The sequence below is a fragment of the Dermacentor albipictus genome, chromosome 1 (assembly GCF_038994185.2).
Source record: "Dermacentor albipictus isolate Rhodes 1998 colony chromosome 1, USDA_Dalb.pri_finalv2, whole genome shotgun sequence".
Lineage (NCBI taxonomy): Eukaryota > Metazoa > Arthropoda > Arachnida > Ixodida > Ixodidae > Dermacentor > Dermacentor albipictus.
In genome coordinates, this window is record NC_091821.1 from 216,231,382 (window position 1) to 216,519,739 (window position 288,358).

General features: G+C 46.5%; 1 protein-coding gene and 2 long non-coding RNA genes across 3 annotated transcripts; 1 reads left to right on the plus strand and 2 right to left on the minus strand.

The window, feature by feature from the left end:
* Positions 1–70,650: 70,650 nt before the first annotated feature.
* On the plus strand, positions 70,651–105,423 carry LOC139056379 (transcriptional repressor scratch 2-like). The gene is made up of 2 exons (XM_070534572.1): positions 70,651–70,864; positions 103,658–105,423. Exons 1-2 carry the CDS (start codon positions 70,660–70,662, stop codon positions 104,569–104,571), a joined length of 1,119 nt encoding a protein of 372 aa, XP_070390673.1. The 5' UTR covers positions 70,651–70,659; the 3' UTR covers positions 104,572–105,423.
* Positions 104,530–223,334, minus strand: LOC139056380 (uncharacterized). Its single transcript, XR_011512323.1, has 3 exons — positions 223,241–223,334; positions 177,461–177,492; positions 104,530–104,657 (listed from the first exon to the last, which is right to left on the minus strand). It is a non-coding gene; the product is annotated as an uncharacterized lncRNA (long non-coding RNA).
* LOC139056377 (uncharacterized) lies at positions 205,758–211,829 on the minus strand. The gene is made up of 5 exons (XR_011512322.1): positions 210,622–211,829; positions 209,412–209,530; positions 208,224–208,307; positions 208,062–208,154; positions 205,758–205,912 (listed from the first exon to the last, which is right to left on the minus strand). It is a non-coding gene; the product is annotated as an uncharacterized lncRNA (long non-coding RNA).
* Positions 223,335–288,358: the final 65,024 nt, after the last annotated feature.

A 288,358-nucleotide genomic window follows, 5' to 3' on the forward strand; every position in this document is an offset into this window, starting at 1 on the left:
CGTATCGTGCACCTTCTTTCTTTTGCTTCTCAATTTACGTGTCAAATAGTATTACGTGGGAACTGTAAACGAACCTCAGCCGCATACTGACAAAGGAGGAAAATAATGAAACAAAACAATTGTAATGACGCCTTTGAGAAAGATATGTTCGAGGACAATTTCCACAGTTATTCGTTAGTATAGTATATAGCTGACTAGGACGGTGTACTTTCAGCCGCTGATGTGTAGAGGCAGCCCAAACAACGTCCGCACTAATCACACCCTGCTCATGATCAATGGCATGGAATAAGATAGTCTTGACGGGCAACTTATGTGAACCTGAGGTGTACGGGTAAGTATGACGGCATCGAAAGTATGGCTTGTCGGTACGTCTTCACGTAATTCGTCAGCTTGAAGGCGGTAACAAGATATAGCCTCGGCATGACTGATCATCTTTCCGAACACTGATTCAAATGAACTCGTGCTAATTCAACGTCCCGATTTACCAGTGCCCAAGGTAAGCTGCACGTAAGTGCTTGAGAAGGCGTTAGCATTTGACTCGTAATTACTAGCAATATTTGCTTCTTAATTGCTGTCCAAGTCAGCCGGAAATCCGTGCAGTTAGATTTTACGGTGGAGGAACGCATACGCGGGGACAGTGTTTCCATTAGCTGATGACTATTAGCGATGGCTAATAGACAATACAGTTTATAAGTCACTCCTGCAGTGTCTGCATTAAAAGGGCTTCCAAGCTTTTATTTAATTTATTCCCACTATTGTGCCGCGTTGCCACCAATGCGACAAGAAAACAAAAACAAAGCAAGACAGCCTTGTCACAGTCTTGTAATAACAGTACTACATTGAAAGATAACTTTTGTCACATATATATGCAGTCACTGGAACATCTTCAGAAATGACCATTCGAGCCACGTACACTGCAAAAATCTTTACACCTTTAAAGGCGTTTTCTTGTTGCATTGGTCAAACCCTCACCGTTAGGTCCTTACAAAAATTTATAGAGGCCAACAACGGAGCCCTAACTGGACGTGTGTTGACAAAAGACGTAGTTTAAAACTATCTAATCATTATTACAGCCTTGGGCGCACAGAAATATCCGACAGGATAACTTCATATCTGTGAAATTCTCTTATAGGATATTTCTGTGCGCCCAAGGCTGTCATAATGATTAGATAGTTTTCAACCACGTCTTTCGTAATCGCAAGTCTAGTTATGGCTCCGTTGTCGGCCTCTATAAATTTTTGTAAGGACCTAACGGTAAGGGTGTTACAAGTGCGACAAGCAAACACCCTTAAGGGTGTAAACATTTTTACAGTGCATGGTTTAATCCGTGGGATTGCAGCGACATGTTAAGCTGAAACCATAGTCTGTATTCCTGAAGATCAAAGACGCTATTGGATACTTACAGCACAAAATGTTCTTGCATGGCTACGCTTCGAAAGTCCGCCGCATCATCTCTTTATGAAAATAGCCGGTACAAAGCCGATTCAATGGCAGAGGTTTATCCAGTATGATGTAGGGTTCTGTGCCATAGGTGTTGCTTGGCATGTCCCGCTTAGCGAGTTTTTTTTTTTCGGAATCCCTGTTTGTTCGACGCAGCCTATTTAGCGACCATGACATTATGTGAATTAGGTAGGAATCAGCTCACGTATTTTGAAGAAAAAAAAAACACTACACTTTCATTAAGCCCATCCCTTTTCTACATGCTCAGTATAGGGAGTGTAATCAAAAAGTGGGACTCTTTAGGGGCTCCCTAGCAGCACGAAAACGTTTCCGCAAGCATAAACACCGCACGAAAAAGAGGCTGAAGCGATGCACACGCGACTCGCTTGCTACGCTGTACGCAGGCGCGCACGTGCCGCAGGCTCGGCTCGCTTGCATCCCGAACTTGACATTCACGTCCATTGTGTACACCTATGTAATTACGTGATCACGGAGCGCTGCCCAGCGGCAGGCGCGACGCACGTGCCCGCATATTGTGCTCGATGACGGAGCGGGCGAGGAGGAAGCCCCAGGGCGGGTGGCTAAGAACCCCGTGAGACAAGCCTTGATGCTGCGCAGCCCGGGCCGTAAGCACGGGCCATTTGAGCAGTTGGGCAGAGGCCATTCGATCAACGCCGCTTGCCCTCGCTTACCACTAAAAGAAGAGAAAAAGAAATGCTAGAAGGGCAAGCCGAAGAGGGAATTGGGGGAAAATAAAGGGGGGAGGGGGGGGATCGAACTCGAGCGCGTTTTGCTGACGCTCGTTATGGGTGGCGCGAGGTGGGGGAGGATGGCCAGCAGAGAAGGTATTTGCGTCACGTCGCCGTGGCGGACGTGTCGCGACAAAACTGGGCAAGTGCCCCATGTCGATAATCCGCTCGTTTCGATCCCGCGGCGGATTCGTTATGGCTCCGAGCACGCGCCCGTCCAACTCCGACGAGCAATGAAAGGCTCGACAAGGGAAAGCGTCAAAACAGAAGACAGAAAAGGAGGCGCCAAGCCGAAAGGCCCACCGGAACAGAAAGCAGAACAGAGGCAAAAAAGAAAGTGAGAACACGCTTCCCCTTCAAATTTGAAAAGTGCAGCGGGTGGGCGGGTGCTCGGAGGGGAAATTGTCCGTGGATAGCGAAGAAGGACGGGTGAAGAAAGCAAACAAATGTGATATTAAAGGGAAAAAGAAAGGAAAAGGCGAAGGGACCAGCAATACAACAAGTCAGAATCCTTCGCGTCTCCTGTCAATCAATGGGAAACTGGCACAGAAAGTTTGCCATTTCCCGTTCTTCCAAATAGCGGTATGTCCTCTCCGCGGAGCACCATCGGGAGCAAAAGTTTGGAGACCGTGGCATCAGCAAAAAAATTTAAATTTTCTTCGGGCCTAGCCGCTGAACGCGGAATTGTGTCAATACATTGCGTTGCTGGAACATGTATACGTGTGCTGTACAACTAGATTTTCAAACTACACGCATAAGATACGAAACGTGAATTTTTGCTCTGCGTCCGTGTTCTCCAAATTGCTGCTTGCTACTGTAGATGGATAAAAATTGAACACGTAGAAATAAATATCAATAATAATAGTAAGCAGGAAAAAGATTAATTAGTCACGGCGATGCTTCTATATTTTGTAGCGAAATATTGGTGCTTAAGTCATTTTGCTTCTCTTTATGAAGTGACAAGTGGAACTTGAGGCACATACTACAGCACCACCAATTCTGAAAGATGTGCGTTTGAACTGACATTGTCTGAATGGATTCAAGAATGTATTCTACACCCTAGAGAAGAGTATAGATCAAATAGTTCTGGCTCATTTTCCCTCTTGAGAATTGCGGGATGTTCGAAAATAATTATCTAACTAGTAACACAAGCTTCCACAATTTTTAACAAGTTGAAGTTTCGTCCATAATGCGAAACAGTGACCCGATAGCTGGCGCAATATTAAACGCAGTAAGTCTTAATTTGAACCATTTTGTCTGATATCGGCTTGTGTAAAAATTCAGCTTTCAAAAAGAATAAAACTGTCTCCAGTATTATTTTACAGAGGTGGCGCTCAGCACCGGTCAGGTTAGGTTAGGTCAGGTTAAGTTTGGTCAAGTTAGGAGAATTGGAGAAATACGGCTTCTCCTGTCTCTGTTATATCGCGTCTTTCTGTTCTTGCCGTTGGCTTATTTCAGCTAGTTCAGCTAAACGTATACATTTAACCTAAGCCAACCGCACCTAACCTACCCTAACCTTGCCTAGCCTACCTCTAACTTTGCCCAACCCAACCTGAACTAATCGTTGTCGTTTTAGTTAAGGAAATGCTAAATAGCTTAATACCGCCACAGAGGATCCAGCTCATGCACCTGCCACAATGTGCAGTTAAATGAAAGAATCGCTCAACATTTGTGCTTGGCACTTTGTGCGACGTCTTGTAGGCTACGCTACCTCTGAGAGTGACGGCGTATTTGTGTACACCTCGAAGGCCACAGCAAGCAATATCGTTGCGGACGAAAACGAACACGTGCCCACTGAAAGAAAGTTGTTTCGAGGCTCCAGTGGTGTCCCATGCTGCTGTCGCAGTAAATGAGCCCAAAGCCACAGCAGTGGCGTCACGTTGCTGCTTTTCCCCTCCCCCCCCTTTTTTTTTAAACATCGTGCAGATGTTTTATGCGATCTTCAAAATTTCTGCTGTTGCCAATCTAAGTATAGTAGCCATTCGCGCAAACTATTTGACGTGCTACAACTGGAACCATTTCTTCCTTGAGCTTGTCTTTCGCGTCTGCCTGTTATTGCTGCAACTTGTAGATGGAAAGTAGTTCTACCAGTGCGTTAAAACACGTCAATCTACCAGCGACGTCCTCCTCGATGGTCAACTGTAAGGCATCCTGAATAGCGCAAAGATACCCACCGCGGTAGCTAAGCGGCTTTGGCGTTTTGTTGCTGAGCTCGTGGTCTTAGGTTAGAGCGCGTCCGTGGCGGCCGTATTTCAATGGAGGCGAAATGTAAAAACGCTGTTTCACATAGATATAGGTGCACGCTAAAGTTCAGGTGGCCAAAATAATCAAAATGTAACTCAAAATGTAACTCAACAATGAAAATTTTCACAATTTTATCAACTGAGCCTTATAATACAATGTCTACAGCGGAAAAAATTGTGGTGTTATGCACTGCTCTTAAATATACCACTGATCTGTAATAGAGCTTTTGCAAAACCCTCGTAAATAATGTAAAAGCTTTACATAAGCTGTGAATTCATCTATGATATATTTCCGCTTGAGAATCTCTAACAGATGCATTTTGCAGAACTGCGATATCTGTTTTTGGAGCGGCAATATGAATTTGTGAACTTCATGCTTGCATTTTTTAACTCACCTGTTTTCGGCAATTTTTCGGAATCATTGAGGTCTCAAATCTAAAATCTGATTCGTGGAGTTTTTTTTCCTCAAATGCAGCACATCTCATTAAAGTTGAATCCGACACGCGGTTATCTTACAAAGGCATTTGTGCGTTTGAGATGTGTTTGAATAGGGAAGTCGCTGTTAGCCCCGAGATAAAGCTTTCTCTTAAATCTATATTAATCACGCCTTATTGATCGGCGTCCAGTTTTTTGTTTTGACGCGAATTTACTGCCCGACGATTCGAGATGTCGGAAAACCATTCATTAAAGAAATGATGGAAGATTAACATTTTTGGAGCTTTTACACACTTTCTAGCACTGAATTGAAATCTGGGATTTTACGAGCCAAAACCACGATTTGATTCATAAGGCACGCCGTTGTGATATTAGTTTCGACCCCCAAGGGACATTTAACGTGACCCAAATGCATGGGACACAGGCGTTCTTGCAGTTCGCCCCCATCAAAATGCGGCCGCCGCGGCCGGGTTTTGACACCGCGACTCCGTGTTTAGCAGCGCGACACCATAGCCGCTAAGCAACCACGGCGGCTTTTTCTAAGGGTGAATCTATGCTACTGTTTCATGAGGATTTTTCAATTTGTTTTCATTCTAATTGTCCTTCCTTATGGACTCGCATGAAGGGGCACGCCAGTTATTACCATTGTGGTGAAGAGGAAGACGAAGAAGGCGCTCTTGTTGCGGCTGTGCGCGTGATCAGCGTTTGTCGACTGCCAGCGCTACCAGACTGTGCCCAGTGCCTCTTAATAAATCGCCTTATTACACCATGATTGTTCCCTCAGCGCTATACGGGTGATGAGAAATGTGTGGAATCGGAACAAAACAATCGTTCGAAAATACGACCCTAGAAATGTTTTCTAGAGCGTCATAACTATAAGGTATTTATTTTAACTGGATAATCGCAATATATTTGCATGTCGCAATATCCAAGTAACTAGAGTGGAACAAAGAGCAAAAACAAAGAGCAAAAACAAATAAATAAATAAATAAACATAATGAAAACGAACAAAGAAGGTGAATATAAGGCACAAAAAGAATGCGCGAAACTGTCTATTTTTTCACATTTGTTCTACTTTTGTTATACTGGTAACTGGACCTTGTAATCGAAGAATAAATAAAAAAAACTGATGTTTTTGTAAGAAAAATAACAAGTTCCACCTTCTTGTACTTGACTGTCTTTCGACTGCACTGTAACGATACACTTTATATCCTAAGCCTTGAAAATATTGGAACTCCTTTTCGGCCATTGGAGCCTGCCTGTCTGTCCGCCCCTCCGTCTGTCCTTTTATTCGTTCTTCGCCAACCAACTCTAGGAATCAACGAAACGTATGCCCGGCTGGCAGCACGCTTCTGTGAGATCTTGGTGTAAGCAGGCACAATGAAAAAAAAAAGAGAAAGAAAGAAATAAGCCGAGTTTTCACAGCACTTAGCATCGGCCGATAACAGGCAGGGCGGTTTCGTCATCTTCAATGGTCTGAAAACTTGCTACACCAGAACAACGACGGATTGTTGAACGCACTGATGTCGATGCCAGTGCAGTGTGGCAAGCTAGATCGCAAGAGACCATATTCACACCCTCGAGTCATCAGACCGTTACTACATTTGGCGTGGTGTCGATGTAATTTTATCCTAATGTGAACGTGTGAATTTCAATATACGTAAGCAACTCGTAATGCATTGAACGCGTTGACAAATGTTGACATCATTGTATACATGGCACCTAAGCGTTAGTTTGACTGCGAGCAGGTCGTTGAAAAAACGGAAGCGGATCGAAGAATGAATAGAATAGAGTGGGATGCCAAATACAATTAATTACACGTAAAAATTAAAAAAACACACAGAACGCAGAGGCATCTTGTGTCTGCAGCTTAGCTTTGTACCCAAAGCGAGTGCCGTTACAGTGCCGGCGTTAGAGAAATGGCCCATCACCTATCATCGTACTCCGAAGATTTTCCCAAGGCACGTGGACTTTTGCTTGTGCTTACCCCAAAATGTGTAGAGATAAATTCCTCCTTCTATATATATATATACTTTTATGGGCAGATTTCTTCACTTTTCTGCAGAGCGTTGGGTTTATTATTTATTGATTTGCTATTTTCGAAGAAGAGTCAGAAGGATATGGCATGGCGACGTGTCGTCATGAGCTGCCCTACTTTTGCTTTCATGCACCCCAATGACGCATGTGATTAGTCATTACCAAGCACTGCCCCAGGAGGGATGATAACTTCAAGTGAGAGAGCGTAGAGGAAGATAATTCTGTTGACTTTCGTTCGAGGACATTCGTTCCCGTTGTTGTGGCTCCAGGTGGCGTTTGGGCCAGGAATCCACCAAGCCCACTGACGAGTATGTCCGGCATTAGGAAGGGAGGAAAATGGGTTTATTTTAGACTTTACTGGTTTATTTTATGTACTGGCTCCAGAAACGGAAGCCCACTCCAGGCAGGAGCATATTAAGCGTCTGAGTTCACATCAAAACACGTCAGTACACCTCTCACTGCAGCAAAAAAGTCTCCGCTTTTAATCCCGTCATCCTTCCTAGGAGACTAGACTCAGGAATCTGATGAATGTATCCCGAAGGATAACAATCGTCGAATCGGTCGCAAAATCCCGCCCATGATATCGCACCGTTCCGCCGAACTCCGCCTCCTACGTTGCACCTTCCCCCCCGCCTATGGCGCAAGCGCGTAGCAGCAACACCTCCTAGACTAGAAGGCCGGAGTGCTCGGCGAGTGACGTCACGGGCAAGAGGCCATCGGCACGCTCGGGGATACGGGTTCAGTGAAGGGATCGCGCCTTGGTTCACCTAGCAGCCGTATGCTTTTATTGACCACTCCACACGTTTTCTTCGGTCGAAACTGCGGAATGAGCAGCAGGCACCTTACAAAGCATTTATTTAGAGGCACAGATACAAAACAGCTTTGTAAAGCTTGTGCATGTATTGATGCCAGAAGCTTTTATAGCATCGCGCTTTGTCGTCTTTGTAATGTACGTTTTTTGTGAATTATTATTATTATTTATTATACCCCATACTTCATACCTATTACTTCAAGTAAATTGAATCTATAAAAACCTCTTCTTCCGTATTTTGTAGTTGTGGTTTTTACGGCACGGCAATGACGAATGTAATGCACTCGATTGGCTTCACAATTGCGTATGAACAATCTTATTGGGGACCCATGTATTTATTACAATCTAGATTATGGTCAAACGAGTAATTTCGCTTTCGACGCACTAATACCGCAGTCCACTAATTTACAACAACTCAAATGAGTTTAGAAATGGGATATAAAACATTTGTGCAGCTATTTACACAAAAACAGCTGCCTTATTGCGCAGAGTTTCAGCTTTTCTCTTCCTTTCCTTAGCATTGGCATCCAATATTTTGTCATTCATCTTGCAGCAGCAGTTCTTCAATAAAAACTGCATCCGCATTATCCCCCTTATCGCTCCGTCGTCGCATTGCCAGCCTAGCTTTATTTCACAAATTCTTTCATAGCCATATGCGCATCCCACCTTATATCCTTCCTCCTACACGCATATCTCACCGCACCAGCCATCAGCTACAGGTTGCCCGTCCACGCTCACGCACTGTCACGTTTTCAAATTCTTTTTTTCTTCGCACAGCTGCAGACAGGAACGGCCTTCCTAACGACGTTGCTGTCATTATGTGCCCATCCAAGTTCACCGAAAATGTAAAAAACTTCCTGTTATTGTGACTATGTATTTTTATTCTTGCCACCCCTTATGTAACGCTCCATTTATTGGAGCCTTTAAGGTAATAAAATGAAATGAAATGAAATAAAATATTCGTGCTACACCACAAAAGGTGCCTTAACACAAATTCAGATTTATGTCTATCCTCGCAGGCGTCGAACTCTGAGCAATCATCACTTTCTGTAAATGCACTTGCTGTAATTGAGAAATTAACATTTCCGTATTTTTCAAAAGTAACTACTTAAAGAATTTCTGAACATCTTACCCTGGAGTGCGCTAATACAATGAAGTCTGCACGTGATTGCGCCCTAATCCAGGCACTCTGGGCTTCTTCATCTTGCGGAAACTTGAAGACATTATTTTTCTGCCTTGATTTGTACATGTAATTGCTCCGGCAATTGGGCACGCAGCACTTAATAGGCATATCTTGGCATGACACTCCACATTCCGGGGCAATGAAGACTCGCGGTACACGCAATCGCAAGCACAGCACAAGTGTTGAGACTACTTGCACTGGTCACGTCTAGAAAAAAATGTGCGTTCGGAAGCATGCAATAATAGCATGGCCGAACATGCCGGGACTTCTTTAACCCCGAAGCTATTCAAGGAATGGCAGGGCTCCTGGAACTAATTGAATTGTTGTCGCCACTTTCGTCCCCTCGGTCTTCTCCGAATAGCCGGGATTAACCATTGTATATCTTCCGCGCTTCATTTTCAAAACTGGTGCGCCGCTCGTAGCTTCGTAGCACGCTGCACGGAACTTCTATGTTGGCCTCTTGTGCGTGACGTCGCTCAAGGGGAGAGGGTCAGCCAGAAGGCCTCAAGTTCTCTAGAGGGTGTTGGTAGCAGTCTGGGAATCCGAGGTCGAAGCCGTTGCCACGGTAGCATTCGACGTTGGCCCTTTTCATCAATTAGTTCAGGTTGTCAGGTTCCGGTAGAGGCCTCTTTTGTTCACCCGTCAACGGTCGGCGTCAACGCAGCGTCGGCTTCCGGACAGGCGCTGATGAATGGGACAGGGGGGTAGGGGTGGCATCGTGGTAAACGTCTAAGGAATGCTCACCGCCGTATTGAGACGTAACATCGTCACCAGAGCGAACACCGGGTAGTTCTGAACGTGCATTGTAAAGCAAAGGCAGAGAGACAGCGTGAACTTTATACGTGTGTTCGGGACAGTTCTGTGAACACGCTTTTTGATCCTATAGAGCATAAACTATATGTGCGTAGGTGACGTTTCCATTGTTTTGATTATTTCGTGGAGTCGTAACGCGTGCCATTCGGACTGTTGCAGACACGCGTAGAAAGCGCGAGCCGTCACTCTTCTTCTTCGCGCGTGCGCGCGCTCACAAAAACCCTACGCTTACCTGTCACAATGGGTGTCGAGATGTCTTGAAATGTGCACTCTGGTGTGCCAGCCTGAGACGAAAGACTTTGCGAAAACCTGGGTTTTTAATGACGTTTCTCCGTATTATGCAGTCAGGTACATACAGGTGTGCTGAGGAGCTCTCAGACTGAGCTGGTTATTTAGAGCGTTACCTTTCTTAGCTGAAGGCGTGCTCGCTATTACCTGCTCATTCTTTATTTTATGCACTGTCGGATGCGTCATAAAGGCAGGAGTAGACAAAGGTCTTAGGCTAGCCGACTGCGTTGTTAAATGCTTCTTCGCAGCATGTGGGACAAAGCACAACCAAGACTTATGTGCTTGAAAAGTCCTTCATTCAACTTTATTAATGAATATTCCACAGAACATGGCACGTGAAGTTTGGTCGCTTGTTCGAGGGCGCTTCTTCTTAATGCGGGTTTATTGATGTGGGTTCTTTGATGCGGTTTATTGATGCGATATTTTATTTCTCGCGGACTTTTTTTTATCAGCCGGCAAAAAAAATCAACTGGCAAAATAACCTGGCTGATAACATGCCCGCTTTATGTTTATTCAAATTTCCTACAAGTTCTTCATTGACAGCGCGGCATTCAGAGTAGTAATTAAAAACAGCTAATCGCAATTAATTATTCAATTTAATGGCATCAACAAAAACAACAATAAAGAAACTACTAGCGGCTACTCCACGCGACTGAGAACAATATGTACTTGGTTATCCTCGCGTGGAATGGCCCGTGCTTAAAAAAAAAAAAACGCGATCCATGATAGCTGAGACACCCTGCATAAATATACAAACAAAAGTTGATATTTCGAGGCCTTTTGTTCACAATAGCAAAGAATATACGTGGTCCTTACTTATATACAGGAAAGATAACGCAATGAGTGTGCCGTAGGCATATGATAGATCGATCCGTGTCTTATTCGCATGTGGTTTCGAGTGGATGTAGAACCACTCGAACCAGAACTTTAGTGGTTTTTTATCACTAGTTTCCTCTTGCTGCAGTTTGTATACCCCTGGCCAGGGATTTTTCCGCGGAACTCCCGACTGCTGCCGTCAATCACTCATCCATACAACCTAAAGCGTCGTTAAAACGTTTCTTTTTAAAAATATTTTCTAAAGAATATTCCAATGGGGATTCTGAATATGGAGTGACTTGAAGCCATATGCGGCAAGCTGCTTCGAGAAAACACCTACGCGCAGGTGTTTTTCGGGATTACTGAGAAACACAAAGAACTCATACTTGTATGTGTTGGCAGTTGCAAAGGCTAGGCACGTACAGCACTAGCAGGAAGTCTGCGCGTCACTAAACAACCTGGCGAATAATCTGAAGAATATGGAACGTTCTGCTAAATAAATGAAACTCAGTAACGTTCAATGCGGATGAGTTCTGCCAGCTCATTACGCGGCCTGCTACAGCTTTGAACGAGTCCGCTTCAAGAGCTCAAAGCACAACCAAATGTTCCATCAGTCGGCGTCATCCCGAACTAGATGAGACATGTTCATTAGGTGAACTAGAAAAATGAAGCCTCATTATGTCGTCACAATACTGACGACGTGTGTTATGTTGCTATGAGAAACCTCGGGCCAGCTAGTACTATGATATTGTCGAAACTACTTCATTATCTGTGAATATCAGAATGCGTTCCCTTTTATAGAAAGAAAATAAGAGCTACTTCCGTGCTTAAGTATGGCAACACCGCGTTTTTTTTTACATTCATTTCGTCCTGTTAGCCTTGAGAGCTGCTACATCGCGATTCCAAACATTACATGACGCCAAGTGCCCTTCAACTTGACCCTACACAGAAAATTTCAGTCCTGACATGTATTTACATTAACTATACCGGTGAATAACGTTTAACAATGTTACATACAGTACCGAGAGAGGCTGGGATAATTGCTTAAAGAACAAGATGAAAACCTGCAGTTTATTATATAAAACAGCACCGAGATAGCGTGTGCTTAGTCATGCGGAAAGAACGCTGAATATTATTTAAGATTTTGAATCAATGCCATTCATGGTATGCCATTCATGGTCAGTATGCCCCGAGAGGGCACGGCAGCGTTCATCGGAACATGTCACATTTTGCTTGGCTCGTTGTGCAGGTGCTTCTTCTTTTCCGGCCGCTGCCATGTTCTGCGCACCCGGCTTCCACAGAGCAGGCGCCGCGGAACCTTCAATTAAGAAATGCTTGGGACACTGCGACTTCTTCTGACAGTCATCTGGACTACGACAAGCCAATCAGCGTCTCACTGCACTGGAACCACAGGGCAGTGACGTCACCGGATCCCCCTATAAAGGCTGCAATCAACCCCCATGGGCTCAGAGGGCACGGCAGCGTTCATCGGAACATGTCACATTTTGCTTGGCTCGTTGTGCAGGTGCTTCTTCTTTTCCGGCCGCTGCCATGTTCTGCGCACCCGGCTTCCACAGAGCAGGCGCCGCGGAACCTTCAATTAAGAAATGCTTGGGAAACTGCGACTTCTTCTGACAGTCATCTGGACTACGACAAGCCAATCAGCGTCTCACTGCACTGGAACCACAGGGCAGTGACGTCACCGGATCCCCCTATAAAGGCTGCAATCAACCCCCATGGGCTCAGAGGGCACGGCAGCGTTCATCGGAACATGTCACATTTTGCTTGGCTCGTTGTGCAGGTGCTTCTTCTTTTCCGGCCGCTGCCATGTTCTGCGCACCCGGCTTCCACAGAGCAGGCGCCGCGGAACCTTCAATTAAGAAATGCTTGGGAAACTGCGACTTCTTCTGACAGTTATCTGGACTACGACAAGCCAATCAGCGTCTCACTGCACTGGAACCACAGGGCAGTGACGTCACCGGATCCCCCTATAAAGGCTGCAATCAACCCCCATGGGCTCAGAGGGCACGGCAGCGTTCATCGGAACATGTCACATTTTGCTTGGCTCGTTGTGCAGGTCAGTTTTCACAATTGATACCGTTGCATACGTACCAGTTGTTACGGTCTTGTGATGCTGCCGTGCCCTCGGACTTGCATAAGCATTCTTGATGATTGTTGGTCTGTGTTCTTACTTCTGTTATGTGGTGATGTGGAAACGAATCCCGGTCCTCGCGGTGATAATGAACCAACACCTAGCACAATCTTGGCAGAATTAAAGAGTCTGAAACTTGCCGATTCAAAGCGCGACGCTACTCTTACTGAAATTAACGAAAAGCTGTCCAAACTAGACGAAGTTCTCGCGATATCCAAGGCAAACGAAGAAAAGATACTTAAGCTCGAGGAAACAGTACAGCACACACAGAATGTTGTGGCTGCACAGGGAAAACAACTGATAGATTTTGAGGACCGCAGCCGTAGGAATAACTTAGTAGTCTTCGGAATAAAGGAAGATGCTAGTGAAACCCGGTCCGATCTTGAAAGAAAGCTTCTTCAAGACATTTGCAGGGACAAGCTAGGAGTGAATATTGATTCTCTGGAACGTATACACAGAATTGGCAAAGAACGCTATAATCAACCAAGGCCTGTTATTCTTCGGCTCTACAATTACAACGAAAAAATAGCCGTACTTACAAATGGCCACAAACTGAAAGATTCCGGAGTGTCAATATCTGAAGACTACTCGCAGGCAACTGAAAAAATAAGGAAACTGCTTTGGCAATCCTATAAGAGCGAAAAACGCCCCGGTGATAAAATAAAGCTCGTCTACAACAAACTGCACGTAAATGGTAACATTTATGCGTGGGACGAGCAGAACAACTGCAGGGTATTGCTGCGCAAAGCAGCCCACACGTCCCAAGATTGACGAACAGATACCACCGCACGCGTTGTGGAAAAATCACTTCGACTAATATGTTTGAATGCGCAAAGTTTGTGCAACAAGCAAGACCGGCTCGAACAGTTATTACTCTCCTATGATCCACACGTGGCGATTATATCTGAAACTTGGCTTCATGCCGACATTCCTGATAGCTGCGCCGTACCGCCTTCATACACATGCTACAGAAAGGACCGCACCACGAGGGGCGGCGGAATTGCCATTCTCGTTAAGGCTGGATTGTCTTCTGTCCTTTCGCCCGATGTTTCCACCTTTCATGAAAGCGTTTCCTGTAGGCTGATGTTCTCAGGTAACCAAATAACTATTGTTGGTATCTATAGGCCTCCTGGGGCGGGACCAGTATATCTACTGGAATTATATGATTACCTAGAAAAGTACTCACATCAGAATATTATAATTGCAGGTGACTTTAATCTTCCCCACATTGATTGGGGCACCATGAAGTTTAGTCCCCCCGATGCGCATAGTTCAGAAGTATTACTTGATATATTGTTAGCGTATAATCTAGTCCAGACTGTACACTCTCCTACACGCGTAACTAGTTCAGCTTCCTCAATTCTAGACCTTATTTTATGTTCCGCAGGCATAAAAAATTGCATTACTGAAGTTTACGAGGGCATTTCTGGTCACAAACTGGTCTACTTTAACTGCATGCTCCCTCGCCAACTGGGAACGTCCTCGCCAAAATTACAAACTGTAAAGCATTTTGACGCAGCAGACAACCCACGCATTATGCATTTTCTGCAAGATGCCCTCTTATCGTTTTGTGAGGACGACGTAAATGCGTTGTGGGCGAGGTTTAAATACCTCTGCGATTACTGCATAAGAAACTTTGTACCGGAAAAAGTAAAGAAACTAGGGAGAATAAACCCTTGGTTAACCCGAGAACTAATACAATTAAAACGGAAGATCAAGCGTTGCAGGAAGAAAAAGAATAAAAATGCGTCACTAATTACAGAATTAAACGCCTCCCTCAAGCTCGGACTGCAAAAAGCAAGAGACAGGTATTTTTCGGAGACACTTGGTCGTTTTGCAACGGAAAATCCTCGAAAATTCTGGCAGTACCTCTCGAATAAGGACAATAAAAAGTTAGACCAAGTAACGGTCGATGGGGAAGTTGTCACGGACAAAAAGGAAATGGCAGACAGGTTCAACCTCCATTTCCAAAGCGTATTTTCCAGACCTGATGCAAGGATTGATAACACGTCAGTTAGTGATGGCGCAAGCACCATTACCATCTCTTTGGAAGGTGTTACCGAACTTCTATTGCGATTGGATCCAAAAAAATCAGCCGGTCCTGATAACATTCCCGCAGCATTCTTAAAAAGGTATGCAGAAATTCTGGCCAGATTTCTTGTCGTAATCTTTCAAAAATCTGTAGAGTCAGGCGCCGTACCCCATGACTGGCGTGTTGCTCGTGTTGTACCCGTATTAAAGAAAGGAAATCCATCGGAAATCAATAATTACCGCCCTATATCTCTCACCTCTATTCCTTGCAAACTAATAGAGCATATTATACTCAAATACCTTAACAGCTTTTTAGACGCGAATAAAATAATTAGCAACAGGCAACATGGCTTCCGGCAACGTTTTTCCACTACTACACAACTAATTGATACCGTACATAATCTAACAAAAACTCTCGACAGTGGTGGTCAGGTAGATATAATTTTTATGGATTTCTCCAAGGCGTTTGATAGGGTTCCTCACTCCAAATTAATAACCAAAATGAAAGAAATGGGTATCCCTTCCTGTATCATCGCTTGGGTTATGTCATATTTACAAAATAGAAAACAATATGTGGAAATTGATGGCAACTGCTCCCGCTTTTTAGATGTTCACTCTGGTGTTCCTCAGGTCTCAGTCTTGGGGCCTGTTTTATTTAATATATATATTAACGACCTGTTAGGTATTCTGGAACTAAGCACGTCGGCCAGGTTATTCGCCGATGACTGCATTATCTTCAAAAGCATTCATTCTGTATCCGATCAACTTGTCCTAAATTCGAACTTACAGCTCCTTGCAGACTGGTGTAACAAGTGGGATATGACAATTAATTACGATAAAACCGTTTATTTATCTGCTACGAATAAGATCAACAAAATGAAATTTACGTATGGCATTGGGGACAACATAATTAGTCAAGTGGAAGAATACAGATACCTGGGCGTGACTTTAACATCTGATCTTAAATGGTCATCCCATATCTCCAACATCTGCTCCGCTGCAAGGAAAAAGCTAGGTTTCTTAAAATATAAATTAGGCAATTCTTCAAGCGCACTTAGACTTCAAGCTTACAAATCAATTGTTAGACCTACTCTTGAATACGCCAGCATAGTATGGGACCCACACACCGCAATCAACATAGATAAACTAGAAAAAATCCAGAGATTAGCAGTAAGGTTTATATATAACCGCTATAAGCGAAGGGACTCTCCGTCCGCCATGTTACATCAGGCAGCCCTTGAGCCATTGGCTGAAAGAAGAAAGGCTGCCCGGCTGCGCTTTTTTCACTCTTTGTATTTTCAAAAACTAGGCATTCAGCCACAGGATTACTTCGAAAGGGACACAACCAGACCCTCACGACACAAACATAGCCATAACATCAAGCCAATATTTGCCCGCACGAATTTCTTCAAACATTCACTTTTCCCTAAAACAATATCCGACTGGAATTCCCTGCCTCTTGACTCACCTCTCCTTTCTTCAACTTCTTGAGAGCCTGTATATAAGTATCTATGTGTATGGCTAGAAATGATGATTACTTATTAACTGTGCGTAGTGTGCTTTTTTGTCTATGTACCTGTGTTTGGGGCACGCACTCTCACAAATTGTATTTGCTTTGTAACCCTGTTTAGTTTTGTTATTATATTTTTTGTGTAAATCCCCATTGTTGCTGATCCTAAGGCATAGTGCTTACTAACAAATGTATGTACCCTCTCCTGCTTGGACCGATCCGGTCTGCAGTATTTTGTAAATAAAATAAATAAAATAAAAATAAATAAATAAATATGACCCTTAGGCATTATACGCACCTTATCCACAAAACGTGCCATAATACTTGTGAAAAGAAGGAAACACAAAAAATGAGATTTTTATTTAGAACAGAACATTTTTCAATAGTCTTCAGTGGTGTTTCAGATCAGGCACGTACCCAGGGGGGGGGCCGGGGGGGCCCGGGCCCCCCCCCCCGAAATCAAATGGCATGCCCCCCCCCCCCCCCCCCACCCACGCCACCACTCCTTGCACATTCCTAAAGCGCTGCCAGATCGATGTTGAGACTTGGCAGCTATTCACCGGTCAGCATTATGCTGCCTTTTTCACTCCTTTTGGATGGAGGTAGTTATCAGCATTTCTTGGGATGTGAACGCCAGTTTTCTCATAGATTCGGCGCCCGCGAGATTAACTCGAGATGCGTTTATTTGTCACCATCCATTCAACTGTCACGCGCATAGCTCTTGCTTTTGTTAGTTCAACCTTCTTTGTTTAGGCTCATCCTGGGACCAGGAAAGGGATGCCGCTGTTAGTCAGCTGGTCTGTACTCTCGTGGAACGAGTTGCGGGCGGAGAAAACTCCAATTGCGTTTAACTTTTCCTTTTGCTTCATTATTTCCTTGAATGACAGCTCGTCGCGACGCTGGCAGATTCCCGGAATCATATACACGTGATATGGGTTAGATAAGGTGGGAAATAAAATAATGTGAAACAGCATCCATCACGAAAACCTGCAATAACCCTCAAACCGATAATCAAGATGACTGTCGCCCGTTACCTCGTCTGGTTTTTCCCTAATTGTATAGCAATTTTCGTGCAAAATTGGCAACTGGAAACAGAAATCGCAAGGAGTTGAGAAATCAAGCGATCTACTAAGGGAGAGAGCCAAGGCAATAACCAAACTGCAAGGAAAAGCGAATTTAACAACAAATCTAACAAATATAACCGTTGCTTCATAAAATATTTATGAATCAACATCTTTTTATTTAAATAGGAATTAGAGAAAACGCCGTCGGAAGCGGAGAACAATTACGTGTTTTGAATGACGCTTCTACAGTTATCGGTCGAACCGCCTCACGTAGCCACTTCTCTATTGTGCTTATGTGGGTGTTTTTCTAACCTTTCGCGGTGGGCGCAGTAAGTCTACAATCGCAGTATCCTGCGCTCTACGCGGTTGTATGGGACTGGCGGCCACACAGCGGTACGCAACTTCCCAAATAACAACACGAGTCGTTTTCGCACTTGGAGCAGTAAACGAGGAATCCAAAAGAACTGTGATTGTTCCGCAAATATATATTTCGCTGTAATTCTTCCAGAGCTAATACAAAAAAATGGTACTATAGTCGGAGACAACTTAAGTCTACAGTGAAGCCTCACCCACGCCCTCATTACAACCAGCCACTGTTCCTCCACGAGGCTGCAAATAATCCGTACTTCAAACTTTTCCTGTTACCCAAATAAGGCGGTAACCACAAAAAAGTAAAATTATTAGCGCTTAATTTTACACGTTTTCCCTCGCCTATTACAGTGGAATGACGAAAGCCTAATTCTTTATTGAACTGAAATGCTTGCTTCGCTGCAACTATTTATTGTCAAGCTTCACTTCAGTTGGCAGTGAAGTTTCATGAGTAAACCGGCTCAGCAGTGAAAAGAACTGTACCGCAGACTTTTGAAGAGTGAAATATACTCAGACTCCGTACACTTTGTCCATGTCTGTTGCATACCTCATTGGTTCCGCCGATGGAAAAACTCTTCAAGAACAGCGGACGATCTGGAGCTGTCAAGCACGACGCCATATTGATAAGGCCCATGACGATGATTTTGTTTGCTTCTGTGATTAACTGGTGGAGTAATATTGCTACATGCGTGTAATATTTGTTTGAACGAGGCGCGTGGGTGCCATCACTCCAGAAAAGAGGAGGAAGAACGAACTGTGCTCGCGCTGTGAATCTAACCGGTCAGCGCTGCAAGCGTTGTTGTAAATATAACCTACAAATAGTTTCTCGTCTTACTGACTCGTCGTTCGCGTAAGAATATCTACAGAGGTTCTACAGCTACCTTAATTCTATACAAGAAAAGCAGGGAGATACCTATAGAGAATGGGGTGAGACAGGGAGACACAATTTCTCCAAAGTTATTCACTGCTTGCTTAGAAGAATTCAAGCTATTAAGCTGGGAAGGCTTAGGAGTAAAGATCGGCGGCGAATATCTCAGCAACCTTCGGTTTGCCGATGACATTGTTCTATTCAGCAACAATGCAGTCGAGTTACAGCAAATCATTGGAGACCTTAACAGAGAGAGTGTAAGAGTCGGGTTGAATATTAATATGCAGAAGATAAAGATAATGATAAATAGCCGGGCAAAGGAACAAGAGATCAGGATCACCAGTGGGCCTCTAGAGACTGTGAAGGAGCACGCTTACCTAGGTGAATTAATCACAGGGAACCCTGATTATGAGAAGGAAATTCACAGAAGAATAAAAATGGGTTCGATCGCATACGGCAGACATTGCCAGCTCCTGACTGGAAGCTTGCCATTATCATTGAAAAGTAAGATGTGCAATCAGTGCATTTTGCCAATGCTGACATATGGGGCAGAGATTCGGAGACTGACAAAGACGTTTGAGAGCAAGGACCACGCAAAGAGCGATGGAACGAAGATTGCTAGGCATAACATTAAGATACAGAAAGACAGTTGTTTGGATCAGAGAGAAAACGGGTATAGACGATATTCTAATTGACATCAAGAGGAAAAAATGGAGCTGGGCAGGTCATGTAATGCGCTGATTAGATAACGATTGGACAATTAGGGTTGCAGAATGGGTACCAAGAGAAGGAAAACGCAATCGAGGATGACAAAAGACTAGGTGGAGCGATGAAATTAGGAAATTCGCGGGCGCTAGTTAGAATCGGTTGGCGCAGGACAGGGGTAATTGGAGATCGCAGGGAGAGGCCTTCGTTCTGCAGTGGACTAAAAACAGGCTGATGATGATGATGATGACGACGACGCCGACGACAATGATGATGATGACGATGAAGGTGGTGGCCCCCCCCCCCCCCCCCGAAAAAAAATCCTGGGTACGTGCCTGTTTCAGATATTTATGCCAACTTCCCTGTCGTTGCTGAATAAAGGAAGTAAGTATGGAAACGTCCGTGCACTCTTTTTACACACGTTCATCTAGACGATCCTTTTCTGTATGTTTGCTGGTTCGATATGCTTGGCTCTTGACATACTTCCATTCCACATTCATGTTAAGGCCTTTATAGGTTAACTCTGCATAAGGAAACCGTTCGGACTGACTTCTCTCAAACAATTCAACACGCCACATATTGATGTCGCACATGCTGGGGAACAATGCGTCATAAGACACGATCGATCATCCGAATTTGGCGCTTCTCTAGTGCAGAAATGGGCATGAAACGGGACAATTCGGTGCTAGTCGCGTCACATAGCTGGTTTTATTCTGCGATCAGCGAGCAAAGACATGTTTTGCTTTATTTCCTTTCTCCACTACTCAGTATAATTTCTCATGAAGAATGAAAATAGTCATTTTCGGATGCGTTTATTGCTTCAATTTTCTACTTGCCGACTCATTGCCGTATCACAACCTTTCGTCTTGCCTTCAGGACGGCTCACTCCGTAGCATATGGCTTCTATTACTCCGCTTAGAAGGTTTGAACTTAATCAAAAGCTAAACGAAATGTCATCATCATATACGTTTGTTGATAACCAGAAGACTCCTGATTATCACACAGCGACGTACGCTTGCCTCCAGACATTAACGAATTGTTGCCCGTAACTTCGTGCACTTATACGCGACATTTGCATTAGCGCCTCCCGCTGGAGGCCCGACCAACTGCATTGTCACAACTTCATTGTCACTTCGGGTTTTTTAGTGACGCGACGGGCTGAATGTGTGAAGCCGCTATCGCATTTAAAATTGCATTTAGCCTTTTTCCTCCTTGCACCGGTTTGGGAAACGCTCTATTTCGATGGGGGATTTAGATCTTTGAACACCGGGGATTCATATGCTAGCTCAGAGGTTCAGTCCGCTGCGAGATGCATCACTGAATGCGCAGTAGACATCGGTTATTTCAAGGCAAAATCGAATTCTGTGCTTACGCCACGTTTTATGCATCGAAACGTGCTCACTACAAAGTGAACGTTTAGTATCGAATGTTTGTATAACAAAGTTTTCAGCAAGCGACATCGCAGAGGCTTCGGCGCAACATAGCAATGCGTCTGGCGTTTCCTCAGCCACGCATTGCACATGGGCGCACAAATGGCCAGCAGCCGCGCGAACAACACGGAGATTCCCGTGAAATGCGGAGCTGCCTGCACAAATGCACAAAACTGCCTTTCTAAATGACCTGCGCAGCGAGGAAAGAAGAGAGCAAAAAAAAAGAACAAAGAATTCAAGGACTGCGTGAGCAGGGGTCGGGAGAAAAACGGAGGTGGGCGCTCGGCGCGGCTGGGAGAAGGAAGGAGAGGAGAGGAACACACACACGCACACGCACACACACGCACACACACACACACGCACACACACACGCACACACACACACACAAACACACATCCCGTCTGCGTTCGTGCGTGCTTGCTTGCACGCACGCACGCACGCATGCAGACGGGATGTAGTGAGAGCAGCTCAACTCCTCGCAGCATTTACTTATCCTTTACATCGGCTATTCTCTGTACCATTTAAAAAAAAATTTCGCGATATCATGGTTGCTTGAAGGCGCTTTACAAGAACTGGTATATAACAAACATTTCCGACGGAGCCTGATGTAGAGCCCTTTTAGTCTATTACTGCTCCCAGGTGATCTGATTCGGGCTCAGCCTTGGTTAAAATCCCTGCCTTTCATTTATCAATTGCTATTTCTCTCTCTCTCTTCCACGTGATCTGAAAGATGCCTCCGATAACCCTGGAAAACTTTGGGAGAACTCCAATGCCACCTGAGGAACTGCTGCAAATTCATGGACAACGCTGAAGAAGCATGTATACAGCAGATAACGCGCGCTTCCACTGCAATTTGCAAGCAGGAGGTGCAGGACATTCCTGGTTTGCGCACCGTTCACAATGTGACCTTTAACTAGTTTTGCTTTGCTTCTGGCGCTTATACTGCAAAGCATTATTTGCCTCTTACCACGTATATTGCGGTAGGTTCTGCCTTGTCTACACTCGTTGAACCCGGGCCACTTAAAATTATTTGTGTGCACTGGTGAGATTTGAACCAGGGTCCCCCGGCTCAGTACTCCGATGCCCTAGCCATTAGGTCCCAGACGCGCTGCTAGGCCTGAGGGCATAACAAGCTTGCCACGTTCCTTCCCTCGGGCAAAATGGTTCTTGCCCGAAAGGGGTTGCGCGCGCGCCACGTTGCATAGCAACTACGTGTTTGTAAATTCGCGAGCACGGGCAGTGTCATGCATTTTTTCCTGGGAGCTAGGGCTTTGAGACGCGGCGTACCATTCCAACGCTTTTGGGATCAAGTCATTATAGCCATTGCATTGGCTGAAGTGGGTTAGGTTTTGATTTATGTTACATGTGACTATGTGACTGTTTGTCGCTGCCCCGTTTCAAAGGGGATGCCAATAAATCATCATCATCATCATCATCTTTACTACCTTTGGAATCGGCCCAGGTCGTTACCGAAGAGGTTGTAATGTTTCTCAGGCGGAATACAACAAATCTACTCATGCCATCATATTGTCGCTGTCGTAAGCATCCATCGTCGTGATGCGGTCGCCTTGCTGTGGTCGCACACATGCTCGCGTGACACACACAGTTGAGTGACTAACGCGGACATTTTTCGCAATCTGGTAACACTTTGCCTAAGCAAGACGATGTTAGATAGCCAGCTGCTTGCAAGATGCTTCGCATAACATTGATTCGCACAGTGCGTGGCATGTGGTTTTTTTACCACTTTCTTTACCTGCCCGATGGTATAACACAGCCCGCGCAAAGCAAAAAAAAATTGGAGGACGCTTAAGCTTCGCCTTCAAGAGTGGAACGCGATAGCGTTCCCGTCGACCCGCCAATGGGTGTAAGACAATGGGCTACAGGGCAGCCATCACTTACGAGGCGCCCCGCATCAGACGCGGTGAGCGTCGAGCCATATGGTCGAGCAACGCGGCGTTCGGCGCAGCAACGAAACGTGCGCCTGAGCAAGCGGAGCGAACCAAAGAACTCGGTATCCCGGAGGGGGAAATGATGCACGCCAGCCAAACGCCGTGATCGGCACGGGCAGAGAGATAGAGAGATAGTGATCTAAAGAATAATAATAATATTTGGGGTTTTACGTGCCAAAACCGCTTTCTGATTATGAGGCACGCCGTAGTGGAGGACTCCGGAAATTTCGACCACCTGGGGTTCTTTAACGTGCACCTGATCTAAAGAAAGGAAGGACGCTTGATTCTACAGAGGGAGCAAGGCGAAGCGTTGTCAGGGGAGAGAGTCCGAGCCGCGACAGCTCCAATGCGCGCGTGGCGCGCCATCTGTCGGGGCAGCGCCGTACATGGAGAGGAGGGGGTCTTCTGTGTTTGCCGCAAGATGGCTCTCCGTGTGCGGAAAGCGCAGAAGAAATGCAGCGAAACGCACTTCGCTACTCGTGTAATTGCGACTTCTGTAAGTTACATGTTCATAATTACCGATATACACCACAGTATAACTTTCCACGGCTCGTTTCGAAGGCAACACCGCATTCACTAGAGGCGCGTTTGTACCTTTTGGAAGCATCGAAATCGTGGCTGAGTGGTAGCGTCTCCGTCTCACACTCCGGAGACCCTGGTTCGATTCCCACCCAGCCCATCTTGGAAGTTGCTTTTTATTTATGGAGTGCCTGCCGTGATTTATCGCTCACGGTCAACGCCGCAAAACGGCGACGCCGACACCGACGCCGACGACACCGGCTTTTCTGCGACACGAGCTCCTTAACGCTATCGCGTTAATACGAACGTCAGTGGAACGAAGGAAGAGCGTGACGGCAGTGCACGTGCAACAACGCTGCTTACAGGCATCGCGTCTCGTATAACACGCTGGTAGGGTGCACATTTGGGGAACCGGCGCTGACCAGGAGGCGCTATTGCACTTTTAGTGTACGACTAAAATATGCTGACACAGTGCGGCAGAGAGGTCGCGAACATGGCGTATATCAACGTTTGCTTCAGCCCGACGCGTCCCACCGAGCTCTGTCCATGGCAATGTACGTAGTGAGGCGCGCATGCGTTCCTACGCTCTAGCAGGCTGGTGCCCAGTCGGCTCAAAAGATGGACATATGTGCCTCAAGATATGCGGGGAATTTGCTGACTCGAAACAGCAGCATATACTTCTGAAAACTGTTTTCTCGGCTCGTTATAGACTGTCTGTTGCGGCGCTGCTGTTGGCAGGCGGTTTCAGCGCTGGTTGTCCATTGGATTGGATTGGATAAACTTTATTAAAGGTCGTGCAGGACGCGCGTCAGCGCGCCGGCAGGATGCCGTCTCGTACTGTGCTTGAGAAACATTACAGCCTCATGGAAAGCCATCGGCGTTTTTCCAGCGCGAATATTATCAATTAGGAGTGGCAAACTGGGCTACTTGTATTATGTTACAAGGGTGTATCAAGCAGATCACTTTGGAGTTTTTCTCACACTTCGTACGCAAACCGAATCCATGTTTACACGGGCGGTTCGGTCTCGGAAAGTTCGATCGGCGTCACTGTTATACCATTTTGATCGGTCGTCATCAAGTTTAAGGCCTCACACGTCACGAGATCTAAGCGTTTCGAACTGACCGCTCTTCACGCTGCTGTGGAATACATTGAAGAACCACCTTGCAAATGGGCAATATTTTGTGACTGGAAAGCAGCCCTTCAATGTCTACGAAGTTTACGAGGTTGCGACGTGGAAATTATGACCAACTGATGTCCCAAATCAGCGGAATTTGTCATGGTGTTTATGAATGAGGAGATGTATAATATTTCAGTGGCTGCCGGGATGTTGTGGCATCGTTGGTAATCACTTCCCCGGTGACACTGCCCAACGTGGCCAGGCTGCAGCATCGACACTCCTTATACGTTTATCGAGGGTAGACGCTGCAAGATAGCTTCGGAATCTCGCGCGTACCATCTCGTTGAGTCACTGGAATACATGTACTACATCGCAGAACTCTGACTGTCTATTACACAGTCTCGACCCATGAATAAAACTGCAATTACCAACAAACCTTTCTCGACGTGACACAACACTACTGTGTTAGCTGTAGGTAGGAGCAGCCATCACGAACTCTTGCAACTATCGCATTGGAATGGTGGGCTCGCCCATGTCCGCTAAGTGCAAGTGTGAAGAGACCATCAATCATCCTCTGTGCCACGGTTCTCACTTCGATAAACAACACTATACTCTCCGGTGTGCCTTGAATAGACAGGACGACAGGTCATTTACAGAAACGAAAGTCTTGGTAGTCTGGCCTCACAGCTCTTCAGACCACACATGCCGGTTGTTTCACGTAACTTGAACCAAGGATTTAAAAAAAGCGGTTAGCCGCAGCTGAATGAAACCACGATATATGGTTTGCCGTGATGCGGCGCTCCATATAGTATATTTTTTATATTCTGCTTAATTAGTTACTTAACTAAGATGAATTATGCAAAATAACTAATATTCACTTTAGGGCCAAGTGCTTTTCGTTACGTTGTAGAGGGGATTCGGAAAGAACCGATCCAATTTTTTGTGGCAACGTACATGCTGCGTGGTTACTTTTTTTCGACGTTTAAAGAAAGCCAGTGAAATATGAAATAAAAGCACTTGACTGGGCTCATACGCTATTGGCCTCGAGCTCCACCACTGGAAAAGCTGGCGCCACCGTCGGCGTGACGTGCTAGGAGGGATCACGTGGACATAGCGGCCGCGTCGGCTGCTTCGGGCGCGAGCGAGCTGAAAACGAGCTTAAATTCCCTTGTACGCTGCGGTTTTCATTTAGAGGCGAAATTTTCCCGCTTCGAGTGTCTCCTTTACAACGCTTGAAAGCACTACAATAGGTAATGGCTGCCTTTGAAGGCGCGCGACATGGTAGGTTACTGCTCGGTGCCGCAGGGCCGGACGCACGTAACGGAGGCCGGTGTCAGCTTTATTCGCACGTAGCCGCAGGACACGAAGCTGTGTGAAGCTTGGCTCGCAAAACATAAAACCGGCAAACAGTCATCGGCTACAACTCGGGTATGCAGCAAGCAAAGACGCGAGGAAGATTTCTGCTACGGCGCCCGGTCTGCGATGTTTTGAAAACGCGCACTGAGACGCTCGCCCGAGTCCGCTGCCCGACTAATGTCATGACGGTTTAGTCTATGAACTTGTCGATACTACAGATACTGGCAAGTTCAGTGGAGTGGAAAGGCAGCGGTACGAAGCACATTTAAAGAAAGCATGGCATATGGTCATGTTTGTGTTATGAATTAATGCACTGGATTACAAAAAAGGAGCAGCGGGAAATTGCGCGCTGAGAACGCCGATAAACATACAGTGCGACGCAACTCGAGAAATCGTATTGAAAGGTCAAAGAATTTAGAAAAAAAAGATTGAATCGTCACGACGGCACATCACAGTCCCGTAGGCGTCGAAGTCTGTACAATGAAATTATTTTTGAACAGCTCTGATAGCGCCCACGCAACAATGGTTGCTTGTATACTGTCAAGTGCTCATATTCTGCGGCCTTAGGCTCATGGCACGGTGCGAAAATGGGCGCGCGGAGTAAGCGAAACAGTGCGCGGACAAGCATGCAGACGCGCAGTCGGTCGCTGTGAATCTGCGCGATCACGGCATTGAGGCTTCATTCTATTACGCTCGATTTAGTTATACAAACACTATAAGAACATATTTCACATATTTCCCGCAAGAAGCCGGTTCGGGAGACTCCATCGCGGCGACCGCGCGCAGTGGCGTTCACTGTACGTATTCGGTAAAGAGATAGCGTCTGTAAACGATTGTGTGCTTTCAGTTTGCCCAAGATTATTATTTAGACAGTAAAAAACTTCTCTCGTTTCAAAAGTACTTACAGAAATGTCCGGGAGAGCTCGCGCGCGGTGTTTTCAGTGAGCGCTGACAGCAAAACCTATGAGGAGCGCGCCACGTGATCCCTCATACTACGCCAGCGAGGCGCTTCCGATAGAGGGCGACTCCGTAACTCCTCGCCGCCAATAGTATGGCAGCGCTCTCAACCACGCACGTGCGAAAGAACCGTTCGCGCGGACCGCGGCTCTAGGCATCGGCTTCACGGCGCGTCAGCATCTTTGGCGGTGGCGCAGGGAAAGGAAGCGCCGTCGTCCCTGATAAGCGATAGCCTCGACGCACGGTTGAGCGCGCTGCAATGCGATAGCGCAGTCACGTGGCTTTATTTCATATTTCGCGGGCTTTCTTGAAACGCGGAAAAAAAAATCACCACGTAACATGTACGTGGCCACGAAGAATCGCATTTGTATTTTATGAACCCCCTCTACAACACAGCGAAACGAACTTGGCCCGAAAGTGAACATTAAAAATTCTGCATAATTCATCCTAATTAATTAATTTAGCGGAATGTAAAAAAATACTCTAAGGAGTGCCACATGAAGGCAAACCATATGCCATTAGTTTCATTCAGTTGTGGCTAACCAGTTTTTTTTTTAATTCCTTGGTTAAAGTCACGTGAAACACCCGGCATCTTCACACATGTGCCACGAGATGATTGCGCTGCGGCGGCCTCAGATGGCGCGACGTGTCACGAGGCAAACGCGAAAGCATCCCTGTTGCGCACACGCCTCATATATGACGTGTTTCGGCGATTGCAATGCGGTGCATCGATACATTGCTTCAATGTTAATCGCAGTAACGTCGACAATCATTTTGAAATAGGTCCTACCGAATTTTGTACTTCGCTCCAGCAACTGACCTAAAATGTGGATTCAGACATATTTTTGATACTCAACTGATGTCCACTGTTTGATTTATATAAAACTAATGGCAATGTTCCGCACATTATCGCAGGTTAACGTGACGTAATTCGAATACTCCGTCACGTCTAAACCAGAGTTTATGGCTAAGAAACAAAAATTCAGCGACGATCGCGATACTCCCTATTGCAAAATTTGAGCGCAGCTCTATACGCGCTTTCATTTCGCGATATATTCGCTGGCGCGGACAATCTGCCTCGTGCGGCACGTTGCGAACGGCATGAAGTGTCGCGCGACTGCCTCGCTAATTGGCGGATTGCGAGAGGCAGCGCATGAGTGGCGCGTGGGCGCGATTAACAGCAGCCGCATGCCGCGCTTTGTTTCCACATATGGCATCGGTGGCGTCATCAGTGAAAAGACGACGCGCTGTACTCTGGCGCCATCTCGTAGCCATCGTCGCCGCAGAGCCCGGCTTGCGCAGCGCTACGCTTTTCTTCTCACGCTTTCGCCGTATCCTCCTCCTCGTCTTTCCGCCTCATGGTTACGCTGCACCCTCCTCATCCGTTTTCCTCCTCGCGTTCTTTTCGCTATCGCCGTTTTCATAGGCGGAAAGTTTTCATTTGTCTGGGGGGGGGGGGCGGGGGGGGGCGGAGGGCGAGCAGCTTTCCAAACCCCAGATATATATCTATTTATTTCACTTGACCTTGAAGAATTGCTCGCCGCAGTGACGGCGCTATATGAGTGCATGCAAGACCTCACAGCAGGAGACAGTTCAATTTCACAGCCTGAGGCCTCTCCCACCACCAAGAATATGGCGTGTCTCGGTGGTGTAATCTTCCTTCGTGCAATTGTCGCATACTTGGCTATCACTAATACTGCTTCGCCTTTCCGGCGAAAGTGCAGCCTCACTCTGTCTTTTTTTTTTTCTTTTTCTGTGAGTCCGAGCATAAGCGCTCAAATAAGCTGATAAAGCAGCGCCCTCAAGTTAGCTGACTGAGAGCAACTGCATTGCCTGTCGCGAACCCGAAGAGACAGCGCGCCACCTTGATAATGGTACGGTAGGAGCACCAACAGCAGGTTTCGCGGCTTTGCAGTTATTCCTTCTACTATACGTCACACTTATTACCCGTCCCTCAAGGCCCACTGATCACATTCATAACAAAAGCCCCTTGATAACGCGGTCGAAGCGCCGCTCTGACCGCGCACGAAACGCGAAAAGCAATGTAATTAGCATAGCATGTTTCTAAATCCTGGCTTTGCCCGCACCGCATCGACAGAGTGCGCGCGCAGCTATATTTCGCACTAGAACTTTGTTTTCGACCAAAGCCAAATTAAAGTGACGATTTTAGTTTTCATGAGAGTGTATACGTGCTGCGAAAACAGGTTCATGTCAAAAAAGAAAAGCGAAATAAACAGATCGGGAAGCGACCCACGTGTTAAGAAAAGGCAAAAACGATGCGTCCAAGTAAATAACCGCTTCTAAATGATCCTAATTGGCGCTTGGGACGCCTGCAGAAAAAAAAAAGCATCACATTCCAGTACGCTTTTGTTATCTATGAATTCGTAAGCGCCGTTGAACACCAGCTGCTGCCTAGAGGACGTCTACGCCGTCCCGATGCTGCAGCCCGGGCACAAGAACAGGCTCGTGCAGCCGAGCGCAAGCAGCAACTGCTTACCAGGGATCCGGCAGCCTACTAAGCCGTCGTTTAATGAACCGTCGGGGTTAACCCAGTGATAAACACCGGGGCCGCACGTTTCAGCTTCGCTGGTTAACCATCTGTACGGAGTTCTTGGGCGGTGATTTTTTTTTTCTCGTTATTTTCTTCATTTCGTACTGGATAACTCAGAAGGAGCCTGTTCGAGGGCGCTGCTTTATGATGTGGGTTGGAGCCCCGTGCAGTAACTCTAATGCGGGTGGGAGCGCAGTCACGTGGTATTCGTCATATTTCACAGGGTTTTATCTATCAGTCGGAAAAAAATTATTACGCAATTACCACGTCACTGAAGATACTGCAGTTAGATGTCCCTTGGTTGTGCCTACAAATGCTCATTGACACTTCGATAATTATGATAGTACGTCTCGAGTTAGATAATTAATTACAATTATCTAATGAAATCTCAGTAACCACAAAATTGCTGACAGGTACTCCACTGTGCTGGAAACAATATTCATTAAATTTTCTTCGAGTAAGCGTTCCTTTTCTTGTTTAAAATCTTGGTCCATGATAGTCAATTGGGACACCCTGTATATATTTATGACCTCTGCATGCGAGTGACGATGTTTCCATCCCTAATAAGTATTGTAAAGTATTAGGAGTGTTTTTTTTAATGAGTCGTTAGCTTTGCTTACTTGAAAGAGAAGTGCTACTGAGACACATACCATTCAGGTGCATTTTACACGCCGTTGATGGAAGACTGCCGAAGGAGTCACTAAAGACTACAGGCTTTTTCTCAGGGTCAAAAAAGCTCGCAAAGCGTTTTGAAGCGAGGTTAACATAACGCAACATATTCATTCTCTAGGCGTAGTCTATTACTACCTTTAAAATAATTATGAATTGCCTACCTCCTTCTCTTTATATATAGTAAACTTTGTCCTGTCTATATATTTAAATATATTGTATATGTGCATGGTGTTTACAGTGGAAATTTAAAACAATGTTGAAGTGAAAAAATACGGATGAGGCAACCGCCACTGGTACTTCTCCTGTGCTTGCTCTCCTATTGCCCGGATTTGTAGAAATGAAGTAAAGTATGAATTAGAATCAGTGCACGTCCGCGCGAACAAAGATGCAGTAAGCTAGCCACAATAATATTTTGAGTGAAAAGGTCGAGGGAAGTCAGAAGACAGACCTTAAATGATGTGGGTAACAAAAACTCTGGCAATGACACGTTAGGGGGGGGGGGGGTTAGGCTTCGGCATCGCCCCCCCCCCCGCCCCGGAAAACTACGGAGGGGCCTGGGGCCCCGGAGCCCTCCCCGTAGTTAGGCGCCCATGGCCGTCTTTCATCGCCCGCTGTGCTCCGCGTTCGCTCTATCATCATTTTCCGTGCTCGTTCACTCGGTAACGAGGGACACCGACGCCGACGCTCGCCGCTGGAACGGGCGCATACGAGCTGCGCTCTCAAAAATTGGGAGATCTGTGCAACTTTGCGCAGTTTCATGCATCGTAGAAATAGCTAACTGCTGCCAGTATTGCTTATATAACTTCTTTCGCCCCGTTGCTGAGACAACTGCCCCGTGCAACGCGGCACGCGTCTCGGCGAGTGGCGAGGGATGCGCTGCATTTTCTTCGCCTTCAGCAAAGAGGGCGCAGAGTCTCTAATCACGGGCACAAATAAAGTAGCCAGGATCGGTGCCAAGTTCGGCAGAGATTTCTCTTCATTGTAAAATATAAAAGTGCGCGCGGCTAAAGTCATGCAACAGGGAACCTGAAAAGCGCCACTGCATTGGGGTGTACCGGACGAAAGGCTTTGCAGACAGAGTTTCGCTTAGATATTTAGAAAGCGGGAGCAAAAAGTAACTGAGAGGACTCGAAAGGGGATCAAGTCGCGCGCTCGGCTGCATGACAGCGCACCCTTTGCCCGCGCAAAGCGCAAGAAGGAATGATTGGTGCGAAAGCCGAGAGAGCTCGTGCGCGCGGCGGAGGCGCCGAGGCGCAGACACCGGAGCGCGCGGCGGCCCTTTCGACCATGGATTTCCGATGCGCCCGAAGCCAGCGTTGCCAAATCGATGCGAGCACCCCCCCCCCCCCCCCTCTTCCCCCCTCTCCCTACAACCGAACCCTTCCAGCTGGCTCTCCAGCACCGCTCCCCCCGCTCCGTTATCGCACTTCCTGTTGCTTCGAAAAATTGTTGCGCGTGCCTGCGAAATAATTCGGCCGCGCTGGCGGAGTCAATGAAACGCCGAGGTCCGCGGCTGCGCTGGGGCCCCTCGTGGGCGCCTCGTCCGCGCTGTTGGTAATTGCGCCCGGACGCCCGTGGTCCGAGGAAGGCTAGTCGATGCGGCCCGCCAAGGACTGGCCCGGGCTTCCACTTTGCCGCCCGAGGCTCGGCGTGTACACGGTGGCGGGAAACCGGGCGCCGGCTCTCTCTTAATCAGCGTCGGTGGCTCCCGGCCACCCGCACTCGGTTTTTGGCCTGGGCCACTCACGTGCCCAAGCTCCCAGGGAGCGCCTGGAGGACGGCGCACATTAGGGGGGCCCGAAGGGAAGCACGAAAAAGGAATCCGTTTGTTCCAGAATTCACACGTGCGAGTAATGCATTAATGCAACGTCTAATTCTTCGGTTCGTCGGCGTGGGCTGCGTTTACGAAAACATAAATGAGTATTCGTGCGAAAAATGTGTCGACATGCACGTGAAGAGCATCACTGACGACCAGCTAATAACGATATTAGCAAAGTAATTTGGTTTGCAGCCTCATAAATATAGTACTGACCACGTTGGTCCACGTTGGAAAGAAATCAAGGTAAACTTAACATTATTCGGAACGCGTTCCTGTTATATACCCTTTATTTGGGAAATTCTACAACCGCAATAGAAGTTGAAGGAGAGAAAAAAGAAAGCAGAGAGAAAACAATGTGTTCATGCTCGCGAAGACACTGGCAATGGAAGTCTATAAGCCACTCATCCAGCGCCTTTAGAAAGCACAGCAACATCATCGAAGCAAAATCGGCAGATATATGCTTGCACGCAGCGATACTGTACTTAAGCATTCCCTCCAAGTGGCTAAAGCGCTGTAGCTAAAGTATAAATTTTAGTCCACGGCAATATTTTCTGACCCGCCCTGGTTGCTTAGTGTCTATGGTGCTGGGCTGCTAAGCACGAGGTCGCGGTATCGAATTCTGGCCTTGGCGGCAGAATTTAGCTGGCGGCGAAATGCGAAAACACCGGGTGTACTCAGATTCAGGTGCATGTTAAAGAACCCCAGGTGGTCAAAATTTCCGGAGTCGGCGTGCCTCATAATCAGAAATTTGTTTTGGCACATAAAAAACCCCACAATTCTTTTGGGGAATATTTTCTGGAAATCCTTTTTGTTTCTTCTCATTCTTCTTTCATTATCGTCCATTGCTTCGAGCAGCCGATCCGATCAATAACGGAGGCGCGGTGATGACCGAGCCAGTGGCCAAAAGCCAGAAGGGGCAGCATGCGATAACTCTCGTTTGCCGTGCTTTGGGCACACCTGAAAGAACGCCGGGTGGTCAGAATTAATCCAGAGCCCTCCATTACGCGGTGCCTCATGGCCCGCTGTGCAGTTTTGGTACGTTGAATAGATAAGGAGAGAAAAGAAAAATAATAGTGTAGGGTAGCCAACCGGGCACGTCCTTGGATAACCTCCCTACCTTTCCATCTTTGTTTCTCTCTCTTTCTCTCTCTCTCTCTCTCTCTCTCTCAGTACGTTGAACTCCATCATTAAATTTTTTTTTTCAGAAAGAAAGCACAGATGAGATTGGGTCATAGGAAAATATGGCCCCTGTTTATGGCTTTCTTTGTTGGTATCAATAGGGAGTGATTGCACGAGAGATCAACACGGGTCAAAAAAATCATGTTTTAAATTCCTTTGAATATTTAATATTTCATGCGTATAATCCCTCGGTAGCTCGAAAGCAAATGTGTCTTCTTAGCCAAATGAGTATTTCAGTAGCGAAAAAATAACGAAATTCTTCAATGTGGAGGCGCCTATTTCATGCACAAGGCATTCTCGCAAATTCGCAACTATGTGAAATACAATCTATTACAGCTACAAAGAATATATTTTTGTCTGTAAAACGTAGACGTAAGGAAGGGTCAGCTAGCACTGTTTGAGGCTTCCGTACACAACGGCAGTGCTTTAGAAGAACTGTTTAATTTGCTACAATTTTCAAAAGTTGCTATATTTACGATTCTTTGTCAACTAAACCAATCTATGTAGTCTATTGAAATTTGGTGGAATGTGAGACCTTAACCTATTCAACAATTGTGCTGAATATTGTTGCTGTATCACAAATTACCATTTTTTCAATTCGCCTCAAATGTGAAGTTTTGACGAAAATGAACGTTACTTAAAAATCAAAATAAAAAGAACCATCGTAAATATTTCGCAAAATCTCGTAAACAGCTGTTCACAGGCATCTGAAAAAGAAAATTAAAAAACATGTTGGGTTATTTTGTTTGTAATGACAATATAGGTGGTAGAAATGAGTGCTTCGCCAGAATGCAGCAAGGTGCTAAGAAAAAGGGACATCGGGGTAAAAAGAACGTGCGTAAAGCTCTGACCTGCCTAAACATGACCATGATTGCGATAGAAAGGCAGTTTTGCTAGTTTTAGGCAGCTGGCCGCTGGAACTACATGCCAGCTAGCCCTCAGCTAACCAACACCAACGCCACTCCCACCATCATACCTTGGGTTATATAATGACGTTTAGAATGACCAGTACGACATTTTTAGAGGCATTTACCTGCCGTACATTCTGTTACCTGTGTGCATTCACAAAGAGTTAACCATTAATTCTGTAGCACACAAAAATACGAACCTTTATTAACAGAAGAAACAAATTACCTACGCTGCAAGCTGCGCACACATGCTGTTAAATAAAATGAGCCGTGTAAAGGTTATGTAAAGGGTATTTCCTGCTTGGGCCAAGCAATGGCCCGCAGTATTCTGAAATAAATAAATAAATAAATGTTGACGCTTCTGTGTTGGCATTAAAGCGAGTGAGTATTGTAATAAACGCACTTTCATGCATACGCATAAATCATAAGGCTAAAACTGCCTTTCTGTCGCAATCTTGTTCCTTTTTAGACAAGCCAGAGCCGTATGCACGTTCTTTTTGCCCCAATGTCCCTTTTTCTTAGCACCTTGCTGCATTCTGGCGAAGCTCTCATTTATACCACCCTTATTGTCACCACAAACAAAATAACACAACATGTTTTTTAATATTCTTTTTCAGGTGCCTGCGAAGAGCTGTTTACGAGATTTTGAGAAATATTTACGATGGTTCTTTTTATTTTGATTTTTAAATAACGTTCATTTACGTCAAAACTTCACATTTGAGGCGAATTGCAAAAATGGTAACTTGTGATACAGCAAAAATATACAGCACAGTTGTGGAATAGATTACGGTCTCACAGTGCAGGAAATTTCAAAAGGCCACATGGATTGCTTTGGTTGATAAATATATCGTAAATATAGCAACTTTTGAAAATTGTACCAAATTAAGCAGTTATTCTAAAACACTTCCATTTTGCACGGAAGCCTCAAACAGTGCTAACTGACCTTCTTTACGTCTACGTTTTTCCGACAAAAATATATTCTTTGTAGCTGTAATATATTGTATTTCACATTGTTGTGAATTTTCGAGAATAGCTTGTGTATGAAATAGGCGCCTCCCCACTGAAGAATTTCGCAATTTTTTTTCATCGTAAAACATTCATTTGGCAAAGAAGCTACATTCACTTTCGTGCTACCGAGTGATTTATGCGCACGAAACATAAAATATTCAATGGAATCTGTATTAGCGGCGAAGCATGTGTAAGCCTTCCCTCTATTTCTCTCCTTCCGAAGGAGATTGCCTTCCTATCGTATTAATTGCAATTTTCGCCCCTGCGCATGCTGAATTCTGTTGATTCTGGGCTTTGATATAGCGGCGGAGTATGTATATATATGCTGACTGAAAGAATAAAGACTTTTGGTTGTTAGTAAGCGCTGTTGCCTGTGTCCCTCTCCTCGTCCTTTTGTTTATCACTGTTTACTGCTCGTAATCATGAGCCAACCAGCCCAAATGCGTACACTTCTAAAATCTGAATTTTCTTATCCGTGCTGATCTCTGGTGGAATCAACGTCGGCTGAACGAAGTTGCTATAAGTAGTGCCAGCTCACAAATAAATTGCACATAGATGGGCGTCTCTTAGCCAGTCGCCCTTGTAGAAAGAAAATGAAAATCTTAATTTGCCAACTACTAAACGCTGTTGAATCTATATAAGTTGTCTACGCAAAACATGAGAAATTGTGAGCTTGAATTCCTCCCCGTTTTTCATCATTCTGGCATGGTAGATAGATTTAAGTAGCTTGAGCGGGCACAACCACGCAATCGCCAACTTCCCTTCCTAATTAAGTGCGCATTCACTTACAGCTGAAGGTTGCATACTTTATTTTTCTCGCATACTTGATGATATCTGAAAATTTATGAAAGAGCACACGTTATTAGGCACTTTATCTAGGTCAGCGCATACGCGAAGTGATAAAATATATATTTTACATCCCCCCACCCCCCCAAGAAAAGAGAGCACAGAAGCAACAAAAAATAAGCAAACTCAACCCTTTAAACCTCCCACAGAGGGACAGCCCCTATTTACACCAGAATTCATAAAAATAAAACACTCTACACCAATAAAGCTGTCAATAATATCAGTGCTCGCAGTGTCACTGCTGCGCTCGAACTGTATTAATGAAACTAGCGTGTACATCTCTGATATTATCCCCACGGCTTCCCGATAGATCAGAATAATACGGGGGAAGAATTAAACCCGGAGAATCAACCGCGAAGGTTGGCCATGCAAGGCGTCTCGTAGCCCCTCTCGCCGCGCAGGGCCGTGATTAGAGAAATTCAATATTTCGTACGCGACCGCGCTGCATGACGCACGCCGCGCGCGAGACAACTGCCCGACCGCCGGCTCGCGTGCCCGGTGGAGCGCGCACCCCAGCTGGCGACTTATCGCGGATTTGGATAATGCGGCCGTCGCGGCGCCGCCCGCCGCTACGCGTCGCGCGCAAACAGCGTCATCTGCCTGCGCGGCCCCGAGAGAAGCCCGCGTAGCACGTCGCGCGCCTGCCGCGCGGCTCTTCGCTCCTAGTTAGGTCTAATGAAATCTTTCACAGCGAGCCGACTATTTCCGCGCCCGCGTGCAACAAATGGCTGTCGGGCGGAAACAGCCGCCGTTCCCCGGCTGCACGGGACGGGAACGGATCTGACCCGCCATTGCCCAAGCGGGCTACTATCTCTCCCGCTGGCTCACCCTCCTCGCTAATCGCCGTCGGCTGCCTAATGAGTCCGATAGCCGGAAGGACGTTGCTGCCGCGGACGCCTTATGGCTCTCGCTTTGGTTTTTCTTTTCTCTGTTCTTTTTACCTCCTCCGCTCCCGCCTCCTCCCACTCGAGTATAGCGAGTTGCATTACGCGCTTCCCTCCACCGGCGCGAGGGGCCTGCGAGGAACGCGCGCTATACTATACGCGGCCAAGTCGGCGCAGCTTCTTGATTGCGGCCCATTGTAGCGTTGCCGTCCGTCCGCAAGCGCCGCCACCGGCGGTCAATGGAACGGAACACGAAGCGACCGCGAGCCGCCTCGTTTTCTTGACAGCGCGAATGACGAGTGGTTTCCGACGTCCGTCCTGACTGGCGGCGGCCCAACTCGGACGCGAAACATCGTCGCGTCGCCTTCAAGCCGCCGGGCGGGGCCGATAGATTAGAGGGACGGGGAGATGTGTTGCGCCGGCTGCGCGGACACGCATCGCCGGCGAGCCGGGTCTCGACAGCGTGCCCGACGGACGTGGCTGCGGTGGGCCGCCGGAGAAGGCTTTCCCCCGCCGGAGTCTTGCGCTGTCTGGCTGGTGCGGCTGTGAGTGATGCGCCGGACGCTTGATGCGCGCGCAGATACGCCTCCGAGAGTTGGACAGAAAGCGGAGATTTGCCCGGCGAAAGCCAAGTTCTACACAGTGTGTAATATAAACGGCCACTTAAAGCAGTGTCTCTTCTTTCGGAGGACTATTGCGCCAGTGCCGACTAAACGAATCGACATAACGAGGAAGCACGTCAGAAAATTTTTTTCTTTGCTTTTCCTACAAAGTACCGAAAGGCCTATCATCAAAGGTGTTCTTTAAAAGGGTATGCTGCAGGCGACATCGATGAACTTGTGATACAAAGCAACATGCACTCTTTGTGTACGCTTTCACAGCAGCTTAGACTAGCTAATAATCGAGGTGAGTAGGTGCAAGCAGAATGGCTCGAATCAAACGCGGCTGACACGCGCATTCGCGAGACGACTGCTGCGGTAACGGCACGGTCGGCATTGCGCGCAGGGCTCTCGCCGATTGAGACGGCCAAATGAAGCGTCGTCCATCGCGTCGAGGCGCAAGGCGCTCTCCGCGCTGCTCTTTGTCCGCGCGGCGGCGGGCTTCCCACCATCCTTCGGAGCCTCCCTCCGCACGTTCTTGTTCTTATCGGCGTAATGAGCCGATTCTTTTTCGGCCGGTCCGCTCTTTCGCGAAGAGCCCACGGCTCCGCGGACGGCCATTTAAGTCGCACCTAATGGACGGGAGCCAGGAATGCTTCCATTACGCCCCGTGACCGTAAATGTTATCATAATTCTTAAAAGCGGCTCCGAGGAGTCAGCGTGGCACCTCGGAGCCGAAAGCGTGTTGCGCGCTCCGCCGGCTCGCCTCTTTTCCTCCTCCGCTTCCGCGCGGCTTTCGCTGTCGATGGTCGCGGAGCGGTGGCGGGGCTGCTGAATACCTGACAAAATTAATCAGGCACCGAGAATTAATTAATACGGATAATTAATGTGGATTCCCCAGCCCGGAAAATGTACTCCGACCACACGAGTCGCGATGGGCGCCGCTCAGCGCGATGCGGCTTCAGCGAGCAACCGTGGATGCGCGTGCCCGACGGCTAGCTCCAAGGCGCGCAGGGGGGAAGGAGGAGGGTCTCGTTGCCGTTTAACTCGCTTCAGTGTAATTAAAACGGGCGGCCTTCGGCACTCCTTTCATCTTCAACACTTTGTCGAGCTAACCGCTCGGCCCCAGGGCGCGAAGAAACGGTGCTGCCAAAGAGAAGGATCGGCGGCCGCAATGTACGGCTTTTGGGGAATTGAAGCGGCGGACTAGGAGGAGCAAAATCTAATCAGCGAGTTTCATTTTAAACCAGAACGGTGGCGATGAAGAGCTCTGTGCCGTGCTTGAAGAACGGGATACGCGTGCTTAAATAATAATCATCGGCTCATTTTGCGAGACGTTTTGAACAAATTAAAAAAGAAAGTAACGGTTTCCTGCTTCTTCTGCTTCATAATAGCGGGCACCTGTATGAATGCACCTGAAGAGCTGTTGTCGGTCCAAGCCTCAGTGAAGAGAGTTCTGAGGTGGAGGAAAGAGTGTTCGTACTTGGGCTTTACTGTGCGAACACACGATGGTAATTATATAATGGCTAGACCTTTGATATTTCAGTAGGCCATGGACAGAAATTCTGGATATTGCCATCCGCGGCCTCTTGTAGACGTGAGCACGAAGCGGGTGTTGAAACGTTGGGAAATCGATTCTGCTTGCCCGATAGTGTTTAACACATGCAACAGTACAGGAAAGGGTGAACCTTCATACTGCCTAAACCACAGAAACCATAAAACGACAGAAAGCTGAGGATTCATTATGCAAAAAGGTGAGGCGTGCAGACAGGGCCCAAGAGAAGAGAAGTGGGCAACACGAACGCCGACTATCAACTGAAGGGAGCACTGAGGCCAAAAGAAGAAAGAAGACACAAAACTCATCTGCGCAGGCTCTGGAGTGATATCACCACGTGTCAGTAGAGTACATGTGCTGGTCTACGTGAGGGATAGCTGTTAAGGCACTTAATCTCTTCCTTATGTAAAGTAATCGAAGGCTGATACACGCACGCCCTTCCACCATTATAGATATGCCATGCCTCTACCATAAGACGCCTATCTTCATTCTTGTGCCTGTACAATATCGCGCATTCATCTAACTCTGGCGTGCAGTTGCAATCTTGGTAATGTAGGGAAAGATTAGAAGGCGATCCACCGGCTAACGGCCTTTTATGTTCCATTAGCCTCTGATTGATACACCGCCCCGTTTGCCCTATACGTAGAACTGGCCACAGCTAAAGGGAACTTTATAAACCACACCCATACGACAGTCAGTAAAACTGTTGTTCTTATTGTGCTTCACAGGACAAATATCTGTTCGTTTTTTGCTCTTTACCTGCTCCTTTTTCCTCTGCACAGCAGCCATATCTTACCTAGCTTATTGGGAGCAGTGAAAGCAACATTAACATCATATCTACTTGCAGCTTTTTTAAGCATGTGCGATACTGCATAAATGTACGGAATAGCCACTACTCCTTTTTGCTATATACTGCTTTCTATAATCACGTCCATCCCCCTCGAAACCGACTTCTTTAGGTATTCAGCCACAGTGGCCACTGCTACGCTAGGATAACCGGCTTCTAATAGGCGCCTGACCTGTGCATTAAAACTGGCGCTCATTATGTGCATGCAGGAACTGGTGAGAGAAGACTTAAGGCACCATTAGGCAATTCCGTTTTTTACTACTTTGGAATGCTTGGATTGAAAATTTAACAACGGCTTCGAAGATCTTGAGGAGTACTGCCAACAAAGGTGATTTTGTTCAAAGACCAAGGAAATGTCTAGAAACTGAATTACGCATCGCTGAGGAAATTCCTTGGTAAATTTTAATCCTCCTCCATAAAGTTTAAATTGCTCACTTACTGAAGTAGCAGCGCAATCGAATTCTTCCCTAGAGTAGAAAATCAGGTAATCGCCTACGTAACGAAATATCTTGATAACGCAATCACCTAAGGCTTTCTCTAAGTAGTTGTCAACCTTACTCAGGTAAATATCACTCAGAATAAGGCAACTTTTGAGCCAACACAAATGCCTGATTTCTGCAAAAACACGCCATCTCTCCACCCAATCAGCGTCGACTTTAAGTACATTGAAACAATTTCTAGAAAAGCTCTCATGGAAACACCGCATCTGTCAATAACAGCCGACTCTTGTACTTGTTCTTTAATGCACTCATTTACGGAATTTAGCAACTCGTCATGCGACAAGGAGTAATACAGGTCTTCGATATCCATACTAAAAGCTGTACAATCACCAGGATTTTCCTCTCTCAAATACTGAACTAGCGCCTGAGAATTACGCAAGCGAAAGGGGTCTCAAAAACCAGTGAAGCTAAGCAGTTCTGTAGGTAACTAGCGACACAGACCTGCCACGTCTCTTTCTCTGACACTATACCACGAAAAGGAATTTCTAGCTTAAGTTATGGGTCTTCGCCGAGAAAAGTAGTTCTAAGGTGAGCGATTTTGCTTTCTTGGCAATAGAGACAACCTTATCAAGATTATGTCTTGACAAGAGGTCAACCGCACGTTGCTTAGCTCTGAGGGCTAGAGCTTTACTGGCTGTAAATTCTTTTCTATGGCTGAAATCACTTTCTCTGAAAACATGGCATCTGGCATAATTACGAAATAACCTTCCTTGTCAGATATTACTGGTCTAAGTTTATGCTTCACAAAGTAATTAACTAACGGTCGGACAGGGCCAGACGTCTTAAAATGGGAATTTGATTGATTAATGCTTGCAATGCAATCTGAAATACAGCGCGAGCGTTCTTCTTCCGGGACGAACCTGGTTATGGAGCGCGGTACGCTTAAAACGTCAACGGGTTTTATGTTAGGCTTAAAACAGTGCTTGGGACCTAAAGTAAGGGTTTTTCTATGGGTACCACTAACGATGGCGTTTCCAAGAACCAGTACGTTATTTGACGGTGAATTATTAGAAAGGTGTTTCCTCTTACTTTGTTGAAGCTCAGGAAGTTCCATCCTCCACAGGAAGTCCGCGTGTTGCTCGGCTAACCTGTTCCAATCGGCGTAAAGGCGGTTCCAGTGACGACCGTCTCCCAGTCTCGCAACGGACCTTTAAACATTCCTGGTAGAACCTAACTTGGCGCTATGATTCAGCGGAAAGAATAGCTCCAATCCTCCTGGCATGTCCAGTTGATGGCTGAAGGAAGCCGCACATCATTTGAACTTCCAATGGGACTTTCCAATGGCACTTTCAAGACAGAAGTGATTTCATTTCATTTCACTTATTATATCCTCAAGACCTTATGGCGTTGCAAAGCGGGACCGGCAAGCTACACAATACAAATTGCTACATACACGGTTGGAAGTTTTGAAGTAAGAAACAAGAGTACAACGAAGTTCAAGAAAAGTGCAACATTCGAAAACCAAAGCTAATCATAAGTTCGTAACCAGAAATAATTAAAAATTAGGAATAACATTAAACAAGCAAGGTTACCACTGATTGAAAAAGTAAACAAAATAATAAACATGCTGCAACAAAAGTGTTCAGTCATGAGAATATATATATATATATATATATATATATATATATATATATATATATATATATATATATATATATATATATATATATATAACATTTATTTGTAATGAGATGGGTGACTTCCTCGTAGGGTGGAGCCCTTAGTTCAGGGCCCCATTGGCTCGCGCCACTCCGCGTGCTCGCAGGATTGGCCGTCGCTGCTATTGCTGGTCTGAGCTCGTCAGCGCAGTCTCCCAGGAGGAAGGTGAATGAATAGCGGAGTAGTCGGAAAGTGTGGGTATTCACAGATTCAGTGATGCATTGTGGGCTTTGCTGCACAGTAAGGACAGTATCAGGGATATTGTGGGAGGTGGAAGAGGTGAAGATAAAAGAGGCAGGGAAATGAATTAGTTTGAAGCTGCCGCCACGCGACAACATCTTCTCGGTTAAGAGAATTAGGTGGTGAGGGGAAGTGTCTCCTGCTATCTCTGCAATATTGTAGAGTTTCAGTGTAGTTCAGTGACTCTGTCGGTGCGTCGTCTGGATTGGACAGCTCTTGCAATGGCGCCCGGTTAGTGAGCTCTCAGGCTACCGCATTAGCGCGTTCATTACCATGGAGAGAGGTGCGTCCAGGTGCTGTGCTAAACTTGGGGCCTATATTCGTCGTTGCGTTGGCACAGATATTCACAAGCGTCTGTAAATGTCTTTTGCTGTCCGCTAGTAGCACTATGCCGTCCTCATACATCAGTCCAGGAAGCTTCTGTTGCACCAATTGTCCATTACGGGTGTAGGATAGATCAAACCCTAATTCCCTGTTTTCCAGTCGTCTTTCCATGCCCTTAAAGGGACACTAAAGGTTAATATTAGACCACGTGAACTGTTGAAATACCATCCCAGAAACCTCGAAACGCTTGTTTCATGCAAAGTAGAGACTTATTTTGAGAGAAAATGCGTTCGGAAGCGTCCGCGTACCTTTAGCGCAGTTCAAATCGCCCGCCCTCCGATCGAGGAGTGGTGACGTCATGGTCTCATAGTGACGTTGCGCCATCGGTGAGTAAAATGGCGCCCGCAGACGGCGCTATGGTTTTTCTGCGCAAAATGCAAACGCGCGGCCAGAAACAGAGCGAAGAGTGAGCCGATAGTAGCGCGAAAGCGGAACTATGGTGGCTAGCGGAAGGGAAAGCGCGCGACGATAAGCTGGTTCTTTATTTTATGACGCCAACTTCAACGCTCGTTGCAATGGACGACCCTGACAACGACACATTGGCTCGCGATGCTCGGCTTGATTTCAGCGATTTAAGCACTGATGAACGTGACCTGCTGCTGAGGGCTCGCGCTGCCGGCGTCGTTGCGTACTACTACGACGGCAACTGTATGTCATGGCTGTACATATTCGCACATTTGTAGCTTTTCCTTCCTAAAAACCAAATGCCGCACTCACCGCCCAGTCTTCGACCTGCAGTTGTTATTGCGCTTCGGAGAATGCAGGCAAGGCCGACGGAACAGCGCTACTGGCAAGCATTGCTTTGAAAGGCACTCCACGCGACTTCAGTGAGTCGGCGTTGAACTCGTAATCCTCTGGACGAAAGTGCAGCGAGCGCACTATGTGATTTTTCGGCTCTTCGCCAACGCGCTGTGGCAGAGGTACGGCACTTAACCACTTCGAACGGAGAGGTTCACTCGTTGGCACACAGTGATAAGTCTCTTCGGATTCGCCGCTGCAACTGCCCTTGGCCAAGTTCCGCGGACCGTTCGCGCATCCCACGACATCACATGGACGCGGCATTCTCGCCGCTTGTTCCAAATGCAAATTTCGCGAGCCAGCAGAACCAGAGTAGCACGACGCGATAACGAAACAACTGAAACTCCAAAGCGCGCGTGGCGCAGAGTCGAGCGAAAACGAAACCTTTCGATCACCCATACTACCGATGGGTAACGTAAAAATGTTATTTTTTCTTAGAATCGAAGAGAAGTAGACAAGCAGCATTTTCTTCCGTCTTATAACCTAATGAAATGATCTTTTTAATTCCAGTAGTTGAGTACTAGTGACATAAATTATGATGAGGAGTGCCTTCGCCATATAGTACCGGAATGTCGCTGGGGGGTCTGAAATCGTGTCATGCATTTACCTCAATTTCTCGGTCACTAAAGCTCTGTTCGCGATTATATTGACGCCTTAGACGTTCTAGAACATTGCTTTATCACTTTAACTTGACTTCATAGTAATTTTTAGGGCCTCTTTAACATAAAGACGGCACCACGGTGCCGGCCGTGATGCCGGCCGAAGTGCGTCTAGCGGCCGATGGCGTGTGGATGGGTGAGCCGTCCACCCCGGCTGGCCCAGCAGTTCCTATGCAGGAGTGGATGCAGTGTGTTTGCACAATAGCGCTGTCGTTTTGCGAAAGTGTTTTGAGCTTGTTACGACTGCGTCATGAGCCCTGGTCACCGATTATATTTATTTTACGTCAGCTTGATGGTCCTCGAAGAAGCATTTGCGTGCTTTTGAGAAATGTATCGCGAGGCCCGTTCTGTTCCGTCGTGCGACCACTACCTTTATATTATGTACATGTACCGCTTGAAATAACGTTTGCCCCCTGAAGATTTAGTCGAGGCCTAACATGGTTTGGGGACTAGCACGCAGATTCACAGGCGCGTGCGAAGACGTATCTCGAAGGTAGCACAGAGGCAGGACCGGAAGACACGACGAGCGCTCGCACACATCTGGCGATTTTGTACAAAATGCACCAAGGACAACAAAACGAAAACATGCAAAGCAGATACAGATCGAACATAAAAGAGCAATAAAAATTAATTTTTACAAATCTCTCACTTCCGCGTCGCACCACCTTTGCACACGCTGGCGACGCTTTCCAAGATAACTGGAATATCTAGCGATTATCTTGTTGAACTGTAAATACAGAAACAGGGGTGGGGAGTGGGTTCTTTTACAAAAGAAACATGATAGCAGGGGGAACTAGGAAAAGGAAATTAGAGAGCGACGGAGCCATATAAGGCAGGGTGATCGGTGGGGGAAGCCAGGTAGCCATGTTAAATATCACCGCCCAAGCGCTCCATACGGATGGGTAACCAGCGAAGCTGAAACGTGCGGCCCCGGTGTTTATCACAGGGTAATCACGACAGTTGATTAAACGACGGCTTCATAGTCTACCGGATCCTTGGTATGCAGTTGCTGCTCGCGCTCGGCTGTACGAGCCTGTTCTTGTGCCTGGGCTGCAGCACCGGCACAGCGTAGACGAGCTCGTTCCCGGTTCAACTCGCGGCGTTGGTGATCGAAAGCTGCCTGCTGTTCAGGAGTATATATGACGCGTGACCTACCCATTTCGAAGCCGGAGAGAAACTGCTGTGCGCGCGCTCGGCTGCAACGGAGAGCAACGACAACACTACTGGCGCAGCCGATCGCGCGTCTCTTTCTTATTTTATTTTTTTTTCCGCGCATGCGCATTTGGTTGCGCCGGAGGAGTTCTCGGCGTACAGGCGGCAGACGGACGGACGGACGAATCGGCTAGCCATATACTGCTTGGCTGTAAAAAGTAATAAAAGGAAACTCAAGCGGATTGGAAGACCAAGCACACTTGAAAATGTTTATTTCTGAAAGGCAAAACTCTAGTAATGCAGAACGATAAGTGACCTTTGAGATGGGACACCATCACAAATGCCGCGGGAGCGAGTTGGTGCTGCCGGTTATAGTTATTTGTGCTGTTTTTTACCTGTTTACTGACGTAATAGTTCACACATCTCAAGTCACATGTGCTTATTTTTTCATGCGAATTGTCGGCGCCTGTTTTGATGAAAAGACAGCGCTAAGCACCGAAGAAATTTATGCGGGCAGGCGCAAGACGTCCAACACCTTTGGCGAGGTCGGACGCTGCCAGAGAACTTCGCCAACTTGTGCACAAGGAGTCCCAAGATCTCTGGATTTCAAGTGGCTTCAATTGCAGATTACGTAAACTGGACCCCACGCTACGGCTACAACTGCTATCTAGCCTTTCCCGCGGCGAAGCAACCTTGTTGTGTCGCTTGTGGCTGGGAGTGGCGTTCACGAACGCATACTCCTATCGTATGGGAATGGCCGAGAGCCCGATGTGTGACTCCTGTGGGTGCGAGGAGACCATCGAGCACCTATTGTGTACCTGCCCTCGCTACGATGTCCAACGCCTCTCTCTGCGGGCAACTTTACGCAGACTAGACTCGAGGCCTTTCACCGAGTCAATACTCGGACCGTGGCCACACCCGTCACTGGCTCGAAAAGCGATTCGTGCACTAGTGCGGTACTTGAAGTGCACGGGCTTAACAGACCGTTTATAGTGTCCTTGTGTATGGTGTCCCTCCTACACGTACTCAGTGGTTACTCTCTCCCTTTCGTCCTCTTTCTATTCCCCTTTACCCCCATTCCCAGTGTAGGGTAGCAAACCGGATGCTGTTCTGGCTGACCTCCCTGCCTTTCCTACCCTTGTTTTCTCTCTCTCTCTCTCTCTCTCTCAGGCGCGCCAAGCCTGGAGGGCCTCACCCGGTAACAGTGTGCCTCACCCGGAATCGCAGGGTGCATATGGTGCGCAAACAAGCACCAGATATATTGAAGACTGAGGCGGCGTAAATGCATAAATAAATGCATAAAATGCATAAATCAGTACCGGATATAGCGCAGAGGCGGCGGGGCGGCGGGTGATGCAGGTGAGCGCAGATGTGAGCGCCAACACAGATATGCCTTTGTCGTCACACTGTCGTCGTGATTACTCCGTCGTGATTTCATCGTCATTACATTGTCGGCGTTCCTGTCTTGCCAGGCCGTCATCAATCCTTCGTCTTCACTATGGCATTTTCATTCGGTCGTGGTCATTTCATCATCGCCAGCTGTTCGTCAGTATGCATTCGTCGTCATTGCGTCATCATCGTCATTTCACCGTCGTCGATGTTCCGTTGTCGTAACGCTGTTGCCATCAGGCAGTTGTCGTCTTTCTGTCGTGATTCTATAGCAGTCATGCCTTTGTCACCATGTCGTCGACATCATTGCGTCCTCGTCAATCCATCGTCGTTATTCCATCGCCGTCATAGCTTCGTTATTATGTTATCGTCATTATCCGGTCCTCGATGGGTCATCGTCGTCATTCCTTCGTGCCATGCCGTGCGTTCCTTCCACCGTTGTCACTCTGACAAGGTCTTTCCGCTGTCGTAATTTCATCGTCGCAAGGCCTTCATCATTATGTAGTCGCGTTCATGTCAATGTCGTCATTCTGTCGTCGTCATTTGATCATCGTCATGCCTTCGTCGTGATGCAGCAATCGCCAATCAATCGTGGTCTTGTCTTCATCACTGTGTCGTCATGCTCTTGCCGTCATTCCATGTCGCCACGCCATGGCATCGTTTCGTCGTCGTCACTTTGGCGTTGTACTTTCGTTGTCGTCAATTCGTCATCGTCATGCCTCCGTTATTCCGCCGTTGTCACACGGTCGTCAGCAGGCAATCGTTGTCATTCCGTCGTTACCTTGCCGCTGTCGTCACGCCGTCGTAATCATGCAGTCGGGTCATTGTATCTTCGTCATGTCATTGTCGTCATTGCATTGTCATCACGCCATCATTGTCATTCCGTCGTCATTCTTCGGTCGTCATTACATTGTCCTCATCCCTTTGTCGACATGCGCGGGGCTTTATATTGAGGGAGGCATTTCCCTGTGAAGATGTGGTCAACTTGATCGTGCGTTTTACGTTCGCAAAGGTTCACTAAAATAGAGCAGCCTTTCTCGCAAACTCCAATAAAAGCTTCGTATAAACCGATTTCCACAGCGCGTGGGATCGACATAAAAGCTTCGGCATAAAATCGGCATCGCATCAAAGCTTTGAATGCGCGCCTTCCTACGGTAGTTTTTACGATGGTGATGATCACGCCTGTCTGCGTCAACTGCGTCGCCATGGGGAAGACGCGCTCCAACGAAGCACACGAAGAGAAGCGTTGACGAGAGAGAAGCCCGTACTACACTGTGTGCTTAGTTAAAGAGAACCTTCTGGCAGACGAGCGGTCACGAGAGGTTTAGAAAACCCTCATTTCGGAATGAAACAATTTTTCTATAAAGACAAAATTTTAGACAGACTTATTCTTGCCAGACGGTCAATTTGGCGTCAGAAGAATTAGGAGACTTAGCGCTAGCTGAACAAAAAGTGATAATGTATAACACGCTGGAACAAAAGCAACTATAGTAATGTGGAATTGATGTCAATATTTTGAAAGCGGTCGATCTGATTAACCATTGTTTGCTTACACACAAGATTCACGACTATGTTCTAGATTTGATGCAATTATAGAGATCGTAGACACTATGCAGCGGCGAACTTATTCCGAACTATTAGACACATCTCTAACATCTGAACTTTAACAAACACGTGCTGTAAGAAACAGACATCGAAAGCTTTGCATGGAACACAAGGCAGTGGAAGGAAGACATGCCCAGAAATCGCAAGCTCGCTCCGCAGAAGAAGCAAAATGACGCTTAAATCGTGTTTAGGTTAAATGTAACGGCGGGTATACATGACTACATAACTCAAAAAACCAGCTTCTTTAGACAGTGTAAATAATATTATTTTATCAGACAAGATTTCTTTCGTAACTTTCCTGTAGTCGAAGAAGGAATTTTGCTAGAGCATTCAGTTCTCACTGACTGCATGAACCCCAAGGCTGATGGCAGCTGGGGGCTGCTTGTAATAGAAATAAAAGAAAGAGTGCTTATTAGCAGACTGATATTATTACCTACAAGGCAGGCTTCACACTTTCAGCGACAGACACCCATCTGAAAAAAGAAAAAAAAAAAACGCAGGGTACATTTAATAGTTCCTTCAAACGCTTAAAGTAGGCTCCTAGTTGCATTTATACTTGTTGTCAGAAAAAAATGAAAAATAACGATCTTGAAATTGTTTTTCCAGATGCCAAGAGAACCACATTTAGTTCTAAAGAAGGCATCAGAACATTCGTACTGAACTGTCGAAGCCAATGAAAAGGAGGGGGCAATGTCTAAACAAAATAAACTGTGCAAGTCAGTGTGAGTAAAAGTCGTCCGGAGACTTCGCTTTCTGAAATAGCTACCGGAATGGGTGATTTAGGTTGGAAGTTGGTTGCTCGAGTGCCCTGCCCTGGAAACACTGTATCGCTAAGCGGCGAGTGCGGGCACATTCCTTGACTTCAGCGCACAGCGAGCGTTCGCCACAGCATGCTCGCTGCTAACGCTTTTAGCGAACGTCGCCACGAATGGAGGCCGTCGGTGACGGCCGTGGGCGCGACTCGGGTGGCACTCTCGTGCGGCTCTTTCTGGGAGCCCGTCGGCGGGCCGGCAGCTGTTGCTGCGGCGGCGGCGGCCGACAGCAAACAAAAGGCGATCGCTAAACAAACTCGAGGCCTCGCTCCAATCGATCCACTCGTCGGCTTTGCCGCTGCCAAGTTACGCTCCTAACCGACTAAAACAATACCATTAAGACGGTCACCTCATCCCCTTTTCTGCTGGGTCCGCCGGCGTTGCCTGCGGGACCGGTCGGCTGGAAGGAGCCAGATAGAGCGAAGAGCCTGTCCAATTTCCGTTTTACCTAGAGAGACTTCCGCTGGCCACTCGCATTGTTCGCGCCGAGATAACTGCCGATACGGGCTCGGGAGCCCGGCGACGTCTCTCCCCTTTTTCTGCGTCCTGCCTCGCTCGGTGGGTGGGAAATAAGAGCCCGGCTGCGCCAACAACGAGGCTCGGCGCAACAGCGCGATCGAGAGGCGCCGCTTGGGCCTCACTCCCTGCATGACGTCTCCAGCCTGGGGCACGTGCCATCGCACCAAGTGCACAGAGGGCAACAATTCGTTTCCGCTTGAGAAGCCCGGAACTCGCTAAGTTTACGAATCAGTCCACAGTAACGGTCATATAAAAAAAAATTCGAAGGATTTATCTCTCGTGAATATCTCCAGGCATGTGATAACGCTCAGCGTTAACGTGAATGATGACGCTGCTCATAAATTTCACCTGTTTGCTGTCATCAGCTGCATTTTGGGCAATTATAATTCATGCGCAAGACAGCTATGGTAAGGACGGTGTACGCTAAAATAGTGAGCATATATTTTCGATTTAAAATTTTGTGTGCCATCTGTCAATACGTTATCAAGCAAACATCCGGTCTTTGCGCCTAGGTAATAAATCTGAGTTGACCAGACCCAATTAAGCCCAAGGAATCCTTTATAAAATCTGTGGAGCCAGTTCTTTGCAGGGCGGTATATGTAAATGTCAAAACCCCCGTCCATTGTCTTGGGCATGAATTTGTCTCTTGTGTTGTCGAAGTACGTAAGCGCTGCGGTCGAGAAGCTGGGACTGGTCAACGACCTCGAGTGCAATGGAACGCTGTACTCGACTGGTAAGTCTCATCGCGGTTTAGTAGTCGTTGACCAACATGATCTTTCGCACCTTCAAAGCACATGCAGCACGTGTTGCCACTGCCTTTCGCAATCTCGGCCAAATTCACGTTCTCTGCCCGGTCCACCCGTAAAATGGGCTTAAAATGGACCACTTTGCGTTGTCTTGTTTTCCCTTTGCACATTTCAACACATCTCCTTGTATTTGTGGAAGTGATTCGTTCTTTTCAGAATTTTTACAGGCGGAGGGGTGCTGCTTGCTGCAGATGGACCTGGTCTTGAGAAAGTTGCCTGCAAACGCTCCACCTGAGCTCCACCTATCAAACATGATACGATCTGAAATCCTTCGCAATCCAGGTAACAGCACCAGGTATCAAAAACAAGCTAACACGGATCTAAATACATTACACGTCTTCTAAACCACGATGACCCACATGGCTTACCACTCACTTTCCATCTCTGAATCATGGAGGAACTCGAGGAGAAGGCCAAGTACCACTCTCCTGAATATCCAATGTCCTCGCGCAACAAAATATAACTTGAGTTTTAGTGTGGCGCCGTCCTGCGCTTCAGTTCATCTATAACATCTCACGTTCTTCTTCAACTTCAGGACACTTTAGTAAGTAATTTTCAATGTCACCAAGAGCTTGACAATGCATACACGACGATGATGGGCCATGTATGTCTTGCACCGCCAAGCTGGAGTTCGCGCTGACCTTGTACGGGGGCGATATAGGAGAGTAGCATCAGTTCTGTTAAGTCCAAATATTACACAAGATTGATGAGGTGGCACAGCTGCAAGAGCAGATGTTGATGTGCAAGGAAACGTTGAGATGATGACTGTGGGGGGGAGGACGCGTGTCAAACTTTGTGGCTAGCAGAGATCTTTGGCACCCTGCCCGAGAGTTGTCCTGAGATCTTTCCGATGCAGCGACTCCAATCGATCGTATTGGGACTTTGATGATGATATTAACAGCAACTGGAAAAGCACGCGATTCAAGTGTAACTTCGGTATTATAGAAGGATGACTGCCCCAGTACACGCGGGCCATCCTTCGCACCGCGTTCAATCGAGGTTCGAGTGACTAAACGGGGGTGTTTGAGCACGTCTCCAGTACATCTTAGAATCAAGTACTATGCCAAGAAATCTTAAGTGATGAGCTTGATGAATTTTTGTGCTTCCAAGGGTAACCTTCACTCGCATTATTCTTCACCTAGCCCAGGCATTAGCATACAACGGGACTTGACTTCTCAGATGGTTAATACTACCGATTCAAGGTAGGCTTGTGTAGACACTACAGTCTGGTGAGTCGTCATTGCCATGTGCTTATGCTGGTGGTATCCGGATAGCCAAACACAGGTATCATCTGCATATATTAACCAGCAAGGGACGTCATTTAAGGTTATTCTCGCTGGTGATGTTAATATTCCCTGTATTGTTTGGCACAACCTTGCTTCTGTCTTCGACGTGGACAATAACCCTTCGGTCTATACTACGATTATCTTCATTTGAATCTAATCCGTGCTTTATCGTGGACCCTGATTTTAGTGCAGTTATGTGACTGGACCTTGTGTTTACATTGGTGCACCTATGTGACTGGACTTGGCGTTGCTGTGCTTCTGAGTTCACTCCTTGTTGTAGTGCGGCATTAGTGTCCGTATGTCGATCCCTGGAGTTTGCGTTACTGTGATTTGGAGTTTGCTCTCAATTTTAATGCGTTTAGGTTAATTCTCTCTTTTTCATATCTCCATGTTAAAAGGAGTAGCCGGCGCCAATTAAAGGCGACATCTCCTAAGTATATTTAAAAGAAAATGTCCTCTTAAGCATACGTATTCCTTTAGCAACTGTCCTTTGATTAAGGTCGGTGAATACAAATATTTAGGTATTACAAATACAAAGCGCCTAACATTGTCGAGCCATATTATTAAAACCTGCTCATCTGCGTCTCAAAATCTCGGCTTCTTGCAGCAAAAACTAAAAACAGTACAATTAAATAACACACCATCGGACTATAATGATTTTATAAAGCCAAAATTTGAATATGCAAGTGCCATCTGGGACCTACATCGAAGAAAAGAAAAAGAGATTACTAAACTTGAGATAGGGCAACTAAAAGTGGTTTCATTTTTCTTCAATGCTTTCCAGATGAGTTACCCACCGCCAACACTCGTGACCACTAACAACATCCCTATTTTCTAATGCCGAAGAGCAATTACTAGGCTGAAGTTTCTGCACTCGGTTTATTTCTGTTGTGATGAAGCAGACGCACCTCGCGTTTTCCGTAGCAGCTCGAAGACGACGACAAACCGTGCATTGATTGCAAGAGAGCTCATGCTGTTCACTGTTGTTGGCCGCTACTAAGCTAATTATCACTTTTATTTAAATATTATTGCACCTTAAATATAACAATAGTCCTACGACTCATTTAAGGCTTCGGATTTCTAGATAATTTAGACAGACACATGCTCCCACCCTTGAACCTTACTTCGCACGCACTAACCTTCTCATGCAGTCCTGTTTTCCTCGCGCCATCGATGAATGGAACACGTCATACACCTGAAGCATTCTGTCAAATGGATATTCCTGACTTCGAAAATTATGTATTTTTCTGTTAATGATCATATGAGACAAACTACGATTTATTTGCCAATACGAAATTGCACGTAAATGTGCTTGATTAGCTGTGCTTCATTCATTGCACTGACTTTTAACTAAATACAGGGTGTTTATCAGCGAACACTTTCAAAAATCTTTGAAGGTTGCCTGTGGCAGATTAATAATTCTAGTCCATAAGCTGGCCTACTCGAAGCGGCGAACACTACTTGCGCAAAAAATTGAAATGCAAAGACGACTGATTAATAAGCATTACCTAATTAACTTTTTGACTAATTACCTTATGGGCCATATTGAAATTTACAAATTCTAGCCGTGGAGTTCACAAGGAGGATCCACTTGGAACGAATTCTCAGGACGACAGCAGTTTGGAGATATTAATTCCCAAACTTTGCGGTGAAATGCATTGGAGTTCCAGTTAATTTGTTAACAAAACGTCCTTTTATGCATTGAAGCACACAAGGCGCCGCTACCGGGATTTGACCCCGCGACCTCGTGCTTAGCAGTGCAACTACATAGCCGCTAAGCCACCGCGGCGGGTAAAAAGGCAAGCTTGCACATCTTTTGTTTACTTTTGCGTCGTATAACGCAGTTCACTTACAACTTGTGTAGCAAGTCATGTTTATCAATATAATTATACGTTATAGTTTATTGGAATGCACGTCGCAAACGTTCCTAATGACCCGCGCGATAAAGAGTTGTAATGCATATTTTCCGTAACATGTAACACTTTTATGCTGTGTGGTAGGCTATGTTAAATGAAATGTATGCTTTAATTTTATTTTTTACGAGGCGCAAAGCCATGGAAGAAACGGGGCTACTTGGTACATGTGTATACGACTTTCTTTCACTTTCTGTTACACGGAAAACAAGACGAACGTACGGTGCACTTTTGTTTTTCTTGCGTTCCGCAGCACAATACAACTACGAAGGTCGCGTGTACTTTACGCTCCCATTTGTTTATTGTCATCGTATTGTAGAAACTGAACACAGTTGCAGGTTCTGCATGTGAAATCTCAGGAGTAGGGCCCAGTGAGAAAGATAGTCAATGTAGTTTGTATTACTACGTGGCTGATGACAGAAATTTACTAATATAATAAATAAAATAAAATAATGAATAACGAAAACGAAGCATGCTGATTTATTTGGGGTTAATCTCAGACAGACTACCTGCGCGTCGCACGATTATAAATGGGGGATTCCATTGAGTAGTACTGTTAGCATGCGCGCTTGCTGGGACTGGGTGCAACGCCACCTTGAAGCTTAATTGAACGCAAATCCAAGGACACACTGAAGCTTTCTAGTTCCTTTTTCTAGGCGCACAATCTATTTCGGTACTGTTAAAATTAAAATTTAAGGTTTTATTTTTCCTGCCTACTTCAACATTCATTAAGGCGACTTCTTCAAAGAGAAAATCTAGTGTAAGCACTGCTTATAACTATCCTCCTCTTATTTGTACGTAAATCACCGTTGGGTGCGTTGCCTTCCTCTCTCTGGAAGGTTCATTAGTAAGAAGCTTGCCTCAGAATAGTTCAGAAGACTTCACCATATTCCAAGCCGCGCACTTTTAACCCTATGCCCAAACAGAAATATGGGGAAAAAGAGCGCGTTCTTACACGAGTCCACGAGCAAAATTGTCGCCATTTTGAAGGCCAAGCCGCATATATAGATATGCCGATATCAAGATGAACATTCGCTTTTTTTTTTGCGAATATCCCTACAAGTTGACTGCAGTGTTTTTTGTAAATAACTGGTCAATAATGTTGTACGTTTTCACCAGTGAATTACTAACTTTATCCCATTAAAATTACGATGAATTGCTGGACACTAAGGTTATGCTCAAACAACTATGCGCAGATTCCGTGCGTATTTCTACCGTTCCTTTATGTTACATACTGCGGGTAATATTCCAAGGATATTTGCTCTCAGCTGCGCAAACTCGTTCGTTTGTTTTTCGTTCCTTTTTATTTCGTCGGAACGGTTGTGTGCAGCCACATTAGGGGGTGGCCACAGAAATAACGGAAAAAATAGCTAACCAAAATGTTTCTGCTCAACACTCCCATTTCAACACCAAATAAGCCCGTCCTCATCGTCTAATGGGCAAGGGCTTGGACGTTAAAACAAAGCGAGCACGCAACACTAACAGCATGACTCGCGAGACGCCGAACAGGCATGAAAAGAAACGTCATTCGAACTCAATGGCACATGATTCCGCTCTCTCTCTTTTCACTGGAGCACGCGTCGGCCGCGAAGTAAACAAAACGCTGTTTCAACCGACGGCCCAACTAAGTCGTAGCTTGGGCGCATCATTAGATGCCGCTCGTTCTCTTTGTTCCCGGGGACAGCTCGAGCAGCGACAAGACACATGCTTAGAATCCCTGCCGAGAACGCAGAGTCCTCGGGAGATCAGGAGAGACACAAACAAGCCACTAAGAAGGAACTGCCGAAAAATAATGAGAAAACAAACAAACAAGCATAAACCCATGGAGCTAGCATACGCTTGGGACAAGGACGCCGCTGAAAGCATCCTGCAGGCGCCTTCTCCTCATTGGCTAAGCTCGCATGCCCGTGCTTCTCGGCCGCAAATGAGCCTGTTTGCATACAACGCTGGCAGCAGCCTTCACCGATGGCACAGGGGGGAGTCACAACGGAAGGCGCAAGTGTCGGTGTGTACACAAGGAGCGTGCGATATGTTCTCCCAAAGAGAAATGAATTAATGGCCGTGCTTCCTCTGAGCTCGCGTGAGACATGTTCACCTAAAGAGAGGAGCTTAGAGCGCTTGGGGGAAAAAAAAGAAATGGGGAAAAATTGAGTAAGGTAGACACGTGGTAAACATCCCTTCCAAGGGAAGAAAGGATTAGTGTCTTGACAAGAGTCATTCTCTTTTCTTATCCGAGACTGTGAGGAATTTGTAAGCGCAGACAGACAGACAGACAGACAGACAGACAGACAGACAGACAGACAGACAGACAGACAGACAGACAGACAGACAGACAGACAGACAGACAGACAGACAGACAGACAGACAGACAGACAGACAGACAGACGGATGGACGGACAGACAGACAGACAGACAGACAGACAGACAGACAGACAGACAGACAGACAGACAGACAGACAGACAGACAGACAGACAGACAGACAGACAGACAGACAGACAGACAGACAGACAGACAGACAGACAGACGGATGGACGGACGGACAGACAGACAGACAGACTGATGAACGGACAGACAGACAGACAGACGGATGGACAGACAGACAGACAGACAGACAGACAGACAGACAGACAGACAGACAGACAGACAGACAGACAGACAGACAGACAGACAGACAGACAGACAGACAGACAGACAGACAGACATACCGATGGACGGACAGACAGACAGACAGACAGACAGACAGACAGACAGACAGACAGACAGACAGACAGACAGACAGATGGACGGACAGACAGACAGACAGACGGATGGACGGACAGACAGACAGACAGACAGACAGACAGACAGACAGACAGACAGACAGACAGACAGACAGACAGACAGACAGACAGACAGACAGACAGACAGACGGATGGACGGACGGACAGACAGACAGACAGACCGATGAACGGACAGACAGACAGACAGACGGATGGACGGACAGACAGACAGACAGACAGACAGACAGACAGACAGACAGACAGACAGACAGACAGACAGACAGACAGACAGACAGACAGACGGATGGACGGACGGACATACAGACAGACAGACGGATGGACGGACGGACAGACAGACAGACAGACAGGCAGACAGACCGATGGACGGACACACAGACAGACAGACGGATGGACGGACAGACAGACAGACAGACAGACGGATGGACGGACGGACAGACAGACAGACAGACAGACAGACAGACAGACAGACAGACAGACAGACAGACAGACAGACAGACAGACAGACAGACAGACAGACCGATGGACGGAAAGACAGACAGACAGACAGACAGACAGACCGATGGACGGACAGACAGACAGACGGATGGACGGACGGACAGACAGACAGACCGATGGACGGACAGACAGACAGACAGACAGACGGATGGACGGACAGACAGACAGACAGACAGACAGACAGACAGACAGACAGACAGACAGACAGACAGACAGACAGACAGACAGACAGACAGACAGACAGACAGACAGACAGACAGACAGACAGACAGACAGACAGACAGACAGACAGACAGACGGACGGATGGATGGACAGACAGACAGACAGACAGACCGACAGACAGACACAGACAGACAGACCGACAGACAGACACAGACAGACAGACCGACAGACAGACACAGACAGACGGACGGACGGACAGACAGACAGACAGACAGACAGACAGACAGATAGACCGATGGACAGACAGACAGACAGACAGACAGACAGACAGACAGACAGACAGACAGACAGACAGATAGATAGATAGATAGATAGATAGATAGATAGATAGATAGATAGATAGATAGATAGATAGATAACGATAAGTGAATAAATACGTAACTAACTAAATAAATAAATAACGAACAAACCAATGAGGAAAGCACATCAAAAATTGGTTGAAATGATTTTACTTAAACGTTAAACATTTTTCTCTCTTCCTTCACTGGTTATTTTTATTCCAGAAAGAACAGAAGGGCTTAATGACGACGCAGAGAAAGTAACACGCTGCTCAAATTTGTATCTGCACAGGCGCAACGCTAAAAGCAAAAAGGACGCATTACGAGAAAATAATGAATTAAAGCCCTACTTCTAGAGGACTACGTAGAAGCACAGAGCTTTTCGGTTCCTCCTCATCAGATTAAATGACACTTTACCCTAAAAAAGAAGAGAAAAAGAAAGCTGCACCAATGTGCACGATATTTGCCGGTAAAAAGGACGAACAAACCTTTCAGCACGCAGAATTTTATTTGTTCATTCTTTTTTGCCACCAACGCCTTCTCAACAGTAAAAGTAAAAAAAAAGCGAAAGAGGTTTAAGCAATGAGCGGAGGCAAAAATTACGCATCAAAGCAAGTGCATAAAAGCGGCAGTGAAGACGAACGGACACGTTCTTCCGTGAAAGATTAAAAGCGAAACGGCAGCGCGACAAGAACAGAACATCAAGGATGGGGCTAGGAAAAATAGTGACGTAGCTGCGAGGACAGGGAAAACAAAACAAAACAAAACGCAGCGAGCTGAAGTTTCAAGCTGTGCAGAATCAAGCCACCGAACAGAGTGATGACTCCGGGGCAGGCAAGGGCGCCGTGTGTGTCGTCTGCGGTGAAGGAAAGCACCCCCCCCCCCACCACCACCCCCGAGTGAGTTCCCCCTCCCCTGCCCTCCTCGCCGTCGTTCCCGTTCGCAACGTCCTCACCGTGTGTTCTTCTTGGACCAAGAATTGCCCAAACAAACAGGGGCGCCACGCTGCTTCCGCTGGCGCCATCGCCAGCCTGCCAAGACAATGTTGGTATAAGAAGCTCGGTAATTTGTAAAATAATAGCAGCCCGGCTTTTTGTTCCCGCAAAGTACCACCCACTGCCCTTCGCCTTCTCTGGCAGACACTGCGTGGAAGACTCCTCCCTGTTCAAACTTGTTTCAATTGCTTGCTCAGGCCTTGGCTTTCTTTAAGCCGAGCTTATAGGTGCTGCACGAGAATGGGGTCGGAAGAAAGAAAAAATAATGCGAGGAAGTAATTGACGCTGACAAGTGCATAATAGAGCGCTAATGACCCGGGAAGAAAATGTAACATTAAAAAAGTTAGAATGTAAAAATAACACTGGCAACTTAAGAACTTATGATTCAGCTAAGAATTTTAAAAAAGAGCAATAAACGACGACGCTGAAGCTACCGCTGCATGCGGCACACCAACGCGGCTCCGGTGTGCGTTCAGACGCGTCTACGGTGTGGATGACGAAGCTATTTCTTAGCTTGCGCGAAAAAAAATGGCTGTACTGAAAGAATAGCTTTGTCTGCGATCACATAATGCTCGAAAGATTAATGGGTAACCGGGTGTTGTGTTACGGGAACTTTCGTTGATGTCATCCTTGGCTTAGAGGTCTTCTGATCGCAACCACAGCTGCACTAAAATGAACACACAAACACGCACGTACATAAACGTAAGAAACGCTGAAAAAAAAATCAAAGAGCTGTGAGCATTCGCGCAAAATTTTTGCAACTTGTTTCTCGCCGTCCCGACGAAAGCACGCACGCACGCATACACGCACGCGCGCATGCACAAACAAACAAACAAACAAACAGACAAATGCAAATGCAATGGGTCAAATGCAAAAACGCCCGTGTCCCGTGCGTTGGTGTCACGTCGAACAACCCCCGGTGGTCAAAATTAATCCGGAGTCCCCCAATACAGCGTGCCTGATAATCAAGTCATGGTTCGGCTACGTAAAACCCCTGAATTCATTCAATCATCTAATTAACAAAAAATCCCTCGTTAACTTTTAATTATTTACTTTACGGCACATATTGCCATTTACGAATTGTAGCCGGTGAGTTTGCAAGACCTTTCCAGTTGAAATCACTTTCGAGGTATTATTTCCCAAAGTGGGGGACGAGATACATGGGCGTTCCAGTTACTTTTGTGCTTCAATGTATAAAAGAGTGGTTTGTTGAAGAAGTAAGTGGAACAGCAGTGAATTTTAACGGCGAGTTTGATGGAGCATATCTCCAAACTCGTATCAATCCGGAAATTCATTATAATTGGGTACGCCTTGCAAGCCTAACGGCTGAAATTCGTAAATTGCATTACGTGCCCTAAAGTAAATAATAAAAAGTTAATTTGTAAGTGTTCGTTGATTAGTTGAGAATGTGTGTGCATTTCTCGTGCAAGTAATGTCCGCCTCTCTGACTAAGTCAGCTCAAGGACTAGAATTATGCTATCTGCAACATGTGATTTTAAAAATTTTCGTTAAACTTGAAAATGGTCACCCTGTGTAGTAGTGAGCCGTTTAAGTTAGCGTGGTTTCTCACATGTGCCAGAATTAAGAAATAACACAATGCGAATCCTTATCGAGCACATGGGTGTGTGTTGATGGACCTCTATCCTCTCGCAGTGTAACGTGGACATCTTTGGCGGGGTAAACAGCGCGTAAGACGAGGACGAGGGAAAGAACGGCAACACACTGAAGGAGACTGGGTGATCAGAAAATTTCACGGGGCGCTAATCCCAACAAGCCAAAACCGAGGGTCAATAAACTTTCGAGCGCAATAGTTGATCTGTAAGTGCACGTGCCATTCAACGAGAACTGCGCCGAATTTTCGTTCAAAAAAAATAAGAAAGAAAAAGAAAATGCTTCGCGCCGTACGATGAGATGGTAAAAGGATTGCAAAGAGTGATATTTTATAGAGCTTCTGCATAGCGGCAAAGCGTCAGTCACAAGCGTTAGTAGGTAACGTATTTTGCGTGCACTCAATGTGTTTCTGAAGGTACCAGTTTCAAAAAATGCCTTAAGTCTTCAAGTCGCATACTGCTTATCTTAGGGCAAATCCGAGATACAAAGCTGTTATTCTCCTTGAAGCTAAGTGGCAGCAGTTCAAGGCGGTTGTATTGGTAGAATATTGCAGCCTGATCATCCTTTTCTTGCCCGAGAAATATAGCGAGCTTTTTCAGAAAGCTCCAGTGACGTCTCCCAGTTCCGCTGTTTTTAAACATCCAGATGATGAGTAGGAACGTCTCGAATCATCTGACACAAAACCTTGCGAGTGTAAAGCGACAGCTGCAGTACTATTTCAGGTCAAAATTACAACGTGGAAAAGATGAAATAGGACTAGATGTAAAGGAACGAATAAAACATTGGCCTGTACATCCAGATGAAGCACAAAAATAAAAGGCATGGATCTAATGGAAAGAGAGAGAGAGAAGAGAAAAAGCAAGGACAGGAAAGGCAGGGAGGTCAACCAGAAGGTCTAATGGGAATGTACATACCTAACCAAATAAGCAGTGCCATTGCATACGTACTTTTTTTTCTTTTTCTCGTTAGTTGCATGTATACATACATACATTCTTTTTTTTTATTTCACTTCGGACACGCAGGTGCAGGTCACTCGCACACATGTTTCGAACTTGCAGACAAGTGCACTGCAAATTGTAGCATTGCACACCGACCTGTTCTTAGATCGACTTAGCTGTTGGGAGCGTACGACATAGAGGACGGGATGTAGTGAGCGATAGTAACGGTGCATCAGCGATGTCTACTCGTTCACGTCCGATCGGGTGACCGAATTCTTGTAGCCTGAGCCTAGCACTGAAAGAAAATTTCTTGCTTTGCAAAAGATGTGTGTTAGAATGCCGAAATGGAGGAAAGAAATAAGGGGGAGAATGAAGGACAGTGATCTCAACTAGAATGGCAGCCATTTTGCTATCCCATGGAGGGGTAGGAAAACGTGGCGTCATGCAGAGGAACAGAAGGCATAATGAAAAAAAAAGTCTGAAATATAGAAATTGAAACAGACCTTTTTGTGATGGTGGGTATGATAAAGGCATTGAGTCACAATATCTTAAAACAAGGAACAGTCAGGATAACTTGAATAACTATGTAAATAACTTGAAATCTTTGTAATTCTTTACTATCTGTTCACCCTCATTGTCTAATGTGCACACTTAATAGCAATAAGGCGTCTGTGAAGTGTTTGTCTTACTAAGAGCCGTTACCGCTTCAAAATTCATCCCCGGTTTGTGAACTATAGTCAAGATATCCTAAACAAACAAACAAAAAACCTTTTTTCCACAGCTGTTCGACAATAAAAATGAAATTTCATTTAATTTGATTTGAGCATCAAGGGAAATTGGAGAAAGTCAGTGCAAGTGCAATGTAGCTGAATTACTGTCGAAAATGTGTGAAAGAGGAGAGGTCGTGCAAAGAGCCACACAGCAGTTTGTGAGTGGGGTTCAGTCAGACGGCCTCGATGCAAAGCACCTATAACACGCCCCTATTTCGATGCAGGTACCTATAACACGCCTTATTTCCAATGTGAACTGATGAAGAAATCAAGTCATTAGTAATTACCGAGCAACATAGGATGGAGTGGCCCATGAGCTATATCAAACAAATTTCTTTCCTATTTTCCTTCTTTCTTTTTTATTATTTTTAAAAGTATTTGGTGTAAGCGTTTTAATACCTTAGGGAGTCGTGGCTCAGCTACTTGGCTCGTTTCTCTCAAAAATCCATAAATACTGACAGCAGCGAGCAAGCAAGTTACGTATCTAAATGCGGTTTTCGAGCTTCCAAGCTTACACCCCTCTTCTTTCACAACTCAATAAACAAAGTGTTCAATCAGGTATGCCAATAAATGAAGCAAGCACCAAGGCAGACGAACCTTCATGATCAAGTTCGCGATAGACCCATGACGATCCCGAGCAGACTTCAATCACATACTTCCGAGGCCCCCTGTACCTCTCTTCCCTGCGTACTACGCAGTGCATCAGCAAACACCCTCCTTCGACTTGTGTACACAACATCAACCGAACTCTCACTCGACACACCCTTCGGAAAAGTCTCAACGACCTTGAAACGGGATATATGACACGACTCAGTAAAGCACGCGCTGAAACCTTTGCTTCATTTGTCAGCCTTCACATATCAGTTAAGCTACCCCTTCGGTGGACCGTTTCCGATACGCTCTGATCTGTTCAGCCGCACTAGCACGGCGACCTTTCCCCCATCGGTCAGCCGAAGTGAAACATCCGTTTCGGTTTTATCGAGCGCCACTAAATTGTGCGCCTTGCGCAGAGGGATCACCTTTGCACTATTGCCGCCTAGACAGCAGCGCACCAGTTGGAGTAGTTGGATACGAGTTGTACGATTCAGCATGGGCTCGGCGTCGTCGCGTGCGGACACGTGCACGCTAGCGGTCCCAATAGCCTGGCTTCATCGCTGCCATGCTTTGAGTGACATAAGCACCACCGCGTAAAATCGGCGTAAAATCGGCCCTATATTTTACGTGGCAGCTTCTTTGAGCTGCACCATATACTTGTACCTTGAAGCAGCGCTAATAGTGCTTTGCGGGCAACGTCGTCCTTCGGGATACTAGCCTCCATCTGGCAATCAGTTACTTGTTATTGGTGGTGGTGATGATGTTGCAGCAGGCGGGGTTAGCCTGGCATGCATAGCCGGCAACTGTTCCTCCTGGCCCTCCTATGAGTTGACATCAAGCGTGTGTCACTAGGTGTCGATGAGCCCCGTGTCTCACAGAAAGGTAATCACTAGTCGTTGCACTCGCTCCCTGCTTGCAGTGGTCCCTTCGGGGAAAACGACATCTTCAAAGGTCCTGTACGTAAGACCACTCTCTTGCAGGCTGTCGGCGATCACTTTTTCCTGTGTTTTCTTTGTCGAACTGCGGGCATAGCCAAATAAAATGTTCAATGTCACCGATATCACTACAGAAGGCACAGAGTGGGGAAGCGCAACGTTCAGTCTTGAATAACCGAGCCAGGGTGTACGCGGAGTCGGTTCTGATGCGGTACAACAGCGTCGCTTCCTCGCGAGGAAGTCCGTGGATCACACAGGCTAGATATGAAGCCTTGTGGATCCCCTTAAAGTGATTGCGGATTGCATACTAAGCGTTCTGAAATATGTTTGGCGCTCTCACTGTTGGGACGTATGTCAGCGCTAGTCACGCAAGAGCGTCAGCTTTGAAGTTTCCTTCAATTGCTACGTGAAATACAATCCATTGCAATGTGACGTTAAATCCCTTGCTCAATAGATTTTTAATCAGTGCCAGAGACTGCATTGTAAACTTCTCTCTAGGTAGGCCACGATGTAATCGTTGTAACGCTGACTTTTAATATGTCAGCGCCACCACATCTCGTGCACAATAGGTCCATTTTCGCAAAGCAGCGGCAATTAGGGCGCTTTCTAGCATTGTAGACGAAATTACGCGATCCAGGTAGCCATACCATGTCACACCAACGTAAGATATGCAGAATACCGCTGTGCAGCTATCTGTTTGTGCTCACAGCGACCCGTCTGTGTACACTTGTAGGTGGCTTCCATACACTGTGCTCCTGTGGTCTAGTACGAGATACTTTATTCGACAGTTGGAATGGCACATATCGGCCGGTAGCTGGTATGCACTTTAACGGTAACGGGGTACACGTTAAGGTAACGTCAGAAAAAGACCACGGCGGGTCGAGACGATTCCGTTTAGACGGTTCCAATCTTATATATCGGAAGTTGTTCAGCGCTGCATGGAAATGGGAGCGACTTCTTGCTCTTAGCCGCCAGAGAAGCGCCGTGCCTGTGAGGGACTCGCTCACCCTTAATAACCGCGTCAACAAGGCCTGAGATGCCAATAAGGCGAAGTGGAAGAGACTGTGCTTCATTAGTAACCTTCTTGTTTGAAGCCACCTGAGGAACTCCCATCGCCAATCGAAGTGCCTTTCTGTGTACTGCCTCCAAGCGTTGGAATTGGCTCGGCGATGGTGATATCAGCCGCAGTTGACAGAGAATGCGGCTTGTTAACAGTGCAGCGTTCAGTTTAAGCATGTACATAGGATTGTTTCCCCAATGTACACCTGCCATGCAAGGAAGGGCAATTTTATGTACCTCCCTTGTCATCTTCAGTATAGCCTGCTAGGCGTTTGCGCAGGCAAACATATTCGGCATCGATTAAACTTGTAAACTTAGAAAGTTGAGCTTAGAAACGCAATGTCACGATATATGACACGACTCAGCAAAACATGCGTTGGAATTTCTGCTTCATTTTTAAGCCAGCATATATCAGTTCTGCTACAACTTCGATGGATTCCTGGCATTTGCTCAACCCATACTTTCTGCTAGGTTCTTCCCTGTTCAAACATATGGTATGATGAAACTTTCTCGTATGGACAAGAAATTTATTTATTGCTTCGTGGCTGCACTCACTCTAGTGAGGGGAAAACAAAAAAGCAAGCGTATAAACGCCCTGCCATATAACATTCTATGCAAAGTGTCTGTCGGAGTAATCCTAAAAAGAAATAAGTTAGTGTTTTCACAGGGAATATTACTGCATAAGTGGTATGAAGCGATAAAACTGTTGACTGAAAGGACGCAATTATCCGATTATGATTATTTAATTATACCAAAATCAACGTGATATAAGTAAGAAGATAAAATCAAAGCTTTCTGTTTTTTTTTTATTTTTGTCGTCTCTACGCTAGTCCTTTAATACTTATGCTGGCAAGATTGAAAAACATTTCAGTTGGACGCTCTCCTATCAAACGTGATATAAGTAAGGAGATAAAATCAAAGCTTTCTGTTTTTTTATTTTTGTCGTCTCTACGCTAGTCCTTTAATACTTATGTTGGCAAGATTGAAAATCATTTCAGTTGGACGCTCTCCTGTCACTCAGTGGCTTTAGCGTTGTGTTATTGAGGACGAGGTTGCGGGTACGATTCCTATCCGCCGCGGCTGCATTTCATTGTAGGTGAAATTCCAAAGCACTCGTATACCATGCACTTAAGTACACGTTAAATAACTCCAGGTGGTTAAAATTAATCCGGAACCCTTGACTACGGTGTCCCTCATAATACTTTTTGCAGTTTCAGGACGTCAGACCCCACAAAATAATTTCGTTACAGCTGCGCCGTCGTTATAACTGGCCTCAACACCCTCGTGGTGCCTCGGGATTTCGGATTTCCCATCACGGCGAACTTGAATCAATATGAGTGGCGTTTCACAGATAGTGTCTTCCTTTCTTTTTATTTGGGTGTGACCCAGGAGTCACCTGTCTCCAGATTGCCCATATCAAACCTATTAAATTCTGTACGTCACTTACCCCCTTCACTCCCTTGCCGAGAATTTGAAGATTAATAAACGCCCTTGGACATCCGGTATCACAATGTGGTCCCTTCAAACGCCTTGCTACAGTTCTTGGTGTATCTGAACGCGAAACTGCAAACAAGTACTGCGCAACCCTAGTAAATTTCGCAAATCCTGTATCAATTCAATATCAGTCTATCTTTTCGTTGCAGCAACAGATTGAAAATGCTTGCAATTTACCTCATACCCAGTTGCATACTCTGTTCTCTCTAAAGGAAATGCAGCACGCTCTCTCGAAGACACGCCAAAGAACAGCGACTGGTCCTGACAACATTTCTTATTGTACCTTGAAAAACCTTGGCCTAACAGGCACGTCCACTCTCCTACACGTCTTCAACAAGATGTGGGAGGAAGCACATGTTCCTAGGAGTTGGAGGATCGCTAACGTAGTCCCATTGCTAAAACCTGGCAAAACACCACTGTCTCTTGGCTCCTTCCGTCCTGTTAGTTTAAAGAGCTTTGTTTCAAAGGTGATGGAAAAGATGGTCGATATTAGACTGCAATGGTGGATAGAATCCAGCAGTTGCCTACCAGATCAAATGGGTGGCTTCAGACAACGCAGATGTACAATGGACTGAATCTTTGACTTGGTAACGTTTGTTGACCACGAGATTAGCTGTGGGAACATTGCTGTTGCTGTGTTTATTGATATTAAGAAGGCCTATGACTCGGTTAGTCACCTTCACGTTCTGCTTGGACTCGCAACTCTCGGAGTGCATGACCGAGTACTCAAATGGATCGCTAACTTCCTGAGAGACAGCAAGATATATATAAATACAAATGACGGCCAAAGTGACGAATACACCATAAATAAAGGAGTTCCGCAAAGAACTGTATTAAGTCCACTTCTCTTCAATGCAGCAATAGCAGGTTTACCAGCAGTACTTCCAGCAGACATAAACATATCTATGTATGCTGATGACATTTGCAAATGGACATTGAACAAGTCTCTAGAAGTTGTCAAGCATCGGTTGCAGGAAGCTTTGAACGCAATAGGTGATCATTTAAAAGAACGGGGCATGAAGATATCTTATGCCAAATCAGCGGTTCTGCCTTTCACAAGAAAAAAAGGTTAGAAATTTTCGCCTTTCAACAGATGGCCATGTGATCGAGCTGGTTCGGAAACAGCGTTTTCTCGGCGTGATTTTAGACCACCAGCTTCGATGGACTCATCATTTGACCGCCCTGGAGGACCAAATTAGTTGTGTTATAAATGTTCTCCGCAGAATCGCAGGCACGAAGTGTGGTGGAACAACTGCACCCCTGCTTCACGTCCACTCAGTACTTGTGCGTCAGAGAATTGCTTACTCCGCCCCTATATTGCACAAATTATCTGCGACGTCCCTCCATCGGCTGCAGCTCTTGCAGGCTCGGAGTTTACGAGTGTGCCTAGCAGTCCCGCAGGCTATGTCCAGTAACCTCACTATTGCAGAAGCGCGGGAACCGCATTTCACGGTGATTCGGAGTCTGGAAACATGCCGACATCTCTTCAGAATTTCTACTGAGAATTCTGCAAACCCCCCTCTCTCTCTGATAGAGAACCTTCTGGATGCGCAGATACACGCTTTGTTTCAAGAGCACAAATCACGACTCCCACGATCACTTTTTTTTCACTCCGACCTCTGCTACCCACCATGACTTTTGCAAGCGCCGAAAATAGAAACGTCAATCGAAAGCCTTAAAAATAAAAGCGACGTTTCCACATTAGCAGCAAAACAATTAGCGCTACATCACCTATTTGACAAGTACCAGGAATCTATTCACGTCTACACGGACGGTTCTGTAGTCAAAGAAAGTGCGTCTGCAGCTCGTGTTATACCATCCTTAGGGGTAGAGTACGCTTGTCGACTAGGACACACGTCGTCACCAACGATAGCGGAATTAGTGGCAGTTCTCCATGCCACTCATTTTATCAAAAGATATAAGACACCAACAAAGTGGGTAATTTGCACGGACTCTTTATCGGCTTTAGCATGTCTTGACAATATTGATGACAGCCAGCCACACGCACTAATAACATATGCAGTACTGAAGAGTTTAACTCAGGCTAATGAAAGGAAACATGAAGCGATATTACAGTGGGTCCCGGGCCATGCTGGTATAGCAGGCAATGAACTAGCGGATTCATTGGCAAAATCAGCCCATAAAGATGCAGAAATCGAACTCATCCCTTTATCACCAATGGACACAAAACGGATATTGAGAGTACTAAAGAAAGACTTGTGTATGCCAACATGGTTTAATGAAAACACTAAGGAATCAATCCTTTACGAAGTATACCCTCACCTCAAATACAAGCTGGATGTACAACTTTCTAAAAATACCGAGGCAGTAATTCACCGACTGCGCCTAGGGACAGCATACACCAAACATTTCCTGCATCGCATCAAACGGGCTCATCCCCCGGCTTGCTCCTGTGGCCACGACGATGAGGATGTTCGCCATCTACTCCTCGAATGCCCCATATACGAGATACGAGATACAAAGACAGCAGCTAGAACAAGAGCTACACTCCATCGATTCTCACCGGCCTTTCTCACTCGCAAAATTGCTGGGCCCGTGGCCATCGAAAATAGCACAGCGAAAAGCATTGAACGCAATTGAACATTTTTATGAAGACACAGGCATCCTCAACAAATACTATGTATTGCATTGAATAATCACACGATGTCACTAAAACATTCTTCTATTACATGTAATTATTAGTGCTTGTACATTACGTGTTATACATTTTTTTGTTGTTGCGCATGAATTATTTTAACACTGTAATTCCTCATTTGTTTATATGCTCATCGAACTCTACATCATGGCCGTTTGTGTGTTTTTGTGACTGTTTATCAACTCATTGTGGTGCAACTTGCATTTGACTTTTACACTGCGATGTTCATAGGCGTATATGACTGTGCTGTGGCTTTCTCACCTTATGAAGTGATTTTTCTTTTTTTTTCATTTTGCAACATATATTTTTTATATCGTTGTTTCTGCTATGAGAAAAGGAGTAGCCGTCACCATTATAAGGTGACTACGTCTCTTTCTTTTATTTTCATTTCACTAAAGAAAAGGAACTCGCACTAAAGCTGTGAGCTTGATAATGGCGATAGCAATGATCAAATCCGCATTACTGTTTCCATATATATATATAATACAAAGAGATTTCCGCCGAGTGGTAAGGCAGACCACGTGACGTAACAGCGGGCCCTATGGGAGATGGGAGCACCTGTTATGATGCTACTTATCTGATTTTAAAGAAGAATGTCACCTTCACTTCATCTTGTCCTCTGCTCCCCAGGCTACACATTTTCACTTGCTGAAATCACCACAGTGGGTGATTATCTTTTATGTGTGGGTATTCACCGGATAATATGTTACAATTAGCTGTTAGCAAGTTATTAAATAAAGCATAATGGCAAAATTTTCGCTGACTACACGTTGTCACTTACAGTCAGCCATCGTATAAGCGACACATGTAAAAAAAAAAGTAAGCGCAGTAGAAAATTTTGTGTCATTGATTTTTAAATGAAAGAACAGTGCAAGAACGGCACATAAAACAGATAGATACACCCTGTGCTCTCTCGTCCTCCCGCTGCTTATATCATGATAGAGAATCGTGATCTAACAATGTGCAACTTTGCACAGTGTTGAAAATTTTCATGCTGCCGCTTTTTAGTTATAGAAGACAGTTAGAAGAAACACCCACAGGAGGAAGATGGGAGAAACGGAGCCAGTTCTATAGGATCCGTGCTTTTAGGGGCCCGCGTGCTTGCGCTAGCTTTCTATAATTCACCCATCCAAACAGTGTTCATTACTCTGAATACGTATGCCACACGGTGCGATTTAACAATGCAAACAACTCTGCGATGAACGATGCGGCAGCACCGTCGCAAGACGTTTTGATCCGCGTGGCCCGCAACCGAGCAACTGACAACTCTACGAGCGCCAAACTTCTCCCCACGAAACGCATCTCCAGCTGACACGTGACCAATCTATACACATGCAGCTACACCATTGTTATTTGGCAAACGCTACAACATGATGTCTTTTTCGGCTCATTTGCGACGTTTCGCCTCAAGCATACTTGAAAACTGCACCATTATTCCGATAACTACAAATGCAAGTGCGAAAAGTCGCATTGTGTCAAGCTTCTTCTAACCTATCGAAATCTGTACCATTATACCGATAACTAGAAAGGCAAATGTAAAAGTCGCATTGTGTCAAGCTTGTGCTAACCTATGAGCTAATATTAACTCCCATTCTGCTCTACAGAGAACATATAGCACAATAAGTGGGCCTCAGGTAGGCGTTAACGGCCCTGTGTTCTCTTGACGTATGACAGGGGCTTTTTCGTATTGTCTGATAACTTTCGTTTTTTTACGGCCTGCTTGCTCGTCATGAAGAGCCCTATTCCACGACCATTCTAGCTTTCTTCCCCGGTAACTGCCTACATCACTCGGCCACATGTAGGCTTCTTCTCGCTGGGCTAAGATGAATCGGTGGAGTACAGAGGCCGATGTTTTGGTTCAAGCAAAAAGAAACACGGCGGCACTGGCGCGGTTGCCGGCAGCGCAACTGTGCCGCGGCGAGCGCGGCAGTGGCACCCTCTCGCCACCGCGAAGACAGCCGCGCGGACACTGCGCGCGGGAAGGGTGGCCGTGCGCTTCCATCTTCTCCCGAGAAGGCCTCCTCCCCCATAGGGATGTTGTCGGGAGAGGGCGGCGCCTCGCGCGGGAAGGAAAGGCCTGGGGAAGGCCGAAGGGTGCTCTGCGCATGCGCCCGCGCGACGTTGGTGGAGAGGAGGTTGGCCGGCGGAGGAGGTGGCGGCGAGGGCCCGCTATAAAACAAAGCCCGAGGTGTAAACTCAGGTTTTCCAGTTTGACAAAACCGAGCGCACCGTTTGTTTGGTCGTTTTTTTCCCCGTTTTCCACACACTCCGACGGAGGCCCACGGCAACCCCCCCAGACGCGAGCGGAGCGGCAGCGCTGGCGGACGCTGCTCGGCCCGCGGCATGCACAGGACCCGCAGCTGAGCCAGGCCGCGCGCCGCCCCGGGGCCGGCACCATGCCGCGCTGCTACCTCGTCAAGAAGGCGGCCACCAAGCACCCCGCGGGGCCGGCCTCGTCGGGACGCTGGCCGTACCGCGAGCCCCTCAGCCCCAGCGAGGCCGAGACGGCGCCCTGCGCTCCCCTCTTCGGCGACCAGGCCGCCGACGAGCGGCCCGCAATCGTCACCTCGGCCGCTTTCGGGCGCACCAGCCCCACTGCCGGTGAGTGGACCGCGTGTCACGCCGGCCACGCGCCATACGCACGCACGCCGCCACGCGCCGCCCCCGTGGGACGCTTCCGCCTCAAGGGTGCTGACGGCCGTCACCCTTGACGCTGAAGGGGCCCGATGCCAACGCGTGCCGACGACGTTGTGTGAGATTTCGCGGGGAGCCCACCACGGCAGATGTCAGAACGCGTGGTCGGCCAGCGTCGGGAGCAGCACGATGCGCGCGAGAGTGCCGCCGGCCGGCTCGGTGTCACCGACTCCTCCCGAAAAAACTGCCAGCCTTGTGGCTGCTCTCTAAACGCGGGTATACGAACGCCAGAGTGACGTGTGCCATGCTAGAATTGCAGCGGATGCGTGCGTGTGCGATAGGTGAGACTGTCAATCGCGTTCTCATAGCAAAACTGTCAAAAGAGCCGCGAGTAGTTAAGCGACCACGCAATAATGTCAAAATAACGTTTAACTGCATGTTAAATGCAACGGAGATGCCTACACGTTGAAGACGAGTACTGACAATCACAGCATGCCACGAGGGAGCCTTTTACGGTTACCAACTGCAGCCTGAACTTGTCGTAGCCTCTTTGTTTCTCTTGCACATGCGTAATAATTTGTCGAGCTGCAACTGACATACTCGAGAATTCACTTCCGTCAGCTTTAGTATAGGGGCTGTAACTGGGACAGTCCATTGTTCTGTGAATACAGCGGTCTTTATTTCTGGCTAGAACTTTCGCATATTCCGAGCACTCGTGGAGGCATGCGAGCAATATATGCCTAATTGTGAAACTATTTCACATGTCACACCACTTTGTTTCTTTGCAATAAAATGAAATTATTCCTTGTGTTGAACCCTTAAAAATATTGTGTATCCATTTCCAGAATGTGTCTTCCATTGCGAATCAAGGCAAAAGTAACTTCGGGTCGGGAATAAAACGGCATCAAAAAGGATTTGCATTGTTGCGTAATTTGCTAGTAAACGCGCTGTAGCCACAAGACCCAACAAGCGTTGATAAATCACTCCAAGTTCACACGCTTAGGTGATCAGGGAAATGCAAATACCAACTTTAATTTGCACCAATTCGCATTAATTACTAAAGTGTCCACTCGTTGACTTTAAGATATTATCCGATCATCACAGGTGAAGTTTTTTTATACGATCTAGTTAAGCCATATTGTAGTACTGACTGTTGAAAAGTTGCAACAATGACGTCACCTCGTTCTGCCCCTTTCACCCTTTGTAAGTGTTTCGTTTGAGCTGTTTAGCCATCATGAGAGACGAAGTACTTTTCTTTGCGAGCTAGACAGAAATAATCAGCTGCTACTGCGAACCACTTGCGATAAGCTATAAAGTAAAGTCTAGGATTGCAAACCTAAGAGGTTGTTGTGATTGTGAGCAAGACTGCTAAAAAACTTTTGTTCCAAAAAGGCGGGGCACCTCAGTAATGTGTATTATACGTTATAAAGAGTGGGCCATTTGAGGCTATGTAGAAAAAATTAGAATGAGTTACGCAACACGCTACGCCTGGGTTAGGTTAAGGCAAAACAATTTGTTTTTAGCGTAACTTTCTGTTTAGGTGGCAAGCCAGCTAGCTCAGGAAGATCCGTTTGGACAATTTTGAACGCTTACAGCTTCTAATCAGCAGCGGGTAAGCTTTTGTCACGAGAATTCTCTTTTATGTAGTGACCGCTGAGATGGAACAATAAAAGAAATGCAGCGGCATGTCTCGGTAGCTTTCTTGAATCACAAATAATAAGTATCGTAGCTTTGTAGCTTACGATATCATACGAACAGTCTAATTGGCTTATAGTGAACGAAATGTTCAGGGCCCCAACGAAAGGAAAGCAGGAAGAATGACACACAACGACGGGACCAGCAGCGGTCCTGTCCTTCTTTGTAATTCTTCGTGTCGTTGAACCCCTCGTTTATTAAGACACCTCTTGTAGTAAAGAAAACCTTTAACAAAGGATGCTCAACTATCATTTCTCGTACTACTACTTGATGGCGGGCTAGCTTGCGCATAGTTCCTTTTAGTGCAAAAAGGCACGAAATCATTCGAAAAAAATAATAATGAACAGACAGTACGGGAGTGCGAAATGTAAGGGCAGAATATAACAGGTGATCTTTCCTGCTTGTTTTTATTTTCTTCCTATAATTTCGCACCCTTTTGCATCCTTTCCCGCGCGTGGTTGTTTGTCCTCACAGAAAAAGTAGGCTTTGCCGTTAGAAGGGTACATTAGTGGCAAAGCACGCTTTACAAATATAACATTGCATAGATCTTATTTGTTCTTGAAGAATATTATTAGAACACTAATAACGCACGTAGTTACTGAATACTTCTCAAGTGAGTCCACTGATGCCTTAGAAGTTTGTACTTGTCGGCTGTCGTGAAGTACTAACCGTAATCTCAAAAGGCAGGACGCCTTAGTGAGTGAATATTGTATTTTCACGTAGTCTGTAATATTATGGCAACATGTTATTAACGTGCCACAAGCTGTCAGTAAGAAAACAAGGTCGTACAAAAAGAGTTGAACACTCCAGAAAATCTCGCGGGTGCATTCATTTGGGAGCACAAATTCTGAGGATCACCTTTGCAGTACAAACTGCTCTGGAGGCATCCATGAGTCGCCAAACGTAATTTACAAGCTCAAAGAGAGAGTGAAACAAACTGTGTTCAGAAGGCTATACAAAAGCCTTTTTTGTTGTTGATGCTTGTTGGAAATTTGACGTAACGTGGTTACAAATTTCACGTTGCGATAGCAAATGGTATAAATATGTGGACGCTCACATTACACAAACAAGTGTAAACTCAATTTGAGATTCTTTCGTTTGACAAATATGTGAATGACGGATAAAATACAAACATTCGTGTTATACACGGCAAAAAAGTGATATTATAGTAGTAAGAATCAATATGACGTTTACCGAAGAGTAAATGTCAAGTTGACGAATGCCACGTCACATTACAGCTGTTGGAGTCACAAAACATCTGAGTGCGAATTTGTTATCCACAAAGCTACTATCTTTAAGGCACCCTACTGTGTGGCGTTGCACGCTGCAAAGTCAGGAAGTGAAACTCACCCGTCTGTTCGGTAGCAGGCTACTTCGCGTTACACTTAACCTGATGTGGAACTTGCAGTTCAAATTGTCCCAACTTTGTTAGCTGTTTGCTCGGACGTTACAGGTTTGAGCTCATTTAATGCCACACTGCAGTACAGAGTAAAAATAGGATCGGTCTGCACTCCAGCACTTCCTTGTGTTGCACTGAGTGTAACGGAGAGGGTGATATGGAACCCTGCCTGCGCTTCCTCTGCGTGAAAAGAAGACGGTTTCCTCGCGGATCCGCGCAACAGTTCGTTTTCCCGGAAGGACCGCGGGTTGTGCGCAAGGAGGTATCTGGCATGCCTCCGTCGATGGGAGACCGAATTGATGGATTCACGGTGACACATCTTTGTGATACGGAAAAAGACGCTCAGGAGGAGCAGTCACCGGACCAGCTTCTCAGACACGCCCGTCCTGTGGCAACACCGTCGACGGAAGGGCCACCATTATCGTTACCACCGCATAATGTTATTCAGTAGTCGCGATAACGTGTCAGCTAGGCGAGCGACATAATGTCATGTATCCAAGGTATAACTGAAAGAAAGAGAATGCAAGACCGAGGCGAGTTGACTGGAACGATAGTTGAAGCAATGATAGTGTACACGTTTGAGATGGCGTGGTACGGGCAAAGAGACGCTTGAAACTACACAAAAATGAGCGGCCTGTGTGGACAGTAGCCAGTCGTACTTCATGGAAATTATGTTCGAGCTATTGAGGTTGGTTTCACGAGAAATATCAGACACTGAAGGGACACTTAAAAGAAACACTACATTAACTTATTATTCTTCCAAAAATGCTATTTTCGTTCTTTTTGCGGCAATACCAGAAGAGAAAATGAAAGTAAAAGTTCTATATTTAAAATTTTCGCGCCGAAATTTTAGCGGGTCTGTGCGTCAATGTGAAGTAACGGACTGCAAATTATTTATCGTGTTTGGGGCGTTATGACTGCTACAACTTTTTGAAACTTGCAAAGTTCTGTCTATTGCTGTTTTAATACACACTGTCATACATCAATACCAATAAAATATAGCTAGGCCCTAGTAGACATTATCAAAACCTATGACGTAACGGTGAGGAGGTGCGGGAGCTTCAGAACTTCAGGGCGACTTTGCCCCATGTTTTCTTTTTATTGCGTCTTTTCTGATGTACAAGCCTCCTCTCAGAGTAAGAGCGCCGCTTTCTTGAGGTGTCGTAAAAGGGCAATGTACTAATATAGCTATACTTCTTTCTTTTTTAATCTCCCTTTAAATCATTCAAGCCTTACTCAGGCAGGGCTACGTATCCGCTCCAAGCAATGTGCCTGAAAAGGCTGCAGCCATTCCAAACATTATGTTGCACAAGATGGATGCACACCTTCTAAGCGTCATTTTTTTCCCTATGTCCGTTACACGAGCGTTCTTGCTTCCTTCCTTAACTCCAATTGTCTTAATCTAGGTCACGTGAAAAACCTTCTTCAGCGTACTCTGACGTACAAAGTGAATACACTTTGGGCCAGCTTTTGACGATAAGAATCTAAGTAATGGTCGCGGTAGCAGAAAGTCAGAAGCCGCTTTTCAGTTTCATTTAGAGGTATCATACCTTTCGGCAGTCTACTATAATCAGGAAGTAATTTGCAGGATCGAGGCTCTGCTCATGTGCAGTAAGTCCTGAAAGACAAAATTATACTCATAATTCAAACAAATCTAAGCCATAGCATTCGCTGCAGTGATATAGTGAACTCATGGCGAGTAGTTATCCGAGAAGTTTCATAGCCGTAATCACTTAGTCGCTCAGCGTAGTAAAGAAAGCACCTTTCTTTATATAGCATAAAAATGAACATAAAAGTATGCATGAAAGAACAAAGCATACGGAGCAATACGAATAAGAGGAATAGGAACACAACATCGTCATGCATGAGGCCTAATAATGCAGATAACACTTGAGTAAAAAGTAGCTTAGTGGCCCAACGGGCAGGCGTTCACTCAGGAAAGAACTGAGCGAAAGAAGGTGCACTAAAAGTCGAGAATGCAGCCGCGGGCTTCCGAGTGTAAGTAGAGAAAGCAGCCTCTACGCGAGGCCTTCCTGTTTTCTTTCTCCGTTTGTGCCTTGTTTTCCTGAGTTCTGCTTTGAATCGCGTACAGAACTAGAGACAATGTTAAGTGGAAAATTGAAATGAGCTGTATTGTGTGTTTCTTTATTTTCGTGTTCACACAAGAAAAAGGAATTAACCTTCTTGTTCTTATAAGGAGCCGTAAAAAGTTGCACAAGTCCAGCATTTTTGATGGACCTTGACTTGTGTTTCTTATTGTTGCGCAATAGACAAGGAAAATGCCATTTTCGTAAGTGGTTATTTAAGATCGGTTTCTTCGTTATATATACTTTTATTACTATACAGGTACGCTGTAATACTGAGCCTTGGCTACTTACCGATCATGTCTGGCGTGTTCGGGTTAAATTTCAGGTCAGCTGTAGCATAATTGTAACGCCGAAAGCGAATTTCAAGTTGCCGCAGACCGTAGAAATATACATTTATTTGTGATGGCTAATAACGTCAGAAAATACCTGGTGTTTGCATCAAAAGTGAAAGGTATCAAATATCCACTTATCCGCAGCTGGCCTGGAAGCAATTTCCGCATAAAAGGTTGCTAACCGCTCTGAACTGCTGCTGGCGTTTTTCATTGAACATGTGACTGTCAAAGGTTATGGTGCACGGCACAAGAAAAGAGCGAAAAAGAATATATTTCGTGCCCTGCGCACGCTGCCACCAATTGGCACGTGCCTGGTTTTGGTTCACACAGAGGTGTAAGCCACACCTATCCGTTCCAGAATTCATGCGTCGACAATAGCTAAAAAAAAATTTCAAAAGTGATATCGTGCGTTGTTTGCGATACAGTACACAATAACTGCGGAAGAAACTCAGAGAGCCAGGAAATTAAAATTACGGCACCTGGACATTTGGTACCTATACGCACTAAGAGGATCTAACATATCGCGACGTAGCGCGTGCTGGGGATGCCGCGTGCTCAACTATGACTATGGCTGTAGCGCGCAGTAGGGGTTTAGTCTCATGACAAATGAGTTTACGTGAGAGGGCGTCCATGAAACACGCGAAAACGCGAATGGATGTTCTCAGTTGCGAGTCGTGACAATGAACTGCATTTTTTGCTGTTGTTGCCTGCCATAGGGGCCGTTTCACAGTCTTTTTAGACCGATAGCAAACTCAATTGTTGGAAGCAAAATGCTTGTTGCACATGGTCTCTAGTGAAACGCGGCCTCGATTGCCAGGATTGAGGATGCGTTTTTGAGTATATCGACCGAACACATCTGTGCCTGTGCTCCCGTGGGCGGAAGTTTGCACAGACAAACTACGGCGTGCCCCTGCCAATAGTGAGATATACTGCTCCCAGAAGGAATACAGGTAGGTGTACGTAGTTTGAAGACAGTGACATTGTCTGAGATGGTGAGGGAAAATGACGCGAAATGTGACGTTAACATGGAGTCTAACTCAAATTTTATTACGTGGCATGTGAATAAGCCTAACAAGAGGCAACGGCGCATAGTAAAATCATAGAGGAAATGCTGATTCAGCAATTACTACCTGGGACCGATGCGGGAACTATATCGCCACCCTCTCTGAAGCCGCAGCGGCCGCATGGCTGCAGCCATTACGCGCTTCATATAACAATACACTTTTACACTCAGCATCAAAACTGCAAAGGACATCTTTTATATGTATAAGGTCTGTGCAGCGTCTGCAGGATATACCGTATAGACTCGTGTCATGGCGGCACTTCTTTTGACAATTTTGGTGAGGTGTGGCCCCTACATAGGACCGAACCTCTTGGGCAAAATGGTGCCGGCGCAACCTTGACTAGTGCGCACCCAGGATCCCCGGATGTACCATTGCATCAGAGGTCAACAAACAGCTCTTGCCATCTAGTAGTGGCATGCGAAAGTACGCAGAGAGCGAAAATTCGCCGATGCGCGCGTGCTGCATAGGGGTACTGTGCGTGATTGCTTCTCCGTTGAAATCTTTCTTTTTTCAAATTTTGGGCTGTCAAAATAGGGGTGTGGCCCTTATACGGGTGCAGCCCTTACACGGGTGCGGCCCTTACACGAGTCTATATCGTATTGGGGAAGCAGTTCATTCACCTCCGGAGTAAACTTTATGCTTTTGCTTCTGCCAGTATGTTAACCTGATATATCTCAACCGGACCATAATAAATACAGTATTTGCGAGGAAATCTTCATAGCCGTATTTCAGGCAGCACCGATCACTGATGCGTCACAACATCTACATATTTCGCTTTAGTGCCTGTGCTGGTCCTTGACAGATAACATTATTATGATGTGTTTTTGGTACAGCCTGTAACGACAAACCAGCTTTGGAATTAAGATACCTGGATTCTGTTATACGCGTAAACCTATTCATAATCATGCACAGGAACACAAGCGTTTGTATGGTATGTACGACGATGTCACCACCGTTCCATAAATATGTCTTATTGTTTACGCCAATCGCTTAGTATTGAAGAAATACTTAGATTTAGAACAAAGCTCCGCTATACAAGCAGTGAAGACCTGCATTCTCTTCAGAGAGCACAAGAATGAATGAGAACATTAGGATCTCAAACTCTTCTACACTTGTTTTAAGTAATAAGAAATGTCAGGAATGCAGAATGCAAATGAATTGTGCATGATGGTACTTTGTACGCGTTCTCAGGTAGCTCGATCGAAACATCATTTCAAACACGTAGGCTGAGAGATAAATAATTCTCAAATTTCTGATTTGTGATAACCACAAATGTTCTCTTTCAAATCGAATGAGATAATAATTATTGCCCTGTGCTTCATTTCATCGAAAGGTGAATGTCTATGTAATTTTGCGAATGTTGGTTCATCTTATCGCAGGAAAAATTTGAAACTTTCTTTAGATAAAGCGAGGCGCAATTCTAAAACAAAATCATCTAACTTAACCTTGCAAAGGAAGACAAACTGAAAAATGTATAATTCCCTACAGCACTTATTATCATCTACAGCTAGAGGAACGGCAGCGAGTTGCTCAGAGCAGACGCACAGACACGTAGACAGAAACGACCACACACACACACACACGCGCGCGCATGTGCGCATGTGCACACACACACACAAACACACACACACACACACACACACGCACACACACACACCCGCGCGCACACGCACACGCACACGCGCGCACACACACACACACACACAGACACACACACGCACGCACGCACGCATAAAAGAAACCCAGTAGTGAGGACGGTATCGTTGGTGCGCGACAGGCGTGTGTGCCAGATTTTTACGTTGATAATTCAAGAGCTCCAACAAGGTAGCGTTCTCCGCTATAGCGCTCGTAAGCCGATTACCTACAGCCGACCGCAGAGCAGAAAAGGGGCCCTAGCCGTGGACCCAAAGCGTTCTCCGCTGCCGCAAGGAATCAGAGCCCGTTCCCGGTGCACTTGCCGCGTCATTGCCCTCAAATTGCAGCACGCCAATAAAACACACATAGACACGCGGGGAAGGCGAAAAAAAAAGTTCGACTTATTTCTGGGCCATTCAGGGGCGACCTCTCAGCTCTTGAAGCGGTCTGCCTACCTCTCGTTCACGACGCGTGCGCCTAATAGGACGGCTTTGTGGCTTTCTCTCCTGCTTTAATGATGAAGGTGGCTCGCTGAAGGGAGGAAGGGCAATTCACCGGCTGAACCCGGGTAACGAGAGCCGCCCGCAGGAGCCGGTGTTAAAAGCGCCGATAGGCCTCCTTTTCAGGGTCTCCCGGGAGACCTCCGTGATAAACGCTATAGTCTATGGAGACAAAACGCTGCGATGCTTGCCTTCACAAAGGGTCTCGAGGCGACGCTGAGACACTGTGAGCTCTGGCAAGGCGCTTCGTACTTGGAGGAAAGTGTTTTCTACCCACTTTTAATATTAAAGGCGCCGAATCTCAAATACAGGAAGAAGTGTTGTTGGGAATAACTTGCTCGATCTTGTCGCAAATGTTTGGACGTATACAAGTGCACGCGTGTGCCTCGATTTAGTAAAACGAATGGCCTTAATGTTAGAACAAAGCAAGCTTTGCCAGAGAACGGTACTGCAAGGTAATAGGATGTTCAAGACGGATGATGCGTTAAGCTTTCACGCTTCAGCATTCTGACATATGCGTCAGAGAACGTGGGAGTTACTGTAAACATGCACACGCAATGCAGGAGACCAATATTCGTCGCTCAACAACGCTTGCCCAACACGAGCCGATTGTCCTAGCTGTTGTATCCATTCTTCGCCTAACTATAATTGCGAATATAATTACATAGCTGACTGCATTTTTATCTTATTGTATGGCTGTAAATAAGCGCTAATTAGACAGAAATACAGGTTTTACAAGTGTTCAGCGGGAAGATACTGATTCCCAGCACAAGCTCCTCATCTTAAAAGCAGCGTGTATACTCACGAATTAAAATGAAGTGTGCCCCACGCGATGAGATTACACGAGATAATGCCTCAATACACAAGGAGAGGAGGTGTTAAACAATCTGACTTTGGTAGATGTTCAGGTTTCACCAGTCTCGCCCTCGCCATGCACACAACATTACAGATTCTTGGTAGATCAAATACACAAAATTTATGCGGAATACAAAAGCAGCTTGCTTGAACGTACTTAAGTTATGTCGCTAATAGCTTTTGTTTAAACGGGCAGGTAAGATGCGTTTAGTTAGTCTCCCCGAAGGACGCACGACAAGCTCGGACTAGGCGAATAGGTCCGGTTCCTTCACTCATAATCTCCCAGAACAAGTGCGTTTGCACATCTTCCGTGCTTGGCTTACCGGGATTGCTGTGTAATAGATCTCCCGCGAGGCATTGCTGAGAAGTAGAACGTATTCAAACGCACGACCCTGCTAAGACAGAGTGCGTGATTACACACCTTACAGAAATAACGAAGGCGTTCCTGTCGTTTTCAGAGGATCAAACGTATTGTTGGATGCCTGCTTCAGTTTTATTTTTCATGAGCGATGATAAAATGAAACTTGCTTATCAATGTATGCATGAATTTAACACTATTAAGCAACAATTGGGCTAGGCAAAACTGTTGACGGCCTTGGTTTCTCCCAGCTTGCACTGAAAACACAGTGCACTTCGGATCCTTCCTCCACGATCTCGCGAGAACAAGTACGCGTCGGAGTTTTTCTTTTGAATTATACCTACACGTGCCTGAAGCCGATCCCACAGACGTAATATCACCGCAGTGCGTCACAGCTGCTGCGCCCAAACGGCAGAGCGCAAATGGGTCCAAATTGCAAATGACGCGAGTATTGGTAATGCTTGCTCTTGCGAATGAGACTTCCGACTAAGCGATGGTGTTCGTTAGCCGCAATACCTCGTAAACGGTGACTGGGAATGAACGACGATAATTTCTGCCCACGCGTTGATACACGCCTGCGCAGAGTATGCGTCCTACACACCTTATTGCGCTGATTTTGCGCCTACACTATCTGCACGTTACCCTGGGGCTGCGTCATGACACCTTTGCCGCGCCTAACCCATTAGCGGCACAATACGGCGTTCCACTCGGTCATGCAGTTTTAACATTAAAGACGGCGTGAACCATCGCAAAATGAGGAGGTATGTGATAAGCGTCCCACGCGCCATTTGCGCCATGCACTTCCGTCAAAACGCTGGATGAGTAGAATATTGCTCCTTTTTTTTTTCACCGCTACTTTTTTCACTTTCACAACCGTCACGTTTTTTTTTCTTTTTTCACATGGCGTAATATATTGCAGAGCGCGCGATAAGGCTACACGATTTTGCACAAGCAGTCCGCATGTGCAAAATAACAATTAAACTGCGGGAAGTTATCGCGAATGGTAGAGTCCAGGTGGCCGATTTAAGCGACGTTTCTCTTTGATGATGCAAACTAGCGAGCAAAGGCCCATCTTTATCTAAAGAAGGGTGCGTTCCGCCAGCGTAAGTTCGTGCAGATATCATGCGCACTGTTAATATTTCTTTAATTACCATTTCGCTTATTAGGTTACCCCCGCCAAACGTTACGCCGTGTGGTGTCACCAACAGTCGTGCCAGCAGTAGCTGCACATAATCTTAGCGTGGTGGTCAAACGCGGCGGAGGAGTACGAAATGGCGGCGTAGATAACGCATGATGCACATGAAACTAGAGTGACGGGACCATGCTGGCAGATTGCTTCATCCGTCTATGAAATTTTATTGATTGCTTGATGGGGCTGAATGTTCAAAAAGGAACACTTGTGCTGGAAGAAAGAGAGAGAGAGGCATTCTTTAATGAAAGCTGTAGAGGTTTGTCTGGTGGCACGCCTGGCGGTTCTTGTTGGTTTTCCTGAGGGCACGACTAGCAAGCTACTGTAGAAGAATGCAATTATAATTAAAATGTCATCCAGTCTAATTAAGGCCCACTGGAGAGCCATTTACGGAAGAGAAGATCTTGGGAGCCTGGCCTCACAGTTCATTAGCCCAGAAAGCAGTTCGAGCGCTTTTTCACTACCTGAGGGCAACAGACTTGAGTGCCCGACTATAGATATCCTACACCTAAGTTCTCTCTCTCTCTCTCTTTCACTCCCCATTCCCGTCCACACGTGTAGGGTAACAAACTGGACTCAGTTTGGTTAACCTCCTTCCCTTCTCTCTCTTTCTCTCTATAATTAAAATGACACACACCTAACTTACTACACTTAACACATGTAACACATAACACAACATGCGTCATTAAAGTATCGCTGCAGCAGTGAGGGCACTCGATTTATTCGGGCTACCTGAAGCCCTTCAATGTGCATTTAAATTTAAGTAGGCCTACATGGGCGCTTTTACACTACGGATTCCTGCAGCCTGTACATAGGAATGCGGCAACCGCGAATAGGAATCGAACTCCCCACCTCGCTATCACCAGTGGAGTGCACAGATATTGAGCCAACTTGGCTTATAGGTTCATCGTGCGAGGTTTAACATTGCTTAAGCGTGGCACCAGCTAGAATCTCTGCTCCGGCAATCTACTGCATCTTGAAATAAATACGGACTGCATCCTCACAGAGTCATTAGGCGTGGGTGTGGCCACGCTGACGAAAAGCGACGGGTGTGTTCTGATGCGTTCCCCGTCAGTTGCAGCTCCCCTCCAGTCCCGCGCTTGCTGTAACCACGATGTCCAATGGCTTTCACCTCGATGTTGGGGGTTGTGTTGGTTCGTAAACTTTTCTTGCAATTTTTCATGCGTTTCATGCAAGAGTGGAGAGGGGTGCAGGCTACTTCCTGATAAGAACTTTCTGAATTTTCTGAGTTTTTCGCAATGAATAAATGTACAGTTTTAGCCTATTTAAATATGTCTTCCTAATGACATCAGGAACGCTCTGCATAATTTGGCGGGAAACGTTGATTCGTGCCTCAACACGAGACTTTTTTATCTTGTACTATTTTCTAAATTATGAAAATATTGTTATCACTCAAAGGGGCATAGTCTAGCACTTTGCTGTAATGAAACATCTGACTGTTCGTTCAAGAATGCCCCTGAGGCATGACAAATTCAAAATTTCATTAAGACCGTATCCAAGTGTTGAGGCGATAATGCGGCGGATATAACCGTGCTCTACTGTTAATATTAGAACTGATTTAGTCTTGTAGTAAAGCTTAGTTGTTGCCGTACTCGGCCTTTGCAGTTTTACCGGAGTTCTCTGAAACTAGTGGTTGGAGAGGACACAGAATTACCTAATGGGTGTCCTGCCGTGCGCCCCACCAGCGACAGTATGTGCATGGCTATTTCAAGCGCACGCTGTCGGCATTGGCCCTAAAATCTAGAAAATGAGGCCCAAGGTTCTGAAACCTCCTTTACCTCCGTAAGGGAGCCTTCCTTAGGTGGCCTTGCGTCAATTCTTAACGCTTCGTTGCTGAGGCACTGTGAGTGGAAGCTTGCCAGGTGCTGCCTGACTGTAAGCCATCCCTGAAGATTCCTTCATCCGCCTCTTTCCTGCTGTCCGACAGCCCTGCACGCACCATCTTGCTCACGTGACGCACGGGTGCGCGTGCGGGCTGTCGCAAGTGGCTGGAAGGCACCGAGTCGTGAGTGCGATCTGACGGGAGAAAGGTTCAGCAAAATTTTGAACTACGCGAGCGAGACAGGACGTGAACCGAAACACAGACGCACATACAAAGCGCTTTGTGTGTGCCTCTATGCTTCGGTTCACGTCCCGTCTTCCTCGCGCAGTTTAAAAAAGAACTTTTGCTGAATCTCTGGCCTGACCAGCCCAACAACATGCCTTACTACGGAAGAAGGGGCGTTTGACAAAAAACAAAAAAGAAACTATTCCAACGCTGGCGTGCCTGTGTTGTCAGAACAAGTCATAATTTGCCGTCGTCTGTGGTGATTATTTCACGTAAACAAAACAGAGAGAAAGTGTCCCCGTGCCTCTACATTATAAGTTGAAATTAAAATTAAATTATGGGTTTCAAGTGCCAAAACCACGATCTGATTATGAAGCACGCCGTAGTGGGGGACTCCGGAAATTTGGACCACCTGGGTTCTTTAACGTGCACTTAAATCTAAGTACACGAGTGTTTTCGCATTTCGCCCCCATCGAAATGCGGCCCGCCGTGGCCTACATTAAAAGTTCAATATAAGGAAAATATAACTGTTTTAAAAATTTTATTTTGCTCGTTAAAGGAGTTCGCGTGAGACTTATGAGGGGTGCCCTCGAAGTCAGATGCGTGATAACCGTTCCTTACCGTACGAAAGCGCTCCTTTTATGTGGCCGAGTGAAGATGGCTTTCTGCGTACGGTTGCTTCCCTTATCAATTAGGTTAGAAAATGGCGCAAGGAGAAAAAAAAATAGGTTTAGAAAATATGCATGTTCCTGGGTCGAGCAGTGGTGGCCAGATTCCTTACTTTATTACGCAGTGACCGCGGGACGCCATTTTTAATGAGGCTTGGCTGTAACTACAAGGCTGCCAGAACGCCGAGATGCTGCAAGCCTCTTTATATTACGGGATAAGCTATTTTAGGGGATAATACGTTGATGCATAAAATATATAATATACTGATAGCGCGTATGATTAATTAATGCATTCAAATGTTGCCTGACTTCCGAAGGCAAAGTACATTTTACGAGATTCATGTAACTGTTTAGGAGTCGGGCGGATAAATCTTCATTTCGGCTATATTAATTAAGGAAAAATGAGACATCCACCCAATAGTAGCAATTTCTACAAAGGAAACCCATGCGGGTTCCTCGAAAGAAAAGACTCGCAGTTGAAGAAAAATTCGTCCTGGTCCGGGACATGAACCTGGGACCACCGCCTTTCCCGGGCAGCCGCTCTACCATCTGAGCTAAGCAGGCGGCTAGCAGATGGCAGGGTGAAGTCGAATTTGTCAAAAATTCGAAGCGAATACAAGAGGTTGACGTAATAGTTCTGCAGAAACCCGCAAAAAAAGAACTTCATCAAAACTATAGCATTCCAATCGCAAATTCATGTAAATACCGCAGCGGTGGTATCACAAAGTTTTGTTAGACCATCTTGCTTCATGACACGCGAATGATCTTCGCGCATTCTATACCGCTATCATACCACTATTAAGAACGGACGCAGCGAGGGAACATTAATTGCTCGGGACTTGACGCTTGCTTTTTGGAAGACCCCAGAGTATTTCAACCGTCGTTTCTGCATGCTTTATCTGGAACTGCAACTGCGATTGCCATCGAACCTCTCCCAGTGTGACACTACACTACTGTGCCGGTTACACTTGGCTGTAGCTCTCGTAAACTCATACTCCTTCCTCAATGGAATGGCTGACTCTCCCATACGCAACCACTGTAACAGTGAGGACACCCTCGAACTCTGCCGCTCCACCCACTTTGACGCCCAAAGTCAGCCTCATCGGAGAGCACTCAGCCAACTGGACGGTCGACCCTTTGCGGAGACAAAGATTCTGGGTGCTTGGCCGCGTCCATCATCAACCCAGAAAGCTAAGCATGCTGTCATTACGTTTCTAAAATCAACGGACCTGAACACTCGCTTGCAGACACCCATCGCCTACTATGATTCGAGTAAACTCTCTTTCTCTCTCTCTATCTCTCTCTCTTTCTCTCTCTCTTCGCTTTCTCCTGCCTTTGAATCTGTCATTTCCCCCTCTCACGTGGAGGGCAGCAAACCGGACGTCCGTCTGGTCTACCTTCCGGACTTTCCTTATTTCTCTGTCTCTCTCTCTCTCGCACATGATACTAGGATACTCGCGCGACAGCCTTTTGGCAGCGAAACGTTTAGGAACAACGACGAAAACAAGAATACCTTACAGACTTGCCCAACTTGGCAAAGCGGTAGCCAAACGCTTTTTGTTCCAGTAATGAAAAAATAGTTTGTTTTATCTACAACTGACCATTCTCCATGACAGAAGCAGCGCAAAAATTCCGAAAAATACTAGGGGCTACAGCACAGAGTGCTACTCCTTTCTTCTTACTTCCGATGTTTCGCACTACTTCCCGCATGCCTGTTCACCAACCAGCCTAGCAAAGAATTCGGCAAGAACACTCGCAAATAGCTGCAGGATACATTGCTGATTACACGTATTCTGGAATTATGACTGAAGTCATTACGCATCGCGCGATTAGAAAGCATTGTAAGATGAGATCGGACAGCTGCGCTAGGAGGAAATATCTAAAAAGAGAAGTAACAACATGAAAAAAAAAATCAAAGCAGTTGAACAGCTTGCAGCTTGCATTTCGTGCTTTACACGCTAACGTGGCCGGAATCTGGCTTACTGCGGGGCCACGGTGCTAAATCTTTGTCCCGTAGCAAGCAAAACGCATGCACACCGCAGCGAGCGGGCCAAATTAATTGGCCTACTCGGACATCAAAAAGAAAAAGAAAAAAAAAGGGAACGTAGAAGGGAACAATTTTGGTAATCGTGTGTTGCGGCCCGAGTTGGCACCCTTGTAATTGAACGCGCGGAAAAAAGGGCAGCGCTCAATTTTATTACAGTCCTAAAACTCATTGAATATTCATTAATGGCTGCTAAAGCATCGCACGCGCGCCGTCCGAGCATCGGGCTTTGCAGCGGAGCGATCAAAAGCGAATAGCTGTAAGGGGAGTGGGCAGAGGGGTGGGGGGTGGGGGGGTGGACTCGCGCAGAGATGCGCAACACTGGCCACGTCGCCGTCCACTCTGTTGTATTCGCCACCGATGCCCGGATACGTGATCCCAATTTATATTCAAACTCTAAAAACTTGAACGCGCTTGAGTGGCTCTGTACGCAGCGGGACACCGGCCAGACAAGAGGGACCAGCAAGAGGAAAAGCCTTTTTGCTCTAATGAGTCGTCGCCCCCCCCCTCCCGCTACATTTAGCCGTGTGGCATTTGGCCGCCCTCCGCAGTAACGACGGCCTGCATATAGCAGCGGCCGTGGTCAAAAATGATAACGACTGAGCATTCATCCATAAAGTGCGCGCGTACGCCCGACGCGTAGCGAGGTCAGAGAGAAGTGGGCGGAATCGTCAAGGACCGCGCCTCTGGTGATCAACGTAATCGATCTCCGAACGCTACCACCGCCGCGGCCTCAAACGCATTTTCCCTTAAAAGCGCCGCTTCACGAAGCGAACATTCCGAGCATGTGCGGCGCCGCAGCCTACACGCTCGCGGAACCCGGCCACGGTTTGCAACGCCAAGCGGATTATGTTCAGGTAACAGGTGATGAATAATTCACGATTAAAATCTCGACACAGATAAAATTATAACGACAAGCGTTCAGCCAGCCTGCCTCTCGTGTACTAGCCCCCCTCCTCTCCCCCCGCTCCTTTTTTCGCGTCCTTTTTGCTTTGTTTTACTGCTATCGCTTTTATTTCTTCCGAAGCAGGAGCAAGAGAGCTTATGGCGCAGTTGTATTACTTCTACATCGGTAATTTCACGTACGCCCAGGGATGAAAAAAAAAATTTTTTTTCGCGCTGATGGAAAAAAAGCGAAAACGAAAGAGTCATCAGAAAACGCTCGCCGCTTTCATCTCGACGTCGTGCGCTGCTTCTGCTGGTGCGTCTTGAGAAAGATAAATTTCGTTTCAGTGCTGCTCAATGGAGCCTTCCCATTCCGCGGACTGAAAACTTAATGTACTCCGGGCAGCTCTGATTGTCGCGTAATTAGATCGCCGGCTTCTCCGAAAACGCTGCGAGGTTAGCCTCCGCTTCCCACCCGATCGTCAGTTTGGCGAGCGCGCATAAGTTAGGCCTGTGTTTGCGTTGAACGTCCAGCAGCCCTCGTCGACGTACAGAGTAACGTTTTGGCCCTCCTTCACAAAATGTTCGAAGGCTAGCTTCAACGAGCGTGAAAGAAAGCACAAAAGGGACCACGCGTAAGAACGGCTACAACGAGAGAAAGAGAGAGAGAGAGAAAAGGGAAAAAACGTTTATCTGTATTAGCGTAAGCATTGTCTTAAATACACAACTGCACATAACACATCTTGCCTTTGTTGCCCGGTTCAAACAATATATCCAAAGTGATAGAAGCCCTGCGCGCTTGGAGTCGAGATGTTACATGCCATGGTTGACAGCTTATACGTTTGAATGGCTGACGCGGGTCGATGCTCATTGCGATCATAATCCTTGGTGCTTTTCATTGTGGTCTTTGCCTTTGCTCCTAACATCGCTGCTCAAACTTCACTGATGGGTTATTTTGTAGATGCTGGTTATAACTTCGCCGACACTCTGTCTTATGTATTATATTGTTACGGCCACCCTCTGGTCACACCGGATTGAAACATTACAGCGCCTGTTGGTGAGAAAATACTTTGTACATGCAAGTGAAATCCACCGTGTTATCCCATTTTAAAAAGTCTCGTTGGTGTCTCCTTCTTCCCAACGCTTGGCGACTTTGGCTAGACAGACGAAGAAGGCTATTAAAATTATTTGTTTATACATGGCTCATACAGTTTAAGACATATTAATACTCTCAATGGCAGCAAAATGCATAGCATATGATCTTTTAAAGTCAATCAAAGAGGTGCATTAAAGTAGTTGTATACCTGAAGGCACATATTACAGCATGGACCCTCCTCTATAAGCTTAACTACAGTACATTTCATTTTTTTTTTCACCGCATTCATCTTTTTTTTTCTTTTTAAACACGACTAGCCGTGTTTTAGGTGCGTTTCTAATACAGGTGTTTGCGTTCATTATTGCATTTACATACTTGTAACAACCATATATTTTTTTGAAGCGAAGCATTATTTGGCTAGGCGAAACGAAAATCCGTCTCTCCGCGCCTGTGCGCAGAAAACTATCATCATCAGCAATGGCTCGATCGTCGGCGTTTTCTGCCACAGCTGGCTCCGTTGCCGCTCATCATTCCAGCGTATAGGATCTCACTTCTCTTCTGTCATCGTAATGGAGAGGCCGCGTTTGGGGGGGGTATGAGCCATTGGTTAATGGGGTATGAGCCATTCATAGTCGAAGAATCGCAAGCGGCAATGGCGAGCGGATGCTGCTAACCGCGTCACCGAGCAAACTCGAGACATCGAACGCAAGCGACAACGGCGGACTGCGGGCATGCCGCCACTGGCGTCGTTCTCTCCGTCGCAGCCGAACGTGTGTGTAACATCATTAATAAACACAAAGCCATAACCAATAATTGAGAAACACTTTGATGTACCATTGAGACGGATACAGTAATAAAGATAAACACCGGGGCCGCACGTTTGAGCTTCGCTGGTTAACCATCTGTACGGAGTTCTTGGGGAGTGATTTTTTTTCTATTTCGCCTTTAACTCACGGTCCCTACCAGCATCGCCAAACTAATAACGGAAATTACGTTAGCGCTAATTGTTTACTTTCAGAACAGCAGGAAAACGTACGACGCCATTGATACAACGTCACTTGTTTCTGCCTCAGCGAAAAATACTGTGGCCTGCGAAGGTGACAGCTATCGTCCTCAAAGTTTGCCGCTTGTCCCTTCTTTTGGCAGACTTGCACTTCTCCATCCACATGCTGGAACAGTCACAGGAATTAGTTCCGCGCATGCCGGGTGGAAAGCATCTGTACTTTTTACTTCGTTCTTTGTAAAAAGATGAAAGCTTGAAAGGAAGCGCACTTTTCGCGAATACTTCCGTAGTTATTCCATCTTCCACATAAGCTGCCCCGCACTCCTTGCATGATCGTGCTTTGAGACCGCAGGCGTTCAAGTGCCCTCTTTCGGCCGCTGCTCTGAGCAAAAGCCCGACACTTCTCAACTTTCGCAAAGACAGGCAACTTACGCGCCCTGCGCGAGCTTTCTTGCATACTTACAGCTTCCCTATTAGCGCGCCGACGAGCACAGAACGGTGTAACGAGAAGGCAAATAAGCCGAACGAGAAGAAGAGGAAAACCGCGCGAGTGAGACCGCGCGCCGCCTCGCAGCTCCGAGGAGACCACCTATTAGGGCTGAGTGCTCATAACGGCGAGCCAAAGTAAATATGTCACGCCGAGAACGAGCGGCTCCTTGCGCCTGTTGCTGCGGAAGAAGAAGCCCAGGTGTGTTTTCGTGGCCCAGAATGCCGACGCTGCGGCGCCGGTCGCGTGCGTACAAGGAGATTAGCTACGCGCGGGGCCAGGTTAGCTGCGTGCTGCACACACCTCCCCCTCCACTGCTCCCCCGCTCCCTTTCCACTGCGCCAAGCATTGGCCTGAGGTCCGGGAGAGCAACGTTCTGCGCTATCCGGCGGTCTGCACCGTTACCCGGGGGAGATGCGGCGTTGCTCTCGACCAACTCCCCCCGCCCCGCTAACTCTACTCAGCGAGGGGAGGGTTCCCCCCCGCTCCTGGCTGCGAAAGTGAGACGGCGAAAGTCGCCGGAATCTGGTTATACACGATTTCTGCGGAGCCAGCCGCCCCGCGCATCCTTCCTCCTGACGAGACGCATTTGCCTGCAGACGATCCGGGCGAATCGCCGGCAGACTAAATTTGATTTTCACAAGCGCTGAAATGTCAACTCGTCTGCCTTCTTCTTCCGGCCACCCTCAACCAACCCTCTTTCCCGTCAGCTTTACTTAGTTTCTCTTTTGCTATATCGTAAGTGGCTGCAGTAGTTGTTTTTTGGATCATCGGGGGCTGCCGGCAACCGCCCAGCGCTGCTGAGGGATGCCTGCCACCCGGGCGACATGCCTGACACCGTCACCGCCACCAGCAGCGCGCAAGCGCGGGTGCGCGCCCAGTCAGTCACAGCCTCAGCATTCAACGCGTGCTGAAAATTCTGCCGCCCTCCTTTCTGCTCCCCTCTCACAATGGTGCTCTTGCTTTCTTCTTTTCTTTTCTCCTTTCCTATTTATTTACGGCCTTTATAACGCTTGCAATATAATTTATGAAAATGCACATAAATCATGGTGCGATATGGTCTCGTTCTATATTTTGCAAAGGCGTTTTCTTCTTCCTACCTCCAGATATACGCTCGGCGAAAATCGATTTTTAACGACGCGCGTGATCGTTGCTTTTTTTGATTGCACGCTGCTTTTCGTTCGCCCGCAGCAGTGCGCCCCACAGAAGCGCGTAGCGTTGCATGGCGCCACTCCGAAATGACGGCTGAGCCTGAGGGTGGGTGACTGCGCTTTGGGTCCGCGCCACGTAGTTAAAAAAAGAAAAGAAAAGAAAAAAAAAGTCACTAGAATTTTGCCCAATGTCACAACTTAAATTGATGATGCTCACTCCGAAAGTAATAGAATGTCGAACCGCTTTTTTCAAGGCCCCGTTTCACTTTGATATACTTTTGAGTCACAGAAAAATGAAGCAGGAGACCCTCAGGCAAATGACCGCGACAGCTACGCGACGAACTTCAGAATTTGTGGTTCAAATGCAATTTCCCATTCCTCCTTGGTGAAAGTAAGCAAAGCTTGTACCACGAACCGGACACACGCGGTTAACATTAGCAGCGCACATTTCGAACTGTCTTGCGTAGCTCCACTGACTGGTGGATTTATTTCGCTCACCAACTATCTCACCCTGCACGAAGCATAACGTAGACCGATTTGCATTGCAGCGTGCCTCAGTAGTTCTGCCCCTGTTCCCGCTTGAGAATTAGCCACGCATATGACGTTTGTTGGACGGGCTACATTAATGTGATTTTGTTCGTGAGGTTCTACTCCTATGCTAACACGCAACACGCTCTGTAGAAATTGCACTGAGTTAGGACGATGTATCTGGTCCCGAAATTCTGAAAATAAAAGTTGCACCTCGAATAAAAGACTTGACTGAAACAGCGCATAAAGCGATTAGCACGATTAGCACGAAAGCGATTAGCAATTAGCACTATTGAACTGCAAATGTTGGGAGGTGTTTACAGGCAATCGTAGTCTCTAGACCCATGCAGCTCCGACGTCCGGCAGGTCTTTACTTCAAACTGCCTGCTGGATATAACAAAAATGAGTTGCATCGAATAATTTGGCAGTCAAGATTATATTGAGGGCACATATTTATGCAGCACGTGAATACTCTTATTCAATTAGGCAAATCGGCCAAACTTGGAGCGCCAGTATTGTGGCGACGAATAAATATACGTCGCGCAGACGCATTCGTACAGAAAAAAAAGAAAAAAAGAAAGAAAAGAAATGAAAGCAAGGACGGTAAGGCTACCATGCAACCATGCACACATACTCGGTACGTTCCTCGAAAGAATATACAATATCTTAAATAGTTTAGATTTCCTCTACGTTACGTCAAACTCTCCAGGGTCATAACGGCGGGCCAACCTAATGCCGATCGAGTCACTGAAACACCAGGAGGGCGTAGCGAAAAAAAAAAAAGGTAGGCGTTTACGTCACGTGGGTTGCAGATATCGGCCAGCCGAGACCTTCAAATTGGCAAAAGCTGGACAAGCAGCCCATGAGCGACCTTGTTCGGCGCCACGGCGATACGCATACGCAGAATGCGATCATCTAAACAAGCAAGTCAGTGCGGCGGCCGGGCTCGCCGGGTTCCTTATAGGCGGGCGATATGACCGGCCGCATACAGATCAAACGTAAAGTCTCGGGTCTACGGAGCGCGAGCAGAACAGGCGAAGGGGGCGCGGTGAAGCGGCCGGGAAATAAACAGCGGCGTTATCAAGTCGGAGCGGCGCGGGGCGGAAACGGGAAGCGGCCCGGCGGTCCCGCGCGCGCGCGAGAAAGAAACATTCTTCGAGACGAAGGGCGCGTAGCGCCGAGGGAAAGCTCCCGAAAAGCGGGCCCAGTTTATACGACACCGTATTTTCATCCGTCCTTTTCGACCTACCGTAGGGAAGCGCTACACCAGCGGCTTCAAAATCTTCGGGGAGGCGCTCGCGCACGCGCAGACTCTGGGGGGGGGGGGGGGGGGCGCCCCAAAGAATACCGCAACGCGCGGTGCGGGCGCGCGCCAAGGAGCCTTCCTTAGATATTCGGCGCGCGTCTACGTGTTGCAAGCAAAAAAAAAAAAAAGTTGAGGCGGGGGGAGGACGGGGGCGAACAAAGCGCGATTTCAGCTAAACAGATCACGTTTCGGGAATAAATCTTTCAGAAACCCAGCCGTCGGATGCGGGAGCCGCGCCGCTTTCCTTTGCAGCGGCGGCGGAGGCGCTTCTTGCCGGCGGCCGGCGCGTGGCAGATCGACGCACGATCCTCGCGAGGTGCGCGTAGCCGCGCGCGCGCTCGAATTAGTCACCGTATTCCGTTCCACGACATTTGTATTGGCATACCGAATGTCGCCACCTTCCTGTCGAAACGAGGAGCGGTAATTCTCGTTCGCTTTGATGTTTCCGGAAGGACGTGTACGTAGCGCCGCGCCGCGCTTCCTCAACGAGCTGCCGATGACAATGACCGGCCAGTGGTGGAGGCTGCTGATCGCGATGAACCTAGCTGCCGTTCAAAGGAAACGCATGCGCCTGGCCAGAACGGGCGAATACGGAGTCTACGTACCCATGTTGAGTTGTGTGCGGTCGCAGTATAAATGTTTTTGAATGTTTCAAGTGTACGCGTGTGTAAATAACGCTTGAAGAAGCCCCGAAACTGGTTGTACACGCCTCAGAATAGAAACCACGGACCACGCTGGGGACGTCCGCGGTTTTTGCTACCTGAAAGAAACGAGAAGAGTTATACAGATCGAACGCACATGTTGGTATCTACGCGAAGGGAAGATATAGTGAATCGGCTAATTAAGTGCTAAAAAATAACTGCTCATCATTTTTACCACGCTTTGTAGCATAGCGTTTGCAAGCCTTTCTGGCAAATCAGCGAGACGTGGACAGGCCCACCGCGAGGCTCACGATATCCAAGCGGCCTCGGAATATACTGTCTCCGTGATCGGCCACTTCACTCGCCAAGAAGGCGAACGAGTAGATGTCCCAAACTCCGGGAAAAAAGGCATAAGAGCTTCCCTTTAATAAAGAAATTATGCGCTTGACGGCGTATGCTTGTTGCACTAAGAATACTTAGGTACCATTTCTAGTTTAAATGCACAATTTTCCAGAGAACATAACCGGCCACCGGCATATCTGTCTAGGAATATATAGCATAGATGGGGCTACATGTAAGCCGATTTATTATAGGTGTGTATTTCTTTTTCTCCAATCATATGTTTTTAAGTCCTAGAAAATGTGCTGTAATCATATTACTATAGATTAATTAACTGCCCAGGCGGACATTTAGCCAGTGCCCGTGCCTGAGCGATCGGCGGCAGCCATCTTTTATACATTTCGGAGCGGGGTAGCCTGCGGCTATTCGGAAAAGTAAAATCAGTTTTTTTCGGCATATTAATGCATTTTTATCGCGCACACATCACTTTGACGCGGTGAGTTTTGCGGTTTCGTGACGTCGCGTGGCAGGGAGGTGAAGTGGGCGCAGCCAGAAAACTTTTGACCAATAGCCAAGGGCTAATGATAAAAATGCGTCGAATCAGAAATAACTATTTTTCTTTCATTCGGTCAAATCATGCATAATAAGTGTGTACACGTCATATAGGATGGGCAACTATCGCGGTTTTTGTGAGGTTGCGGACAGACAGGTGAAGTGGGGGTGGTCTAAAAAAGCTTTTGGCCAATCGCGGAGGGCTGATTGCAGAATTGGAATAGGAAAAGTTTGGAATAGTTTTATGTTATAGCGCCCCTGGTTTTGGTTTCGTTCCGCTGAAAAACGTTCTGTTCCGGTTCTGCTCCGGAACGAAAAAAAAAAAAAGAAACGATCCGTAACGGTTCATAATGGTTTTGGTTCGCGTGCAAGAATGCAAAGGGAAGATAAAAACGTAGTAGTTATTTTTCTCAATAAGGGAATGATAAATCCTGAGATCATGCTCAGGGCCTTGAATCAAGGCGCCGAGCATGATCTCAGAAATAGCACGTCATCGAGTGTACGCGCCGAAATGTGAGACCGCTGTCCGGTAAAACGAGCGATAAAACTTTGGTAACAACGAGTCGTACTCGTAGAATAGAAAACGATAAGCTATTCAGCGCGCAAGCCTTGGGTTTTGCTACGATGCCGATCTGCTAGTGCACCGAGCGGCAGACTTATATTAGTGGAGCGTTCGACCGGCAATTGCACGCGCTATCCATGCCTGATATATACGCGCAAATTCTTACCTTGCCTGAAGTAGGTCGTCTCAGATTGCCGACTTTCCCCTTGACCCTAAAGCTATTCAAAAATATTTCGGTTTCGCTTCGAAACAAAATAATAAATAACATTTCGGTTGCGTTTTCGTTCTGGGCAAAAATACCGTTTTTTTTTTCGTTCTTCGTTTTGGTTTTCGTTCCGTTCCGACACCATGTGTGCAAGTGGTCGCTTTGTAACGGTCACTGCTGGAAATAAAGAACGCTGCACCCTTTGGTAAGGACGCTTTGCCTACACCAAATGATACTCGCTGCAGCTCGCTCGGGAAGGAAAATGGGAAATGAACGCAAGCCGACTCTGAGATCTTATCCCCGCCGATTGCCGACCGAGCTGCGAGAGGCGGCCAGGATGCACTGACGATGGCTGCCGCCGAGTCTGGAGTTTCCCGCCTCTTCTTCGCCGCGGCGGCGTGTGCAGAACTGCGACGTGTCATCTCGGCGGCCAGCGCGGAACAATAACTACTGCTTCGGGACAAAGAGCGCCGCCTTGTTTCGCAGGGAGCGCGCGGCGCAGAAGCAGGTTTCCCTGGCGGGCAGCAGCAAATCTCGTCATGAGGGGCCTAGCGCGGCCCGACACCGCGCCTGGGGCGAAAGCCTTTCCTTATCCCCAAATTGGCACCCAGGATATTCGGCGAGCAGCTAACGCCCCGAGCGGCCGGGACCGAGAGGCGCCCAGACCTGGAGAAAAAGCTCTTAGGGCCCCTCGCCCTCCCCCAGCCGTGCCGCTGGAAAACCAAGAATGCCACGCGCACCTACACCGCTCCTCCCCATAACCCTCGGTCCTCGCTCCGCAAGGAGGAGTGAGCAAATAACAATCTCGCTTTTAGTTTGCTTGGCTCCTTGCTCGGCTGTTGTTGGCAGATTTCGCTTATTAGCTGCGGGTCACCTTGTTAGCGGCGAACAGAGCGCTGCCGCCGGGACGAACGTGTCGATTCGTTGCGCGCCGCTGGCTCTCCGCAGCAGACTTAGCGGGTCGCGCTGAGTGGGTTCCCGATGTCGTCCCGATGTGCTCTCGACTCGCAGCTCTTCCCGAGAAGACGCCAGGCGAGGCTCTCCTTTCCAACACCGTTTCGAGAGCTGGATGCGTGGCACTTGCGCCTCGGATGCATCGCGGCGTATCGCGTGTCGCTCGCAGTGCAAGCCGCAGCAGCCTTCAGCAGTTCGCCGGGCGCTGTTATTTTCGACTCTGGGATGCGGCAAAAGCTTTCCCGTCTGCATAGCGGCGGATTTCATGGAGGCGCGTCGGCACGGACGTGCGACGAACACCTCATTGCATGTACTTACGACCCTTCGTTTCAGCGCACGAGGAAAACGAATGTCTGCACGTCTCATTCCCGGTGTCACCGCGTCGGAATGCAATTACTGCCGCACCGGAGGCGACTAGAGGATTACCGAAAGACACCAATGCTTGCCTTTTCTGCGTCATGTTAGTTTGCAGTAATGCTTGGTTTATTTTGCCTTCGTTTTGTTTTTGTTTTTTTCGTCTTGCGTGTTTAGTAAAAATGTCAAAACGTTAAGAAGGCAATAACCCTTCTTTAATGGAACGCGTCTGGTCACTTTTCGACATCGTGTTGCCATTTAAGCATGCATAAACACCAATACGTATCCACAAAGAATGCGATACTTTAAAAGAAGAGTATGAAACTTTGCTTAGCGGTTGACAGCATTCATCACCTAGCCCAAGACTCTTGCATTTGTCGGTGGGTTGAATAAAGCGCCATAAAAGAATTTTCTGCATGGTCAGGTTCACTAGCGCCACGCGTAAAACCACATTGCCACTGCCTTTCGATTGTGCCAAAATCATACGCACACTCACGCACGCACGCACGCGCTTCGCACACACACACACACACACACACGCACACACACACACACACGCACACACACGCACACACACACACACACACACACACACACACACACACACACACACACACACACACACACACACGCACACGCACACGCACCCGCACACGCACCCGCACACGCACACACACACACAGGCAGACAGGCAGACAGATGAACGATTGCCACGCATTGGAAACCAAGGAGTGGGGAGTGTGTATGATAGAGGTTTGAATTCCAGGGGCGCCGGAAAGTGTTCCTTAGTTCTTGTTTTCTGAAATGCAGGCCAACAGACATCGTTCACATTCTCTCTAACCAACTACATAAAGGCTATACAGTATGAAAACTTCCCTCATCCACCCCAAGCATTACACACTTTATTCTTTCACTTTTAGATCACGTTAGCATGGGATGACAAGAGTCACTCTACGCAATTCATGCTATGGCACAACATGAGAAGGCCGCCATTCTCTAGATGAGTGTTTCTCCTTTAACCAGTGCCATGCTAGGACGAAAAATTGCTAAGTACAAAATGTACTTTTTCTGAAACAAACAAAAAATGGATAGATTCACTCATGCGCCACGCATCTCAGCTTCTGCAGGCGAAAATGTACCGTCCTTTGCAGCTGATCAATTAAGGAAAATACAAAGGTGCTCACACAGGAGAGACCGAAATAATAAGCTCATATCGAGCGACGTTCATAGAATTTCATGCCCACTTTCATTGAAGTGCAAGCAATCGCACTATGAATTCGTGGACTGATAGTTTTCCCAGTGTTTTCTTTTAAACACAATATCCCTACTTAGTGAGTTGATGCATTGTTATTTTTATTACATGAGGCAATCTGTTGCGTTCTGCTTGACTAGGCCACTCGTTCAACCAACCGGCCGTGGTATCCGCATTCTGGTGGAAACGCAACACAAAAAACAGTTGCACCGTTATATTTACGTGCTCATCGAAAAAAAACAAAACAAGAAGAGATAGGAGAGTTCTAGGTGGTCAAAATGATCCGCAGAGACCAACTACGGTGTCCCTCACAGCCGGCTGCGCAGCCTTTGGGATGTAAAGCCGCGTAAATTATCATGATCATTTACGCGGCTGTACTTAAGAGAACATCTACACTTCAGTTTCGAACCAGTTTTTTTAAGTGTGTAATTAAATAATTACCGTGGTGCAATAATTAGTTTTTTTGAAGACGAGAAAAGAACGTAAGGAAGCTACTGTTATTGCTTGGAGGAACCGTGCTTCGCCTGAAAGACCCAAGAATATAGTTCTCCTTTAGTTAATTTCACTTGTTACAAAGTTAACTCTTATTGTTGTGGCTTATCACTTTTATGCACGCCCATAGGAGTATGTAGATTTGAATGCATTCGTGGGGTCGGCGATCCTTTGGAAAAACGCCATAAACGTACATTTTAACGCTCCAACGTCTGCCAGAAGGCGTTTAGAAACTCTGAACATTGACCTCGGTACGTGTCGCAGCAGGTTACGTAACCGTAGCGCAGTCTTTAGACGCGTGTTCAGGTCGTTTGCTGCCTCGAATTTCATTCCTTATAGAGAGCGCTTCCAAGTTTCAAGTCCCAGGTTTGAGCCACGCATTCTTCAGGTAGAAATACCGTGCCGTATTTTTTCTCGTTCAGGTATAGTAGGTAACCGGATTCTTTAACAACGCTTTTTGCCCGTCGCTCTGGCGAGGGCCAACTTTCGAAAAGCGTGCGGTTGCAAGCGCTGCCGAACGGTATATAGTGGAAAGACGCTGAGCGATAGCGGCGCCGCGCCGTGAAGGGTCTGCCGCCGCAAGCGAGCCATTTAGGATGCCTGCCTTGGCGACCTCACAAGCGGCGGCGCGTTGCTCCAATCCAATTTCGCGACCTGAAAGCCTCAACTTCGCCGGAGCTTCGGGAACACGCCAAGGACAAAAGAGCGCGCGCCTGCAACGGGCCAGTAGCGCCGATGGGGCCGCGCCATTGCCCGGCGTTTTTGAGCGGGCGTTTCGGTGGGGGGGGGGGGGGGGGGGGGCTCTTTATCTCGGGCCCAGGGCGCCCCGCAGCATCGCGTTGCAACAAGCACAAGAGCGCGCACAACACGCTCATCCCCGCCGCTCGCAACCTAGCTCCGCTGCTGTGGCAGAAATCGATACCGTCAAAGAGGGGCATTCTCCTCCAGTTGATAACAAGTAGAATCGAACCGCGCCTGTGGAGCCCGTTTAATCCGGCATCAAAGGCATCCGTCTGCCGCACTAGTCAGCGTTTCAGCTCAACGCGGAAGCGGAGGTGCGCCTCCATCGCCCGGATGTAGCGCGCGACGATGCCCTCAAAGCGAAGAATTTTTTTCTTCCTGTTGTCGCCTCTAGCTTTGTAGTCGTACAGGTGGAAACTCTACAGGTACGCTGGAACATCGCAAGCGACCGTTGTGAGTTGAGACCGCTAGCAGCGAACTAAAGCCGCCATCGTGGCACAACTTTTGCGCAACATATACTGACATCTGCACTTCAATACCATGGTGAGCCCCGAGAAATGCGGTAGTAAGGAACTGGCATATTTTAAGCCGCGGGAATCCTAAAATATGCCGGAAAAGGCAAGCAGGAGAATAATAAGAGCTTGTACCCGTCTAAGAGTGTATTTGTCAGGGCTATAAATGCAGAGTCAGTCGAGAGCCTTTGGAGCACGCCAGCGATAAGCCGTAGCTTGAGCAGATTGCACTGCTATATCTGGGAGCTGTAGTCTCAGTGGTCTTTGTCATTATAATTTCGCCAAAGGCTATGAGGGCTTTCGACTTTTGCCAAAGAAATGCTCACGCATGGTGTGTTTCATGTCTCTTCCACATTTCAAAGAGGCTGCACTTTACTCGAATCGCTTTGCCGTTAAGTTGCCGGGCTAGTAGCATAAAAATCGACAGTCACTACTATCACAACTCTTACAAAATGAAATTTTTAAGTCCCCTGAGTCATTAGATTGCCCCTTTTGAAAAAGCAAATGGAAGGCTTTAGCCCGAAGAGTGCTTTGGTATTCAAGAAAACAACGTAAATATGAAAAAAATATGGTATGTCACCCCCTGTTTCGGAATCCGTTCACTGAGACGTCACGGTTTCTCTCAATGGCTGGTCAAGGCTAGATATTCCCGATTATTTTAAAAGAACACATATATCATAAACGAAAATGTAGCCGTGAACATTTTGCCCCATTTTACTACAGAGAAGGCTGAAATCTGGAGAAAGACTACGAATTCACTGACACCACGCAACGATGCAATCTGTGCCATGTGGCGCGACACTCGGAATGAAAAGCTCGGCCTTCGGCATCGATTTCTTTCCGCTAAGTCCCCCTTTTCTTCATCTACATAGCGAAACAAAGACTGATAATTAGAGAGAGCAATATAAAAATATAACTTGAATAACGGTGTGATTTCACCTGCCTTTATAAAAGGCCAGTCATGTACAATATTTATTTGTTCAATGTAATGTGTCGGAAGTTTGAAATAATAAAGGAACAGCAAAAAAAAGATGCCGGGAGAAGCTCACGAATTTTTATAAAGCACGGGATATATGATATACATATAGCACCCTGTCTGTCTGAAAAACATTTCTTTACGTAAGTTTTGTACAGGGAGGGTGCGGGAGCTGTCCTTAAGGGGCTGCCCTTTACAAACACTGGGGAGCCCTTACGGGAGCCCAACACTTACGGGAGCCCATTGGCCTCGACCACCGCCCAGGCCCGCTCGACCAAGGCCCGTTGGGCCGTCAGGTCAGAGCAGCCGAGCAGGGCTGCCGCCCAGTCCTCCCGGGACGGGTTGAGTAGGGGAGCTAGATTTCGGTTTTTTTGACATGCCCACACCATGTGGAAAATCTCTAAGGACTTTTCCCCACAGTGCGTGCACTTCCCCGAGCAAGCGGGGTCAAAGCATTTTAATACTGCCGGGCACAGTAGGGTTTTGGTGTAAAGGCGAAGGAGAATGCGCTCCTCCTCCTTTGCGAGGCCCTTACAGGGCTTAGGATAGATGGAATGGCCAGATTGGTATATACCACAGAATGCAGATGAAATTTTAAAGACCATCAGAAATACAAAAAGCAAACATTTCTTTTATTGCAGATTTTTTTATATGTAATATATTTGTCCTAGCAAAATAAAGATGCTTCTACTCAATATCGTTGCATTCGCTAGCTAAAGGAAATTTAACTGCACCAAGTTCAACTGACAACGAAACTTCAAACAAGTAAATGGGACGCATTGCATTCGAAACGTACCGCTTAAAGATATACTCTCGCAACGTTGCGGATAACGGATTAGTGCGCGGCAAGGAAACTAAGTAGCCTCCATTTGTAGCCGTGAATGACCATTCGGAAATAAGAATAGAAGAGAAAGCAGGGGCCCTATAACGTAAAACTATTCCAATATGTTTCTATTCCAATTTCCTGACGTCAAATTTGCGTAACCACCGACGCAAGCACCGGGCGGTCACCCATAGGGTTGTCTGAACAGACCAATCAAACGCTCTCCTCGTTCATAGGAGGTCCCTTTTGTTTGCTTGAAAAACGAATAACATTGCCTACACTGAGCGGCTTGTTGTATCTAATTGGCTGACAAGAGGCGAGGAGAACGCTCAAGTGGAGAGGGATTCACTAGGGCAGAGCCAGTGCACTGAAAACCTATAACCGGATGAAGAGGGTGGTGCCGGCATCTGCGATTGGTCGGCTTTCCCTTACTTAGCTTGTGGTGGCTGGTCGAAAATCGCGGCGGCATGCAACGGAAGCTTAAGAATGACGCTAAAATTGACCCTCAGCAAAGAAGAGTTGGCAGAATGAGGTAGTAAACGTGTCGAAAGTGCTTGAAAACGTTACACGGTCACGCAAGAAGTTTTATTATACGCAAATACACCCATGCTCTCCGGCAGGTGCGAGTAGCCAGCGTCTCAGCGATCGGCGGCAGCTATCTTTTGTTCCTTTCGGAACGGGGCAGCCTGCGGCTATTCCGAAAAAAATTCAGTTTTGTTCGGCATATTGATGCATCTTTATCGCGTACACGTCACTTTGACGCGGTGAGTTCGTGCGGTTTTGTGACGTCGCGTGACAGGCAGGTGAAGTGGGTGCAGCCCGAAAACTTTTTACCAATAGCCGAGGGCTAGTGGCGAAAAGGGGTCGAATCAGAAATAACTGTTTTTCTTTTTTCTGTCAAATCAAGCATAATCAGTGTGCACACATCATATCAGATGGGGAGGTATTGCGGTTTTTGTAACGTCGCGTGACAGACAGGTGAAGTGGGGGGTGGTCGAAAAAAGTTTTTGACCAATCGCGGAGGGCTGATAGCAGAATTGGAATAGAAAAGTTTGGAATAGTTTTACGTTATAGCGCCCCAGAACTAACGGCGCTTTAACGTAACACTATGCCAATATGTTTTTATTCCGATCTCGTGACGTCAAATTTACGTAACCACCAAGGCAAGCATCGGGCGGTAACCCGCAGTGTTGTTTGAAAAGCTAAATCAAATGCGCTTCTCGTTTATAGCATGCCACTTTCTTTTGCTTTCAAAGAGAATAGCATTGCCTGCATTGAGCTGTTTTTTTTATCTAATTGGCTGAGAAGAGGCGAGGAACTCCAAGGAAGAGAGTTTCGATGGGGCCGAGCCAGCACAGTGAAAGTAGATAACCGGATGAGGAGGGTGGTGCCGGCGTCTGCGATTGGTCCGCTTCCCCTTGCTTATCTTGCGGTGGCTGGTGGAAAATCGCGGCGGCTTGCAACGGAAGTTTAAAAATGCCGCTAAAACGAAGCCTCAGCAAAAACAGTTGGCAGAGCGATGTCGTATACGTGCCGAAAGGTCTCGATAAAGTTATGCTGCCAAGCAAAACCTTTTATTACGCGCAAATAAATCCATGCTCCTCGGCAGCTCCGGGAAGCCAGTGCCACAGTGATAGGCGGGCAGCCATCATCCACTCATGTAGGAACGGATCAATCTCCGGATATTCAGATATTTCAGTTTTGTTCGGCATATTAATGCGCCTTTAACGCGAACACGCCACTTTGACGAAGTGAATTTTCGCGGTTTTGCAACGTCGCGTAAGAGACAGGCGAAGTGGGCGCAGCCCCAGAACATTTGACCAATAGCCATCGGTGAAACGACGCCTTTTTCGCTAATGGCGAAAAAGGCGTCGTACATGTCGTACATGTCTCAGCTGCCGAGGCAAGTTGCTCGTTACATAATGCTAACCACGCAAATACCGCGATGCGAGGGACTTGAGCACCTTGTGGTAGCAATGATGAGGTCAAAGGTTGCATTCTGCGCAGGTTTCATCCATGACTACTCAACGGGCCAGCTGGCCCTGGGTGCGGAAAGCTTGGTGGCGCCCGAGCGGGCCGCCGCGTACAGCCCACTGCGCGATGAGCCGCGGGTGCTGGACCTGAGCGGGCCCGAGTTCTACTCGCGACCTCCGCTGGGCTCGGCACCTCTGCCGCTGGCCCCGGTGCAGGCGGCCGAACCATCAAGCGAAGGAGGGGCTCGCAGCAGCAGCCCGGCCTCCTCCTCGTGCTCGTCCACCTCGTTCGGCGCCGCCCGCAGTGGGGCCGTGACCGTGAGCTACACGTACGACGCCTTCTTCATCAGCGACGGCCGGTCTCGGCGCCGCACGACCGTCTCGGGCCTGCCAGGCGCCACGCGGCGCCCTGTCACCGAGGACCGGCCCCGCTACACGTGCGGCGAGTGCGGCAAGCACTACGCGACCTCGTCGAACCTGTCGCGCCACAAGCAGACGCACCGCAGCCCGGACTCGCAGCTGGCCAAGAAGTGCCCGACGTGCGCCAAGGTGTACGTGTCCATGCCGGCGCTGGCCATGCACGTGCTGACGCACAACCTGAGCCACAAGTGCCCCGTGTGCGGCAAGGCGTTCTCGCGGCCCTGGCTCCTGCAGGGCCACATGCGCTCGCACACCGGCGAGAAGCCGTTCGGCTGCGCCCACTGCGGCAAGGCGTTCGCCGACCGCTCCAACCTGCGCGCCCACATGCAGACCCACTCGGGCCTCAAGCACTTCCGCTGCGCGCGCTGCCACAAGTCGTTCGCGCTCAAGTCCTACCTCAACAAGCACCTCGAGTCGGCCTGCTTCAAAGACGGCGCGACGCCTTCGCCTCCTTCTCCGGCGCTGCCGCCCGCCGAACACCACCAGCTGGGTCCCGCCATGGCCGCCGTTTTGGGCCTCACCACCTAAGACCTCTGGGCTCACTTCCTCCCGCGTTGCCGCCACCTCCTCCGTGAAGCGCTTGTCATTTTTTTGTTTCTCCGCCCACTGCAAAGCTAATCGAGGTAGGAAACACACACCGAAAGCAGTTGCACTCACGCCTCGTTAATAATGGCGTCCGTTCCGACAAGTGCGAAGTACGCGCGCGCGCGCGAGAAAAGAAACCGGTGCCCTTGTTCCTTTTTACGAGTTTTAAGAAGAAATAATCGCTTTCGCTGAGGCAACACTCAGGTGAGATCAGTCACTCCTAAAACGTATGCAAAGTGCACTGCGAAACCCTGTAAACTTACTAAGTTAACCTTGTGCAATTCTTTCACGATCAACGTCTCTGACGGTGGCCGTGTGTACATCTCTTGACCAAAATAATGCTGCATGCTCGCGAATTAGACGTGTTTTTGTGACTTACCACTACATGTCCGCAAAACAACGATAAATACCTGGCGTTTCTCCAGTAATGTGGTTAGACGTGCTCAGGCATTTCATTCACTTTTGCTGCTATGCAAACGTGTACACAGTGATTCCCTCGTTTGCTACGTAGAGAAATTGTTGTTGGCGTAAGGAAATTTTATCTTGCGCGGACTGCGGTAGACTTCATAGTGTACAGGACTTCCCGGCTATATACAGCCTTCATTTTATAGCGCGGTCTAAAGACTACATGCATTAGGATAGGAACAAAACGTAAAAAGTTATATTTTAATTACTCGCTGGCAGGAAAATGTGAAACTCGTAGGGGTATTGCGCAATAAAACTAAAACTGCGCTAGGCAACTGCGTAATGCGATCATACAGCTTCAACGTGTTTCTAACATCCAGATGTTCTTCATGCTTTCTGGGGCATTCGCCATTCTTGAGCTAAAGAGCTAATGAACGAGAAATTTTTGAAAAAAAAAAAATTCGCGACACCACTTTTATCTTATTCTTTACTCCGCTTGAATTTCTTGACGGCGCCTCTTCTGGCGTCTGTTGCCAATCATCCACTGGTGAGAAGGAAAATTCGCGGCCTAGAGACCACCTCACCCGTTCATCGTTCCTGCACACGGCTATAGACAGCGCATTGCGCGAAATTCGTTTTCGTTTCATGGGAGGGGGAAAAAAGACGGTGTGCGCAAGTCAATACACAAGTTTCCGCGCAGGTGTTCAGCGACAATCGATGAAGGCAGCATGGCGTAGCTTTTTGAACGCACTATCCGTCCGTACAACACGAGCCCGCTATGCTGTAGAGCGGACAACTTGATTTCTTTGCGTTAGTTGGGTGTCGTTCTCCCTCTACCCATAGTAGTATCTTCCCGTCTTCCCTCTTCAATAGGCTCCTCATGATGTTCTTCCACAGAAGTTAGAATTCATCCCTCCCCACAGCGAAAAAAATAAAGATATTACGTAGTAAGAGTCTTCCCCTTTTCAAATCTGACATTAAACTTCTTATTGTATTCTTTCATGCTGTCAGCAAAAAAATTGCAGAATAGTTCCGCGCTCTTTACGAGTTTCACCGTTCCAACATTTTCTCGCATCGCGTAGCGTGTACCATATTGCGACGATGTTTTATTTCGCTTGCGAAAATTTACCTTCCGAAACATCGCACTTAGAAGTGGCAACACTTTTTTCTTCTGTTTTTCCCCAACTTCATGACACTGGCCTGTGTGTAGTCGCTCCCGCTTTGATACGCTACATAAGTTCGAGGTGCGATCATTATCCTCGACTCTATTTTGAATACGCAACTCGAACGGAAGTTGGAAGCCACGTGGGCTTCGTTCGCTTTTCCGCTCCGACTTTCATGCCGTGTGTCGACATCACGGGGAAAAAAATGTAGCTTGTATATAATGCGAGGTCGTAGATACAGCCGCGTCTAACGCCATATGCGGACCACTTTTGAGGGTTATTCAGTGAAACACGTTTCTTAAGTACGTTGGAACCGACAGCGCTTGACTCAAGCAGGTCGCTTTTGAACGGGACTTCCAATTCAATATAACGGCATCACATCAGGTAGTGTGGGAGTTATGGAACCGACGACACAGGGTTGAGTCACTGCAGAAAAATCGGTTTAGAGGGAAATTACAAGTATCGTTGGAGAAAGGAACAAAAGCAAGGACCATTTTTCAAGCGTGTGATTGTCTCCTAGCAAATTGAGAAAAATTCCGATGTCTTTAACTTTATAGGGATGCTAAATTTCGTGCCCCATTTTTTTGGTGTGTATTCCTATTAGCAGGTATTCCGACTAAGGTATCGTCTCTGGCAAAGAAATAAGCAGCCGTCGTAGTAATTATTTTTTCTTCACAAATAACGCAGTTGAGGTGTTAATCTTCAATGCGTTCTAATATAGACAAGAGTACCTCTTCTTTCCTTGTCCTGAACAAGACAGAAGATAACTCTCAATTTTCGACCCGTATACTCGAGCCCGAAGGAATTAAACTGAAACAAAGTGCATACTTAGGGAGCACAGCCTAACGGCGCCCACTAGGCAAGTGGCGACTGAGCCACGTTGCGACTACTGGTAGGGATTGAATTAAAAAAAAAATTGACAGCTTCTTATGAGCTATCAAAAGTCAGAGACACAACTGTTGCCACTGTGTCAGGTGTCGAAGTCGTTTGTACATTTGTATATAGAAATGTAGCTAGACTTACCCGTAGAAGTAGTAAACCAGTGAGATCTATCATGAGTAACATTCAAAGAGGTGCAGGCGTACGTACAAGAAGCACTTTGCTTCGCTTACTTTTTTTCCCGCTGAAACATATTTCCCATTCATATAGAATTAGAGCAAACGCTAAGCTTATGTTACTCCATTTAAGCGAGAAAAATGGCAAGTTGGCATCGAGCAATGTTCCATTAGAGCCACCCGATAAGGCTCGTATGATGGCTGGTGCTGATGCATGCAAGAAAATAGCGCGATAAGCAGGACTTACGATCCTATGATATGAAGTGCCACTCAATTATATTCCGCAAATGTGTTCGACCACACCGCTTGCTCTTCGTGGTGTTAACTGCGCAAAACGTAGAAGGGACACGAGACGAGAAGACAGCACCACAGCGCTTGTGGTGTCGTCTTCTCGTATCGTGTCCCTTCTACGTTTCGCGCTGTTAACACCATGATGGAAAAAACCAACAAGCCCAAGCTGCTATTTTATGCTTGCTCTTCGGCAGCCGTTATTCACCCCGAAGCACATGAGCGCAGAAGTGCATTCGGTGAAGCTGTCTTCCACAACAGGCGGCAGCTATACGTATCTGAGCAAAAAAAAAAAAAAAATTGCACGTCTGGAGCACAGTGCTGCAGGAGGCAGTTGAAGGCTCGGAGTGGTACCTAAAGCTAGTACTTAGCTCTAAGAGCGACGATTAAGCATATTACTCTAAATTTTCGCTGTCAATCCAATTTATGATGTTATTTCAGTGAGCCTGAATGCTTATGAAGAGAAGTCTACTGCAGACGTCAACTACGATTGTCTCAGTAGTAGTTGTGACACCAGACTCAATGGTCAACTGCTTTGTGCTCCCACGTACCGTCCGCATTGTAGATGTACACTCGTTTTGTTCGACTGCTTCCTAAGGTGAAAAAGATAATTATGATATTTTGACTTCATTTGACGTTTTGCGTGTATACCAGCCTGCTATGTCTGTTTATGTACTTATTTTCTGCATAACGGTGCCTTTTGTATTTCAGCTGTTACTTTAGCTTAGTTTTCTATCTGCTTAAAACCGGTTTTTCAGCAATAAATATGTAGACAGTTTTATGCGATTCCATAATAAACGAAATCGTAAAATTGGCTGTTGGGCAGTATAATTATTAGTTGCAATCCTTCCCCATGAACAATGTAAAATCAATAATAATAATGCGCAAATACTCTTTTTTTTCTTAGGTAAGAGCGCGTTCGATATGTCTTAGCTAATGTATTGAGGCCACGGCTTTGTACAGATTGAAAAGGATCCTGCGTCGTTACAAGGGTTAATATTTTGTAATTCAGAAAAAAAAAAACGCCAATATTGCGCTCAATAAATCCCGGTCATTGACCGAGCCTCCACGTTTCAAACGAACTACATTGCGTCAGCTATCGACGTCTTGGTATGTGGCGGAACGCAGTATTTGTGGTGTAAAGTAGAGTATCGTTGTTGTGGTTAATAAAGGTGTGCGAATGGCTTCAGTTTCCGGACTGATCGGACAATAACATAGATGTAGCTTGATAAGACGAGCAATATTCAGCAAGCGAGGTGTATATTTACACTGTGGCTGTACGCGTAAAAGGTGCACTATGTGCGCGTGGCGCGTATTATATTAGCCGCGTCGAGCTGTTTTATACGAATCAGATCAAATTGCAAGCCAATGATAATTTTCTCTGGCTCATCACAACAATACAGCATCTGCCGGCAGTTGAGGACGCGTGGTCGATGCTTCTATAACTTCGCTTTTTTTCTTCTTCTTTTATTTGCATCGAACCAGTTGAGATCAACATAATCAGTTTTCATTCGCAACATAATACAGCATAACATTGCGCGATATCTAAAGAATACTCCCGCAGAAGCAGAAACAATAATTTATTGGGACCGAATAACGGGGCACGAAAATCAGTTCACGCAGTAAAGACAACCAGCCTAACGATACAGGAAGGAACACGACCAGCACGAACAAAAAAAAAAAAAGAACACCATACACTCGAAACATTAGGTGTCCAGCAATTCATGTGTCCAGTCTTGACAGTCGCGTTCGTCGCTGGGTCGTGAGAGTCTATTCCACCAACTCGCTCAAAGCTACACCCTGCTCATAAGATAACCAAAGGGTCATGTAGCCTAATGCTAACGCATTTGCGTTATTTTGGGAAAAATATTCTTGGATGTTGAACAAAACAGATACAAGTGAACTGCATGAATGCAAATAGAAACCCCTTGAATAAGAAATGTTACTGAAGTCTAAAAAGCAATGTAGAATACGACCTTTAAGGTATTCAACGTTCTAGTCAAAAATGTGTCCAAAGAATACCAGCAGCAGTGCTCAGCCTCAAGCAAACTGACAGAGAGCGCACATGACTTTCATGCGAGCACTTCAATACAGGGTCGCCTTTCAACGCGTTAGTGGTGGCCAACATTCGCACATCTTTACGTGACCTGCTGTATCTGCTGTAGTATAGTTCGCATAGCAATAACCTGGCTAAAACGTGCAATCTTCGAAAACAAAGTGCATTAGCGCTATATAGACATCACGTAGTCTCCTATGCAATCCCGACAAAGAGAGAGACCGAGCTGTTCCACACGCTAGAAAGTCCTCGCTCCCTCGGGGACAGCTCGTACACGCTCGGATCCCTTCCCGGGTCCGACCCCGGCTGTGTTCTCCTTTAACTCTGCAACGACCACTGTCTAGTTTTGGGTGTTACTGATGCTGCATCTGACTTTCTAGCGAAGGCCCTCCCGGTGTTCCGCGATGGAATCTTTGTTCCCGCGGTCCCGTAGTCATTGCCAAGCGCGCTCTTGTATCGAGAAGCTAGGAATTAGTGCTAGGCGTGCCTCACCGTTCTGCAGTAGACAGCCACCGGAGAGGCTTTTGGTTCGACCCTTCGCCGGAGCGGATCGCCCCGGCGGCTAGACAGCTTCCCAACTACAGTCGTCTTGCCACAAAGCAATCGACATATTCGACCAGCAATAATACATTGTACAGTTTGTCGCGCAGTGCGCCACTTTGCGCTTGCGAATAGGTGTAGCCAGGGCGCAGTGGATGCTTGGCTTACAGCATCGCGCGCGGTTGTGTATAGTCCTCGACGCCTGTGCGCCGCTTTCCCAGCAACGATATATACCGCTGAGACAGCAAGCGGTGTGATAGGAAACGCTTTGCTTTCTTTGCCACTGTACAGATGGTTATACAGGCACTACTTTATACTTCAAAGTAGAGACAATCGAAATAGAATTGTGTCTAGTGCCGACGAGAATGTACCGTGTGGCTTCTGCTTTGTACAAATGCTTCGTAAACGTCTGTTTTTGTAAATAGGCGCCGGAATGCGAGTGGTTCTCGTTTTGTGCTTGTGCCGGTGTGCTTTCGTGTTACGGCTTCTCTCTTCGCTAATGTGGTTCGCCTACGTCAGCTGTAGTATACGTCTGAAGTGGCGATCTGAAGTGCATTCACAATCTCCGATACTTGGCTGGCTCTGCCAATGCGTGCTGATATTACTCCGTCGTTCAGTATTCCTTCGCTGCTTATGAGTTCAAAGGCATGACGAGCGTCTTTGGTTACAAAAACTTCGGTTCACGTTCAATAGGGAAACCGGGATCGTTGAACTAATCCGAATCGATGAGAAGGTACCCAGTGCTCCCATGTTATTTTAAGAGCAACACATAAATTACATTCGCGATGCATTGGGAAACTTGAGCTTTGTAATTTCACAAATATTTATGCTGACTTCTCACCGATATCGCGCACTATCAGTGCTAAGCGCCGGATCTGAAAAATCCAGTGGATGAGAAGGGGAGAATTACGGTGAAAGCTACGTAGTTCTTTTTCCACAAATAGCCACACCTTTAAACCGAAATCCCAGCAGATAACCTAAATGTCACAGTGAAATGCGGGGAATGTAGGGAAATCTACTCGCACATTTGCAGCTAGATTTCATTCAATGAGGCAAAACGCACAAATTAAGCACTGCATGCTAATACTTAACTTCGTTACATGTGCAACTGCGCTAAAGAAAGAAAGAAAAGAAAAACCAAGAGCTAATCACTACATAATGTTATGCAAAGAAGCTTGAACCTGTGTTGGGTCCGACATATCCCGCTGTTTGAGCACAATAAGTCTGGATGATGGCAGCCTACCCATGACAGCAAATGACACAGTCTCGGAGTTAGGTGTCTTTTATGAAAGCAATATGCATAAACGCTGATAAAAAAGCCGCATACATGGCTGCGTTACTTTTGAATACTGGCCAGCGTGGGGTTGTTGAATGACGCAGCAAGAAAGTGGCAGAAGTCAAGCCAAGTCACTCTGCGCGCTTTAACGTGAACTGACTATATAGAGCGCTTCGCCGATATGTCGCTAACATCGCTCTTACTGTTATAGATTTGATGAACGTATATGAATAGTAGTTACAAAGTGTGTTCGTGCGTGTTACATAGGGCATTCAGACTGCGCTATTTTTTCTTCGCGAAGTTCTCTAGCGGTCGACGCGTCCTGTTGAGGTCTAGCAGCATCGCTTTCAGCTTTATGAAACTTTAAATGTTACGCTCATTTGAGCAGCCTATCCGTGGCTATAGAGCAAGGAACTGCCAAGTAATTTGATATGCTATATAATCCTGCTTCGAAGGCGTTAGGTAATCCATTGCGGCAGAAACATTGTACATCTTGTTTATTAGAGGAATCAAACACTTCAAATGCCCTGAGCATAATATCTTTCTCGTTCATTTTGCTGTCGAACGACTTTCGCGCTATCAGCAGAAGGCTTAAGGTTACGTAATAAAGCTGATCATCTATTTCGCTTAACAACTACTTGGCGAGCGGGTACTTGAGCATGAAACGGCCGCTTACTCTATTTGAGACTCTGTTCGGAACCTTTCGTTTGTGTAGCATGAAATAGAGTTCGAAGAGACGTAACCAAATGTACGCCAGTAGGGACTGTTCCCGGACTGCAGTAAAGATTTCAGTGGGTATTACTGAGCTCCAAATTATGCACAATCATGTGATGTTAAAGCATATGGTGTCAATCTTGAAAATTACAGCGATGCGTTACAAAAGTAAATACGCATTGAAATGACATTCTAAAATAGTAGGAATAATATGTGGGAAGATTCACACATTTTTCATGCCTTCTTAGAAGGAAATGGGGAAATAATTATATTATCACACTATATTTACTGCATTGCCCAGCTTACCAAAATTGCTACGTAATGAAGATGTGGAGTTAGGCAAAAAAAAAAAAGCCTAGACTGGTAACAATTGGTTACTTCGGAAAATTAGCAAATAGGAAGGAAGATTTTGTGATATTGATCTCATTTTTCACGACGCCAAAAGCACCAATAGAATAGCTCGCTGTGCTATTGGCTGTGTACATAGTGCTGTCCTTTGTGAGTTACCAGCGTGAAGGAAGCATTGCTTGGCGACTGTTCGCAATAACATTTGCGCGCACATAAAAAGATGTATAACTGCTTTGTAACCACTTTCAGCCCCACCTACTTCAGATCGCATTGAACCGGTTGTGTAAACACTGTAGTCGCTACGCTGTACAAGAAAGCGCAAGCAATAAATACAAAATGCTAAAGTTTACTCGCCAACCCTATACGTATCCATGGCGCTTGTACCATGCGCCGCCATCTGCTCCTCACTCTGTTAATCTACACAGTTATGTTTCCCGAGAGCTTCTTGCAATCGCATGGCCTGCGGCATTTGTCAGTGAGCAGCATACAAATCTGACCGATAACGGCTACAGAAAATTCTAAGTCGTCGATCACAAACACGGGGTCTTTTTGCAGCAATAAATAATATTTTATGCATTGACAACACCTGTACCTTAAACTAAAGCAATAATTTTACCGCTTGCGGACCTTCGAACACGCATAAGCTATGCGACTTCTGGTAGTTTTTGCTTTTACGCCTGTAAGCTGGCTATGCATGGACGACTGTATAATAAGAGGCATGCATTCGTTGTTTTATTAAGGCTTAAAGAGAACGTAGGCGATGCGAAAAGAGACTAAGCAATAAGGCTGCTTGATTGCTGCCAAAAAGAGCGAAATGGTTTCGTTTTGAGCGTTTCTCTTCTTGTAGTGTACATCTCTCTTCTAGACTGCATGATATTCAATTGTACTTCTGCTGTAAGACTCTATTGCATGTGTAGCAGTGCACTGTATAAAAACTAAATTCGTCTAGTTTTTATTGTAGGTGCATGTCTTTGACAAAATATAACGACTAGGTCGCACTAATTGCGACCTTCGCTTCAGGTTTGACATCAACGAAAGTCCTTCACGTGGAGTTCTGGTGCATGTTGCCGACTGAAGTTAGTCTTCAGACTACGGCTTCTTTGTGTCCGTGTCCATGCCAGTATTAAACCAAGTGCTAATAAAAAAATGTTGGTGTTAGCGTGTTCAGAGTGTTGTTTTCGAGAGTTCCGAAGCAGTCTTCACTGCTGAGGCGCTGTTATTCATATTTCTGTCAATATCAAGCGCCTAAAGAAAGAAAACAAGTACTCCTAAAAGACATGAGCTCACATATTCACAAAAGTTTGAAGATTCATGTGTTAATAATAAAAATTGGTAAATACTGCACTATGAGGCAGAGGCACAGCCAGGAACGTGAACTGGAAGATATTCATGATCCCAGAATTCACGGAAAGGGGAGTTCTAAATAAAACGTCAGCCATATTCTATAAATATACGCATAAAAAGTGTCAGTAATGCAAGAAAAGAACCACTGCAAACAAAAGTGAGGAAAATTTACCATTACCGAGAGAAATGTGGTCTTCCACACACCCCATGACTGGCTTCGCCACTGCTTGTTGAACGTTTTAGAAAATTATGTGGAGAACCTTAAATTAAAAAAAAAAAACAAGGAAAGAAATTTTTTCCTGTTTTACGAACGACGACAGAAAGTGTATTAGTTATGGTGCGCATTTCAGAAATCGACTTTCTCCGATATTGTTCATCTGAGATTTCACGGCACTTGGCCGGGTTCTATTCCAACAAATGCGATAATGTGAAGCCCAGGTAATTCTCACATCTCCGAAAGAGCCTAAAATATTGCTTTGTGCCCTGTTTTGTGTGGATTTTATTCACGTTTGAGACCCAGGTTCTTGTGTATCATTGAATACATATGTACATGTAATTAAAGTTACTGTTCTCGGTTTTCCGTTCAGTGTAATTATACATAATGAAATAAACGCTAATATATTGTGTTCGATAAAACTGCGGCAGAGTAATGTTCACTTTTAAGAATATTTATTTTAGAGACAACATGTCTTGGCTATTGTTTTGAAGGGTGTTTTACAATTGTTTTGTGAATTCCTTGAAGAAAGAGCGAAATAAATAGTCTTTGAACATACTTTTGTTGTGGTCCTGTTGTTCATTTTGTATAGCTATTACGGTGCCCAAATTTATTACTATAACAAGAATAGCCACCAGAACATTGTAGCTGTTTACGAAAAGAAAGGATTAGGGGCTGAATTCACGAAATTTTTCGTCATTATCAACTGTTTGTCATTAGCCAGCCACTCTTCATTTACTTAATTCGTTATTAAGATTGTCGGAATTTAGTTCTTCAGAACTGCTTTAGCGTGTGAGCTGATTTGTGAATATCGGCTTCCATTTCTGTCTGGCAGCTGTATTTTACCAAGGCATGCATGGCTGCGGAACCTTGATAAAATGCACAGTAAATCTACTATCAGCTACAGCATGCCTATCATTTTGCCAAAAGACAGCATTTAGATCAAAACCAATGACATCACGCTTTTCGTTACTACAGTAATTCATCTCCACTCGTTTTCACAAAAACCGTTTCGCAAATTACGTACTCGCGTAGAGCCTCCTAATTTGTTGCAGCGCAGTCACAACGACACGACCATAGACGGCCCATGGGACAACACACAGCGCTCTGTACTGTCTCATGCGCCGTCGTGGCCGCGTTACAAACATTTAGAAGGGCACATACCAACAAGCCCATACTGTGGTTCTCAAAGCGCCGTTTATGCTTGCAGCCACTACTCAAAGAGCGAACGAAGGACAGACCAGTTTGCACAAGCGGGATAAACTAATTCCTAAAATGCACGGACTCTGATGAACTTTTTTCTAAAAGTTTTCACAATGTTGAAACATAAAACTCCCATAGCCGACGCTCAGGCAAAACAAAAAATGAAAAAATAAAGAAAATATCACTGGCGGTTTCTGCTGCCACATTGTACTTAGCAAAACCAAAACGCACATAGAAAACGCTTCTGCTAATGCAAAACAACAAGCTGTTAAGTGTAGTCTTGTGAGCACATGTACACACAAAAGTTCGTATCTTAGTTGAACGGTAATACACTTTGCTTTCCCACAAGAGAGGAAAGAAAGGGAAGAGAAGGCAGGGATCTTAACTAGAAAAGCGTTTGATTGGCCACCCTACGCTAGGGGAAGGGAGCATGGGAATATAGAGAAGCGAGAGAGGAAGGCTGTGAATGTGCGCATGCGCGCAGACTGCAGCACACAGTCAAAGGGTTTCGCGCTAGCCAGTCGTTCTCAAAAAGCACACAAGTGCCTTAACTGCCTCCTGGGTCGATGATCGGTGGGGACGGTGTTCCAGTAGCGTGTGTGCTGTCACCGGACGATAGTCTGGCCGCCACAGTGCATTGGACATCGATCGTCTTTGTATGTCAAATCGAGGACAGGGGCATAATAGGTGGCCATGTTCTCGTCGCAGCCGCCGACATCACATTCAGCCCTGTCAGCCATTCCAATTAGTGCAGAATAAGCTCTTGCTTATTCTGCATAATAAGAATTCAATAATAGCAAGAATACACAGGTAAGTAGTATCCATTTAGAGAAGCTTTGGTTACGTCGAGCTATTAGGCGACGGGCCCGATGGCCCAGGCAAATATACTAGTGGCACACTTCTCAGAACTTTCCCCTTCTTTTCTTTTCAGCTTCAAATGTTTTACGACACGCTAAATCGGTCCGGTATTTTCAGGCACTGTTGCAGTCGGTTCGAAGCTTGCATCCTACTGCAATGCCGCATTAGAATATGTACAAAACGGCGCCTCATGCAGCATGAATACCCCGACCTTCACCTTGGCTTCGTACTATATGTGCAGCGATGGTTCCAAAGAGACAAAGTGCCTTGGCGTAACAAGATTGACAATTTGGACTGATCTGATCAAAACCCATGTCGAATTTTGAACCGTTATGTGCTTTGGGTGCAGTGCTAGCTGCGCAGTATTCTGACGTGAACTTGAAAATGTGTTTCAATGAAACTAGTAAACTTATGGAAGCCTTCGCAGTGATCGTTGTGGTGTTGACTGATTAGCCTTGACCTCTATAAGTTGCCACTTAGGCTATGATAGACACCGGCTCCAGAGCTCGATATCACCAAAATATGATTTATTAGCGCACTTCAAAATTTCAGTGTAAGCGCCTTTGTGCATTCCGCCTCTGCCGGAATGAACAAAACTAACTCTTGACTTCGTGCGAAGCGTCATCGTGGTGCCATTTTATCAGCTGCGGAGAAGAACGAGAAACGACGAACACTGTTACATCAAATTGTGATAGGCAGCGAAATGTGCACGTACGTATATTAACGTAACAATGCTCTCTGTCATAAATTTTCATCGCGGGATTCATAGGTCTGCGTAGGCTCGACAGGGATCCCCTGCGAAGACAGCACGCATTTAGGCGTCTTTTTGCGCTCAATTAGATCGTCGACCAGCACCTCAGGCGGTACCAGCTGCCCAGGGAGCACATATTGAGCCTAAGCACGGCATTAGAACCGCACCTGCAGCCACGTATAGCAGGGTCACATGACATCCCTGTGGACGTGTAGGTGTTGTCTGCGTTGCCTTGAAGCCATGTGAACTAGTTATTAAGCAGTTTTCTCTTTTTTTCTGTTGCTTAATTATTATCTAAATAAAGATGTTTAGTCCCTTTGTAATATGGGCGCTGCCATTGCTTTGACGATGCGGTGAACAAGCGAGCGCTGTCGCACTTGTCGGCGCTGCAGGAGATGCCGGAAACGGAAGCTGTCGAAGAGAAGTGCGCAGTGACTTTCCGTGAGGAAATAGCCTCAAATTCAGACCCACGAAGGGCAATCATGCTGCTAGTTGGCGCGATTTTTATTTCCTTCTCGTTCATTACGAGCTTTATTTCCATATCCCTCTCGTACGAAGCCATAAGACAAATGCGCTGCCGCTTCGGTTGCAATGCGTAAGAGCTCTTCCGCTAAGAAATTGCGTACAAAGGGCGCATCATAGGGAATGCTGCCCTAGATTGCTTGATAACACAGCAAGTACACGCACTTCGTAAGAAGGCAGTTCAGCGTTCTCGTCTGCACCGCCACTTTGGAAATAATGTCATTGCCAACCCCCTTTTATTGAGATGGCAATTAGATGGACACTCCAGGCGCATTTCTGCCGTCAGCGTCACCGTCGCCTTGAGGTTCCGTATCAAGTCCAAGGGCGATAAAATTCTTGCCGCGCGCCTTACGCTGTGCGCGAGAGTGAAAGCGAACGAGGGTCAGCCGGCGATCACGCCTCAATCTCGCGCACGCAACGGCGGAAAGCGGATAGGAAGCGCGCCGCCTTCCGTCGCGCGCAATGCTTCTGGGTGAAGGCAGGTAAGGGAGGGGGGGAGGCGCGTTCTATTCCGGGCGACGCGGCCTGGCCGCTACATCTTGAAAACCATCTCTGACGGGTTCAGAGTCCGCACTGCGCCGTGTTTCCGCGGCGTAGTTCGGGTTGATGCGAGCGGCTGCACGGAGATCCACTCGCTCGCTTCTGCTGCCGCGTTTCCTCACTGGTGCGTTTTGACAGTGAGTTTCTGCGGTCATCGAGTAAGATGTGTTCATGTTGGCTTGTGCTTGCGTGACACCATGCTTGTTAATTTAGTTAGTATGCCTATATTTACGGGTTTATGCGGCCAATAAATATACTAACTTTACTTCGTACAGCTGTCCTATTAATTTGCTATCGCAATCAATGCTTCGTCTTTCGGGAGAAAGGGTCCGTTAGGATGCACAATGCAAGGCAACTAGGAACCAGTTTTCTTGCAATGAAGCTAACAACACAAACACGGCTGCTGCTGCGGTTGACACTGTTCGGTTCTGAAGGTTCTGAAAGCACTAAAAATTTGAGGGCGCCGCTCTGAGGTGCCCGTTCCTTGGTTGAGCGTCGGCGCCCCTTGGCGTAAACGCGCGAACGCGCTCATGCCACTGTTCGCGCTTTCGTCGTCGTCTTCTTCCACAGCAGGCTCCGATGACGCTCATAGTGCCAGCGTTCTTATACTGTCCCTCCCTCTGCGAAGGCGCTGACGGCACTGACCCACTGCCAGTCGGTGTGGTGACTTCGGTTTCACGTTCTTTGCCTCAATATATCGCGAACTGAAAACACCTGTCGAGCTGGGCTGAAACTTCGTATTAGGTAGTATCGTAATCGTCGGTAACCTGTGAAGCTGATTCTTGATGCAGTATTCTTTGTAGTCATTGTATAACGTACGTTTTGTATACTAAACTTAGGTTTCGAACCCCCCCCCCCCCCTTGCGCTACTTTCATCTTTATTACCCGTTAAGTTGAGGGAAGATATTTCTTTAATTTTTGGGACCTCCAACAGTATTAAAATTACTGTAATCTCTCTGTAATAGGTAACTAAATAATCTTGAACTTTGACCCCCAATGTAGGGTAGCAAACCGGATGCTGTTCTGGTTGACCTCCCTGCCTTTCCTACCCTTGTTTTCTCTCTTGAACTTTGACAAAAGAAAAAAAAAGGAAAATAGCCAACACATGTGTCGACAGGTGCACTGCGGCTACCCTTTAAGAGCAAATGCTGCGGTAAAACTCATTTGTGACTCAGTGCCTGTCAAACTAAAAGAGGGAGACAGTTAGCAAGGGCTAGAATTGACAGTCGGCATCGGCAACGCTCCAGACCGAGAGACAGGAAGTAGTCGACAACGAGGCTCGGACCGGTTGGCCCACGAATTTCTCCCCACAACGAGCAGCACTCTCTCGAATGCACAGTTGGGGCGGCGGGAGGCGTACGTTGTTGCTAGTGGCTCCTCGATGACACGCTGCCGTCAGTCCAAGGAATAAATGTGAGCGGCTATTACGGCAGCAGAAATAAGTGCTGGTATGCAAAAAAGAGAAAGAAAGAAAGAAAGAAAGAAAGAAAGAAAGAAAGAAAGAAAGAAAGAAAGAAAGAAAGAAAGAAAGAAAGAAAGAAAGAAAGAAAGAAAGAAAAGGCCCTGCGTAGGTAACGCAATCTGTTGCCGTGTCCTGCGCACTCGGCCTGAATTGGATATAAAATCGATAAATCGCCTCAGGTATTAATTACAGGTTTTGACGCCCAACAGTGGCGCGCTGCCTCCTTTGGCCCGTCCGCCCGCTCCCTATTCAGTGGCAGCAAGTGAGCGCACCCGCCTGTTTCCCAGAGGCCCCTCCGCCATCCCACAGCGCCTGCACTTTGGCGCAAAATTAAATCGGAGGAGAAACCTCCTTTTTCATAATTTTCTTGCTTCGGCGACTGAGAGCCTGAGGAGCGTAGAGAAAAAAAAAAGGGGGGGGGGGATATGAGGAAGACGCACAAAGAGAACTGAGGACTCTAGAAATCAATGGCCGCTTCTTTTTTTTTCTTTTCTTCCCTGAGGCGCTAATTAAAACAAGCTTGTAACTACACAGGCTTCGTATAGACTCGTCCGCATGGTACTCAAGGTGCAAAGGCTCAAAGAATTCAACTTTTGAGGAGTTTCCCCTTTCATTCTTTTTGCCCCCACGAGCAAGAACGCCGTCTCCGCCCCGGATACCCACGCCTTAAAGGTACGACGTGCATAAAGGCACCGCGGCCGAAGAGCGTTGATTTGACCTGCTCCCGAATACGTCATCAAAGAACCCGCGCGCGGGTCTCCAAAGGAGAAACTTGTGACAACATGCGGCGGTCGACATCCGAGTTTGTGTTAATTGTTGCGCCTTTATGATCCCGCACGTGAATCCTTAGTTTGCCTACGCGCGCTCCACTCGCTTTATGGGACTTCGCTATTACTTTCTTGTCCGGCTCCTCGGCGACGCTCTAACTGTCGTCAGAACTTACTATTTCGAAAGGCGACGCATTCTTTTTACTGTCGCGTATCAACACTGAGACATGTCAGGATAATGTCACTCGTTTCTTCTTTCTTATACACTTTTCATCGCCTCCCGCTGTTACACATTTCCGTTACGTGGCAGGAAACGGTCCCATCACATCAGACGTGCGTAGGGAGACCTCCGATATATAGTTTTGCAGATGTTGCAATAAAATCAGGTTGATCAGGAATGAGCGAGGACGCTCTAAAGTAAGGGTGTAATTAAGTGAGGGTATCCGTTCGGACGACCGCTACTCGCACCGGCCGCCGCGTTGCTCCTCGTTTTCTCTCTTTTTCTTTCTTTCTTTCTTTTTTGTTTGTTTGTTTCCCGGTGTCATTCTTGTTTCTTCCTTATTTTCTTTTTTGTAACAAAATTGCGCCATGTGAGTACGGGGCTCCCAATGCCTGTCGCATACAGTTGGAACTGCTTGACGTCGGCTTTCGCCTCCACTTACTTATTGTTCAGTAACAAGACCGTTCGGCGTGAGATCCTGCGTGTATAATTCTCACTTCCTATTCGCAAACACGGCTGTATAAATCTGGAGTTAGAGTACGCTGTCCACGAGATTAACAGAGTAATAATGATAACATTAAATAATATGACGATAACGACGATGAGCATCACCTCAAATTTCAGCGACTCAGTTTTAGAGAACCTGTTGCTTTCGTGTAGGTCACTGGAGTCTGCTTGTTCTTTTCTATTTTATTCTTTTTTTTTCTCTCTTTTTTTGCGATCCCAACGACCTGCCAGTATAGCGTGAGCACCGACACCTGTCCGCTGGCTCGTGGTGAACAGAAAGCAGCGTGGGAGGACAGAAGGCACACGGAAGGAACAAGTGAGCGTTGGAAGGGATGGATCCCGCCCGGAAAGCTGACGTGAGCCGCTAGCGACAGCGCTCGCCTTCACACGCTGCGGCTGCGGTATATAGCGATCACGCAAGCTCACGTCGCAACACCTATACGCCTACGACTACGCTCGTGGCGCCCGCCAGTTCAGAGCCGACGCGGCGACGTTCTGCCGCCGCCGTTCAATACCAGCGTTGGCTGTGTGCCACGTCGCCAGCGCCCCGTGCTTGTGCCGACACACGTCGAAGACGAATTTCGAGTTCTTACTCCTGAACGCGGCTTCGGCACGGGCGAGCGGGTCCGACGAACAGGATTTGCCACAGAACTCCGCGAGCGTCTAACCAGTCTAATAACGATTGGAAACAAAGGAAAAGGTGCAAGGGAGAGGTGGTAAGGGAAGGAAACGATAAACGAGCCCGATAGAACATACGCAAGCTCGACTATTTTCAGTCAGATGTAACTTCTAAAGTACAAAGAAAGGTGCACTTATACAAATCTGCTAGTTATTACTAGTTGTATGAGGATAAGACTACAACGTTCGCTATCTTAGAAGTAGCTGTTTTAAAGACTAATTGTTATGGGATAGACAGTACACTTAAATAAAAAAATAAACAAGCGTAAAATAGAAATACTTATAACGTTAAAATTACGAGTAGTAACGTGTAACTAGAAGCGACAAGCGGTTAGTATGTGCACAAAATACGCGGTTACTAGATATATCTACAGTCAACGCACACTACAGTAATTAGGACTCAGTTGTTCCAAAAACAGATAGGAAGAACCTTGAACAAGTCATTTCGAAAAAAAAAAAAAATCAACCAAACCTATATCGTGTAGTTCGGACCCTACATCTAAAGTGAATAGTGAAAAAGTAAGAGAGAGAGAGAGAAAGAGCCGAAGAGGGAAAGGTAGGGAGGTTAACCAAGGACGTGTCCGGTTGGCTACCCTACACTTGGGAAAGGGGAAAATGGAAGAATAAATAAGGAGAGAAAAGAACAATAATAGACAGGTATTCACAGTAAGTAGCAGAGGAATCTCCACTGTCAGAAGCGTTCATATCATCCAGTGTCCTTCAAGAAACTCCGAAGTGCCTTTGTGGCCTTTTGCATGCAAGAACGCATAGGTCATGCTGCAAGGATCTTTTCTTCTGTGAGCGCTCTATTGTCTAGCACGTTGAGTTTCGCTTGTAAAGTACGTCGTTGAGTGCCAAAGGATGAGCAGTGACACAGAAGGTGCTCTAGAGTCTCATCTCACCCGCACAAATTGCACGTCGCACTGTTGACCATTCCTATAAGGAATGAATAGAAATTTGTAACTGCGACGCAGTAAAGTTGTTTCGCGACGGGTGAGTCCAGGTGCCACGCGAAGTCGCAAATTAGGGTAGAGAAAGTGCAAGCGTGAGTTGGTGAAACTCGGTGAATTCAATCGTAGAAGTGTGATATGGTGAGCAACTGATTGAAGTTGTCGCGCAGCATCAGTTCTGCAAAGTGGTATAGGAACCCGCTGTTGTTTTTGGTGAGCCCAACGCGTAGCTTCATCTGCGCTGTCGTTGCCAGTAAAAAAATCAAAAGATCCGCCGTGGTTGCTTAGTGGGTATGCTGTTGGGCTGCTAAGCACGAGGTTGCGGGATCCCCAGGTGGTCCAAATTTCCGGAGTCGCACGCACGCACGCACGCACGCACGCACACACGCACACGCGCGCACACACGCACACGCGCGCACACACGCACACACACGCACACGCGCGCACACACACACAAGCGCGCACACGCGCGCACACACACACAAGCGCGCACACACGCGCACACACACACGCGCACACACACACGCGCACACACACACACACACACACACACACACACACACGCACGCACGCACACACACACACACACACATACACACACACACACACACACACGCACGCACGCGCGCACGCATGTGCGCACGCACATACAAACACCTTTATTGTTCCCAACTAGGCAAATTTATTTCCATAACTATTGATTGGTTGATGTCACCTGCCTTATTAACAATCCAAAAACATCTTACTCTGCCGGTCCAGACTGCTTCACTTCAGAAATCTTGAAATGTACTAATGTATTTTCTGCTGTTATTCGGTCGCACATTTTCACGCAGTCATGAAAGCACTCTACCTTTCCATATGATTGGTGCGTGGGAAAGGTGATTATAGTTCACAAATCAGGTAACACGCACTTACCCAGCAATTACAGGCCTATCTCACGAGCAAGCATTTCATGTAAAATTCTCGAGCATATCATATATTCGCATTTGGCTGAGGTTCTAAACTCCTTTTTTAACCCCTGTCAACATGGTTTCCGCAAGTTCTTTTCGTGTGAAACACAGCTCTTAATGGCAAATGATTTGGCAAATGATTTAAAAAAATGCTTTTAATCTTGCCTTGATTTTCTTTGACGCCTGAGGATGCGCAGGTATATAAATATGAAGTATGTGTTCTGAAATAAAATAGTTGAGAGTGCAGCGAGTGTCGTCGTTTCTTGTGTGTCTTCACTGTGTCCGTGTCAGTGCGCTGCTTCACCAGGAAGGTATGATGACAGCTCTTAGCATTTACTAACGACCTTTTTGCAATTTCTGATCTAGCTACCGACATTGACTGCGTATTTCGTGATTTGGCCGGAGCCTTTGACTCTGTGGCCCATGATTTACTTCTGCTTAAGCTGACTGGACTTAACCTGGATGTAAAGGTGCTAGAGTGGATAAAAACACTTTTTTCTAAGAGGACACAGTTTGTTAACGCTAATAACTGTAATTCTCGATTTTCTAATGTACCAGCAGGTGTCGATTCCTCAAGGCTCAGTCCTGGGTCCACTTCTCTTTCTAATCTACATTAACGATATTCCGAAATGCGTTCATTTTTCTATAAAGCTATTCACGGATGACTGTGTTCTCTACCGTTCAATCACTAATCCCACTGATTCCCAAGAACTGCAGGACGACGTCAACCGCGTAGCTGAATAGTGTACTAATTGGTGCATGCAACTTAATTCAAATAAATGTAAGGCCATGCCAATATCTCGTAACGTTCCCATGCACGCGTACTTTCTTAATGTTCCTCCTGTGACGTCAATTACCTCTTACAGGGGTCTCGGCCTTCACATATCAAATAACTTTTCTGGCATTCGCATATTGCCTATGTTACTAATAACCCTAACCGCATGCTTGGGTATTTACGCCATAACTTTAGTTCAGCCCCTTCGTCACTAAAGGTCGCTCTTTACAAAGCTTTAGTTCTCTCCATATTGGCGTATACGTCAGCCATTTGGGATTCGACTCAGTCTTCATTAGTTTCTACTATAGAAGGTATTCAAAACCAAAGTGCACGCTTTATCTTGTCTAATTATTTTCGCTACGCAAGTATCTCATCAATGAAACGAACTCAACTTGCCTGATCTTTCGTCGCGCCGTAAATGTTGCCGTCTCTGACTTCTTCAAAGTTTTTTTCATTTGAACCCCCTTTTAAGAGAAGCCCTTTTTACCACTCCGTCTTATATTTCGTTCCGCACTGAGCCCATCCATAAAGTCGGGGTGCCATTGTGCCGCACAAACTGGGACAATCGCTCATTCATCCCTAGGACAATGACGGACTAGAAACGCATTTCCGCATCAGTCGCACTCATCACCGACCCTACGAACTTCAAGGCCGCTGTTACGAATGCCTTTCGTTAATGTTGTGGTTGTTTTTACTGCATTACTTTTTTATGTTTTACTCCATTCCTCTCTGTAACGCCTTAGGGCCTTGAAAGTATGTGAAATAAATAAATAAATAAATAAATAAATAAATAAATAAATAAATAAATAAATAAATAAATAAATAAATATTCATGCATGGCTTCGCAACTGGCGTCCTTATACAGCTAAAGTTACATCATGAGACGTACTACATTGGTTTACCATTGCCGGTGACTGCTTTTCCTTCCGGATTATTACAGCTATCAAGTTATCACTCGACGCAAGGCACGTTACTCTATGAGAAAGTTCCTGAATGTTGTCGCCGATTCTACGTGAGCGCCAGCAACGGCGACACACGCATAAATAGCGTACGTACTCACCTGGGAGATTCAGATTCAATGACAGACGACTGGGCTCACCATTGTCATCATGCTTTCAATTTGGCTTATCTCCGGGCCACAAGTTCATTCAAGAGTTAAATACCGAAGCCACACTTTTGTCCGTTCAATTCGTTACCGGCACTACAACGTGGCATCTGGTGGAGTTGTTTCTTCGTCGCGTGTACCAGACACTAGCAGCACCACTGGACACCACTGCTCTTACTAGATCCAAACAGATTTTGGCGCCAAAAGCCTCGTGCTGGCGACACGTGAACTGCACGAGCTGTGTATAATCCGTCTTCCGCAAATAGAGGCACGCCACACCTAATACAGGATGTGCATGTGAGCATTGACGGTCGAAGACAGCGATTTGAGAAAAAAACCTACAAAATTTCAGCTTTGCTTCCTATGGGTGCGAAGGTAGTGTTCAGTACCGCAAACGAAATAACAGTCAGTAGATTACGTGCTGATTGACTTACTAGTGGGGTTCAGCGCCAAAAAGCAACAATGGAGTGATTAGACACGGCGTATAGAAGGGCTCCGGATTATTATTGTCCACTTGGAGTTCAAAAATGTACCCATATATTCGTACAAGTATAGAGGCGTTTTTGCATTTCAACACCGTCGAAGTGAGGCCGCCGTGGCCTGGAATAGAACTATCGACCTCATGCTCAGCAGTAGAATGCCATATCTACTTAGCCCCCACGGATGTTGATGAAGTGCCGCCTGCATTGCCAGAGTGAGTTATTAAGAGGGGAAAGGCAAGAAACTCAAGCAGATGAAAGTTTCTCCTCTGCACTGAGGTTGGGGAAACAGTGTGCTTGAAAAGATGGCAAATTATATATATATATATATATATATATATATATATATATATATATATATATAGAGAGAGAGAGAGAGAGAGAGAGAGAGAGAGAGAGAGAGTAGAAAGGCGCGTTCCCATTAGGTCCCCTCAGCCGGTAATGCAAGAAGCGCAGTAGCGCTTGCACGGCCTTTTGATGTTTTGTTAAGTCCCGTTAATGCTGTACACCTTTCTTCCAACAGAGGTCGGTAGTCCAAGTGGTTGAATACGACATAGAGCGATTATCTCTCTGCAGTGTATTGCAGGCACTGGCTAAGAACATCACGTATTGTTTTCTCGTCACCGCAGTGATCACAGGCTGCGCTGTCTGCCATCCCTATACGGAACGCGTAGACATTGGTGAACACGACGCCCGACCATAGCATGCACAGAAGGTTCGTGTCTCTTCGGGGAAGTCTCGATGGACAACTTACGTTTAACGAGGGATGCAGAGGATATAATCGGGCGTGCCTGAAGTGCGGTTCGTTATAATCTGATGTGGCACGTTGGCAGGCAAGTATGATGAGCTTCCTTCCAGCATCAGTCTTTAAAAGCAGGATTGATAGGTGGAAATATATTTCATTGGCTAAACTAGCGGCCTCGTCGGCGTGTTCATTGCCGATAACAAAACAATGACTTGGAAGCCACTGAAAAATGACTTGGTGTTCTTTTTCAGTCAGATAAGCCAAATTGAAAGCACGATGATAATGGTGAGCCCAGTCGTCTGTCATTGAATCTGAATCTCCCGGGTGAGTACGTCCGCTATTTATGCGTGTGTCACCGTTGCTGGCACTCACGTAGAATCGGCGACAACATTCAAGGAAATTCCGCATACAGTAACGTACCTTGCGTCGAGTGATAACTTGATAGCTGTAATAATCCGGAAGGAAAAGCAGTCAACGGCAATGGGAAACCAATGTAGTACGTCTCATGATGTAACTTTAGCTGTATAATGACGCCAGTTGCGAAGCCATGCATGAATATTTATTTATTTATTTATTTATTTTTATTTATTTATTTCACATACTTTCAAGGCCCTAAGGCGTTACAGAAAGGAATGGAGATGGTCTATCTAATTTCAAACATTACCTGTTCATGCAGACCGGACCGCCAGGCTGACATCAAGCACTGCCGTGCCATCTTCGAGTCGCAGAAAATCGACCATTTGCGTCTGGGTTCGTTATTTTTTTTTTTTTTGGTAATCTCGGCACCAGGTAAGTATTAGTATTAGTAAAGCGCCGTGCAACACGAAGCACGGAAAGTTCTGCTGCTATCGATGATGTTGGGTGAAATGTTTTGAAATCGACATTGATGAATTTTGCTTGGATGACGACAGCTGCGCTAAAACTGTTCGGCAGGATCTATATTACTACCTGATAAGTGCTTATTTGTACAAGCCGTTTCATATGCAGAATATATTATAGGACCGACAAGGTAACGTGCCCTTGCGTCGTATTCAGAGAAAGAACTTCAAAACGGACCGTGCATTTTCGAAGCCCCGAGGCTGAGAAATGTGCGGGGTTATAAATGTTTCTGTAGATAAGTTGGGAGAGACGAAACTTGACGCTAAGGTTCATTTTTAAATACAGTCATGCTCATTTACTTAACGAAAGTAGACAAATTGGTGAACTTGGCGAATGTGGTTTAAAGTCAATGTCTTCTTCGCTAATGAATCGAACTGAAAATTTTACATGTGAAAACGAATAGGAATGTTCATTGAGGCGTGCTCTGCGGGATGTTAAGGGGGAGCGAACGTATCCAGCGTCAATGTTCCGCAGTGTAAGCGAAACTAAGAGTTAGACCGCTCTGTTACAGAACATGCAAAAATAGGTCACACCTGTTAATTGGCTGTCGAATTCCGAGCGACAAAGTTACACGTCACCTCTTCCGCTTGTCATTGCAGTAGGTGCATTCGCCCCACATGCTATCGCGCCAGCTGCATAGTGCTATAGGTGCAACAACCACAACAACGACAACAACAACAACAACAACAACAACAACAACAACAACAACAACGAAAAATTAAAAAAAACTAACGAAAATAAAAAGAACTAACGAAAACTAACAAACGTTCTCACAAAAGTCGGCCGACTTCGATGGTCGTTAAGAGTTTGGCTTTAATTGCGTCGATTTTTGGTGAATCGATTTTAATTAAAGCTGCAACGCTTGGAAGCACTAGGGGAAAAGGAGAGAGCACCCTGATGGAGCACCGAACGGCTCTGCAGCCTCCGAGAAAAAGGACGGGTGCGCGTGCGGTAGCGGTCGGGTGCCGGAAGAGTCGACAAAGAAAAGCAAGAGCAGAAAGGAAACCGAGCAGGGCCAAGGAAAAGCGCTGAAGGCAGGCGGATATAGAAGGCAGTAGCAGTTCAGGTCGCTCTTATTAAACGGCCCGCTGGTCGGGCTTCAGGGCTGCTTGAGCTGCGCCACTATTTCCAATTCCGGCGCGCACCAGGAATTACGGCCTCGCTTTGGTAAAGCGGCGTGCGTTCCACCGTTTTAATGGTCGTTCCGACTTCATAGCTGCCGGCCTTTACCTCTGTCTTTCTTGCGCCCTGTCTTTCCTTCTCTCTCTCTCTCTCTCTTTGGAAAAGCGTGGCGGTTGTCGGTGCGTACGTGGACGCTCGCTACGATGTGGCAAAAGTATTAATGTTTTCCTTTTTGCCTTTCTCGTGTCACCAGCACGTTGGGGAATGGGCTTGCACGGGGAATTTCTTTGCATTTTCCCGAGCGCGGCTTTAATTTGATGCGCTTTTGCGCAGTCCTCTTACTCATAAAACGCTTTATGCGCGCATTGCAGCGCGGTAAATGCGTTTTAATGCAGTTACTGCATGTCTGGGTTCCTGAAACGCCTTCACGATAACGCGCCCGTCGGATCCGAGAATAATTTGCGTTATCCATGGAAGTGTGGCGTGTATGTAAGCGCGCTTAAGTGCGCACGCTTTATTCAATCGGTTTCGCCTTTCTTCGCGCACTTGCGCTGTGACTTGAGAAAAGGAGGCTCTTACGATTTCAAGTTGGGCACGAAACTGCGTATAGGCGATCTTGGGTGGCTGTTGATAAAAGAGAAAGTGAAGGCCTGATTCCTGTAGTTCCGAGCCTAGCAGCGATAATAAAATTATTCCGAGCCATTTATTTCTGAAGAAAACCAGGAAACGAACTTAGTTTCTTTTTATTCCAAGGGGGAAAGTAAATCAGTTTTAATTTTCTCGTAGTCCATAAATCTGGTTCTACCTTCCGAATTCGATACCAATGCGCGATAGGGAGAGAGACAAGACAAGGGAAAGCAGGGTAGTTAACTGAGAATGCTGCTGGTTCATGGCTGACCCTGTGGCAGGGGAAGTAAAAAGAATCACAAGTGTAAACACGCACACGCGCGCGCGTACGCACGCATTTAGATGCAGCGTTATTATTATTATTATTATTATTATTACTTTTTTTTTGAAACAGACATACGCTTGACAGGAAAGGGAAAGTGAGGAACAGGCTGGCAACTACCACTGCACGGGGCACAACGACTGCCTACTCTTCAGAAAGGAGGAGACAAAGAAATTGAATATAGGAAGAAGGGGAGGAAAGAGTAAGGAAAGCGCAAGATGATAAATGTCAAAGAATAAAGTGGAACACACACAGTACAGGTCACGCACAATAGGGCTGGTCACTGCAGGTCGCACTGCTAAACAATGTTAAAATAGAAGAAATAGTGTCCAAGGTCTCATCCTTTGAAAACAGAAATAAGCTACAAATGTGAACGCATATGATGGACTCGCCACATGGCCTTTTGTTGGCATAAACGTTCGCACATATTCACACAGTCAACCGTTAGCTTGGGTGGTTGGGCTCTAGTGCGACCAAGCAAGCCTCGACCGCGAACACGGGGCGGGAACATTCCATTTGCAACGCTCTGGTCTGGATGCTGCTGGAGTAGGTGGCGACAAATCAGCGGACGAGCGTCATCAAGCTTGCAAAAAATTACTGGGCAGAAACAGTCGTTATGAGTGCAAGTTGTAGCCAGCCGATCAGCCTCTTCATTTCCTGTGATCCCTACGTGTGAAGGTATCCAGTGGCCAACGAGAGATACCCCACGTAATCCAATTTTGTTGACAGAGTTAGTAATGCTGCGCACAACTAGACAGTCAATTTTGTGAATACTTGAAGATAATTTGGAAATCTTTCAAACATATACAACTGAGCCAATTGGAATATTGCCAAAACAGACATATTGGACTTTTTGTGTATGTCAGGGATTGTTAGATAAACGGGGAATACGTGCTTGGTGATATATATTGGAGACGGAGGCGTAACTAAAGCAGCATGTTCAGAACTGCCAGGAATGTTCATAAATAATGCCGCCATTTTTCCCTTGCGATAGAATGGGTGGTGAATCAGATGATCAAAGATCGATTGACCATTCAATGCGAGGTCTAGACGTTCAATATGATATAGGGCTCTGTGGTCTGCTTGCAGCCTCCGGGGTAACTGATGCGTTTCCGTGAGTAATGCAACAGATTGTGCCTCACGAAGTAATCCAAGCATTAGTCTGAGTGCAATGTGATGATCTCGTTCCAGTTGCGCCATCAAACTAGGTGGCACGTTCAGGACTGGTAACGCATACATCATGCCTGAGAGTACAGATGACTGGGACACTTGCAAAATCATTGTTTTGTCGCAGCCGGTACCTCTAGCAGCCAAGACGACCACATACTTATGGAGAGATTGGGATTTGCGTCGTACAAATTTAACGGCAGAATACCAAAAGATGCAGTCACCCACAATTAAGCCCAAATAACGGTGTTGTAACACCCAGCTTATCGGTGTCTCGTCAAGGTACAGTCGGCTCATTGTTCGACGAGTGCGTTGTTTTGCATGATTGCTATTGCAGCTGACTTAGACGGTGATATCTGCAGGCCAACCTTCCCCAATTACTCCGAAATCGCGTTCAGAGCTTTTCGCAAGCTTGCACGAAGCCGCAGACCAAGGTGCGAAGGGCCGTTTATCCACAGAGCAATATTGTCTGCATAGATGGCTATGCCCCCAGAGAAGTCACTGTCACGAGGCAAGTGACTTGGAAGAGCGGCGAGTATGGTGGTAAACAGAAGCGGCGATAAAACGCTGTCTTTTGGGACACCGCACTTCACATAGCGAGATTCACTTTTTATTCCTCCGACACGCACTTTCATCTGTCACTTTGATGGAAAATTCGCACTAAGCGGAGCAAACGATCCGAAATTCCCGCAGTCATAAATGCAAAAACAATCGCCCTATGTGGAACCAAATCAAATGCTTGCTGTATGTCTAGGAATAGTATATATGCAGAGTGCTTGTTTTCTCGAGCAGTTCAAGCACTGAGACCGGGTCTGAAATGCCGTCCAGAGCTGAACGGTGACGACAAAAATCCCTCATAACATCAGGGAAATGATTCAGCTTCTCTAGCCTGACATCTAGGCGTAACAAGACCATTCGTTCTATTAACTTGATGACATTTGAAGTTAGGGATATTGGCCGGTAGGACTTGAGGTTGTCTTGCAGGGCGCCCGGGCTTTAAAATCGGTATTACCACGGACGATTCCCACTTAGCAGGGATTACACAGGTTCTCCATACTTCATTATAGTCCTCCAATATACGGTCATGATAGCTCTTATCAATGTTCCCCAATGCTTGGTACGTCACATCGTCTTCACCTGGGACGGTGCGGCGTTTGGAGGGGCTCAGAGCGTGTCGCTGCTCCTCAAGAGTGAAGTCTGCCTCATCCATATCGCAAGCTGGACCATAGGAATCAGCTATGGTACTCTGACTTGTGAAAGAAGGAAGACTGCCATTTGGGGTGTGACTGGACGTAGGAGAGACAAACAGGTCTGCAAACGCCTCCGCTAGAACATTTGGTGACTGCCGAGTCGCTATGCACAATGCAGCCGATCCTTGCAAATTTCTGGAGTGCGGAGAACCTTCAGTTTGCAAGGGTTGGCTGACCGGCTAGTTGGTTTATTATCACAGTATGTCTTCAGTATGCGCTATACACTTCCGAAACCACTTACAGTATGCAGCGAACTACATAAGGCTGCCCAGCCGCGGTAAGGCTGCATCATTGAGGTTATACAGAGCCCAGTCGGTGCGACGTTTAGAGCGCTGTAACCGCCTACAAGCGCGGTGTCGACATGCGCGAAGCGGTAAAAGCTATAAGAGTAAAATATTCGTACTGATGGAACAAGTTTATTAAAACTCGGGCAAGAGAAGAGGGATGAAAGGAGTGAGATAAAACAGACGAACACAAATGCATGCATGCCAGGCTTGTCGCTTGGTTTACCTCTGCAGATATGACTAAACTTTCTTTCTTTTTCTATCTCACTCCCTCACCCAAGTTGGGAAACTGGAGCATCTTTCACTCGAAGTTTAAAGCACAGAAAATGTTTACAATATAACATGGGACTTGCGCTGCAACGTCGAAGAACAATGACGAGGGAGCGAAGCGCAGGCAAAGATGGAGAACAGCATTTCGGGGTGCTTATTCCCCGTATGCCTTCTGTTTACATTTACTCTTTCGTTACAGCTAGAAGTGTGCTCATTTTCGGCGCTTTTATATTTTAACATTTAATTTCGAGACTAGCAGTAGCAACGTATACTGCGGTGCATACAATTATAGCCGGATCACTGATGTTTTAAACGACTGTGTAGCAGTAATAATTCCTCGGCCAATTTTTAAAAATTCTTATATGAAACTTCAACATAGCAGCGTAAGAAACATGAATGAAAGTAATAATTTGCTGAAATTGAAAAAGGGCGTACAAGCGAAACACAAAGGACGCGCACACAAGACAAAGGCGTTAGACACGGACGAACGCTGGTGCTAGTGCAAAAATTGTTAGTGCAAAAAATCTGAAATATAAATGTATGCAGCTGCTTCCTAGATCCCAACGTTTCTAAATGAGATCATAGAAAAAAATTACTATGAAGGCTTGTTGGCGTCAGTACTAGCCATAGCATTGATGCCCAATACTATGGCAAATATAATGCCCATGCTATGCGGGAAAGCAGTAGCTTCGCAAATGTGAAAACGGGTAAATTGCTATTGTGCTTGGAGAAATGATTTTTACTAATTGCTGCAAGAACCTGGTTTGTTTTTTGTGGCATTCTTTAGGCTCCAGAAACAATAGTTGTCAGGTCAGGGAGCATGTTGAAGCCTCCTCACACTCGGTTACTCCGTTCGAACAGCTTTTCTGTGAAAGCATTTCAAGCTGGTCATAGTGCGCGTTCAACTGATGCTGGAGCCTCCACATGGTTTGTTCACTTCCTGTTCAGTGCTGTACAGCAATGGGGAGCGTTGTACAATTGTGTACAGCAAAGTATAAGGGTACTTGCACAGGCAGTCTTCAAACTGTAAGAGATTAGACAGCTATAGTTAAGCTTCGGTCGAAGGTCGGTCTCAAATGGCTGTGAGTGAAAACCAGACAGGAAGGTGAGGATTGCACATAATAATTTGTTCATACGCTGTCGAAGCGCTGATGGATAAAAGAAACCCACGGTGGGAAAAATAAAGTTGCATGTGATAGTACTCGAACACAATTATCAAAATAACGCGCACTCATGAGCATCTACCGTTGTTTCAGACATGGTTAAAAGAGCCTATACGTCGGATCGGAAAATTGACAACCTGGGAGAAGCTTGTGTGTCTTCACTGCTGCTGTAATTGAAAAGTTATGTTGCGGAGTCGGTCAAAGCGCACATTTTGCGTCTTTTTATTGAAGAAGTGATAGGAGTAGTGGAGGATTGTTTCGATGATACCTCCAGCGGAAGTTTCATTCTTTTCAGGTTCCCCGATCTGCCAAAAATTGGCAAATCCAAGAAATAGTTCAAGTTCAGTCGTCATTTCAGTCAGTGCATGTAGTCGCTAGTAGAAAAATTGCAACGCAAATGTTTAACAAAGCGCAGAAAAATACAGTCGATCAAATTGATCGATTTCAATAGGTTCAATAACGAAAGAGTTAAGGTCGTCTCCGAAATTCTCGCATTTAATGCTCGTGCTCGCGGAGTAGTCGCTCAGGTAACGGTTGGTGTTGGGATGGTAGCTTTAATTACGTCACAAGCTGCACGAACAACATATAGGCCAATTAAAAAAATAAATGCTCGACGTGGCAAATATTTGTTTATGGCTAAGTCTTACGAATCCATGGCTGCCTTCCGCAAAAAAAAGAAAAAGAAAATGGGTCGAAATGAAGAATGCACCAAAACTAGCGCTAAACATAGCAAAAACTGTTCGACGCTGCATTGTGTGCGTGTGTTTGTAATTAACTGACAATTTATAAATACTAATCTAAATTGGAACTCTGAAAACTCCCATACATGCATGCATATACAGACCGGCACGTACACACATTCACTCAAGAAGCAAATGATTTGTGATTTAAAGGTGGCCTGAGAGTAATGATAAATATTTATATGCAACGATTAGGCCTAATAAGAGCTGCTCCTATTCATCATCATTTTTCTCTATGTCAGCCATGTTTTTTAGCAGGACAACTTTAATATGCTCATGCCACGTGCTCGCGGCTTCTTTGTGTGTCAGGATGTCGGCATATATCGCCACATTTGCGCTATGCTAAGGCGTTTGGTAACCCGGAGGTAATTGCCAGTTCTTGTCGAATTGCACATCTCGCTGGCTATTTGTTCTTGTTGTCTCAATGCAAGTGCTGCGAACGACCGTCCAAAGGCCTATTTATTTTTATCTTATTAGAATCTTCAAGAAAGGAGTACAGGACAACAGGACGTCCACCAATATGCAACCAAGACGCTCGAAGCCATAGTTTCAGCTCATTCAACTAAATTCTGCAACTTCCGGCATTCTTTTAGGCATCGCCAGTGAATTTCACAGTTACTTAGTCTAATCAGGTAGTGAATGACTCCAGCAGTGTTCCTCAGCGTGTGGACTACGGATCTCCAGGGAACCTCAAGGGCGCGTTAAAGGGGTTCCCAGTGGCTACTCAGAACACAGGCAATAGTACCATACATTAAAATTGTGAGCGAATCGCCTTACTAGGAATTTTCAATTCTGTGAGGAGTTGAGGAGCCGCGTTAATCTGCATCGGTCGTGATATATGAAAAAGAAAAAAGATGTTTCGAGTGACAGACATACAATTCCGACTACCCGAGTGCCTGCTGCACAACCTGTAGCCAGCACCTTCGCTTCAGGTATGTACGATAACTTTTCTCGTTGAACATGTAGACTGCAAGCGGCCTATAAAGCGCCTAATGTAATATCCACTTAATGCGGAATTTATATAGCCGCATTTTTATATTTATGTTTGCATATCTATACTTTTATATATTATACCGGTAGGACACCTTCAGTTGCACTTTTCGTTTCCAGTGCCGGTTCCACCTCTGCCTCGATATGTGCCGACCAGCCTAAATTGGCACGTTTTAACAGAAGTCTTTTATGTATGTGGTCAAAAGTCCGTGAAGGATAGAGGCTTGAAAACAGTTCACGACGTGCTTCCACAGTGGTACTGCCTGGACAACTTGCATCAAATTGCCCGAGACCTCCCATCACTGTATGCCGCATGTTTCCCGTAATCCTTCTTTAGGGTATTCCTATATGCTGCAGCAATTTTCCCGTGCGCGCAGCACGCGCACTTGCATGAAGGCGCAACAATTTCCGATGCCAGTTCCTTCTCCGCGCTAGTACTGATGACCCCATGCTCGACAGCTGACCTCGCGCATTTCGGCAAGAGGGTGCGAGAGGGTGTCAGAAATAGCGCTGCCAAGTGCTGCCAGTCGATCAGTCTGAGAGGAAAGTAACTGCACACGCTAGCCTTCTGATAGCGCGCAAAAAGCGCTGATCCAACGAGCAGGAGAAGCTCATTCTCTCGCAATGAGTGGCTCTATCGTTGTTTATTTGTTGCTGCACTCATCTGCCCTGCTTCCTTCTCTTTTTTTCTCTGAGTCTCTCTCTCTCTTTAGACAGGACGGATGTACTCAACAAGCTCTACAAAGCACCTAGGAGTTCTCTTCAGAAGTGTCGACTGAGCGCCTCTTATTGGTAGCAATGTTTTCCTTTTCGATTATCCCTGTTTGCTTCCTCTACTTTTCTTTTTTCCCCAATCCTTCTCCCCTTTCTCATTTTTTAAAAGTTTAATCCGTACTCTTTACATTGTTCCGTGGCGAAAACGAAACTGGTTTTCTGAAGCAAACAAAAAAGACGGCGCCATTGTGGGGAACTAGTGCTCTACGATGGTTTCTTTCTCCTTTTTCTTCTTTTCTTTCTTGGAGATTTCCCCTCAGACCCCCATAGAGCTGGGAGACATGAAAACAAAGTTTACTTTATTGGGATGTATTTCAAAGCGCAGCTTGTTGTTTCTGCGGCCAATGTACGCGTTCTTGAGAAATCCACTATAACCATCTCTCTTTATGCGTAGTAATTTATGTGCTTTGAGGGAGAAAGAAGCGAGGCAATTCACTTTCGCTCGCTCTTCGTATCCTGCGTTGTCGTACGTGCGCAACAGCAGCAACGGCGGGCGCAGAAGCGAAGGGCTCGCGCAGTCGCGTGCTCTTGTTTTATTTGTATCTGCGTGCGTGTTAGAAAACACATACTGGAACCAATTTTAGGCAACTTGAGACTGTTGTCCCACAGCGTCCCACGCGGTGTGGCCACGACGTGCAAGAGAAATGAGCAGAAAGTCAAAATCGAAAAGTAAAAGCACAGAAGAAAAGCTATACGAGAGCGCAAAATAAAAAAAAAATATGAGTAAAATAAAACGTTCGAAGGAGACAATCAACCTTTCCAGGTTCAGATCGAGGTTCGGTTTCCAAACGGAGACTTCCTGGATTTAGCGCGCCAGATCTGGGCGCTGCCTTGAAGGCGCGCCGTTCTGTCGCCTTGGTTCGTTCGCCAACCCGTCTCCTTGCCGTAGCCGTTCGGTTTTAGAGCGCGATGCTGTTATTGGCACGCGCGAGCCCCTGATTCGATCCGTCAAAGGCAGTAAATTGGTGTAACGCCTGCGGGACCGGCTTGCAGTTCCCGGTCTCCTGGGCATTCTCCCGTGCGACTCCAAACTCCTCTTCCTGGGCCGCCTTACTACTTTCTTCCTTTTTTCTTCCTCGCGCTCTGCCTCCTCTCGGCTTCATCGCGCTACCCCCATCCCCTTGCTCCTTTCCTCTGGAGTACCTTAATCTTTTCGTTCGGTTGCGCACGCGCGGTTCCTTTCGGCTTCCGTACTTTGAAAATTCGCCACAGAAATCGCGGGGCACCCCGCGCACCCCAGGGAGCCCACGTGGGTATGTATGCATATACAAGCGCGAGTAGCGAGGGCAAGAGAACGCGGCCTTGCACGGACTCAATCGAGTTGCGGGCTTCGGAATGGTTGTTCCGGTATTCATGCGTTAAGATGATTCTCCTGTGGCCCGGCGGCGCGCGTCTCGGAATGAGCTAGGCTGGCCGCGAGCCCCGGCATACGGGATGACCCGCGGCGGAGGAGCCCCACGGCTGCCACCGCACGGAGCCCGGCATCGCCGTCATCTCGGCCCCGTATGATTGTGGCCGCCCCTTTATCGCGTAATGCCGCGCCAAGCCGGAGATCATGCGCACGCAAAGAAAGGAAAAAAAAACGTAAAGAAAAGAAAGAAGCGGTGCATCTGCGTTTAGTTACTTCTTCTTGTCAAGTCCGATAATATAGAAGCAAGGTGGTGGAATGATGGTTCGGGGTACACAGTCACTATGAGCGGTGTAATCGACGACGTAATGTTGTTTCCATCGCCTCTATTTCAGGTTTTTTCACAGGACAGATACAGTGTACCAGACAAAATTATTTAAACGCCTCTTATGAGCATTAGCCAGTGAAAAATGGAAGAGGCACATCAATTTCCTTACACCTATACATGATAAGTCCATAACTGCAATAAAAGAGCACAAATACGTTGGGCCAAAAACTCACGTCTCCCTTAGATAGTCCTTGCAGGTACTTTATATCGCTTTCATCGCCTTAAAGGGACTGTTTTCACGTAATAGGCACCTTCGTCGAAATCCACCTGTCAGGCCAGAGCTATAGAATGCACAGTAGCTGCTCGGTTTTCTGTCGTCGTCGAACTAATTAAGGGAATATAACAGGGCGCAAAAGGAAGCGTTTAGATTCATCTTCAGTAAGGGCTAACTTATAAACTGTCCAGCAGAATTACTATCAACGTCTGGTATACTGACACTCCTAACCCTTGCCACACTGGCACAACTCAAATCGTGCCATTGTGGCCCGACTTGCTGCCTCAGCTAATTTATTAGTAATAAAAACCTAATATTAAAACATTCTTCTATCACATACTCAGGAATAACACATTAGAAGTATTAGAACACTTTAAAGGAATACCATTCTTGCACTGATTCCTTATTTGTCTCTCTTCTTTTTTTCCCGCAAGCAATAAGACAACGGAACCGCTTACATTCCAGTATAAGCAATACTCTGTCAGTATACTCGCAAGCTTTCGTTTTGATTTGAAAATTATTTTCTAGCTTTCGAGTTATGAATCTAGATCATTGAGTATTCTTTTTGTGAGAAGTTGCGGTATCTATTGTTTGTTTTTATGGTAGCGCTGCCCAAACAACTCGCGTTGTGTCTCTTCCACTCTAATGTCCAACTGCAATGGTAATATTGGTTACGCTATGTCAACCTAATATCAATCTATAGTTCATTTACTTCAATTAAATGCGGAAATAAAGAGATTAGTAAGTAAATAAATAAACAAATAAATAAATAAATACAGACTGTTGCTTGTGGTTACAATGTAGTAGAGTCTCTATAATTCTTTAGCTCCAAAAGAATATTTTCGCAAGAAGGGCATATATATATATACATATACATATACATATACATATATACATATACATATACACATATATATACACATATATATATATACATATACATATATATATATATATATATATATATATATATATATATATATATATATATATACACACAGTGAAGTAGACGCGCGTATGAATAGGTTTATTGACGTTTCGGCCGGGGTCCGGCCTTCATCAGAATACATTGTATGGTGTCAGTACAGTTAATATACATGTGCCTATCAACCAAATGAAGATACATTTACATGAAAAACGAATAAAATGAGTGAACAAAATGCATCCGAATCGTTCAAAGGATAGCTAACACGTGTATAGACCGATGGCGATTGCAAACATATCATCTAAAATGCAGAGCATAAAAACGCACCGAAATGAATTGTAAAAACCAATCGCCACGTGACAACAAACGTCAATATGTGCTCAATATGTGCTATGTTATCAAGCAAACACAGACACAGAAAAAGGGGGATAGCGACGGACTAGTAGCAGAAGGGACAAGTGACGGGCTACAAAGACAGGCAACTCGATTTTCCTACACATTCATTCATACCACACGCGACGAAACGTCGATAAACCGCTGCATACGCGCGTCTACTTCACTGTGAATATTCACCTGGACCCAGCACTGCTTTTTTTTCTAATATATATATATATATATATATGTATATATATATATATATATATATATATATATATATATATATATATATATATATATATATATACATATATATATATATGTATATATATATATATGTGTGTGTGTGTGTGTGTGTGTATTTGTGTGGTGCGCCGCACATATACGCACATTTATCAGATCTGAGTTTCTTGGAATTCGCCAGCAATTTGTTATTGGTCTTCATGCCATCAAAAGCGCAATTAAATTATTGCAATGACACCGCGATAAGCTGGGTACTTTCGTATGCATTGCAGGATGTCACGTTCCCTCTGGTATCGTGCGTCATCAATTACAGGAGTGCACCATACGTTTGCAGGATTTCCAGCAAATTATCTGGAGATTATTTCTTCACACTTTTTTGTATATGAATTGGTAGATATTTTATCAGCTTACGTTCGTGGAAAGCAATCATACGCAGAGATGGCGACCATACGCAGCAAACATATTTTGTTTGAAGTTGTCGGCACGAAGCAGACCAGATAGCAAACACAACAACGTTGCATTGAATTATGTGGTTTTATGTGCCAAAACCAAGATTCGATTATAAGGCACGCCGTATTGGGGCACTACAGATTAATTTTTACCAGCTGGGGATCTTTAACGCGCCCCCAGTACACGGGACACGGGCGCTTTTGCATTTCGCTCCCATCGAAATGCGGCCGCAACTGCCGGGACTTGATCCCGTGACCTCGTTATCAGCAGCGCTGCCCCATAGCCGCTAAGCCACCGCGGCGACTGACAACACTGGTAATTCCTAACCCACAGCGCTTATATCGTCTCTCTTCCGTGTGCGACATCCTAAATGCGTTCTTTCCAACTATCCCAGACTAGCTTCTGAATAAATGGCATATATGGTTAATGTTCTTTAGGTGACTGCACGTGTCCTTCCTTCTTTCATTTTTTGAACCATAAACATAGACTCTTACACGAAGTTCAACGCCTGCTGCTTCACTCACAATGTGCTCGGTCGGCTTATTTTTGTTCTTGCATGAGTCGAAACTGTGCGAGAAGCTAGCTGTCGGTACGCACATCAGTCCAAGGCTCCAGCAACTGTGAAGCTGCGGAAGATGCTGGAGAACTACGTGAAAGTTCAATATGCAACAGTGCATGCCACCGAAGCCATCTCCTATCGTGCTCTACTTTGATGTGAGATCTCGATGGCAGATAGAGGGGTGGCGGGCGGTTGCAAATCCCACGAAAGAACCGGTAGCAGGGGAAGGCAGGTGGAGATTACGGAGTCCGAGTTCCTCAGCGGCTCCTCAAGGCGGCCGTGCAATCTGCATAGGGCGGCTGCCACACCACTCGAAGTGCGGCAAAAGTTGGCCGGTTTGGTGCGCCGGCGTATACACCGACGCTCAGGACGGAAGGATGCCGGCAGGTACCAACGCCAGTGCAATTACTCTCGAGGGAAGCTGCTCCTGGGTCTCCCTTTTCCGACAAATAGCCGCGCTTTCAATTTCACAGAAGCCCGAGCTACCTCCGTCGGATCTGGCTCGAGCGGCGAAGTTCGCAAAAGTGAAACGGAACGAAAGACACGCCCGCACACACATACGTGCGTACAAAAGAAAAACGAAAGCGCCAAGCATCCACCTGGCAGTTTCCTGGGCCAGCACGGGACCGGCCCGAGTGGGGTGGCTCGGAGGGCACATTTCTCAGGCGGCCGCGCTCTCCTCACCCTTTCCGGGGGTCGGCCCTGTGTCTCGGCGGCACGAGAGGCCGTAGAACAAAGGTAGAGCGCGAGCATGGCCTCGGCGGCTGAGCTGCCAATCTCCATATTCGCTGTCCCGCCGCTGCTGAATCAGCCAGAATAAGAAGGACGACTCCCACGTTTGAGAAAATTGCTTCGTTTGCATCCCTTTTGTTGCCGCCGTGTTGCCCCTTCAGCGCGTGCTGCGCTATCGCCTCCCCGCCGACTCTTCTCCCATCGTCCGAACAACGCCATCTTTCTCCCCGCCCGCGCTGGCACGATGGCAAGTTGAAGCAAGTTCCAGAACGAGAGCGGAGCCCTTCTCTTTTGGCCCGTGGCTGTTATGCCGCGGCTCGAGCTTCAAATGCTTCAGGTCAAAACGTTCTCCGGAGCCTGTTTCACTCCATTTTTCTCTGGCGCGAATGTAAGCGCAGATGTACGTGTTCTGTAGAGTAGTTGGTTGAGGCGCGAAAATAAGACAAATGGCAGTTGATGGGATTTCTTCGCTTCTTCGCCGCAAGCCGCTTTCTGTGAAGGCACGCTCTTTTCGTATAGCCTGTAAGAATTGTTCCTGATAGACGCGGCACTTTCCCTATCTTGCCGTTCACTATCAAAATTTGTCGGCGCCCGCGAATGGGAACTACTCGCACTCAAGAAAGAAACTTGTCAAAAAGCTTGTTCTGCTAGTAATCGCCTAGGTTGTTATCAGTGTTATGTTATAGAAAAGGAAAACAAATGCAAACTTCTCGCTGTCACTAACACAGCTTTTTGTCTCCTGTACTTTATTCAGACACAGACTGATTCCAGGCTGGATTTTTTGTTCGATAATATGTACTGGGAGAACAAGTGAGACGTTACCGCGCAACGTCCAGGGCATAATAAAAGCTGATATTGTGAAGCGGCCTAATGAAGTTCGTTGACGCATTTTCTTTATAAAAATGTTAAAGTTAGCGTATCTTCGAGGCTAGCGCGTTGCGGTCGTGCGACAACATGGGTTAAAGACAAAAAAAATTGTCATTTTCCCGACTTCTTTTCCTTTCTTTTCTTTCGTCGCCCTTTCAGCCGCTATTTGACACATAGAAGAGTACGAAGACTTCTAGTAATCCACGGTGAAATTACTTGTCAAGCCCTGGCCCTTGTCTCAAGTGTCTTGAAATGTGGGAAACGCTCGTAAAAAGAAAGCTCTGTCGTGGTTCACGCTTTGACATATTATGACATCCCGTTATTTCGATTCCCATAAGCTTGCAACTTAAATCGTGCTTCTGGCAGCTAGATGCTAAAGCGCGATGCCATGTAGGATTATTTTCCTAACAAAGGTGCCACGCAGCATGTGAAAATTGTATTTGTTGAATGAAAGAATTCTGGGGTTTTACGCACCAAAGCCGCGATTTGATTACGAGACACGTCGTAGTGGGGGACTACGGTTTAATTTTGACCACCAGAAGATCTATAACGTGCCCCCAATGCACGGGACAAACCGGCGTTTGTGCATTTCACCCCCGTCGAAATGCGGCCGCCGCGGCCGGGATTCGACCGCGCGACCGCGTGCTTAGCAGCGCAACACCATAGCCGCTATGCCACCACGGCGGGTAATCGCATTTGTTCTGAAATGGAGGTAACCGAAGAGCGTATTTAAGAGCGCGAGTATAGGTAGTTAGTTAGTCAATTTGGGTTTAATGGCGCAAAATCGGCTAAGGCCATGCTGCGCCAGCCACAAGATATTAAGAAATCAAATGCTAAAGCAGCGAAAGCTGCGTTAGTTTAGAGTCTGGGAAAAAAAGAAACGGTTTCTTCGAAAAAGCGCTACAAGTCAGTGAAGGGCACTAGCGGTTCATCTCCGAGTATTGAGGCGGGGTGTAAAGGTGTGTGTAAGTTATAGAGATTCTGTAAAAGCTTCCGTCTCTGTGTTTCAGTGTGTGGACATGTCATATTAATGTGCATTACTGTGAGTGGCTCATTGCACTTCTCGCAAGTTGGCGGGTTTCCGTTTTGAAGTAGAAAATTGTGTGTCAGGTGTGTATGGCTTATTCGAAGTCGACATAGGATCACCTCATAGAAGCGTTGCTGGTGACTGCACGACTTCCACTCGCGAAGGAGGGGTTTTATTGTGTGTAACTTGCTATTTATGCAAGAGTCCTATTCTAGTTGCTACTTTGATGCCAGGGCATTATGAATCACTCGGATACTGTCTTCGTATGGAAGTGTTGTTTGCGTTATGCCTTTGTGCGCTGCCATGAACGCGCATCTATCTGCTGCTTCATTCCCTGGTATCCCAACATGGCTTGGGACCTAGCAGAATCATATGGTTCTTCCGTATTCATTATAGGCCAACATGTTTAGGATATCGCCAAGCAGGGGTTCAGACGCGGAGTTAAGGTTTAGAGATTTGAGTGCGCTTAACGAATCGGTATATATGATAGCATTCATCTGCTTGTCGGTGCTAATATTTTTTTTACTGATGTCCATATCGCAAAAACTTCGGCGGTAAAGACTGAAGAAAAATTATTTATCCGAATGCTATTTTGCCAATTTTTCGTCATTATTCCGATACCTACGTATTCTTGTGTTTTGCAGCCGTCAGTGCAAAATTCCGTGCAATTTTTACATTTTTCTTGAATAGCTCGGAACTCTTGTATTATGTGTTCTTGTGGAACGTCTTTTTTTCTTTAGATGTGTTAGTGTTCAGTCACATAGCTGTGAAAAGTTGTACCATGGGGGCAATCATTGTGGCCTTTCAGCAACCTGCAGGACCTCATGAGGAACTTCAGAAGTCTGACAGTATTCTACGTGTTTTAAAGGGGTGGAGACATCAAAATTTTCGTTCATGCGTTTGTTGATTCAAACGTTGCGTCATGCTTCAGGGAGCACGATACACACAGCGGGATTCATATATATCCGATAAATAATTTAATAATAGCATTATTATACCGAGCGATTTCGGTTTCGGTTTCTGGGCTCCGGGGGATGCTATGACGTCACAGAGGAGGAAACGTAACATGACTTGGTCACGTGGGCCACAAGAAATAGTGACGTAAAACTATGCTGCGTCGTCTGCTCGCGCATACGCGTGCTCTGCCAGCAGAGGTCAACTGGCGATTCGAAGTGCATGTCGCGATTATTATAATTATTGCGAAGAGCGACAACAACGGTAAGAAAATATTGCGGCTTGTGAGGGTCGGTGATTCATTCCGAAGCGCCGTAAGCTTTAGCTTCGAAGTTAACGGGAAAAGGCCTAGCCACGATATCGGCGGCGCCAAACGATCCGAGGCGGTGAAGCTGCCGTCTGTGCACAGAGTGACCACTCCTCGGACGCTGATTGGCCGCTTCGCCGTACGGCTGCCGCACAAATGGGTCCCGGGCCCGTGCTCTCTACGGCTAGGAAATCTCTCCGTTCGCGAGCAAAACCGCCGTCGCACAGGGGCCCGCGAACGGCAAACGGCGTGCGGCGAGTTTTCGTGCCGGTAACGTGGACGGGCCTTCACATTGAGAAAGGCCAACCGAAGGAGAGACCGCTCCGAGCTGCCGAACTATGCGACTATGCGAGGAGAGAAGCGGACAACACGAACGCCGCATATCCTGGTCCCTTTCGGAGTCGGCCGGCTACTGTTTTACACTCAAACGTGCAAAGGCCCGTCGGCACGGCAACTCGCCGCACGCAGTTTGCCATTCGCGGGCCGCCGTGCGGCGTTCGTGTTGTCCACTTCTCTCCTCCTGTGTCCGTGTCTGCACGCCTTACCCCTTCTTTGCATTAAGAAAGGATTTCTATATGCCTGTAGCTCGGTCATAGTGGAGGCTATGCTCGGTCGCTCGGCTCAGCAGGGTCCGTAATCGGCATTTCGTCGCTACTCATCATGCGTCACGTTTTTGTGCTGGTGTGCTATGACGTCAATATTTTCGTTCCTCCTCTGTGACGTATAGCTGCCGCGCTAGCGATGGGTCTCGACTACGAGAAGGAGTTTTTAATGACTTTTTGGAGCTGAATTAAAATTATTTTGAAATGTTTGCAGCGTCCGATACCTCGTTCTGGGTGTCCTTGCATACGGAAGCAGCCTACAACATGCTTTTTATAGCCTCAAAATTTGGTGTCCCAACCCCTTTAAGATAAGTGGCCGAATCATGTTCGGTTTGTTTGTATAGTGTACCCATGATTTTCACTGTGTTAGGATGCTGTAGCATATATGTTGTGGTGATGACCGAATTCTCAGTATGTAGGAAAGGGTAAGTAGTGCTCTGCGGTGCTGTAAGGACGGCTCATTGCAGTCACCGTATAAACTTTGGACAGGTGATGTTCTGTAGGCGCCGCTCACCAGTCGTAGGCCGAGATTGTGAACTGGATCAAGTCGCTTAATGTAGGACTGCCTAGCTGCACCATAAACTACACTACCGTAATCGAGGATGCTACGTACAAGAGACCGGTATATACGTAATAGTCATATTCGGTCAGATCCCCAGTGCTTGTGCGGTAGAACCTTAATAATATTTAGTGCTTTATTTGCTTTAATTTTAGTTGCATTAATGTTGGCCAGGAAATTCAGTTCTGTGTCAAAAGTTACGTTTAAAGATTTGTAGTCTTCTCTAACCTGTAGTGTCGTACCATACAATGTGAGAACTGGAGTGCAGTGTAACCCTCGCTTCTGGGAAAATAGAACTATAACAGTTTTGTGTGTTCAAAAATGGAAACCATTTTTGTCAGCCCATTGCGTGAGATTATTTATCGTTGTTTCTAGTTGTCTTTCGTCGGTAGATTTGAAACGCGGCAAGCCACTTGCAAATCGTCGACATATAATGAGTGCATAACAGAGGATGGGATGATCTTACTAGCAGAGTTCATTTTGACTAAGAAAATTGTCGGGCTCAGAATGCAACCTTGTGGAACGCCATTTTCTTGTGTAAGCATGCGTGAAAGTATTGTGCCGAGACGTACTTGAAATGTTCTATTTGGCATGAAATCACATAGACAATTTAGCATTCTGCCGCGAATTCCTGGACGACGACGAAGTGTTTCTATCATAGAACGCTTATACCCTTGTCTCGCTTGTCCTTGTCCCTTGAACGCTTATACCCTTGTCGACGAAGTCTAGGAGCTGCCGCTCCCTAGTTGCGGCAATGGATGAAGAAGCCCTCGAGGACCTTCCTGGCGCCCAGCCATCACGTGGGGTCGCGTCCAGGAAACGGGGAAATGCGTCAGGTGACACGGTCAGCGAGGCAACCGAGTTGTACACGGACATCGTCGACTCGTCGGACGACGATTTCACGCTTGTCATGAGCCGAACCACAATAAGAAGACTGCTACGGAGGTCATCGTCGCCAAGTGTATCCACCATGAAGACAACACCACAGCGCTGGCCGTACACTATGCTCTTCATGCCTCTGGACCCAGTGTCCAATCTGCGACTCCTAGACAGGCAAGTCATTTCTGCGTTTCTTGAGGGAATCGCGCCAAATGAGATAAAAGACGTGAGAATAAACGCACGGAAGAATGTCCTCCCAGTAGATTTTCTGCACCGTAGTCCACTGCAAAGCCTGCGGCACTTAACGGAGATCGACAAAGTGCAAGTGCGATTCATGATACTTACAGGCTGCAATAGCACTGTCGGCCTCATTTATGATGTCGATATTTCTATACCAACCGACGACTTACCAATATTAATAAAGCCAACTACAGAAGGCACTCTTATCACGCACATCACAAGACATGGCAGCACACGTTGCCTGAAGCTGTGGTTTGAGGGAAACAGCCTTCCCTCACACGTCAAAGTTGGCCACGTCCGCCATCATGTCCGCCCATACGTACCGAAGCCCCTGCTATGCTACAAATGCTGCAAGATGGGACATGTAAAAGGTGTCTGTAGGAATAACCTCGTGTGCCCATGGTGCGTTAAATCTCATTCAGCAGATACCTGCCGCGCAACTGTGTTGAAGTGCCCTAACTGCCATGGTACTCATGAGGCCTCATCCAATGATTGCCCGCGGGTGAGGAACGAGCGAGCAGTGCTCAAAAGTATGATACGCGACCATTCAATACACAGAAAGGCTGCCGCTACTCTCAGGCGACGACATCGCAGTTCCATCTACCGATAGATATACACCATCTTCCGGCAAAGCGGCTACCGTATCAACGTCGACTTCCAGAAAGACAGACAGTGCACAAACAAAGAAACGGGCAAGACTCGCCCCTCCTGAAGAGTGGCCATATTTCCACAAGTACAACCTGCCTCGGAGTAACATCAAATTGCGCCGCCCTCAATGACCTCACGAACCGTGGTTGCGACGACGACTGAGGATCGCCAAGTCATAGTGATGCTGAAGTCACTTATGGACGCCATGCGCATTCTACTGAGCAGCATGAAAACCCCGTCTGCACAGAGCGCACTGCAGGTGCTGGACACATTCAGTCCGGTGCTTGCCGCTCTAGGGTAAAACCACGGCCCGAGAGATGCCGTCGTTTCAAGAGGAGGTCAAGAATGCATCTGTCTTTCAGTGGAACGCCAGGGGGCTTAAGTCACGCATGTCCGAATTTGGAGAATTTGTCTTTACGCACCAATTCCCCATTATCATGATTTGCGAACCTAACCTGCCAGCTACCATCAGACTGTCCGGGTATGAGCGCTTTGTGTCCTCTACCCACGGAGAGTGCAGCAAGGTTGTTGTGTTTATACGCCGTGACTTGACTTATGTGCATCACCCAGTGCCTCCTGACGAAGCAAATCAATACGTTTGCTTAACAGTGACGAAGAAAAAGCTCACGTTCACAATTCTTGGAGCCTATTTATATCCATCAAGCCGTCTAGATTGTGAGCGCTTACGGGGAATTTTGACATCGACTCCACAGCAGTGGGTGATCACTGGCAACTTTAATGCCCACCATTACCTGTGGCGAAGCTCCAAAGTGAACTCTAGAGGCAGAACGTTGGTGTCCTTTGCCTCTGAACACGAATTTTACCTGTCAAATGAAGGAAGCCCTAATTATCTGCGTGGATCAGCGTATAGTAGCTGCTTAGACCTTACCTTCGTTTCACGTTCGGTTTCGAGAAGAGTGCACTGGTTTTCGGATTTCGAAACGCAGGGTAGCGACCACATCCCAACCTATTTGAAGATCGAAGGCTTGACTAGCTCCAAGTCCTCCAGAACCATCCAGTGCGCCGATTGGCCTAAATACTAAAATAACCATGGAAGACTGTTGCCGTGACCGCACCTCCTATAACCTACAGGGCGCGATAAAGGATGCCATACAAACAACCACGCATCTGCTTTCGAGGAGTTCTTCCCGCACCGATTTCGACATTGAACTAGCAAAACTTCGAGCCATTCGCCGTCGTGCGGAGCGAAGATATAGACGCACGAAGTCAAATCATGATTTGAGATTGACTAGACGAACACAAAAGAAAATACAGCGTCACATGAACAAACTGGCTTCGCGACAATGGGCATCCTTTTGCGATTTCCTAAATCTACGAAAACCTTTGTCGCTTATATGGAGGACTGTTCGTGGCCTTCGCACAACCTTTGGTCAGCGCCACCCGTTTAAATATCTGGCACTCTATCTACAATGTAGAGATATTTACGTCGCTGAATCTTTCTGCAGAAAGATTGCTGGCGAGGCAAATTCCGATGGAACGGGTACGGGAACGCTCGACCACCCACTGTTCTCACGCGATCCCCGCATGGAATGCCCTTTTTGTATAGAAGAACTAGAAGCTGCGCTGGCTTTGTGCAGGCGTTCTTGAGCGCCAGGACCTGACGGCATTACATACCGTGCCCTGTGTAACCTAGGAGACCAAGCTCGGAAGGCACTCTTGCTCCTGTACAACGACTCCTGGCAGACGGGTACGGTTCCGCAAGAGTGGAAGTCAACTCGCCTCATTCTCCTTCTCAAAGCTGGCAAGTCGCCTTTGGACATTTCCTCATACCGTCCGATCGCGCTTGCCAGCTGTGTCGGAAAAACAATGGAAAGAATGGTTTTAACACGTCTGGAATGGTACTTAGAGTACTATGAAATCTACCCAGATGCAATGGCTGGATTCAGACGTGGCCGTTCGTCAACAGACAACGTTGTTGACTTGATAACATTTGTGCAACACCAAAAGGCCTGTAAGCGACTATCTGCTGCTCTGTTTCTAGACGTTAAAGGAGTTTATGATAATGTCACCCATGAAGCCATCCTTAGCACGTTAGAAGCCGTCGGACTTGGTGGTAAGATCTGTATGTGGGTGTGCAACTACTTACAGAGGAGACCATTCTACATGCACACAGAAAATGGCCCGACGTCCGAGCATTACGGTAGCCGAGGAGGCCCTCAAGGAGGAGTGCTTAGCCCGACTCTTTTCAATCTCACCCTCAGTGGCTTAGTTTACAGCCTGCCAAGCACCGTACGACTTTCCATCTATGCGGATGACATCTGCATTTGGGCATCAGGTGTGACATGACTTCAGCTTCGTGCTCGGCTTCAGAAGGCAGCCACAATGACATCTTGCTACCTTCGTCTACAAAGACTTGAAATTTCATGTGGAAAGTGCGCAATGGCGGCATTCACGAGGAAGCCACTGTCTGGTTACGGCGTATCTATTAACGGACAACTTATACCATACAGCAGAAGTCACAGGTTCTTGGGAGTCGTAATTGACAGAGACCTGTCATGGACTCCGCACTTCAATTACGTGAAAAAGCGGCTGACTGCTATCTGTCACCTGTTCAGGTTTCTTGCAGGAAAAAGTTGGGGAGCATCTATACACGCTATGTTACAGTTGTACATGGCGTTGTTCGTTGGATTCCTGCGATACAGCCTGCCTGCAATATCCAACACCTGCAAGACTAACCTGCGTACGATTCAGAGTATTCAAGCCCAAGCCCTTAAGATATGTCTTGGCTTACCACGCAGTGCATCAACGGCTGAAACCATTGCCCTAGCGCAGGATTACCCGATCACGACGCACATTGCCGTTGAGACAATGCGTATGCATCTCAGGCATTATGCTAGGACCCCTTCCCACCACTTGGCGAGCCTCACTGCTGCAAGGCCCTGCTCGAAATTTAGCGGTATTGTCAGTGCACATCGTGCGTCGTTTACCTCAGGGTACGCACCTGCGGCCAAGCCAGCGTTTCCTCCGTGGTGTTTGAGCCATCCACAAGTTGAGATAATGATTCCAGGACTACAGAAGAAGACAGATCTACCGGCCCCTGCTCTAAAACAGCTGAGCTTACTTCTTCTGCATGAAAAGTACAGCAACCACGTGCACATCTATACCGACGGATCGACTACGTCGTGCAGTTCTGGTTGTGCCGTGGTTATACCAACGCGAGGAATGACACTGCGGTTCAAGACATCGCATGTCACGACCTCAACGGCGGCAGAACTAACGGCCCTGCGTCGAGCACTGGAATTCATTGATTCGGAAAGACCCAGAAAATGGGCTGTGTTCTGTGATTCAAAACCGGCATTACAGTGCACGCAGTCAGTTCTCCGACACGGATGTCTTGACCAATTGACATACGAAGTCGTGAAACTTCACCATGATGTCCAACAAAAAAGGCCACGAAGTCGTTTTTCAGTGTGTACCTGGCCACTGTGGAATCAGTGGCAATGATTCCGCCGATAACGCTGCTCGCACAGCTCATCAAGAAGAGCACAGCGTAAGGCAGCTTCGACACCTGGCACGTAGCCTCACAGTGATCGAGTGGAACTCGCAAAACTTACGACTGACATGACTACATCGACTAAACCCCTCCCTGCAGCTCCGACCTCCACCCGGACTTCCTCGACGTGAAGCTACGCTTCTCTGTCGCCTTTGGCTAGGAGTGGCCTTCACAAAGGCATACTCTACATTAATTGGAGTGACTGACAGTGCAGCATGCGAGGTCTGTGGCACCGAAGAAAACATCGACCACCTGCTGTGCCACTGTCCAAGATATGCCCTAGAGAGACAAGAACTTGCCAAAGCTTTCCAAAAACTGGAAAATCGGCCGCTTTCTGTGCAGGTGCTGCTGGAACACCGCCCCCATCGCCCGTCGGCCCATAAAGCGGTGAAGGCACTTTTGTGTTAAGGACGACGGGTTTGTGCGACCACCTGTGACTATTAAGGCAATTTCTGTAAAACCACACGCGTCAGCGAACTTGCCGCAATTTCCTTCTTTCCTTCCCTCCTCTCTCTCCCTGTGATCTTTGCTTTCCCCTTTCCCATTCCCCCGGTGTAGGGTAGCCAACCGGACGTTATTTTGGTTAACCTCCCTGCCTTCTCCTTTTCTCTTTCCTCCTGAAACATCGTCTGGGGTTCGGGATATATGGTCTCACATTGACTTTTACATAACCTGCATCGAGCGAAGCAGGCATTACACTTGTTCCGAAGGTGAGTATAACAAGTTTGGTGGGGATTTCTTGGTCATTTCTGCGGATGACAATTCTTTCTACTTTTGTCATATTTTGTTCTTGGAAACCCTCAAGGAGTTCCTCATCGCTAAAGCCAATAAAGTCTTTTTCAAATATCGCTCCCCTGCTTGTATTAAGTGTTCTGTGGGCTGACACTGTCACTGTCGCGCCGCCAATACTGGTAAGGTCAGGGAGATTCTCTGCTTGAACTTTATCATTTAGTTCTAGGAGGAGATCCCCGCTAGACATTTTGAAGGCTTTGTATGTCGGTCCGATTGTTTCTTTCAGGCATTTGGCTACAAGGAATGGAGAGAGATTTCTTACTGGCATGTTGCTTTCGCTGTGGATTACATAGTACTTGGGGAAAGATGGAGCGTTGCTCCGAAAGGAGAATTAGAATGATGCTTCGGCGGGGCATCTTTTCAGACGCCGATCATAGACGACAGAGATTTGCACTGCCATAAAAAGTGTGCATGTTCGGCAACAGTGCCGACCGCCCACCACGGAGCCCAACGAGGTGACGCGGCAAAGCTTGTGTACAAGCCTGCACGCCGCCAGCCGTACGCCGTCACTATAACCAGAAATAGTGTACCCAATGTAGGATAGCCACACAAGGTTAAGCCTTGCCGCCGTGGAGAAAGGAAGTAAATGGAAGAGAGAAGAAGAGAGGAAGAGTTAAAAAGTGAGAGATAAAGACGAAGATTTGAGGAGAGAGAGACAGGAAAACCAACTGCCGATTTCCCCCAGGTGGGTCCTTCTGGAGGTGCCGTCTATGTGAAGCAGAGGCCAAAGGAGTGTGTTGCCTCCACCGAGGGGCCTTAAAGGTCCAAACACCCAGCATCGGCTCAACCCCCAGGAATCCCCTCTCCCCAGACACCGCTAAGCCAGGCACGGTTACACGCGGGAGGGTCCAATCCTCGTGTGCTCGGGTACGTGGTGTCGCAACACACCAAACGCCTGCTGACGCAGACGCCCGTGCGGGGGCGAGTATATAGCTAGGAAAAGAGTCTGAGTCAGCTTCTCTTCGTAGCCCTAAACATAAAACATTTTCATAATTAAACAAGCGAAGCAACGACAAGAAAGAATGAGCTAGAGACAACAGATCCGTATTGAATGGGACAACCGTGCCCGACATAACGTAGGCTCCTTGCCCAAAAACACAGCGTACACAGATGGTTCTTTTCAAACAAATTCCTCTACGGCTGCTTTTGTCCTTTCAAATTGGAACCAAATACAGACCTTTATTCTCTCCCACGACATGATCAACTCCAGCAGAACTTTTTGCAATATTGCCTATGTTATGGTACATAAATTCACTACAAGAAGGGAGAAAATAGCTCATCCTATGTGATTCACAGGCAGCTTTATCGTCACATCGTAGTGACGGCAGCAATTCGCAAGACATAGCTTTAGTTCCCGAAACTGAAGAAACTCACAAAAGCAAGCGAGGAGAACCGCACAATTATGTTCCAGTGGATACCTAGCCACTGTAATATCCCTGGGAAGGTTGCAGCGAACGCGGCAGCTAGACAAGCGCATGTGAACAACGTCACAACTGGACTTCCTATACCACAATGAGATTCGCGGTGTATACTATGACAGATTTCAGCCCGTGGTTGCAGAGCGACATAGCTTGATCAGAAGTTAAAATCTTCATATTTATTTTAAATTGGCCCTTCGCTTGAATTTGAAATGCCGTCCACAATGGGGACGAGTAGATCCTTTGAAACACTGATTCACAGTTTGCTGTTTGGTACCACTTGCACAAAACAATTTCTGCACAAATTTCCACGAGATGACAGTGCGCAATGCACTGGTAGCTCGATAAGGATATACATATGATCCTAAAACGTCCGCGATACGAAACACAGAGGCAACGTTTAATACGTCACTTTAATGGCATTGGACTACAGGTCCTACAGCCTCAAGATCTTAGGCGTATGGACAACATATTAATTGCAAAGAAGAGCGTTAATGGCGCTCCAGAGATTTCTGAAAGCCAGCAACATTCTGGGAAACTATTCAGTAGACTTTGTTCCATTATGTGCCTGAATTAATGTGCTTTCGTGCTGCCTTGTCGCAACGTTGATTATGCTGGTCAAGACGCCGATTATTTAGTGCAGTGCACCGAGGGAGCGCACCAACTGGCTCGTGTAAACATAAAGAAACAAAGCATTGACACGCGACGCTGCCATTGGCAAGTGGAATACCTACCAAGCAATCACGTTACGGCCTGAACCCCTGTTTGCCGCAAAGGCTTGTCTGAAAAGCTTAGCCGGTACTTAGCGCCTTACCAAGTGTTGTAGAAAGAGAGTGAACTCAATTATGAAGTTCTTTATAAAGGAAGTCAGTTGTTTCGACGTCGACACCGCGATCCAAGATTGTGCTCGTTCTGCGGTTAAAATCATACACCTCATAACAGCGATAGTTTCTGGGCCATGTTGTTGTTCGGCGTCACTTAGTGCCTCCTCTAGTGTACGCTCCATGAGTACGTGTTAGTCCGCGCATAGATGAGCATGAGTCTCTGTGCGTGTTTTGATGCGAAATAATGAAACGGCCCATTGAACGAAAAAGCCGGCGCCTGTGGCCTGTAGGAGTGAAACAGCAGCTAATTTCCCACTGGCTGCGACGCCATGTCACGAGCCGGCCTCGACGGAGCAGAGCGGGCTAAAGGGAACACCTGCTGCTGCAATATGGCGCCAGGTGTTGCGTGAGGGGAAATGGCACTGCCGCAATGCCACGTCGCTCTCGCTCTCGGAAGCCGGCACGCGGTCTGTATCTCTCTCTCACAGCCCCCCTGGGCTTGGCTGCTGCGAGGTGTCCTCTCCTGTGACACAGTTACTGCGCTGCACTTTATCCATTAACAATCTCCTTGCGCTCCTGCCATCCTTGGTGGCCGCGGCTGCTTCCTCGGTCTATCGTCGCGCAGGATGTCAGTGGCATGCAGCTTTGGCCTAGCAGGCTGCTGCTGCTTACTGGCTTGGGCACAGCGTACCGCTATGATACATTACTCGCAGCGCAATACTCAAAGGACCGCTCCGCGGCGTTCAATTGGACAAACATTCTTCCGTATTCACAACTCATAAGAAGTTCACGAGGGTTGCAATGTGGGCCTGTTGGTAATGTATCTTCAAGGGGAATATGGTAGCGCGATTAAAAGACGGGACAAAAGAAGACACATAGGGACACACAAAGTGTCCCTATGTGTCTTCTTTTGTCCCGTCTTTTAATCGCGCTACCATACTCCCCTCATAAGAAGTGCCTAGGTGTCCCGAGATTTTTATTACAACCCAATGCGTTTCCTTTACGTACTTCAGTTAGCATCAAGTAAATGCGTAGTGAATGCGAGCGTAGTTTCGCGTTACTGTGTGAATTTTTTTCTTTTTATTTTTTTTCCTTTTCTTCTTCTTTCTCCTTTTATTCCCTCTACCCCTTTCCCCAGCACAGGGTAGCCAGCCGGTACTTACACTGGCTAACCTCCCTGTCTTTCCTCTCCTTTGCCTCCTCCTCCTCCTCAAGTAAATGCTCTTACGAGAAGAGGGATAATGCCACCTACTAATAATGCCTCCAGTCGTAACAAGCCGGTAGCTGAGAAAGAACGTTTATATGTAGTTTTATGCACCACGTTAGTAAAAGGCAACTCTGTAAGCAATGTTGCGAATAAATATGGCATCTACGAAACATACAAGGCGACAGCCAAATAAAAACAACGAAACACTTTTTCCTGTAGACGTTTGTTACGTCTCAACACCAACAAGGGTGCTAATTGAACGTTCAATCGTCACGTGTCAAACCACCGCATCTGTTAACCACATGTCAGCGCGGCATGGTCAACGACTAAAAGCGACTAAACCAGCTGTTGCAGGGTTCCACGAAAAGACATCAGCCCCCCTTTCACCTTGCAGACTGAGCGAAGAACGGAGTGGGCAACGACGAACGAAACAGGTGTCGCCAGATGATTTCTTTCTTCCACAAATTCCAAACCAGTTTCTTCGAGGCGGAGTAACTGCCGGTTGTGGATAGCATGCGCGTGGTATCACAACGGAGTCGACGATAGTGATTTGGTGTTGGTCAGTCTTCAGATTCTCTTATCGACTCGCCTAGGGAGCACGACGGTATTAAAAGCAGAGACTTTTCGAGAGTGAGGACAGAGTATCCTGATGTGAACTGAGACGTTTAACTTGCTCCTGCATGGAGTGGGATGTCGTACTGTAGCCGCATAACAAAGCCAATAAACCCTTTTTCCTTCATTTTCTAGAACTTGACGCCGCAGTCGATGGGCTTGGTGGTTTCCATTCCCCGAACGCCACCCTAGCCGCGACACATTCGCAGAAGAGACCTCGTAAGCATTCGATAATAGCACCCAACATATTTTTCAAAGAAAAGCGTTGGTTCGGGCTAGTTGGTAATCCATACTTAATACTGTTTTAGCGCAGAATTTACAAAAACCACAAAAGGACCCGAAGGGGACAGGCACTAACTTCCAGCTAACGTTTAATGCCAGATGTCGTGCATATATACAAAAAAAGAAACATAAAAGACAAGAGAGACCATGACTAACCATTGATCGTGCCGCCTAACATGCGCGCAATACTAAGCACTTGTCACCAACTGCCTTCAAGAATTTTTTTCTTTCGCAGATAAGAAAAGAGACGGCGAGCTGACGCACTCATAAACATCATTGCTCATTACTGCAGCTTCCACGATTTCGCGCGTACACCGATCTTTGTCCTTAAACAAGGCTGCAGCGTTGTTAAGATATGGCGTGTACTTACACTCCCGGCAGTGTAACACCAGCTGACCCTGTCGTCCCTTTGTCACGTTCCTGTCAAGCTCACTTAACCGCTCCTATAGGCATCGTTCCGTCTGCGCTACGTATGTTTTGCCACACGATAGCGGTATCCGAGAGAGAACACTTTCGGCACATGTGACGAATCTTTTCTTATGTTTTACTTTGCCCGTCTTCTTTTGGCTTTTCACTGGCGATGTCATTCTGCACAATTTGGTTGATTTGTCCGGGGCTGACATGACGACTTTCACGCCTGTATTTCACCCAATCTTCTTGAGACGATGTGACGTCGTGTGCAGATATGGAATGACGGCCACCTTCTTTCGATCAGACGGTTCATTTCCATGCACTTGATCAGTCACGCGAGCTTGTGCTTGCTTCGTCTTGCGCAGAAGAGCACCTCAGCCACCGTAACTAAAATTAAAGTATGGGGTTTTACGTGCCAAAACCACTTTCTGATTATGAGGCTACCCGCCGTGGTTGCTCAGTGGCTGTGGTGTTGGGCTGCTGAGCACGAGGTCGCGGGATCGAATCCCGGCCACAGCGGCCGCATTTCGATGGGTGCGAAAACACCCGTGTGCTTAGATTTAGGGGCACGTTAAAGAACCCCAGCTGGTCGAAATTTCCGGAGTCCTCCACTACGGCGTGCCTCATAATCAGAAAGTGGTTTCGGCACGTAAAACCCCATATAAAAAAAAATTATGAGGCACGCCGTTGTGGAGGACTCCGGAAATTTAGACCACCTGGGGATCTTTAACGTGCACCTAAATCTAAGTACACGGGTGTTTTCGCATTTTGCCCCCATCGAAATGCGGCCGCCGTGGCCGGGATTAGATCCCGCGACCGCGTGCTCAGCAGCCTACAACCATAGCCACTGAGCAACCACGGCGGGTAGCCACCGTAACTGTGAAGTGTTTAGGATAACCCGCAGAATCTAGGCGCTGAAGCTAGCCGGGGAGTTCGCAAGGCGGATCCAGAACGAATTCTCAGGATAATACCAGTTTCGAGATATTAATTCCCTAACTTTGCGGAGAAATGCATTGGTGTTCCAGTTACTTTTGTGCTTCAATACATAAAGCTACATTTTGTTCAAAAGGTAAGTGGAACGACAGTGCGTTTTTACAAGTTTGACGACGCATATCTTGTAAATGGTGTCATCCACGCAATTCTTTTGAAGTCGATAGGCCTTGCAGTCTGATCCACTAGAATTTGTAAATTGCAATATGTGCCATAGGGTAATTAGTTAAGACTTAGTTATTGAAGTTTTGTTAAGGATTCAAATATGAATTTCAATTTTTTTACCAAGTAATGTCTGCCTCTTCGAGAAACGAGCTCATGGACTAGCATTTTTCTGTATCCCACAGGCAATTAAAAAAATTGAAAGTGTTCACTGAAACACCTATTTCCCATGTATCTCACGTTCCCGATTCCTGTCAACGTTAACGCCTGACATTAAATCCTTCTAATATCTTTCTGTCCTTTCTCGTTCCCCTTGTGTAGGGTTGCGAACCGGGCTCAGTCTTCGTTAAGCTTTCTGCATTTAATTTATTCTTTCTCTATCTATGTTGATAAAGACTAGCAGAAACTCTCATACTTCAAAATTAGCACAATCTTGCGTGAAAATCCTTTCCAAACTGAGAACAGATTTTCGCCCACGATACAGTACCGCTGATGTTGGCTGTTGGGCTAGACAGACAGAATCTACTATCTTTGGACATGTTTGAATAGTATGCTTCGTAATCATTTATTAGGGAAAAAAACACCGCCTGTCCATGGAAATCACGCCATTTTCCAGACTGCGGCTGCAACTGGTAGCGCGAAGTGATGGGGTTTTTGTAACCTCTAAGTTTGCTGCAGAGTCGCTGAGCTTGTTGCAGAATGCAGACATTCTAGTAATCTTACTGACAGACAGGGTAAGAGCGTCGATAACGACGCCCTTACCATTCGGCCGTCGTTATCGTGTCGTCGTTGGGCCCGCTCCTTAACGTCAGCTTCGCACACGCTTTAGTGACCCTTCTCGCGGAGCAGTTTGTTCTGGAGAAACGAGATGGCGGTTACGGCGGCGCGCCGCACGTCGCCTCAGCGACAGCGCACGAATGCGAAACCATTACCGCTTCCACTTCGCTTCCGTGCAATCCGCTGTCGGAAATGCAACTGAGTTTTCGCTAAGGCACTGTGCTCCAATCATGTTGGATTGAATCATGTGGATTAGAGACGTGTGCAGCAGTTGCATGCAGAAATAGTGACTGGCATATTAAGAAGTGGAATGAATCTGTGTAGCCAAGTTGGCGGACCGTTGCTGCAACTGTCCGTACGTCCTAGCGGCACTTCGAGATGTACGGCTTTCTTCGAGGATACAGAAATTTGCTTATCTGCCAGGGTTGTATCGCTAACCTTCAAACAAAGTGCTTCAGCCCCGGAACGTCGGCAAGAGTGAGTACCGCTCGTTAAACGATGACAAAGGGAGTAGCGACGCTTCCTGTCATAGTACATTTCGCGCACAGTATCTATACAAATCTACCCTCAAATAGCACGGAATCTTACGCCCACTCTATGGCCAGCGTCTCAATGAGTGAATGAGCGCGCACTTGAATATATGCGCACCATATACGCACAATGAATGACGGGCTACACCGATAGTGCACAAATGGTCGAAGCTGAATGTTTAGTGACCGTCCACAATACTAAGCGAGTTATCAGCGGTAATACATCTGTGATACAAGGTATTACAATGTACAAAAGGGCTACGTTTCAAGCCTTGTGCGCAGCAAAAAGAGATCTATCGGAACTTAATAGGAACTTAATCTTATTTCTGCTTAATCGATAGATTAAGCAGAAATAATCAGATAGTGTCCGCACCAAGGAAATTTACTGAGTCAGAAATGTGACAAGCCGCTGCTTCAAAATGTTTGCCGAATAAAGAACGAAGAGCAAAACACACTAATCCTGATTCTATTCATGAGCGGATAGTTTGGATAGCTTGGAATACATATTTAGCCTCGCTTTTAAAACAAGCACCATGTACGCTACTTGCACCGTTTATACATAGCTTAACCAGCTTCCAAAGTTCTTTTGCATGTTCTCTGAAGCTGTGGCCAAGGCTTCGTGTCGTCCACCCAGTCACCATCTACGGTATTTCCCGAAACAGAGGTTTGCTTAGGCGCACCGGCGTCATACACACCCATTGTAAACGCGGAGACAACAGAGGCAGCTGAGGCAAGCAGTGGACATGTTACCACGTGATATCCCATGGCATTGCCGCGAAAAGGGTCAATAGAGTATAGAAGAACAAAACTTCGCCCACCACTGCCACTGGAAATCGAACTCATGTTCCTGCACCAAGGTTAAGTTGAGAGTCAACCGGATTCACCGCTGAGTTCAAAGTATATTTGGAACTCTCTAATATGGCGTCCTTCTTAGACTCTCTGTTGCTTTGGGACGTTAAACCCCATCAATCAATCATTAAATACGGGGACTTATAAGTACTCACGATGGCCAGAATTCTGAATTATACCTTAAGAATTCCATATCAAAGGAGCAACTAGTCACAAGGGGGAAACATAACGCGAGTTGTTATGCAGTGTATTTTTGCATCAAATGAGGCTCCAAGACTTTGATCAATAAATCGAGTACTGTCATTTCTGAGAACAGATCAATTCACTTGGTTATTTTACACGCAGGGTACAGTCTTTAGTCAAGTCCATGAGTTATCGAAAGTAATGCATATGACCGGGATTTCATTTTTCAAGGAACGTAACACTTTTAGGTCTCTATCAGTTATTTCTTACCCATTAAATTTTGTGTTTTCCGCATTGATTTCCTTAATGCGATACGTACGCGCCCAATAATTTCAGCACGCTACCTGGTGCGTATTCATTAGCCCAATAAAAAGTTTGCTGCCGGTTAAAAAGGCGCAAGTCTCTTTATTTTTTTACAACGCCAAAAAGCGAAATGAATGATGTAACGTCTTCTGGCGGAAAACGTGATCTGCTTATGTGAAAACCTGACTGAAAGCAACAAATTAGGAACGCCAGAGTTACTCTGGAGGCGATGTTAGATGGTGACTAAAAATATATATTTCCTATCCTTTAGAGTTCCCTGAATTTAGAAGAGTAGAAAAGAGCAACTTGAGCTTGGTACCTTTTTCTCTTCACGTGGTCTTTTTTCGATGACACACGAGATTTTTCATTGTCTTTCTCTCTAATCTCCCATTTCCCGAGAGGCTCGCTCTCGCGCTCACGGTAATCAGGAGCCTTAAAACATAATTGACTTAAATCCAACTTTTGATTCATTTGCCCAATGCGATTATTCCTTATAATCCAGCTCGCTATGAAGTTCCGATCTCGTTACGGTTTGCCAGTCGTGCGTATGACGTCGGCGGCGTGAAACTCGACTGCCGTAATGAGATGGGCGCTCCGCTCGTCTGCGGTCCTCTTGGCGCTGAAGAAACGAGGAGATTTGGTCAGCTCATCACATTTCACTTCCAAAAGAGAACCAGACTGTCTCGTTTTAGCCGCGACATCAAGAGCGGGCACACGCGCCCACTGTGACGTGGACGGCTGCTCAAGGTCTTTGTGCGGGCAACTTCCTAAGCTTCTTCCACACACCTTCGGAGAGTTACGCCGGAGTCTGGGCGATGAGAAACTCCGCTGCACTGGGGGAGGTGAAAGACTCATTATTTTTTGACCACTTGCGTTAATTTATGTTTGCAGCAAAGTGTCGACGCATGTACTACTTGGCGCTTCGCCCACATCGGAATGACACCGCTGCGCCCGAGAGTCCTGCTTGCAATCTTATCCTCAAAAGCAGGACACCATAGCAGCTAAGTCACCACAGTGGAGGCGCCTTGCTATGAGGCACAGGTACTATTATTCGGGACTTCGCTATAGTTACGCAGTTTGGTCAGCACGTAGACACATGTTAGGGGTAACGACAGAAACGTGACAGCTAGAAGCGTGCAGGCTTCGTTACGTTGTGCTACTCCGAGTTTGTTTCTCCGGTGCCTGTCTGTGAATATTGGGATGACAACATCCCAGATTCATGAAATTTATTTCGAGCCAACTCACACCAATTTATCATTTATTCTCACTCCAACTAAGAACACTCTAAAGCTCGTGACCAGGTGGATACGAAGAGCGACAATAGTAAGCGTTCTACAAAAAATAAATAATAATAAAAAAGAAACCTTTGATAACGATGCTATTTCGCTTATTACGGGAACAACGATGCATAGGTGGCCCATAGGCATTTACGTACTTTATCTTTTCAATTACGTGTATGGAGGCTGGATCGGCAGAAAAAACGCAGCAATATGTCTACGCATGTGTACAGACATACCGACAAAAACTTCATTTGTCAGCAGAAACTGTCTTGCAAGAAAGCAGAAGTCATATAATTTGTAAACGGTTTGGCCGTTACCCTGCTCGCTTAGCCAGTAATGGATGGAAGTTTTCTGTGTGCTCTGAACTCCAGGCATTGTCTGACTGAAGTCATGCAATTCTGCAGAAGCAAACGATTGCTTCAGCTTACTAGAAGTTGTCTGCAATTAAGAATGATTTGTGGTTGGACGGCGTCTTGGCTATCGTACAAACGAGTGTAGTTGTTGTACGCCGGAGCTTAACGGATCATCCATGCTTGCAAGCAGCTCCACCGGTATAGAATCTGAAAAAGAAAAGGGGGGGGGGGGACGCCATCTCGGGCTTCTTCAACATGCTGCCTTTCGGGCAAAAAGAAATGTCCGCGCCATTCCTTCAGTCTGCTAAGAGTGCCAGTTAGAACTTAAAAGAGGGAGGAGAGAGCACTGGGAATATCCAGAAAGAAACGTGGGGAGGCTGTTGCTTGCTGCAGGCAGACATAGCCTAGCAAATGGTGACGCAGTTGCTCCGTTCGAGCATCACGCATAAAATTTGGTTAATTCTGAACACTCGTCGAATATATAATTTTGGTTGGCACGGCATCACTGGAGCCCTTCACAAGACACACAGGCACGACTAAAGAAGAGGACGCGGTCTAACAGGGCGGTATAGACTGTGTGACATCAATACAACCGGACCTCGCTAACCCACCCCCACGATTCGGCATTGACTCTCCAGTTCTGAATTACGCAAAAATTTCAGGAGTAAGGGAAATGCCACTCTCCCAAATATGTAATGTCTTCGCAGGAACGCAATAACACTCGTGCTTGTGTGAGACCAGAGCGGACTAAGATAGCTTGAAATAATCCGTTCCAAGACTTTCTGCATTTTCAAGCACCCTCCTTGTTGGAATGAACTCTAACGCACAGTGTGAAAGACTCAAAATTCAGGTTGTCTGCAACGCCGATATGAGACGAATGCCCAGAGAAAATGGGGGTAGGAAAGTACATCCAATGCTAAGTAATTTGTTAACTGCGTGTAATGAATTCTAAGTACACTTGTCAAATAGCAACCCTCCTATCTTCCTGCAGCGCAACCTTGCTGTTTGAAAGTAAAACAGGTTGCGGCCGGTAAGAGTTGAGTTTCCGCATGGCTGCTTTATTGGCAACACTTTGACACTTAAAAAAATGACGTCTGTCCGGTGGTTATAAACTGTCAAGTCTGAGGCACAGGTACTATTCTTCAAGACAGACCGAACAGTCTTTTCAACTATACCACTGCCAGGCGCTTGGGCTGTACAAGGTTAGCCAAAGGTATCATTCCTTGTTTCCGGAGTAAACACGAAAGTAAGAAGACCGGAGTCACCGTAGAATGAACGCGAAATGCGCTGCCACTGATCTGCGGGCTGAGTCATGTAAGGAAGCTAGAAGAGCCGAGACCGCGTTTGCCGCTAACTAGCGTTCCCGTAATGCCACATGTTGCACAGGTGCACGAAGAAGCTGTCCTCTCTGCAATTGGTCAAATAGTCACTGAAACATCAGTGGTACCAAATGTAGCGCTCTGCGTTGCCCATATCGTTGCAGTTGAGCATGAATTGCAAAGAATTATAGGAAATGCCAAGACGTCCCTACCACGCACGCATACTGTGGCTATAGTGCACGTTCGATCGTACAATATACTTTGAACCACTGGTTATTTCAATAAATAGTATCCACGGACGCCACCTTGGAGCTCTCTTCCACAGCTTCTTCTGCACTGCTGGAAATACGCGTATAGGGATAACATGCATCTTAGTGCCGTGATTACTGCGCGACAAGATGGCGGCCGCGACGCAGTGCATACTTTTCATAGGCACAAAACACAGTTCATATCGTCTATCAGTGCACGTCTTCCATGTACGCATACTAAGGTTCTGGGCGGATTATTTTCCAGCTGCGCTCTATGTGAACGCTATTTTTGCGCGGACCAGTTATCAAGCGATGTTCTTAGATATCCCTGAGGCTTTCTATATTACCCTTCCAGCCCATCCTCACCCTCTCCACCGCCCCCTACTCCCTTTTTTTCCACACACGAAAACACGTAACTCACCTTATCACTGCTCTCCACAAATTCTCATTCATAGCTAGACTGTAAATCAATAATCACACATTGCCTAATTACGTTGCACAATTACTCATTTAAAATTCTTCTTTTTTAATTTTCGTGCTTTTTGAACTTGGTTAGAATTCGTCCATTTTCTTGTTTGGAGTACTGCTTCATCACTTCAAGCAATTCAATGATCAGGGAATATTACAAAGGACGAGGTACTGCTGCAATATTGAAAAAAAAAACAATTACACAAGCCGGGACATAAGGCAGTATGTTAGATCAGACCTGCATCTGGCTTTGAGGCTAATATGCTTCTCATTTGCACTGCATAAACATATGGCCAACTCCAACTCTATCTTTCCCCCACCCCATTTTGCCCCCTGGATGTCCCAGCGTATTACTGCTTTCAGCAGGAGTACTCAGATCTCTCTTTTCTTTTCATGGCGCTGCTTTATGTACAGGGGTTACCGAAGCACCGAATCCAGCTAAATTACGGCCCGAAATTCGTTCCAATAACGCTGCAGCGAAACGCCCAGCAAGAACTTAAAAAAATTAAGTCAAGAAAAACAAAGAGAGCAGCTCGGGAAAAGCGAAGCGTAAAATATGCAGCAGGCGAAGCAGCTTTCACCAGAACGCGGAAAAATAATCTAGAAGCTTGTCTGGCTGTGTTAAAGGAGCAATGAAGCCGCCTTGTTCGTGCCAACGTCTTCATAACTAAAATATGTATCCTGTCAGCCCCTCGGAGACATATAGTTCAACGCAATTACTGAGACACCCTCTTCCTTTTCTTCATTTCCGGGGCACACGGCCTGCGCCCTATTGCAGACATTCAGGCAGCTGCAAGTGAACAAATGACAAAAAGAATAGAAATCCCGTATGCCCCGCGCGGGTATGCAAATGAAAGCAAGGACCCGGCGCGTCGCCGCGTCTAGATGTACAACGCGGGCCGGGGGCGGCAGCGGGGCTCGGCTCGCGCCGCCACACTGCCATCGGCAGAATTATAGTTCGCTATTGTTCGCCCCGAGTCCTAGCGCGCCGTCGCTCTCGAGAGGAAACTCCCGCGGAGACCGCAATTTCGACTAACGAAGCTGTTGCTTCGCTCCCCGCGCCCCCTTCGCATCCCTCCTCCGCCCGTATTAAATTCTCTCGAGGCGCATTCCAAAGAGCATGCAGCCTGCCGCCCCTCTGAGGAGCAACAAGTTCAAGTGGGCGCCCCTCTCTCGTCTCGGAGAGGGAGGACACTGGCAGGGAAGCGACGAACACGGAAGAAGGGGTGAAGGGAGGAGATGAATGAAGGAAAAAAAAAAGTACAATGCCCGGACTGCCGCCCTGTGCACTCATTCGAGAAGGGCAAGGAGGAGGGGGAAAGGGGAGCTTTCGAGAACGAGTTGCAGGCTGGCTTTTTCTGTATCTCTACGCACACATTCGCCGTCGAGCCGAGTTATATCACACGGAGGGCGATTCTTGGGCGGCGGGTGCCTGAGTGGAAGGCTCCGTGGAGAAGGCAAACACAAGGGAAAACGCGCGCGGAGAGAGAGCTAGGTTAGTTTTTATGCGCGTTCCACCAGCCTCTGGCCCTTTTTCTCATTCTCCCCTTCTTCCGCTTCGATGCTTGTATCTTCATTTCTATCTCGATATTTTGGATTTCTCTCTTTCCTCTTTTGTTCAGCGCCTAGCGCACGCTCGTCTTGCCGGACAATATATCTTGCCTTTCGTCGGGTATTCAGCCTTAATCATAACAAAAGCCTTAACCTCCTCGCCTTTTCTCGTTTTTCTTTATCTGACTTCATTACTCGGTCACCGCAGCAGGCCGAGGGGAGCCACTGAGGGCGAGAAAAAGAAGCGGAGAAAGAAAAGAAAGCGAACGAGACTCGCAACCCGGCTCCTCGGGAGCCGCGTTCTCTCGCTCGCACGCGCGCGTCTCTCCTGCCCGCCGCCTTATCCCCTTCGTTCTGAGCGCTTGTCGCGTTATTGTTGCCGCCTCGCAGGTTTCGCTGCGCGGTCGTCCTTCGGTGCGCGTTTTTACTGCTTCCAGTTGGCGGTTGCCGTTTCACCCCGCCTCCTTCTTTATGGGCCTCCTTGCGAAGTGTACTCTATCACGACTCATATGGGCAGAGTAAAGCCACGCTCTTTATCTCACCGCGTTCTTGTGCGCGCGCGCACCGGCTGTCCCGTCTCTCTCTCTCTCTCTTCCTGGTGTTCTTTTTTTTTTCATTGTTGTTTTCCCGTTTTTTGTACGTTTTTTTGTTTTTTTACGAACGCGAAAGGGGTCGTGACTGCCAACGGGCAAACGAGGCAGCACAGGAAGACTGAGAGCGTCGAATGAGGGGAAGCGGCGTTTTGTTGGATAGCGCCGCCTCTCATGCAGTAGCTGACTAAGAGCAAGAAGAAAAGAAGGAAAAGAAGTTCGCTTCACTAATGGGAAGATGTGCCTAGATCGGGAAAGAAAAGACAGAGGTGTTGAAAAATCGTTGATCGCAGAGTGAAAAAAATTCGTTACGCTTTGGTGCACTTCTTGCGTCCTATCTCCTCTTAGTTCTGTTCCCATGACACAAAATGAAACTCACGTTTCAACTGTGGCTTTTCTTCAAAACATAATGATTCGCACATTAAGTGCAACGTGAAGCGATAACCTAACGAAGGCCCAGGCTAACATCTACAATTGTGCAAAGATTGCTTGCGCTGTGCTCGGATATATAGCTGATTTTAAATATACATAACTCGCACCTAGTTAATACAGTAATAGCGCTAAACTGCTACTCCTAAATCATAGCAGTTCTACTGTTTCTGAACTGATCAAATCATTGCTTCGAATTTCATTTCTTAGGCAATTAAGACACCGTTTTCTGTATTTAGCAAATCGAACAGTCTTTAGATAATAAATAGTGTGATGCTCTAAAGTACTTCAAAATATCGCTCCTTTTCGTATTGTGACTAGCCTCCTTCTTTATCTTCTCTATTTTATCTATGCCGATAAAGCCTATGCTACATGTAGAAAAAGAATGCAGCTAATGATGTCTGCGAATTTACTGAGTGATCATCTGTAGCAAGCGCTGATAATCGCCATTACCTCGGCGACTCCATTAAACCTATCAGCTCTTGACATTTTGTCCTTCATTTAATCTTTTCCTCTCCTTTCTAATTCTCCCACCAAACTGAAGCCAACTGGGCTCAGTTCTAGCTAACTTCAGTGCCTTTCATTTATGCTTTTCCTTCTCTGTTTTAACATCCAATAGAGGTTTGCACACATGTCGCGTTGAACTGCTCAGACAAGGCAATTGTAGCAATTATTTTAGTTACATTCTCATTCATGCGCATCACAAATCACGAGCGCTTTCTCATCCAAGTAATAGCGGAGCACAGCAATACACAATACCAAGAACGGAGGACGATTGGGCGAAACAACGACTCGAGCAAAATGCTGACATTATTCATGTTTAAGTATTAACGTAGCACGTCAACCAAGCGCCTTCAATCAATCAATCAATCAATCAATCAATCAATCAATCAATCAATCAATCAATCAATCATTTATCGTGCCCAGGAATAACACTGCGGTCTCAGTGCTGGTGCGCAGACAAACAAAAAACTGCAGACATGTAGAAATCTAAAACAACTACAACAAGAGCCTATGGGACAAAAATATTAGAAAGCAGAACAATACCGAATTGGATAATCAACTAAATAAGGGAGCAACATAGAGCAATAACACACAACTGATAAACGGAGTACATAAACAGAAGAAGAGAGAAACTCTGAAGACAGGAAAAGAGTGAAACAATAAAGAAGTCTTACGAAAGTACGAAGCTTACTTAAAAACTGAATTTTGCAATTTTGTTGATTAGTCCATCACTTATTTTCATTTCACGTGCAAGTAATGTTCGCCGCTTCGAGTAATCGAGTTCAATTATTAGAATTCTGCTATTGGCCAAAGGCGACTTTCAAAAATTATTTATAATCTAAAATGAAGAATAAAAACATTCTGTATATGATGCGGGATCGATTCCGTTCACCACCGGAGATATCTTCACGGATTTTCTTTCGGCATTGAAGAGAGAGAGAGAGGAATATAGGAATGCAGGGATGTTATCCAGTCAAGAGTCTGGTTGGCTACCCTACGCTGGGGGAAGGGAGATGGGGAAGAGAGAAAAGGGAGCGAGAATGTGTAGATACGTGTACGGACAGTACTTGAGTTAAAGCCGCTCGCGCAAACCAGAAGTTCTGAGAAAGCACAAACGTGCCTTCACTGCCTTCTGAGCCGATGATCGGTCGGTGCTTTAGTACTGTCTGTTCACTCAGAGGACGATCATTTAATTTCCTCAATGTGTTGGACAAAGATTGTTTTTGTGCTTCAAATCGAGGACAACGGCACAATAAGGGGTCAATGTTCTCCTCGCATCCGCAGACATCACATGCAGGACTATCAGCCATTCCAATTAGTGCTGAGTAGGCATTCGTGAAGGCAACTCCAAGCCATAACCGACACAGAAGAGACGCTTCACGTCGGTGCAGACCGGCTGTAGGTCTGCGCTGAAGTGACGGGTTTAGTCTGTGCAATCTTGTGCACCTTGCATGTACGGTATTCCACTCTGCTAAGGAGATCGTGCGTGCTAAAATGCCAAGTTGTCTGGCGTCGTCGGTCCTTGAGAGAAGAATGGGGACGCAGCGGTCATCTTGGTATGATGACCGAGCTGCCTTATCGGCGACCTAACTTCCTATGATACCGCAATGGCCTAGTATCCACTGAAAAAAGATATCATCATCTTGTTTTCTTAAGTGATGGACAAATTCCACGATTTCGCACGTCAGCTGATCGTGAGTTCCGTGTCGGAGAAACGACTGCACACATTGCAAGGCCGGCCTTGAATCGCAGAAGACTGCCCATCTTCTAGGACTACCAGCATTTATCACATGAAGTGCGTCGTGGAGAGCCGCGAGCTCTGCAGCTGTAGACGTAGTGGCATGGGAAGTCTTGAACCGCTAGGTTATTCTCATTGTTGGTATAACTAAAACGCCACCGGAACTGGTTGATGTAGTTGATCCATCAGTATAGACATGTGTGCAGTCGCTGTACTTCGAAGCTGCACTGGCCTTGTGCAAGCGTTCATCTTCACCAGGACCCGATGGTATAACCTACCATGCCTTATGTAATATTGGCGAAGAGGCTCGGAAAGTGCTCCTGCTCTTGTTCAACACCTCCTGGCAGACAGGTACGGTTCCCCAGGAATGGAAGACCAGTCGCCTAATTCCACTGGTCAAGCCTGGCAAGTCACCTGTAGGCATTGCGTCATACCCACTAATTGCGCTTGCCAGTTGCATAGGAAAACTAATGGAGAGGATGGTTCTAGCACGGCTAGAATGGTAACTCGAACATTACCAGGTATATCCAGATGCAGTGGCCGGTTTCAGGCATGGCCGTTCTTCCATAGACAACGTTATCGACTTGGTGACGTACGTCGAGCACCAGAAGTCATGCAAAAGATTATCTGCTGCCCTGTTTGTGCATGTTAAAGGAGCGTACGATAACGTAACGCACGAAGCGATTTTCAACGTGTTAGAGGCAGTAGGACTTGGCGGGAAAGTCTACTTCTGGATAAGTAGCTATTTACATAAGAGATCCTTTTTCGTACTTACCGAGGATGGCCCGATCTCCCAGCATTACAGTAGCCGTGGGGTGCCTCAGGGCGGAGTACTGAGCCTAACGCGCTTCAGTCTCACACTCATTGGACTCACCGACATCATGCCATGCACTGTTAGGCTCTCCATTTATGCCGACGACATTTGCATTTGGACGTCGGGTGTGACGCGACTGCAGCTTCGCGCGCGGCTTCAGAAGGCAGCCACTTTAACATCATCCTACCTTCGAGAACAAGGACTTCATATATCATACGAAAAGTGTGCAGTGGTGGCGTTTACTAGGAAACCAATGTCTCCATACGTGATATCCGTTGACAGAAAATTGATCTCGTACAGCACGAGTCACAGATTTTTTGGGTGGTCATTGACAAAAATATCTCCTGGACCCCTCATGTGGATTATGTGAGAAAACGCCTGACAGTAATTTGCCATATGTTCAAGTTCCTTGCAGGAAAGACCTGGGAAGTGCCAATACAATCTATGCTGCAACTGTACAGGGTCCTCTTTATTGGATTCCTGCGGTACAGCCTACCGGTCTTGTCCCACACCTGCAGAACTAACCTGAATATAATCGAAAGCATCCAAGCACAAGCCCTCAAGATATTACTTGGTCTACCGCGGAGTGCGTCAATGACTGAAGTTATTGCAGTTGCCCAGGATTCCACTATTAGAACGCATATTAACATTGAAACAATGCGTATCCACATAAGACACTTCGCCCGGACGCCTACTCACCACCTCGCAAGTCTCCCAGTAGATAGGCCCCACACGACATTCAGTGCGACTGTCTTCGCGCACCGTGCCTCTCTCAGGTCAGGTTACACACCTGCGGCAGGACCTTCGATTCATCCATGGTGTATGCGCCGTACTCAAGTGAACCTTACAATCCCAGGAATTCAGAAAATGTCGGACTTGCATCATCAGCGCTCAAGCAACTAACTTTGGCATTGAAGAGTGGCACAAGCCCAGTTAACTAAGTTGGCGTGAAAGGAAAACGGTTAGATACCGGTATAGATAATGGAAAGTGCGTCAAGTATCCTGAGACCATTAATCAATAATAATAGTAATAATAATAATAATAATAAGAAGAAGAAGAAGAAAAAGAATATTTATTTATGCACCACAAGAAAAAATACATAGTAGGCGGGCCTGTCGAAGCCTAAATGGCTACGACTGGCCCATCGTAATAATAATAATAATAATAATAATAATAATAATAATAATAATAATAATAATAATAATAATAATAATGGTAGCAAGCTTTTAGTCAAAGTTTCAGATCATTAATGATGACACCGGAGGGATTCTTTTTGTTTAAGCGATAACCTTCGCGCGACAGCCCGCACTTTATTGAGAAATAAAACTCGAACGCCCTCTACAAAGGCAGCGAAACCGCGAGACGGCCGCTGGTTGCCATGAAACAAGCTGCCAGCCAAGTAACTTAGTGCCACCTGCTTATCTTGTTGTCATCACCATCGTAGTATTAGCTGCTGTTGTTGCTTGTTTGCTCGTTTGCCTTTTTCCTCCGCCGAAAAGATTCCGCCTCTTCGAGTGCACTTGCACGACTCCTCGCTCACTATGTTCAATCAATCAATAAACAAAGTTTCAACAATAAATCAATAGTTATTCGCATTGGAGCACATGTTTCTATTACGATATTGAAGCCAGGTGGTAATGAAATAACATTGGTATTGCAGAGATTCTGGGATCACGGTTAGTGTCTGAACATCCGTCCCAATAGTGTCCTATGAAATACACGGTCGTGAAACTTTGTCGGCTCTCACCACGAATATCTAGAAACTGGAGCTGGTACGAAGTTTTCTGCTTAATAGAGATTCCCTCACTCTTGCTCCGCTTTGATTCCACCGCTTCAACACGTGCCCCAGTGCGAATCATTAGGAAGCTGATTTAATAAAATTTCGCTTGATTGTTGGAGCTTAACGTCCAAAAGGAATGCAGGGAATATAGGAGGGGCGCCGTAGTGACGGGCTGTGTTATAAATCTGACCATATGGGATTTAGCGTGCTCCCAGTTTTCTACGTTTGAGCGTATTTATACTTCGCGCATAACTAAATGCTGTTGCCATGGCTGGAAATCCAACCCGCGACCTCGTCTTCAGAAACAAAGCGTTAGCTGGCCGCCAATGGCGCACCGATGGGAAGATGTGTGGGTTGTGTCGGACACCCCCTCCTCCCATTCCCAGAATGTTGTCTTCGGGTTGAGCATGCCGGAAAACCCATATATACAGGTAGAATTATACAGTCACCTTAATTTCATGCCAATATTTTACCATTTCATTAGCAATCCCGATTTCATCCTACTGTCAGACTGATTCCTTGGCGGCTCTTACGTGTATTGAAAATACCATTCCGAGACAAATAAAAGTGCGTGTGACCTACGCTCACCTATGATATGGCGGATGCGGTAGCAAAAGCACCTTATGCAAATTTTTGGTAACCCGCCTTGTGCCCATGTCCTAGTCGCACGCACAGCGAATCTTACGGGGTCTCAGGCGAATATTGCCTGTGTCGAACTGGTTCACAGAAATCACAAAAGAATCAATCTTATATGCGGCAGCCCATAGCTTGAGCACCAGCTAAACCCTCAGCTTCCGCGACGCATCGACGCCCTCTTGCATCGTCTCCGCATGGGAACTGCTTATACAAAACAATTTTTATTTCGAGTTATGAGTGCGGCTTCCTCAGCGTGTTAATGCGGCCATGACAACGAGGACATCTACCACCTACTTCTCGACTGTCCCAAGCCCATTAAACGCAGACAGTGCCTCCAACAAGAACTCCTTGAACTTAATTCACATCGAACATTTTCACTTGAAAACGCTACAAGGTGATGGCCCATGCTCATCAAAAGGTACTGCATCGCAAAGCAAACAAATCACTTCAACGCTTCTTTGAAGACGCTGACATTTGTGACGAATATTGATTCTACCGCGTTAGTGTGTATTTGTATCACATTCGTTGCACCTGAAACGTGTACACCAGCTATCCGCGGACATTAATTGTTTCATCGAAAACCTTTTGATAGGGAACTTCACTCTAAGTATTACATGTTCTTCTGTTTTATATGAATGTTACGTAACGAAATAAAAAGACATTTTTTTGAAGATTATTATTTGTATGAAAAAGAACAGCCCGGCATGTGTTGATGTAGAGTTTATCCGTGACGTTGGGCATGTCGATTCTACTTCAGCGAGAAATGCTCATTCCATGCTGATTGGCCATTTTCGTGTTTAGAATATTTATTTATTTATTTATTTATTTATTTATTTTTATTTGTGTGTGCGGGTGGGCGTGCTTGCGTGCGTGCGTGCGTGCGTGCACGCGCGCGCGCAGATTTGGGCACGCAGAAAGATGTGTGCACGCAAACAGTAGGACATTCGACACAGAATAATGTAACTAGCGTTGCAGTGCAGGTCTGTTGTTGTGCCATCTTGGAATACTGCTGTAGCGCAAAGAAAGCAAGAACACAAGAAGAGTACATGAACACCCAGTTTTCTCATGTGCCGTGTAGTGCCGTGTCTGTGTATTCGTGCGCTGTTCACGAGTCCTCGTTTTGTTTACGCTAGTGTTGCTACAACGTTGCTGACCCAGCTTCGTAGCGGAGGTTAACATCATACTTTTCGCGATAATTGTCAATGCAATCATTCATTACAAATGTTACTAATTAACTGGTAAAGCGGTGAAATGGATTGCTGTTCCAGTTAATATTTTCTGATTCTGCATTTTGCAGAACTGCAGAGATTGAGTGCGCATTTTTCGAATTTACTGAAGAAGAGAGAGCTTCCAGAAAAGTCGTGTTTTAAGCTCTGGTTGTCTTCGATTATGCAGCTATGCGGCCACTAATATCATCAATTGAAAACCTATTCAGTGAAATTAAGTTACTTCGTAGCTGTACTGGCTATTATTGAGCAAATTCTGTTGTCCGCCAGCGCCATAAAGTTTGGTCAGCGAAAATTAGCTTTTTGTCTCTAATCCCGAATTGTCCTCAACCAAACAGTCGGGTCGGTGAAAAAAATTCACCGACGTTGGCCGTACTCCCTAATGCAAAATTTGAACGCAGCTCTATACACGTTTTCATTTCCCGATATATTGGTTGGCGCGGACAACCTGTCCCGTGCAGCGTGTTGCAAATGGAGCGAAGTATGCCGCTACTGCCTCGCAAAAAGAAGAGATCGCGAGAGGCAGCGCGTGGGTGACGCGTGGGAGCGATTTAGAGTAGGCGCCGCAGGCGAGATCTCTGCTCTTGCAGCACTTTGTTTCCGTATATGGTATCGATAGGTGGGGGCGCTCGCCGCATGCCTTATCGATCGCGTCATCGGGGAACAGACGACGCGCGCTACTCTGGCGCCATCTCGTGGTGATCGCCGCCTTAGAACACGTCTTGCGCGGCCCTACCCTTTTCTTCTGATGCTTTCACCATACCCTCCGCTTCCGCTTTCCTTCTCGCGCTCTCTTTGCTATCGCCGCCATTCAACACCCGGTGCGCTCCCCGTTCGCGCTTTCGTCCTTCGCTGTGTTCACTCGGCCGTTTACGTCGAGGACGCCAAGGGACGCCAACGCTGAACGCAGGAACGGGCGCCTAAGAGGTGGCTCTAGAAAAAAATAGAATTGTCACATAACTGTATCGATTGTGTCGAGACAATGCGTAAGCTTTGCGTGGTTAGTTTATTTTTACCGTGTGTGATGACACACACATTTCCACTCTACACAACGAAAGTGTATCCGCCGTCAAACAGATTGGGTTAGCGTCCATGAGCCGACATGCGAGGAAAGTATGGGCTTTGATTGAAGCTGTACTACCATGTGTACATCATATACTATCGCAGTTCTATTTAGTTGTGTTCTCACGTTACATACTTGGACACGCCTCAGCGAACAATTCTTTGTAATACAGCCAAGAACAAACAACAAAATAAAAAAGCCGCGGTCATGAATGCAAATAGTTTTGCAGTTGACGCAGACATCAGGTGGAAAAGTGCGCTTTCACAGTAAACTGCATCGTCTCCGCATGCACGAGCGCTGAGCTTGACACGAGGAAGAAAAAAATGGCTGTGGCTTAGGTAAGGTTAAGCCCAGGATGCGAAGCATACTAGCCTTTATTTTAGTTGTTGAACCACTGTTTAGCCTGGTGAACTGCTGTTGCTTGGCTATATTTGGTTCGGCTAGACGAAGAAACAACTCATGCATTACTTCTTCGCCTTCAAGAGTGGAACGCGACAGCGTTCCCGTCGACCCGCCAAGGGGTGTAAGACAATGGGCTACAGGGCAGCGACTACGCGCCCCGCATTGGACGCGGTGAGCGTCGAGCAAAGCAGCGTTCGGCGCGGCAACGAAATGTGCGCCTGAGCAAGAGACGCACGCCTTAGAAACAGCGCGTTTCTAAGGCAACACCGCATTCACTAGAGGCGCTTTTGTACCGCTTTGAAGCGTCGTACTCGTGGCTCAGTGGTAGCGTCTCCGTCCCACACTCCGGAGACCCTGGTTCGATTCCCACCGAGCCCGTCTTGCAAGAGTTGAGCCAAAGCCACTTCTCCTCTGTCGTGACGTCACGGTGTCACGTGATTTCATGGTCACCGCCGCGCCTGAGGAGCTGGGTTGAGCCCTCGTAATATGCTTCGCATAAAAGTGCGGGCACACGCCTCGCCACAGTGGCCGAACATCTCAAGCCACCACCGACGACCAACGTCTGCGCTCGACATAATCAGCAGGTGAGCCCAGACAGCACATACGATACGCTCCGACAATAAGGACACTTCAGTGGGGCGGCAGGGCCCGTGAGGAGCGCTGAATGCGTGAGTGTCGAAATAGCATACGCCGGTAAAAACCAGAGCTTACGCATGCGCACGTGTTTCTGAGGGCACCGTTACAGGCGATGGACCGAAAGATACGCTCACGATTGTTCAAGTTTCAATTTTGGCTGGAAGCACAGCTTTTTAGGTGGCCATACTTAACAATACAAGGTTCCAGAGCTTCCTACTAAATTAAAAGGGCAAGAAGATGTTCGTGCACCGTATGTCGGTGACAAAGTTTAAATACGTAGTAGATTTTAAGGGTAAAATCAAACCTTTTAATCTGGCTAAAACTATCTCAAAAGAATATATTTATGGGGCGGGAAAACACATTTGTGTGAACTTTTACTGAAGCAATTATGCCATTCAGCTATTCCACATGGTAGATATTTCGTTTCTGAAGCAGGCAATAGAGCGCCACAGGTAGCATTTCCGCAGCATTTTCTTCAACCAGGAACCATTTACCACACTGTGCCGCAAAGTGATAGAGATTAACTCCAGGAGCCGCAACACTTATTTTGCAAACCGAAAGGCTGTAGCCTTTCCTTCCTGTCCGCCTGCTTCCGTTCTTCCAGCGGCAAACAAACAAAGCAGCGGCCGTTCTGACGCGAACACGCGCTTGTTTACTGCTCAGTCTCGCTTTCAATCTGCTCTGCAGCCGAAACGTCAGCGGCAGCCCATCCCGGGGTCGGCGCCAACTACCGCGGACTCGAGCTCGCGTGTGCGTGCGTGCGTGCGCGGTCATCGGGCGCATTCACCTGCGCATCGGTCGGGGGGGCTTCCGTAATAAAAGGACACTTCTGGGGCCATCCGTCCAACGGGATCTGCGCTGGACAAACATCGTCTGGGCGACGCCATAAATTCCGGCCCCGGTGAGCGGCTAGCGCGCGAGTCGCCCGAGGAACGGCCTCCCGACACAAGTATCCCCATAAATTCTCGTTTTCTTTGGGGGCTTCTCTTTGTGTTTGCAGCACGGAGACGACAGCGGTATGGCCGCAATTTATCCGCGCCTCTAAGCCGGCCCCCGAGGCTTCCCAGCCGTTTGTCGGCTCACCCTACTGTGTTGATCGTTGTTGCCAATTTGGCATTCCGCGATCCTCACTCGGCTCGGCATAAAAACGCCGCCGAAGGGCGCGTGCTGCCAAAGCGGCTGCGTTAAAAGTCGAGCACGCACGCCACGCCGCACGCGAACGGTAGGCGTCGGCCCAGTGCGGCTGCACTGCACGCGGTTGTGTGACGAAAGAGAAGGACGCGGCTGAGAGTTGTTTTTATTGCTAATGTTATTATCAATATTATTATCATAAAAAACGAAAAGAATAGAATGCAAAATTTGTTAACGTCGAACGTGCCAAAGCTGAGTTTGTCCGCCGCATACGATTCGTGTGCTTATGGAGCAGCACGTGTGCATTGGTGAGAGGTTTCAGTAGCCGCCGCTTCCCACACAGAGCACAGGTGAAAATGTTTTTATGCTGGGTTACTAGGAATTATTATTTGCGCTTTTCAGAACCCAGGTAAAAAAATAATAAACTGCTATAGTTTAAATAAAAGTCAAGAAAAGATAAGCATTTCGTGTCGCTTCCCTTCTGTACTTCTATCCGAGTGCTTTTCTGCATCTACATTCCACCTTTCTCGGCATGTGGGGTCCGCAGTCCTCAACTGAACCCGTGGCCTCCATTTTTACCCAATAGGCACTTAAACACTGTGGATAGTGTAAAGTTCATTAAACGAAGAACTGCCGCGAACTGAATGATAATCACTATGTGTACTCTGTTGCGACACATTACTCATTAACAGGAAAGCACGCTTTACAAAAACCCCTTATCAATATAGGACGTGGAAAACGAACCCGGCGAGTAGATTGTTTGTCTGCAAAATATTAAACACACTTCATTTGCACTAGAGCCGGTGAAAGTTGAAGCGAAAGCCAATGTGCTTTATCCTCAGAACGGCCAGTCTCCTCGGCAGCAAAGACATCACGGGTCTCGAAGCACTGCACTTTGTACACTCTCTTGCTATGCGTTAATCATTAGCAGAAAAGCACACTTTACAGGACTCGTCACAAAGATGGGATATTGAAGGTGAACAAACCTGGTGGCTACATCTTGCGTTGACGGTATTGTCTGCAAAATATTACGCACATTTTATTTGCCAACAGTACCATTAAAAATTCAAGCGAAATGGACAGAATTAACCACAGAATGGTCAGTCTTCTCGACAGGAAAACAGCATCACAGGTATCGAAACGTATCACTTTGTAAACACTGTTCTAAAGTATTCTTCATTAACAGAAAAGCCCGCTTTCAAGGCTAGTCGCGAAGACTGAGCACCGAAAATAACAACCCAGGTGAATAGATCACGCAATGAGAATTTTGTCTGCAAAATTTTGGTAACATCTTGTTTACTAATAGAACTGGTGAAAATGTAAGCGAAAGCCCGCATGCCTTTATCCACAGAACAGCCAGTGTCCTCGGCGGCAAACATGACATCACGTCTCCTAACTACGTCGCAAGTCTTGCATGCAGAATTAGGGCCCGATACGCGCTGCAGCTTACAAATAGCCAGTTGCAACGCTGACACCTGTATTCTCGTGAAACGTAGAGCACGCACTAGCGCCACTGGAATTGTTCTGGCCAGCAAAAAAAGAAAAGATACATAAAAGAAGGAGGTATGGCTCGTGACGTAAACATGAAGTGGGCTTTCATCTCCCATATTGGAGGAGGCATGAGAGAAGTGTCCTTGCGGACGCTTTTAGAAACAATGGGAGATAGCTTCCGCTGAAAAGAACGCAGCTGACCGTCTTGCTCTGTCATCTCAACATATCTTTTATATACGTTATTACTAAGCTCAGAGAAAAATTGTTACGATGCAGAACACTGGCTGGAAGGGGCTTTGCATACTTCAGTTGACATTTCTGCGGAGCCTGTTCAGGTGCCTTTTAATATAATTAAGTGTTCTAATACAGTGTGGTGTCTAAGAAAGAAGAAAGCTGTGTTCTTCCGGTGAAAACAAATTAGCTTAGAACCAAGCAATACTTTTTGGTGGTATGGTGAGTTGCAGTGTGATAAACACTTGCGAATCATCATACGAAGACAAGAGATATAATCACTTCTCTTCCCTCGGAACACCATCGTCTGAGAAAAAAAAATCCCACAGGCGAAAACACCCTAAAATAGTTTTAGTTTGACTTTGTGCAACATATTTTGACGATAGGTTATTAATATTTTGTGCATCTGCTTGCATAGTGCTCTTATAGCGCCAACTGTGCAGCGGTGCCGAGGCCTCGCCATGCGAAAGCCATTTGCTTCGATGCCCTTTTTTATTGGAAAGAAACAGAAATTTGGCTTCAATTAAATCCACAAACTGGACCGCCCCTTTTGAATAACCGTATAATCGGTAAGCAAAATGTGGTATTCCGTTAACACCATTCGCCACGGCTGCATGCTGCTACCGAACGCGCAATGATAGTCAACACGACATGGCAGCGTCATCTAACGTCCTTAAAAAAAAACAACCAAGCTTTGTACTGCAACCAAGCTAGCAGTAAAGCAGACGATCACAAAATTTTGCTTCCACAGCAGTCATTAGTGCCACTTATGATTAAATACGTGCAGTTTAATGTCTTTCTTCTAGGGTTCAATGCTGTGCGAGTGGTGGTTACTGTAAGGAATGACTTTGAGTAAAAAAAGAAATGTGCCAAGACAAAGTGCTGTCGCTCCACAGCAATCCGCAAAGAGAAAAGAGAAGACAGGACGTTCGTTGTCGTGCATTTCGTGTTAATATTTCACTCCTTGCTCGCCGCAGGCAAGGCGAACTTGGTCGAGGCCGGTGAAGATGTAGTGCGCAAAAGAAATTGCTCCGCGCCATGCTCTCGCACGTTACAAACAACCAAGCGACGGCAGGCGAGGATCAACCATCATGTTCCGGCCCCTAATTACCTACATCCGGCCGCTTTGCGCGGCAAGCAGCTCGGAATAGCCCATTCGCGAGGGGTGCATCATATCAATTAAAAGAAGATACAATCCATTTAGGTGGAGTTAAGTGCAGCGCGCAACTTGGCGACACTATGGCTCGGAAGTCTCGCCATCCAAGCTGGCGACGTTCCAAACGGCGAACGCCTGAGGCTGCGTGCGATAGGAGCCGAAACAAAAGCACCAAACTGGCAGAGGCGCGTGGAAGGAAAAAAAATCGCGAAGAGCCCCAGCCGCTCCTAATTATATTTCATTTCTCGCACGTGATTCTTGAAAACGATTGCTGATCCTCGTCAACTTTCTTGAAGTTGTTGACGCGGAGGCCATTGCGACTTTGTTTTGTTCGCGCCCATCCGCTTTGAGCTTGGTTTGTTGCACGCGTCTGAGAAGGTTCGCCCGTACCGTAATTGCGTGCGGGACGAGGAAGAAGGGGACCTTTCCGACACTCTGACGCGAGGCGGACATTTCACAAATTGCCACTTTGCGGATATTCAGATGCATCCGGACTAGCGCCTTGTTCAGCCGAGTCCTTGCTTAGAGCAGCAAAAGGCAGCGTGTCACGGTGGCACTCCGCGCTTTGGGGCAGAGAATGACGAGGACGACAGCGTCACAAATCTTGAAGTAGCGCTCAACCAAGCCGACGCTCTAACGCGTAACAGAAAAAGCTGAGTGAATGCTGCTCGAGACAAGGCACATTCGCTTGTTTCAAGACGCTGGAGCTGCCTCGAGGCATGTTTCTGCAGTTTACACGCCTTTTCAACGGGGTTGCTCTCAGTCAGAAGTACTCTGCACCAAGGCGCCACTGCTTTGTCCCTGGCTTGAATTAGAGCGATGGTCGTAAATACTATTCACCATACAGTTTTCCGCTCATCAGAAAGTCGTTTACAGCATGGTGTCACGATTTCTAGACTCACAGCACGTACGGACTCAGAATAGAACTTACGGCACGACGTATGAGTATTTGGCTGTTTTAAAAGCAAGGGGGAAACAGACCCAGTGCTTTATATAATTATGGGTTTGGTGACAGTGCGACTGATAAAGAAGCGCCGCCTATCGAAGTGCCGTCACTTAACAAATTGCTTGATGAGAAAGGAAGTTTGAAGTGACGCACTAGATCCTCATCCACAGTCCCCTTTACGTGCTTCCTAAACAGAAGTTTTTGTTCGTATTCTTACTCAGACAGGTATTTGTAAAAATGAATAAAAACTCGTAAGGACTTCGAAACAGCATTTTTCCTTCCCAAGTGAGTGTATTAGAGCAAAGCCTTTTTTGCCTTGCCAACCATGGTTCCGCGTCCATCGCATGGTATCTCAGTCGGTATCGCTCGTGCTATTTATTTATTTATTTATTATGTATTATAAACCAGCATTCTCTCCAATGACAGTATAGCAGGGGGGGGGGGGGGGGTGTTATACACATGTTTTACACATTTGTAGATGTAAAATACAACACACAGTGTCACACAAAGCGAACAAAGATTTATAAGCGGGTAAACAAAAGCAAAAGACGGCTAGTATGGAGGTATTATACCCGTATAAAGCACAATAAATAGAGGATCATGTAAAAGCAACGCTACAGAGCATAAACACATATAAAACTGAGAATTCGATGAAATACTTGCAAAGCTTTTAAGAAGCTTGTTCCAGTCAGATGTTGCTCGCTGGAAGGATGAATACTTGAGCAAATTTTGTCTGGCAGTTGTCTCCCAAACTTTGAAGATATGGTCGCGGAGATTCGAAACGTAATGTGATGCAAGCATGTAGCTCGTTTTATCCATGCCAGAGCGCTCATCGAAAATATTATCGGAGAACTTTAGCCTAACATAATGCCTACGATCGCTCAATATAGGGAGATGGAATCGAGTCTTCACAGCGGGGACGCTACTTGAGCGACGATACTCACTGACGATGTGCCTGGCTGCTCGATTTTGTACGCCCTCCAGCGATTCTATCATGTTCTGTTTAAAAGGATCCCACAGTACACATGCGAACTCGAGAACCGGATGAACGTCTGACGTGTAGAGCAACTTTTTCACCCTTTCAGGGCATGTGTGGAAAGCGCGAGCCAAAAAGAGCAAGGGTTCTGTTGGCGTTATTGGCTGTTTTTATGATGTGATCATCCGAAAAAAGGTTATCCGTAAAGTATACATCAAGGTACTTTGCCTCTTGTACATGTGGTAGACAGGCATCGGTTATTACGTAGGAGTTTGGGGAGTCTAGCTTCTTTCTCGAGAAACGAATCTAATTGCATTTAGTTGTGTTTATAGGCATGCACCAGGTACTATACCACTCAGAAATTTTGTTCATGTCAGGTTGAAGAATTTCTATAACATGGAGTGTTAAATGGGCGATAAACAACGCAGTCATCTGTATATAACTGTATTTTCGAAGTAATTCCTTCTGATATGTTATTGACGAAAATTGAAAACATCAAGGGGCCTAACACCGATACCTGCGGTACACCAGACGTGACAGAAACTGATGACGAGTTCGAACCGTTAACAATGGTAAGCTGACTACGAGAAGAAAGGTATCTTTCCAGCCATTTAATCGAGATATTTCCAGCCACTGCAGCCAGATATGAAAGAGCCAACAGCCTTAGATGGCACAGAACTCAACAACAAAATAGGAGGTTGAGCTAACCTACGTTTTTCGCAGCAAAAAATTAAAGCGCATAAAGTCTGTTGGTATAATGTGGGCTCGTAGTAATGTCTAAAACACACAGTCTCTTAATGCAATAGTGGAGGAAGGCGAACGGCCTTTTTTACTTATTTTTATATGGGTGTCCCCATTCTTAGGCAACTGGGTGTCGCGGAGAGTTATGGTTTACATAATAAAGAATTTCTATCAACAAAGTAGCGTCAGTGAGCGCACCTCCACTGTGCGTAATCAAACAATAGATCGCGAACAAAACCTGCACTTGTTATGTGAGCTCATAGGTATCTCTGAAGCGCACAGACATCTTAACGGAAAAGAACATTGTATTTCATGGCTTCCTCGCGATTTATTAAATATGTTATATTTGGCTATTGCATTCTTGAAACATTCTTGAATCATCCGTGCTCAATCCTCGAGAATGCGTACGTGCCATTGTAGCAAAAGAGCCAAGGAATCCTTAGATGTAGCTAAAAATGTGTCATACTCCTTTCTGTATACACCGCTCCTCAACATTCTTCGTGCGAAAAACTGCGCACATCACCTCCGTTCTCATGACATCGATGCCCCAACATCTCAGAGTGTGTATACTTTTGAAGGGAAGGTTGCACTTGGTTATACCTTGAGAATGGCTCATTACAAAAAGATTGTAGCACAATAACTTTGTGACATGTGCGGTGCAAAAACACAAATATGGCATGATACTTACTTCATGCCATATAGGAAATTTTTAAAAATAAATGCACATATTCTGTAGAGTATTATAGCATTTATTTACGTATTTCTCGCTTCATTCGAGTTGGACCTGCAAAAGTTATTTTATTTACTCATATATTCGTGCGCAACGTACGAACTGAAGTTTTTAACGCGCGTGGGCAATTTAATGTTGTTGCTGAATAAATATAAGGAAGTGCACAATGTTACAATGGAAGATCAGTATTGATTACACACGTCAAGTATGCTTGCAAGAAAGTGCCTTTCTTGGTTGGCCGCAAGGTTCTTACCACGCAGTGTTGCAGTTATCATTGTCAGTTAAGTCGCAACGTTGCTGATGCAGAACATGGAAAGAAAAATCGTTGAGCCAACGCAGTAGTAGCGACAACGGCCGTCCATTTGGCAATTTCATCAACTTTTGTCTTCTCGAAGTCATTTGACATAATACATTACTTGAATAGCCAACATATACAGGACGTTATGGATAAAGTACTATCGGAAAGCGATTTTCACCAGCGAAACTGTGTGTATTTCTGAAAAAAAAGAAAGCTACTTTGCTTGTAGGCGAAGCATTTAAAAGCGTTAGCAAGTATTCGACAATTACACGAAGCAAGATTGGTAGTCTTAAGGGCAGCATACATTGCTGTAAATAATCGCTTATCAGTGAAACCCATGTGCATATATGAACATATTTTATCCGATTCCTGCTCACGACGCTTGTTGAGGAGGAGCGCCGGAAGCGAAGAGCCCGCTAGCTTGTCCTTCAGCGAACGTGCTGTGCTGCCGCACCTTTCGTCATTTTAAATGTGCCGCGCCTGCAAAACTTTGCCGACCACGTGACTTCCAGTAATGGCGCACGGGAATACAGCGCGCACCAAGCCAGCAGTTTTATCGGCGCGGCCTCGCATTCTCAGCTGTGCACGCACAACAGATCACGTGACCTCCAACCCTTGGTGCACGCACCAAGCGGGTCAGTTGACTGGGTCGAACGGGCCACGCATGTGCACCCGGGACAGCACGGCGACGGCGAAAACATGCCTCAAGTGCCCATGAATTGATGTTACAATATAGACATAAACATTACATATCACTCGTTATTTACTTCCGATAGAGCCTCAGTCAGATCACCCTGCTCACCTCTGGCTTTTGATTTTAGATTTGAATTCTACTGGTTATCCAGTAGCGTCCTTTACAAATGTTGTCCGTATTGCGCCTCCTCCCGACAAAGATCACAAATGGGTTTAACGCAAGACTGACTTGCTTTATAATAATAAGAGAGCGTGCAATGCAGTAAAGCGCCTGAATGAAACGGAACATACCTCTATCGAAAACAACTTGTTGCTATAGCGATTATGCGGACTCTCGAGGTGCATTCACGCCATGACCGTGTTGTCCAAGTATCAACCACACATTCGCAGCCAGTGCGCCGAGAGTTGAAGGTCACGTGACCTGCTGCGGGGGCGAGCCTAAGGGTGAAAACTTAAAGTTCTCGCGCCTTGTTTGATGACGTGCCTTGTTTGACGAGAGCGCTAGACGGTCTCCCAAAACGCGACCAACGTGTAGTGCGTTTGGCAGCAAAAACAACAAAGTCAAGTAAACGCAACGTCACCCTTCCTTCGATCGGCTCGGGAGCGGAGCTGCATCATACTTAGATAATTAAAAGTGCGCAAATAGGCACACTCGCCACCATGCACTCACCCACACACGCTGACACACTAGATACGTACGTCGACCACACACAGCGTGTCTGCGCGTGTGGGTGTGCGCGTGGTTGCGAGTGCACCTGTTTGCGCACTTTTAGTTATCTAAGTATTACCAACTAGCCGATCAGCAAGTTCTTTTGGAATACACCATGCTGCCTTCCGTTGCTTCCGCTGTTGTCATGGGCGTTGTGAGGACGCACACTCGCATTCCTGGTGAGCAGGTGCGCGCATACCTGAGTGGCACGTACAGTAAAGGTTAAGCTAAAATCGTCATCTTTTCTACGGGCTCTCACAAACGCCGAATTGGTTTCCGTTGGTCCCATATAGTGCACAATCGAGTCGCAACACCTGAAATGCCGCTGGTGGCTCTCCTAATCACGCCAGCACTATGAGACACCTTGGGCCCTGTAAAGTAAAACTATTCCAATTTGTTATTCTAATCTCCTGATGTCAAATTTACGTGACCACCAATGCCAGCAGCGGCCGGGGACTCGCAGCTTTGATAGGAGGTCACTTTTGTCTGCTTTCAAAGCAAATTTCATTCCCTACCTTGACAGGCTTTTCTCATCGAATTCACTGACAAGAGACGAGGAGCACGCAGAAGCAGAGAGGGTTAATGGTGGCGCAGACCTAGCACAGTGAAAGTAAAAAAAAAAGTGCGACAAGAATATACAGTGCATGCCATTGCCTCAAATAAGTCATAAGCATAGAGGAAAAAAATCAAGATTCAGGCATCATAGTCGCAGGAATAATCTACGAAAACCATACTTGAGTGTAGCAAAGAGCTTGAGCTAAACTGGAAAACAAAACGAAAAATTATGGAATCGAAGGGCATTTACTCAGCATTCAAAATAATTGTACGATTGTTAATTTTCCACGAACGGCGTGCACAAATTTGCGTTTTGTTATTGGAGAGGGAACCGATTCCCGTTTGCCGCACATATGGAGCTGCGTCAAATCTACAGCTGTTTTATTTCGTACGGCCTCAGTCATAACGAACAAAGCACCTTTGAAATTCCCAACTATTTGAAAGTACCTGCCTGTGCTACTATGGACGACTGTAGCGATTATACTACGTTTGGGTAATTGTAGGAGGTTTTACTAGGTTGCAAACCTTCAGGTCAGCATACTTGGCTTTGCCGTGTATTATGAGTGCGCAATAACACTCCCCTCGTTAGGACCAGAAGACAGATTCTGTAACATTGTACTGCTACCATTTAAAATACAAACTAAACCATGACCTGATTTCGGCGATCCGTTTTAACTAAAAATGGGCGCGCTTTTTCCTGTGCATTAGCTCTGCCGCGTAGCGCGATTGCCTTACTGACAGAGCACGCTTTACAAAGTTCGTGAAATTTAAAGGCGAATGCCTCTTTGGCGAAATTTTGTCAACAAAGAACATCTACACTCAAGCTGAAGCATGTACTATGGCAGAAAAAAGAAAATGTTGCTGAAAGCAGTCGGAACTGCGTATTCATTTCAAAAAGGAAGTTATAAAAGATTGCATCCTCCCTCTTCCCCTTAAAACAACCGAAAAACAGTTTATTCACAAGCCTTCATTCGACACTTTGGGCTACACCATGGACTTTTACTGCGCCAGAGATCCTGCACAAAATACACATGCTACAATACGGTTTTCCAAGGTAGTTGAAAATGTGCATTTTACTATTGCACATAACAGTTGTTTCTTCAATAAAACGTAATGCCAATAGCAAAGACTTACGAGTATCGCCTCTGCCTTTCATATGAATTAGAAGCCAAAAATGATACCTATGTACTACGAAAACTATCAAACTTAAAATTCCACGTACCTGAATATAACAAGCAAAACTTGGAGCCATAAAAAGTGGAAATATGTCGGACACCTTATGGCTTACACATGATGAAATACAGGCTACTAAGGTTGTTAAATGCATTACACAGGCAAATATAAGTACTGAAGCTATAGGTTTCAAGAAGTGTTGAGTTATTTCAACGCGTGTTAATGCGCCACATAGCAGCTACCATATACGACTTTCCATATGACAGCTGAAAAAGTTTTCCGTGAACAATGCCTTTATTTGTAATTGCTCTTACTTGTATTTCATTTTTACGGCGTTTTTTTAATATGCAAACTGTCTCACACGTGCCTGGATATTTCTAAAATTTATTTCATTGTTTATACTAACCTGTTTCCACTTCTGTACTTGAACCTGACTTATCAATTGTACATTGTTTGTACCCGATCTACGCCTGTTCTGTAAGCATCAAAGCGTTGTTTAGCAAATGTGGCTTATCGATTTACTGTCGCTGCAAGTAGGCGGGGAGGGGGGGGGGGGGAGGGATAACCGATGCGGAGTCCTACAGCGTGGTCAAGCTGCTGGCCTCCTGCATTGTGCATGACTAGCATGATGCAAATTTAAACATAAACGCAATAAATCTAATATATATATCACCTTTCAGGCACGCAAAATAGCTTAACTCAGCCTCCTCATAACACCATTTCATCTTGCAGCCTGCAGGCACTATCAGTGAGACATTCCGCTGTAGTTTAAATCAACTTTTCAACAAAGGAGGAGAAGGAACCGGTTATACTAAGCTAACCTGTGCTATTACGCTTCGAGCGCTAACACCGGGCGCTTTTACACGTTAGCATTTCCAGCGGTCATTCTCAGCCCTGCCGCGTGATTAATCTCTTGATGTACAGCATTGAAAGCCGCAAAACTACGCTTGAGACGAGAGGGACGCGGAATTGTATTTGCTACCTCAGTACACAGCTGCCTTTGCATTCCATCCGCATGGAAATCTGGCCGCCGTGGTCAGGCCTTGAAGCGACGACACGGTACTAAGTAGCAGCCTACCATAGCCGGTGAGCCACCGCCGAGGTTTCGCATCTCGGCGGCACGCTGACATCTGGGTTGGAAGCGAAACCTCGCCCGGGAGCGCAAAGCACTGAAGACCCATGAGCGTATTGTACAGCTTTCTCTTTCGCACTTTTTATCCCTGGCAGACATTGCCAGGCCCTACGATATAACGGCGTCGTAAGAGGCGAGCGAGCGAGATCCTCGCAGAGTTTAGTCGGTTTAGTTACCGTTCCTGCCAAGGCCTCGGCGAAACCATTCCCTATCTTGTTTCTTTGTGAGTATGGTCTAAACTATATCAGAACAAATGGCACATACTGCCTCTAATGAGCGTCGGTGATGTTGCTTTTGTGTGCTTCGCATATCGCGCTAGCGTTGACAATCTACTGGCAATAAATGTGTACACGTCAGAGCACATGACTGACTGGTAATGGTACGCAATTATATGTATATGGCAAGTACTATCGAGTGGTTCTGCTGAGTGGCTGGACCTTCAAATTGCTCAGTAGCGATCACCACTTCCGACATCTGCAGTTCTTTCTAAAATTGTAGTAAAAAATGACCATAATGTTGTTTCAGGTTTCAGAGCACATAATTTAGCGACATGTTGTTTGTCTTCGGGTGCATGCTGCGCTGATTCAGCAGAGAATAATGTATTCCTCAACGAGCGAACAGCAACCTTTTCTATCATGTGTTGGTCTGAGTGGTACTGCGTGCGCGTGGGTGCGTATGTTCGAAAAAACATAATTTTGCATAAATATTTTCACGTCATTCCTTTGCATATTATTTCATGCTATGTCATCGTCCGTTATTTCTTAATTTTTTTATATATTTATATACACGACAGTATATATTTATTTTTATATATTTTTGTGCGCGTATGCCTGAGTGCGTGTCCTTTTCTTTCTCGCATGTGTCATGTATTGTTGAGCTGATATTTTCACGTTTCGTGCAGTTATAATGCATGCGAACTTGTTTCCCACTGGACCTTTGAATTCTGAGAATTAGACACAGAAACGTTAGTCTGCAAAATCTAACCACCATAAAAACATTTTTCTAACTACAACAAAAGTTTCTGTAAAAGCAGCAATTTCACGCGGAAAAGTCCCAATATTCGCGGTTCATTAGGCCGACGCGTCCGTTCCGCGCGTTGCCCTAAAAAAGGGCTCCACAAGGGACCGCTGGCGCAAACAAGTCCAAGCGAGCATATAGAGATGTCCCAATCACAGTGGTGGCCTCGTAGACAACGACAACAATAATCATGCAAGAAGGGGAGGGGAGGGGGGGGGGGCAAGCCCAAAGTCAGCCTACCGAAACGAATGCCACTTCGAAAATCATAGCCGCAACGGACGAGGATGTTTCAAGCGCGCGAAGCGGAGCACGCCATGTATCCAGGGGAAACGAAAACGAACGAAAAGGGAAAAAAGGGGCACAGCGCGGTAAGCAAGAAAACGAGTCGTAGTGAGCACGATGCGTTGCCTCGCTGCGATGGGCCGGCGGTCGTTGGGCCTGCCACCGGAAACTGCAAATCTGGCGGCAATCGCGGCGCCTGGAAACGGCGATGTGCCTAAATAAAAGGCACCTACACCGCAGGGTTCGGTGAGGCGAGCACACAGCACGACGAAGATCGCGGGGAAGCCCGGCCAAATAGCGGGTGAAAAAGAACATTTCGGCAGGAGCCGCCAACCGCCTTGGCGGAGTGGGCGGCGCCCCCAAAGCGGCGCTGTAGGAACTGTTGAACGCCGTGAGCACGCTTCCGTTTTGGGAGCCGTCCAACAGTAGTGGTAGCCGCAAGCATCCGCTACTTTGTCTTGCGCTTTCCCCTCGAGAAGTACTATGAGCCGTGCGAAAAGTTGCGGGAACAATACTGATCTCTCAGCACGTAACTGTAGGCAAGTGATTCAGCGCTTACGTCTTCCGGCATGCGTCCTTGTTTTTCATTCTGAATACTTACTTTTTTTTTTTGGCGTTCACCTCGCTGGACATATTTGGCGGCATTTTGGAGCCAAAAGTGCCACCGAAATCTCAGCTGAGGAACACCAGTGAGGAGCGTAGTACGCAGTCGAGTATTTGTAGGCATTGTTTCACTTTTCCTTTTCCTTTGGTAACCGCAGTGGTGTTCAGTGAAACCAGCTAAATTATATATGCAAGCCGCCCAACTCAAAGTTCTATATCTGTTGAAATGAGCTAAACTCAATGCTCCTTTAACATATACGGCTGTTTGAAAAAATCATCCCAATTATTGCATTGATTAAAGAAGCTGTTTATATGTGAAAGCTCAATGTACTTGTCACATAAAAAGAAGATGTAGCTGTTAATACAGTACGTAATGCCACGTAGCGATATGTGTTACAGACGTAGGTAGGCCTATTCTTTCACGCGCCTGGATTACTTCTTCTTTCGTATGCGTGGTGTTTCATAAGATTTGTTCAAAATTTGATAGATATAGAGAACCTGCGATAATTAGGCGATCTCCACTAAACTCGTTTTAGCACAGGGGCACCCATTTTAAAACGACTTGAGGTAACCATAAAATCCCATTTGAAGATTTAAATATTTAACGTATTACCACAAAGACTCAGAGAATCGATACCTATGCCATATCTGAAGGCCGTCATCCGAGGAATTACTAGCCGGTTTCTGGCATGCAAAAAACAGACGCTCCTGGTTTTAGCGGCTCAACGAATTCCCGCGAGTTTCACCCAGAAAACCAAACGTAAACCGCCGAAGGGCGCAACTATGACACCCTTAGCAAACTCTCATATGTGACGCAACTGTTTACAACTCACTGTTGGGCGAGCATGAAGAGAGCAAGATCGCAGCTTGATAAGGATGTTCGCTTTACGCTGGCCCGACGGTGATGCGTAAAATGTCAGGTCACTCATGGGCGCCTGCTAACGTCGTCACAGTAGCGCCCTTCGATAGTTCAATTTTCTGGGTGAAATTTGCAGGAATTCATTGCGCTGCAGAAATCACCAGCGTAAGCTTTCTGAATATCAGGAACCTGTTGCGAACTCCTCGGTTGATGGGCTTCTAATATGGCACAGGGATCATTCCTCTGACTCTTTCCGTTAAAAATTTAATTAGTCCAATTGTCAAAATTACTTGTGTAATAACTATTTCGGGTCATATTAAGATGTATTTATCTGTAGTAAATGCAACGCTGAGGAGATCCCACTTATTATCACATTTTCCCCACTTCTAAGAAATTTCGACGCATTTTCTGAAATGCCGCGCTTTTTTTTTAATTGGTAGACAACCTAGGAACCTAGGTGACGCGACCTGTTGTTCGGTTGGCTTTGCAACAAACTGGAACTTGTAGACCAATCCTAAAGTTTCCATGAAGCTTGATCGGGCACTTTTGAAAGTGTGGCCCCTGGGCAAATCATCGAGATCAAGATCAACGCTCGCAAGAACATTCTGACAATAGATGTAAAAAATTCCGCAATACTGTAGAAGTTAAAGACCATTCCACAATTATGCGCAATCCCCGTCCGCTCCTTTAGTACTTACGGGAAGGAGACAACGACTGGAATGATTTCCGACGGCGAGATTGAAATCAAGCATGTGGAGCTCAAAAGTCTTTTGAGGTCATCGGTGCGCTTTCTTGAGATTCACCGCTTGGGGCACTCCCGATGTATCAAGTTAATATTTGCTTCTTCGACATTACCAGCGTCTGTCAAAGTGGGCTACGTGATACACCGTGTACGACCATTCGTTCCGAGGCCTGTTCAGTGCCGGAAATGTCTCAAGATAGGACACGTGAGCGCTGTTTGTAGAGGTAATGTTACCTTCTCGAGTTGCGGCGGAGAGCATAATACCACCGAGTGTGATGCGTCTTCATTTAAATGTCCCAACTGTACTGGCTCTCATGGATCAACTTCGAATGAATGTCCGAAGATGGCACAAGAAGTTCGTATTCTTCGAAAAATGGCAAGAGCCCAATCTTCAAGTAAAGCGGCTGCTCAACTTGTTCGCCAAAGTGACCAACGCTCGCGAAAGAAGCGTCACAAAGCCATTTCAGAAGAAGTACATAGCGGGGCACAGGCGCCACGACCATCTGTGCCAGTGCGTGCATCGAGGACGGTAACGGCGCCTACTGCTAATTCAAGGTTGATGACAGCACGCGGCAAACATTCACCTCCACCGGCTGATACAGACAAGAAATGGCCTTTGCTGCCCTCTAGGCCCACGGTCATGCCAGCGGGCCCTAGTGATCCTCTGTGCCATAAATCCAAGAATTATATGACCAATGAAACTGGTGACACTAGGGGCAAGCAAGGAGATGGACACAATGAAAGGAGAGCGTACAGAAAAGGCTGCAGCACCAGGTAAAGTCAATGCGCGTGATTCTCGGTGGTCTCGAGAATCGGGCCGCTAAATGTGCCCTGCAGGTGCCCACCGTGCTGGAGCCGCTTATCGCTGCTCTTTAGATGCTATAAAGCTTTTATTTCGCGCTTGTGCTGATCACGCAGGGGAGGCCCACACATCAGCTTCGTCCCTGGCACCTTTATCTTTAAGTTCACTTGAACTGATGACTACGGACTCGATACAGAACCTGATAGTGGCTCTATGGATGAGATTTCTGAATGTTTATCATCAAATTGTTGAACTTGCTTTCACCGCTGCACACCTCTCTTTCTATGTTACCATCCTTCCACACCACACCTTTATGTCCCCGTTCCCCCTCCCCCTGTGCAGAGTAGCAGGCTAGAGCGTGTTAGCTGAGGCCGACCTCTCTGCCTTCTTTCAAATAAATTATCTCTCTCTCTCTCAAGTTGTATACACTGTTCTGCTATAGGAGTGCGCTGGTGTTGAGTTGATTTTATAAAAATTGTATTTTATGGGAAAATTTACATATTTGATAAACAAAAATACACCTTAGGTATACATTAGAGTGTAGAATTAAGACCAAAATCCTGGCTATAACAAACTACCCATAAATTATTATACCTCCGTGCGGAAGGCGGACGAAAATTAGTTGAAAGACGTAGAGGAGCTAACACAATTAAATTTAGACGGTTTCTTGGGCGAATGAAGGTAATCTGTGTGCAAATCAGAAGGTGGGGTGCAATAATTCTTTTCGGGTAATTTAACACAATCCTGGTCATTTTGCTTTGGAGCTCTATCCGATATTCAACGATGCGTATTTTCAACACTGTCAATCGTGTCAAGATAAAATTAGGTTTGCTTATTATACGTCATTAGAAAAACACGCTTAACACGTTGAAAATATTTGAGAGTTGCATGTGCGTTGAAGACGCCGTAGGACTACATATTTTTGGTAATTACGCTTCTTCATGGTACAAGGTAAAGGACCAAAACTTTGTCCTTCCTCAGCTAATATATGTACCAAGATTAAATTTTGTATAATAAAGCGTGCGTTGGGAGAAATGTGCTGGAGAAATATTGAAGTGTTTTAAGAGTGACCTATAAGGAATTTACGGATTGCCGTTGGAGCCACTGAAACGGCCTTTCGACGAGTAACTGCACTTGCAGAAACGTGGTCTTAACTTTTCCAGGCGCTGTGTACACAATTCTCTGCACCAAGATAGCGCGTCAACAGCAAAAAGCATTCATGAAAATAATGACATTTAAACTGTCTTGGATACATCTTGAAACATTTCTGATTGGAATAGGGCTGCAAGTATGAATAACGGTTGCACAAGTTGATGCCAACATTGTATTGTATTGTTATGTATTGTTTGGGCTGTCAGTCCTGAATTAGTGCCTGTGCCTGCCGCTGCTAGACTCAGACAGGGTTTTAAGGCCCGTCAAGTTGCTGTGTGCAACTTTTGCCTTAATTCCCCAATAAATTGTACGTTGATGAAAATAAAGGCAATTCAAATTCAAAAATGTCTTAGTAAAACGATTTGGGAAGGTAGATGGTTGTCTGTTTTTTCTCGGTGTCCGTATGCCATTGATGTAGCGGGTTCACTTCTTTCATTGTGTTTTACAATGTTTTGCAACAGGCAAAATTTTCAAGCGACTGGATAGGTGCCCTTCAAGCTTGGTGGACATGAAATAGTTGCTGTTCTCATATTTGATGTTCCTGCACTTAGTTTTCCCATGGAGTTCACATTGTGTACATTTGACAAAACTCCCTAAATTGAAAATTCTTAATCTATACTGCAACTCTATGCTTTTGTATGATTCTGCAGAGGCAATAAATGCGGTGAAAGTAAGGTTTCAAGCAAAATAATTAATCGCGCCTGTAAAGGATAGCAAACAGCTAAACTTTTCCGCTTGAAACTTTTCGCACATATACAGGATACCACCTCAGCTTGAAGTGAGTCGTTCATTGCATCTTTACGAGTTGGGAGGGTTCATTTGAGTGCGTTATTTTTAAGCGGTCTCGCGTTCAACGCAGCCGGGGCAGACGCAACAGCTGCGGCTCGGTGCATCGTGCGGAGGCAGTGAGGGAAGTGCACGATGACTGCGAGCAAGTTCCACAGGAACTGGAAACGCCTCTTTGCCGCTGGAACTTTAAGAGCGCAGAAGGAAGAGCACGCCGGTCGCTGCATCCTCTGGCTTCAAACTTCACTGCAATTTCGGTTGCGATTCTTCAAAGGTTTCTTTTCTGCTTTCTCATCTCCCGCTCCATTTTTAATGTCCTTAGGATCTCGCGCGTGCAAAGTGCCATTACCATACCTTTCACGGCCACGGGACATTTCAAGTGCGCCGTGTTCTTCATCTGTACCCTTTTAAAATTATAAACTTTATGCAATGACCATGCATTGGATTGAAAGGAGCCTGTCACTGCGACTCAGGCATCGCAGTGTGAGGAAAGATCCGGCGTTGTCACCTTTTGTCCTGCACTGGACGCGTGTTTTCCTGTTAGGTTGCCTGGTTTCACGCCTATTATCCTAGATGAATTCATTGCTGCAGTAGCTCTAGCTCTGTGTAGATTAAGTCGTGCAACTACGATAGCTGCTACTATTACTAATTCTTTATCTGTTTGCTACTCCTTCCTTAAGTCTAATGATTCGCCCGTGAATAAAGCTTTTTAGCTCGCTTGATAATATTCATTTATAATGTGTTAGTCTAATTTGGGTGCCTTACCACAAAGGTTTAGTTTTGAGCGAAACAGCCAATTCACTGGTAAACGGACCTCTTTGCGATCCAGTACAATTGGCAGCATACTTTCACTGTGGCTAGGTTCCAGGAACGTGTAGCACATATTTTCCGGTCCTGTAGTTTGCGCTTCTCCTTATTACCGGCACCAGATATTTCATTGGCCTAATAAGTTACACGTCACATCGAAAATTTAGATCTTTTCGCGAAATTATGCTGCCGGATACCTTCCCTAAACTTTCACTTACATATGTCCGGTCTAGTGTGCTTCCCTCTGTGCTCTTATTGAAATGAGGACGAAGCAATTCATCACTTCTGTCATTTCGCGCTTCACTTCCTTTAGAAAGAAAAAAAAAACCTTTATAATTGCTTCTAATTGTTGGCCTGAACTTGACACATCCTGTCTTCCATTCTTTCGGGGCCTTGACTGCGGGTTTTAGTACTGAAGATGCTTTCTCCACCATCCAGCATTTCTTTTTTTTTGAATACAGCCAATTGCTCTATTAAATATGTATCTATTCAGTACCCTTTTTTTTTTAGTAAATATGTATCTCTATTGAAGGGCACATTTTAAATGCACATCAAGGACTGCAGAAGAGTGTGAATTACTTTTTACGTCAAGCAACGCATGCGGCCACAGTCAAAGAAATCGCCATTTGGAAATGTTGCCGAGTCTACCGGGTTTGACGTGATGAGGAGGTAAATGCACCCGAATAGCGTGGCTGGCCGAGTGATTTCCAGCATTAGTCCTACAGTTTATCTACGCGACTTAGCCCATTCTTTTGTATGCGTCATAAAACCCTAATATCGAAGAAGTGCTTCATATGTCGATACCCACTTTCTAGCTGTCGACATACAGCATGCAACCTTGCTGACATTGTAAGGGGGTACATAAAAACTTTCATGACATCTCCCAATTATTCGACTCTCAAAGTGAAGCACCGTGACACCATAGACAATGCCAGGCAGCTGTTATACGTCGTGTCCCGCAGATAGAGCGGGTGGCCACCATTCCTAAAGGGCAAATCATGATAAGAGGCAAAGAACAACAAATTCCAACGGTGTAGCTATTATTCGTGCTCCCACGTGCCTGGCGAAGCCCGTTCAAGTCACTTGCGAGGACCCACGCAGGTTTTTGTTGTTCATTAACTGTGACAACATGGAAAGTTTGGCTTCTGAATGCGCCCGTTATCTCAAAAATCGTAGCTAACGCACACATATCTTAAAAATATCATGAAAGAGGAGCCATTTCTGGAAGAATACTTTTGAGCCTCTCGCAATCAAATCGACTTGTTATATGTAGGCACCAGTAAGTGTGACCAATGTACCGTTCTTTTTAGAGCGCATCTCTTAGACGTCCTTTCCTGCGGCGAGCGTCGGCGGTGCCGGCGGCGTAACCAAGCGAACGAGTACAACAGCGAAGGACAGAACAGCGAACGCGCAGGGCAGCGGAGAATGAAAGGCGGTGACAGTGAAGAGAGCGCGAGGAAGAAATTGAAGGAGGAGGGTGCAACGGAACCGTTAAGCGGAAAGCGGAGGAGGAGGGCGTGGCGAAACCGTGAGAAAGAAAGCGTAGTGCCACGCTACGCTTTTGACGCTACTACGCTACTGTGACGATCGCTACGAGATGGCGACAGAGTACCGTGCGTCGTCTGTTCACTTCATCTTTCTTCGGTCACTGCTTTTCACCGGCTGACAAATATTAAACGTTATCCCTCGACGCACGACGCGCCTGCATGTATCAGGTGTTTCTCGAATGTTATCGATAGCTCTATCCGTTGGCTGTTGTCCCCAGAGCTTCTTGTAATCTGATGACATGCGCGACGGGAATTGTGTAGTATTTGTATAACGGGTGTTCAATAGTAAGCTTTATGGCTTTCTTAAAATTAGGCACTGGTAAGTACGCGAAGACTACCTGTGTAAATAAGTTATGTGGCCAACTTGTTCGTGCGCAAGTTGGTGCTCGAGGCTTATTAAACATGTTGTTTTTGGCGCGATGTAGAAGAACGTAAAGCAGAAAAACACAGAAGAGGAAAACGGACGCGCCAACTACCAATTGTTTGTTAGCAGACAAATACAAATATGAAGAATACCGCGTCAGCTCAGTGCAGTGAATACGTGACATAGAAACACAGTAGCACGAAATCTACTTCTCGAACAAGCCCATTTACTCGGTTGTTTTCTTCGGGAACGCTTTTTCGAGAGGCAGATTGCGTGAAGCTGTGCTTCTACATCACGAATTAACTGCGATGCACGTGCGCGGAAGCCTTCTTCGTTTTTGTATGTCTGCTAATAAACAGTCGGTTATTCGCCCCCGACGCTCCCTCTGTCTCTGTTTTTACAGTTCACTTGCTTTAAGTTCTTCTACACAGCGCCATGAACAGCATGTTTAGTAAGTCGTAATATCGCTGTAGCTCGCAGTCAACATGCGCCCGAGTTTGTAGTGCTCGCAATAAAAAAAAAGATTTTCATTCAGAAAGTCTGGTTGAAATCGATGTGACGGGTTCACAAATGGAGTGTGCGGGGAGGCGATTTCTCCACATAAATTGACGTCTTAGTTGCGGAAATTTTGACCTCTGCCGTTCCACAGAAAGACCGCGGCGTTTGACTTCAGTGCGAAATGAAGCCAAGGAACGGGCCATAGCGCTTGGTCGAAGCTTGAAAGCATTGCATTGAAAACGTGCTTCAATTCCAAAATACTTCGCATTGAAGTCGCCGGCAGCGTAATCAGGAGTATACAATGGTACTCCGGAGAGACTGAAGCATCGCAACGACTTGGTAGCTAGCGCTGTGTTCGATTCCACTGAATTACGCAGCATCCACAAAAGCGGCTGCAGCTTTGGCTGTCATTTTGGAAGCGCAGGCCAAGCTTCAGCGTTCGCGCTCTCCACACCGTTCTTGCCCTTAGAGTTTGATTTAGCCACGCTCAACGTAGGCAGCAGAGGAGGAGGTGACGTTGGATGTGGCACATACACGTCGCAGAGGCAGTCTGATTCTTACTGGGTCATGGCTTCCTAACAGCAGCAGTGGTTTCCTGGTTACACGAATGGTCTCTCCCCATCTGTTTCAAGACTGCAGTTTCCTTCTTCATTTTGTTGCAGTCCTACGACGAAGCGGTTGTAAGTGCATGGTCAAGCATAAGGAAAAACTTGTCGAGTGCAGGTCATCCCTTGTGTACTGTTTGCCCATATCGTGTGGAAAAGTATACATCGGCCAAACGGGTCGGTGTGTAAACACAAGACGTTTGGAGCACAAAAGGTCACTGGGGGGAAACATTCGTTCCCACATTAAGGGGCACTGCTCACAACATGGGTGCTGGCCGCTTTACAATGACACTACAGTTTTATGACACCATAAGGATCAGCTGACCAATAAAATAATCAAGGCCTTCCACATTCACAAAAGGGGAGAGGGTTGTATCAGTCAGCCATCTGTACATCTAAGTCATGGTGAGGTTGCCTTTTTGGAAGTACACTAAAGGAAGAAAAATTGTGTAATAAAAATGTTAGTTAGGGGTGCAACAAGTACGATAGGATTGCACACCATGATAGATAGGTGCCGTATCTTTGAAGCCCGAGTATGCGTGGGCAAATGATCTTTAAAAAATGTCTTTAATCTTGACTTGATTTTCTTTGACGCCTGAGGGTGCACAGGTATATAAATATGAAGTGTGTGTTCTGAAATAAAATAGTTGTGAGTGCAGCGAGTGTCGTCTTGTGTGTCTTCACTGTGTCCGTGTCAGTGCGCTGCTTCACCAGTAAGGTATGATTATTAATCACCAACTAGCCCAACTTTCCACATTACTGAGGGGTACCGCCGCCTATTAACGGTGGCAGCTGAATCCAAGACTGCATCGATACTCGAATTGAGCTCTGTCACGTATTTTCTCGATTGTGATAATAAATCGCGGTGTCTTGTTGAAGCCAAACTTCTTGTGTTGGCCATCCCCTATGAAAATGGTCATTGCCTTTATGTTTCCTTTATGTTTCCTTCTTGTGCCTTATGTGACCTTTATGATTCCTTGTCCTTTGTGTGACCTCCGGGACGCCAACTTTGTGTGTACCACATGTTTACTCATCCTAACGTATACCTCGAGGAAGTGACCTTTATTATGCCTCTAGGATGTGTCCTTTATGTTTACGGCAGGATGTTAACTTGGTGTGTACTATGTGTTACCTGAGTGTACACTTGAGTGCACATGTAAGTGACATAGAGTGCACATAACAACTGTCTGTACGTATAATACAGGCAGATATATCTGTACTTTGTGACAGCCGTTGATACACTCTGCAGAGTCATTGTAAGTACTAAATCTTGACTTACATTTCCTTTGCCCCAAGAAAACAACCCTTATTATAATTATTGTAGTATGTGCCCTTTGTGTTTAGGGCGGGATGTTACCTAGATGTGCACTTCAGTGCACACGTAGGTAACATAGAGCATTAATCTATATATGGTGCATGCACTCTTTATGTGTTACCTACATGTGCGCTTGAGTGCACATGTAGGTAACATAGAGCATTAATCTATATATGGTGCATGCACTCTTTATATGTTACCTACATGTGCACTTGAGTGCACATGTAAGTAACAGAATGTGCGCAGTAAGCATCTTTTGCGAATAGTACAGTTAGAGCTATCTGTACTGTATGTTAGTCACTGGCAGATTCAAGGAAAAGGCACTGCTTGCACCCCTCGCACTATACATGCCGACCGGCACTAATTGTGGCTATATTGTGCGGAAAATCGAGCATGCCATGAAATAGGATGGTGTATATAATGATTTATGCCATGCATTCTCTTAATATATAAAGTATTTCTTACTTTTTCAACCTGCTATTCTCCAGTAGCAAGCCATATGGAGAAATCTGCAGTATTTAACCTAATATGCAAGAATTTCATGAAAGTTGTGCGCCAGCTAGGCTATCAAATATAGTTGAGTGTTTAAGACGGTTCTCATAGCAGGCGTCTTTCAGATGCTCCGCTTCGCCTCCAGTTTGGGAAATAATCTACTTAACTTATATATCTGGGTTACATACATACATATATATATATATATATATATATATATATATATATATATATATATATATATATATATATATATATATATATATATATATATATATATGATATATATATATATATATATATATATATATGATATATATATATATATATATATATATATGAGCACTATGTTACCTGTGTGGGCACTCTATGTTACCTGGCTGTGTACTCCCTCGAGCGCACATGCAGGTAAGATAGAGTGCGCTTATATATAGCGATTATCTTTTTACACATGCTACAGATAGATCGTCTACCTGAACGATGTATTAACTTTAACTACTGGCGTATCAAAGTAAAAAAAAAATGGGGGGGTGCACCTGCCTCCCCCTCCCTATCTATCTTGGCCGTATTGACCACCACGCGCCATCAATACTACATACGTACATCAAAGCCTCATGCAGCGAATAATCCCTCACGACAAATTACAATTGCGCGGCGGCTGGAGACGCGGTGGCACGACGCGCAGTGTTCGATGGCTTGCGCTACATGAACCGCAATAGAGGCGGACGCTTCCGCGGCCAATCTGCCGCTTTGCTAGTGAGCGTATGTGATTATACAACCATTTAAGTAGCTGTTCTCGTCGCTTTCGCGCTGACCACAAGTACGAGTAACTGCTGTGTCGATATTAGCACGCGTAGAAGGGCAGCGCGGTTCCCGTAAATGCTTGCTTGGGCGCACAACTGAATAATTTATCATTGTGAGTTGGCTGAGTATGAAAGTTGTGTGCGGGGTATGGTCGTATTTGATTACGCGAGCATGCAAGCAGTACGCCTGCATCACTTTTGGCCGAAGTTCCGCTGCCGCTGCAAGCCAGCCATCGCCACATTTTGTTGTCTTTATGCCTTACGCTACGGGAAATATGCTTCCACCTATTCAAGATAAGGCCTGACATTCTCAAAAACACGCCACTGGGCGCCATAAGAAGCGTGTATATGTGTGGCGATTCCGAATTTCTGATCGGTGGGTGTCACAGCTGTCGCGGCTGCCCGCACACCGTGCGCCATACCAAGCGACGGAGCTGCACATGATGCGCGCTGATTGGCTCGTATCCGCCGGCAAAAGTTCGTGCATAGTTCATCTAAAATCTCAGTATATACTTTAAAAAACAAGGCAGCGCACCAAGACACTTTAAATTCAATAATTTGTGTTTAAATACCAGCCTTCCTTCCAGCTACGATTATTTTAAGTCTCGAAGTGCTTTTTCAACATGTACGCCCTAAAAGGAAATGCAGATCTCGGAGGCTAAATTCACTTGTTAACCGCAGTGCGGCGCTGCCGCAGTGTAACGGTTGACGGTGAGCTGGGCCACGTTGTGTTGCTGTGCGTGGTGAGAGTGCTCGTTGCAGTTACACGGTAATTTAATCATATTTTCGAAGTGCCTGAACAAACTGTGATCCGTACCGTGTGCATTAACCATCAAGAAACCTCTGGACTCGTGTAACGCCATTAGTTCGCCTTATGTTTCCTGTGATACGCCAGTGTCTTATGTGTACTACAGCGCCTGTCCGAGCTGCCTTTGTTCTCGCCTGTACGCGTTCGCTCGTGGAATACCTGGTACTGTGGCTTCGAATTATGGTGCGTGGAAAAATTTGTTGAAAGTTGTGCTTTCGTGCGCGGGTGTTCATCGGTAATTCGACAGTGTTCGCGCCGGAGAGAGCGTCGTCGCGTGGTGCCTGCGAGACGAAGGAGCCGTTTGCCGACCACATTGAAGGTAAGCAGGTCTGACGCTTGCGCGCATTCTCGCAGCTTCTGGTTCATGTAGTAAGCTTTGTGGAACGACAACAGAACACGTTCTGAGCGTATGTTGACCATGTTGCTCTGCACATTTAGCACAGCGTTTCACGAGGGGAGTTTCCGTGAAATGTATTATTTCTTACCGCTTACTTGCTTTATGGAGTGATGTGCTACCACCGCTGATCGTTGGGACTTAGTGCGCAAATATTACGTAAACGCTGAAAGTTACTGTTTTCTCGGTAGTTTCCCGGCAAGAAATTTTTCCGTAGATATGAATTTCCGCAAGTTACGTGTGTAATGCATGTCGATGTGTCACGGGCATCGCGAGTTGGCACGCGACTGCGATGTTTGACACTTGAACAGATATTAGCTTGTGTGAAGATTACTTTATTGATAGTGTTCAGTTTGAAGTCCAGCTTCGCGAGAACTTGTCTGCATTGTTTGCGTTCGACGTGCTCGCGTATTTGTCTTTTATATTGTAGGGCAAATATAGACCGACATAACAACAGCGAAATTTCTTTTTAATCGAGGCATGTAAATCAGACGCTCGTTTTCATTAATATTTTCATCCGAAGAACAGGATGTCAGTGCCTGCGATTGTTAAAGACAGTGGCTTGTAGCACTGCCTAATAAGGGATGCGATTTTCTTGCGATGCTTTCCGCTCGATGTTTGCCACTCTTATAACCCACCTTCCATGGCTGGCTGTTCTAGTTAATAACGATAGCCGAATGTCGGTCAGATCACTGAGCAAAAGGATTAGCATCGGAAAAGGGATCGCTACAAAATCGCGGCCTAGGTTTTAGACCCTTCGTAATGGATTGTTCGTTTGATTTACTAGATATTTAAGTTTTGGTGATAATTTCCCAGGTAGTCTGATGTTTGCTGCTGGTTTTATTCCCGCCTGAATTTTACCATATAACAGTGTAACCACTTGAGATATAACTACGAGACATCTGTACAAGCAGGCACACAAAGATTTGTTGGCCAGTTGCCTACTCCTAAATGTCATGTACTACTTAGCAGCTGCTGCAGAAATGTTTAAAAGAATTTGTGAGCAGTTTAATACCTGAGTGGACTGGCAGCTCAGTCTGTTTCAAACAATTAGTTAAAAGCTTCTGTGTTGCCCTGATGTTTTTATGAGCTGTTTTTGACTGCTCCACGTTTCTTAGCTGTGTGCATACAGGCCAGGCTGTTCTTGCTTATATGAATATTTTTGAATGAGTGAAAAATATTGGCTTTTGTTTTGTTTTTCAGGTCCCAAGCACCACATTCCAGAGGTCTGCTGTGAGCAGACGTGGCAAATTGCTGTAACGTCCAGATAGTCCAATAAACTGTTCGTAGTTTCAGACAAAACTTTGCAAAGTATAGTCAAAACTTTCTTTTAAAAGTGCGAGCACTGATCCAACATGATCTTTCTATCCAAACATTACATTTTATATTAGTAACAAAGACATAACTAGAACAGCAGCACTGCAGTGAGGAACGTACACATGGCACTCCAAGTGTTATACTCAAATAATCTATGAAGTCTAATTACTTTGCAATTTTAGAACAAATTGGCATGAATTTCTGTGCCATAGCAGAATTCCAATCCGTGCGCTGCATCATGTAGGGAACAGTAACCTTACAATGAAAACCAATGCAAGACGTTTTAACTCAGGAAATGTTTATAAAAATAAAATGTGCACACGGAACTCTTCATCTATGCATGTCTACGTAAAATACAGGATTTCATCACTGCGGCCACATAAAGGATGCGCAAAGGTAGGACACACGAAGGAAACATAAAAGCAGTGGCCAAATTTCAACATGGAGGAAACAAAGTACGGTAACATAAGGGATACATAAAGGGAGGACACATGAAGGAAACGTAAAAGCAGTGGCCAAATTTCAACATGGAGGAAACAAAGTACGGTAACATAAGGGATACATAAAGGGAGGACACACGAAGGAAACATAAAAGCAGTGGCCAAATTTCAACATGGAGGAAACAAAGGACATTTCCTCGTGTGAACTGCGGGAAACATACAGTAAACATAAAGGGCATAACCATTTTCATAAGGGTTGCAAGCACTTTGGGATGTAGGCTTAAAAGAAAGAGACGATCACGCAGTCAAAGTCGTCGACTTCGGCTTGCGAATGCGCGATACCGGTGCGTTACCGTGATGTTTTCACTGAAGTCGAGGTCAGTGGCATTGAATATTCCTGTACAGTGCGAAGAAAGTGCAAGCACGTCTCCGGTACGCTGATATACTGCTACCGGTATGAAATACTTTATTTCGCCAGTTTGCCTGACACAGTAGGCAGCCAACTAATACAACTCACCGCGGTGACTCGCATGCTTTTCAGCACAGACATCTGAACGAGTACTACATTAGATTCGGTCGCAATTTAGTGAAAGCGAGTGTTTGTGGATAGTCAACTTAAGTGTCTCGCTACGAAGTGCAGGCGTACACTCTTAGCACGGTAACCTTTACTAAAGGGGTACATTCTCACAGATTTGTGCACCTTTAACTTATAAGTTACAAATCAACCTTTACAAATTTAACTTCTATTAAAGGTAAGAAAGCGTGCACCTCAACTAGAGGTTACAACACTTTAACCTCTAGTATAGGCATACAGTATTGAGTGTCTTTGCCTAAATATAAAGGTTACTTTTACAATATACCGGTTGAACGATTAAAATGTTCACACAAAGCGGCTTGCAGGAGGTGCCAGATGGACACCGTGCTGCGCATGCTCCGTATATAGAGCCGGTGTCGCCTAGCAACGGGGACGCGGCTCTTCTTTCTGCGGTATGTTTCATAAAAGCCCGTTGCTCTGCGCATGCTCCGCCAAGGCAGTTGTCGCCTAGCAACAAAGGTGCGTCTCTTCCTTCTTTCGCGCTTCTTTCTGCTTGCGCCTCTTCTTTCTTGCGCGCTTCTTTCCGCGGCCGGATTAAGCAGTCTACAACCGGGCGCGGAGAAATGTGAGCCTTCGCGGAGGAAGCCCCTCGGCCAGTCCTTTCCGGACGCTGCCTTTACATGCGCTTGCGCTTCGAAATAGTTCACGTGTCCACCTCGTGCGGTTTTCGGAACAAAGGGTGTCGCTGTGTCTCTCTGAACCTAAGTAAGAAAAAAGAAAAAAAAAAGAAACATTGCGTTTTGCAGGCAACTTAGACCTTACGCATACCGCAACATCTCTTGTTTGGCCTAAAAAATATTAAGACAAAATGCAGCCTACTACCCCAAAAAGTACAACAAAGGTGACCGCGGGAGCCAGAGAAATTTCTTTACTTTTGAATAGTATATTGTAAGTGACAGACTCATTTTTTTGGGCTACAGTTCTGTAGCTGCTAATCAATAAATGAGGCAAATTTTCGCTTTGCCAACGACAAGTGTTCAGACTTTTGGCTCACGCTGTTGCGGTTTTTATCCTCCTGCACATGCGTTTGTGTTTACTCGGTGGATTGTTCCTAAGGTATCATCTAGCACGCGAAAATGAAAAAAAAATGAATTTCAGCTCACTGATTCTACTTTTTAATTTTTGCATGCTGAATGATACCCTTGGTACAATCCACACAGTAAACGCAAATGCATGCGCAGGAGAAAAACACAGCACGGGTAAAGGGCCTGAACACTTGCCGTTATTCATAAGCAAAGCAAAAATTTGCTTCATTTATTGCTAATAGCTACACAATTGTACCCAAAAACAGTATGCGTCTGTCACTTGCTATGCCATTCGTAAGTGGAGATATGTACTCCCGCACTCCTCCTTGTTGTGCTTTGTGATAGCTAGATAATTTTTTGACTAGATATCATTGCAGTCGAAGAGATGTTACGGCTTGCGTAAGTTGCCAGCAAAACGCAGTTTTTTCTTTTCTTTTTTTTTGCTTAAGCTGAGAGAGACACAGAGACACCCTTTCCTGTGGAAACTACACGAGGTGGATAGGTGAACTATTTCGAAGCGCAACCACGTGTAAAGACAATGTCCAAAAAGGACTGGCCGAGTGGCGTCCTCCGCGAGGGCTCACGTTTCTCCGGGCATGGTTGTCGGCTGCTTAATCCGACCGCGAAAAGAAGCGCGCAAGAAAGAAGAGGCGCAAGCAGAGAGAACCGCAAAAGAAGGAAATGACGCACCTCTGTTGTTTGGCGGCAGCCGACTCGGTGCACCATGCGGAGATTTGGCCTTTCTGGAACAAAACCCAAGGTGGCGCCTCCCCGTTGCTAGGCCGCACCGGGCTCGTCGGACCATGTAAAAAAAAAAAAAAAAGAGCGGGGACCACATGAAATTCTCTGAAAAAAAAAAGGAACGCTCAACTGAATGTGGTGTCAAAAGTTTACTTTCATTTAAATCACTTAAATCGTTATATTTCAGCCAACGAAGGGCTACCATGATACTACTATACTGTATCCCTTGGGATTTCTGACGAAATGAAACTCCCCGTGCGGCACCTTTTGAGCAAATATGTAACGGTAATGTTCTCAAAAATACAGTTCAAAACACAATTTGAACGCCTGAGGAGGAGGCGCCGTTAGCTTGTATAAATAATCTGAGTATAAATTGACAGTTCCACAGGCAGTATAAGGTTAACTTCAGAATGCAACATCTTTATTTGAAAATACAACATAGAATAGACCAGAAGTACAGCAGGCCTTGCTGGCACATGACTAGATCTGAAAATTCAACAGAATACTATCACTTGCATCATAACACAGGAATTTTTAAAATCATATCACCGTGTTTCAGCCATGCATGTCGTCAATAACTTCGTGCTAACTGTCCATGTAAAAACTTGTACTGCTGTCAGGAAGCAAGAAAACAAGGCAAATATTAGTACATGAGATTGAAGGAACAAAAACTGGACACTTGTGTTCAGATCCACATTGGACACTACATAAAAAAAGCTTTACACATCAATGTGCAGCATTAGAGCAGGTCAATAAAGACGTTGCCAATGCAATGTAGCCGATGCAAAGAATATACAAAGTATTGGCTATAGGTGAACCTAAAAAAGAAGGCTGGACCACAAGGCCATGCATGCATGCAGCCCATCTATACCTGAGCAATGTTTCCTTAGTGTTAGCATTGACCACCACTGGCATCAAAAGACAACTTGTTGCTCTTACAAACATCAGACAAAGCTTAACCAGGAGATGTGCGAAGTGCTGGCTTGTGGGCCAAATGACAAAAGGCTGGAAGTGGTGATGCTTACAGCATAGTGAACTCTCAGTTTAGATCCTTTTGACAATGCAAACGTGAACATTTTCTATTAAAATTACTACATGACACATTTTACTGTCTAGCTAACAATGTCAAGGATGGGATTCAAACTTCTTGAATGCACTACCTATTTAAAATAAATATTGAAAAAGGTCATTTGGGCACTGCTATGCAGAGTACTGCACAATTACTCTATCATCTAGAGGCTAGCAGTTAGAATAACTCAGTGACAAAGAAAGGCCGCCATAATTCACATTGCACGAATTTAAGAATTTTGAGCAGCTAAATAAAATACTTGTGCACAATACTAAATGCCACTTGCATGAATGGATGTATTACCTCAGTAATTTTCAATAAAACAGTTATAGAAAGGCATGCAACTGTAATGCACAAAATGATGCATCTGTTCACCACCTCCTGGCAACAAGTGAACATTAATGCAAGGTGAAAATTGTTAACTAGACTTTGAATCAAATCACATTCTTTTTCTTCAGAAGAGCAAAGAAACACTTCAATCTGTTATTTATGAGCCCTCTAGGCACAACATTGCTGGGAAGCACAAGTTTCTGCATCAGCGCCAGGAATGGTGCAAATGCATATGGATAATCGAGGTTCTTGATGTAGTAGGTGAAAATACAATAAATTACAGCTAGCTCCAGGCTGCCGTTCGAGACCCAAATTATTTCTTGCCTGCTGCCAGCATAAACACACGTTTGCTCGCTGCATGTGTAGACGTGGGGAGCTGCAATCTGGATATCACCACTGGGCAGTGGAGCCTACAAGGACACTTAGAGCCTATAAACATTCGCCTATCAAACATTAAATATGCACAGCATAATGTGAACTGACGAAGTAAAATTTATCAAAAACGTGCAGTACTGCAGATGCAGAGCACAACTCAACCCGAAAGAGCCCAACCATTCTACATCAAGGAAAATTAGAACTGGCTCACCTTTAGCTCTCATTAAAGCATGCAGGAAAAAGCAATGAAATGTTATTTTACCGAAAGTAATCAGTATAATACCAATTTTCGTTTGTTTGCTCAACTATATACAACTGAAATCTCACTAAAGGATACTACTGTTTAGCGCGTAATTATGCCCTGTTCCCACAAGATACGCATTAACGAGATTTCACCAGGTAAATTGGTGCAGCATCGCACACTTCATGAGCTGGCTGTGTGCACGTTCCGTCCGGCAGGATGTCTCTTACGGTTTTTGCTTACCTCACCTTTATTAACTTTGAAATGCAATAAATCACATTTAAATTAAATTGTTAAATATAAATTAACAATTTCGTTCTAATTTCATTAATTTGCTCCTTCTCTACATTCTGTGCCTTCATGTGTTAATTATCGTGCAGTCTAGCTAAACGGAAGTAGTGAATAAAAAATAGCACCAAAATACTACCATACCTCAATTTAAGCGCATATAAAGTATGAGCAATGCCTCCATCCTTAGTATTATTTCAGGGGAAGAAAATCTAAGGCGACAACATTAAATCGTGTAATGATGCTCCGCTCGACTCGCACCACTGACCAATACAAATGATAATGCTACAATATAAGTACTGAACAGGAACACAGATGTGAGTAAAAGTAATCACAAGGTGAATGCAGAGAGCTTTCTGGACGATATGTGAAAAGTTTACAAATGAGTCTAATATTTAGTATCGTTACATTTGAGATGTTTTCCTTATGAACTAGTAAATTATATTTCACATCACATACCTTGGCCGCATTCAGTATCGCGGATCTCTTTGTCCATGGCAACCACTGGGCTGTCAAGTGGGGGCTCTTGCACATGGGACTACGGTGCGGAGTCTGGAACAAAAAAGTGAAAACAAAGCACCCAATAAAACCAATTCTTTCCTGTATGCGCTATGCATTTACCTTTAGAGCAGCCAGGTTGTGATTCTTGCACAGGCATTCAGGCCGATTCATTTTCTATGGAGGCACCAACTGGGACAGTCCTCTCTAAAGCAAAAAAAAGAAAAAGAATATATATAGATCCCACGCACTGTGGGAATCGATGCAAGCAAAGCTTTCTGTGCTGTTTGCGTTCAGTGGCAATATTTGGCGGTGATGTTGACGGCCTACGACAGTCGTGATGCGATGTTAAATGTTACCTTACGTGCACCACTTGTGTTTGCCTACGTAGTACACCAAACAGCGAGGCGTGTTTGCTCGAGGCATTGTTGTGCGCCATTGTTCGTATGCTGCAAGCAATTTAGCACTGCCATTCTTCACACGGGCGCATGGTATCGTGGCTGAAATGTTTATTTGCTCGACAGCCGCTTGCGTGTTGTCGTCTTGACGCTGCGGTACTGTGTGCAGCTTTGCGTCTGCACGCCTGCATCAGTTGTCATCATGTACAAACTTGCAGGGTGTTTATTTTTCAGAAATAGCAGAAACGTGCCGTTTCATTCTTAAACTAACATTTTTACAGTTTCTCCGCAACTGTTGCCATGTCTAGTAGCGACTCTTCTTTTATTTAGGCGACCCCAAATGAAGCATGCTTTTTGGTGGCGTCTTTCCATTCTTCCACATCATACTATGTATGCAAGGCGCCACGAGCGAATATCAACTATTATTCATCCGTTTGGTCAGGGCGTTGGCTTTACAAATTCTCTGTATTATCTTTCCATTGACTATCTCCCCTCTGGAAATTTGCACGTGAGTACAAAAGCGCTGCAGCTTCTACAATGCTTATACCGCAGGCTAACGCGTAATTACAGCGCTCCAGAGGTAATTGTGTCGATGGCCGAGGAGTTTCAGAGGACATTGTGACGACTAAAGAACTCCAGAGGGCATTGTGGCGACGCCCGCGCAGTTCTTGCTGGAAAGGGCTCACAGACGTCACTCCCGCGTTTCTACTATGTACAAGTACAATGTAATTTCTCGTACACTGCGTACATTATGTACATTACGTACTCAACCACTCCCCGACGCCGCGTGCAGGTCAGCGACAGCAGCAGCAGTGGAAAAGCCGAAGGAAGAGGCAAAAAAAGCTTCGCTTTAAAATATTTGATACACTAGGCAATCAAAAAAGCTTTGGCCAACATTCCACATTATTCTAACCATATTGCACTGAGGAGACTAGATGTGCAAGCTTCCACAGTTTCATGTGACACTGAGGCCTCGAACAGCGGTGCCTGGCACATTGCATTGCACCTTTGCCTCGGCTGCATTTTTCGTTTCTGAAATTATAGACGCAACGAAACGACATCATTAGTGTTCACAAAGTAATGCAGAGCGCATTGCAGAGCTGTAGGCAAAAAAAAAAAAAAGACGCGTACATAAGCAAAATTCGTGCGAAAGCTATACAACATTTATTCTCTGAAACAACGCTGTATATAATTATACATCATTGTGCGAAATTGGAATGCAAGTTGTAAGAGAAGGGGTGACGTTGCGGTAAAAAGAGAATTGTGTATTCTTCGCAGTTAGTCAATGCTAACCACCGATTCTTATGTTAAATTACTGGCCCGTTTGACTAAAATAAAATAAAAAAACACGCATTTTTACCCAAAAAGCGAAGCACTAATAGCGATAGCAAAGCATTAGACCACTACTCAAACTAAGGTACGTAGTTTTACCTGCCGTAACAGTAATCATTAGCTTACTAATCACCATGGTGTCACGCGAGCACAGGCATTAATGAACATATCTCATTTGACGACCGCGAACAATCGCTATCAAGTTGACTTGAAGAACGCAGAGGGGAGCGAACGTTTGTTTTGTTGCTCCCTTAAACGCGTCTCCGAACTTTTGAGATTACGCGACCTCCAGCACTACTCGCACCGAAAGAAAGCAGAAATGCAACCACGAACCGCCTCGGCTTGCCCGACCTCTGCACACACCGCAGATTACCTCCAGGCCAGGGCGCGGGCAGTCACGCACCACCACAGCATGGCTAACGGAGGGTGCACGAGGCGAGTTGTGCAATACTGAACGATTTCTGTCAAGTACATCAGCCCAAAGCACGGCGTCAGTACAAGAAACGTATTGTTCAGGTCATTTAGTTGCCCTGACACAACTCATCCCGCCGACAAGCTCAATATTTTAGAAAGGTCTAATCCAATATTTGCACAAAATGACAACATGACAACATCGAATTTAGCTCAATGTAAATCGAAGAGCATAAAGAAGCAAACATATCAACAATAACCTTTTTCAGAAACACTTACGCGAAGCGAGAGCATGCATCATGTCAAATGTTGAATTGCGAACTATAAAGACTTCACGTACTATCCACCCAAAAATAATTTAAAGCAAAAGTTCTGCTTACCGAGATCACATATTTTTCCGTGTGCATTTGGGACGTGGTCACAATAGTCACACCTCACCAGGTTGTCACTTTCCGACAGGCGCAGAATGGTGTATCGCTTGCACTCACAACCCGGCTCGTTGCAGCGACCGCGCAACACACCGAAAGGGTCTCTGCTGCACAAAGGCATGAGGGTGCAGCGGATGGCGCAAGTTCCCAGTAGAAGCGGTAATAACTACTGCAGGCTACAAGTGGTGGCAGCACACAATGGTGATCGGATGGTATCCAAACAAGTCAAATATAATGGCCGTCTCAGAACGACAACAACGACAGGACGACAGCGCGCTAACCACTCCCGCCGGCTCCGAGCCTCCCGCTCCCGCTTAAAATCTTCCCAGCGTGCAACTCGAGCTATCTCGATTGGGCCGAGGAGGAGAGATGATAGCACCGTGGATGGCCGCGCTCCGGTGTGGCTGATGCCTGCTCGCTGCCGCCATGTTAGAAAAAGGCACTTAGAGGCACAAGCAAAAATGAAAAAAAAAATGAAAACAAGCAATGAATTACAGAAATAAATGTCAGAGGTGCCAGTGATGTTACTGGTGTGATGGTGGAAGCATTTCGTGTTTGGACAGTGGTAAAGATTTCATTTCTCAGTTGGCGGCTTCACACATTTAACGCTCTTTTCATCTGTCTATGTCTCCTAAAAAAGACAACGGAGCGGACGGCGCTCGCTTGTATGTGAGTGTAGCGGCATCCTGTTCATTTCACTGAACGTTTGGCGCGTTTCGTGTCTGCTGTAACTTAAATTTGCGGTCGTTGTAATGCCAATCTTCGGCACAGCTTATAATGCCCAAAGAAAGTTGGCAGTGGAATCAGTTGCTACAAGTTTTTAAAACATCCTAAGTGCAATGCAGAATGGTTCGCCGACATGTAGGTTGTTTATTTCAAAGCAGTTACGCCGGTCGCGTAGCGCGTACCGCATCCCCAGCTCCCTCGCCGCGCGTTTATACTTCAGTACGCACGCTGCCTAGCTGGTACCGCGTGTCGGCATGGTTTTCTTAGGCACGCGCTTCTTGCACACTAACTATTAACCTCATCTTGAGCGCTTATGGTTGAATTAAGCATGGGAAATTTTTGGTTGACAGCATCAAGGCAGTGCAGGGAATGAAACGAACCCGGTTAAAGGCAGAAAATGTATGCAGACAACTGAAAGGTTCTGAGCAGGGACATTTTAGTAGACAAGTTGAATTATATTTATATGTGATAGAACCATTCAATGTTTTCAACAACCTTTTACTGAAAGACCCAACGCGTTCGTGTGCTTTTCTTCTGCTGTTCTTCCTCGCCTTGTACATGAATTTTGTTAAAACATATTCATTTTTTCTAAAGAAACTCGCCCGCTATTGTTTCTCGTGTTGAAATACCGATGTTCCATGCCTGTCTCATGGTGGCTAGAATGCGTGCGAGAGCAGGGGGCTTCCGTCACGTTCGACCACTGGGTTTCGGCAGGCAGTGCACGCCACATCATTCGATGACACAGTCTTCGTTGCTGATATTTCAAATAAGGCTGTGTGCCAAGTATGGACGGTCGTCAAAAAACAGCGCGCAGATGAACTTGCAAGTGCGATCATGCTTGATTTATTTTTTGGTTTTAAATCGTGAAAAATGTAACTGCTTGGCTGACAGAAATTAAGACCGAATACAGCCCGAACTGCCGAAGTCCTACGTTTGTAATAACCAGATCATAAATGCAGAGCACGAACACATTAGGATACATTTATCAGCAAACGTCCAATCCATGATGTAGGTCTCCTCACTGATGCGCTGCAGTGTTCTTTAGAGGTTAAAATCTAAAGGTTACAAGGCGCTTTGCGCTGAATTAACCTTTAAATCCGTCAATTTTGACTCTTGTAACCTATAGATATATATATACGTAACAACATTTAATTAAAACATCAACATATTTCGCATGTAACCTTTATTTTATAAGTTACTCGTGATTACAGGTTACCATAAAAGGTACCGTGCTAAGAGTGTATACGTATGCTAGCGAAAACACTGAATGGTCGTCTTGTACTACGTGGGCACTTTTTCTCGAGAGATGCCACTTCACTCTGCTGGTGATTCTTCACGCGAGAAGCTGCGAGCGCGTAACGTTTATTTATCACGTTGCTTTATGGTCACCTGAAATTTCGTGTATGAACTATATCAAGTTTCGCATAACTCATGCTTGGATGTAAGCTAATCTAATTTGTAATAATAGTTACAACGTATTATCTCGATATTTGTGTTCAGTATAGGTCCAAAATCAATCTTCAATTACTTGGCTTTTGCAATATTTAGCATTTAAGAAATATTTAAGCAACACACAGACACACACATGTGTGTGTGTGCGTGTGTGTGCGTGCGTGCGTGCGTGTGTGTGCGTGTGTGTGTGTGCGTGCGCGTGTGTGCGTGCGTGTGCGTGCGCGCGTGCATGTGTGCGTGCGTGCGCGTGTGCATGTGTGCGTGCGTGTGTGCGTGTGTTTGTGTGTGTGTTTGTGTGTGTGTGCGTGTGCGCGTGTGTGCGTGCGTGTTCGTGCGTGTGTGCGTGTTTGTGTGTGTGTTTGTGTGTGTGTGTTTGTGTTTGTGTGTGTTTGTGTGTGCGTGTGTGTGCGTGCGTGTGCGTGTGTGTGTGCGTGCGTGTGTGCGTGCGTGCGTACGTGCGTGCGTGCGTGTCTGAGAAGACAGTTAATGCGAATTAAAGATGCCGAAGTCACACCTGTGTCACCATCATGACGACTTCGCTGGGCAAGTAAAACTCCCTGAGGAAGAAAGAAATAACTGGGGAGCACACGTTAAATTTCGCAGCCACGCTACCGCTACTGCTTTGTTCACACCACCGTTGTCCACAACGCCAGGAATAAGAGGCATCAGATGATATCTTTGTTACCTGCTCTGAGAAAGCAGCTGAAATGTTATCGGTGAAATTCGCAGGGAAGATCAGGATTCTAGTGAGGAGAAAATAGATACTGCTGCTACAGTGCATGTTACCTTTTGAGACCAGATGGTAAGATAGGCAGTTGAGAGTCTGCAGCGTTATTTCTAATGCGATGACTTTGGCGAATCTTTACGAGTCATTTCGTGTATGAGCACAAGCTTACGCCAAAGAAGATACAATGTTAGAAGAGAGAAAAACGAGGTTTAATGATTTGCTGGATATGTTAGCCTGGCTATTCGCCTGATAAGCTACTCCAGGTGTTGGGTATTGATTAGGATATATACAGTGATAAACACTGAACAGCACATAGTCACGCATGTGTATATATATATATATGTATGTATATATATATATATATATATATATATATATATATATATATATATATATATATATATATATATATATATATATATATATATCGTGGGAATTTATAAGCTATTCTTTGTCATCTGTACATGATCATCATCACGTGGGGTTCATATGGGGTTCTTCTTCATCATCGCTTGTGGGGCTGGCTCTCGAGTGTAATCCGTGCTGTGGGCGGGGTTGGTTCGCCGCATCTTTGACGCGGAATACACGTCGTGATAACTGCTGCGTCACAAGTGGTGGAGTGTGTTTTCGGTCCTCCGTCCTCTGACTTCCCGCTCAACCTCCTGGAGCTTCGATCGAGTCGCCGATTGTGCCACCTGTCCGGCACAACAGGCACTTCTACTTCCACCATCTCGGCCTCAGCTACCCCAGCCTCTTCGTATTGGGTTGTCAGTGGGCACTAGCGTGATCCCCATCTGTTTGCTGGACTTCGCGGTGAAGAAGTCGAGGATTGGCTCGACGACTATGAGCGAGTGAGTTCGGCTAACCGTTGGGACGATGCGTCCAAGCTACGTCACGTCGCCTTTTATCTGACAGGAGTAGCGAAGACTTGGTTTTTCAACCATGAGGTTGATTTCACGAACTGGGGCGCTTTCAAACAGCAGCTCCGCCAAATCTTCGGCACACCGGCTGTTTTGACCTCGCAAAAAAGACGCTCGACACACGCAAGCAACAACTCGGGGAATCTTATTCGTCGTACATCGAAGATGTGCTTGCTCTTTGTCGGCGCGTGAACATGGCCATGACCGAATCTGACAGGGTTCGCCACATCCTCAAAGGCATCGGAGCTATTGCTTTCAATGCTTTAGCCATCAAGAACCCCGCTACCGTCGCTGATATCGTCGCTACTTGCCAGCGCCTTGACAAACTCGAATCAGTACGGTTGCAGCCAGACACCACTGCAAACACTACCGCCGACGACCCTACGTTACGAGCAATGATACGCGCAATAATTCGAGAAGAGCTATAGTATCTTGGCTTAGCCGCAGGGCCTATGCCTTCTCACGCGTCGGCTATCAATCTGCGAGACGTTATCAAGGAGGAATTGGCGTCCATGGCTGGCGCAGCGTACACGGACCCTCTGACCCCTACGGCCCCACCAACGTACGCACAAGTAGCCGCAATTAATCCGGCCCACATGGCTTCCATGACTACCAGCGCACCTACCCATATCAGCTATCCGCAGTAGCGTCCTCCTCGTCCCATCTGCTACTACTGCGGCTATCATGGCCACATAGCACGCTTTTGCCGCAAGCGCCAGAAAGACGGGCGTCGCGGGTATGACGTATACGAACGGGATGACTTTTCGCCCGGAGCTACTTTCCAACGTCTAGGGAGCTTCCATGACCAACGCCGTCCTTATGGACCACCGCGCGGCAGCTCTCCATCGCCTACTGTAGCATCCGAGACGGCTCAGACGTACCGTCCTGCGAGACGCCGCTCGCCGTCACCCGTTAGCCGCTCTACGTCCCCGCTGAAACCTGCTTCTCAATTCGCCGAGCGTCGTCCTGAAAACTGAATAATGCAGCTTTTGGAGGAAAAGCTGCATCGAACGACAGGACAGAAATTCTTCCATCGCGTCCGTGCAATATGATATTGGTTGTAGTAGAAGGTGTACAAGCAGAAGCTTTGATAGACACTGGTGCTAGTGTTTCAGTTATTCACCGTGAATTGTGTTCGCGACTTCGGAAAGATATGACCCCTTATGATGGACCCTACGCTACTCGCTGCTCAAGGGGCCGCCATTCGACCTTTCGCCATGTGCACTGCCCGTATTTCCATCGATGGACTTCTGCATTACGTGAAATTTGCAGTGCTAAGTTCGTGTGCCCAGCAGCTCATATTGGGATGGGATTTTCTTTCTGCGGCCTCCGCCTCCATCTGCTGCGGGCAACGCGTTCTCCACATGACCGACACGACCTATTCACTTCATGAAGATGACGCACCACTTCACTTGCTTGCTGCAGAAGATACCGCGCTACCTCCTCGCCATCAAAGCATCGTTACCATCACGTCTGACGTCATTGACTGCGGTGACGTGCTCGTATTACCATCTGCACGCTCTCTCGCAAGAGGGATAGCCTTTGCATCAGGGCTGGTTTGGTTTGATCATGGCTCTGCACTTCTCTATGCTACAAACCCGACATCCGAATAGATTCTCATCCCTAAAGGCACTACATTGGCTTGCGCCGCTGAATCGGAGTTTATATCTGTTGTTTCCATTAAACCAGCTTCCTCTGAAGTTCCTTGTACCGGACGGGCCGCATCTCCTTCAGCTCTTGCAGCTGCCATCAGTTCCGACCTGACACCTTCGCAGTCGCAACAATTGCTTGCTTTGCTCCAAAAACGTGAAGCTTCGTTTGACACGCATTCAACTTCGTTGGGAAAGACTTCGATTACGACGCATCGTATAGAGACAGATGGTACATCCATCGTGCGCCGTAGACGATATCGGGTATCGCTAGCCGAGAGGAAAGTAATTGACGAGAACGTCACCGACATTCTTCAACAGAACATAATACGCCCCTCTGCTAGCCCTTGGTCTTCCCCCGTTGTTTTGGTTTGAAAAAAAGACGGCTATGTTCGATTTTGTGTCGACTACCGAGCACTTAACAAGTCCACATGCAAGGATGTACACCCTATGGCGCGAATAGACGATGCCTTGGATTCCCTACAGGGTGCCGAGTACTTCTCCAGCATCGATCTGCGTTCCGGCTACTGGCAAATACCTATGCATGAGGACGATAAAGAGAAAACAGCGTTTTCAACACCAGATGGGCTCTACGAGTTCAATGTCATGCCAATCAGCCTCTGCAATGCGCCCGCAACGTTCGAGCGCATGATTGACACCGTTCTTCGCGGCCTGAAGTGGAAGACTTGCCTGGGCTACCTGGACGATATTGTTGTTTTCTCGTCAACCTTCTCTCAGCACATGCAACGTCTGGATGAAGTTCTCACGTGCCTTGCCAACGCTGGACTTCAGCTAGACACCAAGAAATGCCATTTTGCGAGCAAGACGACCAAGCTACTAGGTCGCATTGTGAGCAAAGATGGCATTCGTCCTGATCCTGACAAGGTTTTGGCAGTTCAGCACTTCCCTCGTCCCGAAAACACCAAAGATTTGCGTAGTTTCTTAGGCCTCGCTTCCTATTTTCGCCGATTCATACGAGGCTTCGCCTCAATAGCGTCACCGCTGCACAAATTACTGGGTTATATGTTCCCTTTGTGTGGTCTCCCGAATGCGAATCTGCGTTCGCCCATCTGAAGCGCGCTCTCACATCTGAAGCAGTACTACGCCATTTTGATGAAGCTGCTTCTACCCTCCTGAATACGTATGCTAGTGGCCACGGCATTGGTGGCATTCTCCTACAGCGAGACGACACTTTAGGTGAGAGGGTCGTCGCATACGCAAGTCGCGTTCTGACAAACGCCGAAAAGAATTACACCGTCATGGAGCAGGAATGCCTAGCTATCATTTGGTCTGAGCAGAAATTTCGACCTTATCTTCACGGACGCCATTTTACGGTCGTCACTGACCATCATGCATTATGTTGCCTTTCAACGCTGAAGAACTTGTCTGGACGACTTGGTCGGTGGATTCTTCGCCATTCTACCTTGTCTATGGTCGTACGCCCTCTTCCTGTCTTGACGTCTCTTTCTTCGCCCCAACTATCCATCAGTGTCCATCCTCCTGTGAAGAATATGTGTCCCGAATTCTGCGCTGTCACCAGCTCGCCCGCATCAACACCGAAGCACGGCAACAGGACCGCAAGCAGTACTACGACGCCTTTCATCGCGTCGTGTGCTTCCGCCCTGGCGAGGAAGTGCTACTCCGGACACCAGTTCGTACTCCTGGCTTGTGTGACAATTTTCAGCTTCGGTTCATCGGCCCCTACAAAGTCTTGGAGCAGACTTCTCCAGTTAACTATCGCGTGGTTCCAGTTATTGTTCCAAATGACCGCCGCTGCAGCGCCGCTGAGATTGTCCACGTTTCCCGTATGAAGCCTTTCACGAGGCGTTTGCCGCCCCTTTGAATTGCGGCAAGGATGGCCGCTCTCACGTGAGGGGACATTAGTGTGCGAATTTATAAGCTATTCTTTGTCACCTGTACATGATCATCACCACGTGGGGTTCATATGGGGTTCTTCTTCATCATCGCTTGTGGGGCTGGCTCTCGAGTGTGATCCGTGCTGTGGGCGTGGTCGGTTCGCCACATCTTTGACGCGGAATAAACGTCGTGATAACTTCTGCGTCACTATGATCGAGTCTGGGCCCGGTGCCGAGTTTTTAACTGCGGATTGTGCCGCCTCATACACTTCCGCGTACGTTATATCTTCGTCTAATTTAGGGTTCGCCTCCCCCGCGTATTGTCTCCTCGCGTACGACGATCCCGTGGCAGGTGAGGGTCCTATGTACTTTTTCTGAAGCGCGTGAACGAGATCTTGGTCTGTACCCTCGAAGTTGTCTGCAATAATTTGGAGCTTCTTGTTGTTCTCAGTACGCGTGCTCATCGGGTCTAGCATGCTTCGTAGTATTCGCCACGTACTGCTCGTTCCCAGAGTTCCTGCCAGGGTTCCACAGAATGTCGCCCACTCGTTTTTAGCGAGCTCGTTGGCATGGCCTTGGGCTTGCTCTGCCAAGAGAGCGATGCGTTGTCTCAGGTGTTTGTTTAGACGTTGCCTTTTCCACCTCTTGGCCAGTTTCCGCCTCTCTTCCCATAGGCTGACCAGGTGAGAGTCTATCACCGGCACCTCCGCTGTACGCTCAATGGCTTTAGTGGTGTCCCCGTGTGCTCGTCGAAGGAATTCGGTCCATTCTCGCATGTTGGTCGGGGCTGTATCCGACTCCTCCAGAGCTCTCTGGAGTTTTCTATAACGAGGCCAGTCAGTTAATTTAGTCTTTCCTATTGTTCTCCGTATGTTGGGCGTGGAGAGTGCTACTCGGATTATGTCGTGATCGCTTCCCAAATTTTCATCAACGGAAACCCATTGTGCGTCTCTGATGTTTATTGTAAAGGCACGGTCGGGCGCCGTGTCTCTACTGACGCTGTTACCCGTGCGCGTCGGTTTGCCGATCTGATTGATTGCCCGTAAGCCCAAGGTCGTTGCGGTGCGCTCGAGTAGGAACCCTTTGGGCGACGTTTTCGCGTATCCCCATAGTATGTGCGGTGCATTAAAGTCACCCACTATCACCGCCTTATCCCTGGTGCCCGTTAAATCTTTTGTTGCTGAGAGAATGTGGGGTAGGTCGTTCCCTTTGCTTTTGGGAGGACTGTACAGATTTGTGATTAGTGTGTGTGCCTTACTTCGTTTCTTTGGCATCACACTGATAACTATGGAATTAGTCTCTCCCTCAGTTGGCGGAAGTGTTAATAATTGAGCGTTTATCGACTTGCTCACCAGCGTGGCGACCTTCGAATTTTGAGGATCGCTCAGAGTGTAGTATCCCTGCAATTTGGCCGGCTTGGCCCCGACCTCCTGCAGACATATCACGTCCGGAGCGATTCCGGAGTTTTTGATAAACTGGTGGAACACTGCCGCTTTCCTGGAGAAGGAGCGGCAGTTCCATTGCCATATCTCTAATTGGTCTGAATTTTGTATTCGTTGCGATTTCTTAGCGTGATTAGCCATGTTGCCCACTCTTATTTTAAGCCCGTGACGTTTCCGTGTCCGAGCCGTCGGATTCTGTTACGCAGTGGCTTATTTTAGTTTTTGCCGAACCCGCTCCTATCGCAATTGCGCGTTTTTCGGTGGGAACAGCCTTCGAGACTGCCCTAAGCTGTTCCGCCACGAACCCCTTGTGTTTCTCGAAGTCCTTCGTGCACTGTTGTTGAAGTTCCGTTAACCTTTGGGTAATTAATGCCATCATTTCATGCATAAACATGGATTCGGTAGCCCTAGCGAAAATCACAAAGATATTTAATAGCGAGTGCTGGGCCAAGGGAGACTTGCCCCAAGAGTGGAAATTGGCTAAAATAATCATGATCCCCAAACCAAAAAAGAATCCCTCGATTGATACACTACGGCCGGTGTCGCTCACGTCCTGCCTAGGTAAGCTCTATGAAAGGGTTATCCATAGCAGATTGCAGCGATACCTGGAAAGGCGGAGCTGGTTCCCGGACTCCATGATAGGATTTCGCACGGGTTTATCTTGCCAGGACGCGTTCCTCCTACTTAGAGAGGAAATTCTAACTAATATACCGTACGGCGACGAGAGACTAGTCCTAGCACTAGACCTTAAAGGAGCATTCGACAACGTCTCTCACGCCGCAATATTGGAAGAACTCGAACTCGCGGGTTGTGGTGAGCGCACATACAATTACTTAAGAGCGTTTCTTTCCAACCGCGAGGCGAGCATCAGTATTGGCCAAATCACTTTGGATTTATTTAAAATGCCTGACAAAGGAACACCTCAAGGAGCTATATTATCTCCTCTTCTCTTCAACATTGCGATGTGTCGACTCGCGAGCGATCTGGATCGGATACCCGACCTAGGTTACACGCTCTACGCAGATGACATCGCGCTGTGGACGAGCAGAGGTTCACTAGGGGATAAGGAATATACGCTCCAAAGTGCAGTATTAGCGGTGGAGAAATTTTCTAGATGGAGTGGCCTGAAGTGCGCACCCGAAAAATCTGAGGTTATCCGGATACACGCGAAAGGCTACAAATCCAGAGGATCGATTAACATCGTGGTTGAGGGCCAATCAGTCCGAGAGGTACCCACGATGCGAGTCCTGGGTTTGTGGCTTCATAGCGACGGGAGAGCACTACAGACACTCAAGACCCTCAAATCCACAGCCAACAACATAGCCCAAATGATACGTCGCGTGACGTATCGAAAAGCGGGAATGCGAGAAGACGATACCCTAAGGCTCGTACAGGCCTTAGTGGTTAGTCGAATAACCTATGGCTTACCGTACCAAATCCTGAACAGGGAGGAGGAAAAGCAGGCTGACACAATAATCCGAACCGCTTTCAAAGCTGCTCTGGGCCTGCCTAAATGTACTTCAACGGAGCGCATGTTAGCTTTGGGAGCGCACAATACTTTCGACGAACTGAGGCAAGCCACCCTGATGCGACAGAGGGAGCGCCTCAGCTTCACAAAAACTGGTAGGGCAATATTGGCTAGACTCAATATCCCAGCATACCCCATTTATCTCACAGAGCAGGCCGTACCTCTCCCTCCTTCGATGAGATCCAAAATTACAGTAGCCCCAATTCCAAAGAATATGCATCCAGAGTACAACAAAGAAAGGCGCAAAGCACGTGCGCAACACATTCAACCAGCCTACTCTAACAACCATAGGTACAACACGTACTACACGGACGCAGCTCTGTATGCAGAGACGACCGGGCAGCGCTACCAAAGGAGGTACGCCCTGGCAGTCGTGAACGCTGTCAGCCAACAGCAAATTACCGCGTCGGCCACGCGGGATCCCCAACCTCGGCTGAAATATTAGCAGTGGCGATCGCATTCGCTCACGCGGAGCGTTCGCAAAGGGACTCGGTCGTGGTCACGGACTCCCAGGAGACATGGCGCATGTTTCTCAAGGGGCACGTGACTGCGGCTAGCCTCGCGATAATCCCGAAATCCTTCAACCACCATCATCGCCTACTCTGGTGCCCGGGCCACGCGGGGGTACAGGGGAACGAAAAGGCTAACGCGTTAGCTCGAGGGTTCACTAACCGAGCGACGGCGTCCTCTTCTAACCCCAACCACCCGCACTACCCATCACAAAATTCCACCAATTTAAATGCCAAAGACATCCTTGCTCATCAGCGTGGAGTCCGAAGAAAATACCCGCCGCCTCACCCACAACTTAACGGGGAAGAGGCCGCCGATTGGCGTAAAATACAGACCGGGGTGTTCCCCCATTTAAAATTGCTAAACGCCATGTATCCCACTCGTTATAGGGCCAACTGTCCTTGGTGCGGTGGCATACCTACCCTAATGCACATAACCTGGGAGTGCACTAAGCACCCTCATAGGCCAAACACCAGTAGGAGAATGGAGCAGTGGGAGGCACAGCTCGCCCGCTCCGATCTGGCAGGACAAAAGTCCTTAATTAGCCAGGTCAGGCAGGCGGCAGAGGCCAGTGGGGCCCTGGACTGAGAGGCTCCGACCACCCCTCCTTCAAATCTTTACAATCACAATAAAGTTTCTCTCTCTCTCTCTGCGTCACTATATATATATATATATATATATATATATATATATATATATATATATATATATATATATATATATATATATATATATATATATATATATATATATATATATTTACAAAGCTTCGTTAAGGTTCGTGGCCCGCAAGAACGTCAGCAGCCTTTTCATAGCGCGTAACGCACAGGTAGTGCTCGGCCATGGGCCGAGAATGTGCGGCAGTTCCAAGCTCGAGTCTCATTGAAGGTGCAGTGCCGCCTTCAAAGGCTGTCTCTCTGACGCGCAACGGCAACAGTCGCAAAGAACATGTTCCAGGTCTTCAGGGACGTTACATTCATGGCACATTGGCGAGTCCGTGAGTGGAATCTTACACCTGAAAAGTTTGGGTTGGTCACGTTGAGTATTATGCGCTTAAGGTGTGCTTGGTCTTGTCTATCGAGGCCTCGCGGCATGCAAAAGTCACACAGTGGATCTATTTTGTACAGGGGTCCGTACTGGTAGCTGGCATCTGTCCAGAATTATGGCTGGAGACGCCAAGCGTGTACAGATACCAATGTCACCGTGTCTTTTCTTTTTTTTTTGAAAAAGAGGTATCTCGACCATTTCACTCGAAGTGTCGGGTCCAGCTTCGGCAGCATGGTCAGCAGAGCGCAGTAAAATCAATTTTTTAACAAAGCAATATCAAATCATTCAGACGCTTTTCCAATGAACAGATTGTTGGCGATATTTGTGTTATTCGCTTAAATGAAACTCCAAATACTTTGACACATTCTTCTGTCCCTTCAAGTTCAGTTTAAGTGGACTGTACTATATTACAAGATTCGTGGTGGCTGAAACATGTTCCGTCACTCACGCGCGCGCTAGTTGTGGAGCGAGGTTAATGCTGAAAAGCACGGATGATTTCATTAAAATTCGCTAATCGTCTTAGCGCGGAAGCATGCCAAGCTAGCGACAACCGCTTGCGCTCGTGATTCAAGTTGAAAGGCAATATAATTGTATATTTAGAACCGGAACAACGTAGGCGGCTGTGCGAAGCAAATAATTAAAAGCCTTAATTGCACATCAATCTAGGTATAGACGCCCCCACAGAAATGCACGAAATTATGGAAGTTTTCTTACCTGGCAAGAAAGTAATCGCCTCGGTGAAAAGGCCGCGATCGAACAACCATCGTCGCCGTGATGGGCTTGCCCAGCCACTGGGCGCACAACTGCCTCCTCTTTGCCTCGCTGGCGTTAGGGAAACGATGGAATGGTACCTCGTGACCCTTCCATTTTGTGTATGTGCAGAATGGCACCCAACAATGATTTCGAGATTTTTTCGTGCACCACTGAACTCGCGAAATCAAAAGAGGGCTTGATAAGCGACAGATCTACGCAGCAGACACCGCGGTTGCAGAATTCGGAGGCCGCATTTCGATGGGGGCGAAATGCAGAAACGGCCGTGTACCGTGCATTGGGGTCACGTTAAAGATCCCCTAGTGGTCAAAATTATTCTGGAGCCCCCCGCTACGGCCTGTCTCATAATCAAATCGTGATTCTGGCACGTAAAACCCCACAATTCCATTCCTTTCCTAATCTTATCTGCGAAGTCAGCGCATCTGATATGAACGAAGCTGAACCATAAATATGTAAAGAGTACTATGCAACACATTTATCTGTCCCTTTCTTTCCCTGTAAATTTGCTTCCACGCACTACCAGAAAAGCCTTCCGCGCACTGGTGTCATGAAATAGTTTATTAGCTCGTTATGCTTTTAAATGCAACCTTGAGCACGGACTGCAATGTGACGGCCAAGTACGAAACTACAGATCACGCCTTGCAGTACTTTGGCGGATTTTATGAGGGTACGACGACAAAATTTTGTTTTTCTTTTATTTTTGTTTCTCCCTCATTCAAAAACGTTTTGTGGTGTGACGTACACAGCGCTTACTATAGCTCAAGTGCTCAATTAGTGAGTAACATCAATGGCACCTCGCCATGCATTTAGTGTGACGACGAGAGTTGACGTGCTCACACTCACGGAACATGCCCTCCCGCCCCTGCGTCCCTTCTTCAACGGTGCTTTAATGCGCGGCTAGAAAAAAAATGAAAATTCAAACGGGGCATGGTGCTGGTCGCGGCAAGAAAAGGCTCGCCGTTCCTTGAAGCGCGCGAGCGACTGGGGCCGGAAGGGTGTCTTGGTCGGCTGCGCCACGTCGCCGTCTCGGATGGTGGCGCGGCAGCTGGGCAGCGGAGGCAGCCGACCGTCGGGCAGAGCCGTTCGTCGCGGCGGCGGCCGATCGAACACACGGGAGGGGGGGCGAAGATGGGGAGACAAAGCAGCCGACAAGGGAGGTCCCACCAGCGGAGCGGGGCCCAAGATGAATAGAAGGCGGACGTTTTCGGGAGAGCAGAAAGTGATTGGAGACAAACGGTCTGTCACGCCGGGACCCTCCTCTTCCGAGTCCCCGCTGCGATTTCCTCTCCCTGCGGCGGTTGCCGAATATTAATGTCCCCCGTTCCCTTGCCAGCCCCTGAGCGCCGGACGACGTCCTAGAGCTTCGGCAGCCGCCTTGTTCGGCGAGCACCGGAGGGGAAGGGAGAGTCGGCCGGAAGCGGGGAATCGAAAGTTGACTCCGCCACTCGCGCTCGCACGGGAGAAGAAAAAGATTCAAACGCATCCTCACTGGCGACGCGCGGCTCAACGGGTGAGACGACTTCCGAGCCCACTCGAGCGCACTCAACAAGGAGTGACACACTGCGCGCTTGCTCCGAGCAAGCTGCCGACGACGACTGCGTGGCGCAGCGCGAGATACGCGCGCGCACACGGCGACGCGCAGGCCCTGCTGCCGGGTGGCGCACCATATTTCTTTCTCGGTTCGCGCCAGTGTGCCCCAGAAGTCGGCCACTAAAGTCCTCTGCGCGTGCGCCCAAGCCACTGCAGTGGCAGAGCGCAGGACCGACTAGGCTGCATGCTAACGTCGGTTCAGCAGCGCAACAGAAAAAAAAAAAGTCCTATCAAGCCAAGAGCGCAAAATTTCGGCAAATCTATGTAATGTCCGTCACTGCAATGCTCCGTGAAGCGCTGTACCGGCAGTGGGCGTAGACACTATAGCGCCACGTTTTCCTTTACCATAGCCATAGCATAAAAGTATGCAGCAGCATATTTTGTAGGAAACAATACCGACTCATGTCACCACCGTGTATCGCTTATTTCATGGCTATAGCTTTCATGACTGTTTACCGCCGAAGTGTTCTTTTTTTTTTTTCTTGAGGTCTCCCGCAGACTTCCTTTTCACGGATACTGCGACATTGCCTGACGTGCTCAACTGGTGTAACACAAGGGACGGATTCTCGGACGGTCACATTCGGAGATATCACTTTCAGTGTTGGCTGATTGACTGGTTGAGAAAAACCGCTCGAATCATCCAACGTGCCGGGTACTACGTCACACGAAAGGGCTAGTAACGCCGAAAGTGATCATCCGAGAATACGTCCCCAGGACAGCAAACATATATGTACCATTCGCTATAGATGCGCCGGTCACCGGCTCTGTCCTCTAAGGCATTACTGTATTTTTTGTATATGTATTCACATATGTATTCTAATTATTGTATAATCTTTGAGCGTACTCTCCTTCCTTACACAATGCCTCTAAGGGCCTAAATATAAAAAAACAAACGCTACGTAAATATCATCACTGCAATCAATATATGCCGTCAAGCGGACCATTCAATAAAAAAAAAGGGGGGGGGGGAATCCCCCGCACTGTGGGAATCGATGTAAGTGAAGCTTTGTATGCTGTTTGCTTTGACTGGCGATAATTGGCGGTGTCGTTGGCAGCGAATGTGTAATCTCTTTGGTGCTTAGTCGAATGCGAGAGTGGTGAGTTGATGCTAAACGTTACCTCGCGCGCACCACTGCTGTTTGCCTGCATAGTCCATAGAACACACAGGGAGACATGTTTGCTTGAGGCGCTCTTGTGCGTCATTGCTCATAATCTTTGAGAGGGTTCAGCATTGCCTAAAATGGCACAACACATAGTGGCAGAAGTCTTAAGTTTGACACTTACAGTTTAACATTACTGTTTTAATGGAATTATAGGGCTGTACGTATGTATGTATACATTGTATACATACATTCTCGGCCTACACCACGCTTCGCTGCATTGCGAAGACGCTCCTCTTCCGCGCGACGCTTCTTTCTGGGTGTCCTCGATGCTAAGTGCACACTCGAACTCATCTTTTCTGGCGCGTGTTTAAGTGTTCTTTCTTCATATGTGGCCAGCACGCTGTTGAGACGCCAGCTTCAAGCGCTCTCTTCGGGATATGGACGATTGTAATGTTTACACTACCACATCCCAGCACGCCACCTCCACAGCCCAGCGTCTGCATTTTTGCCGCATAGCAACGCAAGCACAGCACGTGCCATACGCACAAACTGTGAAACGCGGCGGCGCCGGCCGGGATGCGCGGAGGCGATCGCCATCGTGTGGTTTTGCAAGAAACCCAGCGGCACGCGGGGCAAGGCCATGACAGCAGCAGCAGCGCCCGGAAAGTTGGGAGAAGAGGCAAAAAAAAAGTAAAACAAACAGTTTCGCCCGGAGGTTGAAGCATTGACAGCGATTGCAAGGCTTCGACAGCATTGCAATTTACAACCTCTTGGGCTTATCTTTTTCTTCCAACAATAATAACCTATTTTTGCTTGCTTGCACTTCATTTAACGCTGCACTTACGGTACTTTCAGGTCATTAACGAAGAGCGCGTTTTCACGTGACATGGCGTTCCTGACATGAAAGTAATGAGGGAATAGCGTTAAATAATGTTGACGGAAGGTTGATTATGATTATTGTTGTGGGACAAGATACGCCCGAAATATTTAGTAGTGTGCCGTGATATGTGTCACATGGCTCCAGAGCAGTCTCAGCCTGTTCAAATCGGCTGACACCTTTAGGTAGCCCAACTACAGGAAGGAGTCAGTATACCTTTTCACCTCTTAACCAGTGTAACTGGACGTGTTGATTAACACCGGTCGCGGGAAATCTACAACTGCACTTCGCTCCGGCTCCCAAATAGTACGAAATGCGCTCACGACGGGCAATAGCGCGATGTGTATGTACCTTCAGTAAAAAAAGCAGCAGGTTCTGATGAATATACTTCAATAAATGGTAAAATTCGTTTCTACGTATTTCTCGGTTGACCTTCCTCGATGACCGCCTTCATTACAACAGGCACTGCACCTCTGAAAATGAATAAAAAGAAGGGCAACAGGCGTGAGAAAGGCAAGCAGCGCTTCCGAAGAGGGGTTACAAATTTTGCACTCTGATCCTTGTACTTTCTTATCTCCTCCAGCAACAAGGAAAGAGCTCTTCCTTTGCCATTGTCAGCCGAGTTGTTTTTCCTTGCAAAGGCATCGTAGGTTCACAACCCCGTACGCAGCACCGACATTGTGCACACTCGAGGCAGAAGAAGAAAGAAAAAAAAAACGACGGCAGGTGGCACGGCCGAGGCGATAGGCGCGCCAAGAATGACGCCGCCTTTGCCGTTGGGGCTGCCATTTTGCCACCGATAGAGTATTAAATTTTTAAACAGGTCTCGTAATAGCACGTATAGCGCGGCCGCCGCTTCAAGATCTCGGCCCAGATTCTAATAGTGGAAATCATTTATTTACGCATTTTATTTGATTATTTCCCCCCCCCCCCCCCCCCCCAAGGTTTTATAGTCTCCCGCATCGGCAGCGGCCGGTTTTACGATCGCACGCGCGCCCGACCCCTCGCGGCGAAAACGAAAGAAGCTGCCGGCAGGGCTTCTGCAACGAGTCGGGGACCAGGGGGTGTATGTAGGTGGCCATGCAGGCAGCGAGCCTTTCCCTTCCAGTTCGGTTTTGCCTGGGCTTGTGCGCGCGCTTGCCGCTGCTTCCCGCGAGCGCGCACTTGTGTTCTCTGTGCGCACTTTCCGCCCGTCTCCCCCTTCCCGTACGCCACCACGCATTCGTTCTTGGCAGCTCGAGCCCTGTTACGCTGTTCGAGGCTCTTTGCGGCGCTCCTTCGCTCTGTGCGCGGCGGACGGCGATTGCATCGGCGCGCTTTTCGCGCGTGCCTCGTCTACACGGGCAGAGAAAAGGGTCGACGTGGCCAGAGATAGGCGGGAGGGAAGAGAAAATGCACGGGGGGCCACGGTACGTTAAGTGGCCTGAAACGACGCCCATATCCAGCGCGTTTAATGGCCACCAAGAATGAAATTTGTCATGTTCGTCTGTTGCCTTCGCTGCAGCCGAGCGATGCGGCCACGCGAGGGGCGCCCGAGAAGCATCCACTGGCGCCTCTGAAAAAAACGTTCGGCGAGAACGTGCGACGCACTTTCTTTTTTTTTTGCGTTCAGGCTATGTAAAAATGTTTCTATCAACGAAAGGAAAGTACACACTGTGCTCTTCCGCGAAAAAATAATCATAAAGACTGCTGTATGCAGTAAACACGTCGAAAAGGAAACGCTTAGTCACGGCGTTAAAAGTACATTCGCAGTAAACCCAGCCGCACTAAACGCTGATATGATTGTCGGCAAAGATCTGTCCTCTCATGAAAACGACCAGACATTGAGATGTGTAGAGAACCACTTTACGAAACACGCGCATTAAATGCGAAGATGAAATAACACCACGCGCAAGCCGAAGCATGGCTCGTAATTTTTTTTTTCTCTAAGAGTTGCGAACAATGCTTGCTAGTAACGATGCAGCTGCTTGAGCTTCAATTAAGTTGTTCTCTAGTTACACTGAAAGAGAATTTGAAGGTGACATTTCGTACTGCGAATTCAGTGGTTTTCTTTACGCGAGACACAGACGTTAAATAAATTTTCAAACTCTTAGGGAGGCGATTGCCAGCTGCAGGCTCAAACAGCTTTACAAAGACATATAACAGCGATGCTTCCCTGCTGTTTGGATGGCAACCCTGCGGTTTGGATGCCTTTGTTGTTTACACAACCGGAACATTTATGGCGACGGGGCAGGTTGGAGGCATATCACTTATCGGCACCAAGAAGGAAAGTAGGCAGAATAGCAGGGTTGATATGAATCACACACAGCACAGCTTGAAATAACGCACTGCGCCAAGTCTATTAAGCGCATCTGGCGTAAAGCTCTCATAGCGCGTTATACACGTCACTACTCGCATATAATTATGGCACCACTTATTATCCTTGTAGTAAACAAAGATGTTTCCTCCTCAACAACCAGTGTGTTGGTGGGAATGTTGTATCATTTAGGTTGATGTGTCGTGCCATCCTACGCTACAGCAGAAGCTGGACCGTGCGTTGCAAATCCGAGAGCTGGTGACCCTCATCATCCGATGGCACAAATGTTACATGTATGGCGATACTGACATATTTAAGTGACGCAAAAGATAGTCGAAACAAAAAACGACTACGCGATCGCTGAATGTCATTGCTGCTCTATTGACTCGTCGTCTGCTTATTTCGAGGTTCTGAGTTCACCAACTAAATTAAACGAATATCGTGAATATGTGGCCGTGCGCTCTTGTCGGTTTAGCTGAGCTTGTTCACCAGGCCCTACTGTGTGCGCATAGGAAAAAAAAATCAGTACTGTCAATATCATGAGCTGTCGAGATTAAGCATTAGAGAGGATGTTCTGGCACTAAGAGAAGTCATTATTATTTCCTAATCAGGTGAGGGAAGTGCGAGTGGCATGACGTCGGCAACAACAGCCACGAAGACAGAACCCTACTGCCATTCTGGCTGGCCATAGTGTAGGATGATTACCCAATAAAGTCATAGAGTTGGCGCCCGGGCTGCCGGGGAGAGCCCGTGCGCAGGGCGTTATCCGACGTAATGCGGCACAGCAGCGCCGGAGGAGCGGGAGGGCGCGCCGGAGAGCTGCGCGGCTAAGCCAAAGGGCAAAGAGGTGAGGAAGGGTGCCGGCGAAGCAACAGACGTCCAACCGGTCCAAATCAGCGTAATGAGCTCGCCGCGACTCTCGCCATGGGACTTGGGCCCCGCAGCTGCGCGGGGGCGGCGGCGGCGGTCGAGAGAAGCGAGCCCCGTAAAAGCTGCTGCATCCAGTGCCGGTTTGTACTCGTTATTCAGGGGCTAATCGCTGCGCAATTCATTTGCTGCGGCGGCGGCCTTAAAATATCATTAGGCCGGCAACGGCGTCATCTTAAGCCTGCTGCCTGCGCCCTACACGAAGGATTAGGCCCCATTAGTACGCCGCGGTAAGCTGTCGCCTCGCCGCCCTGGCGGCATCACCCTTAGCTTCACGGTCAATATTTGCAGACAGATTTTTGAAACGCGTGACCCGGACTGATAAACTGCGGCAGAAGACCTCCGACCCAGCCGTGACACGCTGCCAGGGTGATGGAGTACTGTGTAGACTGAATGCAGTCGGAGCAGGTACACAGTTAGGGTGAGTCGAAAGTAAAAGATAAGTGATACTGTACTACCTGCTTTATAAGAGAATTTGACGTGCCAGCAGCATCGCACAACTCAACCGGCGCGCGCACCATGGTGTGGTCATAGCTAGAATATGTATGTTTTCGCTCTTCAGCTGCATTCTTCGCCATTTGAGTTCGTATGGCCGCCCTTACAGCTGTCGTGACTCTACGGTATATTTTGCACAAGCTTGGTGTAATTTGGGAGACTTATGTGGCCTTGAAGTGCAGTATTCGTGATGATATGTATATATTTATTTATGTTTGTTTATGGGGGGGGGGGGGAGGGGCAGCCAGCATTTAGACTGCGCCATTCAAGACGCTTCCAGCATATACGCAGCCTTCCCAAAACAAGTGTTTAGTTTGTACTTGAAATGGGCAAGGGATGCAATATTAGATCTTTCCTTACTCAAAGGCATAGAAACGCAGTCACGTTCGTATAAATAGAAAGATTACAAGATGTATGTGCGTTGGTGGGGGTTCCAGAAGAACTAGCGCACTCAAGCGAATAACGGAAATTTGGATTCCCTTGCCTCGTTACAGCTAAACGAATTTAAAAGTGGGCATTAAAGAATCTCCTTGGATGCACTCACGAGATTAGATGCTGACAATACTTGAAATGACGCCTTAATAATGATAATTTGGACATTTTTGAGGTGCGTAGCAGCAAGTTTATTCGTGCAAGCAGAATGCACATTCATAAGCGCGCAAGACTGTTCAAGTACAAAGCATCAAGAAGGACAACTCATGATGAGAATGGCTAAAAGGGCGGCTCAACGCCGACACAGCCGCGCAAATGGAAGAAAATGTTTTCCCGGATGTCATTTTGGCGTTTCTGTAGCCACTGCCTCGGCACTCATCTATGTTGCTTTTTGGCCTTGTTGAGCATTTAAAAGCATTTTAGTCTAGGCAAATCTCTTTCGCATCATCGATGTCAACAAGAACATCAGAACTGAGCGTGTTTCTTCCAGCATAGCTAAGGACAAACGGCGCACATCCAGCAGGCAAAATGGCCGCACGCATCAGCGCTGGCAAACAGCGAGCACGGAGGGAAGAAAAAAATTATCTCGAGAAAAAGAGGCTTCGGCAAAACGCAAACATTCTTTACGCAGTGAACGATTTCCTTCTGGGCCCGTCGTACTCGCTAGAGCCATCTCGGCGCCACCACCCCACTGGAACGAGCGAGGGGGGTCGAGGGAAGGAGATGCATGGAGCAAAATAAAAAGCCAACGCAGGGTCGGCGTTGGAGAAAAGCAAACATCTCAGCCGGAGCGTTTGCATAAATGCACGGTCGGGTTCACCATGAATCGGGAAGCAAACTTCTTTTCTCGAGGCGCCCGCGTGAGGAAGGCTTCCCCCGGCGAGCCGCCGGTGTAACAGCGGGGGCGGCTTAGCAGCACAAGAGGAGGAGCAACATGGACCTCACGTGTTGAAAGTTTTCTTCTTTCTTTCCCAGCCCGCGAGGATTCAGAAGCCATCATCTCGTCATTTTCATAAATTTACGTGCCCGGGGGTCACAAGGTTGCACCGCGCCGCAGTCGATGATTCGCGTGCGCGCCTTGGCGCTCTGTCTCGCGCCAGCCGGGCCGTGATGGTCGCGAGCGATGAGCCGCGCGAGCCGAATGCACCCGGAATGCGTCCAGAATGTGACGCTTGAATTGGGCCCCGACAGGAAATGGCCTGGCTGCCGGCTAATGATGCCAACGGTAGCCATTTCGAGACAAAGCCGATCGTTACGCTCTCCGGGGAAGTCGCTTCAGACACCGCTGCACCCTCCCAAGGCGCGCTTGGGCTGCCACGATGCGGTGGCTCTGAGTCTTGGTGCTCTGGGATCTCCTTGGCGAACCAGCGGGAGTTCGCGCCGCGTCTTTTGGCGGCCTCGCTTTTGTGAAAGCCGTTGCGGCTTCAAAACAGCCGGAAATGTATCGCCGGCCCCAGATAGAGGCTATTGCCGAGTGTCTCTTTGCCCTCTATTGATAAGGGCAGTTAACCTTTCCCAGTACCACTTAAGCAGCTTTCTGGTGGGGTTTTGCACTTTGCATTTTGCCACCTGGCCTACAGGTGGCACCATGAATGAAGGGCTTCGCACGAAGATTACGCAGTTTGGTTAACGTACATGACCTTTTTTTCTTTCATCTCCTTTTACTATTGTTTCTTTCCCACCTGACGGCGACCAAAATATTTTTTTTTTACTTTATTAGGTAGCTGCTGACTTCGTGACCCTGGTCCGAGGCTTCAATTCCTCGAACGCGCAACAAATCATGAACGATGTCATTTTCTAATGCAAATTCAAAACGCGCGCCAAATAGAGCGCAGCTTTGTCACGTGGATACTACATGGATATCACGCGTCACGTAATACGTCCCGTTGACGTGAACAGACATGGTTAGTTCAAGTCGTGCTAACCAGGCGGCAGATGTATCTGTATATCCGGAGACAACGAGCGCATACGATACATCTTGAGAACGTTCAAGTATCACAGGGGCAACATACATTCACGGGACATCAACCGCAGCCGCAGCATCGGTTCGCGAAAGTGGAATCAAAACTCATTGACCACTTTAATGTGCAGATCGGACGGCTTCGTCAGCATGGTCATTCCCATTGATGTTACGATGCCCTGAACGCCATTTAAATATTATGTTGTGTCCCTCGTCGTGGCTGCGATAGTGTGTCTGTCGAATTTCTGAGGCATTTGTTCATAGGGTCCGTGGTGTATTGGGCTTTGCATGCACTGATTTAAGTGCCTTGGAATCACAGAAAACTGTTTATTGTAGCGGTGGTTCCTGATTAATTAAATCAAGTGCAGCACGGAGTGCAGCAAGCTCTGCCCCGTCGATGCGGTCCCACATGATGTTTCTAGCTTACTATCTTTAGACCTTGCCGGGTTGGTGACTGCAGCAGCAGAGCTGTTTTGTACCGAACCATCTGCGTAGACATGTTGCAGTAATCTGTGCACGTTATAAAGGTGTTTCAATGTTGCTTGCTTTAACTAAAAGCTCGAGGCCAGTGCTCCTAAAAACCTCCGTGCACAAGGCCATATTCACGCTACTAGGATTCCTGCGGTCTACGCGCCTTCAAGATAGACATTAGAACGCCGCCCCCTCTCGCTCTATAGTTTACGCCGTTTGGCGCGCTCACTTTCTCTTTTTATCCTCCCACTCATTGCCCCGGTCAGGGAAAACAACCGGAACTACCTCTGTTGAACCTCCCTGCTTTCCTATGCATCCTTTCTCTCGACTCTTGATCGGCTTGCCAAAAGCTTTAAACGACGGAATAATAGGGGAGAGAAGGTGACGCTTGCGTAGGCAGTTTGTGATACCACATTTTCACCAACATTCGAATTTCATGCGTGTATACGAACCCGTGTATACACACTCTAAGCCAAGAATGCGCGCAGCATTTTGCGCGCGTTCTGAGCTGACTGCATTAAAAAAAAGCGATCATTATATTTTTTTCGGTTAGGCGAATTATGGTACTATGCTATCACTACGCGATTGACAGCTTTTATTAAATAAAAGAAATAAACAATTGGGATACAAACTGTTCGTGTCGCTACTCCAGCTAAACTATGAACTATGTAGGAGTGATTGTTATTCATCGCGAAGTCATGTGAGGCGAGCCACGGGAACGAATAAAACGGTCATCTCTGACGAAAAATACGTATGAAATCCGGCTGGTCATGTGAGCGGGAGAATTATCTTGCTGGGGCAGCACTGGGGTGAGGCACCCAAGCGGGGTGCCGCGTGGGCGTTATTTAGGTCTGTTTCTTTGGTCTCTTTAGAACGCTCCTCCAGCTCACAAGGACGTGAAGGAAACAATTTAGGGGCCAAATCTGTGAGAAACATTTTCGCTAAAATATATTCCTTTCTTAGCATCTGTATCGCCGAGTGTATAATGGTGACAGCGGGAGCGTGGATTTCTGCAACCCACTGACGAAGGGCGTAAAGAATGGAAAATGAAAAGGATTATTACGGAAATCCAGCACCTAACAGTGATAATCAGGCTTCATTCTATACCTACACTGAAGAATGTTTCCCTGGAAAAAGGACACAGAAAGAAGAAGTGAATCTGTTTGGTCGCTGTCTTTGTGCGGTGCTCAGATTTTTCAGCTTTTTTGGATATTTACGGTCAGAATTGACGACGACTAACTAACAAGGCGTCGGTTGAAGATTCAGCGATGTTTCAGATTCAAATTCAGGTACGATGTTTCTTTTTTTGAGGACCTGGCTATTACCCTGCCACTGCGGTGGTCGGAAGCCGAGAACATCGTCACGAGCCTTATGCTCGTCCAAGTGTACCAAGCCATATCAGGGATACTACAGGCCGCAATGAAAAGCCTGGGGGCTTGCAGGCATCATAGAGCTTCATAAAACAGGCACGTTTGGTTCGCCACATCATCATAATCTCCATCATGATCGTCATCATCATCATATTTTAAGTCCACTGCAGGACGAAGGCCTCCCCCTCCGATCTCCAATTACCCTTGTGCTGCTCCAACGAATTCCAACTTGCGCCTGCGAATTTCTTAATTTCATCATCCCACCTAGTCGTTTTCCGTACTCGACTGCGTTTTCCTTCTCTTAGTACCCATTCTGTAACCCTAACGGTACACCGGTTATCTAATCTACGCATTACATGAACTGCCCAGCTCCATTTCTTTCTCTTAATGTGGATTAGAATATCAGCTATCCCTGTTTGCTCTCTGATCCACACCGCTCTTTTCCTGTCTTTTAACCTTATGCCTAACATTCTTCGTTCCATCGCTCTTTGCGCAGTCCTTAACTTGTTTTCGAATTTCTTTGTCAGTCTCCAAGTTTCTGCCCCATATGCCAGCACTGGTAGAATGTACTGATTGTGTACACCTTTCTTTTTAATGATAATGGTAAGCTTCCAGTCAGGATCTGACAATGCCTGATGAATGCGCTCCAACCCATATTTATTCTTCTGTAAATTTCCTTCTCATGATCAGGGTCCTCTGTGAATAATTGACCTAGGTGAACGTACGCCTTCACAGACTCCAGAGGCTGAATGGCGATCCTGAACTCTTGTTCCCTTTCCCAGCTATTTATCTTTGTCTTCTACATAATAACCTTCAATCCCAATCTTATACTCTCTAGGTTAAGGTCATCAGTCATTTGTGGTAACTCGTCCCCAGTGTTGTTGAACAGGACAATGTCATCTGCAAATCGAAGGTTTCTGAGATATTCGTCATTGAACCTTGCTCCTAACCCTTCCCAGTTTAATAGCTTGAATACTTCTTCCAAGCACGCAGTGATCAGCATTGGAGAGATTGTGTCTCCCTATCTGACCACTTTCTTTAAATGTATCTTCCTGCTTTTCTTGTGTATAATTAAGGTAGCTGTAGAACCTCCGTAGATATTTTCCAAGGTATTTGCATAAGCGTTGTGTACTCCTTGATTACGTAATGCCTCTGTGACTGATGTTATCCCTACTGAATCAAGTGCCTTTTCGTAATCTACGAAAACCATATAGAGAGGCCCATTGTGCTCTGCGGATTTATTGATAACCTTATTGATGACATGGATGTAATCCATTGTAGAGTGTCTCTTCCTGAAGCCAGCCTGTTCCCTTGGTTGACTAAAGTCCAGTATTGCCCTTATTCTATTGGAGATTATCTCGGTGAATATGTTGTGTAACATTAGGAGTAAGCTAATGGGCCTATAATTTTTCAATTCTTTAACGTTTCCCTTTCTGTAGATTAGTATAATGTTGGCATTCTTCCAGTTTTCTGGGACCTTTGAAGTCGTGAGACATTTCGTATAAAGAGCCGCAAGTTTTTCGAGCATTATGTCTCCTCCATTGTTCATTAAATCGACTGGTATTCCATCTTCACCTGCCGCCTTTCCTTGTTTCATGTCTTCTAACGCGCTTCTAACTTTATCGCAAGTTATAGAACGAGCCTCTGTAACCTGTTCATTACTACTTTCAAAGGAGGTGTCCTGGCTGCTCTGGGTATTGTGCAGGTCAGTATAAAATTCTCCGCTGCTTTTACTATATCTTCGAAATTGCTGATGATATTGCCCTGCTTACCTTTCAGTGCATACATCTTGCCTTGTCCTATGCCAAGTTTTCGTCTCACTGATTGCATGCTGAGTACATTTATTACTGCTTCCTCACTCTTTCTTGCGTTATAATTTAGAATATCCTTTATTTTCTCTTTGTTGAACAGTCTTGTCATTTCCGCGAATTCTATCTGATCTCTCGAGTTGGGCTGTTTCATTTTTTGTCGTTTCTTTATTAGGTCCTTCGTTGCTTGAGAGAGCTTACTTACTGGTTGCCTTGGTGCATTCCCTCCCACTTCAAGTGCTGCTTCTGAAGCCAGCCTAGTTACGATTTCATTCATTACCTCTATGGCATCTACCTCTCGCTGTTCTAAGGCTGCATACTTGTTTGCAAGTACCAGCCTGAATTTGTCCGTTTTTATCCTTACTGCGTCTAGATGGCCTGTTTCTTCTTGACCAATTTTACTCCTTCTCTCTTCAAATTGAGGTGAAACCTAGCCCTCACTAACCCGTGATCACTGCAGTTTACCATACCTAACACTTCTACATCTTGCCCTGTGCTGGGATCAGCAGAAAGTATAAAATCAATTTCATTTCTTGTTTCACCATTAGGGCTTTTGCAAGTCCACTTTTTGTTGCTGCTCCATCTGAAGAAGGTGTTCATTATTCGCAGCTTATTCCTTTCTGGGAATTCTACCAACATCTCTCCCATAGCGTTTCTAGAGCCGACGCCGTAGTTGCCACTTGTTTGTTCTGCAACCTGCTTTTTCCCCGCTTTTGCATTGAAGTCGCCCATGTCTACAGTATACTGAGTTTTTACTTTCCTCATCACTAATGCAGAATCTGCATAAAAGTGATCTATTTCATCATCGTCGTGACTCTAGGTTGGAGCGTAGGTCTGTACTACCTTTAATCTATACCTCTTATTAAGTTTTATTACGGCTACTGCTACCCTCTCATGAATGCGATAGAATTCGTCATTGTTGTCCGCTATGTCCTTGTGCATTAGGGATCCTACCCCGTATATCTTCCTATCTGGGAGTCCTCTATAGCAGAGGACAGGGCCATTAGTCAGCACTGTATAGTCCTTACCAGTTCTTCTAACCTAACTAAGACCAATGATATCCCGAGCACTGCCTGATAGTTCCTCAAAGAGTCCTGCTAAGTTAGCCTCACTCGAAAGAATTCGGGTGTTAAAGGCTGCAAAGGTCAACTTCCAGTGGCGGCCTGTCCGGGTCCAGAGATTCTTAGTACCCTCTACGGCATTACAGGTCTGACCGCCACCTTGGTCAGGTGCTCCGCAGCTGCTGGGGACTGAGGGCCATGGGCTAATTGTAGGAGTCATGAGGGCGGTAGTGGCCGAATACTGCATCAGGGAGCCCAATTGCTGTTCTAGTGAGGGAGGGACTTTGTTGAAGCTTAGTGGGCCTTCCTAATTGGATTAGTATAGCCCCACTGGTTCCCTGCGTTTAAGCCGATGTCAGGCGCCACTCCAGGCCTCCACTCTCCACAATTCGGAATTAACTTCGGTCACTTCAGGAATAATGACTGGATGTGAAACCGAGAGCAAGAAGCCTCGTCTAGAGGACAGCAAGTATGATGATACAACATTGAATTATCAGCTAAGAGATGAAGAAGAGATGGGTGAGAAGGCACAATTTACTTTGGTCACGTATATCAAAAAACGAACAGAAGGCATTCCAGTTGTGTTTCACCCAACAAGCGAAGGTACTAGTTTTTGGCAAGTAAATCCAAATGGAGTGGCTGTCGAAATAGTTTCCGCTGCCAAAGAAAAAGTACAATCTTTCAGGACGACCAGAGATGGAAGTTGCAGTGTCAGTGTTGCTTAGCACCTGCAAAACGCCTTCTGATGCTCTGAAGTGTAGGTTGCCTGGAAGTCAAGCCCTTCATTCCAGAGTCATACACGTGAAACGTTGGGAAAGTGTGACATTTGCCTCTGCAGTATACAGACGAGCAACTCCTAGGCTTCTTGAAAGATGCAGAAGTTATATCGGCCCGCAGACAGATAAAATATTACTGCTAACAAGATGGAGCAGTAAAGTCGCATCCACTTTACACAGTAATTCTGACTTTCAGTGAGGAACACCCTATTCGAGGAATAATTAACTTAGGTGTCACCAGTAATCCTATCGAGGAATATCTAGGACCAGCACTTCGCTGCTTTAATTGCCAGCGATTTGCACACATGGCGAAGAGCTGTCGCAGCACACGTCAATGCAAAATCGGCTCATAAGATCATGACCACAAGGAGTGCAAGTCACTTCTTCAGCCTAAATGTGCGAACCATGCGTGAACATGCTGACTCCTACACAGGCTGCCCTCAGAACAAGGCAATGGCACAAATGTGTCCATATGAACCTATCTATGGAAGACAATCGCGAGCCAATGAACCCTCCCCAAACCTTGAGATTGTTCATCCAGTGCCAGGTCGCCCACCTCAACGGTCCCCGGAATCACCACAACCAAGAGAACCAACAAGCTATATTTCTTCTCAAGAGAACAACCGAGATTGCAATCAAGAGCCCAATCAAGAGGATCACAGTCAATCACCCAGTATTATGCGTCAGTACTACGGAAACCCACACTACAACAGGCAGAATGTAATACACCAGAAAGCTCCAATATTTGCACACATTATTCTCAGTGACCTTACGCACCTACTGCAGAAGTAACGCGAGTTAATAGGGACCATACCACTGCATCGGTGACGCAAGTGATTTTGGCAATGCTTTTCGCAGCTCTTAAGGCAATCCTATCTGGTCTGCCGGAAGCAAACAACCTACCAGAATTTATAGCCTTGTTGCCTCTGGAAGCACTATTGCGTCAACAATCCAAGCCAGAACTGCGGCAAGAAGCACATGAATAACCGGTAAAAAAAATGTCTCCCTATTTCAGTGGAATGCCAACAGTCTTCAAAGGAAGTGTGCTGACTTTCGTAAACTGCTTGTACAATACAACTTTCCAATATATTTGCATTCAAGAGGCGGAAATCAGTGACGATTTTCGCCTCTCGAATTATGTGATGTACAAGACGTCTCGTCAAGGTACTGTTAGCAGAGTACTCCTGTGCATCAGAAAGGACTTACCATTTTATAAAATTCAGTCCAGTAAATCAGACTTTCCGGAATTCATTGCATGTAAAGTATCCTTTGGTAAGCTGTGCATAACAGTGGTTAATCTATATCTACAACCTTCAAACCGGATTTCAGTAGAAGCGCTAGTGGATATAGTCACAGTAGCTAATTCTAATGTATTTATATGTGGAGACTTCAATGCACACAACATTATCTGGGACAGTGATGATTGGGGTGCACGTGGTAATGATATTCAGTGCGCCATAGATAAATGAAACTTGACTATTATAAACAATAGATCGCCAACATTTCTTCATAGATCTAATTATTCAAGCTGCATAGATGTTACCCTGCGTTCACAAGATCTAGTGAATTGTGTGGGAGGACAACGGACGTGGAAACGTGTGGAAGTGATCATTTTCCCAACCTTGTAAATCACCCTAGCAGGCACAATGATCTCAAGCGTTACAGAGGACTAGCCAGCTGGAAAGATTTTCGATAGTGCCTAACGCATCAAATTAATCACATACAACGTTTGAAAGATTTACAGAACTTTTGCAGGATAATGTGGACATATGCACAAAGAAGTTCTCAATTCCAAAAGAATATGCTACAGTTGACAGAGAGTATGAACTCCTAAGAGCCATCAGACGCCTATCCGAAAGATCGTACCGACAAAACGGAAGTTTAGAAGCACACTAAACCGCTAAGAAATTCACAATGTAATGCGCAGATGCATGGAAAATTTAGGCAAACTGTGCTGGCGCGCTTTCTGCGGCATGCTGTCTCCTCAATTGTCTGTCCCACGAATTTTTATAGTAATTTGTTCTTTAAGCGGACCTGTAACACAGAGCTTCTCATTTCGTGCTCTCGCTGTAGCTCGGGACACGTGTGAAAGAATATTTGCAGATGAATTTTGTGAGCTTATTTCCAGACCTACTTTTTAATCGCAATGTGCAGAATTTGATATTGCAGTAATGTTGGCTAAGCGAAAAATTACTGCTTGCTACTGGGCCCAACGTCCTCAATTAGATCATACTTTCACATTAAGCGAGCTTCAATGTGCAATTGCATCATTTCGCCAAAAGTCTGCTGCTGTACTGGACGACATTACATATTGACACGTGTACTTATACTTACATATTACACGTGTACACGTGTACTTACGACGAAGGCAGGACCTTGCGCAGTTCTTCGCGCACAATGGTCCTGATGGTCTCTTGAAGGTCGTCCGAACCTAGTCCTTGGATGGCATACTGCGGCGTGTGCCCCTGGCGGTTATATTGCCGGGTGCGCATCTCCAGAGTTTTCTCGATCGTCGATGCCTCTGCAGAAAACTCAGCCACAGTCTTCGGTGGGTTACGAATAAGTCCGGCGAAAAGGTCTTGCTTGACGCCGCGCATCAGGAAGCGAACTTTTTAGAGCGCAGCTCTTTGGCGTCCGTTCCTGGGTTTCGCGTCGGCGTTGTCGTCGGCCTCGTAACCAGCTCCGCCCCCCTTTCATCCCCCCAGCGCTAGCAGCGACCGAATGATACCGCTGGATGCCGCTGACGCCGCTAGAGAGTCAAGATAACGTGACTGCATAGAACACCGTCGCCGCCATGCAGAAAGAGGAGGAAAGGGTCCCCCCCCCCCCCTGGTTCTTAGCGCTGCGGAAGCGAGGGTATCATATTGTTTGTGTCGGCATCGGCGGCGTTGTCCCTGAAACCAACTCCGCAGCTGGGGTTGACTCACTATCGGCGTCAGCGGCATCAGTCAGTCGCTGCTATCTCTTCCCTCCTCCCTTTATCGTGTTGTCCGCTTGCTGCACGCGCTTCTGCCCCCATCGTTTGCCGCTGGGTGTACACGCCGCCCCCCTCCCACCCCTTCCTGCGAGTCTCCGGTTGTCAAAGCGCCGGCTCGAACTTTGAAGTTGGCGAACTGTGCGCCGCAAAGTTGCCCAACGGCTTGCTGGTAGTAGCTGCCTACTTCGCCCCTACCGCACTCACGAAAGACGTCGTGCACTTCCTGCAACTCGCATTAACCGTCCATCGATCCACACCGATGTTAGTAGTGGGGGACTTTAATGTTGACATAAAGACAAACAGCAATTTCCTAACACTTATGCGGGAGAACATCCCGTTCCTCTCGCTCGTAACGCGTCCCACGGCTGTGACAACCTCGCGAGGCACTTGTATAGATCTCGTCTTTGAGAATCAAGCATTGGTGTACCAAGTCGAACATATATCAGTCTATTTCTCCGACCACAAAGCTTCCTTCATGACTGTCAAGAACTGTTAGTGGAGTCTTTGTTAAAGGAATACGTGTGAAAAATAAAAAAAAATTCTGTGATAGCGCATACATGTGTTGCTCGATTTCTTTGCCTCAATCTATCGAAAAGGTGAAACAGCTTATTTGCTGCGCTCAAATTTCGCATTAGGAAGTAACGTAATCGTCGGTAATTTTTTCTCCTCCGACATTTCCGGGTCGGCGTGCCGGAAAAGACGGGCCATCTCCTCCGTGAAGATTGCGATCGTCTCGTTTGGCAGCTGCACTCTGGTTTCTAGTAGAGCTTGGGCTCGCTCTTTTCGCACAACGCTTGTAAACGTGTGCAAGAAGCCGCTTCGGAAAAGGTCCCACGTCGTTAAGGTGGCTTCCCGATTCTCGAACCACGTCCTGGCGGCGTCTTCCAATGCGAAATAGACATGCCGCAGCTTGTCGTCGCTGTCCCAACTGTTAAACTTAGCGACCCTCTCATACGTTTCGAGCCAGGTTTCCGGGTCCTCGAATGTTGATCCGCGGAACGTCGGAGGTTCCCTGGGCTGCTGCAGCACGATGGGGGATGCTGGGGCTGCCATTGGGGTTGCCTTGTCCACAATCTTCTTGGTCTTCTCAGGTAGAAGTCCGTGCTCCGGGGGCAGCTGTTGAAGACGGCGGCTTGCTCGATGTTCCGGGACGGCGCTGGTGTTATCTTTGCGGTCCGGGCTTGTATTACGGCATGTCTGGGGCGTCCGGTACATGGACGTAAAGCACCTCCACCAGATGTCACGTGGTAGTGACGGCGAAGAAAGAAGCAGTACGGTGGAATACAAAACTAGCTTTTATTGGGCGAACCTGTGCCCACAAAACAGGCTACACTTATAGCACAACGAAAGCGGCGAACACAGTCGGCGATCGTCGAAAATCTGATCAGCGGGTCAAGCGCGTCGGCTTTTATAGATCAGTCGTCGAATGTTCCAGTTTAACTGATGGGACCCGCGTGTCTTCCACAAAGTTCTACACCATTCGTGTCACGCGATGAAATCTGATAACACAAGGTTCGGCGACAACAGACACGCGGATAGAAGCGTCGATAACTTTCCAGAAACGTCGGATACATGCAGGCGCGTCCCTCGCTGTGCGATTACAGTTGTTAAGCGGCGAAACGTGGTTGCCCGATAAAGATAAGTACACGTGTCAATATAATATGCTAAGAAACCTCGGGCCGACAGGTATAAATGGTCTCTTAGACATCTATAATAATCTATCGATAGAAGATACTGTACCTGACTCTTGGAAAGTCGCTCGAATCACCCCAATTTGAAAACTTGGTAAGACGCCCTTGTGCCTTGAATCATTCCGCCTAGTTAGTTTGACAAGTTGTTTATGCAAAGTAACGGAGAAAATGATCGACACGCGACTTCAATGGCGGTGTAATGAAACGGATGTTTTGTCCAATTACTTAGCAGGTTTTAGAAAACAGAGATGCACAATGGATGCAATATTGGATATAGTAACCTGTGTGAAACATGAATGTGCACGTCGAAACTTTACGATAACAGTATTCCTAGACATCAAGAGGGCATTTGACACTGTTAGTCACGTTCATGTTCTGCTAAGTATGTTAACACTCGGAATGACTGGCATGTCCTTGCGAGGAAATTCTGAATTTTTATCAGGTCGCAAATATTTGTTCAGACTGGTGAAGAAAAGAGTGCTGAACATGTTGTCAAAAAGGGAGAACCACAGGAAAGCGTAGTCAGCCCTTTTCTTTTTAATTGCGTTATGGCTGATTTAAGAAGAAGACTGCCCTCACAGTTAACATTTTCACTGTACGCAGATGATGTGTGTATTTGGACAATCGGGCCTAATGTTCAATTACTTCAGACGGCATTGAAAGACGGCATAAATATAATTAACAAATTTTTGAGAGAGAGAAGAATGGTTCTATCACACGCAAAGACAGTTGTATTGCCCTTCACTCGAAGGCTGTTAAAAAATTTCACTCTTAATCTGAAAGGACACCCCCTAATGTTTGTCACACAGCATCGATGTCTTGGTATAATGCTTGATAGGCAGCTATCTTAGGCACTGCACATTAAAAAACAAAACTCGAAAATGAGGTCAGTGCGACAGTGACTGTACTTAGCAGACTTGCGGGTACATCATGGAGCGGATAAGTATTGTCTGTGCTGGCTGTTTACAATGCATTAATACGACAAAAAAATTGCGTATTCCGCGCCCATCTTACACGGACTTTCCCACACGTCCGAAGAGCGACTTCAGACATTTAGCTAGTGGACTACGCATATGTCTAGGATTTCCACGAGCATGAGCGACTTCTAGCTGTCTTGTAATAACTGAGGCTCGCCAATCACCGTTTCCAGTTATGAGAACTACAAAAAGATGCCGACATTACTTCCGTTTTGAAACACAGCATAAAAGCTACCTCCCCATTGGCTCTAGACATGAAACGAGATGGAAGTTATGTTTATAAAGAAATTCTAGAAAACCTTCATATATTGCCAATAAATGAATTTTGGAACTCAGACATCGAATATCTTCCATGCCTGCTTACACTTCCAAAAATCGAATGGCCAGTTGACGGAATATTCAGAAAAAGAGACATGTTCATTCAAGCTGCTCAAGAACTAGCACTTTACTAGATATATATGCGGTATTCAGGATACATACACGTCTATACAGATGGCTCCAGTGTAGCAACTTCAACTTCAGCATTCATTATACTGCACCTCAATAAACAACAATCATTTAAGTTATCTCGTGCGACTTCGTTCACAACGGCTGAACTGTTCGCAATCCTATGTCCGATAAAATTTATATTGTCAGTAACAGATGCGCAAAAATGGGTAATTTTCAGCGATTCACAGGCGGCTCTAACATAACTCTGCAGCACAAAAAGGAAAAACAATAAGTGATAGTATAATATACTAAGCTCTTAAAGACCTCACAAAGGCAAGCCAAGCGAAGCATGAAATAGCATTCCAGTGGATACCAGGGCATTGTAACATTCCTAGCAACACAGCACCTGGTGAAGCAGCACGACAAGCACACCTCAAAGATGATGTGGTTCCGCTCCCAATATCAAAAAAAGAATTACGCTGCATTATAAGGCCAACGTCTTTCAAGATGTGTAAAAATACGTGGTTTGACCATAATTCTAAGAGCTTGGATTTGTATCACATTGATCCGTTTATTGAATTCAAATTTTCATTATCATTAGACAGAAATATGGAAACCCTTATTCATCGGTTAAGGCTAGGATTAAGGCTACTGCCTACACAAAATATTTCTTACATAGAAATGGCCGTGCGGAAACCCCCGAATGTGAATGTGGATTTGTAGATGAAGATATACATCATCTCGTTCTAGATTACACACTTTACGACACGCCAAGAAGCCGACTTAAATCAACCCTAATTACATTAGACCGGAGACCTTTCAGTTCAAAGAAACTCTTGGGTCCTTGGCCAACAACGGCCTTTGAAAAGAGCGCTTTAAAAGTAATAAAAATATTCCTCGAAGACAGCGACATTGTTGGCCATGATTAACGTTTCTAATGTTCCTTTCATTTCAATATCGCTGTATATATGTGTGTGTTTGTATTATGTGTTGTTGAATGTTCTGTTATGACTATATGTAATAATGCAGTTACACAATGTCTGTACCACCCGCTGACTAGAGACTGTACTATTAGGCGACAGTATCCTTTGTATTTTTGACACTTTATTCTACAGAACTGTGGAGTCATTTAACTTGCATATTGTATGTGCCGTGTATTTCTTACGGCATAGGTTCACTGTGAAAACATTTCTTGACAAGTTCTGGTGCTTGCATGAAAAGCTTATTTTATATGTAATCTTGAACCCTGTGAGTTGTAGGCTAGACCCGTTCAATAACTAAGGAGTAGCCGGCCCCTGAAATTGTGTGTGGACATCTCCTTATATCATATCAATAAAAAAAAAATTTCCCTTCACAAATGTCGCAACCTTCATGTAATACCCCTTAATATGCGTGACATTTGAGGTATAATATAAATAAATAAAATAAATATCTTAGCTGGCCTAGTCATGTGATAGACCTTGTTGCTGATTTTTCGGCGCAGCCTTCGCATGCTGAATTTAGCCGTCAAAGACATGTGAAGCATTCCAACTTTGCCTCATCTGCCACGGCACCTCAGTGGCTACGGCGTTGCTCTGCTAAGTACGAAGTCACGGGTTCATATCCTCGCTATGGCGGCCGCATATCGATGGGGGTAACATGCAAAACACGCTCGTGTTACGGGTATTGAGTGCCCGTCAAAGGAGCCCAGAGGGCCGAAATTAATTCCGGGACCACAGGCTACAGCGGGCCTCTACATCAGATCGTGCTTTTGGCAAGTAAAGCTGCAGATTCTATTTTTTTTTAATTATTTGCCTCATATCAAGCACTTTCCGGTAGGCCTGTACCCTTCCTGTCTGGTCGCGTCTCGTGGCTCTGCGCTAAGAAAATTGCGTATCCGATGGCGGAATCGAAACGGCGTCCCACAGCACGAAAGCCCAATGTGCTACCAATTAGGCCACAGACGCACGCATACTGCTGCTGTCCCCACTAGAGCTCCGACACGTTTGGAGTGCGTGTCAGGTGACATCGTAACCATAAAAAAAAAAGCGAGAGCACGTGCCTGCGCACAGCAGACGCAAGACTGGAATGCACCATTAGTTGTAAACTTTACCGCTGTCTTTCGCGTACGTCTGGTTGCATAGAAACGCGTTGCTTATAAAAAAGAGAGCGCCAGTTTCCAATACGTCGTGCTGTTTACGGTAGCTGCCCAGGTTAAGAAACTGGCCCGATCCCGAAGGCGGTGTGCTATCCCATAGCGGCTCAAAGTGTTAGCTGCAAACAGGGAAGAACGGGAGAAACCGCCACGCTATTGCTTTTACAAGCAGCTCGTTGCATTGCGGGTTGACGCATGGGAAGGAGAGGGGTAAGGTTGACAATTATGTGCGAGTTATATGCCTGCGTCTGTGGCCCAACGTAAAGATGGCATGTGCGCACGTGCTGCCTGCTTTCTTTGAGGAAATTGCTGCTACGCGATGTGATCGTACACGCCAATTGTCCCAAAGCGTTGGTCGGTGGCACGAGAAAAACGTGCGTGCTTCTTTCGTGCCACTCTGAGACGCCGGTGCCTGCGCACAGGAAAGGTACGTGAGTGCGCCCGCGTGTTAGGCCCTCTGCTAATGCGGAGTTGGACAAACGCTTCTGACGCAGTCACTTTGGACACGCGTGTCTGACGCGTCGGCTCATCTCTTGCCGAGACACGCCAAAATGTCCTCTTCTTTCGCGGGTAATACAAGTTTCGCTGCCATGTAATTGCAAGCTTATTTTTGAATATGTGCTTTCACTGTTCCTATATGGCAGGAACTGCCGCCGCTCCTGCGATACCCTAGCGTGTTTCAGAAATCAAATAGTCCTAAAATCCTTCAATAATGCGCTGTTTTTGTTCATCAAAGCGTCGATTTCCTTCCCGTTGAGCTGCAGGCTAAAAAATTATTCCCACTCTATAGCAACCAGTCACCTGCACTTTCATCCTAAAATTGGCCATTTTTCTAATCACGAATATTGTACACGAGAGTGGAATTTCGTTATTTCATATTTCAGCCACGTTTGCGTTTTGATTTTCTCGTCAGACTGAACTTGCAACTTGTGGACAGCGAATGGAACTTGGTTAGTTAAGTGCTATTCTCGCCTCACGGACGGAAGCCGTCGCTCTCCCCTATTTCTTCCAAACTAGCGCAGCGGCAGTTTGCCTTCATTTTTTTCCCATGGAGCCCGCGATCTCCGCGTCCGCCTCCATCGGACACAGTGTAGGCGCGCATTTGCCGCCCAAACCACGCTTAACGTAGTTAGACCTTCATCTCTGCTGCCGAGAACTCCCGGTGCAAGATGAGCCCGCTCCGATGTCGTCGTAATGCGCACCGACCATTCGGCCGGGCGAACTCGATGCGTTTCTTCTCTTCGCAGCAGCGTCAGAGGCGCGCAGTTACCTGGCTCCCGGAGGGCGGCAACACCCGTCTCCTGTTTACACCGGCCACCCTCTCTCTCTCCCCCTTGCCTCCTGGGAGCGCCGAGATGCGGCTCCTCGTGCGTAGAAAGATGGGCTCCTCGCGCGAGCGCGCACGCACACACGTGGCCAGTAATGCGGCCCCAAGTTCTTGGGGGCCCCGCGCAAATGCGAACGAGCCGCACATATTCCGCCGCGGCTGCAGACACTCGGGAGGAGGATTGAAGGTCTAATAGGCGCTCTTCATCAGCCTAACGCAAAAATAGCCGCTCGCTTGCTCGCAGAATGGCTCGTTTCTGCCAGCAGCGGACAGCGCGGCGATCGGCTGCTTTTAGCGGAGCTCGGACGGCGGGCACGCGGAGCCCTCGAATGTATGCGCCTCCGGTTCATCCCCCCCCCCTTCTTCTAATGGCCCTCAATTTCGGATTTCCCCACTTCTGTCAGGAGGCTCGATGTGATTGCTGCTCCCTCCGCGCGCCGACGACGATTCTCTCGGGCTCTTGCGCCAAAGGGCGGATGCTGTTGCCGCTTCTTCTGCGGCCACCTCCTCGTTACCCGCGACTCACTCCTCTCGAGCAACTTCGCACTCGTTAAACAGCGCCAGCTGATACATAAGTTTCGCCCGGGAACAAAGTTGGCCATCTGAACGTGATGCATATCGGAGGCCAGCAGACCGCCCCAGAACTCCGAGTAGGCAGACAGTAGCGTGCCACGCGACGGCGTCGTCTCGAGGCTACTCCACGAGGGCTGGGTCGGAAAAGAGCAAAGGCGCACGTAAAAGGGGCCTCCATTATCGCCGGAACTCCAAATGACAGCGGCAATGTTTGGTTTCATGCCTATAAACTTCAGACGCTTGCCGAGCTATCGAGCGTGAAAAGGGAGCTCGCATCCCCGATGAAGCCTTTCGTGTGGACGCTTTGTCTCGTGTGTATCTAACACGCTGTGTTACCGAAAAAAAAACGGACAGGCGGCTTGTTAGAGAATCGTAAGCGATGTAGGAAACTCTGGGGAACAGAAGATTTCATAACGCCTGCCGACTTCAAAATGATTAAACAAGTAATCAGATAAAACATATTGTTTTGGGTTAGTTTTGTATTTAACAGGGAGAGGCGGGCTAGTTGGTGGTCGTCATTTGAATGCATCATGTAACCGCGCAAACGACAACGGACGAGGAGAGAGAGAGAGAGAAAGGCAAAGGAAAGACAGGGAGGTTAACCAGAGATTATCTCCGGTTGGCTACCCTGTACTGGTGGCAACGAGTGTGAACGTAAACTTGTTCGTTTTCACAATTAAACAAACGTACTGGTTGTCGTCGTGCGGCGGGACTGGGTGCAACACGTATGTCAGATCACATCTAATATATACAATTACCTTGCTTACATCACCACAGGTAGAGGACATGAATGCCTCATAGCCAGAAATGCGTATAACATTCTGCACGTTCGGTTCGCAAATTACAAGTATGGGAAATCGGTTTTCGAAAACGTAGTGTCTGAAATCTGAAATTCTCGATTTGAGACCACGGGCATTCCACTGCAGTAAAGATGCTTTCTTGACTTCCTTGTGGAAGGGCAGCGAGGGGCGGGCCATGGTGCTATGCGATGCTTTCAAGTACTGGAGTACGGACGAGGAAAGAAACACACAGGACAGGCGCTGAACTTCAACTGTGTGTTTCTTTCCTCGTCCATTGTCGTATGTGCTGTTACATGATGCATTCCATTTAGTTTTGTATTTGTCAGTGCAGTCGGAGACGTTCTAAAGACACAATGTGGAGCCTTCACCGGAATTTGACCACTTAGTTTTGGGGAACCGAAACTGAAGCCTGACCGAAATGTGTGTCGCCCATTTGGAGCTGAACCTGAACCGGAGCAAAAGAGCGTAATTTACGAAATTATGTCGTTTTATGTCGTGGTTTCTTGTGCTGTGACGCGATGACGTGAAAGGGCGCATGCGCGACAAATAATATGTGTCGGTGGGTGGTATCCTTTTGTCGGTAGCGCTCGTCCTTGTCTGTTCTTGGCTTGTGCCTGTCCGCCCATTCGTTCCAAGATCAGCCCTTCTAAGAGTCAGTCCTTCTAAAGCACAATCCTACGACGTTGACTTTCGTTTAAATAAGTCTGCAGCGCCTATTCCCGGCGAAACCAACCTTGCGGTGATATCTTTGTAAGTGATAGATTGCATATTACCAATAAAAGCACGCGTATGATTTCAGTAACGAATGCGTTACTGAAGCAAAGCGGTATTTGTGATTCAGCATTAAAACATGTTGAATCACAAGACATGACGTGTTTAACCTGAGGCGAACGCGTCGCGTAACTTCTTTTTTCATCGTCAGCTATACAATAAGCACGCGCTAATTTTTTAAAAGGAATTTGTTGCTTTGGGACGCGCCTAACACGCCAAGCGTCGCAAGGGCAGGGTTGCACAAAGGAAATTCTTGTCGTTCTTTTTATTTCTTTTTCTTAGCGCTCGCCCATGTCTATTGGTTAAGGCATCGGGCAGCTGCCCCACGGGATCCGTGTACAAAACCGTTAATCGGGAATTTTTGTTTACATAATTGGTATTTGATATATATATAGCGGTTTGTCAGTTTCTGGCTGTTGACGAACCAGAACCTCACAAACCGCAAAGTGGGCAGAAGAGCCAACGAAATTTATCGCTTTAAAAATATGCACCTCTGTCATTTTACCTACAGTCTATCATAAGGCGTGACTGGAAGGCGTACTAGAGCGAAACCTGAGAATGATGGATAGTAGCACGTGGATTTGGCTAAACCTTGCTGTTGTGTCTTCGAACAATCTTGTGGGTCCTTACCTTTACCTTTCCGAGGGTCATTCTTCGACGGAAAGTGGTTTCATGAGAATAATTCTTCTCATTTGGCCTGCAATTGTTGCGGTCGGGCTAGGAAGTTACGTAGGCATCCATGCGTCATCGAGTACTACAGCAAACAAATGGATCTGACTGCACGTGATTTTCTGCTCCGAAATCTTATCGCCACCCTACTCGCACTGCAGATACTATGGCAAAACTGAGAGGCGTAATTGTAACGAACTTTTCCCCTTTTTTAATATATTTTTTTACCATTAGTGCTGCTGCTAATTATCACTAACCTTTATATTTAGCAACTGCTAAGCACCCCAATCCAGTCAGACGCATTCCTCGAGGCATAGATTATTGGGACAAATTAGGATAGCCTTTCGCGTTTGTAAGATTAAATTGCTGAAATTACCCGGGACCACGTTATTTCTTTTTTGTTGTCTTCGAAGACGTGCCCCGGTAACTTAGTGGCTGTAGCGTTCCGCCGCTGAGCTCGAGGTGACCGGTTCGATTCCCTGCCGTGGTTGCCACTTTCCCATAATACCGGATTTAAAAATATATATATAGTAATAAAAAACAGACACGTTAGTGTACCATGCCTTGGGTGTGTGTTAAAGAACCCAGGTGGTCAAAATTGATCCGGAGCCTTCTACTACGGTATTTGTCATAACAAAGTTGCAGTTTCGAGACTTGAACGCCATAATTTTTTCATATTTTTTTTATTTTTCTCTATATGCAACAAACGTTTCCCACGTAACATAAAAAAGAATGACAACGCGTGCACGGAACATTGGATTATTGCAAGAACTCTCCAAATGAAGGAAGAAGAGAAATTGCATGATTTAAGTCGGCCTTAATTGTCGTGGTTTGAGAAGACCTGAGAACTTTGAGAAGTGTCTGAACGTCGTTACCAGAATACAACGACGAGACGCTAAATTTAATTATCTTGTTTTGTGTTTGCTTGAAGGAGTCGCTAATGTTAAACAAATGCGGAATTGATTTATTAAACCGTAGCATATGCGCAGGTACAGTCACTGATTATAGTGAGCTCACCATAAGCGATGCACTGCTTCTAAATCTAAACTGTAGGATAATTAAATAAATTGATACCTTGCGTCGTTTCTTGAGAATGTTCATTTACATAGTGTTGTAGATATTTCCCTGCACTGCTAAAAGCTTTAGTGGTGGTTCGAGCGACAAAATTTAAGTGATGAAGCTGTTCAAAAATCCAAGAGTTAGGAGAAAACTGGTCTGATGATGGAAGTTGACAAATCTGATATAGGTTTGCTTAGCTCGCGTCGGGCATATCTTGCCCTTGCCTTGAAAACTTTTCACTTGCCTGCTCATATGAAGATGCGTTAAGGGTGGCAGTGATATAGAAAAGTGGATATAGAAGCCGACTTAAATCAGCGCTAATTAAATTAGACCGCAGACCTTTCAGTTTAAGGAAAATTTTGGGCCCTTGGCCAACAACGGCCTTGCAGAAGAGTGCTTTAAAAGCACTAAAGAGTTTTCTTGAAGACAGCGGCATTGCTGGAAGTTATTAGCGCTTTCATTGTTCTCTTCATTTCATTGTCACTGTGTAGATCCATCTGTTTGTGAATTATATTATGTTGACTGTTCTGTTGTGACTGTATGTGATAATGCATTTACACGATGTATGTACCACCCGCTGACTAGACAATGTGTTATTAGGCGGCAATATCTTTTGTACTTTTGAGACTTTCATCTACATAAGTGTGGAGACATATACATTGTATATTGTATTTACCATATGTTCCTTACGTCATAGTGTTCCTGTGGAAATGCTGCGTGATAAGTCCTGGTGCTTGTGTGAACAGACTATTTGATATGTAACCTTGAACCCTGTACGATGTGTGACGGAACCACTCAAGAGATGAGGAGTAGCCGGCGCCTTAAATTGTGCGCCAACATCTCCTTATATCATATCAATAAAACAAAAAGAAAAATGGTGAGCACGATAACTTCGTTAATTACATGCGTACTTTTACAACATTATAGCTATTTTCTAAAGGTCTAGAAGATGTAAAGCTTGTTAGGCGAAATAAATACTTCGAACATACTATTTTAACACGATCATAGTACGTTGCCAGGCCGCGCCTTTGAACCCAAGGTTCTGTAGTTCAGCAAACATAATTAATTATGAGAAATCTTATAATGTTACATAAATAAATCTTATTTAGATTTCTTAAAGAGAGAGAGAGAAATGAATTGATTAACTTGCTCAAAAATCCTAGAGTAAGGAGACAATTGCTCTAAAAATGGAAGTCAATAAATATGATAAAGTTTGTTTCACTTAAATAATCATGAAAGATTACCAGAAAAGTGCAATGATACATAATTCGTGTTCTTCTCAGTCTGGGTAAAAGCAAGTTCACAGACATTAATGTGAATTTATAACCACTGCATTGTGTTCTAACTTAGTGCATGTGAAAGTGCGGTACAGACTCATATTTTCTCTCTCTTTCTCTCTTTCACTCCCCATTCCCCTCCCCACGTGTAGGGTAGCTTACTGGACTCAGTCTGATTAACCCGGGTTAAGCTCCCTGCCTTTCCTTGTTCCCTTCTCTCTTCCAGGGGCACAATGGGAACTGCTGCTGCTTATCATGCTTATTTAATAATATTATAAGGGTGGACTCTTCAGCTGGTTATTATCGACGCGCATGTCGCAAGTTCTACTTTTCTCTGGAACAAATGTAGTATAAATAATCTTCCTGAGCAGCTGACACATCACTAAATAATATCTACAATAAACCGTATAGGAACATTGATGATGATGATGATGATGATGATGATGATAATGTGAAATGTTTGGTGGCGCAAGGACTTGATAGGACCAAAGAGCGCCATGCTGTTGGTATCCAGGATGTTTCACGCAACTTGAGCCAAGGATTTTTGAAAAAATGGTTAACCACAGCTGAATGAAACCAAAGACATTGTTTGCCGTTATGTGGCACTCCTTAGAGTATCTTCGTATTCTACTTATTTAGTTAATTAGCTGATATCAATTGTGAAATTTATTTATTATTCGTTTAAGGCCAAGTGCGTTTCGTTGCGTTGTAGAGGGGATTCAGAAACGACCGATCCAATTTTTTGTGGCAACGTACATGATGCGTGGCGATTTCTTTCGGCGCTTAACGAAGGCCGGCGAAATATAAAGTCAAACCACGTGACGGCGCGCTTGCGCTATCGTATTGCAGCGCTCTCAACCGCGCTTCGAGCGAAAGAACCGTGTGCGCGGACCGTGGCGAAGTGAGCGGCCGCGGCTCTAGGTATCGGCTTCACAGTGCGTCAGCACCTTTGACGGGGGGCCCACGGAAAGCAAGCGCCGTATAGGATCGACGTACGGTTGAGCGCGTTACAATACGATAGCGCACGAGCGCAGTCACGTGGTTTGGTTTCCCATTTCGCGGGCTTTCTTTACACGCCGAAAAAGATCACCACGCCGCATGTACAGTGGCAGCCACTGCTAGTGGGAACACGGGAGCCATGACATCGCTCTGCGCAGAGCCGCACACCCGCCGCCTGATGAATGTCTTGCGGCGCATGCGCAATCAAAGCGATTGGTAAAAATCCCGGCGAGTTGTCTACTATGGCGAGTCGTCTGCCAAGACTTCATGAGGCGCAGCTGGTGGCCCTCCGCGGAGGGTACCACGAGCTCCCGTGTTCCCGCTAACAGTGGCCGCGTCGGTACGTTGCCGCAAACAATTGAATGGGTGGTTTCTGAACCTCCTCTACAACGTAACGAAATGCACTTGGCCCTAAAGCGAATATTAAATGTGTTGCCTAGTTGATGTTAGTTAATTAAGTACTTAACAGGAATAAAAAAAAATATTTGAGGAGCATCACATGACCGCGAACCATTTGTCGTCGGTTTCACCCAGCTGCGGTTAACCACTTTTCTTAAAAAATTCTTTGTTCAATTTACCTGAAACACCCTGCCGGGTGTTTCAGGTAACCTGGAGCGGCCAGTAACGCGGCAATGTTGCGTGTATTCGCGGGCTTGTTTCACAGCCGGAAAAACAGCTTTCTGTAGCATGTATTGAGCAACAGAAAGCTGTATCGCGAGTTTTGCATGTTGCTCTACAGCTTGCTCTACATTTTTCATCCAATTATAATGTTTGAAAACTTAATTAATATAATTAATTAATTATACTAATCATGCAGTTCGTCGGTATGCAAAGTATAGTCTGAGTATCTCCAAGCAACGACAAACAACATTACCTTAGTTATGTTCCAGTTACGTGGAATTTGCATATCTTTAAATCTTGGTGCATGATACTTCAGTAAAACTTCTGTCGGGGTGAGTTGGTACATGTCAAGGAAAACAGTATAGCGCAAACCAGGGGTGGTCTGCACAAACACTTAATAAAGAAAATAATAATGAATTTAAGAACGCGTTCTAAAATGTTCCATAGACAACGCCTAGTCCGTACAAGAACGCGTTCTTAAATACGGTATTACTTTCGCTATTAAATGTTCGTGCAAGCCACCCCAGGACCACTACAATATGAGAGCGACACACACAGAATCGCTACTAACAACTGCTTTTATTCTCCCGCCACAACGCACATATACACACCATGGCCACACACGCGCAAACGTAATCAAAATGAACACATCACTTACGCCAGGCAGTTAACGGATATGTGAGCTTAAAAACTGACACTCCGCCGCGTAAAGAGATAAGGATGTGTCACTGACACAGTCATCTGTTTTTTTTTCTTTATGTGCTAAGCTTCTAGTACTAAGCGCGCTATCTCGCTTTTCCTTCTGCCCAGAATCAAGGTCTCATCAAAGTGCGGTGCACAATCGCGGCACACTGTAAAATAATTTACACCCTAAAAGGTGAAAAAGGGTGTAAATGTGTCTATAACTCCCACCCTTAGAGTGTCAGTTATATAGAAAACACCCGAAGCGTGTGAGCTATAGACACATTTACACCCTCTTTCACTTTTTAGGGTGTAAATTATTTTACAGTGCAAGTATTCAAATGGGACACAACATGTGCCCCTCTGTCAGCACTGCTGTTTGCTTTTCTGGCGTGTTCCCTGACCCGCTCGTTGGTGCACCGCCCGGTCTGACCAATGTACGTCTTTCCACATGATAATTGCAGGGCATAAACCACTCCGATTGCTTGGATTACGCTTGCGAATGTGCGGCCATGGTGTATATACAAGTATGTGCGTTGTGGCTGGAGAATAAAAACAGTTGTTAATAGAGCTTCTGTGTGTGTCCCTCTCATTTTGTGGTCGCGCTGGTTTGCGCTGCTTTCTTTTATTGGTGCTCGATAGTTGGGACACGTTGCCTATATACCGGATGTTTTATTGGTGTTTGTTTTTTACAAAGTCCAAAAATATTAAGATTGCCCGTGTCCGATAGCCAAATTCTAACCCATGATATAAATTATGCGATGAGGCGGCCATTACTTCTACGAGAAATGAAAACTCTCAATTGAATAATTAGCATAAATACGCTAATTAGATTTTAAATTAATTATATTACAGCATATATTTAAATATGCGAGTTATAGCCGATGAGTTTGCAAGGCATGTCCACTTGGAACGCATTATCTCGACTGCACAAGTTTAGATATATTAATTTTCAAAGTGCCCGACCAAAACCCATTGGGGTTCCAGTTACTTCTTTTACGAAACCGCAGTTTTATGCATTGCAGCACATAAGTAACTGCAACACCGATGCATTTTGTCGGACACTTCGAAAATGTCGTCTCGGTCACTTTTTATGTTGAAGCCTGACATGGAAATTAGGATGTGAAGCCTAATTAATTTCTTGCGTTAACGTTCTGGACTCACCAGCTTTCTTGATTTCGAACCGCATTAACATATACGTAGGTTAGGATAAAGCTACTTAGCTGCCTTCTTCTCACATAAGGACTATCATAACTATGACCGCATTCAGCGTGTTTAGCGTTGCGTTGAGTCTACCCTCTAAACTTTCTTATTTACGGAGTTTAGCTGCTTCTTGGCTCTCTTCCTTTCCCCAACATGACCTGGTTGAAAGCTTGCTTCTTCGTTCGTTATCCATAGGGATCTTATGTTATTCATGACTACTGCCACATTTATTTCACATTGTATTTGTCCACTAGGATTAGCGGCAGCGATTACATCTGTTGTTTTGGCTAATTTCTTTAAGCACCATCTCGGCCACCTGCTCGAGACACGCCACGGCCTCGCGCCGACCGAGCGCCGTCCAAGGGGCCGAGTTGCGCGGCTGAGCGCCGCGCCGACGTTGGCCGCGTCGGGGCGGAAGGAGATAGGTCTTGTTTTATTTCCTTCAATAAATCAGGCGCGCGCAACTTATGCATGCCAAAGCCGGCCGTGGTCGGGGCATCCATCACGGGCGATTGCGGCGCCATGAACTTCCGCCCGGATCAGTGCGGATCCATTCCGTTTTGAGGCTGGGCCGCGTATCAATGCACGCGACATTTTTGCTCTGCTCCGATGCGATTGCTGCGGTTGCATTTCTTTTTTCTCGCTGTCTCTCTCTCTCTCCCCCACATGATCCTGCCACCTCCCCGACCACGCGGGCGCGCGCCTCCGGGTCAGCCCTCTCCCCCAAGAGCGCGTCTCCTGGCGGCCTGAGACAAATTCGGCGCCTGCGGTATAATAATGACCGGGGCTGCGCGGGATCGAATATTAGTAGCGGCGCGCGGGGTGTTTAGCCGGAGGCCAGTCACGACGATGCGCATACATAACGGAACGGCGGTGGCCCCCCACAAGAGGCGCGCCACTGCCGACCACCGCGGGCTCCGGACAGCCCATCTCCCGCCGGAGGTGGCGGCAGCCCCCAACTTCTTCGTAACAGGTAGACGGCCATCTGTCATCGTCTTACACAGCCAAGTTGACAACCTTGATTACCATGTCACACGCTCCGATGGAAACGCATCCCCTTGAAAGTGGAAGCGGATCAAGCCTCCCGCGGCAGTCCGCGCGGTGCCCGCACTCTGCTTCCTGCTTTCTTTTTATCTTCCACAACCGCACTCCGCCACGCGCACATGGCTCATCGCCTGCCGTTTTTGGTGCCGTGCGTCGCTACATCCGTCGCGGGACGTCACCGATAGAGCGAGGGAGGAGCGCTTTTGTTTTTTGCGCGGGCGTTTCGCTGGCGTGTTTACTTTAGTTCCGAGTAGTCTCGAGGACATCGAGATGCCCGCTCTTGTCTCCCTTCAAATGCTCCAGCGAACGAGGATGAGTACGGCGCCGAGGGAAGACGTCCATCGACAACCAACGGGCGGCCGCGATGCGCGTAGATAAATGCGTGAACTGTGGTCCGTATGTGTGCGCGTGAGTGAGCTGCCGACGCCGCTACGAGCGCTGACCGAAGCTGACAGTGTCCCTTACCGGATGTTCAAAGCACCGTAATCTTTGTGGCCGGGACACGATCTCACTGCTCTGGCACCGCACTACTTTTCGTGCTTTCTATCGATTATATATCGTCAGCACACTATAGGACATGCTACTGGCTACAAACGGTGGAACAAGAAAACACAACGAAACAATGCTTTTCTCACCGTTCCTATTTCAGACTGTTGCGGTGAACGCCAGTAGTGTTTGGCGCCAAGAAACGATAGGAAGGGATGTATACAAAGCATATATGATATATTCAGAAACTTCTTATTTTAATAATTGCAATGTTATAGAGAGTTTAACTGCTGTATTGCTCGCTGTTTTAAAATCGTAGTAAAGAGAACGACTAAACTAGAAAACAAAATGAGTAAAAATAAATGATATACTCACAAGCTTTCACAATCTCTTAGAACCGAATAAACACACGACATAAACGCATACATACTACAAACATACCACGAACTCGACATAAAGCTGCAAGTATGTACAAATCATGCCTTACGCACAGTCAGCGCATAACCTGTGACGAGTCTGGATAGTCTCTACTCATGTTGAAATAGTTAAGTTAATTTTAGAACTTTATCTTCTGAACTCCCAACCGTGAACTCTGCTTTCAGCTTCTGCTCTCACTATAGTCACTGAAATGGCCTTGGGCAGTGCGCTTTCTAAAGAACACTTGCTGCAGCCAGCTATATGAACAAATTCCGCCGAAGTTTTCGGAGTAAGGAATCCAGGGGTCTTATTCTGTAACGAGTCTTTTTTATCTTTTTATTATTTTTTCTCTTCTTCACTGCCTGACACTAACGTACCTGCCAGCCCTGCATCGCGAGAATTGTCAACTAGGCAGGACGGATAATAAGGAATTAAAAGAATTGGTAGAAAAGAATCCTCGCGAAATGCGGCCCCAGGATAAACTGGTACTTCCTTGAAATCTGATCGGGCATCGTAGAATAGAAAGGGAATGAGCGTACGTTGCGTTCAAAGCTGTAAAGTGGACTCTCAGAACATTTTCATAGCCTCCAAGTCCTGTAAACTTCCGCTAGTACCAAGGGGCGTCTAGAAGGGAAAGGCGTCTACCTTTTTATTCATATTTACATGGTTAGACTTGGTCTTTCCCATAATAATCCTCAAACTTATCCCAAGCCTTTGGTGGTTAAAATGCTCAATTATTCCTTGTAAGTCAACCGCAGCATTGTTTAACAGGACGTCATCCTAAAACAGCAGGTCCCTGACATATTCCCCATTCATCTTCGCACCTAATCATTTCCAATATACCAGCTTAAATACTCCTCCCGAGCATGCAGGGAATAGTATTGGAGTTTGTCTCCTAGCTTTACAGCCCTATTAATCGGTATTTTCCCGGCTTTTCTTAAAGGTATTCCAATAGCTGCGGAACTTTTGTAGATATTTGCTGAAGTATCCCCATATGCTTCATCTACTCCTTAATTACGCAATGCCTGCATGACTGCGCGTATCTCGACTTTCGTAATCTATGAAGACGGAATATCAAGGTTAGTAATAAGGAGAATTAAGAAGCTTTTATTAATATTTTTGTGACAATCATATTAAGCTAATCGACAATGAAACCAAGGAACGCATGGGGGACATCAGCTGTTCTTCAATAGAAATTTACAATTAATTAAGAAATGGAAAACGAGTGGGAAAAGATAGACAACTTGCCACCGGTGCGAGTCGAGCCCACAACCTCTGCATGATGCATGCGCTGCCCTGTCATTTGAGTTACGGTGGCGGCTGTGCCCCGGTCCACTTACTCAGGATATTTGTGTATGTGTACCAAACCTCGTCTGCTGCAAACGTAGTTATCCCAGTGACAATAACAGCTACTCAACTTGTCTGCAATCGAGACGCCAGTCGAATCATGTCATTCAAGCAATGTCAAGCTATTCAAGCAGTGTCCCAAAGCCCGACCTTGAGGACGACGTTGCAAGAACCGCCATAGGGATACAACATTCAGACGTCAGTTCTTCTAGAGCGCAGCTCTTAGGCACCCATTCCTGCGGCGAGCGTCGGCGTCCTGCATTGTAACCGAGCGAAGGAGCACAACGAAAGCTGAGAGAGAACGCGGAGCGCAGCGGAAGATGAAAAAAGAGGCGAGAGCGAAGAGAGCGCGAGGGGTAAAGCGGAGGAGGAGGGTATGGCGAAAGCATGAGAAGAGCGTAGGGCCGTGCACAAGCCGTTTTGCGGCGACGATGGCTACGAGATGGCGCCAGAGTAGTGCGCGTCGTCTGTGTGGAAACAAAGCGCTGCAATGAGCGGAGGTTGTCTGCAGCGGCTGCTGTGAATCGCGCCAACCCGTCACCCCCGCGCCGCCTCTTGCAATCTCTCGATTAGCGAGTGCATTGCGCCACACATCGCTCCGTTCGGAACGTGTCGCACGAGAGACAGATTGCCCGCGCCAACCAGTATCTCTCGAAATGAAAACACCTATGCAGCTCCGCTCAAATTTCGCATTAGGGAGTATCGAAATCGTCGGTGAATTTTTTCTCTCTCTCCTCGTCGTCAATTCTCTACGTTCTCCTTTCTCCGCAACTCATTTACTTTCTGCTCTGTTTAGTAGTTTTGCTGCAGTTGTTTTAGTTTAACAGCCATCGCGCATGACCACCCTATCGATACGTATCTTCAAGTCGACGCTTTAAGGATGAATATCAGGCACTTCGCGCGACTTCCATCACATCATCTCGCCTCCCTTCCTGCCGCTCGATTTCGTTCAGCGTTTAGCAGGATTATTGCCGCCAACCACGGGACTTTACCATCAAACTTCACGCCTGCAGCACGACCATCTCTACCGCCGTGGTGCCGCCATCCACTCCAGGCTCTTCTTGTTGTTCCCGGTATCAAAAAGAAAAGGGAGATGTCATCTTCCGCCCTCAAACAAACTGTGCTTTCATTCCTACATGACAAACACAAAGAACGCATCCACGTTTACATGGATGGTTCTGTCTCCTCTAATAGTTCAGCTGGAGCAGTGGTAATTCCCGAAGATTCTGTCACCCTCAAGTTCAAGACGTCTTACATTACGTCATCGACGGCTGCAGAACTCGCAGCTATCCGCGCTGCTCTAGAGCTTATTTGTCACAAATCGTCACAGTCATGGTCCCTCTTATGTGGCTCGAAGGCTGCTCTCCAGTGTCTGATGTCCCCTTTCAACCACGGACCAAATATGCAACTAGTGGCAGACATCCTACTACTCCACCATCACGCAATCAACAAGGGGCACAACATCATCTAGCAGTGGTTAACGGTTCACTGCGGAATTTCGGGCAATCACAGTGCGGATGATGCCGCCCGATTGGCCCACGATGGTGCCCACGTTATACCAATACCACTGTCACGAACAGACGCAGCTACAAGTCTTCGCTCCCTCGCTCGCGAGCTCACGCAGAATCTGTGGAACACCAATGAGTTCAGGAACGCACGTATCCACAGATTGGATCCACGTCTGCAACTCCGCCTACCACCAGGGTTACCACGAGCGGAAGCAACACTTCTGTGCCGCCTGTGCCTCGGCGTCGCATTCACGAACTCTATTCATTACGCATTGGAATGGCCGACAGCCCTACTTGCGACACCTGCGGCTGCGAGGAGACGATTGAGCACCTCCTTTGTGACTGTCCCAGCTACAAAGTGCCAAGAACAGTCCTCGCGACCGCGCTCGAAAAACTGGACAATCGCCCCTTTACAGAGGAAAAAGCTCTAGGACACTGGTCCAGACGGGCTTCGGCACTCAAGGCCTTAAGGGCTTTACTGAAGTTTTTAAGGACATGCGAATTGTGCGATCGCTTTTGAGTTTTGCATCGCGTACTATCGCGTTACTGCGTGAATTTTCCGATTTCTCTTTTTTTCTCTCCTCTTCTTCTTCTTTCTCCTTTTATTCCCTTTACCCCTTTCCCCAGCACAGGGTAGCAAGCCGGTACTTAAACTGGCTAACCTCCCTGTCTTTCCTCCTCTTTGTCTCTCCTCCTTGTTTTAGTTTTGCTTTAGTTCTTGAATGCTTTGACTTCCTAGTTTCTCTTGTCGCTTCCTGAATTTATACTTCGTTAGTTTATTTGTCACTGAGACTTCGCGAAATGAAGCGAGAATGCAACCTTCCGCAACTTATCGCAACCTTCCAATGGACCTAGAAGAATGTAACCTAGTTTACAAAGATTCAGGACTTTAAAAACCTGAGAATTCCTGTGGCACAGAGGAAGGAGACTCCTGAGACCAATAAAGTTAGTAAATACCTTAAGGAGCATATACGCTGCGCATATTTCAGCATCGATATGCAAAGGCGACGTACATTTTACAGTCTCACTGCGCACGCAACAGAAGAAGCGCAAACGTCCCTGTTACACTGAAAGGAACCACTGTGGGGTTTTATATCCACTGGTTTGTCTCTTCGAGCAGGCCTCCCGCCTTGTGAATAAGGGTGGTCATCTAATTGACGAGATTGTATATCGCGCTATCCCCAAAACATATAAACATCATCGTGCCTCATCAAGGTCTTGCTCCAGCGCCTTGTATCTCTTTGTGTGAGGTACAGGGCACTCCAGCGCTATGCATGTCACTGTGCTGGCATGCCGCAGGCTCAGCCACCTTTGTTGTTTATCTCTAGTTATATCCAGGAGTCAGGGAAAAGCTCATAAGTACACCCATTGTGCTGGCACCAAATAAAAACAGTCCTCCAATCGTTATATTGTAGTGTTTATCTCTGATATTTCATTTACTTCAGAGTTTAATTTTGATTTTATAGGAACAATGCAGTTCGAAATGCAAGAAAACTCTTCTTAAAAAAGCGTGACAGCAGCGCAGAAACCAGAGCGCGAATTTTGTTTGGTTTAAGTACATTCTGTCCCAAAGAGCAGATATTTGCCAAGACAAGCAAGAAATCCACACCCTCTGATGTCGTAAAGGCCCTTGTGGCGCACTTAGTAGAATCTTTGCATATCGTGGTTTCGGAGGCTGAAGGGAAGGCATGTCTGCACCTATATAAGGCGTCATCGACGCCCAGCCCACCGCAAAGTCCTGCGTGCCTTCGCGCGCCTATAGCGAGAAGACAATGGCTTGGCCGGAACAAATTTCCTCCTTTCTGCAATAAGATGCAAAGAGAGTGCAAGCAGCGTGTTCTTTGTCGCCGATAGCTTTTGAGTTGCTCGGGCTTCCGCCTCGCACGGCAACGAGCCGCCGCTCTTGTCGCCGTCTAGTGCTTCTTCGCGGCCGGCGTCCATTAATTGCGGCCCGGAGCGGCGAGGAACAGGAAGTGCCGAGCCCCGTCAGCCGCCGGAAGGCCGCCGACGCGGCGCAACTCACGCCAGGAACGCCGGGCCCGCCGCCGCAATCACGCGAATGGAAGCCCAACGGCTTCTCCCAAGAAGCAGGCAGAGGCCCTTCCGCCGAGTTGCGTCGGGCGCTGTTGCTCTTGGGGGCGGGGACATTTCCAATTCAAAGCGAACCGTAGAAACGCCCGAGCACGCGCGCGCTTCCAAGCTCGGCTGCTGTCTGCGCTGCGCGCGGGCCCCTGGAATGCCAGCGATCAGACCCGGCTTGGCATTCCGAACCTGATGTGGCATTGCTCACTCGGCCGGCAGTCGTTCGCCGGCGGCGCCGAAAGCCGCCGGAGCGTTGGCGACGTGCGCGCAGAGGAAAGCAGCGGCGGCTCTTTCGCCTGTCTTCTCTCGCTTCTGCACCCGGCGCGGCCCTTGCAACAACCTCGGCCACTGGGAACTTGAACCAAATCGATTTCAAGGAGTTTTCCTCGTCAACCCGCTTCCAAATCGCGATGGATGCGACGGTCGCGTGCGAGGGGCCCCCTCCCGTATCATTTAGAAGCCGTCTATTCGGTCCTCACAATCGGGCAAGCAGGGCCCATGTCAACAGCGTTCTTCCGTTTACGGTCACTGCTTTGTTTTTTTTTTCTTGTTGTCATTCGCCATTCAACTTTTATAGGATCATTGCTGCCTATGCTTTTTCCACTAGGCCTCGTTATTCAACTAATCGTGAGACAGAAAAAAAGAGACATGTCAGTGAAAAATTTTACAATGACTAATATTGTAGCGTAAAGTCAGGTTTAGACATCGAATTATTCGTCCTTCACTATGCTTATTGAAGTAGAAAGTAATCATGTAGCCACCGTAGCGTCGAAAAATACGTTGACTTTGTTATCAGCTATGTCAGGGTTGTGATTCAAGCGGTGCCGGCTCTGCTTTTATAGATTGCATTGGATTTGAATTTTGAGATCAAATTTATGATTGCATAAACATATTCTGGCCATATTACCCAGAGATACAAAAATTACGCAAATAGGACCATATGTTGAACCTTTTGTGAATTGCAAAGTGTTGAGTTTATTTTGACGTGCGCCTGAGGGCGGTAGGGGGGGGGGGGGGTGAGGAGTGCTTGAATCCGTATATTCTTGTTTTATTAAAAACAAATCTCGAAAAGATCCAAAGCACACTCCTAAATATATTGCGAAGAAGGTTTACAGCAGAAAACACTGACATGGGCCGAAGAGAAGACACATGACACACCACTCCAGCAATGTGTGTCTTATCCCCTTTTGTCCATGTCAATGTCTCTCAAAGCCGCTCTTGCAATGTTCACCCAACGAGCTAGGGCAAACACTATTCTTAATAGAAACCACCCATAGTGGGTCGGCGGCTGCAGCATTCGGTTGCTGAGCACGAGGTCGCCGTTTCTATTCCTAGACGTGGTGGCCCCATTTCGACCGCGGCGGGAAACAAAATTGCCATTCCAGAGATATTCCGCTGTACGTTAAAGAAAACCAAAAGCTCCAATTGAATTCGCATTTCCCCGCCAACGCTGCCCCCAGAGGCCATTACACGACAGGGCTGCGAATGGACGTTATAAATGACAACTCCTTCAATTAGTGATGTGTTAACTTGGCACGCTATAACGTGGCTAACTTGAATCACTGTCATCTTCCCCCGGGGTAGTGTCCGCCAGCCCACTCAGACATTGCTCATGTGACTACAGACTATAAGTGAACAAGATCGGAATTTTTCTGCGCCCCAGCATGATGCAGGGGTGTGAAAGAAGCTTGTTTTCCGACCCTTCAAAACAAGCAATTTCCCGCTCTGCACAAGTATTTTGTATACTCTCGTCGGAACTATTAGGTTTTTGTCTGTAATATTTACTGCGAATGCCCTCGATCCTGTACACTTCCTTGTACTTCTCGATAGCGCTCGCAAAATTAGAATCTCCAGGCCACTGAACAATGCGGCATACTCAGTAAAGAGTGTTTTTTTTGTAAGGCAGTGGTGTTACAAGGTGGAGCTATTACGTGAGAGAAAGGACGCACCGAGAAAGTGAGCCAGATGCCGGGAATAACTCTGTCAGTTCCACAAAGCCAATACACTTAATCAACAAACATATTCAGGTGGGATCTCTTATTTATGTCTATAAATGTCTTTAAACAACAGCAGTCAAACTATTCTCCGCTCAGCTTACCAACTGATTGTTCCGAGACCAAATATCAGGCAGCCTTGTTCGTAAATAGAGTTAAGGCGTCGTCGATTAAACAGGGTAAACAGAACAAAGTTTTGACCTTAGACTTTTCAGTATTCTGCAGTATTTTGCAGAATTTTTTGTGAGTAAATTATGCGGATCCCGCGCACTGTGGGAATCGATGTAAGGGAAGCTTTCTGGGCTGTTTGCTTTGATTGATGATAATGATGATGATTTGAATGATGATAACGTTGATGACGAATGTTTAATTTCTTCAGCGTTTAGTGTCATACGAGAGTGGTGAGTTAATGCTAAACGTTCGCTTGTGCACACCATTTCTGTTTGTCTGCACAACTTGTGTATGTTTGCGTAGTAAACAGAACATACAACGAGACGTGTTTCCTTGAGGCGTTGCTGTGTGCCATTGTTCATAACCTCCGAGAGTTAGCGTTTTCATTGCCTCCCACGGTACACAGCATCGTGGCAGTGGTGTTCAACTTAACTAAAATATGGGGTTGTTCATGCCAAAAACCGCAATTGGATTATGAGATACGCCATAGTGACGGACTGCGGATCAATTTTCAGCCCCGGGAGTTGTTTACGTGCGCCATAATCTTAGTACACGAGCGCTTTTTTTTATATTTCGTCCCCGTCGAAATGCGGCTGCCACGGTCGGTATCGGACCCGCAACATCGAGGAATGTCATAGCCATAAAGCTACCGCAGCGGGCACAGAGTCGCTGAGTTCACGTGCGACCACTTACATAGTGTCGCCTAAACGCTACGGTGCTTCAGTGCGCCTTTGCGTCTGCGCAGCTTGCGTCACTCGTACGCTTGACAAACATGCATGGTATTTATTTTTCAGAAATAGCAGAAACGCACCGTACACTACCTCAATTTCCCTCAGCCCCATGTATGGGAACTGCGAGCGATGAGTGGCAAGGCTGTCACTCGCTCGTTTCGTGGCTGCGTCGATTCTACCTATTCTCTGCCTCCATTCACTGCAAGTAAGCGCAGGAGTTTCTGCAATGCTTTTCAAAAGCAGTGGTGTCACGGATAATTACAGCTGTCAAAAGGGTATTGTGGCGATGCCCAGGGAACTCCAGAGGGCATTGTGCACATGCAACGCGATGGAAAGCTCCAAACGAGTTTCTCGCATCGCTTTTCCTCTCTGTCACGCTCCTGCCATGTATATGCACGCCCTGAACAACCTCCCGACGTGTCGTGCACGACATCAGCAGCAGTAGCAGCCGCAGCAGCAGAAGTGGAAAAGTCGGAGGAAGAGACAAAGAAAGATTCGCTTTAATATGATCAGGCGATAAGCCGTACGGTCGCTGCACAAGTGTGTGCCGGGTGCCGCCTCAAGCAGAAACGCATTAGACACAAAGTCAGACAAACAGCGAAACAGATTAATCGTTGACCAGGACTAACTCGGACTTGTTCCTGAAAAACGTACCTTCCCGACTTTTCATAAGCTAGTGCATTCTAACCACTCGCAGAGCGATATAGAGCCTGGCGAATATGGATTTAATTCTTAATATGACAGTCCCCAAAAAGAAATATGTTTTTTGCTGCAGGTACAAAACAACTTGTTCAAAGACAAGCTGCTTTAGTAGTAATTGTATTATTTGAGTAGACAAAACTAGTGCACATGTAGTGCGTTGAACTTTTTATACAAATTGACTTCAGTACCGCACAAGAGAGGCGCGATTTAGTCAAATACAAAAAAGGCCTAGTAAAACGCTGCGGAAAGCAGATATGAACTCAAAGTATATGAACTCAAATAAAAGTTTAAGAACTGTAACTGCAACGGCACAAGCAATCAAAATAGACAAAATGCAAGATATGTGAATAGCCATCAAGCGCATCAAATAATAAATTTCACATTTTTATTAAAAATTGCATGCACATAGCACAGACACCAACTTAACAAATACCCTGTGATGAGTGTCTGTCACGATAACGTAGAGTTCAAATGCGAAATGACACATCAAATTCAAATGCGTAAAAAAGTATTGCTACAGCTGCCACAAAGCAAGGGCACTCCCACAGTTGATACTCTGTGTGCGAAATATCCAAGTTATGGTGGGGCTTACCCAGTTTTGTACTATCCGGCGTCCGATGCAATCTAAACTGCTGGTTAGAGAATCACACTGCTCGAGAAAACGTCAGATGTGGATAAAGTCTAAGCAGTGGCAGGTGGCATTGAACGTAACAACAGGGTTGCTACAACTGGGTTACACATGGCATGGACGCGGTCGGCAAGACAAAAAAATAAAAAAACACTGAGTGTTAATGATTTTTACCTTTATACTGGAAAAAAAATACGATGGAAAGGAAAACCACACGATCAGTTACAGAACTGTCCTCTTTATTTTTTTTTTCGATAGAGCTTGCAGAAAAACAAAAAAAATAATTCTTGGTGGTTCAGCAGACGCTAAGCAGCAGAAACTCGCTCTGAATACATCGCATGCATGAGCAGCCTTCGGCAGACAAGGGGAGCCCACGAAAAAGCTCAATTCGTAGGCGCCCCCCCCCCGTCCCCCCTTGGCACCGCGGCGCAATAAACTAGACAAGGGACCGAAAGCAAATAGATAGTATAAATGAAAATCAAAGAGGAGGGGGTATGATAGTGGCAGCCAGCGGCGTTGTCTCGTAGGTACTTCGCGAAACAAGAGTACGTTCACTTTCCGTTGCCGTTGCAATTATCAGGGGGTGAGTCTTTAAAACCGAACACACTGCTACAGCACCTCACGTACTTTGTTTGCCCAGAAGGAACCGTGGCTCGCATTTGCGGGTCGCTCCCTCGCTGCCCATCTCGCCAGCCAGCGCTCATTTGGATGGTAATCATAGGAGCCGGTCTCGGCCTTTGAGCGAAAACGTTGCTTCCCAGGGGGAAGGGGGTGCGCAGTGAATGTGCAGGCGGCGCTGAGGCGCCTCTACCTTGGAGAAAGGGACGGTGTGGGAAGAAAAAAGTAACACCGGAGAGCAAAAGCAAACAGCGAAGCAAAACCAGTCAGGCCTCCTCTTAGCGTGCGGAAATAGAGGGCGGTACAGTGCAAGGAAAAGACGGAGAAAAGGTTTTGCATAACAAGGAAAACTTTCTTTTTTTTTTCAACTCCAAACGAATTCATCTTTATTTCGTCCGTTCGGCCGAGAACAAGAAATAAGCCTCGCTCTCGTACTCTTTTGTCGCCTCGGTACAGCAGCGCCGAGTGACAAACGGCGAGGCCAACGTACGAAGTAGCGGAACAGGATTTGCGTTTCGCGATTACTAATTACGCGTCGCGAATTGGTAAAAAGTGAGCACGTTTGCTTTCAGCTTTCGATGTCGTGCTCTTTTTCTCTCTTTTTTTTCATTTTCAGTCAAGAAGCATGGAAAGCGCGAAGGGCGTCGATTCCTCTCCATGCCCGCTTTTGCGACTCAAGCAACTATGCCAGTGTTCTAAGTGTTCTTCGTTTGTTTTCTTAGTCACAGTTTTTTTTTTTCTCTTTTGTTAAGATCAGGAAGAACGAGATCGCTGCGTCTTCGGTAGCCCTAATATTAGGGTAAAATTTTTGTCAACATTAACGTTTAATTTGACGCAAGACAAATACACAATATGACTAAAATGGCGTTAATTTCGTAGCATTGAGCCGCATGTCATATGTATAGCAAAATTTCAACGAGTTAGTAACGCCTGTTAGTACTGGAACTCTTTGTGTGCTTGGTAACAAGAAAAACTTCTCCTCGAATGTTCTCCGATATGCATATTTTTTTCTCGTTTTTGCTTTCAGTGATGATAATTAAAGCAAGGGAAAAGTACAAGAATACAATTTCTAGTGTCACTTTTTAAGCACTATTTCTCCCTGCAGTTGTTGCACATTTAGGCAGAACAGTATGAACGCACTCCATTTGGCGCATTTCCCTATTCTTCATTTCTAACATAATAAATTTCATCATCATCAACACTGTTGTTGTTGTTGTTGTTGTTGTTGTTGTTGTTGTTGAAACTAAGCCTGATGTTCTGATCCTTAGGCCACAATCTTTTTACTTTGATTCTTACATGATGTTATTGCATCATGTATATTACTATATACGAGAAAAGTGCTGGCACCAGCCAAGACATCACATGTGGGTGGCCTAGACAGGAACTAAACCCCAATGTGCGCACCATGCACCACAGAAACGTTACAAGGTTTGCACTGAGTGTAGCGGCAACGACAGGCAATTTTTTAAGATGTAGTGCAAGTCTGGTTGAATCTCTGTTAGGTCATATAGGTCCTTCAAGTGAGCAATCATTTGAGCTTAGTGAAGTTTCGACGAAACAATGAACTGAGCGTTTCTATCCAACATGCATGTCTTCCACAATCTATGCAGACCGATTAGGAAAAACATGCAAGATGACACGTATCTTTAATGGTGTGCAGTCAAGTATCATATGGTATACTTATCCAAAATAATCTTTCTCGAGAGTCCTTTGAAGCACATACCAAAACATTATTGCATCTTTACAACTTATGAAGCAATGCTATATAGATTCAGGTACATCACAAAAGCGGCAATTCACAGTAGATATATAAATGTCTTTTCTATGCAGCCACGTTTTCACAGGCAGCGTATCCGCTGTAGGATTTAAAGAAAAATATTTTTGTATATGTGGATAAAGGTGTCTTTCTGACAAGCTGAACTACTTCATGCCCTGGTAGCTGTCGCTATGTTGCACACTCATTTTCAACACGGCTTTCGGATTGACAATCAGTCCTATCCAATGCCTCCCTGGGAATTTACCAGCACCACAACTAATAAGCCAGCGAAGTTACGGTGCAGCGATACAACGGGTAATATTGACGAACGCAATATCACCGATGCATCATGCGCTAACACCTGTAAAGTCTATACGGATGCAACTATCCTACCAGATGGTGGAAGGACACCATTCCTTAGTGCTACGCATAATTTCATCAGCGATCACCACGCATCGTTATCTTTCTACGGAAGCCAGCGCTCTGCAATGAAACTTCAAACTGTCCACGGCGCTGTACAAGATGCCACATCTAAGCTGCCCACAATCAAACTACTAGATATAGTCACTGATTCTTTAGCGGCTATTGAAAACTTCAAGAAGGTTTACAGGGCGATGGAAATCTGCGAGGTCATACACACTATGAATAGCAAAAGAGCTGCTTGTGTCAAGGTGCACTGGATTGCTGCTGGTACAACGTTGCCCTCCTAATCGAGATCTTGCGTCCATTCCCCTCGCACCTCAGCCCCTTAACTCACTGCGAGCCCGTGAAAATGTTCTCCGGCAGATCACATGCACTCTTATCCCACCGTGTGTCTGTTCTCTCCCCATTCACCTTACTAGGGCGGAGAAAGCTGTGCTTGGGAGGCTTCGGGCCGGGTTTGCCCTTACACCGGCTGTGATCTCAACGTGGAACTGACTGGTCGCATTTACCACTGGGTGCTACGTGTCCATACTGCTCAGTCCCAGTGATGGAGGCAGATGCGTGCCACCAGATGTGGACGCGTCCAGACTTACAAGCGGAACGCTCGCGTCTCCTACTGCGATCCGGCCTCTGCTACAGTGCCACAACTGACTATCACCGCTGGATACACGATAACACATTCCACAAAACACTGCTTCAATTCATACACAACACAGGCCTCATACACACACATCATACACATATGCACATCAATAATTATGCCTTAAGGGCAAATCTTTATGGCAATAAAAGAAAAGTAGAACGGTAAAGAAGAGGTGGGAAAATCACTGATATGAAATCTTTATACAGTTGTTTTCCCGACACTGTGTTGTGGAGATATTCAGTAGAAAACCAGACCAAGAGGGAGTGCACAGCGAAATACGTGTACTTCATACATAAAACCCCACAAACAAATTAAGGATGCTCAGAAAATTGGGATGATACATAAGGTTGGTCTAAATCAGTGACTAAATTAACCTGTATGAATGATCGCAATATTTGTTCTGAAACATCACGCACACAAAGCAAAGAAACGACAAAGTATCTATCTCGCCTGATAGGCTCGTAAGTTGTACCTATAGCTACAAAAATATCTTACGTACTGCAGATTCTTCGTTGTGCCAGGAATTAAATTCAACGTTTTCTCAAAAATACTCGCACCTCGTTTTTTTTTTTTTTGTGGTCTTCGTTAGGCCACTATCGCACGCATACTTATTTCGTGCCAAAGCCAACTAGCTCTTTCTGATGGTCGTCGCATGTTGAATATGCTGATGATTTTCATATTGCGGCACACACTCTCACCGGCAGGTTGGCCAAGAAGTGGCCCACTACGCTGAAAATAAACAATAAGAAATAATAAGAAATACAAGCCGGGGACGTCGGGGTTGTCACATTGCTGTATAGCACGAGTGCGCGAGAGCACCTGCGCGGGCGCCAGTTTCATTTACGCAAAAGACGCAGAAATGAAATGGGCAAGTTTATACAGCATTTGATTAACCGATTCAGGAAAGCTCCAATCCACATGGATTTCAAGATGTGCTTTGAATCTGCATATTAACAAAAAAATTATTATGCTCTGGCTCTCAATCAAGCCTATGTAGATATTCGCAATTTTGTGCCATGTTCTTCGTATACGGTGAGGGTTTTTTTTTCTCTAAGAAATCGCAAGCGGTTTTTACTATATCAATCTTTCTTTCTCTATACTTTCTTGGTTGTTCAGCGTTTTCATTTCTTAGCTACAAATTTGGGTACCGGGGTTTCTGGGGTGACCCGCCGTGGGTGTTATTGTGGATGCATGGTGTAGGGCTGCTGAGCACGGGCTCGCGGGATCGAATCCCGGCCACAGCGGCCGCATTTAGATGAGAGCGAAATGCGAAAACACTCGTGTACTTAGATTTAGGTGTATGTCAAAGAACCCCAGGTGGTCCAAATTTACGGAGTCCCCCACTACGGTGTGCCTCATAAGCAGATCGTTGTTTTGACGCGTGAAACCCCGTAATTTAATTAATTCAGTTTCCGCGGTAGCCGAAATTATCGTTTAATTGCAGTTAATAAACAAAAAATAAAGAACAATACAACATAGCTGGCGGAATGTAATGGGCACAAAAATGTCAACAGTAACACAACGCCTTAGAAGAAACGATAATTGTTTATAACTTATACAATAAAATCAAACTGCTACCGTATAATCAGTACGAATGAGAGTTAGCTACAGAGAATACAACCGGTCGCCAAGGCAAATACCACCAGTATTAGAAAAAAAGGCTCGTAAACTCAAAGTATGTTTCTTTATTAATGGAGTGCATCAAATATGTGCTCACTCAATCTGTAGTGAAATGTGCTGTATTTCGCCGCGAGGGCAGGACCATGTTCTCGGTGCACTCTTATCGGCCACAAGTGTCTTTCGTAGTCTTGTGCATACGTATTACAGCGATAGCTGTTATACGTTCATTACCCCAGTAGAGCAAAAAAAATAATTATTGGGGTTTTACGTGCCAGAACCACAATATATGATATTGAGGCACGCGGAAGTTGGGGACTCCGTAGTAACACCTAGGGGCGTATAACGTAAAACTATTCTATTTTGATTTAGGTCCAATCTCGTGACGTCATGTTTGCGTAACCGCCGACGCATGCATCGGGCGGTGACCCGCAGCATTGTTTGAACAGCCCAATCAAGCGCCCTCCTCGTCAAGAGGGGGAAATTTGGTTTTCTCTGAAAGTAAATCAAGTTGCCTGCCTTTGACAGGTTTTTCTTATCTAATTGGCTGATAAGAGGCAAGACGAGCGCAGAAGTGGAGGGGGTTTGGGTGGGTCCGAGCTAGCGCAGTGAAATCAGATAACTAGAAAAGGAGCGAGAAGCCGTCATCGGCGATTCGTCCGCTTCCCCTTGCTTAGCTGGCGTTGAATGGCAGAAAATGGCGGCGGCGTGCAACGGAAGGTTAAAAATGCGGGTAAAACGAATCTTCAGTGAGGATCAGCTGGCACACCAACGTTGTATACAGTTTACGTGCGAAAGGACTCGACAACGTTGTACTGGCGCACAAAAAATTTTATAGTACACACAGAAAGCCATTCTTGCCCGCAGCTCGGGACAGCCACCACCAGAACGATCGGCGGGTAGCCATATTCTACTTCCTTCAGATCATGGCAGTCGCCACTTATTCCGAAAAAAAAATCACTTTGGTTCAGCACACTAATGCGTCTTCAGTGCGTAAACGTCTTTGACGTGGTGAGTTTTCATGGTTCCGTGACGTCGCGTGAGAGGCAGGTGAAGTGGGCGCAGCCGGAACATTTTATGACCGATAGCGGAGGGCTAATGCCGGGAAAGGTGAATAATTTGAAGTAATGCTGTTTTATTATTCGGCCTAGTCATTAATCAGAGTGTACCCAATGATTATTTTATACGAATCGTGGAGGGCTAGTTCATAAATGTAATATAAGCAGATTGGTATGCATAGTTATACGTTGCACGGCTCCTGGGCTTATTTAACGTGCACCTAAATCTAAGTACACAAGCGTTCTTGCATTTCGCCCCTATTGAAAGGTGGCTATCGTGGCGCGGAGTGGAACCCTCGACCTCGAGCTTGGCAGCGCAACACCATAGCCACTTAGCTCTGGCCACTTTAAGCTAAGTCACCGCAGTAGTCGATGACTTAGCTCAGCTTGTAAGGCTGATAGTAGAAGACACCTACAGTTGAAGTAGAAGCGACACTAAAGAGAAACACTAAGATTTACAGTGGCAAAGTAATTTTGGCCTTTTTTTTACAACTATTTTTTCGTATTTGGCCCATTGTTCCGAAGTAAATGTTCTTAAGCTTGTCAAGTTCCCTCTTTGGGTCCTTTAGGATGCAGTATAGTTCATCTTTACTGATAAAAAAAGTTTACTAGTGCTGAGAAGACGCCGTTCGAATCCATGACATCATAGGTAGCTGGGGCGGGAATTAGACAGGGAGATCGCAAGGTGGGATTCAGTTGGAACCCATTCTTGGGATGACGCCAACCTTGAGACATTAATTTCTCATATTTGCGAAGAAATACATTGGCGGCCGAGTTACTTTTGTGCTTCAATGGATAAAATGGTGTTTAGTCGCAAAATTAAGTGCAACGAGAGTGCATTTTTACTACAAACTTAATGGTGCATATCTTGAAACTGATGTCATCCACAGCATTATTATCAAGTGGACGTTCCTTGCTGGCTCAGCGGCTAAATTTGCAAATTGCAATTACAGCGTCCCTCGGTAAGGCACTTAGATAAAACATCATTAGCGACTTCCTGTTAACTAGTGAATTATGCATTTCAATTTGGTGTGCAAGTAATGCCGGCCTCTTCGAGTAGACCAGCTTAAGAACTAAAATTATGCTATCTGCCACAGGGCCAAGAGGGCAGTCGAAGCGAGAGGGTTCCTGGACTAAGGAGCCTTCCCACCTCAGGGTGATTCCGGGCCTCTCTCGGGACACTGTTTTTAATAATAAACGTTTCTTTCTCTCTCTCTCTCTCTCTGCCACAGGCGAGATATAAAAATTACATAAAATCACCACAGAAACACTCGGTATGTATGCATGCGAGTACGTATGTGTGTTTTGAGGCCACTTTAGCTGCAGCTGTAGCAGCGACCCCCGGTAGCGAAAAAAAAAATGAACCAGAAGGAAAATCGGCATTACATTACAACTCAATGGCGCTGCTAGGGGCAAACGAACATAAAGTTTCAAAAGGCTCCTGGCGATTTGTACAGAATTAGCAGAAGTGGCACAGCGTGCTCGTTTCGTAAACCGGGATCATAGCGCGTCAGCAGCTAGCTTTCGTCACAACACTTTCCAATCAAACAAAAAGCACCCGGCTTTATTATTCCAGCAGGGTTTTTTTTTTCGTTTAACTCTTCTTTTTCTCTTGATGCGCGCGACGCCACCGCGGATGATCCGAAAGGACTATCAACGCCTCCCTGCTCAGGCAAGCATGAAGGAGCGTCGGTGTTGCCGAGTAATGCTCACACGCATAATGTTTATTGTTGGATCCGCATGAACATCGGCACGAAACATCATCATTATCGGCAAACGTGACCTGTATGAGGCCCGACGGGCAAAGTACAGTTGCCCGAACTCGGCCGCCGCTGCAGCAGCGGCGACGGCTCATGTGTCATACCAATCGCGTCCTTGGTCATGTTATACGATACAGTGTCACAGACACAACGACAAAGGCGCGGTTCAACGGGCCCTGCCCAGTGAGGTGGTTCTTCCCTCCGCTTCCATTACCGCTCTTGCGCCAGCGCTTTTCTTGTTAACAGACTCCCGGTAATCAGCAAAGCGCACCACAAGTATACGCCCGACAGCACCCACCTGCGGTGCTTTTGCTCTTACGGTGCCGGAGCTTCGTGCGGAAGCGTATATGGGAGGTCATTAGGAACTGGCTGCGTGCCTTGAGTTCTCGCGCGCCGCCTGTGGAACCGAGGTGGCGCTAAATTTCGCTATTTTATTCAGAAATACTGTTCACTTCCCTCCGAGGCCAGCCGACTTGAACGGAATGGAATCAATAGTAACAGTGCTGCTCTTTTACGTGAGCAGGGTTGACCGTCTGAACAGATACGGTGAGTAAATATCGCGTTAGTCAACGAGTCGCATAACACAGGGGGCCATCCTAACACAGAATGCATTAATTAGCGTTCATTAGCCCAATAAATGTTGTAGGATACAGAATAGCCTGGGACCCCGCATTTTAATCTTGTTTGGTGGCTTGACGGTGTCACTTCAGTTCTTTCGACAGTCTGATTGGCTGTACTCCAAGCAAATTCGATGCAAATAGGTGGATCTCCAACGAATAGACGTTGCCCGGATGATACAGGGACAGCCATCATTGACCTCCCGGACAAAGAGAGAGAGAGAGAGATGAAGAGGAAAGGCAGGGAGAAGTTAACCAGATATTAGTGTCCTGCTTGCTAGCCTCCACTGTGGTTGGGAGATAGGGGTTCGAAAGAGGACAAAGAGGAAAGGGTTAAAAGAATTCACACACAGAGACACACACACGAAAGGCGTTCAAGTTGGAGACGTTCACAAAGGCCGGTAGATCGTAAGAAGCGCAGTAGCGCTTGCACGGCCTTCTTCTGTGACGTTGGGTCCCATCGGTGGTGTAGAATTCCTTCTTCCGGTAGTCGTCGGTCGTCCAGCTGGTTGAGTTCGTGGCGAAGGGATTCCCTCTGTGGACTGTACTATGGGCAGTCGCACAAAATATCGTCAATCGATTATTCATGGCCGCAGTGGTCACAGGTTGCGGTTTCGGCCTTCCCTATGCAGAACGCATAGGCTTTGGCACAAACAAGGCCCATACACAGTCGATACAAAAGCGTGTCGTCTCCACGGCAAAGCGTTGTTGGGACTCGAAGGCTCAATGTGGGATCAAGACAGTATATTCCGTAATTCCTGAAATGTGGCTCATTCCATTGCGACTTGGTGCACTGGCGATCAAGCAGGCAAAGCTTCCGTGCTGCGTCAGTTCTAGAAAGTGGTATTGGTACGTGTTGATCCTCAGTATGGACTGAACGGGCAGCCTGATTAGCCCGTTCATTGCCGATAATACAGCAGTGACTTGGAAGCCATTGGAAAGTTATTTCATGGCCTGCATCGCTTATATGGTGCATCGTCTCTGTAATCTGCAATACTAGCTGCTCGCGCGGTCCGTGTCGTAAAGGTGACTGTGGAGACTGCAATGCCGCCTTTGAAACGCAGAAGGTCATGCACTTGTGTGGCGGTTAATCACCCATATAATGAAGGGCGGTAAGGAGCGCTGCGAACTCTGCTGCCGTCGACGTTGTCACGTGGGTAGTCTTAAATTTGATGGTTGTAACTTTCGCTGGTATCACGACTGCCGCAGCGGAGCTGTTTGGCAAGACATATTCATCAGTGTAGATATGCGCTGAGTCATGGTAGTTCTTATACAAAAGTAGTAACATGAACTGTTTAAGGGATGGTGATGAGTGATTAGCTTTTTTCGTGATGCCAGGTTTTGTCAGGTGGATTTTTGGCTGAGCCGGGCACCATGGAGGAATCGAAGGTCAACCGGACAAATCCTTTACCATTTTACCAATACGCACTTTGCAAGAACACACCCTTTCTGGCTTGGATAAAACATGGCTCACTTTTGGCTATCTTGTGGCTCTTATAAATGACACACACACACACACACACACACACACACACACACACACACACACGCACACACACACGCACACACACACGCACACGCACACGCACACACGCACGCACACGCACACACGCACACGCACACGCACACTCGCACACGCACACGCGCACACGCGCACACGCACACGCGCACACGCGCACACGCGCACGCGCACACGCACACGCGCACACGCACACGCACACGCGCACGCGCACACGCACACGCACACGCACACGCACACGCACACGCACACACGCACACACGCGCGCCGCACGCACGCACACACTTTTCCACACTTCCACACACACTAAGCGGAGCGCACTAAACGCCAGCGAAATGTTTGACATTGCTTGAGTGTTCTAGCGGAAGATTGGTGGGTGAAAAGCACCGAGCGTCCTTTTTTCTACTTTCCCTGAATATTTGACAACAAGACGTGTAAATAACAGACAAACAACACAAATAACAAAACCTACAAGAAAAGTATATTGTGCTTGTAACTTTCTTTGTGGCGTGTAAATGCGCGAGAGAAAAGGAGCGGAAGAACAGGCGCCAGCAAGTGGAAAAGACAAGAAGCAAGCAGCTTGTTGCGCCCAGTTTGCTTGGCCGTTCCGTGTTGTATGCGGCAACTACTCTTTCCTCCGGTTTCTTTTTCTTCCTGCGCCTCTTGCGCGGGGCGTGCCCTGGGTACGTAATGGCCGCTTATATCCCCAGAGAAGCGTGCCGGCGAAGAGCGCCAAGTTTAAAAATAGGCCGCCCGCAAAAGGGCCACAAAGAGAGCGCATGCTGTAGATGAAAAAGAGACAAAGGCCAGCCACCACCGAGCGTGAAGGGCCCGGCGGAAGCCAAGGAGGAGGGCGGACGGAGGTTGCGCGCCAACGGACGGGTCGCGAAAGATCGCGTTATGGGAATGTTGATTTATGTGCATCCCTAAGCGTGCGGCCCCACACGCGTACGCACAGCGGCGTGGAGAGAACGCATTCATATACGCCTTCAAGGTAGAGTTGGTCGAGGAGTCGCATTCGAGATGTGACACCCGCAGTGACGGCGACGCAGATAATGCGCCACCGAGGGAGTCGCGGGGCCGCGATGGCTCACTTGCCGACACCAGGGCCATGCGTCAAGCGTGACCCCGGGCCGGCGTCTCCGGAAGCAACCTTCGAGCGTGGCCACTGCGGTCACTAGGCAGCACGCGCGCCAAACCCCTCCTCCCTCCAGCGCCCATCGGCTCACGAGATGGCGCTGGGGCCGTGCCCAGTACTAGGTCTGTTTACTTTGTTCTGAAAGTGCGAAAGATGCTCTTTACAAAACAAAATAAAAAAAATGATGTGCGGAGTTGCTTCTATCTGTCTAAAGTTTGCTTAAGTACGAATTGTATCGGTGCAACAGCTTGAAACCGGGCTGGGAAAGTTCGGCACAGAACACAAATTTGTGATGTTGTGGAACGCTGCTGTCTAATGCGATATGTAATTTGCGCGAACCGAAACTGGCAACCAAATGGGGCCGCGATCGTTCAACCGATTCCAAACGAAGCCCTGCGCACTGGCGTGAAGTGGTTGCGAGGGCACGAGATCATAGGATCCTACGGTAATAACAGGTTCCATGCGCGCTGCGGAGGCATATAAACGTGAGCCATGCACGCGACGCCTACATACCGCACAAGTTAACGAAACTCGCTCGGGCCACGTTTCTAATCGAGCACGGGCAGGGAGAGTCCGCGCTCTGAGCAACAGGATTAGCGTGTAGTATTCTACAGAGCGCGTTCGCGACGCTTGTGAAGGGCGGCCACCGAGCAAGATAAGCGGGCGGGCAGCCTCGTAGTCAGAAGTGGGACTCGGGCCACGGGCGCAACCTGTTGTGGGCGCCGCAGGCGGTGCAACAGCGCCTCACTGTGTGCCACGCGAAAAGGAACAGGTATACGGCGTCGCGACAGAGTTGGCGCACGCCGACCGACGAGCGCGCCGCAGCGCGGGGGGCGAGGCGGGGGAGTGCATTTTATGACCCTGATTCGTTTCAAGTCCATCAGCTTAATGGAAGCAATTTCATGCGTGAGCGAATTTCTCTCTCCCAAACAGGCTTTCTCTCACCTTTGCTCAGCCACTCTCTCCCTCGTCGCGGGTGCCGCATTCGAGCTTCCGGCGGCGGCTCCGCGGCATTTCTAATCGTCGTTAGGGAGCGGGCTCCACTCGGGAACCGCGTTACAGCCGGGGCGTCCATTTTTGCGGAGGCGACGCGCCGCTCATTAATCTCCACGCGTTCACTTGGACCGCGCAGTTGGCCGCTCGCTCGGCAACCGTAGAGAACCCGGCGTCGCAAAAGCCACCGCGTCTCGCAGAGAAAACCGAGAGCTGTTTGTCCTCCGCCGTAGCGAAATTTTCGCTTCAGTGGCTGCGCTCTCGGATCGCTCGTTTCACTTTGAGAGCGTGTTTTCTTTTCTCGTTTTTTCGTAAGGGTCTGAAACTTTTACGAAGTAAATTAATCGAGGGAAGGTGAAAAATGACGATGCACCGCAAAACACGCTTCGAGCATGCGCGTTAAAGCAACATTCGTGTTGTGCGGAAGCGCACTGTTAGCAAAGCAATCTCAAGGAATATCTTTCCGCGAGAAAGAATTGACGCTTTTTCTGCTAAGCTCATTCCTGATACAATGTGCTAGGAATTCATGGAGTTCAGCTTGTTATAACCGCTAATTTTCTCATGTATATCCTCTTCTTAAAGTGTGTATGCCTGTTGTGTGAACATCAGTTAATTCTAGCTACATACACTTTGTGTATGCAGTAAAGCGTTCAACTCAAACTTCTTAGATTCACTTGAAGAAACGATAAAGTGTGCGTCATGCTCGTCAGCCTGTCCGTACAAAAATGCAAAGAAAACTTTGCACAGTGACTTCAATTCATGACAAAAGCTCTTCAGGGGCGGAATTCACTAAGATGCTACGATAGTACGCAATTTCTTAGCCAAAACGTTCATGCGCTAAATAAGGGTGCAACCGAAGTGGCAGCGCATTTAACTTACGGCGCCACATGAGAGTGAAGAGGAAGCAAAGCTCAGAGTAAACGACAAAAAATCAAATAACTGAGGTCAAATGATAGCATGATTGCACATCATGTATAAGTAGTTGAAGCTACATTCTTTGGCAAATCACTGCTAACCTCTTTTCGACAGCTTTTTTTTTTTCCGAGCGTCTGCTACAGGGCCTACAAGAGCGAGCGCGTTTGTCCCTTCACCGCACCGTCTTCAGAAGAATGGCAGTGTAAGCGTCACGCATTCTTCTCACATCACATTTTTGCGAAAGACAGGAGTTATGGACACATGGTGACATAGTTGGTTCAGCAAGAGAAGCTCAGGCAATTGTCGACCAATTCTTCCAGGCTAATATCCCGCCTGTAGCACCACCGCCACCATATTAAAAATCGACTAAATGTCTGGGGAAAGGAGAAAAAAATAGAAGAAAGCTGCATAGTAAATAGTTCATGTGGCCTCCGCGGCAAGGCCACTAGCACCCATAGGTTCATCGGTATAGTATGTGATCGCACTGCACGCGGTTGTAGCTGCGGTTCTAATGCCACACATAGTCTCAATATCTGCTCCCTCCGCAGCCAGTACAGTCTAAGGTGCTGGTCGACGATGCCGTCGAGGGCCGACGAAACACGCTATCCCTTCGCATAGGGTACCTGTCAAGAGCACGTAGAGCTATGAAAGCAGCCCTGAAAGAGAAATGCATAATGTATTCATGGCTACCGACACTCCCAAACTTATGACAGCAAACCGCTACGTAACATCCTCACGTGCAAATTTCGCTCCCTATCACACATTCACATTGTAATAGCGTTCATCGCTTCTTCTTGGCTTTTCCTCAGCTTATGACACACGGTGATCCCTCGCACTAAGTGAAGTGTTCGTTTTGCAGATTCAGGTGGTCGCATTCCGACAGAGGCGAGATGCACGAAGGCGCGTATACTTCGATGTTGAAGCCCGGTAATAAATCATGGGTTGGTGACGTCAAGGCCTGGTGCCCGTAACTACGGTGTCTCTCATAGCCCAAGTGGCATCTCGTAGAAGTCAACATCACCGCGATGATCAGCGCCAACGTTTCCATAAACTTACCAGCTTCATAAGAACACACGTTGAAGTGAACGCCAGAATACTGCGCAGTGCCGTACGCGAAGCACATAACGGTTAAGCATTCGTGCTGGTTTCGGATAAAATTGGTTCAAGTAGTCGATTCTGCTACACTGACGCACTTTGTTCGGAGCAGTCCCTACACATATAACACAAGGACAAGGTGAGCATGGTGGTATCCAAGCGGCGACAGACACCGTTCTGTAAACACACAAATGCGGCCTCGTACTACGAAGCAAACTGTGGCTCAAGAGCAACAGTGCGTTAAAATTTCGGACAAATTTCTGAGGTTGTGAAACGTCATCAGCCTATTTTTATGTCCACTGCAGTATGAAGGACTCTCCCAGCGATCTCTAATTACCCCTGACCTGCGCTAGGCGATTCCCAGCTGTGCCTGAAAATTTCCTCATATCATCACACCGCCTAACATTCTGTCGTTTTCCACACTGATTCCGCTCCTTTCTCACCCACTCTGTATTTCTAATGGGTCGCCGACTTTCTGTCCTACGCATTAAATGGCCTGCCCAGCTCCAAATTTTCTCTTAATGTCAACTACCGCTACCCAGTTTCCTCTCTGATCCACACCGCTCTCTTCCTGTCTCGTAACGTTATGCCTAACATTTTTGGTTCCATCGCTTGTTTGCACTGTCCTTTACTTGTTCTCAAGCTACTTTGTTAACCTCCGTATTTGTGCCCCATATGTTAGTACTGGTAGAATATAATGATTGTCCCCTTTTCTTTTCAGAGACAACAGTGAGCTCCTGGTCATGATTTGGCATATATAATTATCAAGGTTATCTCATTATCAGGGTCCCCCATATGGTAACTCAACTATACAAACGCATTTCTGCGCAAATTCCAGAGGTTGATTGTCTATCATGGGTACTTGTTCGCTTGCCAGGCTTTTCAACATTACCTTTCTCTTCTGCGTATCTCTTCTGCGTATTAATCTGCAACCTACTCTTACAATTTCTTTGTTAAGTTCCTCAATAAATTGTTGCAATGCGTCCACAGCATTACTGAACAGGAAAATGTCATTCGCAAGCTGAAGGCTGTTGAGATATTCACAGTTGATCACCACTCCTAATACTTTGCAATGTAATAACTTGCATACTCATTCTTAGCATGCAGTCACTAGCACGGGAGAGATTGTACCTGCTTGCCCGACATTTCTCTCGATCAGTATTTTTCCACTTCTTGTGGATATTTAAATATATCAAGTCGCAACAATCACTGACGCAGAGTCGAAGCGGATCTAAGGAGTTGTGGATACGTGCTCTGTGGCTGAACGTAAATATGGCAGTTCCGCATAAAATTATTCTTAGTTGTCAGTCGAATCCTGCAAGTACCAGGGCCTTGATGAGACGTTCGTTGAGTTCTTCAGTACAATCCATGCAAGTTGTAGACGATAATCTCTATTCCTCAACACGAATTTGTGTCGGTCGTCCGGAATGGCATTTCTACACCTAACAGTGACATTATACATCGAGTCTAGAAAACATTTCTAATCATATACAGTTAAACCTCGATATAACGAACTTCAATATAACAAAATTTTTGATATAACGAAGTATTTAACTTTCATAACCTCTTGTCCATAAAACACCATGTATTTTGAACCTCAACATAACGATCTGCGTTTGTATGCGATGTCACTATAGCGAAATTTCACTGCCACAGCAAAGGAATGCCGAGACAATAAATGGAAACTTCCGCGGACGCAGGTGCTCAATTAGCTGAATTACAAGCGACTGCTTGCAAAAGCACCTCTCAAATCGCGCGCCGTGTGACGAGAGTGACCGCCGAAGAAAAGCCTCATCATGTTCCGATCGCGCCCGCGCACTGAGTGTTTTAGGTGCGAGGGGAGACAACAAAGATGGCGGCATTGCGAGTGACGCCTTCCCGCGCGAGCAAAGGGAAAGAGAGGGAAGAGAGCGAGCTCGCGGTAACGCGATCAAGCGCGCGCGAGAGGGCGGAGGGGGGGGGGGGGGGCGCCTCGATTTCTCGCGCATGTCTCGGCCGTGGCTGCGCATGGCTATAAGCGCGACTGAGCGCATGCGCAGCCGCGCACCATGCTTTAGAGGTAATCTGCTGCGTGTGCAAAGAGTGGGCTTGCCAAGATGGCGTTGAACCATGTAAGCTGCCTCCCCACGCGTTTAGTTTTGGAGGCTGCTTAATCTCGATTTTCGGTAACCCATTGGAGCGAGAGGCAGACGAAGCATTCGCTCCCCTCTGCCTGCGCTTTTTCTGAGAGTGTCGTCCCAGTGCAGGCGACGCTATCAGCCGTGGGGGCGGAGTGCCCGCCAAAGCCTGGCTTGCTTCGCTTAATTAGTACTGCCGACATGAAGATATCGTCCACGTTGCATGAAACTGTATTAAACTCTCAAATTTATCAAAATGAATTGCTTTACCATTCAGACTTGCTTTTTTTCGATGGTCCGATAATTGGGAAAATTCTGCGGCCCCTTTTCATGTAAGAAAAATCGATCGGCGAGTGAACTTATTTGCCTACAAGGTCAAATTTCAATACAATGAAATTTCGATATAACGAATCAAACGTCCGATTGTGCCGAGTTTGTTATATCGAGGCTTGAGTGTACCATCATCGCTTTGCTAACAAAGATAACAAGGATACTGGACCTTCTTCTAGCCCTGTTGGATTGCTGTCATTGCCCTTGCTTCGCTGCCGACGTAATCGCGCTGACTTGTTTCGTTTCAAACTACTTCACGGTGTACTCACCTGCCCCGAACTCCTTAGTTGTATCATGTTTCGTATTCCGCGCAAGATGACCAGAGAACATAGACCTTTTCACGTTCCTGCCTGTCTTTCTTAACGCTCAATCGTCCAGAGAATGCAGCCTTTATAACGCTTACTTTCATGAACTTGATATTTTTTGCAACTCTCTGTAATTGTCGTTTTCCGAGCTTTGCGTTGTTGCGTCATAGTTGCACATATTGTTCAACTGCCATTCTTTCTTCTTTTGTATTCATCTTGCGCCTTCCTGCATGTACACGCGCCTTTTCAAGATTTTTCTTCTTATTCATTGTTTTGGTTTACTTATATTCTGATGTTTTTTTTTTCTTTCCTTTTTAGTCCATATGTGCGCCAGCACTCAGACCTCCTGGGCACGTTAAATGGTTGATTGATTGATTGATTGTACTACATTTTTCGGCGATCATATTTTCTTTTCTTTTTGTCTTAGAGACATCAAATTTGAAGGTGTCGTAGACAGTGAGCTTTTTAAGCTTCACGAGCTTTTCGTCTTTTAGACTGGCTTCAAAAAATCACCTGCCATTTTCCTTCTATTTTCCAATGGAGTACTCATGAAGGAGTATCGAAACCGCCACAAGTGACTATGGCCAGCTTGTTCGCAAAGTAATGATTGTCGCAATAGATGCAATAAAATTCTGCGCTATTCAACTGCAGGTGAAACGTGTTCTCAATGAACATTAAATGCAGGCTAAGAAATTGTCACACAGCACTGAAAGGCAGTGAGAACTTAAACGTGTTCAATCAATGCAGCAATGATGTGCAAGCTCAACAGCTACAGAAGTGCAATAGATATGTGCCGTTTTTGCTTTCTGCGTGTCTATCCTCAGTTACAGTTCTTGTTTTTTTTTTTTTTTCCTCTTCCCCCATCTTGACACAGTCTCATCCACCCAAGGCCAGTTCATTTATACAAGATCCTTCTCCGCACAAAGACTCTATGTGCAAAAAAGCCAGCTTGCCGTAATCGTAGAACCAGTATTCTGATGGCTCGAGGCGGGGTAAAATAAAAATGCTCAAAATTAGGGATGGCTCCACATAATTGTCACTTATTTTTAAGCCTTCCTCTCCCCCTCCTCAGTTCCCCTGATTCCTCTCACACATTTCATATGGAGTGTTTTGAGTCTGGCAACTTTGTATACAAGGGTAGCCTAGCCAGGGCTACAATTTTAGGGCGATGCCTACCACTAGATTCTATGTTACTGTTACCAAACACTGTTCGCGACCGGCTGATCACATTGATAACGAAGATGGAGCTTGAGTGTCGCTATGACCACTGAATACGCGCGAGAAACGCGACAAGCAATAGTACGGTAAAAGATATCGCTACAAATTCGTAGCCCTGTTGGCTGCTCCTAAAGTCACCTACTACATCATGCCTAGAGTTGAACGGATGTTGCCCAACAGCGGCTATGCTTTTGAGTAACGCTTGAAACCAATCTCGAGCTTGGGTTGCAACTACCTGGGCTGGCAGCCAAAATTGAAATGCGAACAGCGGAGCGCGTGCCAATTAACAGAATCAGCGCAACCAGCCGGGCATGCTCAGTTCAGGCGACAGGTATCAGGATGCATGTCATATGGGGCATTTTCAGCCACAATTTGCTATACACTTGCTTCGCCACACCACCGTCGGAGAGCACTTCGCATCGCCGCCGCAGTATGAATTTTGGCGATGCAGCACAACACGAAAAGCTGCGTTGGCGTTGACTAAAATTTCGGTCTGACCCATTCATATCGTGGCTGATTAGCCAACAAAGCTGCTTCTGCCCCTTGGACGCTGACTCGAATGACCTAGCTTGACGCTTACGAGCGGCCTCCAGTGCGCGATCTTCATCAGTAGCTCGCGCTCGATGCCTACGATTAGACTCACGCATCAGCTCCCGCTGACGTTCTTCGGAGACAAAGTCACTGGCCACATTCTCCACTTTCGTACGGGCACGCTGTCGTTGGTTATAGTCCCGTTTCTGCTGTCGACGGCTATCCTCATACTCGGCTTGTTCTTCGGCCGTGCGCACAATGCGTGATCTTCCCATTTTCCCCAATTTTTGTTGGAGTTTCAACTGTTGCAATGGTCTATGTCTATAATGCACAAACCAGTTCTTACACACCGCGGCGGCTACCACGGTGCACATTCCCGTGTTTTCCCGCCATGACTGCAGCGGGTTTGTATTGAGAGGAAGACGTTCAGCAGACGGAGCCTGCAGAAATGGCAGCTAGCGCGGGTGCACTCCCCCGCTGTGCAGATGCGGCGCGCGGTGAAATCACGTCTCTTTTTTTTTTCTTCTGCGCTGTACTATCGTTCGTTATCTTCTCGGTTAACTTTACGGGCGTTAACCAGCCCAGATACACACCCCTAGGAGACCACGCGGCGCCGCCATCTTTTCTGTTCACTTTACGGACGTCCCTACGAGACCACGCATACGGCTCATTCATACAGGTCCGTCAGGTAAAAAACTTCGCTGTAAAATGACGCTCTGGTGGGGGTGTGAGAAAGCAAGTGTGCAGCAAACTGAGGACGAACATATTGTAATGGGACATGCATCCTCGCACCCGTCACCTGAACTGAACATGAACCATGAGCTTTGCTGCTAGCATTTCAATTTTGGCTGATATTATGAAACAAAAGGAAAAAAGTTATGGGCGGAAGGATCGCCATTACCGTAGTTCACTTGGTAGAGCACCACGCGCTTCATCCGGATGTTGTGGGTTCGGCTCCCGCCAGTAGCAAGTTATCTTTTCCTTCACTTTTATTGCCCTTTCTATTGAAGAAAGACATGAGGTTTATCGGAACTTTTACACTCAACCATTATTTCTTCGAAAACTGCATTTTAAGAAAAAAGAAACAGTTCATTTCCCCTATGAATTGCTTGGCCTCATTGTCTGTTGGTTTTGTGGCTCTCATGCACTCAATAATAAATTGAGTATGAAAGTTTACCTTGCTTACCAACACACCGCACTTCCTCAAAAATGATTTTGTCAACAGATGCTAGAATATACCCGGCAAACTAATAACTTACTGCAATGCATTGACATCTAGAAAAGATCGTCTTAACTCTGCTATGAAGTGTCATCGTAGTGTGTTCAACACATTTCCACTAGATGCCATAGTTTATGTGCGCGTAATGCATTTTCTTTCCAAGAACCCAGTATTTCGGCATGCCTAATTGTTGGGGAACGTATTGCGTACGAAGTACATTTATGCCGCAAACAATCCGTACGGCGGCATTTCGTACTTTCACTAGATCTGGCATATTCCCCTAAACTGTTTCCTCAAAAACAGAAAAAAAATAGTTTCCCAGGTGACCATATTGCACATGTAAAGAAAAAAAAGTGATCGCCGACACATCGCCACTTTCCAGAGCGCTGTCCTTACGTACACATGCAAGCGTTATTCGTTGTCTAGCTGAAGGAATGTCGCTACCTGAGCAGGAAGTTATCAAGACGTCACAATAAATTATTCGGGAGACCGCAATTTCATTTCGTCAAGAACCACCGTGTAAGTTACTGAGTGCCTCGTGTCGGCTACCAAGCGCACTATCCCGCAGCAGTCTAAGAAACTATCCGGTCATAATAGCGCGCAAAACATAAATACACAGAGAGAGAGAGAGAGAGAGAGAGAAAAAGACACCAAAGGGGCGGGGGAATGGTGGCCATAACAAAAGGCTCCTAAGAGGGAGTGGCAACAACTCGATCGGCGCACAC

What these genes read in the sequence shown, in the direction of transcription:
- LOC139056379 (XM_070534572.1), top strand. Translation starts at nt 70,660, where the DNA reads ATGCCGCGCTGCTACCTCGTCAAGAAGGCGGCCACCAAGCACCCCGCG. An exon ending in GCGCACCAGCCCCACTGCCG is followed by an intron (nt 70,865 to 103,657) that starts GTGAGTGGACCG and finishes CATTCTGCGCAG; the next exon opens with GTTTCATCCATGACTACTCA.